The 216,193-nt window shown below is 43.0% G+C and overlaps 3 long non-coding RNA genes across 5 annotated transcripts; 2 read left to right on the top strand and 1 right to left on the bottom strand.

Moving 5' to 3' along the window:
- Positions 1-25,032: 25,032 nt before the first annotated feature.
- Positions 25,033-108,143, bottom strand: LOC104911676 (uncharacterized). 2 transcript variants are annotated; one of them, XR_004160319.2, is made up of 5 exons: positions 107,757-108,143; positions 42,926-43,049; positions 41,845-41,966; positions 41,590-41,735; positions 25,033-25,290 (listed from the first exon to the last, which is right to left on the bottom strand). It is a non-coding gene; the product is annotated as an uncharacterized LOC104911676 (long non-coding RNA). The 2 variants fall into 2 exon arrangements; XR_014884407.1 differs by lacking the exon at positions 107,757-108,143 and adding an exon at positions 92,905-93,116.
- Positions 108,144-117,254: 9,111 nt separating this feature from the next.
- Positions 117,255-127,625, top strand: LOC104911675 (uncharacterized). Its single transcript, XR_794113.4, has 3 exons — positions 117,255-117,454; positions 121,833-121,958; positions 123,721-127,625. It is a non-coding gene; the product is annotated as an uncharacterized LOC104911675 (long non-coding RNA).
- A 19,835-nt stretch (positions 127,626-147,460) lies between these two features.
- On the top strand, positions 147,461-213,743 carry LOC146544001 (uncharacterized). Of its 2 annotated transcripts, none has more exons than XR_014884256.1 (3): positions 147,461-147,971; positions 197,555-197,618; positions 198,945-201,257. It is a non-coding gene; the product is annotated as an uncharacterized LOC146544001 (long non-coding RNA). The 2 variants fall into 2 exon arrangements; XR_014884255.1 differs by lacking the exon at positions 198,945-201,257 and adding an exon at positions 204,797-213,743 and having other exon boundaries at positions 147,468-147,971.
- The last annotated feature ends 2,450 nt before the right edge of the window (positions 213,744-216,193 follow it).

Below are 216,193 nucleotides of genomic sequence, written 5' to 3'. Positions count from 1 at the left end.
ATAGGCTCCCTCCTGTCCTTTTTTCAACCCCTCTTTTCAAAAAGAAAAGGCATATTTCTGAGCTTTCCCCCTTTTCTTTGGATCAACAGGTTTTCCAGAGGTTTTATTAGATAACATCCAAATCTCTGCTTAGAACGTAGTTAACCACTGCAAAATAGGCACCTCTAAGGCAAGAAAAACAACTCCCTGGGATTTTATCTAGAAGCATTTTTAAATGGTTTTTCCAGTTGATACTTAGGACTTTTGTAGCATTTTATTATTTATTAATTGCATCCTGCTGCTGAGTTTTGTGGGGATCTGCTACTGGTCTGACTGGGTTCCTTGCAGAACATAACACTGGGCAGAGAGAACACTCCTCATCTGGAAATCTGGAAGCACTTTGCAAAAGGGCTTAGGACAGGGGAGAACTGGCTTTCCTTCTTCTCTTCTCTGCCCTGTAAGAAAGATTACATCCCAAATAATATCTAGTATGGAGAAAGCATGAGTATTGGGAGGGATGGTGGAGAGGTTTCACTCCCACTGCAACCTGCGGGACACCGAGTGGTGAGGCATGTATGGAGCTGCTTCTATCCAGCACAGCTGCAAGCCCTGGCACAGGAGGCTTGGGCATGGCTGGATGGCTGCGGGGCAGGGATCCTGCAAGGCAGCCCTGGGGAAGCTGCCCTAATTTTAGTTTGTCTGGGAGCTTTCTCCTGGGCTTTCCAGGTGCTGTGAGGTTGTCTTGAGGGCATCTTAGCTTCCCTCCTACACTGAGCTGCAAGGCTGCGTGGGGACTTTCATCCATGAAAGCACACCTGGAAGCACTGTCTGATCCTCAAACCAGAAGGTGGCAAAGTTTTAGTCATGAGATGTGCCCTGACGGCAGATTTTCTGCCAGATTATGAAAGTGGACTCAACCACAAGGATTGTACCACTGAGCCCAGCAATCGGGATAAAGCTGCACATGAATGCTTCATACATGCTGTCTGCACTCCTCCCTTTTTGGCATTTTTTTGCTTTTTGGCATTTTTGCTGGTGATCCAAAAAAAAAAAAAAAAAAAAAAAAAAAAAAAAAAATCTACTACCCAGGAAAAAAAGGCAGCAATGAGGCAGCAAGCAGTTGTACATAGGAGAGCCTGCAGCTAAAAAAGGTCTCGTTTCTTGTGGCATGTTCTCTTCCAAGGGTGGTCACAATAATGCTTTATAAGACATGCTTTCTTATTTTGGGGGAATGAATAAGCAGAAAAAGCTAAGGTTTCTATTAGCATCTTCTAATACACTTCATTTCTATAGGCTCCATGTGTTACATATGGTTCTTTGTTGCAAAAAAAGAGAAGTAGTTACTTGGAAAGCTGCTACCATTCCTTACATCATAGATACGTCACAATTCGTTATGACATTCTCTGTAATGTACAGAAGCACTGGCTTTCTTGGACATGATAAAGAGGATGAAACATATGTTTTAATCACTTTGGGCTAATCTTTGTGTTCTGGGGGCACTTAGAACATCAAACAAGTTGAGGTAGTCTAAAAAGATTAACAGCTGAATCACAGATACATGACTGAGATATGTTTTTCTTCTCCCTCCAGAACCACTGTTCAGTTTGTGTAGGTCATGTTAGGAAAATAATGCTTATACAGGAGAATGGTGTTTTTTGGGGTTGGTTTGTTTGTTTTTTTTTCTCGTGTGCAAGTATTAAAAAATACCAACAGGTTGCGAAATTGAGTGCCTCAAGCATCATTGTGAAAAGAGCCAATATTTCGTCTTTGGAGTAATCCCAAGGGGCACAATGACAAGTGACAAAATTGGAACTGATGGGGCAAGCCTGAGCAAGAAGCACAGAAAGATAAGACAGGCAACAGCAGGCAGTGCAGATACCAACGCGCTGCTTCACTTTGCATGGAGGCTGGGTTGAGAGAGTCAGGAGTAAAATCTGATTCCTTCCCCACGATATTTGTCCTTCCCTTGGATGGAAGCACCAAGAGGTGCTGGCAGCTTCCCGCTGGGAGTCTTTTCCAGCAGCCTGAGCTGAGCAGTGCTGTAGTAGAGCTAGCGAGGGCTAGGTGGCATACTGGATACATTGGAGACTCACCTCCAAGGACTTCCTTCCATATCCAGCAAGGGCTAGGCTGAAGGAAACTATCTCTTTGCAGGGAACTTTCTGTGTCATTAAAAAAACAAAGCAACCGATGCTTCCAGCGAAGACAGCATCAATGTTTTGTTTTTTAACATGCCTCATGGGGGTATCAATTTTAAACTGCATGTAGGAATTGGAGTCTCCCCTCACCAGATCAGTGCCTGGGTGTTCTGCAGGGCTGGGTTGGCCCCGTTTCGCATTACCAGGGCTCTGCTGCCAGCATTTCCAGAGATGATGGTGGCTGGGGTGCCTCCATCTCCCCATCACCCACCTGTGTGACCCTGCGAGTTGTGAGGGACATCAGCTCTGGGGCCTTTTCATAAGGACCAGAGTCCAGAGTCTGTACTGGATGTTGCTCAGGGGGCAAATTCCTCTTCCCTGAGCACAGACAAAATTAGTTTCTTTTGCTAATAGGGGGAAAGACAAATGTTTAATCATGAGCAGAAGTTCCCTTTTGTGCCTTTGTGAACTTCATGGTCAGTGCAGCAAGCAGAGGCCTGCAGGGCCTAAGCAGGTCCCTTAGCATGGCTGAGCATCTCCCCTCCTCCCAGTGTGCTTGAGATGTCAGCGAAGCACAGCTCAGCTCTGGGGAGGAGCATGGCGCTCGTCCAGAGGCTCTGAAGGGCCCAGGAGGAATTGCAAAAGCAGCTTTAGTTCCCCCCGTCTGCACAACAGGGCTGGTGAAGCTCCCGTGTCACAGAGGGTCCGCTGCTGTTGGAAATGGTTGGAGATCTTACTGAGGTGCTCAGCAAGCTCAGAATATCCCTGTGATTTGCTCGCTTTCCACCTCCACCTTCCCCCGCTCCATGCTGCCCACATTCTTTTTTTGTTATTAATTGTTTTAGATTCAGACAATGCCTCTCCTTTGGCCCCAGGCAGGCGCACTAGCTGAATCACTTAAACACTTTAACACACATCTGCTGAGGCAGCAAAAATCAGTATATCTCTCACTCTCTTCTTTTTTTTTTTTTTCTCCTTTTCTCTCCAGTATGACAGTCAAAAGGTGACTGAGGGACAAAGTAGGACTGGAGTTGGCTGAAAAGGAAAAGTATTCCCAGCTGAAGGGCAGAAAACACCTGCATCTAATAAAAGCAAACGAGAAACATCATCAATAACTAGAAGAAAAATGGCATAAATAAAAAGGAAAAGTACAAATTCAGATGGTCTCTGGGAAACTTGAATGTCCCAGCCTGCTGTCTTCTGGAGGTATTGTCTAATTATTTACCTTGTGGTGCAATGAAATACAGGGGGTTGCCTTGTCTCCTTGGTATAGAGTAAGGCCCTTTAGAAACCTTGTTGTGCAGATGGGTGCCATGGTGATGGGTGGCCATAAATAAATTAAATCATTGCTGTAGTTGGAGGAGGGCATCCCCTGGAAGAAGCAGGTGTTTTCAGAAGGAGTTTCCTTTTATCCAATGTAAGGCAGTGCTGGTTTTGCTGTGAATGTTAGGAATAATGCTTCAGGGAAGAAAAAATGCTTGGAGTTGACTGAACAAGCAGAGGTCCTTTATAAGGTATGCTGTGTGCGATGTGGGGATGTGCTTTGCTTATGTGACCATGTACCTGCTGCCTTAACCCCTAAAGTATTGATAAATAATGGTTTACCTGGAGGACATGGCTAGTGATTGTAACTATCAGCTCCCTCCAATCCTGCTCTGTTTGGTCAGTCCAGAACCTTTGCATAGTGCCTAAGGAGTTACTGTGAAAATAACCTCCTCTGCTGCTGAATTTTTTAATTTTTTTCATCTTTCAACCATTCCAGATTCTTTCTTGAAGCAAGGTGTGCATGAGCTAAGTTGGATTTGGGGTTTTCACTTCCTTTAGCATTGTCACTTTTCTGGAAGTGTTCCTTTCTGAACAATTACCATCAGGAGCACACCATGCCTCTCTTTCATGTAGAGGTGTAATATTAATGGAGAGATGCTGTAGTGGAAATGACTTAGTCACAGTTTGAAACAGTGATTGAGCACTTGGTGAGAAGGCAGGGCCAACCTTAAGGAGCTCAGGTGCATGTAATGCACCTGAGTGACAGGAAGGGGTGGATCCTAGCTGCACCCCTTCCCAGACATCATTTAAGTGTTGGCTGTGGAGGCAAGGGAATCTTGGTGGAGATCCCTGCATACATGGGGCCTCCCAAAGGTAAGTAGCTTCTTTTCATTATTTCTGTGCCTATGGCTGTTGCATTTGAGCGTATCCTCACTTGCTGCAGCCTGGGACCTTGCAGCTCTGCTGCTGCTGCTGTGCTTTCCATTGCATTATAGGCATATACATGGATGTCTGGCTGCAACACTGACAGGAGTGGCTGCAGGTGGTTTAGAGGCTTTCTAAAGATGAGGAGATGTGACCCCTGTAGCCTGACTTGACAGGGAGCTCAGAAACTGGGCTCTCTCTTCTGCTGATTCTCTGGGGGCATCTGATATACTCTGGGATTTGGGAATGGGGAGAGCTCCTCAACCCTTTTTATATCTTTTTTGACTAAGGGGAACTTTTTCCCTTTTTTCTGCCTATGATTTTCATACCTTGACTTCATACAGAGCCTTCTGCTGTGTGGTAGAATGTCTGTGTACAGCATCCTTTATTAGAACTGTGTTAGTCAAAGGACGGTTAAGATCCTCACCATCTTAATCCACATTGTGGCCTAGACCTTTGGCTTTCCTATTGTGAACAGGAAATATCCTGCCTCTATTTTGTACCTGATGTGCACATGGAGGCTTATCCATGAAGGCCTGCAGTGTGCTGTAAGGTCAGGACCATGTGTAGTGTTTCAGGGACCTGCTGAAACTGTGGGGATAGCAGCTTCTGTGATGGGGATGTAGGCTTGTGCAAGATTGAACAGAGATGGGCCCAAAAAACACTGGATAGATCCTCTTAGCCGCCAGTAACTGGCCTGGATGTGGGCTTGTGATTATATCCCTGAAGTAATTCCCTGGACTTCCCCTTGCCCCCACTCTATAATTATTCATAGTTATTTTCTAATGGCTGTCCTGCCACTTGTTTTCTTTCTGGCTTTCTTCTGAGTAATGAAAATACATCAATGGCCTTTTTCCAAGAACAGTTATTAAAGCAATCGCCCCCGCCTGTCCCCCTCCCCTCATTTAAAGCCTATCAAGCTCCATTGGATTTGTGGCCAGAGTTTGCATCAAATTACTATTTTGGGGTTGCCAAAAAAAGCACAACTAGAAAGTTTTTGGGGGAAAAAGGAGAAGAAAAAGAAGTGGGAGAGAGAGAAAGTTATAATCTTCCCAGATCACTATTAATTACATTTACAATAACTGCACTGTTCCGGATGGTTACACTGCTGACAAGCAGGAGGATCAGTTCTTGCAGGGGAACATGTGTGTGCATCTTGCTTTTGCTTTTTCTCCAGAGTGAAACTTGCAGCTGATGCTAGGGCACAATGGGGCTAGAGGACTGTGTGAGTGCAGGGAGTGTGGATAGCAAAACTCAGTCCTGCGAATGTGTCTTTGGTCAACTTGTCAGTTTGCCATCTCTTGAGGCCAATTTCAGTGCCATGTAGTGTTAGCCTACTTCCCTGACAGTCCAGAGCATGACAGAGACTGGATGCAAAATATAGGACTGTCTAAAAAGGTAATTCAGGGCAGAAAAAATTAAGGGACACTGTCATGAGATGAGGTTGCCACATTCAGATCTCCCAGAAACATGCCCTTGCCTTAATGGGTCTACTGCACAAACTTAGTGACTCTAAGTAGTGCCTGCAAGTTGAATCATTACTGGTTTATCCAGGAATGGTAATAAGGGGAAAGAGCAGACCTGTCAAGAGGCATAAGGCTCTTCTTCAACCAGCCCCCTTTCTCCTGATGCTTCTTTCGGAGGCCATTGTCCTCCCTGTTCTCCTACAGTGCTGGGATCCCTTGCACTGCAACTTAAGATATCATTTCCTCTCCTTGCCTCTGCTTGACATTTCCTATATGAAACCTGCCTTCTTGTCCCAAGACAGAGGTGTGAGGATGTACACACTCATCAGAAGCAAAATCTCAAAGACATTAACACACTTTGACAGTGACCTAATTATCTGCATTTTCAAAGCAGTATCACTTCAGATCCATCAAGAGTTTTGGATCCCACCTGTTCTCACCTGCAATGTGATATATTTCATCCCTTACACCAAATGCCTTCTCAGTGATCTGTGTGATAAACAGTTTCTCAGTGAAGAGCACGAACACCCACTTGCCAGTGGGAAGATGTTTTTATACAACAACCAGTGAATCCTGACCCTCAAGGGTAAGCTAAAATAATACTGACTCTTGAGCTAAAATTCATAACTCTCTTGTCTGTGACAAATCACAGCCTCAACAAGAGATATTTGTTTTATGGCGTATTACAGCTTCCCTTACAATTTACCTGTCCCCAAGGATCCTAAAGGCAATAGTTGTCTGTCTGCCTGTCCACTCAGGACCAAAAGCCTTCCTGCTCCCCCTTTTCCAGCATCCTCCTCCACTCTCCAGTTGCCGGCTCCCTTAACACAAACAGCTGCAGTCATCAAAGCAGAGAGCCGTGTGTGGTGTTTGTAAGCCAAGGACAGATTTCTCTCACGCTCCTGACAAATGACTTACAGCGGTGCTCCCGAACTGTTGCCCCTCTTCTACTATAGTAGCAAAAGCATGTAGGTCAAGAGCCATGGGATCTGCTAGCAGGCTGCTACCCTGACTCCCTCGTCTGGTTGGCGAGAGGAGACATCTTCACCTTGTGAACAAGATTGCCTTTGTCTTGCGCTTTGTTTTTCCTAGGAAACATCCTGATTCCTTTTTTTTCCTGCCCTCCTGGCTCTCCCACACATCCATGAGCGTTGCTCACAGATGACTCAAGAAAAATCCTTGCCACCTTCCCAACCTCATCATGCTCTCTAACAAATGGTCCTGGGATACACTGGCCCAGTGTGCTGAGGGCCCACAAATCCTTATTTGAAAACCCATAAATTATTGTTTTAATCAGTATTTAAGAAATGTTATAAATATCATATTAAAACATGTATATGTGTGTGTGTGTATATATATATATACATACACACATATTCATATATATACTGATATATTAAAAAAAAAAAGAAAGGCTTATGAAGAGAGAGAAAGTATATATTTTCCTTTTAGAGCCACGGCGTGGTAGGCTGAGAGAGACAGAGGGAAAGGCAGGCATGCCTGTGCCCTGTGTTGATGCTGACTGCTCGGAAAAGCCATCCAGAGCGTGAGCGGAGCATGCAAGTGCTGGAGCCAGCACCCTTACGGGTCTTTGCTGGGAAACGATTACGATTCCTGCACTTCTGCAGCCTGGGGAAACGCAGTGACTCAACACGCTCATTCTGGTGGGTGACATCTTTGTGTTGTGATGCATGTAACTGCATCAGGAATCAATTGAGCATTCCCCCCGTGCGTCAGGCTGACGGGAACTCACTCAGCCCAGAGTCACACTTTGGCACATGTGACGTCGCGTCTTTGAAGGCAGCGCTCACAACGGTTTCAGGAAAATGCCAGCCAACTGTGTACTGCTTGGCAAGAGGACAGTAACAGAAACAGGGCATGGAAACCAAGCCCTCCTGGAAAAGGAAATTCCAGGAGATCTTCTCCAGAGCAGTGGGTCTCATGACCCGCTGGGATGCACAGCCTTTTGGTCACCAGCCCGCTGTCTGGGGAAAGTCTGGTGTAAATGATGCCCTCAGACATTGTGCTTCCTCTAGGACAGCTAACTTTTGCATTTCAAACAAGAGCCTGAGGATGAATCAGCATGTGCAAAACAGGCACATGCTAGTTATGGGGATGTGGGCTCAAGGGAAATGTGCACCATCTTGACAGGGTAGACTTAGAGAACATAGAACGTGAAGAGCATGCAATTTGCAGGAGTTAGGAAGAGGAGCGGGGATTTTTGTTGTCTGCAGCAGGAGAGCCCTTTCGTGGTGCTGAAATGTCGTGTTAGGAAGCTGCACAGAAAACGAACATCCTGGCAGTGGCACTGACTCTGCTGTCATTCATATACCAGATTGATGTATTCATCCTCAGAAGGACAAGAACTTCATCTGTGAACAAAAGCCTCTGCACAGATTTCAGCCAAAGGGGGAAAAAAAAAGTCATGCCTCCCACTTGCCTTCATTTTTATGGCCCATTTACACTCTTTTTCTAAAGTTGTCAGCAGCCACCTCAATCTTCCTGCAGAAATCCCTCAGGACTGCCTGATCCAATGTAAACTTTACTACAGCAGCTTTCCCAGGTGACTGACTCCTGCAGCTATTCTCTCTGCTCTAGCTCTGCCTGTATCTACTACTTGCTGACAAATCCTCAATGTTTTTCTGAGGTCCCCAAGACTGTGAATAGCAGATGTTGTGTGACTTCCTATCTCTTCCTTTACATCACCTCTGTCCACCTGTTAAAGCTTCAAGTTTTCAAAGAGTGGGCAAACTTTGATAGATGTACAGTAAAAGGCTGGAAGTCTGCTGGAACCTTCCTAAATCTGAACATATTTCAAGTGCAGTGGTGCTAGACATTGGAGGGACCTCACTGAGCGTCCTGTAGGATGAATCTTTCCACCATCTCATCCTTGGCTTTGCTCACACTCTTCCAAATCGGTGTAGTACCTCATATACCCTGACAAGCTATGCTTGGAGATGCCATTCCACCTCTCCATGCATACCTAAAAGTTCGCTGCGTGATTGAAGGTGCCCGTTGATCTTTTTAATGTTTGAAGGCAGATCATAGAATCCTAGAGCAGCCTGGGTTGGAAAAGGACCTCAAAGATCATCTAGTTTCAACACCCTTGCCATGGGGTTGTCATTAGGCCAGGCTGCCCAGAGCCACATCCAGCCTGGCATTGAATGCTTCCAGGGACGGGGCAGCCGCAACCTCTCTGGGCAACCTGTTGCAGTGTGTTACCACTAGGCATAGAAATGGGGGACCTGAGATGTCACCAGTCTTGAGAGGTTTGGTAGATGTTGAGAAATGCTGTCCTTTCCAGGATCGCTTGACTGGTGACTGTTGCAGAGCCTGCAAGGCTAATGCCCTCCTCAGAAACAGTCTGCCTTCTGAGCCTTGGACTCCACTGCTTTTCCAGTAGGCTTGGGAGCACTTTGGCTCCCAGGACTGGGCAGGAGTGGGTGGCTGTGATCACCCGGGTATGAATGTATCCTGCAAGGGATAGCTTCAGCTTGTTCCTGCCTGCATCCGTTCCAACCCATAGATGAGCCAGAAAGGCTGCTATTGTAACTGAAAGGGGAGCTGGAGAGTGGCTGTAGGCAAGGTTTGGACTCAAGACTTCTGTTCCTGGAGCTTCCTAGAAACAGTTCTAACCAAGTGTAATACATGTGGCTGCTGAGTTACCAGCCTTAATCTTTTTCCTTTCTACTGTAACCAGTTTCCATAAGTGTTGTGAGGCCAGCTCAGAAAAAAAAAAAAAAAAAAAAAAAAAGAAAAAATCCAACAAAAACCCATCTCTGTTGAGGGAAAAGATTAGTTAAGCGAATACATTTCCTGTACATCAAATGGCTGAAGACATGCAGGTTTCCTGGTTTCCAGGGCACCATAAAATGAAACACAATAGAAAGGGAGAATGAGATTAATGGGAAAAATGTCACACTCTCAGCCAGAGCAGCCGCACCAAAAGCAGCGGGACAGCGCCAGGGCAGCTATGAGCAGGATTTGGCCTTGAATCTGTTAAATGAGGACATTACCAGAGTACCAGATTACACAGCCAGTTCTCTGAAACAAATCCTGCTAAAGTAGAAAGGATTTGTTAGAAGGCTGCAAGGTCAGGAAAGCAAGATTATTGGTTTAGCAGCCTTTGCAGGGGACCCCAGGCAATGGCTCTGCCCAGCACTTCGCATCTTTTGCTTTGCCATTTAAAAACTTGTGAAAAAGGGAATGAGATGTTCTCCTTTCTTTCTCTTCATTATTTGCACAGTTGGAGTTATTCTTACTCCGTGATTTTTTTTCCCCTTCAGAAAGCAAGTGCTTCAATGCCCTTATTTTCTAAATAAACTGAACATGCCCACACAAGTGCACCCACGAATATTAGCAGCCCAGAGCGCATGACCACAACAACGAACCATTTTGTAGTGCAGTGTTCATGAATATCCTGCTCATACCAGCCGAGCCCCCTATTCACAAACAGCTCTGTGGTCACTGTTAACCAGCAGCCCTCCCGTAATAATCTATTCACTTCAGCCCTGTACCCTTGGATGACCTCCCATTAAAGGACCCCAGTATTATTGTGCAAAATGGCTGCAATTAATCAACGTATCTCAAGGCTTATAAATTACTTTCTCCCTTGTCAGCTGTTGTTTCCAAGGGACTCTACGATAACAAATCAAGATCTTCTCTGGCAAAGGAGATACACACACACACACACACACCAAAACAGCTCTCTAAAAAAATCAATTTTTTCTTTCATTTTTTCCCAGTCCTTTCAGATATTTAAACTTATACCTAGCTAGCACTTTAGTTAATGTTAGCTTGAAGGCATTGTAATCTGGAGGAAAAGACAGAGGTCACTTTTAACAGGTCAAGTGTCCAATCAGGAAAAATGTCACCCCTCTTATGTGTGGGCATGTTCCTTCCCTGTGCATATGCATCCTAAGGACAAGAAGATGCTATGACAGTAGTGATGAGGAGTGTGCCAACAATAGTGTGGACAAGTGCATGCTGCAGTGGTGAGGCACTTGCACAGGCTGCCCAGAGAAGCTGCGGATGCCCCATATATAGATGTTCTCAAGATCTGGCTGGATGGAGCCCTGGGCAGCTTCATCTGGGGAGTGGCAATGCTGCCCATGTCAGGCCATTGGAGCTCAGTAATCTTTAAGACCCCTTCCAAGCCAAGCCATTCTACAATTCTTTGCTGGTGCTTGAGCCCCAGCTCTGTTTAATTTGCTTGAGCAAGTGCAGCCACAGCCTCTGGTTTGCAGCACCCCTTTCTTGGGTGGCTCATCCTATAGTGGGTTCTTTTTCCAGGTGTTTTCCTCCTTCTGGCTGCAGTTTTCATGATGCACTGTAGAAACATGTCTTTGAGAAACCTACAGTGCTATCAGATTTTGTTGTGACAGACCAGTGGGATGTGTTGCAAATCATGGAACTGCAGATGCAGAAGTCCCCCTGCCTCTGAGCACAAATATGACTGAGCACTGCCTGGTGTCACAGCATTGTGGTGGCATTTTCACTGAGTCCTTCAGAAGCCTCTGCCAAAACCACAGTCTGGAATTTGTCCTGCTTCACCTTGTTTTAGCACCTGGGGTTGAAAGGAATTTCCAAACCAGAGGGAAGCACAAAGAGCTGGCACACAGTGGGCTCCTGGCTCTGATCTCTCCAGAGCCACTGACTCACTCTGTGATCTTCAGCAAGGCTGCTGACCTGCCTGTGCTTTGTGCTGCACAGCTGGAAAATGGAGTAGAAAAAAAAAAAGCAATGGGAACTTCACTGAAAAGAGCAGATGCAGAGATTTTCTAGAAAAACAAATCACCCAAGCCCTGCCACTCCAGCCTCCCCCTCCCACCCCACAACCAGTTCAGCTCTCTTCTTTGCACCTTATAGTTCAAGCTAAAAGCAGTTTCAAGTGGAAAGTGTAGGGCTGTGTTTTCTTACATGTCCTGGATCCTCCTTTAACTGTGAAAATGTTCAAAGTGAAAACTTGACCTGGCAGCAGTTTCTGAATGACCTCGCTTTGGCTGTGAAATCCACTTGAGCTTTGCAGGAGCAGATTTTTACAGTCTTTTCTGGTAGAGGAACAAAAAGATTTTTTATTATTATTATTATTTTTCTTCAAGAGGAAACTTTATACAGACCGTGTGTTATGCTTTCTCCCAGCGCTCAAGGTCAAATAAGCACTTCTCTTCTCACTGTTCCCCACTCACTTTATATCACCCAAAAAATAAATTTCATCCCCCTTCTGTCGCTGCAGACGCTCCACAGCAGCAAGGAGAGATAGAAGTGTGAGCAGGAAGCCTGATGCTTCAGCCATTGCAGCCACACATGGTAAAGCCTCACTATAGGCAATGTGATCTTACAGCTCTAAGATGCTAATTATAATTGCTTAATAGAGGTGTGACAAATGCCGCATCCTATGATTTGTGGGATCCCTGTGCTATCCAGGGCTCCCAGGTCCAAATTCCCTATAGTTTAAGCCATGGCCCTGGGAATAAATGCCTGTGATGGGCTAACTTCAGGCCATAGTTCAGGGGTGTCCAAAACCACTACTGGTGCAAGTTTGGTATGAGTGCTCTCCAGCTTGGGAGTTAGTGCAGGATCAGAAGCTGTGGCTGAACATATGGGGCTCAGCTGGAGCTAACTCAATCTTCCTAAAGAACCTTGTGCCAGAATAGCCTCTACTCGAATGCTGCAGGCTATGTTTGCCAGGGCACTGCATGCAGCACCAGCCATGAGCTGGTAGAGAAATCACTTTTGTTGGCTGGAAAAAAGGCTTCATGGTGTTTGGCAATGATTGTTTGCATGCACAGCTGGTATTCCTCGCAGCTTGGCTAGACCCACAAGTGCACGCAGCTCTGCATGTGAGAATTTATGTGCTTAGACCCTCTTACAAGGTTGAACCTTAAGTGATAACCAATTTTGATTGATGTGCTAAAAAAGCAATAGATATGCAGTAAGGATTGATTCTAACCTGAAAAATACTTGTTTGACCCTTGGAAAGGACAGCTTGGTCTATAATACTAACTTTCCCTGTGGTCGCGGGCAACTCATCTCAACATCTTAGTCTCAAACAGTGGCGATAACAGACATTTCCTTTTAGTTGGCTAGCTCCCACCTGTGTTTTCTGGCTTTGGCCTGGGGAACGTCATATGCCATGGACTTTTCCCTGTCAGGACTGTGAAGGTTACTACTGTGGCATGGAAGAGGGAAGAGAATTCAGTTATGAGCCAAGCTGGGCTGCCTTCTGCCAATCAGACTGCAAAGCATGGTCCTTGATCTCTTACTTACAGGGATATATATGGCCTGCATTTCTAGGACTGTAAATGAGACATCACATCATCAGGGTCAAGAGAGTAACACACTGAGGAAAGGGAGACAGGCCAAGGACATATTACCGTATTATCTTATTATTCCTTTATACTCTTTTTCAATCAGTCTGTGTTCCCCATGCAGCTTTTTACACATGATTATGGGCTCTGTGGGGGCAGAGCCATCTTTAAGCTGCATTTATGCAGCCGCTGAAACTATGAGGTCATGTTCTTGATGAGGACTTCCACACACTAGCAATGCTAATGATGCCTGGGTGCTTGTGGGGAGGGCAAAGGAGAACTCCCCTGCTGAGATACTCCTTGACAGCAGTCGAAGGCCTGCTTGCTTGCCTCACTCATTCCAAAAATGTGGAGGTTTGGTCACGGCCATCTAAGGAATGCCTGCATGATGTTTTATAACCAGGCAATTCATTTCTCTGTCAAAGACGTTCCTGCAGTGAGAAGAGTTCACCCACAGCTCCACCTGCATGAGAATTACCCCTGCCACCGGGTTTTGTGTAACTACAGTGTGAGGTCCCAAGGAAGACTGTCAGAAGTCTGTGAGGCAATTTTTTATTAGGTGTTGGATGTCATAACTAAGGGTTACTTTCTCTCATAAAGGCTGATGGAAGAAAGAATCACGCTGTCAGTTCAGCCCTCCCACAAACTCCTGGCAGATTGCATTCACAAGGGGAATGGAGGTGGTGGGATGAGCTATGCTACGTTATGGGGCATGGCCAGGTGTGCTGCAGAGCTTGTGAAGCCTGCTCCTTGCTAAGAGCTTGACATGTGTTAGATGGCTGCTGTCATTGACCTCCTCAGCTGGGAGCTCATCATCATTGCTTCAAAATCTTCTTCTCCTCCTCCCTATTCCCTTGCTGTGGGAGGCCCTGCTCCATCACTGTGACACTAATGGCTTTGGGAGGACTCTCTTTCTTCTCCCCACACTTTGAAGTGAGCTATTCTGCAACATCTGCAGCATCCATGTTTGCCTTCTGGCTGATGTATACATCCTTCTACCCTCTATTCACCATTCTCTGTGCTGTAGGCTGCTTTAGCTAGTAGGGGTGAAGTGGTTTAGGGAGGGAGGAAAACAAAACAAGGAGAGAGGACTTGTAGTGGCCTGAAGAAACCATTCAGAGGCACCCAAAAGGCTTGCGTCTCTGTGTGCAACACCTTAGCCTATGCCTTATAGCTTGAGATTGAGAAGTGCTTGTGGGAAGGCATAGGCTGCTCTAAGCAGATGCGTTCCCATTCATCCACCTAGATGGAGCAGAGCAGAATGGTGCATGGATGTTACATAGCTTTGAGAAATGGGTGATGAAAACTGCTAATTGTGACTGGCCTGTAGACTCATCCCTGATGCTCAAGGACTTGTTAGATGTGATGAGGTAGGAGGAACATAGTCTCTCCTACTCTACATCCATTTTCTTGCTTGTTGGGTCAAATTTCTGTACATCCCACATAACCCTTATGCCCTCTACCAATAGTGTAAGAGCCTTTAAAAGCTATCAGCATGTTTGCACAGCTACATGCTGCCCCAGCAGCTCAAGCAATTCAGGGCATTCACAAAGGTCTTGTTGACCAGCCTTTCAGTTCTGCCTGGTAGCCTCATACAAAAACCTCAGAAATCAAAGAAAAGTCCAGGACAAGCTTCAGTGACCAGATAAAAAGGAACAATCCCCAATTAACACACAGTGCAGGGCCATCTGTGCTTATATATAATCCGCTGGATGTGGACTATGTGAGGAGAGGAGAAGCTGGTGTCAGCTTCTTGTGAAACCTACCGTGGTGGCCCGGCAGCAGGAAAGGTATGTGGGATGCTCAGAGCTGGATGAGGATGGCCAGTCCCACGTGGGCAAAGCAGGAGGGATGGTGATAATTAGGAAGTATATTGGTATGGTCATGGTTGTGGGATGGGATATTTACTCAGGTGAGTACTGGAGAGGCTGTCACACTGACCACTTCTCAAGGTGACCAGGGCAGGAGAGTGGGAAAGGCAAGCTCCCTGAACCCACTGAAACTATATCTGGGTCACATCTAGAAGGGAGCAGCTGGGGCAACTCCCATTGTGAGCATTACTGTACATCAGTGCTTCTCTTTCTTTTCCCTAGGAATCATCTATGGGAAAAAGTTGGCCAGAGAGGGCTTTGGCTTCTGTTTTGGACAGAGCTGCATGTTTCACCTACTTTATCTAAAACAGTCCACGTTGTGCATGGTTTCCTCTTATATCAACGTTTCCACATTGTTAATCACAGTTTTGGTTTAGATTTTCTTGTTGGTGTTGCTCAGACCTGAATTGTTTTTGTTTTTCCCAGAGGGAGAAATAAATGCACAGTATTATATTGACAAAGAGGTGAACTTTATGCTGTATCCAGATGTGCCTCATAGACAGCTGTACAGTGTGTTATGTTTCTGTCTTGCATTATCTCTCAGACTTTGACTCCAGTGGTGCAAAGCTGAGCTCCTCAACAAGCAGCACACTTCAAAGAGAGAAAGAGCGGTCATGGAAAATGATGGTTTCCTGCAACAAGCGCAGGGTGGTTGCATGAGAAAAGCCCAAGTTTTCATGCTTTTCTTTCCAGTAGTGCCTGGAGTTTAGGCCCATTGCAGCCACCTACATGCATACTCATCTTGTACACTGCACTGATCTTAGTGCTGGCTCCAAAAGCTTCCAGCAGCCCAAGCCTCACTCCTCCTGCCCAATGCTGTGCTCAGTCCATCTATGTCCAGCACCCCAGTGCCACAGAGTGCTTTATGGGACCACAGCAGAGTATGCCAAGCCATGGGAGGCTGGGCTCTCATGCTGAGTGCTCTCTTTGTGATTAAAGCCCATAAAGTGACCAAAGGTTGTCACCTCTCTTTAGCATGAGATACACAACCAGCCAGGAAAAGGTAGTAACTGTCAGTTTTGCCATTTTACTGGGCTGTCTGCAGTCTTCCAGCTGGCTGCTGCTCTTGCAGTCACATTCTCCAAGCTGAGCTGCATTAATTTTCTCGAGAGACCCAGCATCAGCTGCTTTATTGTATCCCAAACTTGTGTCAAGCAATTCATTTCGCTTTGCTGTAATTGCTAGTAGTTAAAAAAACAACAAAACAAAAACACAACAACAACAAAAACACTTCCATCCATCCATCAGGTCTTGATAGGAAAAGCAGGAACTCTCTCTGGTGCAGCTGTGACAGCTCCCTGGAGAAGGACCTGTGCTTGAGAGACCTGGAGTGTCCCTGGGTTTTGGTGGGCCCAGAGTCCAGATGCCAGCTGCACTGTATAGTAGCATAGAGAAAGTGTAGCTGGCAGTTCTGTACCAAAGATTTGTAAGGAAATGGGCTGCAGCTCCCACCTGAGACGATTTCAAACAGATTTCTAGCTTTACAGGGGCTAACTCTCCTGACTGTCAGTCCTTTTTTCATACTCTGCTCTTACATTTCTCTGTTGGGTTTCTGCACTCTGCTAAGGCTTGGTGGGCTCCCCAGACACGTGGAACCAAATGATTTAGCAGCATATGTGTGTGGTTCCTAGGTTTTCATAGTTTTTAAGTAAGTGATGAGATTTGTAAGCTATTATAAACAGATGGGCCCAGCCAAATCTCACTGCCTGGCTGAGCTATCAGCATCGCTAGGTGCGTAGGAAAGGCCATCCTTCCCACATGGGTGTACTTAACACAAGGGGAAAAAGGGAAGCACAGTAAAGCTTGGTACCATGTAAGTTCCAAGAGTGACAGCTAATTTGCATTTTAGCTAACATATTCAACAGCAAAATGCAATCAATTCCACACACGCTCCAGGATTCCTACAACATGATCTTGGACACATGGTTTTGATGGACAATGAGTTTTGCTGAAGCTCAATACAAATAGGGAAGAAATGTGATGAGCCTCCAAGGAGGTTTTGAATGCCATGAGTGTTTGTGTGAAGTTTGCTTTACGAAAGGCTTCCGCAAAAGGTATCCCCATCTGAACTCAGGATTTCTCTGCTGAAAGGTCCATCTGTGCCCCTCTTGAGAGGTCAAACAGGTCCATCGAGGACAATGCTGAGAGATGGCCAGGAGGGCTCTGGAAGAAAAGACTGAGCAGTCAGGGCAGGGATTGTGCTCACTGTACTCTAGTGGCCTCACTTAGAAAGCCACCTGTTACTGGACATTTTCCACTGGCACAGTACTACTGCTTTTTTTTTCTTTTTTTTCCTCCTGACGACAAAAAAACTATCTTAAAGTAGAGTCCTTTTTCTGACGTTATCTATCAAGCATGACTGCGGAAATCTCTGCGTTTCAGGTTCTACTTCATCTGATCTGAGAGTGCTACTGCTGGAGCAGTGCACCCCATGCCTCTGCTCACTGGTAGTCAGCAAGATACCAACCCCAGGCTCCACCACTCCTGCTCATAGCAGCTCCTTGGGCTGATCTTCCGGCACAAGATCCTCCAGCTGGAAGGAGCCCTATACCTTATTCCAAGGAACATCCCTTATTTTTCCTCCCGGGTTATTCAAGATTGTCTTGATTTTTCTTTCCTCTGGAGGAAATCCTCTAGAGCACTGTGCTGTACGGTTCAGCACTTCTCAGTGCCACTTCCCTGGGATGCATTACTGAGGTCCAAATGCCAAGCAGTGCTGCAGGAAGGCAGTGATATCAACAAGCAGCAGGACCAGCATCTCAGCAGAGCCATCTACACACCTTGAGAAAGCTAACAAACGCTGCTGCAAGCCTGCCCTCAGGCCACGGATTCAGGTCCAGGCTCTTCTTTCATGTCTCCCTCCCTTTCTTCCTCTTTTGCCAGATAATATGAAGCAAAACTAGGACTCGCATGCCTCATGCAGGGCCAGAGTGTCTCCTTCCAGCTGCCATTCCTGGGGTGGGTTTGTGTCAAGAGTGCCTGTCCTGGTGGGATGCAGAGGCACACCCTGCTGGAGAAATGATACAACCAACAGACTGCACCTGGGACCGGCACTCGTCACAGTTGGATGGGTTTTTGCTTTCAGAGCAGCCCGCTCTGGCCAGCTACACACGTCCTCCAGGCAATTTTAATGTTCCTGGAAAGTCCTCCCAAAAACAATCACATCATCCAGATCAGCTGAACATGTGGCCCACTGAACAGCTGCCAAAATCAAATCCATGCGCCTTTGAGAGGTGCTAGGGGAATTGCAGAGACCAAAAGGCGTCATGTTAAACTCGGAGAGTGAGACACACTGTCTTTGGACAAACTTCTCGATGAGTCTGCCCTTGGCAGAAGCCACCAGGCCTGCTTGGAGAGGAGCACAGCTCTGCTGCGTCCACAGCCTTGTGGTGCGGGCAGCAAATCTGCTGGCTTGGTTCTCCTTTTGCTTTTAGCTCCAGCCCAGTGCCCCCAGGATAGCTCACCCAGCAGAGGGGCTGGCTGTCAGGAGTCCCTCTCCTGCTGGGTTTGGTTACCAGAGATCTTCTCATCCTTATTCTGTTAATCGAGTGCTGAGAACAATGAGACCTTAATCACTTGTTTGAGTCCTAAAATAATGAATAACAGCAATCAGCATCATCAGCTGAGGCAACACAGCCATATTTGGTGGAAAATGCATCCTTTCCTTACAGGATAAATTGCTATGGGGCAGCCTGAATGTGAAACCTGTGCAGCTGCAACCTGTTGAAGGCCTCCATCCTCCTTCTGCTTTCTTCTGCCAGACACACTCTGCATTGCCCTTGATGCTCACAAGAGTTTTTATAATAACCAAGAATACCAGTGACCCCCAAGGACATTTTGGAGGATGCGTCATTTCCACCTTCCTACAACAAACAAAGCTAAACCCAGAACTTCACTTAGTTGCTTTACTGAACAGGCTTTTCCTCACTGACTCCTGGGAAATCTGCTTGTAAGTGGCTGTTGAAGTCTTAAAAGAAAAGGATAAAAAACATGTGAAGCCATGTCCTTGCAGAGAACTTATCTGATAACAGTCTGCTGGTTTGTCAGGCTTACAAGCCAAAGGAATGTTAGCAAAGGGGAAAAGGGACAAGATGTCAAATCCTTGTTCTGCCCGCCAACCTTCCTTTCCATTTAACATCTGCCAACACTGGGCTAAATGCAGAAAAAATACAGGCTACGTCTACCAGATGGCTGATGTATAATGGCACCATTGTAAAAATTGGCCAGAACAGCTCAGACAGCAGCTCTGCCACCCATCACAGCATGGGACAAGGGCTCAGATGGCTGTAATTCATATCCAGCCATAAAAAAGGGTCTCCCCTCCAAGACCAAGATCTCATCCTACCAGGTGCAAAGCTCTGCCGTCTCCTAATAGACATGGAAGTGGAGGGTTGCTTGGCATCTCTCAGGAATCAGCATTAGACTTTTCTGGTTTGTCACTATATGGCAGGGGTGTCAGGAAAGAGATGGCTCTGATTTTACTGGGGCAGGCTGTTGCAGGGAGAAGGTGCTGAGATAGCTCCTGTAGGACCCTCCTCAGGTCTCCCAGCTTCCTCACTTCTTTTTCTTCCATCTCTTTTGCTCATCTGTGCTTTTTTGAATTGTTGTCAAGTAGGAAGGTTTTCATATTGGTTTGAATTTATTTGTCAGTGATTCAGCACTGGGTTTAACCAGATACTCAATTGCCCCGGGGAGATATGGATGGAAGAAATGATTGTGTGTGTTGGCAGGGGGCAACATATTCCCCAGCCTCAGCTATTCACACACTTTCAGCTAGGAGAACCTGAAGAAAGCTTTCTCACTTGTGCAGAGCCGAAGCAGAACCTGGCGTTGTGCTTCAACATGCTGAGCCCTCTCCTTCCTCCCGGTGCGTGAGGAGTTCTCAGCACTCTCAGCCTTTGTAACTACAAAATGTGTCAGCTGATTGCTATCTTGTCTTGCATACCTGTCTAGTACAGAACATGTGTGGAGCATTATCTCTGCACATACTCTGTGGCTGGAGCGCTGGAGTGTGCTGACTGGAGGGCTGAATTTTAACTCTTTCACCACACACAGCTTACAGATGCTGTATGTTAGAGGTAGTAAGGAAGGGGGACTGAGGTTGGCACCCATGAGTTGGGCACTAAATGGGGATGGGGATACAGGGTCAGAATCAGCCAAAGGAAGATGGAGGATGTCACAGATGCGGAAAGGTTTCTGGAGGAGAATGGATGAGTACATGAGGAAGCAATTCACTGAGAGTTAGCAAATATGTAGAGACTAAATATGTTTAGTCAATCCTGGGGGAAATAGCATATGTATTTGTCCCATTCTTACTTTCCCCAGGCTGTGGGGCTAGATGGACTTGTGGTTAGACCCAGATCAGCTGCTCTCGTGTCCTTATACAATCTTCCAGCTCCCTGGCAGCTTCTGTAAGCTGAATATTGCCTGGGATGGGCGACAAACCCTAAATATGCCCTTCCTGGAACTGCCATGAGAGTTCATGAGGAATACCAAATACTTCCCTCCTGGTAGTCATTAACAAAATGAGGTGAGAAATGTTACTTGATGAGAAGCCAACATATTTACACATAGCTCTAGTCCACAAAGCAGTGTTGTTTAAACACAGTGGGAGAAGATTCCATGCTAACCATGAGAACTGGATGCCCTCCTTTGGTTTCCCCATGTTGTGCAGTGAAGCTCTTTACCTGCTGAAGGCTGTATGGAGATGGGTGACCAAATGAAACCTCAGTCTCGCTATCCTCTCCACATTTTGCACCCACCAGACTAGAGGTGTCTGATGTCCCATCACCTGCGTCTGTTCCAAAGCTTCCTTCTGCATGGTATGCATGAAACAGGACAGAGGTTAAGAAGTTTACTAAGGCTCATTTATTGAATCTGGCACTACCACACACAGGAACTGCACGGATTGCTAGAAGTACAGGGAGAACAGCCAGGGAACACAGCAGCGGTTTAGGAGCAGGGCTGGAAAGTGGGACCTGCCCCAAGCACGGATCAGGAGCCACTCATCTTCAGATAGTTGGTGAAGGGCAGCCAGAGGATGTCTGTCTGTGGTACCCTTAGCAATACCCTGGGTTTTAGCTGGGCTGTTAGTGCTAAAATGGCTTCTTCTGTGTACTTTCAGGCATTTGTGAGCATCTTCCTCCTGTTCTGTAAATCCAGTTTAGATTAAACTTTGAAGTCACTCAGACATGGAGAAGCCAAAGTCCCTTTCTAGTGCACCCTGAGAGAGCGGGCTGGTGCTTCTGCTCCCACAGAGGATTTTTGTTGTCTCCTTACTCCAGAGGAAACCCACAAGGATGAATCTTACACAACACATTTGGCAAATGAGGCTGTGGTGAGATTGTGGCTTTAGTGAACAGATGTGGTGACACAGGGTAGGAAAGTCCCCAGAACTCCCACCAAGAGGAAAAGGGATGGAGTTTACCAGCGACCAAGCTGAAGCAGCAGGATGAAATGGTGAGAAAGGAGCTGGTCCCAGGTTAGTCACCTATGGCTGCTGAGCTTAGGAAGAACTGAGTTTGCAGTCAGTATTTTTTTTCCTTTCTTTTTTAGGTCTTCAGGTTCCCTGGGTCAAAGGCAGAAGCAGAGGAATATCACTGCAGGGTGTATATCAAAAGAAAGAGAAACAATCATTTGGTCTCATCAAAGGGGGAAGTGCAAGAATGTGAATGCAGGAAGCAAAGTTGGTAACACCTCTTGGCAGCGAGGTGTTGTTCTGAAAAAGAATGCTTTCTGAAGGATGTGGAGTTGCTGTGCATCTCATGGCAAGCAACCCCTGACAAAGCAGAAGTAAGGGAGGCCGCAGTGGGCCCTTCTCTCTCTTTTATTCTCACACAAACATATGTAGTTCTTTTTCTTGGAAATGTGGGAAAAGATTACAAATACAGAGCCTTTTTAAATGAATGAATTCGTCTAGGGAGTGCTATGGCTAATGTTACACAGGAATCCATTCTGAACGTGGGATTAAACTCATGTAATTTTAAAGCTGTCTAGTATTTAGGTATTTTCAAGCTGTATAAATATCTGTTTAGACACTGGAGAAAGAGGTGTGTCCCTAAGGAATATTTATCCTAGCCTGTTCCAGAGGTGGAGGGTATTCCAGATTGGCAATGCTTTCTTTTCTTCTTTAACTGAAGCTGCTTGATATAGGAACCTAACTTATAATTGGCTGAAACTGTTGAGATGAGCCTCAGTGTAGATCTGATTTATTACATAAACATTCTCCTGCATCACATTTAGGAAGATAGAAAAGTTGTTTTCCCAGTGCAAGTAACAATAAGAAGTATTTGACAAGACTGCAGAGGACCCCAAGGCCTTTGTGCTGTATTGTGAACAAAAGAATTACCAACACAGACCATTTTCTTCTTCCCCTTTCAACTAACAGAAGAAGAAACAGATTTCCAGGAATTACGCTTTTTTAAGGCACATGTTTCAGCAATATTTTGGGGATGATGCAGCCTTTTATTAAAAAAAAAAAAAAAAAAAAAAAAAAGCAACCCAAAAAGCCAACAAGATTTTAAAGGTGGCTTGCATACATAAAGTTCTCACCAAAACTAACTTTTTTGTATAATTTCTTATGCATTAGGCACTTCTGGATACATTCCCTCTATAGAAATATTCCTTGTATTAATAATGAGAATCACCATGGGGTCTGAGGCCTATTAATTTTTTTAATGTACCATAGATAGATAGAAACTTATTCATGGGTCTTAAAATTCTGTTCAGGAAAGGGCAGAGACAGACACTCCCAGGTTGCACATGGTGGTTCCAATGTCACAGACATTCAGTGAAGGAAGAATAAGCTCTGTTATGAAGACATTAAGGCTTCAAGAATGCAGGTGGGATGAGTCAGTTGCCACTTTGGGGCTGGAAATCACAACTGCTGCTTTGCTGTCCATGGAGCACTGTTGCAGTGAGTGGGACAGTTCTGTCCAATGGCTATTCTTCAGATTTGGGTATTGAATCAGCAGCATACTGATGCAGGTGCCAAGATTGAATCTAATGAGTAATCTAAGGAGTTCCTTTGAAGATATCACTGGAACAACTCACTTATTACAAACTGGGCATGTTCTTCAGAAAGTGGTTGAAATCCCTCATTTGGGAAGTATGATGAGGTCATCAGATACTAGCATATTTCAAACACAGTTTGAAAAAAAAGCATTTATATTTACCTCTTGTATTTTAGCTGTTAATGATCTACATCAGAGTGCTCCTTTCTACGTGTTTTCTATGTAGACACCCACGTTTCTTCTCTGGACATTTTTTGTTTATATTATGTATTTCTGGAGGGCTGATGATTCAAACTGTTTGAGGTCAGTGACACTGTGTACACAGTGCATTTTAGCACTTTCAGTCATTTTTTTCTAGCCTTTTCCTAATAGAATGATGTAGTCTCTGTTGGCCACCAAGTCCTTGAGGCTACAAAGTAATTTGGCACAAGTCTCAGGGAATAACTCTGAATTTCCCTTTAGAGGTGTTCTTTTCTCAGCACACTTCATTTCTGTCTCACTGAGAAGCATGTTTGTTTTCACTGAGATCTGCAAAACGTTTTAGAGTTCCCTCAGGGAGTTAAATACATAATACACAGAAAAATACAAGTATAGCTGGGACAGAAGGTGGCATGCAACAACACCATTCAAATATTCTTGGTGTGCAAGGAACGATGCTCTGTCAATCTCAGACTACAAAAGGGGCTCAGAAACAAGAATACAATTTCTCTGCAGTAATTCAGCCAGAAAACCAAGAGTAATGGGCTTTTCCCTTCCAAATACAAGCTGGAATCCTCCACCATTGTAGGCTGATGTGGTCTTTGCCGAAGCCGTTTGTCTTCAAGGTGCCATTAGACAGTGTAAAGGTGTTTGGTTCCTAGCACTTAATGAAAAAATAAAGATTAAGGGTTATTTTATCATGTTCCCTGCTCCCTAAAGTACGTATAGTTGTTTGACGGTCTCCATTTCTGGTTAGCCAAAGGAATTAAAGAAGATCGATTATTCCAGTGGATATTAGAACACTTTTAGGCCCCACACATGGAAGAATTGCCCTGTGATTTTCTTTTTATGCAGAGGAAGATGCTCTAAGCTCACAGCTGGAATCACACTGGCAAAAGGAGGCTCCTAATTATCTCTCACTTGAAGACAGTCAAGCTTCAAATAAGTCCATTGCTCTGTGCAGGGCTGAGCAAAGCTCTGGAGCTATGAAGTAGCCTTTTTCCACCGCTTAATCTGTGCTCTGACTCAGGCATATTAAGTGATGGTGCCTCTGAGGAACTGTGATGAGGTATCATCAGGGCCAAAAGATACTGACGCAGAATGTTCTGAATGCAATCAATATGAATGACTTAAGACAAAAAGCATCATTCACACCCACACACATCCAATTGGCAAAGCCTGCCAATACCCACAGAACAACCCATATAGTTGAATTGTTTCTAAACCACTGAAAATATGCAAGGAAGAAAAGAATCTCATTTTTTCTTCTAGCATAAAAACACATGAATTTTTAGAGGCACTATTAGTATCCTGAACATATGGCAACTACTTGCGTTGCCTGGGGAAGATTTTGGCTTTCCAATAAAAAAACTGTTAAACCAGTAATAGGGGACTGGGTGTATCAAGTGTTTATGAGTCTCCCATCTGTAGGCCAGACAGGAACATCTCATACTGACTGTTTTGCAGTATAGTCAACCCATCTGCAGAACTGTCTAGTTGACCCCAGGTATGTGATGGACTTGGCAAGAAGCAAGAAACAAACAGTTGGGGGAAGGGAGAGAGTTGAAGAAAGAAAGATGGGTAGAAAAAGAAAAATATAAGGTGAAGAATGTAAATAAGCCTATTCAAATATCACAGAACTGACATCATTACATTTCTTCACTCAAGTCCTTCACTCTCAAACTAATAAACTAATTAGAGAAGTGCATTTTACAACTCCCTCAGTTTCTCAGTTGGTCTGATCAAGCTGGGAGGAAGACTCCAAACACATGTTTGCAGGGGAAAGTGTTAGTGAATGGTGTGTTGTTCATTGGAAAGACCCAGGTTTTACTGGTGAAGTGGGTTGAGAGGAAATGCACTGCGAAGTCAGTCTTGTTTTTGTTTTATTTATTTCCGTTCTATTTGGCTCTGGGCAGCATTAAACTTCTCACCCTTTGCAGTGCTGTCAGCCTGAACCATACAGACATCTGGTGTGCAAATAAATTGTAGTCCGGGCAAATTGTATCTTGTAGTTAAGTATGTCCATCTCTCCATCTTGCTTTCTTACTTTCTTGTTTGCTTCTTCTCTGCTGTCTCCAGCACCTGTCTTTGTAATAAATTACTGGTCCAGTCGCCTTCGATTCATCCTAGAGAGCAAGGACTGGAAGGTTACAGTGTGATGACACCCCCATTTCTAACAGCTAGACTCATAAAGCACGCTTTCATTAAAGCATTTCACTTTTTATGATGCAAACCAATCCATCACAGCCAGCCATGGGTCTTAAGTACATTTTCATTTCTACTAAAAAGGCGCTGACCGTGACGGTATATGGTCAACATATTCTCAAAATGCTTCATGATCTTTAAGTGGCAGGGATGTTTACAACAGCTCATGAAATCACTGACAGCTGTAAATACCACACAAGGCTTCACACTCTTCTGATTACTGAAACAATGATTTTGTGTCTGAAAGACATTTAGTTCCAAAAGGTTTTAATTAGCCTGGACAGAATGAGCTTGAAGTTATACAGTAGGGGGACAGTTCTAAGTGCCCTTTCAGATTTCACATTCTTTCACACTTTATTCGTGTGACACAAGCTCTACCGAAAAGATCAGTGTTGTGGGTGACCAAAGGTTTCCATTAATTTACCTGTAGGTCCATTGCCAACACCTACAAACACCTGTTAATGGCCATTTCTGGGGGAAAAAAGAATCACTTGTAACCATTCTCTCATCTGGTCTTACCCATCTTATTCCTTAAAGACGTTTTCCAAAGCTCATGTTTTCCATAGAATAGATTTTCTGTCTTTGAACCAGAGGAGGAGGAGAAATGTATCACATTTAAAACAAATGTTATGAACAGAGTTCACTTAAACTCATTGGTTCTCACGAAATTCATTCATAAACCAATACTAGATTGCCCTATAAACTGTATAAACAAAAAGAAAGGAAACAGATGAATATATACTTAGATACTAGTGGGAAAAATGAAACATAATGATCACATATCTCAGAAACCTAATGAGCGCTCAGATTGCCTTCCATATTCTAAAAAAAAAGGAGTTAAGAATGAATTTCAAGAAAGTTAAAACATGGTTACTTTGTAGATGCTCACAAGGAGCTCCTGGGAAGGATAGGGAGACAAAATATGAATGGAACTGTCTGCAAATGATAAAAAAAAAAAAAAAAAAAGGGCTATGGAACCATAAGAACAATCTACCTGCTTTCCAAACATGTTCGGTGTTGTCTGTGTGCTGGTATGGGTTTTAGCTAAGATATTTCTTTGCAGAAGAAATTCCAGATGGAAAAGTTTTATATAGAAGTTGGTTGTCTTCCTTAATTTGTTTTTCAACTTTTTTCCCTTTGTTTTGTTTTATTAATTTGAAGCCATGGTTGCTGTCAGGCTTACTGCTGGCCCTCCCGCATGCCCAATGCATCATAGCAGTCTTGGCTTGGTTACGCATTCCAGCGGAGCAGGAGAATGGTGAGAGCTGGGTGGTGTGTGCAGGGTAACCAAGAGAAATATGGATTCTAATCAACCTTCCAGATCTTCAAAGTACTGCATGAACTGAGGTTGGTGCTGGTGATCGGTTTGGGAGCAACTCTGAATCATTACTAACAGAGTTCCTGGCTGGAACCAAGGAAAGTTGGTGAAATGTGTGTGTTTGGAACTGATTATTAATGGAAGAACAGATGGTATCTAATCCAAAGAGGGCAAGCAAGACTTGCCCTGATCTGCCTTTGCTTCCAAACTGCCACTTTTATTGATTGTAACAGCAGAGGAGCTAACGTTTGGTCATGGAGAGTGAACTCTATTTGCTCTTTTTTTCTTTTTTCTTTTTTTTTTTCTCCCTACCCTCCGATGTTCCAAGTTAAGGTTTTGTTGCCAGTGGGTGGAGTGGTGAAATTTGCATTGCAAATCTAATATGGCTAAGAAGACCTGCATTTCCAGGACTGTCAACTGAACCTCCTTCACACTACAGACACTTTATAAATACAAAAAGAAAAAAAAAAAATTGAACATTCCAGAATTCATTTCTGGAATGGAGATGTATCCAAAAGAACTGTGCTTTGGGTTGTACAGTCTTCCCAAGGAGTCAGAACAAATATCCAGACTTCAACACGAGACCAAGCAGAGTTGCTCAGTCCCTGTGGAGATGAGATATAGAACTGGAGAATATAAACAGATGTGGAGATATTTTGATGCATTTCTGAAAAAACAAATGACATTTTCTGCTATATTTTAGAGTTCACTCCAGCCCTCTTATCAAAAATATGATGCAAAAACAATAGTCACTTCATTTTCATTTCTCAATCTGCCTGGAGAGCAAAGGCACAGTCATCTAGTAGATAGGTAACATCAGAGCCTAACAACTGTTGAGAAAGTCTTTTAGAGTTTAAAATGATGAAGGGAAAAATCATCAAGGAACTATGAATCTGAAGGAAATCAATATGATAGTCTAAGATCTTGAAATAGCATAAAATATATTTTTATTTATTATTGCAGGCAGGTTGATTAGTACCTGAGGGAGATTCTCAGAATCACAAAATTGTAGGGGCTGGAAGGGACGTCTGGAGATCATCTACAAGCCAGCACAATGCATCTAACTCAATACAGATTAAAAAATTCCACAGAAACAAGAAACTATAGGGTACTACAGCAGAAATGCTAAGTCATGGCTTGAAACAGTGACTGAGCACCTGGTGAGAAGGCAGGGCCAACCCAAGGGAGCTCAGGTGCACGCAATGCCCCTAAGTGACTGAAGGGGTGGATCCTGGCTCCACCCCTTCCCAGACCTCATTTACGGATTGGCAGTGGGGGCAAAGATATCTCACTGGAGATCCCTGCCTAGTGGAGGCCTTCTAAAGGTAAACGGTTTTTCTTCCTTTGTTTCTGCATCCACGGCTGCTGTATTTGGGCTTGCTCTCATTTGCTGCAGCCTACGATTTTGCTGCTCTTCTATTGTTGCTATGCTTTCTATTACGCTACAGATACAAAATGTGAAACTTCATTTTCCTAGTCTCGTCCCCATTCTTCTGCAGGGGAGAACCACCCTGTGAAAGAAGCAAGACTGCAGCAGTGAAAGTTTGGGGTTTTTTCTGCATCTCTGGAGCTGACTTCTGTGAGCAGACGAAGGGCAAGCAGACAACGCAAGTGTCTATAGCTCGGGGTTTTGAAATGGCAAGGCATACTGTTCAAGGATATCTCTACCAATTTTAACTAACAAGCGTGGCGTGTTTGGGCTAACATTATGGATAGCAACAAACAAGAGTACACTTTGTCTCATCAGTCTCATGGATATAACTTTCTGCTTACAGCTGTATTTGGCTAAGACCTGTAGGTGGTTACAGACTTTGACTCGGTGGCTGGGCTTGGATGGGAGCCTTCTGGCTTACAATCCTATGCTCCAACCATCTAATCTCTTGGCTCAAAGGAAACTGCGGTGTCCCTGCAGACCCTTGGTAAGACGCCACAGCTCTGTTGAGTGCTTAGCTTTTGATGGGGGTATTTGAAGGCTTCACAGATGGCATTCAGTGACTGATCCCTCTTTCTACCTGGAGGCTGCCAAAGGATGGCAGCAAAGAGACATGTGTTAGAAGGACATCAGGGTGTGAATAAAGGGGCATGTGCAACAGGAAAAGGGCTGCAATAGCTGTTGCTAAGAAGGAAAAGCATTCCATCCTGGAAAGCCAACTATATGGAATCCAGTCTCTTCTGCAGTTTGGTGCTGATAAAAATGCTGCACTGGCATCTCTGTAATATGATACTCCAAAGCAAGAATATGGTTTGTTATTACATCTGTGGCCAGTAGGACTTCGTGGTGGTGGTGAAGACATCCTCAGCTATAGCTGAATGTTTAGTTTCCATGCCCCTTCTGTCCTAGAATGACAGTCAGCAATAATTACTTCAGTGGCTTCTACCCTGTAATTCTTAGCCTCTAGGGACTATACACAGATCCAGAAACTCATTCCATGCAAGCCCCTTCTAACAGGATGATGACTTCTAGTCTCTGCTGGACTTGATCTAGATTCACATGGGAAAGCTAGAGAAGAAATGACAGTTTGCTGGAGCAGCCTTTGCCAGGCCAAATTTCTGTAATGAGTTATCTGCATTTGGAAACAACCCTGAACTGACAGAGAAAGAAACATAACAATCAATTTGAGGCATATGATTTAATAAACTACTGGCCACAAGATCTAGATAGGAGAGGAAAATTGATCAGTAATGACAACTGTTATGTACAGGAGTGTTAAGAATACCACCTGGACCACCAGAGGATGGGCTGCGTCCTTTAATTCTGTTGCAAATTTCTGATATGTAAGAATGCTTTTCTGCAGGACAAGAGAAGGGGCAATTTCATTTATTTGTTTTGTTTAACAGAACTCTTGTTTCTGACACAATCTTTACACTTGTTTCTCTAGTTAAATCTTTTTTTTCTTTTTTTTTTTTTTCTTCTCTCTCTCTTTTCTTTCCCTGGTGTTTGCATGAACTCGGTGAACCCTGATCACGTGTGGCAGTGTTTATATTTGCACAGGCTGTTCTGTGTGTCTCTGTTTGTGTTGCCACCACATCTACATGGTTTGGCGGCAGCCCCACGGCTGTGTTTCAGCTGCATATAAATCAGCTTCCCCCCACCCCCCTGTGTTTCCATCTGTCTGTCTTCCCTGATTGCTCTGAAATGTTACAGGGCATGGAGATTAGCCCATGGCTGAACCCTTCAGACAGAAATGGTACAAAACCAAACCTGAGTTTCTCCTCCTCAAATCTAACTCATCAATCTATGGAGGTGTGGAGTGTTAATGTTTTTGCAGTGACAAACCTCAAAGCAGGGACTAACCTCTGCTTCTGTAGTTTTCAGGTCTGTTTCTCCCAAAACATTTGTACAGAAGCTCTAAGGTCACCTCTGTGTTGTGGAGCTAATCCTTCCTTAGCTTTTCATTACATGAAGATCTCCCTTTACTCACACAAATTTAATTTCTGCTCCATCATTAATTATTACCTCCAATTTGATTGCTTCACATCTCATTAGTTCATTTCTCCCTCTGGAGAAGAGGAATGACTGGAAGCATGGGGAATTGGAGGCACGTAATCAGAGAATGGGATGTTAGGCAGAAATCACAGACCTTGATACTCTCCTTGCACAGAGATGTTTCTCTAGGAGTCTCCTCCCAGACTGAGTTCATAATGGGGTTAATCACATATGAGGCTGATTGAATTGCTGTGAGCCCTAGAGATAAACTTCTAGCTCAGAGTGTCTGTGTGATTTACTCTTGGCCATGTCTCTTCGCTTGCAGAATAGATGCCCCAGGGGAACAGAAGATTGAGCATGCTGCCCTTTGGCCATTGGCACTAATTTGCCAACTTAGTAGAGATGACAAAAGATGAAGTGGGGAGTCCACGCCCATCTCAGGTAAAAGAATTGCCTGCTTCAAGGTAACTGAGAAACACTGATAGGACAAAATAGATGGGAGAAGAGTAAGACTCCTTTGTTGTCTTATGAACTTCAGTCAAAGAGCCAGATCAATGTTTTCTCACCATAAGTAGGTTTAATATTCTGCCTTCTCCTTGAGCATAAAGCAGAAAACAAATGCTTCCATTTAATCTGTAAATCCTAGGAGGGCTTTGTATGGACACACTTCTTTTAGAAGGAAGAAAATTCAGGGTCACTGTAGACTAAGTTAGAAAAAGAAGAGATAAATTGAATTGGCTTCCCAAACCACCTAGATTGTACTCCACAAAGGATTCTGTGTGTTCTTACCAAGGTCAATTGATTTAAATAAATAAATCTGTGATTGTGGATTCTTGTCTCTTTCTAATCTTCCCTTAAATTAGGAGATATCTGGGTTTGGTGCTCTATTTTGCCTAGTATTTTGGCTCCAAACTTTAAGTTTTAAGAAAACTATGAAGTTGGGTCTAATGCTCAACTGGAATAGTTTCCAGGGAATTATTTGTAATGCCTATTCTGTAATACAAAGAAATATCTTTAAAAACATGATCCATCATTCTAGAAGTACTTTGTTACCAAACTTTTGCTGAGGTATGGGGGTGGCTGTTATTTCATTTTTTTTTTTTTTTTTTTAGAGTAACTTCATTTAGAAATTCAGAAAGGGCGGATAACTGAGATGTGAATGTCCTCTTCTTTTGTCTTCTATCTGAAAGAGGGAAAGAATTCTAGAATTTTTTTTTTTTTCAGTATTGCTGATGTCCCAGACTCGTCTGAGTAAATGTCATGTAAAATCAGTATCTATCCATGGGAATCTCATAGAACCAGAGTGGTTTTAATGTTCACCAGAATATTTCTGTGAAAGTTGCTAGGATGCCAGGGAAAGCATTGACTGATCACAGAAAACAGATATGAGACAAGTGCATGATGGCATATTTTTTCTAAAGGAAAAAAAATGTATTAAGGATTCAACTGAGAACTGTACTGACATAACTATAGTTAGTTCTGGTCACTGTTAAGTCTGTGTCTTCCAATCTGTTAACTGCACAAGAATAGGATGTAGCTACAGTATGGAGCTGAGTAAGTTTGGATTCAGCATTTAAGGAGCAGAAGAGAAGCAATGAGGTGTCAAAAGACGTAAGTAGGTTAGATCGCAATGAAGAGATAGCCTTTCCATCTGCTAGGAGCTCCTTTGCAAGGTAAGACTGTTAGATATACAAGTCCCTGGCTGGGACTGATGAAGAGGATAAAAGCACGGAAACGAACAGAGCTATACTATGATCGAGTAGGGTATGAGGGAAGCATTTCTTATAAAAGGGATCCTGAGGTCTCTGCTGAGGTGCCAAGATTAAAGACTTTTGCCAGGGATGGAAATGGACTTGATTTGTGTCCCTCAGACTAATTCCAGGAACCTCACTCCTGCCTGAGAGCATGTAGAGGCTTTTCAGCTGGAGACAAGTTTATGGCTTTTGACTTTTTCATGTTCATGCGTTTTATAGTTGTTTTTTTTTTAATTGGGCTTTTATAGAAAGGTCTCTTAAGTCTAGCAAAATTCCGGTAGAGATTGTGCTAGATAGACATGTAGGAAGGGAGAGAAAATAGGGAGACCTGGGGAGAGATGGATAAATTCAGAAGTGCAAGCAGAGCTCTGTCAAAGCAAGTTTCTGACTTACACACTTAACTTTATCCATCGGGGCAAGTCTACAGCGTGATTAACCTCACAGATAATGCTTGGACCTGGAACAGAATGCAAAGCCAATCCATAATGCCACCCATCCCACCAGAGGCATCTTGATGTCAGCTTTGCTGTGACCTGGAAATGAGGGGAGAGTGACAGGAATTTAGTGCTGCAGATAGTGAAACACCTTCCAAACCAGAGGAGGTTGCTCTGTGTTCCAATATTACTAATGGTAAAGGTACTGCCCCTGGTGGGATATGCTGTCTTTGCTGGGGTATGCATTAATATCCACTATGCTTAGCAAGGAATTTCCCCTCTCCTGCAGAGTTTGGCAGCAGCTATTAGATTCTTTCTCCCTCAGTCGTAGATCCCACAGTCCCTGTTCAGAGGAGCTGGGCTGTTCTCTGACACTCCTGGTCTGCAGTGGCTCTGAAAGTCTCTTTCAGCTCAAATGTGGGACTGGTAGGGTGTCAGTACATGTATCCCTATGCAGTGACACATCAGCAGGAGGTGACCTCGCTTAAGGGAAGCAAACACCAGTTTAGCTGGGTTATTGGAACCAAAACCCTATAAAAACTGATTTTTTTTTTTTTTAATTTTTATTTATTTGTTTATTTTTTTTCTGAGAATAGTCCCTACAGCACTCACACTGTTGCATACAACCGTCTCAAACTCTTCCCAAGCCCCTGAAAGTAATGCAACCCCTTGTGGAATAACAAACATGCAATGTGGGGATCTAGTATGTAATTTTTATTTTGTATCCTTCTCACAGCAGGAAATGTTGGGTGAAATGTTCTGGTCATCCAAAGAAATGGACCATGCAGCATGGGATGGCAGCCCCTTCATGATCCCCAAGGCTTTGGTGCTGGGATCAGTACAAGGAAGGATGCCAGAGAAAAAATATGAGATTACCTCTCAGCAAAGCCCTTTGGCCTGAATCACTGACATCTTTGATTTGAACAGTAATTTAAAACACGCATGATGAGAAGTCAAGGAAGGGATCCAGGAAGGCCTGGGGTCCAGCCAAGCTGGTGTGTCTGCCAATTTGCTGTTCTGAAGGTAGGTTTGCTAGGAAGGAGCAGGACCATATCTGAAACCTGTCACAGCCTCAGCTAAACCACAAGACCCTTTCTCAGGAAAGATCAGTGACTGTATGGCTGTACCAGCAATGCTTTGTCAGATACCTACAGTCCCGGTCTTTCGCTCAGCTGCACCAAAGCAGTATATAAAGGGGTCTGGGGGAAAATCCTGACATATCTTTGCAGCTGATCAGAAAGCCCTGTTGATGTGAGATGTATGAATAACCTTAAGGTAGGTTCAGTGATGTAGCTTGAGGGTGAGGAAGGTACGCAGGAGCAGAAAGGAAGGAAAGAAATATGGATGAAGTAAAGGAAAAGAGGAGCATATCAGGACATATATATCAAACAGGTTCTTTCCACTCTCATCTCTCCCAGACCACTGGCTTTCCTGAAAGATATTACTGGCACTTGGTTCTTTTCATGAGAAAGCAAGGGAAAGCGGGGGAAATCCATATTAGATAGTCCTAATTGCTTGGTTTCAACAGAAGTGCATGACTTGAGAGAAAGGTCTCCCAGGTTGAATGCTACTGCAGAACTGATACAGGCCGATTGTCAGTGGGATCCCAGGTTTAGAAATACCAGCAAATTCACCTTGGTGAGGGGAGAAGAGAGTTTTGGTCTGGCTGTGAGTCCAGACTGTGGCTCTGACCCACTGTGAGTGTCTGGTGACTAGCTGCCTTTTTGATTCAGATACAGAAGATTATTCTCACATAAATTATCTTCCTCCCTGCTGGGCAATTTCAGTTTCCGTTCTGATATTTCTTGTGTCACTTCTCTTCTCTCTCTCTCTTTCTCTCTCTCAGGTCAGGTTCAGGTTGGAAACCTATTGCTCAGAGGGAGCAGATGGAAGAAGAGGTGTCTTTGACTTTGAATCAGATTCTGTATGATCATGGCTCAGTGATCATACATCCTCCAGGGCCTGAAACCTAACGAGAGAATGAAGGAGGAAGCACTGTCTCTCTCAGATCAAAGTAAAGAGAAAAGTTGAGATATAAAGGAGACAAAATGAGCTGCAGGGTATGCGAAAATCAGAGCTCCCATACGGTTTGCTGAAGACTGCCAAAATAGGGTTCTCCACAGCCATCCCATACCTACGCAATACAGTGATGGGAGCGTTTTTAGATAAGATCAGACCCAGAGAGAACATGCCTGGCTCTGTTTTTTCCAGCAGAACAATATGGAAACCCACTGCTGGGAAACCGTTTTTCCAAGCCAGAAAAGAGGCAAGGAATTGTTCTGTGCAACCACTCAGGAGCCTCTGCTCCCACGCATTCTCCTGCTTGCTGACACCCTGCCAGGACCGCAAAGGAGGAATTGATTTACATGCAGTAAGTCAACTAAATAAATAGCTAAATAAAGACCTTCCTACCTTGCTCAGCTAAAGAAAGGGAGGGACCAAAATCAAATTCAGGGGGAAGTCCTCTGCAGGTGTGCAGCTCCTGCCCAGAACTGGGTACTGGGTGCTGACAGTGATATTTATTCCACGGGAGGGAATTTTGGACTGCTCTTTGTAAGGCTTGTCACTCACTGTCTTCTATTCTTGCTACTGAACTCTGTGTTGTGTGAGACCCCTGAGCTCAGACAGCATTCGATGGCTTCAGCAAGTGTGTCCCAATTGTATTAGTTCTTATTTTGGTGACTTAGTTCCTAAAAAGTGCAGATTCACTTCAAGAAGATACTCCTTTGGCCCGAAGCACGGGCTCTCCTGTTGGGGCCAGTGTCAAATTGCTTAGAGAAACAGCATACATAAGAGGGTTATAGCAATATCTTTTCTCACTCCGGATCCCATTCCCCCCACTTCCTATTAGTCTGCTCCTTCCTGTGAAGTGTGCCCAGGAGATCACTGTGTTTAATAGATGCTGTCCTCTATGACTACCTCCCTTTCCTACTTCTGGCCTCTTCAGCATGCATTGACAAAGGCTCTTCTCATGAGAAGTTTATGAGAAGTGTGGGTAATATGAAGAAATACCACTGCACTTTGAAGCTTGCTCCTTTGAGCCAGACTGACCGTCCCTGTTTGGGAGCAGGTTCCCTACAACCATGCACCATTCCTGCACACTTCATCATGCCCTCAACTGCCCACACCGCTGCAGAAATGCAGGGAATAGGTTTATAGACCATGATGTGTTCTTGTGAATTATCTCCCAATAAAACAGAGATCTGGTGATTGAGATAGCAATGCTGGGAATTAAAGAGTGAGCTCAGTCCCTGGAACTGCCCTGCTCCCCTAACATTTTGGGGTTTCATGGGGGCATTCACCTCCCACTCTATTTAAATACAAATGACCTTTTCTTCTGCGTGCCCCTACTACCAGAACTAGCTTATCAGTTGTTTCACTTTCTTATAAAAGTTGCTCAATTGCCATTTTGACGGAGCTAAAGTTCTACTTCTCCTGCTACCAGGCTGCCATATGTGTTAAGACAGGGGCTGGGGAGAGAGTCAAGTTAAAGAAATTTTTATGTACCAGGTAGTTCAGTTTAAGGCAACAATCAATAGCAAATTACAGCTGGAATAAAGATGAGGGTAGCTCTACTTGCTTTAACACCCGTCATGGGGGCTACATAAGGTTAGGCTTCCCTAACCTTCAGAGAAAGGAGGCAAAAATGTTCTTTACTGTCTGTTCTTATGCCAGCATTTTCTTGCCTTCTCCTAGAGCAGCAGACATGGTGCTCTTTAATTCCAGCGGAAAATAGTAGCCAGCCACCAGGATACCTGCACCCAGAAATTGCCATAAGAGCAAAAGAATAATTAAAAAAAAAAACAAAACTTTTTTTTTCTTTTTTTTTTTAAAGTACAAAAGCTATAGATAAAATGTATGGCTTCAACAGGTACAGCTTTCTTGTACCTCTCTTTGTTTCACACTATTAACCCTGTCCCCTCTCTCCTTGCTAACATCTCTGCCTCTCCCAAAGGCCCATTGCTCTTTGCTCAAACTGACCAGACAGCTGACATGGAGAAGTTAAACCAGGAGCAAGTGTTTCCCACCTGTGTGCAGCTGAACATGGTGCACTTTGGTTTCAGTTCTGACAAAGTGCCGATGAGCCTGACAGCGCATCTGTTTTTCTAACACTCTCGGTTAGTCTAAGGAGAGATATTCTCTCTCTTTGAAAACCCCACTTCTAATAAAAATAATTCATTCTACCACTGAGTGAAACCTCAAAATGTCCAAATTCCCTGTAAGTGGGTTTCTGACCTTTCAATGTGAAAGATGAGCTGGCACGCTTCCCTGGGAAACCTTGCTTCGACAAAGCCAACCTGTTCCCGCAGGACCTCCCCAGTCTGTCCAGGGCTCTTTGCAGCCAAAAAGCCCCTCTTGCCCCTTTCCAATCCTCTCTGTTTCAGCATTACTGAAACAGAAGGATCCCTTCTTGCTTTCAGAGGGGAAATGAAACCAACATTAGCATATTTACAGAAGAGCTTCATGGGAATGCTCAGGCCAAGAACAAATGCCAAACAGGGCTGGAGTAAGCTTTTCCAAGCAGCAAAAATTATAAACGTGACCTTGAAAGAAAGAAAGAAAGAAAGAAAAAAAAAAAAAAAAAAAAGAGAGAGAGAAAGAAAAGAAGGAAGATTAAAAAAAAAAAAAAAAAAGAAGCTAGACAGGTGCTATTTCAGCAGAGTTTCCAACTCAGCACTTTTCTTTTGAGCCTTTCCAGTACCACTGTTTGCTGAGCCCTCTGGGCTGGGCTGCAAGGCAGGCCAGAAAGGACATGTACAGGCACTGAATGACTTCTAACCTCCTGGCATGCTCCCAGGGGGGGGGCTTCTTGTTTGCACTGCCACATCTGTTTGAAATTCTGGCACATCTCAGCCTGAGAAATATGGTTTGTGGTGTCATGGCAACCCTTTTTTTCTTGATCTGACAGGCAAGGCACAGTTAAAGAGGCCTGGAAGAGCTGCTTGCAGATCTGGCTGCAATGGGTAGAAAGCTCCTGAGGCTGCTGATCATACATAGAACCACAGAATCATTTCAGTTGGAAGAGACCCTTAAAGATCATCTGGTCCAATGCCCCTGCAATGAAGAGGGACACCTATAGCTTAATCAGGGCGCTTAAAACCTGGTTCAGCCTGACCCTGAGTGTCTCCAGGGATGAAGCATCCACTGCATCTCTGGGCAACCTGTTCTTACATACAACCTGTGTTTTTTTTTTTCCTTCTAGCTTGCTACCTCCCACCCTACCATACCTTAAAATCACAGTACTTGTGGCCATGGGCTAGTTCAGATGGGTAGATGAGACCATCAAACCTGCTGTCGAAATTTTGGAGATGTCAAGCTGGGCCCACTATCACTGAGCCACAGAATGCAAAGACATTGAAGCTCCCAAGACAAAATCCTCTTGGGGTCTGCAATTTGCATCTCTGTTCCTGCAGCAAGAATATTTATTTAGTGATCTTTCAATATCTGAAGCAAAGCTATAAGATATATAAGGACAGAATCTCTTAGCAAGATCTGCTGTGATAGGACAAAGGAAAACGGTTTCAAACTAAAAGACAGGAGCTTTAGAATGGAGATAAGGAAAAAGCTTTTTACAATAAGGTTGGTAAGGCACTGGCACAAGTTGCCCAGAGAGCTGATGGGTGCCCTGTCCCTGAAAAGACTCAAGGTCAAGCTGGAGGAGCCCTGAGCACCTGATGGAGCTGCTGTAGGCATCCCTGTTCACTGCAGGGGAGTTGGACCAGATGGCCTTTAAGTAGTCCTTCCAACTCAAACGATAGTGTGAGTCTATGACCAGAAGGTAGATAGGGAAATTAGTTCAACACTGCAATTGTTAATGTATTCTCTACATTCAGGCTGCCAATCCAGCCTGGGAAGTGGTGCTAATTAACACCCAGTTGTTGGTATAAAATATATTTGGTGGGTCTCATAACCAAAGCCATGCAAATCACTCATTTCTCAGTTGCTCCGTGCCCTGTGCCATGGAGCTAGGGCCAGGGAGAGGCCAGGCTCTCCTGCCAGTGCTCACCAGTGTGACACTTCCATGATGCAGCATCAGCAGGAATGTAAACGTCTGGCAAAGACAAAGGGAACGAAGCCACCTGAATCTTTTCCTCTGGATAGGAGCCTGGCAGCAACCACAGGAATGTTCCTTGAAGCAAATGGTATCGTAGAGAAACTGAAAAGGATGAAGTCCTTGACACCAATGCCTGACTTAAAGCTTGAGGCTCTGCCCAAAAAGTATTGCATAGGGGCTATGAAAGGACAGCAAGCACCTAGAGAATGCATTTCTGAATAGTGGGAATCAGTGGGGAATATCCATGCAGGCAAGCACACAGCCTTCCTGCAGAAACCAGCTTCATTGTGTGACTTTCTACTGCTCATATGTAAATTATGGCTAAGTGTTGTGATTCTGAACGGTAGTAGACTAATCTGAAAGCACTGCATTTGTTGTATAGCTGACAAGTAGGTCAGAGTCAGGTTATCCCCAAGAAAGAAATGGACTTGGCTTGGCAAGGAGGAGTGAGTACTTGCAGGGTTGTTATAAACTTGTGCTTCCCCAAAGAAAAGCATTAGCAAGCAGGGAAAGTACAGCAGTGGATCCAATTAAAAACACACGCCGAGACAAAAAGAGAGAAAAAAGAAACCAGATTTGTTCAAAATGCCTTGAAAAATATACAAGGGGAGAATCCAGACTTGTTTGCCATAAATGAAGAGGCAATCACAGTACAACGCAGGTGTCCAGGCCCAGAGGGAAGGCAGGGGAGAGGGCAGCCAGGCAGCAGAGAGAGTAATTACAGACTGCACTGAGGGTATCTGCACTTATTTTGGGATATTAGTCCAGCTTTGTTATGAGGACTCCATTTGGCAGCATGCCATGGAAGAAACACTGAAGAAATTTTGGCTATTGCTCTGCATTCAGGTGAAAGGAGTTGGAATCTCTCCTGCTCTGACACCAGTCTTGAGGGTACAGCATAGCCTGGTAAGACTGTGCCTCGATTTCTCCATCAAGTTTCTCTTCCTACAATACTGTTTGTTATCAGCTTTGCCAGACACTTTCCTCTACAAGGAAAGCAAACTTTAGTAGGAAAGATACCATTTTGAATATGTTCTAACAGACGCTGTTCTGATCTTCCTTGATGGAAGAATTTCCTAAAGAGGCACTATCTTACATTCTAATCATCCCAAAGACTTCACAAAGCCACCAGTGATTCATGGGTACCAAGGTGCTTACTGAGGAGAGCTGCTTAAATGCATTTGTCTAAAAAACAAACAAAAAACCACCACACACACCCAAATCTCCCCAAGCCAAGTTCAAAGCAACTCCCTCTCCAGTGACTTGGCACAATGCAGACCTAGCAAATTTCTTTGCTTTAACTCTGCTTTTATTTGTCATGCTTCTCTATAAAAGCATTGTTTTAAAATTGAGTGGTAGCTATTTAGGAACAAGGTCGCTTGCTGTCTTGGTGATAACGAATCATCAGCACATTGAGCTTAAACCATTGGTAGAAGGAAGAACTTAAGAAGTACAAATGTACTCCAGGTTACTCATGTGAGGTTCATGTCTGGGACATCCCAATCTAATGGTAGGATTGCTACTGTGAGGAATGGTCTCATCTGTGCGCTTCAGATCATTTACATGCTTTCTGGAATAACAACCTTTTAAGTGGGGAAAGTTAGAATCAAATGGAAGTTGTTCTGTGCACAAATAAGCCACAGAGATGAGGGTGAGTAGAGAATAGGCATTGACTGACCCCTCCTAGATAGCATGAGATCAAGTCTTAAGACTCCTCACTGAATACAGAGGAAGTAGAGGATTTTGCATAGAGAAAAAATTTGGCCATCTCCTTGCTTCATTTGGACACAAGAAAGGACTTACCCAGCTTCATTTTAGCTGTCTGTGACATGGAGGATACATCTAAACTAGTCCCTCCAGCTCCCATAATCTGTATGAATGTAGGCAGTTACTTTTGGATGTGGTGATCCATGCCCAAGCCTCCACTGATTACATCCCAATGGGCTGTAGAGAACACTTAACATGATTAATTGAGATAGGTCTGTCAGCACCCCATCAGATGAGTCCTGTTCAAAATCTGTCAGTCCTTGGGCAGCAAGCCAGTGCCATCCTACCACCAGCTGGGATTGCAGCTTAGGCCAGGACTGAGATGTAGCTTCAGGATGCCCTGCATTGTGGTCAGGGCAGAGCTGCAGCAAGGATGGGGTATGAGAGAGGGGTATGCCCAAAAAAGGAGGTAAACATGACCCAAGCCTTCATCTGCCAGTGCTGTCATCAGAGAACAGGAGTTGCACTTCTAAGCCAGGAGGTATTTCTGGGAGCTGGATGTAGCTTGGGATAGGACAGTGCTCTAGGGAGAGCTGTGAATGGAAGGGGAACCATCTGCTTATGCCTTAGGGATTGGGAATCTTAACCAGCTTATTTGCAAGATAGTTTTTTCTTCTGAATTTACCCGTCATCAGCCACTCTCAAGATACTTACAAGGTACTTGGCTAGAAAAAGCACAGGTGTGTTCTAGTGCAGCTGTGCCCATCCTGCTCATTTAGGGGCTTGGAAGGGTTATTACCTCTTCCAAGAAGAAAGCTGTTTGCTCTGGGACAGGAGAGATTGATGAAAGTGGGGAGAGAGTTGACACTGAGGGCTTGTATGGTCCAAGCTGAGCTGGGAGTCAGCAGGACTGTGGGGTTTCCAAGCTCCTGACTCAGCTTTTAACCTTTGGCAAGTCACCAACCTGAGTCAGAGCAGCTGGAAAGTTGAATAAAAACTTAGTATGGCAGAAAAAGAAGAGATGCTGCACTGAGCTGATCCATTGTCTCTGTATTTGGGCAAAATTTAGTTTAAAGGTACACATGTCCTGAACTGACATTCCTTTGTCAGGAAATAGTGTGACTTAAGATCAGCCCCCTGTTGCTGCTCTGAAGTAATATAAGGAATGAGAGGATAAATGGACTCCCATTAGTTCTGTAATCAAGACATATGCAATTTAATGAAGTGGAAATCTTGATGGATTTGTTTCTAACTCTCCAGTTAGAATTTCTCATGGAGAGATAGAAGAAGTACTAAGGAGAAGTTAAATTAGTTTTTGCAGCCTTTCTTTTAATTAGGTTTTAGAGAGGAATGGTCTGTTAAGAAGGGATGGGGTTGGAATTGCAGTAGAGGAATAAACCAAGGTCAGATTTTGTCTGTGCTATTGCTTTTTCTTACAGAGTGGGGCAGGATGCCATTCCCATTTACTTTAACCGTAAAATAAGGCAACCATATTTGCTTGGAAAAGTTTTGATTGTCTACTCACATCCATATTGTAATATAATCCAGATAATCCATGAAGTCCAGTCACGTGGATGCTCTGAGGCCATCGCAAGGGGAAATCAAAATCTCTAGAGACCTCTGGATAAGAGATAAGAATTTCTTTTCTCCTATTTTTTCTTCTGTCAGGCTCTGTACAAGCAAGAACAGAAAGCTAGCCTTCCTACAGACATATTTCCCCTGCTATCTTCCAGCTCTAAGTGAAGGTTTGGGTTAAATGTTATTTGATTAATTCTCTTACCTTGGATTGTATGGGAATGTCACGAAGCAACACGGTCCTGAACACTGCTGAACTCTCCCTTTTTGCTGCTCTTCACGTCAAGTCTAGTTGTGTGGAAGATGAGAAGTTATATCCTCTGCAAACTAAAATAATTCTCAATTAGTGTTGGTCACCTGCAAGGTTTGGAATAGGAGGCACAGAGATTCAGTGAAACTTATTGTTCAGTACAGCTTATATATAGTGTACTGCACAGGTATAGTGTTTCCAATTAGAGGTCTGATAGTAAAAGAAGATTCATGGACTATCTCAGCTATTAGCAGAAAAATGCTGGCCCCAAAATGTTGAGGGCACTGGCCGAGAGAGAGAGAGAGATCTCCAGGCTCCCTCAAGTTCTTTAACCACATGGCTTTCATTAAGAAGCCCTTAAGGCAAGTGTTTGGCCTTCCCTTCTCCACTGACCCTTTAAACAGTTAACAGCACTCTATATCTTCCCTGCAGCAGAAGCAATTCCCAGACGTTGAAGCATTTTCATTGCAAAACACAGCTTGGGACTCTGGACTCGGTTATTTGTTTGGAAGATGTAGACACAATGAAAGTGTAGCAAACTCATACCAGATTGGATCCACTTCAGAAGCTGCCAAACAGCTGCCAGTGCTGTTGGGTCAGAAGAGCTTGCCAGGCCGATCCCTGGGGCAGGGGGTAGGTTTTAATGGAGGAACCTGGGATTTGGAGATGAACTGTACAGCTAGCCTGGAACAGAATATGCTGTCTACTGCATTTTCCCACCTGCAAGAATACAAACATGCCCCCTGTCCCCCTTTCCAGGCTGAAATGCAGCTGATCTAGAGCACATCCACAGCAGAAACACCACGGGGCACTTTGCAGTTACTGCAGCATCACTTCAGATGAAAGAACATGCACGAGTCCCTAACCAGAAGAAAAAGGAGAGAAAGGAAGAAAAAGTTTGCAGGATGCTGTGTAGCTCAGCTCAGTGCTGTGGGTCACCTCTTTCAGTCCCATCCTGAACAGAAACATTGGAGAGTGAGTGGAAGCTGCTGGTAAGAGAGAAGGTCTTGCAGGCCTAGGTGAGCAGACTTCCTACCTTACTAAGCGAAGCTGATGTTGGCTTTTGTAGTACAGGCTGTAAAAGTGAACTGCTGGAGAGCATCTGAGATGTCCGGTCAGCAGGTGGTCCATGGCTACAGCACAGTGCTCTCGTACTGCTCCTGGAGAGAGAGATGGAAAGGTAGAGAAAGGAAAGGGAGGGAGAGAGATCTAGCTCAGGCACTTGGGCATATTTCACTATCCCGAAATGAGTTAAAAGGGAAAGAAAAAAAACTGAGAGCAATACAGAGGTTCAAAACCCTCTGTAAAGAAATGTAAAGAAAGAGGAGATCTTCATTTGCTGGATTTAGATCTGAAAGGATTTTTATTTCATTGCTAAAACATACAAAAGACAGGGAAGCATCTTCCTCTCTTTAAGGGCTTATAAGAGCTCACCTTGTAAATCTGCCTGCTCAGAAAGGTACAAACTTTTCCATATGTTGTTGGTAATGTATGTCAGCTTCTGGTCACGTTTGTTTGGAAGGGAGCTCTCCCTCTGTTATCAGAGATTAAGCAGAGACAGAGAAGTCTAACAGAACCAAGATTAAACTACAGCGCAAAGGGGGTTGGAAAGAACTTCTTTGGGGACTGCTTGAAATTTTCCACTAGAATTTTTTTCAGTGGAAAATTTGCCTTTTAATAAAAGCAGAATTGCTTTGTGTCAAGTTATGACCAGTCTGGGGATTCAACTGGGAAATCTTCGGATAGTGTCTCCTAGAGGCTGTCACTGAAAATCGTTGTGACCCCATCCAGTTCTTATGGTGGGCTTGCCACATGAACTGTGTTTCTCACAAAACACCATGGTGATACAGCTTCCACGGCACATGGCATTGTCTCAGCAAGAGGGGGGACAACACTGCATCATGAGAGATGTGGGCAAGGCAGGAATGTCAGCTTACAGGGAAGTACATGGACACAAAGCATACCAGCTACAACTCCCACAGGGGAGCATTTCTGAACTGAAATGGAGGGCTCTTGGCCAAACGTTTTCATTGTTTGGTAAAATCTCAACATTTTCCACAGGAAAAGAAAACAAAAACACAATGCAAAAAAAAAAACCAACACTTTTCAACCCAGATTCATCCAGCCAAGGTTTGAGAAACTACCCTCCTCTCTCCAACAAGGACTGGGTTGCTAGTAAGACTACAAAAATTGAGGGTGGGAACCAGATATTGCCCAGGACTAATCAGATCAATAGACGAGGAGTATAGTGGAAGCCCATCTATGTGTGGTTCTGGCTTGGACTGGTAACTTCCAAGCAATGCCAGACCATATAAGGCAGGGGTAGGCAAAAATCTTACCTATTTAAAGGATTAAGCAAGTATTGAGCATGAACAGTTAATCCTACAAATTCTCAGCAATCAAAGAGCCACCAAGAAAAAAAGGAAGGGATGAGCTTTGTGTCTGTGAGCAGCGAGGAGATACAATACCCACCTTACACTCAGGCTCAGTTTCAAGTTTCTGTTGAACAGCATCTGATACCTCCTTTTCCATAGGTGAATTACCAGACAGACAATAGAGACAAGTTGGCTAAGTCTGTGAACATGTTCAATGGGAATGTGCTGGCTATTGGGGGGGGGGGGGGGAGGAGAGGGGCAGGAGGAAGGTGGAGGAAGGCTTTACTAGTAAGCAATCTTTTCATGGTTTACTTATCTGCATTGCAGGTAAGCTTGTTACCTGACAAATGGAGACCATGCCCTGGGAATTCTTCACAAAAGATTATATTTTCTACAGCTTACAATTACACCAGCACTATGCCATTTTACTCTCCTTGGGCTGGACGCATGTTGCAGTGTATTTTCCTTCAGCACAGCTTAAGTAATGGCTTTTCTCTTTCCCTTTTTTTCCCCCCCTTCTCCCTCCCTTTTTATTCTAAGAGGGAAAAAAAAAAAAAAAAAAAATCAAAGACTGAAGCAGATCATTTTTTGAGTGTGAATGTCAAGTTGCATCCCCCACCAAAAACCACCACCTGAAACAAAGCTTTGCCAAAAGTTACGTAATGTTCAGGCCTGATTCTAAGAATTAGGAATTGTGCCAAGAATGATAAAGTTCCCTTTAACTCTTCCCACCCTCCCCCCCAAACAAATACTTAAGTGTCTTCTGGAAGATTACTCTCAAGAGACTTAATCTCAATACTGACAAAATAGAAGGTGGAAAGGTAGTGCGTGTGTGTATGTATGTATGACTGAAGGCTTTCCACCTGAACTGCCAGAAAGCAGATAAGTGCCCCCTTGAAAGCATAAGCAAGGGAAAAAGGTAGAAATAGAGCCAAAATATAGGGAAGAGTAAGTAAATATTTATGGCAGTGTCCTGCAGATTTTTTGGTGTATTGTTATTCTCTGGTTGGTGATGAAGAAATTCATTAGATATGGACATGCTAGATATCAGAAAGGATTCATGTAGGCAACATACAGATAAATTTATTCCATGAGACACCACCAGAAATCTTGTGGTTCCCCCCCCACCAACAGCACTTGTAGGTCAGTTAATCACTGTGGAGGTCCCCGGCTGCACTGAGTGAAGACCTAAAAGATAAAGGGCAGCCAGAAAAAAAAAAAAAAAAAAAAAAAAGCACTGACAGCTGTTTAAGCAGAAAGCCCTCATCTCCAGCTCTGGAAGTCCAGAAGCTGCAGTTTGCTCACAGAATGAAACACTCCCTATTCACCCTGTTCATAATCTTTCCCCTTCACATCTGCCACTAACTGCTGTCAGCAATGGTGTCATGGAATAGAGGAACCCAGTCTGATATGGCTTGTCTGTTCAGATCTCCCTACAGTTCACTAAAAACACTGTGCAGTTTGCAACAGCTAGCAACGTATGACAGTCACAGGTGCTTTAGAAACAAATTGACTACCCATGAGACCAACCAGAAGTATCTCTCCAATCTGCTCCAGAAAACATAATATTATGCCAGATAGTCTGCATTCAAGGTCTCATCTCTACTGTACCATTAAGATATTTAAAAAGCAGTGGTTTTCATTGTTTCTTTGGAGAGACTCCTCAGCAGAGCACTTGTCACCATAAGGCATGCTTCCTTGGTCTTCAACTTCTTCAGTATATCTAACAGCTCTATAGCCTCAGAGCAGTTCAATGCTTCTCTGCTTTTTCAAGAAAACTGACAGGTGGCACCTTATGCAGCACAGTTGTCACTGAACGACTCTGAAATCCTGCCTCTCCTGCAGCTCAAGGCAGGATTGCAGCACCAGCTGAACAGACCCCAGGGAATCAAGCTCTTGGGGTCCTGCTTTGCCAGTCTCCCAGCTGAATCCCCTTACATTGCACTGATATTCTTAGGAATAAAGCTAGTTGAAGTGTGACCTCTGCAACCACCACCAGATTGCAGCTGGGGTGTCCTCTCCAAAATACAACTCAATAACGGGAAACTGAACTGCAGCAACCATCCAACAGTGAAATATCCTCTCTGTTCCAGCCTGAACAAGCTGACTTAAAACTGTTTGACCCCAGCAGAGATGTGGGGTAGATGCCTTACAAGCTGGCATACAGTGTAGCCACTGGAGAAAAAGTAGTTCAGTTGCCTGTCAGCATTGCTTGAGCTGACTAAGCTTGATGGTGCCTGATTGTTGTACTGAGTTCCCCTGCCTGTTCCATCTGCATCAACTCATTTTTTAGCTCAGACCACAAGAGACCCAAAATCTTGTGGCAATTTTTGGCTGCAAGGTAATAACATTTCTTTGGTAATTCTCGGGAAGAATCTTTTCACCCGACTTCCTAAGGAAAGTAGGCTTGAGCAATAATATTGTCTGCATTTGTATGCGCCAATCCGTTCCTCTCCAAATAACTGTCAAACCTGTTGGCCAAATGATAGAGATCTCAGAGATTTTCTGAGATATAAGCAAAAATAAGCACCAAGAGAGATAGAGAGATAAGTGGTAGCCTAAGCTCATGTGTTTAAATTAAAGTCCTGAGAACAGGAAAAGTTTCAAAGAGAGGTCTTCATTAATCACCAGACACAAATCAGTGGGAACTCAGGCATCAGTAGTACTACATGAACAAACAGTTTGTTTGTCCAGTGTTGCTTCCTTTCTCTTTTTTCTTCTCAAGTCTGTACACCACTGTGCTAGATGCTGTACAGACTCAGAAATACACTTGTAATAACACAGCAGGAGAGTTGGCGCGCAGAAGAGTGGAGAAATCACCGTAGCAGGCAGCTTCTTCATTTCATATCACTTTCTAATGTCAGGCCAATTCATAGTGGAGGGGTGAAGGAGCAGAAAGGGAACAACAACAACAACATCTTACAACCAGAAAACAGCTGTATGTCCACAGACTGCTGATCCTTCCTTGGATGAAGGGCCTTGTTTTCATACCTGGCTCTGTCTCACGTCCCAGACTCATGTCGCCTCCAAGGCTGAAAGACTGGTTCCTTATTCTGAAGCTTGAGTCTCCTGGGCTTTGGTAATATTTTCATGCCTTTCTAAGGTGTCTGCTTTAATGAATAAGGAAATAAGAAAACAGACTGACTCCATGGGCTAGGAGATTGGTTACTACTTGCTTCATACCAACTGTCCAACAGAATGAGAAGAAATGAAGAGACCCAGATTGCATTTCTAAACAAGTGTGGGAGGGATCAGGTAATAATTTCCCAAGCACTGTCCAAGGAGGTGGCATGATTGGGCAGGCAATGTGAACAGCTTACACCAGGGCTGAAACCCTTCTTCAAAACCCCTTTGCTCACCTGCATTTCCTCTGCTGTCTTCCAGCGGCTCCATCCTTCCCATTGCCACCTCCCCTGAGAACTGCTCAGTTTCAGTTTCGTGCACTGCTGAAGGACACTGGGGACTTTTCCCTCCTGGTATGCACAGACTCTTAGACTCCAGAATGCTTCCACAGACCTTGCCTTACACAGATTCATCCAGTTCTTTTACTTCCTACTTCTATTTTCTTTTAAATCCTGTTTTTCCCTTCTAGCCCTTAACACCCTCCCCCCCCCACATTTATCCCTTAATCAAATTGCTATATGCTCTTCTCAACAATTCTTCTCTAAATCCCTCAGGCGGGTTAGAAGCCCCCTGAGGAAAGACCTTTTTTGGCAACAGAGTTGAGATAGGAAAGAGGTCCTTGACAGAAGCATATTCTATCCCAGAAAGGTTTTAATCCTTCCAGATGCTTTGTCACAAACTGTGCTTTTATGCTGGTGCACTTTTAAAGGCAGCCAGAATACATGCAGAGGTCAGATCTCAGAGCCAGGCTGGAAAACTCTAAATTGCTCTTGCCTTTGATTCTCATGCTTTAAAACCACTCTGAAGTTTAAATAAATGGATTAGAAATGAGTTAAAGAGCAGGGTGCTTAATGCTGCTGCTTAAATCTATAGCCTCAAGCCACGGCACTTTGGGTGGCGAGATCCCGTCAAATCTCACCAGCTCAGCAAGCTCCAAACAAGTTGAGGCTTGGATGCAGATTTCTGGCAAGAACCAAGGTGAGAGAGAGCAGAGGAGTGGCAGTGGTCCTACTGCATCATCACAGAAGCAATCCCCACTGTGGTGGGGTGGGCAGCTGGGTGTACATGGGACCATCTTTTGAGGAAAAGCATCAGCACCAAAGCTATCTGACACTACATATTTAATTTTATTTTGCTTTAAGACTCATGATTTCCAGACTTCTATCCAGCTGGGGAAAAGGGGGAGCAATGATAATGTGGTAGGCTAGATTCTCTCAGGAGACCCGGCTGCCTTGAAAGCCCATTCTGCTTCCCGTTGTTTATTATTGTTGGACTGTGATAGCACAGCTGCTCTGTTACATCCTAGAGGTGAATGCAATTCCAGAGCTGGATGAAACAATTGTTGTGTATGCCAGCTTGGCAGCAGTTTTGGCCCTTCTTGGGGCAGACCTTTACCCCCTGCCTATCCTACAGCTTTGTTCCACGAAAGAAGAGAAAAGTATTTTGTAGTTGCTATTGAAAGAAATTTCTGAACCTTTTAGAATAATCCCTGTCTTAAAGAGAAGTTAAGTCAATGAGAAAGCAAATCACTTCTACAGAGCCACAAGTGAAGGCTGCTTGTTAACTGTGGACTTTCTGGCTGCCTGTACATACCATCCTACCAGCATTCAGCATCCCCACTCACTAGTCCATTTTTCACAGTGAAGCCAGTGGTGATTGTTTCTAGTTCATAGAAGGAGAACTGAGACACCAGGAGATGAAATAGACCCAGCCACAGTGACGCAGATAAGCCTGTGGAAGGAAGTACTGTTGGCTAAAATCCCAAATTTTGAATGCCAGCATACACCTCGCCACATACATATGAGCAGCCCAAACATGGAGGGAGCACAGAATGAGTTAGTTCTGCTTCTAGAGCTCACGCGCTCTTCTCTTTGCAGCAGGCTATAAATTATGCAGCATTTAAAGATGGCTTTCTAAAACCCTGGCTTTAAAGCTTTTATTTATATCTCCCACACTGATATTTTTCAGACTTGTGACAGCTCCCACCTTCACAAGCTGGGGACATGCCAAGCACCTGGCCTTTTCTATAATGGCCCATTCCCCCCTCAGCATGCTCCCATCACCTCTTTTTTAAGCAACACTTAGTATATCTCAGGCAGCTCTTTATTTATAGGAGAGGCATAAAAAAAATGAGTGGAAGAGAGTGAGGATGGTCAAAGGGAGAAGCAACAAATGTCTTAAATGGTTGACAAACTTCTTATGACTATATCACACTGGAGAAAAAAAAAAAAAAGGGCCTGGATGTAGCCAAGGTCTCATAGTGACAATTAATGTAAGAGCAATTTAACACACGTAAATGGCATTAGAATCAACATGGTCAAGATTAAAACAGATGAATAAAGGGAAACACCTCTGTTGTGCTCAGTTCTCACTTTGTGAACAAGCTTACATAGCCATATTTATGTACGGCCTCTGGGATTCCCTGAATGCAACAGAAGCTTGGGTACTTGAGTTTTAAAAAGAACAGCCAAAACCCAGCATACAGCAAAAGGCCTAATGTCAGCCTCCCTTTTGCTAGGGAACCTTGCTCTAGATCCCAGGCTGTTGTTTCCCAGTTGCTGTGGTTTAACCTGGCAAGCAGCTAATCACCACACAGTCCCCTCTCAAGTAGGGCAAGGGATAGAAATGGAAACAAAATAGAACTTGCAATAAAAGCCGTTTACAAAGACAGACAAGGAAAATGGAAACAAATTACAACAATATACATTTGTATATACATATATCTGCAATGCAATTGCTCACCATCTGACATCCAGCTTACAATACAACTGCCCACCAATCGATGACAAAGCAACATCTCACTACCTGCCAACCAACACCCATCAATCTCTGAGCAACTCCTCCCCAGTTTAATGGCCTTCTGCATGATGTCACACATATGGCATAACCCCTCACCTATTTCAGTCCAGCTATCCTGGTCCCCTGCTGCTGTGCCACGAAGGCAGTGGTTCTTCCTTGCCAAGACCCAGCCTAGCCCTGGGCTCACTCCCATCACTCAGCAACTACCAAGACATGAGTGTGCTATTAACACTGTCTACACTGAAACCAGGACACAGATTGAAAAGTATATCTTGGTATCATGGTGGAGAGGGATGCCTGTCCAGGCCACCCCACCAACCTGCAGGGATTTGATGACTCCTGGCAACTCAGTGTATCAAAGAACCACAGAACCATTAAGGTTGAAAAAGACCTCTAAGATCATCTACTCCAACTGTTCATGTACCACCAATATTGCCCACTAAACCATATCCCTCAGTACATCTTTTTTTTTTTTTTTTTAACACCTTCAGAAGTGGTAACTCCACCATTTCCCTGGGCAACCTGTTCCAATACCTCACCACTCTTTTAGAGAAGATGACTTTCCTAATATGCAGCCTGACAGGAAGGAACAGCTTGTCATGACAACTGAATTCTTCAGTATTTGCTTGTATAGGCATCCTGCTGAGTGCCATGACTTCAAAGCCTCACGATGTCCTTGGTACAGTAGTGAGAGACAGAGCCCTACAACCTTGGTGGTGCTCACTTCTCCAGGGCCCAAGGAGCATTTCTGTGCCCCAGGCAGGCATGCTTGTACTGTTAGGGGAACACAATTCAGCTTTGCGAAATCTTTCAAGGTTTTGAAATGCGTTTTTTTGGGTCCGCCTTGGAACAGGACAAACATTAAAAAATAATAATAAATAAAAAACGTGCATGTGAGAGGCATAATTGTGTCAGAACATCTGTTTTTGGCTCTATGCTTTTATTCAAATGTCTGCTTCTCCCTTGTCTGAAGTGAATAGCAGGTCTCAGAGCTCAGGAATCTGGCCAGAGAAAAGCTTGCTTAAAATCACTTTGTCCTTTCTATAAAAATGCCCTAGCCTTTGTGTGAATGGTACATTTCAGCAAAAGTAACTTTAGTAAAAATGCTCTGACCACCTCCAGATTGTTCTCAGTGGCACCAAGCACTGCAGGCAAAACAGAGACATCTTGGCAAAATTACACCATTGAAATTGCCGGCAGAAGAGCTCAATTTAACACCCACTAATTGTTGCACAATAGTTACAGGAATAAACTGAATTTGTTAATTAGATGCACACCAATGAGTAATTCAAGACTGGTTTAAATAATTATTCCTATCTTCCCAATAGGCTGTGGTGGTGATTAGCTTGCTGGCTCTCTCTCTTGACTGTTCTGCTTAAATAGAAAAAAGGTGAGACACCCATGCACTGAGCCATGGCACTCCTTAATGAAACCCCACTCCCTGGATGCTGAGACCAGCTCGCCTGCAGCTGTTGTTGGTTGCTGCTTCTGACCACAGAAACGTCAGAGGCAGCAAGGTGGGCTGCCAGCAAGTTCTTGGATCAAAAGTGTGCCAGTGAAATTAAATTAATACTTTTTAATGTGTTTAATTCCTGATGGGAGACTTAAGGGCAACAGTGCCATGGATGCAAATCTTCCATTATTAACCACAGGAATAAATTGGGCTGGAGAACAAAACTCTCCTCCCTGGGACATAGCAAAGTTACTTGTCCCCAAGCCTGGAGAAATGCCCTCTGCTGGCTCAGGGAGACTTTTTTTTCTCCCATTTTCCCTGCAAGTTTGCCACCCTGGAATCTCCCAGAAGTGACATAAATCTATACTTTTAGCTAGATGGGGTCAGGTCCTTCTCCCCATCCTGTTCCTTACTCAGCAGTTTCTCACCCTCCTTCAGTTAGCTGGCTACATCTATGCTTCTTGGCTCATGTCATGCCTTTTTTGTTGGACCACTGGGAAGAGATACCTCAGGAAAGCATGCAGAGAGAAAGTAGTGGAAGAGGATCAGTTTAACAGGCCTTCTGAAAGCTATGCAAAAAAAAAAAAAGAAAAATCACAGCCCAAACACAACAATGGGGGGAGGCGGGGGGGGAAGTAAACTAAGCCAAATTCCATTCCACTGTGTGAGTTGCTTGTTTAAAATTACTATCCTTTTTGAAGGAAGCAAGAGAAATGCCCAGATATTAGAGAATAATGTGGTTATACCACAAACAGCATTCATTATCAAGTCACTCAAAGTCCCAACTGCTTAATATTTCTGACAATCAGTCTCTTCACAGACCCAAGGAAACTATTTCTACTGAAACAGCCACCTGATGGCTGTCTAATGGAAAACAGCAGTGGTACAAACTGGCTCTGGGTGGGAAATGCTGTAATCTAGGATTTGTGGAGGGAATTAAGGAAGGCAGCACACAAGCAGGAGCCAGGAAACACAAAGACTAATCTTGACAAAAATGCAGGTGATTGGCTGTAAGTTCCAAGATGTTAACTTTACATTTTCCCCTCATAGAATAATGCCTCTAAGCACCCCCTAAGATCCCTTGTCCACCTTGCACTAAAGCACTTGTTTATTTAGTGGGATGTCAAAGACAGGAAAGAGAAGAACAAAAGTGTAAAGCAACGTTATCCCTGGACACACTAATTGCAGATGCAGCCTGGCTGCCTAATATGCAACCTATCTCTGTCTGGAAAGGGCATTGGCAAGGGTTGTAGCAGTTTGTGAAGAATATGAACATGAGATAGAATCATAGAATGGTTTGGGTTGGAAGAGACCTTTAAAATCATCCAGTTCCAATGCCCCTGCTATAGGCAGGGAAATGTTGGCCCTTCATCTTCTCACTGCTGGGTTAAGTTAGAACCACACTGATTACTTAATGCTGAGAACCATCCTCTGCTAAATTTTCTTCATTACCTGTCCCTCCTTCCTCACACTCTCAGATTCTGCCTCTTTTCTTACAGCAAAGACAACCAACACATTCGACAACCATTCTCCTTCTTGAACCCTAAGCAGTGACCCTTCTCTGATCTTTTCAGTATATGACACTGTTTGGCAGAACTTCCTCTCTCATCTGCTCTTTGCTCATTTACACTATTTACATCACCACTTCCAATGAATTTCAGCCAGTAACTGAGCTGCCTCCATTAGGAACATAGACAAGATAAGCTTACTGTTCAGTCAATGGAGAGAGAACAGGGCCTTCCAATTGTGATTCAGGTCTTAGGTCACCTGTGCAACCTTCAGACAGTTTTTAACTGTAGAGAGAGCTGAAAGCTAGCAGGATCCTTATTTATTTGCCTGAGGTGAGGCAGAGCTAGACAATTGCATGGACAGTGCTGGAGACTACAGGTCAAACCATTCAACGTAGCAACATTTGAACAGCTTACAAGAACCCACCTTCAAGTAAGCAGCTTAGAACATAACATGTGAAACAGTCTCAGACAAAGGGGGAAAAACAGACAAATAATTCCTCTATTGAAATTTATGCTTTTCCCTTACAGTTGCATGAGGAATCTGAAGACAGACCAAACCATGGAAGACAGAGGTTCCCATAAGACATTCATAAATCTTCAGGGGATTTGCCACCCCTGAACTTGAGACTCAAACCTCCACTTTTCTGTTGATCCATACTAAAATAAAGTCATCCAACTGGCTAGTTGTCTTACAGCTCCCTACACTTCCATCTATTCTCCCTCACCATCACCACTGAAACACACTTCATTGGAACTACCAAAGATAACAAAAGTTACCACATGACATCAAATACTCAAAAAGTTTTTTTCCAGTTTAGTTTTGATAGCAATCCAAAGATGGTTTTGCAGAATTCAAAGACTAAAACTTTTCTCCAGCCAACTAAATAAAAAAGCATATCAATAATCTAGCCCGCTTCTTTAATGGAATGCTAAGGAAATTTCCTATTAGCTTCAGCTGCTCCAGCCCCGCCTCTGGAGAGTCCAGCCATTCCTTGATACAGCTGTGGCTTCAGCACTACTCAGGATTAACTCCTTACCTCCCACCTTTAAGTACAGACCTGCTCATCCCAAAAGCATTGCACTGTTCTCAATTTGTACCAGCCATAATATAGAAACTAAAAACAGTGAGGACTGTTATCAAGATCTGTTCTTCTCTATTGGAAGAGAGAATATGTATCTGACTCGAATGAGGAGGAACTGAAGGAGTCTCTAGTCTTCTTTTATGGCCCTAGAAGTGTTCTGGTATACCAGTAAACGCTCCCTTAAACATCCTGCTTCTTCCATCTTCACTCAAAATTGAAACTAGCTGTAACAGAAGTCCAAATAAACTTCTCACTGACCAAATAATGGACAAATGCCTCATCCATATACTTCTCAGGATGCCTGAGACAATATGGATGTAACGGAAAAGTGATTTACAGAAACTGGCTAACACAGAACAGATGAAGCTGTTTCATAGACCAACTGGGGGCAGGAGATTTTCCTGCCATGAAACAGCATGGGAACTTTTCCATAGGAAAAACAATAGGAACACGATCTAACTACTCCATCAGCTTTTTTTATTTTTTCCCTAAATTGCCATAATTTATGCATTGATGCATAAATTGGCTTTTCCTGTTTGACCTGAGATAGTCAGCTCTTTCCTACAGTATGGTTGTCTCAACTTACTGCCTCCAGTTTAAGAGGCTACAGTATGCTGAACACAGCTCTCTACATTTCAGTGGATACCAATCATGCAGTTGTGACACTTTCGGTAATTGCTTTTCTTTTTTTCACTGTAGGGTTCAGAGGATCTCAAGGGATTTTCCCCACCTGAGATCTCCACCCCCCCCCCCTTTGCCCCGATTATTTTGGATAGAAAGGCACAACAAAATGCAGCATAAATATAAAGCACATTTTTGGCTAACATCTGAAATGCCTTCAGATATCATCTAAAGTTACACACACATGTCCCCAGTGAAGCCTGAAACAAAGCTCTCAGAGAAGACAGGATTAATTTGAGGTCAGAAGGGCTTTGCTTTCTGTCATAACATTGCCATGATGTAGTACCAAACTCATTACTTACCATGACATGAAGCTAAGAGGCTAAGGAATGGTTTAGTGTATGTTAGTTCATTTTCCCCTTCCACTACAATATCGTCTCTTGAGAATGGCAGCAAACAATCTAAACAAGGACTTGTGTGTATGGAACAACTTAGTCCCCATGCAAACAATATGGGGACAACAGGGATTTCTGCGAGATTTATTTATCTTTTTTTTTTTTTTTTTTTTTTAACTAAATTGCCCACAGATTTCCCTATTCTGCAGTCTGCTCAAAGGGAACTGAGTTCTCTAATAAAGCCACATTGATTAGACAGTTTCACAGAAGAGAAACTAATTCAAAATATGTCATCTGACCTTTTCTGTCTTTTTCCTCTACTCTGACCAGTTGTGAAATAATTCTCATTTTTTTCAAAACAATTTGTTCTTCAGTTTGGAGTAGTGACAGTAAATAGTTCTTTAAATAGCCTCATTTGTCAGCTGTATGCTGGGATTAGTTAACATTAAAAAGCAGATCTCCTTTAAATGGATACTTAAGCTGTCTACTGCTGACCTTCGATATGATCCCAGGTAGATCTTCTCAGAGGGTCTTGGATTCACCGATTACAAAGTTGGAAGGAATGTATCTAGTTGTTCAAATCTCCAACACAGACTTGAGGATTTCCATGAATTCAACCCTGTTTCAATCAGTGTACCAGTGAGGGGGAAAAAAAAAAAAAAAAAAAAAAAAACACCACCAAGACTACATCACTCTCATCAAAATATTTCTAGGGCCAGAATTTGTACCATAAGCTAGACATTGCTTGCTTCAGAAATTAGTCATACTTTTCACCTTGTTTCTAACCTGGCTGTGTCCAACTTCTACATATGAGCTGCTATCATCTATGAGTTCTCTGTCTACTTTTTCCTATCTATCTAAATAAAGCTTAGGAATCAAAGTTAGATTTGTGAGCCATGCATGAATGAGCATACCTTGCTGACAATGGGAGATTAAAAATAGCTACTGAAGTTAAGTCGTTTTAAATATAATACTCAAGCTCTCTGGAAGCTTCAGGACTTCTGTAGGTACCCCTGTGATTGTATTATACTCACATGGAGAGCTCTTCATACATTGTCTAAAGAATCTGAGTGTACACTGCAGGTGCTTCTGACACTTGTGGAGATATAGGAGCCTCTCTCAAACAACAGAGATCCAACCAAAGACCTACAATTCACCTCATGTAGAAATCTAAATGAGAAGAGGGAGCCTAACCAGGAAAAACCTGCTATTTAGGTATCTCTCTATTGAGCAACTATCTTCTATCAATGTCACTGGCCCTCAGCAAAGCTAGATGTCTTGAACAATGCCTCAGTATGTTGGATACAAGGTCTGCTCTCTCCCCTCTTCAGCAGTCCTTGATTGCACACTTCCAGGTGCTGATTTTCAGATTAAAGCATTCTTTATTGTAGACTTTTCACACGTTATCAACACAGTGTTTGATTACATCAACAGTGACAAAATATCAGTGCTTAACAAATAAAGAGATTTTTTTTCCAGCAGGGAGATCTATTTTTGTCACTTCCTCCCTGTGGGGCAGGTTATCAAGATGACCTGCATTGCAGCAGGGAACAACTAACTGTTTGGGGAGCTGGAGGAGGGAGACAGATGGTATTTATGGTGTGTCATAAACAGTGAAGGACTCCTTGGACAAGAGCCTAATAAATACTCTAAAAAGAAACTGATGAACTCTCATAACTCAATATACAGACTGTCACCCTTTCCCTCCTGCTTTATGATCTGGTTACAATTTGCTTTTTAGTATTGCCACAGTGAACTCAGCTCCTGAGGACAAACTTTGAAGGCACAGACAAAAGATGCTGCAGGACCCTTTATGGACAGAACTCATGCAGAATTCCAAGGAATAGGTATGCTTGACTTCTTCATTCTGGTTTACCCTTTCAGGCCCGCAGCTGCCTCTCAGGGACAAACACAGTCTTCACAAACTGTGGTCTCAATTTTGGATTCAGGAGGTCCCACATGCCCTGCCTTTCTATAGCGCTTCCTCTAAAAACAGAACTTGAGCATAACTCTGGGTTGGATAGCCTCCTGTAGATAGAATTGGACTCTAGTAGTGAAATGTTTGGCTATAGGTCTAGACTTTCTGGCTGACAATAGGCCTATATTCAGCTCTGCACGATAGAACTGAGAGTAAGAGCATTCAGAGAACCACATCTATGAGATCTCTATGCTGGAGTCCTATGCCCCAAGGTGTCAGTACCTCTCTGCAGACTAGCATAGCCTCCTTCACAGGAGAGGACCTCCAGCCCTCTGATCATCTTCATGGCTGTCCTCTAGACCCACTCCAACAGCTTCACATCCTTCCTATACTGAAGGCCCTAAGCTTGAACACAGTACTCCAGATAGAGCCTCACAAGGGCAGAGTAGAGGGGAACCATCATCATCTTCCTTTCCTTTACTAGGTACCTCTCTTGTGATGCAGCCCAAGACACAGTCAGCCTTCCAGGCTTCCAGTGCACACTGTTGGCTCATATCAAGCTTCTCAACCACCAGAATCCCTAAGTCCTTCTCCCCAAGGCTGCTATCTGAGAAGTGAGTTCTTCTCCCAGTCCGTACACATATTTGGGATTGCCCCAGCCTAAAGGCAACACCTTGCACTTGGCCTTGTTAGTTTCACATGGGCCCACTGTTTAAGCCTGCTTAGGTCTCACTGGATAGCATCCTTTCTTTCTGTTGTGTCAACTGCATTGCTCAGCTTGGTATCATCTCTGTAAATTTGCTGAGGATACACACAATCTCATTGTTTATGCTGCTGATAAAATTATGGAAGATACTGAAGAGCACTAATGCCAATATAAAGCCCTAGGGACACAACTCATGACCAGCCTCCACCTGGACACAAATCCATTGAACACAACTCTTTGACTGTGACCAACTGTAATGCTATAATTAATGCAACAGAAAGCACAGCAACAATAGCAGAATAGCAAAATCTCAGACTGCAGTAAGTGAGGATAAGCCCAAATGCAGCAACCACAGATATAGAAATAAAGGAGAAAAAACAACGCGCACACACACAAACAAAAACCACTTACCTTCAGAAGGCCACAGTTACACAGAGATCTCCAACCAGATATACCCTCACCTCCACTGCCAGTCTTTAAATGAGGTCTGGAAGGGGTAGAGCCAGGATCTACCCCTTCCAGTCACTCAATGCACTGCATGCACCTGAGCTCCCCTGGGTTGGCCCTGCCTTCCCACCAGGTGCTCAATCAATGGTTCAAGCTGTTTCCACTACACCATCTGACCAATTCTTTATCCACCAAATAGTCCACCTTTGAAATTCATATTTCTCCAATATGGTATTTTTCAAATACCGTATTTCAGAGGTAAATCCCCAGAGGGAATAAACATCATCATCTTGAAACAGTGGTCACCTTCCTCCACCCCCTATCAGCACTGGGAATTGAGCCTCCAGACTGCCTTCCCACTTGGACTTTCTCCAGGAAGACCACTGGGCCAGACAGCGACTGTTGCCATGAGCAGGGTGTTTCTACCAGGAGTGCTGACAGCCTGTTTTCATCAGCTCCGAATGGAAAAATTGTTTGGAAAAAGGCCTGACATGTTTATCAAAGAACCATGGCATTTAGTGTAAATGATGAAATGACGGCAAATTAATCTAAACCCTGCCATCACTGCTATCAGGAATCATGGACTGTAATAGCTGTGTGATGGTCAGTGGGAGTTTCACTCCTGAGGACTGTGTGTACTGCTTTCATATGTAACTTTTGTCTGTCAGCTGAAACACAGCTGCTTCTGGTGTGGATCACAGGCCGTACAGTGCACCAGCTCCCCTGTAGAATGGGGAGTTAAAAGGTGATCACTGCATTGTATTTTCCATAGCTACTTTGTGCTGCTGCATCTGTCCATGATCTTCAGGATCCTGGTCTATTACAATGTGAAGTTGTTCAATACAGGGGCCACCCTGTTGTTCTATGCTGTGAAAAAGATTAATAAGCCTCCTCATAGTTGATGATGTAAACATAAGGCTGTCCAGGATGGAAGGATTAAAGACCATAGGGAGAATGGTTGCTAGAATGTCTTGTGGCAACACCAAGGAGGTCTTTCCTTCAGCAGGCAGAAGTTCAGGCTGTTCTTCTAACAAGTACACCCTTCAGGCCTTGCTGACTCATTTGCAGAGCAATAATTAGGACAGAGGAGCTCCACTCAATCAGTATCACAATCTCTTGTGATGCCCTACTGGTGATGTGTGTAGCCTTTATACTTAGAGAAAAAGTTTTAAACACACAGGAGCTGCAACAGTCATATGCAAATCATGTGAGGGAAAAAAGAAAAAAAAGCTTGTGTTTTTTACAGTTGTGTTTCTAGCTTTGGTGGGGCAAGGCCTACCTTTCAGATAGAAAACTGAGTGTAATGTTGTGTCGGGATCAGTTTGCAGACAGCATGCAGGTATCTTTGCTATGGTTTGCATTCATCTTGGGATGTCAGCCTGCTGGCAGATACAACACTGACCATTTTCAAGGGCAGAAGGGATGGAGATAAAAAATTATGAAGCAAAGAAAGGAAGAAGAAAGGAAAATTCGCCAAGCTTTCTTGTGCCCATGATCAGTAGATCTCCAAAGATGACAGGGAAGGAAGTGGCATTTAAATGTGTGGGCTGGGGCAGAGCAGGGAATCAAGATGTTTTCTCTCAGTGATAAGGAGACTCATGGTGTGGCAGAAAGAGCCTAGTATTTTGCTTGGAGATTTCCCCAATGACTAGACATGGTCAGCACTACCTGCAGAGGACCCATGGGTGGGGGCAGTAATGGCAGCATGGAGGCATCGCTTGCCTCCCCTGCTCAGCCCATTGCCTTCAACCCAACCCTGCAGACCCATCTGCCTCCGTTGCTTGATAGTCTTCCCCTCTGATTTTCTCTTGCTGCAAAGTGCTTGCCCAGCAAGAATATCCTGTGAGGTTCTGAGCCTGAGGTCGGAGGGAGGAGGGTGGAGGGAAAACTATTGTTGCTCTTATCGCAATGTGAGATTTGTTGCATTCCGAGGAAATCATCTGGTACTTGGCTTTCCCCCACTGCCCTGGCCACCGTGAGGATTTAGGACAATCCCTAATCTGTTCCCTTGTGAACACTAAGGGCCTTTCTTGTGGGAAACAAGTTCGCAAATTCAGTTGTTTCTATCAAAGATGAGGGAACATCCAAGCAGCGCCAGACAGTACAAGCTTCCCCCACAGGCACTCCGGCTCCAGCATCCCACACTGCTCTATCACCACCAAGCCCCACAGCGCCAGCCAGCATCCCCATCCCAAGCAGCCACCTCCTCCGCCTCCCCCTATGCTCATAGTCTGCGTTCCTGGCTGCCTACCTCTCCTCCTCCCTGCAGAGCTCCCCGCGAGGAGAAGCACAGTGCAAAGCCTGGGAAAAGCTGGTGCTGACCTTCCCCTCCCCTCCCTGCTGCTCTGCACAAAGGAGCACATGCAGGCGCTCAGCCCCCGTGGGACTTGGGCCCGTGCCCCAGCCTGCACAGAGGGCTGGAGAAGGGTGCTGAGCCCTGAGGGACTGTGATGGGGAGCCAGAGTGAGTGGGGAAGGAAGCTGGCATGAAGCTGAATGGGCGATGGGGATAGGATCACGATTTCCTACTCCTTCTTGCCCTTTCCTCCTGACCATTGCTCTCCCACCTGATCGTGCAGAGGTTCACGCTCCCTTTCTGCCCCAGGGAAATGACGACCCAAGAAGTGAGGCAGTTGAGAAACGGGAGGAGCACCTCACTTGCTGCCAAAATTGTTATCCACATTGCTTCTGAATCCTTGGCTTTGGGTGCTGGTGAGTGATGCTTGTAGGCTCTGCCTCCTCAGGGCCCACTTCTGCCCCTGGCAGAGCCTTCACCTCTTCTTGCAGGAGCTCCTGATGACAAAACCCAAATCCAAAGATTTGGGGCAAATCCCACTGTTTCTCTGTCTCTCCCCTTGCACCTCAGTTGCTGCCTTGCTCCTCAGGGAGAGATCCTGAGCCTTCAGATCAATCTTGACCTTTCTTCCTCCACCTCCCACTTGCTGAGCAAACCTGCTTTGAAGATGAGGATCAAAGGGTCCCCATTAACTCTGTCCCTGAAGTTCTCCTGCAGCACCACCAGCACATCTGGTTGTGGCTTCCCTTGGGAAGGCTCCAGAGAGCTAATGTACTATCACTCGACCTTCCACAGCCAGTCCTCTTCCTTCCCATCTATGGCCATAGCACCATGAACACTCCTCTCTGCAACTTCCATGCAGTGCAGTGGTGGCCCATGTCCAGGGTGGGGACAGTAGAGTTGGTGTGGCTGCACACAAAGGGGAGAAACCTTCCCAGACGCGGCTCAGCAAGCAATCCCAGAGTCACCTCACCCCTATGTAAAGCTGCTGGGGCAAAAATATCCTGCAAATGCACCAGTGCACAACATGGAGGAGTATTTATCCTAAAGGTAAACCTATTCCATAGGATGAATTTGGTGCATGAAGTAGGAAACTTGGGTGGGTTGAAATTTCATGGGGTCAAGAGGAAAGGAGAATGGCTTGGGATTCCATTTTACTTTCCACCTAAGGCTCTTGTTGAATCAGTCCCTAAAGATCTTCACCCTAAGATAGGGTAGAGGTAGGTGGGTGGAGGGAAGTACTTCTTCTCACATCCATCACTTCTCTCCATCTGGATCTCTGCAGACCATTCTATACAAACATCAGCAAACCTTTGGGAAGCTGTGTGGGAGAGGGCAAGTACATTCCGAGTCCCAAACTGTGTCAGTTAGCGGTGCTGGAAAAGGGAAGGAAATCAAACTATTATGAGAAATCAGGAGAGTAGGTAGAAGTTAAATGTTTGATGACAAATCACAACAGGTTGTACTTGATTGCAAAGAACCTAGGGTAGCCTGAAAACCTACCCAGTAGTTCAGCAGGACTTAACATTTTCCAGCATACTACTTCATTTTGTTAGCACAAAATGGTCCTTATCAAAGTATTGGCAAGATTACTAAATTTTTTAAATAAATCCAGAAAACTGCAGTTTGCCTACAGACATCTATGGGAGTCTTCCTTGTCTTGCTATAATTGAACTTCATTGTGGGGGAGGGCTAAGGGATTACATTTTTTATTGCTGGATGTGTTTCATGGGAGATCTGTCAGCTGGAATTGACAGTGCCAATTAACCTTGTGTGTTTTCATGTAAGTTGCAGAGTCTTAGAAAGTATAAAAAAGAAGGGTGGGGGAGGAGTAAGCAAGCCAAGCTATTTACAGTGATAGATTCAGGGAAGAGCAAGATGGAAAATATCTCATCATCTTGGTTGCTACCTGCAGTGGTGAGACTTGCCCTTCATCCTTCTTCATCGCTGACAAAACACACACACGCACATGCACATTCTCGGAGATGTGCTCATAGAAGATTGGAGGCTTGTTTCCTATCGCCCTAATCACACCTTTTCTCAGCCGCCCATGCAAGGCCCCTGACCATACACAAGCTATTGTGTGGTCTCCTCCTGCTTGCTCCCACAGGTGTGAAGCAAACACCTCCTGAACAGAGCTATTTAAGACTGGTCTGCCTTAAGTTGTTCTCTGTGAAGGAAGTAATTTGAAAAGACAGTGTTTTGGGAAGGAAGGGCACAAAAGCTAGAAAAAGTCCATGCTCTCTGATGGTGTCTTAATGAAATTCACCTGGCAAAAGACAAGGAGAATGATGGGGGCTTGATATGGGGCATCTTAATTTTAACAAGCAAAGGGACAAGGGAAAGAGGAGGGGAGGAAGATACTGCATTTCTAGGCAATTTTACTTGCAAGGATTTATTCTCACAAGCATGGTGTCTGATGGCACAAACTGCAGCAGCTTCTTAACATCCAGAGGCAAAAGTTTACTTTTTGATCTGTGAGTCTTCCCGTCAAGATTATCCATCTACTTTCCCCCCTTTCCCCTCCATATGTCCCCACTTAGAACCTCTGCCTTCCGCAGATGCCCTCCAGACCCCTTCCATGAGGGTTCTCAGCCTGCCTCGTGTCCTAGACAGCAAATCCATCTGGCTCAGCAAATGGGCAGGTGGTGGTGGTGTGCACTGAGAGCCAGCCTGCTCCCCTGTGGGGGAGGGATGGGTGCTTGGGATTTATGCTGCTGTACACGAAAAATAAACACTCGGTCTCCATGTGCTTTGCTAGTCAGCGTATGCTACCCAGCTAATTCAAACATCCATCCATCAACTCTCCCTTGACTCATCACCACAACATTGATATGCATGGGGGAGTGAGCAGTCCCACATGGGGATGAGAGAAGGTCCCGTCTGCCATGAGATGTTGAAATCTCTCTCTGAGCCAGCGAATAATGAAAGGCGGTTAGTTACAGTACCGCTTTGCTGTTGTGAACCATCACCCATTTTCTATATCTCTCCCTATGACACAGCCTATCTCTCTTGGCAGGCTCAACTTGCTACAGGCCAACGCAGGGCTTTGCCTTTACCAGGCAGATGGTGTATTCTCCTTGGCAGGTGTTCAGAGCCATTGGCCATTGCGAGTGGTGGAAGGGAGTCCCTGCTGGCAAGAATCATAGAATTGTTTGAGCTGGAAGGGACCGTTAAAGGTCATCTAGTCCAACTCCCTGGCACCCCAAGAAGGGAGTGATGCCTGCACACCCATCACTCCTGGCTTGGCTGCCTCTGCATTTCCATTGGAGCACTCTATTAATAACTGTTTTTCTAAATAATGCTGGCACTAATAATGATTTATTGAGACTTAAATGACACATCTGACAATGACACTGACTGCTGGTGTTTGAGCACTGGTCAGGAATTTTAAAAGGGAGAGAAGCAGAATGAATAATGTGTTAAAAAGGAGATGGGCTGCACCAGCCTTGTGTTTAAACAAGATGATGAAGAGTCTGAGAAAAGCTTATCTACATGGTGAGACAAATGAATTAGCCGATCTCCTTGAAGACCAGGTGGCCCAGGGTGTTCATACTTGCTTCCTGGAAGTGGACAGCTCTGAAGATGTGACTGTGGGAAAGTAGTGAAATATGAAGTGGAAAGATAGCCCCCATCCCAGTGCCCCTGTCTTTGTGTTGGTGATGTTCCTTTGACCCAGTGGCTGCTGTATTTGTACAGGTTGCAGGCTGCTGTACATTTGTACAGATGTCCATAAGCACAGCCCTACCTTGATCCTGTCTCCCCAAAGCTGCTGTGTGAACAATTCTGTGGGGAACCAACTTGCCAAAAGACTTGGGTTGCAGCAGATATTAAGTCTAGAGGATGTGCTGAGAGCAGAGAGATCATACAACACAGACATCTCAAGTGGCACTGCTCAGAGCTAGTGGTGGGTAGATATTCTCAGTCTCTTCTAGATACAGAAGATAAATGGGCAAATGGCAACACCAGAAATGCCAGGGAATGACTGGGACATCAGGCTGGGAGAACTTTTGTTTTCCATGAACTTCTGGTGGTGAAAACACAGTACTCATAATGTGAGGGGCACTAAGCATAGTATGGGACTAAACTCCCTAAGCAAAACCCAGCATATCTGGCAAGTTCATGAGGATGAGGAGGAATTATCCTAGGGTGTCTAAAATGGCTTATGCTTAGGCAATTGGCTTCTGCCTGTGTTTCAAGTCAGTGTCTCCCTGCTGACTATCTTGTTTCAAGCCCTGCTAGATAACAGAGAGAGAAGATATCTTTGGCCAGAAACTTGAAATACTCCTGTGACAGAAATATAAAAGAGGACAGACAAGAACATGCCAAGCTTCGCTCCATCAGTATCTTGTCTCTGATGATAATAGATGATTCAGGAAAGCATGACCCTTCCCTTGCCCCTAATCTTCTGCTGGGATGTTTTCCAAAACTTTTTTTCACCCCACAAAGGATGTTCTGTGTAAATGCATCAAAAGAAATTTCCTAGAAAAGGGGCTTAATTTTTCCCTATCCTCTGTTTTTCCCTAGCCTCCATATCTATTCCCATTCAAGTAAACATAACCTTAAAAAATAAAGATTACCCACATTTAGCAAATAAATGAACCCAAGCAATGACTCTGGGACTGTTCCTACACCAACTTATTTGTGTTTCATGATGCAGCTTCACGAATGCATTTCCTTACTCCTCAGAATAATGGCATGTGCACACAGATCCCCAAACAAATGTGGAGCTTCTCATCCAAAACTGCCTCTGGTAAGATTTTGCTGGAAACTTTCCAGGGGCAAAATGCTTGTCTTGTGTTTCACGTCCCATGCAGCATGCAAAATGGAATTATTTATTTGTTGCTGCTTTGCTTTTATTTGTGCAAACTGACGCCACAGGGACTTCTTTTGAGGGCATTTTTCAGCCAAGAAGATTATCCCATATAAATACAGTGAAATAAATAGATTTATCATTAGAAGGACTTCAGGCTGTTCTCTTCCTTCCTTCCTTCCTTCCTTCCTTCCTTCCTTCCTTCCTTCCTTCCTTCCTTCCTTCCTTCCTTCCATCCATCCATCCATCCATCCATCCATATATCAATCAAATATCTGCCTGCCTTTGTAGATAGTAGAATAACAGAATTAAATTCCTTACACTGACTGAAACAATCTAATTAGGTTTATCTTGTTTTGGGTATACACTGAAACTGTGAGCAAGCGTTGAGCTAATTAAGTCAGGCAGATTTACATGCCTCATGTACATCTTGGAGCTGTTGCCCACAACCTATCAGCCTGCTCTTTTGCCAAAAGTCATTGCTATTCTACCTGAGAAACAGAGACAGATGGGATCCATAAGCCTTTCTGTAACAACAACAGTCTGAAGAGGAAATGTGACTTGGAGGCATCAGCTAGTAGTACAAAGGAGAAAATCCTATCTGCTCTGAGACACTGTGAATTTTTGTCAACTTTCCTGAGCTATTTACAGTGGTAAAGTTTTTATTTTTACGTTTTTAGCTGTTATCACTATTTTTAAAATGAACCATAGTTAAAAATAGTGGGAATAGCCAGCATGAAGCATTGTTCATCTGAGTAATGAAAGATGTTTCTGTCTTGAAGATATTAGTATAGCCTCTATCACAAATCAGTGCAGGTGTAAATCCTGCTGGCATGTGACCCCAGAAGAGTCATTCAGAAGGTAGCTCCAAAGTGACTGAGAATTAAAACCAAAATGAATACCCCAATCCCAAGCTGAAATATATATTCCTATAAATGCAAGTGAGGAAGGAAGACCCAAGAAGATAAAGATATTTGAGGTGCCCATCAGTTGATGTACTTTTCAGCTATGCTAAGGCACTTTCAATTCAAACACATGATCCTTAACAGCCAGCGTGGCTTCACCAAATGCAGATCATACCTAATCAATCTGGTGGTCTTCTATGATGGACAGACTGCATCAGTAAACAAAGGAAGAGCATCTGATGAAATCTACCTGGACTTCTGCAAGGCCTTTAATATGGTCGCACAAAGATGTGGATTTGAAGGGTGGACAATTCAGTGGATAAGAAGTTGGTTGGATGGTTGTTGCCAGAGAGTTGTAGTCAATGGATCTATGTCCAAGTGGAGGCTGGCGATATCCCCCACGTATCCCCCACTGCTCTGTCTTGGGACTGGTACTCTTCAATATCTTTATCAATGACATAAAATAGGGGGACTGAGTGCACTCTCAGCAAATTTGCAGATGACACCAAGCTGAGTGGTGCAGTTGACACAGAAGAGACAGATGCCATCCAGAGTGACCTGGACAAGCTCAAAAACTGGGCACATGAGAATCTGATGAAGTTTAACAAGGCCAAGGGCAAGGGAGATGGAGGCAGTTGTCCTCCTTCACTCTTCCCTGGTGAGTCTCCATCTGGAGTACTATGTTCAGGCCTGGGGCCCCCAGCAAGAATAACACAGAGCTGTGGGAATGGCTCCAAAGGAGTGCCTTGAGGATGATCAAAGGGCTGTAGCACCTCTCCTATGAAGAAAAGTTTAGGGAGTTGGGCTTTTTCAGCCTGGAGAAGTGGGCTTTTTCAGCCTGGAGAAGTCTTCACAAAGATCTCATTGCAGACTTCCAGTACTTAAAGTGAACTTATAATCAGGAGGGAAACAAACTTTTTACACAATCTGATAGCGATAAGACAAGAAGGAATGGCTTTAAATTAAAAGAGGATACATTTAGATTCAATATAAGGAGAAAAGTGTTTTTACATAGATGGGTGGTGAGACACTGGCAGAGGCTGCTCAAAGAACCTGTGGATGCACCATCCCTGGAGGCATACAAGGCCAGCTTGATCTGGAGTGTATTGACCCTGACCACAGCAGGGGAGTTAGAACTAGATGCTCTTTGAGGTCCTTTCCAACCCAGGCCATTCTGTTATTAAGTATTTGACCCAGTTCTAAACATACAGTGAAAGGAATTACCTTAAACTTCAGAGGACAAGGTGGTAACTTGCTAAGCTGTCATAATTACGTGCGGTATCTGTGGCCCTCCAGTGTACTTAACAGCTAGTTTCTCATGGAAATTAGTGGCAGTTTTCCACTGGAACAAGTGTCAGGTACCTAAACAAAATCCGGGCTTGGAGAGATTCATAACTAACAGAGTTTTCCCAGAGATGCTGGAAAAATAGGGGGAAGACACACAGTTAATTTGGCAGTAAGGAGTATCTCAGATGAAAAACAACCTTTAGTTCTGTCTGAAAAGAGGGCCTATAGAAAGTTTTATGACCATTATGAAAGTTTTATGACCATTTCAAGCACTCAAGGTTGAAGCTGCAGTCTTGTAGCTTAAAGGAGCTAGAAAACAAAGGACAGTCCAGGTCTTCAAAAACAATAAAATCATTTTCATGTCTATTTCTCTGCTGCAGTAAGTGTAAGTGTGGAAAGAAGCTACTCAGAGACTCACATTAGAAAAATGAGCAGTTGGATTTCACCCCATAAGAGATGAGAGGTGCAAGGAAAAGGAATGGTAGTGACTGGTGCAAGTGTCCTGGCTTTTCCCACCATAAAGTGGATGCAGCAGACCTGTATTTCAAATTGGCTGAATCACTGAAAATTGGGAAGTCTTGATTTCGTTTGTAGAAGTGCATGAATAAAGATTGAGTTATTACAGACATCAATCATGCTGAAAATGAGACAGAGATCAAATGAATAGTTTAGAAGTTACGGTGTTACTGTAGTCTGTTTTTCCATTACTGTCACTGCGCTTATCAGAAAAGTCAAAATTGTTCATTTGCCTTTGATAGATAAATACTGGTCTATTAAAAAAACTTTTTTCCTATGAATTTTTTTCCTAGATCTTTGAACATTTTGTTTATTTTTGCCTCTCTTGATTTAAAAAAAATAATAAAATTGAAACATGAACAATTTACTTTTATTGACAAGCTAAAAAAAATCACAACTTTTATAAGTTTTGTTCAGATTTAAATCCTTAAATAACATTGTTCTACAGTTTAGAGCTTAAAATGGAAATGCATTTTGACTAAAAAGGGGAAAAAAAAAGCCACAAAATAGATACCTCCAACAATTACAACTTTGAAAGCAAAATTCAATAGGATGGACTCTTTCTTTTGAACAGTTGGGATGAACAGGCATTTTTCTACTATAAAAAAAATCCAGCCTGTTTTGCTTTCTTATTCTTGTACCAGAATCTTCATCCATCTGTACACAAACCTCTGTGAAGATTGTAGTGTGAAAGGAAAGAAAAACCAGAAAGTCCTTAATCTCTTGAGCTGACTACCAATTTGGTTGTCTAGTCCACCCTCACAAAGGTCACCTTAATCCTATTTTCCACAAGACACTGCTCCCTGTATTCCCATGGATTCCAACAGAAGGTATCTGGATGTGAAGAGATGATAGCTCTTGCTACAATATCCACCCCCCATAGATCTCCTGCAGGTAGAGCTGGTTGTTGATCCAACTGATTAGCTGTTGCTGATGATGCTGAAGTACAGGAGATGTACATAGCTTATCTCAGTCATTCAGTTAGTGTTTGAGATGAGTCACCAGATAAAGATGCAGAATTTGCGCAGACAGAGCCAAGCAACTGTATCATTAATAACTAGAGAGGAGGAGCTGACATTTATTTGCTCAAATGTCCATAAACAAAGACTCTCAGAAAATGGTTGTTTTCAAATGAGTCATTGAATGGGCATGGCAACTGGGCCTGCAGCAAATCCTCTGCGAGACACTTGGGTTCTCAGTTAAGAACTTTGTCTTCTAGGGGAAAGAGAAGCTCCAGATTTGATACAGCACTCCTCCTTGTTGGCAGGGATTTTATTACTCCCAGTCATAACCAGTGAAGCACTATGTGCCGGGGCTATGATGGTCTCTCTATTCCTTAGGTTTGTGGCCTCTATTAGCTTTTTCAAACTAATACTGGAAATGTTCTAAAATTGAAATGTTGGGCAGCGTTATCTCTTGACACATTTCCTGTTGGGTTTGTATAGCTTCATCAGTGGACATTTGTCATTTAGCCTACCCCAGAATTCCATGTAACCTTCTGTCATCCCACTGGCAAGATGGGTATGATCTGCTCTTAAAACCAATCCCCTCTGTCATTCTTGATAGACTTTCTTTACAGTTTAGCAGCAGTTTTGGGGGCCAGTTTCATGGCAGCTATGTTAGGGGGGACTAGATCTTGCTGTCTATGTGATCTTTTCTCTCATTGCCAGTGTGGTTGGAACCCAACCATCAAAACAAACTGAAGCACCACCAACTGTGAAAACATAACCCTATGGCTTTGGGTGGCTGTCCGAGAGGATAGGAGCAGTCACTCAAGTCTGGACTAGAACAAAGAGGGCTGGCAAACTTAAAAAACCCAACAACTTAAATATTTGATTTATAGTCAGTATTTGCATTCTGATTTTCCCTATGCGGAAAAAACAAACAAACAAACAAACAAACAACAACGAGAGGTATAAACAGGCTCTTGGCCTTGTGCAAAATATAGAAGTATTTTCATTTCTGCAAAACCTCTGTTGTAGAATTAAAAAAGGGTGCTTTGAGAGCAATGGGTTTCTACATCCTCTTAAAACAATGCCTCAGAGAAAACTTGGCTTTCATGAAGAATAGATTGGTCCAGCAGATCCCCATCTGCATCGATCCATCATCTGTCTCAGAGACATGCAGGATTTAAGCAACCAGAGAATTCCAACCTAAACAAACGTTTATTGCTACCAATTTTAGAGGACCAGTTCAGATACTATACAAACAGATAACATCATAAAGTAAAAGCGGTTTGGAAACTTCCCAAGGAAACATCTTTTCTCGCATAAAATAACAATACATGGAAAGAGAAAAACTCCAGGCACACAGATGCATTCTGATGAATGTCTATTTCAAGATAAGTTTTTGACAAGGTTAACATTTTCTGGTTAGAAATGAAATTTTTAGATGCCCCGTTTTTGAAAAGTGTATTAAAAAATATATGGAAAAATGTATATTTTTATAATGGGTGTTGTAAGAAGAATATCAAAACTACAAAGATTTTATTTTCCAGAGCTGAAATACTTCGACCGCTCTGAAAGAATATTTTGAGCTCTTTGCCTCAGAATTGTATTTGATGATGAGAGGTTTCATTTTTTGCTCACTACTGTCCTGTTCCAAAGCAATGAGAAAACGTGGGGCTACCAGAGTTCTCCAGAGGAAATTTCCTGATCCCACCTCTTTCTAAACCTTAAAGCTAAAAAGTCTCCTTTGTTAACTGCCATGGGCACACCATTATTCCATACTCAAACTGCAACTGCTGATACTCATGTTACAGCAGAAGGATGACATGTCCATTGCCCTACAAGCATACAGTTGGGTGAGGCATGAACTAGGTTATGAAATAGTTGACTCACATAATTGAAGAAAAGCCCAAAAGACAGGCAAAGGTGTTGGTGATGTCAACCAAGGGTTCTATTTACAGATCAACTGCTAGTAGAAAGTACAGTGTTTCTTCAAAGGAAATAATGGAAAGGATGGAATTGGATGTGAGCTCTGCAAGAGAGGAAAGAGTTACTCAGTGACACAGAATTGGACTGGGTCCAATAGGATTACCAGCAAGAAAGAGAGACTCTGGTTTAGTCTTGCTATCTTTGTTCCAACTTTTCTTCTGAAAACAAAAAGAGAAAATTCACAGGCTCATGGCTGCGTGCAACATATAAGAGTATTTTCACATCTGCAAAGCCCTCACTGCAGAATTAAATAATGAAGGTCTTTGTAAGCGATCACTTGGTATGTGTTCTTAAAAATAGCTGCATCCCAGACAAATCAGCTTTTGTTCAGAAATTGGCCAGGCTGCATGGGCAAGGCAGCCGGGACAGGTGATGATAGGGACAGCAGCTCACTATTGTGTTGTGAAACTTCATACAATATTACCATTCTGTGTTTTGGGACCCTGGCAATTCTTAAGATGAAGAGAATCAAGTCTGGTCAGGTACACTGGGTACATTTTCTCCCAGCACAGGAGGAAAAAGGACCAATTTATTGCTGAATGCAGCACAACATCCTTCCACAACAAATGCGTTCGGAGACTAAGGCACTTCACTCCCTATACTTCAGAATTACATCCTCCCTACTGACTGTATCATGATCCATTTAAACAGTCTCATTTATAAGAAATAGCGAAACAAATCTCAAATACCATGTCCTGTTCGGGTAAGAAAGTAGTGAAAAGTACTGTTAGCTCACGTGCTCTTAGGAAGAAGGATCTCAAAGAGTATTCTGCCCTTCTTGACACAACAGAGGTGGACTGGCAATTTAATTAACTTCTGTACTGTGAGTATGAGTCTATCCTCCATTTGATTTTCTGATGGGTAAGGTATATTCTGGCATCTGTTTGTTATTTACTGAATAGAAGAGCTGATGCCTAGCCAAAAATGTACACAAGGAGCCTTTCTTTGAGTCTCTTATGATGAGCACGTAGCCTCTGCTCTTACCCAGTTCTTGGTGTTTGGCTGCAGTGAAGTCCATAGGGACTAACTAGCCTGTTAGAAAAACAAGGATTCATTATTTCTACTGTTGTTTCTTCCTCCTATGAGCATGAGCATGATCTATTCTGTGGAGCATACTGGATCTTGATAGGGATCTGGAAAGTACTCCTAGGTTAAGATTCAGCTTCTTAGAGCAGGTTACCTACTTTAAATGCCTCTCTTTTTCTCTTCTGTCCTTTGCTCTAGGCTCTAATAGTGCTCAGCAGAGCATATTCTGTAGGTCGCTCCAAAAGGAATTCCTCCTATTTATTTTCATAGAAATTGCAACAGATATGAAGAGTACAATAACACTATTTGATAGAGCAAATTCTCAGCTAAAAAAAAATATTTTTTTCAACATAGTCACTGCTACCTATTGTCGCTACTGCTGAAACACACCACCCACTGCCTCATTGCACTCACATCCACTGTTTGCTCTCCATAAGTGTTCAGGAAGCATCAGTGAACGTCAGTGGGAGCCATTTTTTCCACATAGAGGAACTCAGTGACACATCTTTGCTTCCTACACTCTAACATGTAGGATGCCATTTTGTCAGACTGCTCCTCTGCTGCCATTTGTCATAATGGAATATTGGCAGGAAGGTTCAGTATCTATTGCCATATCACCAACATCCACCTCTGATGCCGTGGGCCAACGTCATAAAAAAGGAGGAACTTCTGGAGCAGCTCTCATACATATGTGCATTCGTTTTAGTTTATAGCTCCCTATGAAGACTGCAAACAGAAATTTGAGAATGGCTGGCCTAGTATTTTTGTCACTTTTACCTCTGTTAAAATGTGTTAGCAATTTTCAAATTGAATTAATTATAATTTATTTTATTGGAATTGGGATATTCACATTTTGCCTGACAATAGTAATATGCTGGTAGAACACGACCCAAAAACTATTCCTGCATAAACCATGAGCAGAGATGATGTGAAATGGGGTTACATCGCCCAGTATCTGCTGGCTGAAGCTCTTTGCTGCTCTCCCTTGTAACGGGTGCTGTGAGGACACCAGGCAGTTTCATCATTCCTGGTTTCCTGGCTCCTGCTTCTATTCCAGAACACACTCTTGAGAAATTGCATGGGATGACACTGCAGCTTACACCTCATCTGCGTATTAGGCTACATAGGATGGCAGGTCAGCTCATCCGAAGAGCTCCTTTCTCCAAAGGCAGCTGGGCCTTTGCCCTGGGTGCCCACTTAGCTTGATAGGAAGATGAACGAGAACATTTGTAAATTTTTGTCTCGTACAATGTATTCCCGGCTTCCTTCCAGCCCCAATTTTGAAACCAGCATCTGACTGGTTCAGTTGAGTCTTCCCATGTCTTTCTAACATTCCTTTTCAATTTGGGCATATTGTTCTGCCTGGTGATAGTGGCTCTGATAATTGCATGAGTCAGCCATTTTGCGCAGTTTGGCAATATACCGATCTATTGTATTTTTAAGTTTCTTGGATGATGTTCCTGTTTCTGTGGGCTGAAAAGCACTTCTAGGATTTTACAGAATCCTTCCTGCTCCCCTCTTGGCCCTACCGAACATAGAAAGTGCATATGGAGGACTTCATTGTGGAGAACTAAGAACGTGTCTGTTTGCATTCCATTTTCTTCTCCACTCACTTGGATCCAAAAGGGATCCAAAATGGAATTCAGCTACAGTCCAAGTCCCCTTCACATTTATCTGCCAGATCTGGGATGCTGTTATGTTGTGCCTTCACCCTGTTTTACTTCCTTTCTATGACATTGCTAGTTTCTCTTTCTTGCAAGTTCCATTTCCTCATTCTGCCACCCTTCATGTTCCAGCACAAAAGAAGAATGCCTCTACAAAGAAGTCAAAGAGTTCCTAATAACTGCTTGAGAGGGTCCTTATTATTACAGAAGTGCTCTCCTGAACTAAGTTATTTGCAGTTATCAATTCATCCTATTAAGCCAGCCATGGAGAAAGGATGGTTCACTGTTATTTTGCATTCATTTGACTGGCACCTTATCTGAATGCAGGTTTTATCAAGTTTTATCTCAAGCTGAGTGACACAGCTAATTTTACCTGTTTTCTCAAGCTTCAAACTCCCACCTGAAGGAAAGTGAGCATATAAAACACCAGTGACTTCATTTCTAGAGATAAATGTTTTGTTTTACAAAGTGCTTGAGCTTAAGGGTTTGAAAAGCAGCTTCTGCTAGCAAAACTGAAGTCACTGGAAGATTCCGTGGGCAGTCAACAGAAAAAAATATATAAGCATAACAGGGTAACTATGGAAAAAGAAATTCAAGCACAGATTTTTCTTCTTTTTCTTCCTCCTCCTCAGCTCTACCAGAAGACCAATTCCACTAGCCAAAATATAGTGAACAACAGTAACATCCCAGATTGGCCTCTGTTTCTTAGCCTGACCTATCTGCTGGATGCACTTTCCTACCTGTTCCAATGGGAGCAGCCCCACTCCATGGAGCCATTGCCCTTCATCACAACACCTGTTGTTCCCTCCAAGTGCAGAGGGAACAACAGGTGTTAACTTATAAGAAATAATCCCCTTCAGTCAGTGAATAGATGCACAGCACAGCAGGTCAGAGACCTAAAGGCTGTAGATGGGCCTTAAGAAGAGCTGAAATAATTTTATGACCAATGAAAGCACTTGCCTGGTTGTTTCTATATAATCAGTGAGAGAAGATAATCAAAGCTGGTTCCTTGAGGCACCAGCTAATGATACTAATTAGCACACAGATAGGGCCTTGCTGAAAGCATTACACCCAGGCATGTGCTAATTAATTAGCTGATTGTCTGTAGGGAGATGATCTTGTGTTCTCCTCCCTCTCCTGCAGGATTGTATAAGGGGGAAGAAATGATGGAGGGTTTTATGCTTTCTCATAAAGTAGATCCCACTGTAGGATAGTTCAGGATGGTGAGTTTCTTTGAGATTATGACTCTCAATTACGAGGTTTTGCCCTGACTGTTCTCTATACTCAGGCTATAGCAACAATATTAACCCTCAGTCCCCAGTTTCTAGGAAGAGAGTTTTATGTGGAAAACAGTTTATGTGAGTTTCTATGGTTCAAGTGCATTGCTATTGATAAGTAAAATCAGACACTGGTATAGGCTCTCAGTATCACCACAGGCTCTCGGGAAGTTTTGAAGATCAAAGATCACCCTCTCTGATCAGGGCTGGCTGCCTTTCCCAGGCAAAGTTCCTTGCAATGACCACAGCTTTAATGAAATCCAATGTCCTGACTTTACAGTGACCACTCTGGCTCCAAGGAGCTTAGCTCAGACAGAGGCACTGGAGTCTGGCAGTGACCAAGTATTTTCTCTTGTTGGCTTTCTATTTCTAGGAGACTGCTGGAAAAGATCCCAAGTGATATATCTGGCTTCTTTTCCAGGCTGGTTTGTGTGAGTGTGTGTGAGAATGTGACTAGGCAGAAAATATTCTATCTATTGTTTTATGGTAGAGAAGCAAAGAAAGACCAGTTTAAAAGAGCAGTGTAAGGTGGAGTACATTTTTCTTTTAACTCCATCCAAATTGCTGACTGACCAGACCTCCGTGGTGCTTAACAGTCTGCCCAGCAAATTCAAAGCCAAGCTTTGCAGCTGCATTCAGGATTTCTCCTCCCTTTCCTCTCCCTTACACTTGCAGAGAAAAGAGAACCTCTGTTCTGTCTAGAAGCATGGGACACATGGGTTGGCTGAACCTACAGCAGCAGAGGGAAGAGTGCAAGTTTCTCCTTCTAATTTTGTATGTCCTATATAAAGGCTGCCATGTGGGAAGGAGAGATTTTTTAATGCGCCGTGTTCTCTGTTAAAAGGCTTCCTGTACATGTCTTAAGGAGCTATCAGGTGGTCATACCTTCTAGAAAGGGTGGGTGGTGGGAGAGGTACTCCAGTCCCCTTCCCTGCTGCTTTCAGATTTGACTAAGTACCTGAATCTACCATCTCTGCATCTTGAGGGAGGTTTATCCCACACATCTCTTAGCAGGACTGCAGTGACCGCTTCTAACACTTTCCCTGGTGTCCTACCAAGACATTGGTCTAGCAACCAAATGCCTAGTGCTTGCACCACAAATGCAAGCTGCTCCTCCTGTCACCTGAGTTTGTATAACTATACCCACAAATACGGTCATAAACATTGTCCACACAGGGTTCTGTGACTCAGTAAGTGTCTGTGGGGCTGACTTTTACAGACCTCAAATTACCAGACAAGGGGATAGTTGTTCTCTAGGTCTGAGTCACTTGTTTAATGGGGCCTATTTTTGAGTGAAGGAGGAAGAGGTGGCAGCATGACTAGGAAGGAAGATTAGCGCTATCTTCACTGTGACACTGTGGGTGAGAAGTGAAGGTCTGTGCCCCTGCCCTGGTACTCAAACAAACAGAGAGTCCACTTTGCTTCTGTTGGTTTAAGGACAGAAAATGTACAAATGATATGGAAGAGTGCACCGAAAGCTTTGTTGATATTGTGTCAGAAGCCAGAAGCGTGAACCTTCTAGGATGTCTAAATACTATGACTTCCTAAAGTGCTGAGTAACAGATTTCAGAGTCTTGCATTTGGGCTCACGCAAGTTACTATGTGTGTGGCAGAAACTAAGTGTCTTTCCTCTTCTTATTCATGTCGCATAGAGATACAACCGCGTCATTCACATAAATCAAGCACAATTAGCCAGAGGGCTCAAATTTACAGTGTTTCTGATAAACCAGACGCCTAAGATGTTCTGTGATGGGAAAAGGCTGCACTCTGCAAGAACACAGCAGGTAACAGTAGCCTTGTGAACGATAGCCCAAAGCCTCAGCTTTCGCCCCGGTACCTGAACATCTCACTGTCCTGAGGGAAACATCTGCGGAGCAATTATTATCTTGGAAAGAGCCATGGGAAAATAAAGCAGTCGGTAACACTTGAAAAGCGTCCCAGATTCCCACTGAAAGGCTTTGTCAGAGCTGTGAACCTTCACTTTATTTAGCTGTATGCATTTTTTTTTTTTTTTTTTTTTTTTTTGGAGAGAACCAGAAAAGTATCCTGTATGTTGCTGCGGTGGGAAATCTCAGCCGTGATAACATTCAGCTCAAGGTTGTTATCTAGTGGGTTGTAACCTGGGAAATATGGGAATATTTCTCAAAGGAAAAGCCAGGCTTGTCACTTTGTACTCTTTATGAGCTTAACTGTTTGTGTCTCAGTAGGTCATAGAAGAGCCATGTACCACACAGAGGCACAACCACTACTTTATGCTGGCCCTCTCCCTAGGACAATACTTCTTGTGTCACAATTACTGTTGTGGGTTTGTTTTTGTTTTTGGTGTTTTTTTTTTTTTGTTGTTTTTGTTTTTTTAATTATTATTATTTCCAGGGATTTCAGTCTGCAAAATGACAAGGCTGCCGCTGAGCACAGTGCTTCCTAGGGGACACACTGGGTGGCCCAGTCTCCAGATGCATCTCCAAGCTCTGTCATCCATCCTGCTCATGGGGATGGGATCACAGCTCTAACGGTGTTGAACATGGACAGTTGTGGAGGCAGAAGAGAGATACAGGAGAGCCTCATGAAGACTGCAGAGGTATACCTAGCTATGGGAAACCTGTGTCTAGGTCTGGATGAAAGATGTAGGCCATTTCAATTTTAAAGCAGAAACAGAATGTGAGGTTGCGCAATAACACTTTGCACTTGCCTTCAGAGGAAATCAAAGGCCTTTGGGGCAGGAGGGACCACCACTACCCCTCCTTTTCACAGATGGCAACATGGAAGTACAGGGCAACAAAACAGAGTAGGTAAGGTCACCCAAGGAAGCAGTGGAGGAGCTGGGAATAAAACTTAGGTTTCATGAATCACTAAACCACATTGCTTCCCCTTAGGGCTATGGATGTATTATAATAGAGCAAGATCCAGATGTGGTTTTTAACTGTCATTCAATACTCTGTGTGATATTACTCTGCCTAAGAAAATATACAAATTTGGACTCCCCAGAGATTTGACTGGTTCAGGGGAGCTTGATTAAGCATGTTTGTCATGACATTTTAGGCAGAACAGCATACAAAAGGATAGGGGGCAATTCTCAAATGCACTGGCAAGGAGCTGCTGAGCCAAAAGGATGTGTAAGGATTTGAGAAACACAATCTCAAAAATAAAGGAGAGAGCAGAGTCAGAGCAAAGAAGCTGGACAGCATCAGGAGGAAGGAGGAAAACAGATGCTTGGCATCTGGGTCTGGGGATGTCCATCTCTCCTGCCAGCTCTGCCACATTTCAGCTGCTCTCTATAGCCACAGTCAGAGATAGGAGTGTTAGCTTGGTAAAAAACTTTGTTCCACATGTAAAACTCCTCATGCTTTGATATTAACAGTAAGCACTGAGAGGGCCAAACCTCCATAGCCTGAAGCTATGATTTAAATTGATCTGCATTCACATTTCCACCTCCAGGTTTTGGCTGGGGGGAAGGGGGCAGTTGAAGAATTGCATCCTTTCATCAAATTTCTTCATTAAACTTGCCCCCCAGCCCACCTTGACACATTACAGGTGTTTGTTCTCAGAGCACCCTTCCTGGAGTCAGATGGTTGCATATCATCTCAGGTTTAGCTCACAGTAATGAAGGACTTTTTAACTTCTGGAATTGGCCTAAACAGATAGAAACTTAAAGGACTAAAAAACTTGAAACCGAAACCTATCCTTTTCGTACTACTTTATGTTAAATAAGCCTTTCTGATGTAAAGTTTAATTCCTGATTCCTGCAGCAAAACTCATGCTTTCAAATGCTTGGCCTTAGAAATGTAGATTTAATACTGGCCCAACCTGGAAAATTCTTACTTACCCTCCTTATAGGGTTACTTAATGTTCCTGAGTGCTGTTAAAAAGGCATGATCCCATTTGCATGTTAGGAAGGCAATGGAGGCAATGGTGCCTGGTTGAACAGAGCCATCCTTAGCTGAAGGTGATTCTATACCAGAAACAAGAGTCTCATCCTTTTATGGGATATTTCTGTTTAAGTCCTAGCTGCCATGATTTTCATATCTCCTTTAGATATGGAACAATCAAACAACAGTTAGATGTGGACTGAAGGTGGAAAGCACAACTTTGATACTGACATTAATTCTAATAATCTAGACATATCAACTTCTTTTTCAAAAAGAAAAAGACCTAAGGCTGTCCATGTGTTTAGGCTGCAAGGAAATTAAAGGAGAAAAATCTGCTTTCAGTTCTCCGAACATAGGCAGGAGTTACCTCACTGTATATTATGGTTACCTAAAAAGTAGGTGACACATAAATGAGATTTGCACTACAGCTGCTCGGGAGATACTGGCAACTCCAGGACAGGATTTATGCTGGATTAAAACAAAATCAAAACAAGCAGGGAAGATTTGTCTCCTGGAGTGTTTCCTCCATCAGCGAAGGGAGTTCAGATCACCAGTTTAGGACAGATACCTAAAATTTAGGTTCAGCGATGTGAATCCACAACCATGTCACAGAGAAGAGAGCTGTTTGATCAGAAGAAGAAGAAGAAGAAAAAAAAAGAAGAAAAAAAAAGAGGCTGAAAAAAGGAAGCAAAGAGCAGCCTCAGGGAAGGAAAAAAGAGAGAATGTTAAAGGGTTACAGACAAAAGACAGCCCTTTTAAAACAAAGCGAGTTCAGAGGCTGTAACGCAATGTGTCCTTCGATATCAGGTTAGCTGCATGGCAGCTGGCAATTCATACCGTGTGAAAAGATCTCAGCTGAAGATCTTTGATAATTCAGGCAACTGGAGCACTCTGGGGCATTATTCCCCAGAACCCATCAAGCATGCACCTGGAGAGGTAGGCAGGGCTTTATCATAGAATCATAGAATCACAGAATGATGTAGATTGGAGGGAACCTTAAAGATCTTCCATTTCCAACCCCCCTGCCACGAGCTGGTCACCAACCACTAGATCAGGCTGCCCAGTGCCCCATCCAACCTGGCCTTGAATGCCTCCAGAGATGACGCATCCACAACCTCTCTGGGCAGCCTGTGCCAGTACCTCCCCACCACCCACTCCTGTCATGAGTGCTGTCATGACTGAAGAGACAGTGCCTCGGGCACCAGAGAAATCCACAAACCCCTGAAAGGTGAAACTACAGACAGGATGGATGTGATCCTCTCCTTGAGGAGTCTGATGGAGCCAGGACCACAGCATGGAAATATGTTGGGAGTGTGTGGTCTGGAGATTGCCCTGAGGGTGGCACATACTGAAGAGACACATTCACAGATCAGTGATGGGGACAGCATTCTCTGAATAGCCAGGTCTGAAACTGGAAGCTTTCTGTGTCTTACTTGCCCTTGCCATCACCTGACTGCACATCTCTTTATGATGGGAATAAACTTTTATATGGTAATAAATGCAGCATAGCTGGCCAGATGTTCACTTGCTCCTCAGCTGCTGATATCTGGGGTCTAGCTGCTGTTGAGGCACTGGAGCAGGTTGCTCAGAGAGATGGCAGGTGCCCCATCCCTGGAGACACTTGAGCACCTGATCCAGCTGTAGGTGTTCCTGTTCGTTGCAGGGGAGTTGAACCAGATGGCCTGTAAGGGTCCCTTCCAACCCAAATGATTCAATGATTCTATGATATCTTTGTGCCTAGTACTTCTGCCTGATGTCCACACAAAATCAGCCTGGGCTCCACTCTCAGCCAGTTGCATTCAGCCCAACCACCAGGGGACAGGTGGGGGGATGCCATGTGAGTGTATTTACAGGAGATGGAAATATTAAACCTTCTCCCTGCTTGTAAATTAAATGTGCTGTTAAAGCTCCGGGTCAGATGCTCACCCGACCACCCTGCCATTCCCTCTGATTTATCTCAGCAGCAGATGCAGGCCCACACGCAGGTCTGAGTGCTGCCAGTAACACGCAAAGCCCTTATTCACCCAGGAAAATACAAATTCAAGTGTTTGAGCTCCTTTGGAAAGGAAGAGGGAACAGCAAGGCTTGTAGCATGGTGGAAGGGCACTGTACTGTTGCCAAGCTTGTGCTGGACTGCCAGGTCTGGTGCTGAAGATGCAACCCAAAGAATGCAGGACAGGACCTCATGTAGCTATGGTCTGTTATCTGCCCCAGATCATTGGGAATCACGTGGAGAGATGTCTGTTCCTCTGAACCCTCTGCTTCCTCTGCCATCCACTGAGGGATCCATCCTCACAGTGCCAGCTGAGCGGATTAATGAAGCTCCTCTTTGGAGTTGGAAATGGAAGCTAACTTGAGCCTTCTAAAGGAGCTTCAACGCTACCTTGTTTCTGGGGATGCCAGAAGATCATATTATATTGTCAAAGCTGCTCAGTTCACTCTGTTTTTGCTTCCGTCTTCCATTTTTTTCTTCCTATTCCCCATTCCTTCTCCTGCTTTCCATGTTGCAGAAACCCATGAGGAAGCAGACCTACACAGTGTGAAATGCTAAGAGGAACCTTATGCCATGCTGCTGTGGATAATGTGTCAGAGAAAAACAAGTATGTCCGCGTGTTTGAGACCACTTGCACAGGATGGGAAATGCAGGATCCTGGGGATAGGAAAGCCTGATGTCTCTCGGTCTGCAGGAGAAACAGCCAGCCTTGATCCTCATTCTGGGAAACAGCTGCTGCCAGGATAATTTTATCCTCTTGCTTACACAAGAGAGAAGATCTATTTTACAAACATCCCGTGATCTCCTGGACCCATATATGCGGTCATTCCAGGTCGGAGTTGCATCACCCGAGAGGCAGGTCCGTATTCTGACCTGCTTTTAGCAGTCTCCCAGTGGTCTCTTCCTCCTTCCAGTGCTCTCAGCCTGGGGACCATATTCCTTTGTCTCAGCCATATTCCTTTGTTTTCTAATTAAGCTGGTTATCACCCTATGCTCTTCTCCATGACTTGCATGACACTATGAAAGTTTTCCTCTATCACACTCATACTGCAATCACTTACTCATGCTCAATGACAGACAGCTATGGAAGGAAAGTGCTTGTTTCCCTCCGCGCAAGATGTAAGGCACTATAGATAAGGAATTCATGCCCTTATCAGTTCTTACGCTGAAGTATTTGTCTTTTCCTACTGCTAAACTTATTGTCTACCTGAATGCAAATGAAAATACACTAATTAATTAAGAGATTTAGCATGTCACTGTCTTTCCACAGACAGTGTCTGTCAGCAATCCACATGGCACCTTTGCTTGGCTCCCAGCAATACTTCATAAATGAAAGTTTCTTGAGCAAAAAAATACAGAAAAAGAATTTAAAAAAAGCTTAATATTCATGTTTTAAAGAATAGAAACAGAGCAACAGAGGAAAACCTGAAATGCTTCATTTTGTAATCAGGCATTTTGCTATTTTCTCACTTGTTTTTTGTAATGACTTTCTGGCTCTGCATTTTCTTCTGAAAACATTCAAAAGATTAAGGAAAAAAAAAAGTCCCTAGGCCTTTCAGAAGAGCTAAAAATGAAAGCTGTTGGCATTTCTGGAGAAGCAAATTGACTTCAAAAGGGACAGAAAATGGCTTAAAGTCAAATGCAACTTTGTATTTCAAGAAACAAAATTCCTCTGAAAATGCCATTTCCTTCAGATTTTTCTAGTACCAATTTATTTTCCACATTTTTAACTCTTTTTTCTTCTCCGTGAGTTTGATCACCCCTTCTGCTCTGAGCTGTCATTGCTGCATTGGATGTGCTGTGTAAGGCAGCCAAAGGAAAGAGCTCTCCTGATTGCTTCATGAGCCCTCCCCAGAGCACTGAGGGTGCCCTAGAGGGTGGCTTTCAAGACACGTTTTTATTTGGTTAGCAACGGTCACTTGGCATCTGTGAAATCAAAGTATTCCCATATTAACGCCGGGCTGTGAGTGCTTACAATCAGTGGGTTAATCATTATGGAAATACTGACTGATCCTTGAGTCAAATGTCAGGTGGTGCCAAAAAACAGAGCCCCAGGACAAAGGACAGAGAAAAGTCAGCTCCGAGTAATGCTGCAAATAAAACGGCTGTTACACAAGACGTGTCTTCCAATGCAGCTCTTGGGTCACAGCAATATCTGAGCCACAAAGCCCGCTCCTGTGAAACATGGCGCATGCCATCAGCTGGGGTCTGATTCATGCCAAAGTCTGGGGGTCTCAAAGCCCCGAGTGGGGATCAACATATGCTCTGCTAACAAGCTATCCAGGCTGCTGGGGGTTATTTAGATAGAGATTAGGGGAAAAAAAGAGCTTCAGAGTAAGCCGTGAATAAACTTAGATACTGGAAATTAGAAGAGGGTTTCTAAGCAGCAGAGGAGAGGAGGTCTGAAGCGTGTCTGTTACAGATACAGCTCCAGTAAAAAAACAATACCAGATTTTAAGCTGAGCTGCATCTGTCAATGAATGTATGTACGTATGGCACAAATGGCTGTGAAGGTGGGCACAGGTGTCCTGCTTTAGCTCTGCCTTTCTACAGTATTGCTTACTGAGGGCTGAAGAACCCAAAATAGACAGTAGTCATAGCAGCAATGCTTGCAGTCCCTCCCCAAAGTATTTTAAATAAAGACTGACATCTCCAGCGATGACTCAGGATTTTGATGGTTGCCAGTTTTGGCTTCCCCACGTAGCAGAGAATAAAAGGAGCATGATTTCACATGGGATGGTCTTCACTTAGTACCAGCAAGCTGGTTACACCACCAGGCCCTTGGGGAAGTCTCTGTTCACAAATCAACAAATACTCACAGATGCTTGCCCTCAATCAGCACTTTCAGTCTGGCCCAGGTCAGCAGTGTGAGGATACACTCGGTAGCATTTTTTGGAAGCAGGAGGGCAATTTACAGAGCAAAGAAGTCCCATATGTTGTTTTACTAAGCTTAATGATGGTTGCAAATACGAGCATCTTAAAGAATGAGGAGACTAATATACAACATTCAACCAGGGGGTGTTTCTGGTCCTCTGGGATTGTGTTTACCTACTGTTCACCAGAGTAAACAATGGGATTCCCATCCTCTCATTCTGACTTGGCTCCTCACTCCGAGGCAATTCAAGTTAGGGTTTTCAAATCCCTGGTCACGGCAGGAGAGTGTGGCTGTAGCTGAAGGGACAATTGTGAGGCACAGCTGGGACGGAGCGTGGATGTGCTGCCACAGCCCATGGAAAAACGCTGACAGCTTGGGATGGCAGTGCATCCCTCTGTCATAGAGAGCATTTTTGGAGAGAAACAGATCTCCTGCCCTTCAGTAGAGAGAGATCCTGAACAGCCTACTAAGACTAGATGCTAAATTTTTAAATAGAGAAAGAGCAGTGTGATGAATCCCATCTGAAAATAATATAGTCATTAACACATCATTAAAAATGCCTAGTGTCTTATAAATGCAAACAATGAAATCCTTCTGGGAGTGTCAGGCTCCCCTTTCTCTTTAAATGCAGCTGCATTTTTTTAGTGCATAGTGACTTTTCACTATTCAGTCTGCTTCTCTTCTGTCCTTCATAGCTACTGCTGTTCCCCAGCTGGATAGAAGCAGGATGTTTGCTTTCTGTGCTCTACAAGAAGTGGCTCACCCTTACCTTGTCCAGCATAAGATTTTGCTGCTCGGAACCCAGAGCAAAGTCAATCCTTCTTCAAGTCCGGAATTACATTTGATGGCTCAGAGAGGATCACAGCTTATGGCCTCACAAGGGATAATGTCATCTGGGAGAAAGGTGTGTGCCTCAGCAGCTTGTGCCACTGGCCAGAAGGCACCTGGGAAACTGGGAAACTAGGATGTGACCTCATAAAAGGTCTGGGGAGCATGCAGGGCTCAAGGTTGGCAGGTTCCTGCTGGCTGCAGTGCTCTCAGGGCAGCAGATCTATCTTGGCAGAGCGGGATGCTGTCCTCCGCTGTCACCAGTTTGAAGTCAGGGGTCTGGGCAAACTGTGGTGAGAAGTACCAAGCCACGAGTAGATAAGGAAATTAACTGATCAGAGAGAGATCGATTATCTCAATCTTTGAGCCACACTGCAAAGCAGGAGACTATGATGAGAGATGTGGAGGAGGGATCCTGGAACATCCTGGAGAAGGTCAGCAATTGAAAGAGTTTGGCTGACTGAGTTTAGTGAAATGAAGGCTGAAAAGGGTAAGACCAGGACTGGCTGTCACAGATACATCAGGAGCCTAAATGCTGGGGACAAAGGAGAGCTATTTAACTGAAGCACAATGTTGGCACAAAAACAGCTGGGTACAGGCTACCCATGAATACATCTAGACAATGTGAATAGATGGAAAACAGCGATACAAAAATAAAATAAAATAAAAATCAAAACCAGACCAAGTCATCTTCAGATTATAAAGTAATAGGAATGGAACTGAGAAAGCCTTCAGAGACCGACTCATTTTGGGCTTTGTAACCTCGGGTAATATGACAACTGCTTCTAAAAGAGAAAAGCCAGAGACCATTTTGTCAGTGTGGCCACAATACTTTTCATTCACAGCTTACTAAGAGGAAGATGATCTCCTCCATGTTCCTCTTCTTATTTTCCCCATTTGGTTGTATATTCACATATTAGAACATGAATTAATAAAATTAATATTTTGCTGTCATTTCACAGCAATTTCTGACAATGCTGCATGGACAACTTGGTGAGAAATACTGCTCTACTGCAATCCCCTGCTCCAAAGCTCTGTCACTAGCAGCTTAAGTGTCTCTTTCTCTTGATACAGCTCATGAGAGGGGTTGTGAGAATGTGGTCACTGCTAACAGCAGGACTCAGACTTTATGATTTCTCCTAGCCCAAGGCAAGGAGGGAGGCTGAAGGAATGGGAGACCTCTGAGTGTGATGGTTGTAGTGATCAAGAGCCTTAAGCCAGTCCTACTGCCAAGAAAAAGAGATGTGAGATGGTGGAAAGGGAGGCCAGGGAAATTTCTCTGGAGCAATCTCAGCTGGCTTTTGAGAGTGTGCATGGGAGAATGATGCCAGGAAGGTGGCAGGATGCCAGTGATCCCAAGGGGAGGTCAGGGTCTGTAGGTAAGGCTGGAGGAAACAGCCCCCCAACCCCTTTAATCTCTGGGCAAAATAAGGAAAAGTAAGGACCAGATTTCCTGTGCTGCTGTTAGACCTTGAGCCTGTTTTAGCTCTGTACAGCCTTCCCTGTGCTTCTTTCCTTCTTTTACCTGCTTGTCTTATGTGCTTAGGGGTCATCTCCTTCCAGAGCCGGGACTAGTTTAGGCAATAGATACAAACACTGCCCAATAGGTACAAACCAAGCCTAGAGATGCTACTGTCCTACAAACAAATAACAGAAGGAGCTTTTTGGGTTTCCCTTCTCTGCCTCTGCATGGGAAGCTGTGTCATCAGTGGGCCTACAAACATGAGAGATAAAAAGTAGAGTCCTCATATTTCAAATATCCATGTATACATTCTTTCCACAGGCTGTGAAAGTACCCAAGAAAAGCTCTTCTAGGGCTTAGAATATTACTGTTCCAGTCCACATTGCCATTTAGTTCCCTGGGTAGTAGAGAAATCAGGGGTGGGGTATGCCAAATCTGGCTTTACTTTGGCCCTACAGATGTATTACTGAGTAGTGAAAAATCAGGGAAAAGCATAAATCTCACTGCTGCACTCCAGTGCTCTGGGAGTCTTTCAAGTCCCTCTGGAATCCAGAGGCAGTTTGCAGTTTGGAAATCCAAATGTGCCTTACTGACGAGGCCAAATTCAGTCTTAACACGAGGCCATGGAAGTCAGGGGGGTTTCATTAGGAATGCGTTAGGAATTGCATCTCTGCTTTAGGAGCTATATATTAGGGGAGCTGCTGAGCCAGCCTGCCTTTATAAAATGTCAGAAGTAATAAAGAGCAAGCCTTGTACCACTGTGTTTTCACTCCTCACCCTGAGATTATCAGATTGCCGCAGATACCAAATCACTCCTGGAAGGCAACAGTAAAAACGTTTTGCTCCATTTTGCCATCTGCTATGGAGCATCTCAAGGCCCCTGCAGACTGTTCCGGCACCTTTATCGCTTTCACCTAGTAATTAGTGAAGGGGTTTTTTAATTCCTTTCACTAAACAGTGAACAGAGCACAAGACTGGGCTCTATGCATTTGTGCTGGTGCACCCCCGGAGCCTGCTCACATCTGCACAGACTGAACATCCCACAAGAACTTTTGCTGGCAAGGCAGGAGGGTAGGTGGAAAAGGGCACCAGGGATCGATGCTGATGCACCCTGTGTGAGCATTGTGGGTGTGCACACTTTAAAATGTGTTTCAAGGCCATATCAACAGCTCTTACAAAGTCTGAAAGGAGTAGAATGCAAAAGTCCTAATGTGTCATCCTACATCGAGAAAGCAGAAAGCTGGGCTCTGGGGTTTGGGATTTGGAATTCATAACTTTTGTGAGTTGGGTGCATTTTCCTATTCCAGTGGGGCTGTGCTGGTAGCAGCTTTCCCCACTAAGCTCTTTTTCTCATGCACTCAAGGCCACGTTGGATGAAGCCCTAAGCAGTCTGATCTAGCTGCTGGCAACCCTGTCCATGACTGGGGATTGGAACTAGATGATCTCTAAGGTCCCCTCTAACCTAAACTATTCTGTGATTCCTTTTTCCAGCCGTGACAAACTGCTGTCGCTGTGGAGGTTGAGACCCTGGTGAACCACAGTGCAGACATCAAATGCTATTCGTGGCTCCTGCAAAGTTGCTGCGTCTCAGACATCCCGACTATTTTAAATTTAAAACACAGCTTTGGAAGGCATGTTTCTCCTGCAGCATTCTTCCCATTGCACCCATGCGCATGGGCTTGGCTTTCCAAACAACAGCTCTACTAAGGGGCTAGTTTTGTTATTAATAAGATGGCTGTGTTTATGAAGTTTTAAGTGATGTTAAAATTAAAGTGAAGTTATCATTCAGCTGACTTCGAGTTTTCTCAGCTCCTTTCCTTTGCACACACAGTTTGCCCTGCACTTGTTTGCCTTGGCAAGGCCTGGGCTTAATAGTAACAATTTCATCTTCCATTTATAGGCATCTGCACGCCATGTTATTCTTTCAAAGCGGAGCACTTCTGGGAGCTGAGCACGGGGGACGTGTAAAGCCATGCACGCAAAGGCAAAGATCTTTTCAGGATCTCAGCTTCTTCACATGAGGAACAGTTTTGTTTCAGCCCTTTGGGGAAAATAAGTAGAAAAGGAAAAAAAGTCTAGTCTCTGACTTTGGAACTTGAAAAAGCGAAGGAAAGCAGTCACAAGCTTGCAATGTTTTACATTCAGTAAAACTACCTGGCAAGTTTCCAGGGCAAATGCAGGAAAGCTGTAAATTGGTGGAGTTGGACATATCAGCAGAACTTTTTTCTATATGGAGAAATGTATTCATTTTTTCCTAGACTTCAAGCAGCTGCTGTACCAGCAGCTATCTCTTCCAAGAGACAGGGGTTGGGTTCCCACCCAAACTTAGCACCTGAGCACAGAGCAGCCCACAGGGAATTCCTTCCTACCAGTTAACCACCTTCCAGCCCCTCTTACAGGTTTATCCTTTGAACAGGTGCTAGTGTGTGCAGCTTCTGGATGAGTTTTTTAAAACAAGAACAACCTCTCCACCCTTTTAAAAAATACATTATTATTTCTTTTTTTATTATAATTGTATTATCTAGTGGTTGGCAACCCTGCCCATGGCAGGGAGGTTGGAATTAGGTGATCTTTAAAGTCCCCTCCAACCTAAACCATTCTGTAATTGTATGATTTTATGATTCATTTAAAGGAGAGTTGTAGCAGGCATTTGACACCCTGGGAATCAAGATTCCAAGGGAACTTTCAGCTTGCCTTAAAGATCCAGTGCAAAAGAAAGCAATGCAAATGAGATCCTGGTTGCAGCACGGCTAAGGGGCACTGCAGCTACAGCATCACCTGGTGACAGCAGCCTGCCACGCATGAGAAGGAGATTTGTCCTTCCACAGTGCCACTGAGTTCCCTTTTCCTTCGAGAACAAGGGCTGCTTCTGCTCCCCTTAGCTGCTGGGTTAGACAGCAAAAGTCACAGCAGCAAGATGGGACATGACAGGAAAGGACCAGATTTTGCAGGTATGGAGTGGACTCATAATGTTCTGAGGAGCAGCACATGACTGGCCGGGGTCCAGATGTGCAGATCTCATGTTGGAGAGCTCCTTGCCCTGCTGTCTGCTCTTGGTGACATGTCCAGATTTTGTGTGCCTTTCTCACTAGGTGCTATTTGACTCCCATGTCTGTGTACTTCTGCTGTGTTGACTCCACATGCATGTCACCTCCCTGCTCAAAATCTGCTTCCCATCTGCCAGGAATCAGCCTCCCTGCTGTTTTGGGGGGATTTTCCCTGAGCTGCTCAGCCACGACCTGGGCCTGAGGCATATTGGATGGAAGCTTATGAATATCGCACTGCAACGACTAACCACAAACTGAAAACCTCCCAGTGGAAGACTGCTGTTTAGGAGTATGTAATGCTCCCTTTCCAAAATTACTAGTTACTCAGTCACTTCTGCATAAACAGGAACTTTGTCCCCATCTTCTTTCCAAGTGCTGCAATGCCAGCATCTGGCATGCTATCCTGTTATCTTTAAGACAGCATCATCCTCTGAAATATTGGAAATGTGTTTTGTGTCCTGGCTTTCAAGTAACCGGATTCACTTGCACTTTCGCTGGTGTTTCAGACCCTGGAGGAGACATTCTGCATACAATTGACAAGCCAGAGCTACAGCCATCCCCTGCCCATCCCCAGCAGATGAAACTCCTGCTTCCACCAAGAAGCTCCATGGGGCAAAGGCAATGGGAACTGGGCAGTGACTAAGCCATATAGGGAGTGTTTTAATTAGAGATGCTGCTTTTCCTTTCTAATTATGCCTTTTTTAGTGCCTTCTGCTGAGAGACAGGCTGGGGGACAGACTGTGTCCCCCCTTAGGGACCCTCTGCAGACGTTGCCTGGCTGCTCAGCAGAGCTGTGATGATCCCTAACCTGGAGTTGCTCTTTTGCTACAAGTAAAGGATGCACACTTCTGTTTGTGTAGAGTGAGCATGAAGGCTGAGGACCTCTTGTTTGATTCAAGGGCATGGGGCCTTCATGCGGCTTAATTTATAGTCCTAGGTGCTGCTGGTGGTCTGGATATTCCCTTAATCTCTTAGCGCAGGAGCACAGAATAATGAAAGCATACACTTCACATCAGGGAGAAATGGCACAAAATATCCATGCAATGCAGGCTGTATAATTTCAGAGGTCAGAGAACAGAGAGGGGCTCCTGCAAGCATTAGAAAGGTGTCCAGGAATTGTTTCTCTGCCACATAGTCCCATTTTTTCTCTCTTCTCAGCCTCCTGTGTCCCCTTCACCTGCTCTTACACCAGCTTTTCCCACCTCAACGTTTCCCCTCTTTCTACCATCTCAGACCTCAGCTGCCATTTTCTTCTCCATTAAATCTCATGCTCCTCTTTTTTTCCACCCCACAACACCTTTCTGCCTTCTAGCACCACTTCTGTTGCCTTCACTGACTGTGCTTAGCCACTGTCTCCTTTTCAGCAGCAGCCTACGCAGCTTCTTTGGCTTTCTTCACTTTCCTATTTTTCAGCCTCCCTCTGTAAACCTGGAGGTTGTAAACCTGAGAAAGACCCCTTAGGAGAAAGGTTCCTGACCCACTGTTTCCTCATAGGAAGGAGTTTGGGGAACTTCTCTTAGGGAAGTTTTGGAGATGCTCTGTCAGCAAGGAAGATGCAGAGGTGCACAGCACTGTGCTGGGTAATCATTAGCTCCCTGTCTGAACCGAGTGAAATGTTTGAAGAAAGCATGTGAGCAAATCCTAAACAGCAGCCTCTGTCCTTGGGAAAGAAGACCTCTTTCTAGCTGGTGTGTTGTTTTGAAAGAGTGGCGAGAAGACAGTTTGGCTTCAGGCTGTCATTGCCAGGAAGAGAGAGAAAAAGTGGAGGCAGTTCAGAGGAATGATGACCAAAATGACCAGAGGTGGCTGAGCTGGCTTGGTTTCTGAGTTGCAATTGAGAAAGCAAAATCTGCCCAGCTTGGCCAAATGACAGTGAAGGGCTCAGACTCACAGAGAAGTTGCCATGGCTTTGTGAATAACTGTAAATTGGTTAAGAGAGGCCGTGGCAGAGTCTTGATAAACCTCCAGATTGCTGGAGGGTGTAAATACCAAGGCTAGAGAGGAAATCGTCTTGGCCATGCACCAGGTCCTGGCTCAGACTGAGCATTTTGACTTTACCACTGTGGATGGCCATACCGTAAATGAATCCCCTGCATGACTATAGCTGTAGCGCAGGCTGGCCTGTGTCCCATCACCATTGGAGCCACACAAAATGTGAATGTTCTTGTTTGGTGTCATTTCTTCTTTTTCAGGATTTGAACTTAGCTGTAATCAGTGTGTACTGTGATTGCCTGTGAATAAGAAGCTTGACTGCAAATCCTTGAAGGGAACAGTAAAATCCAGTTTTGCAAAATGATACAGCAGCATTGGGATTGAATGCTGGCCAGGGAATAGATGATTTTTGATATCTCATAGGACAGAGGAAGAGGCTTAACCATGTTGAATAGATTTTTTCTTCAGATGACATAATCATAGGATCATTAAGACTGGAAAAGACCACTATGATCATTCAGTCCAACTATTAGCCCGTCCACCCTATCCCCACTAACCATGTCCTCAGTGCCACATCTACTTAACTCTTGAACACCTCCAGGGACGATGACTCCACAACCCTTCTGGGCAGCCTGTTCTTATACCTCACCTCTGTTTCTAAGAAGACATTTTTCCTAATATTCAACCTGAGGTACCCTAGTGGCTCTACTGTGGTGATAAATTAAGTACTACTCAGTTTAAATAAAAGCATTCTATGCAAGCCCTCCAGGAGTGATGCCAACAGAGCCTCACCAGCAAGCCTTGGAGTTAACATAGTCTTGATAAACTTGGAACAGATCACTCTCCATGAAACTTTTGTTTCCGGATGTGTGGAGGCTCAGACAGACGTCATAGCATTCATTACGCTTAAAACACATTTTCAAGATTTTCTTCCAAACCACAAGATCTAGAAATGTCAAAAGAAACCAAACAAAGCTTCCAATATCATCACTTGACTCCAGGAGATGGGGCTCTAGAACTCAGCTCATAACAAAAGAATCTGCAAATCTTTCAGCCTGGCATCTGACCTAAATAACGGGCAAGAGAATTGCTTCTGTTCTATAGAGAGTATTTAATTCCTTCAACCTGAAATGAAAAAATCCACTTTGATTTGGGATTATTTAACTTTTCTTTTCATGCTACCTTCCAAAAAAGCTGGTGAATGTAAAAACAAAGGGAATCATTTAGGAACAGTCAAAGTCATTTGGGAGTACATTTAGAATCTTGCAAGCAGGAGGAATGAGTAGAGGGGACAAATTTTTTCCTGCTTATCAAACTGAAATTCAAATTGCATCTCCAGCAAATTCCTCTCTGAGAGTCCATCTGCATGATGTTCCCAAAGGGAAGCCTAGAAGCAATCCCTTCTGCTGAGTGTCTCTGCCACTGCCTTCTCTCCCACTCAGAAACTGCAGAGCTGCCTCGTCTCTTCCAGGAAGGTCTCTTTTTCTTCCTGGAATCTGGCACTGCTTTCTCAGCCCAGCTGCCTTCCATCAGCTCGGGAGCGTGGGGCAGAACAGGCCTTGTAAACAAGGAGGTGATGCACTACAGAAGAAGGCTGACCTCAGAAACATTTGGATTTCCAAAGTGTCTGCTCTGATGAGCTGAGCTAGCTGAAGCTTCAAGGCAGGCAGCAATATCACTGCATTCAGTGATCTTGCAAGCATCCTGCAGCTTGCCTTCTCAGGGGGGAAAGAAATCAGAAAACAGCTACCACCACCAAAAGGAAAAAAAAAAAAAAAAAGTTCTGTCTTGCATCAGTGAAATTTATGGGAATAAATAGAATGATGCTGCTCAGCAGATGGTAGGTCAATGAAGTGGGCTTACCTGGCCTCAAATCTTTGGTATTTCAATGTATTTCCCGATTCTGTAAATTACAGCAGCCTCGTTGCATACATATGCACATAGCATTTAATGATGCATAAGAGAGACAGAACAATGTTTACCCCCTCGTTGCCAATGCCTCCTTTATCTTTGTTGTAAAGACTTGATTCAGCCCTGAGAAACCTCCTGCCTGTGATCCTGCTACAAGTCAAACTAAAAGCATCCCCCAAGAGGAAGCCATTCATATTTATTTTAGTTAATTGCTTGTTTGCATAATTACTCATTCCTAAATCCGACTTACAATAAAATCTTCCCTCCCATCAATACAGCTATTGTTACAGCTTCCAGCACGTCTGTCCCAACAGTCATTTGCTGGAGCTGGGAACGCTGTTTTGTAAAGGTGAGCTTTTCAGTCTAGCTTTGAAGGTCAGTGTGTCTATCTACAGAAACCAGGTCATATAGATTCCAAGTCGGCTCCAAGACCCACTTTCCCTTCCAAGTCCTTCACTGTAATTCACTGTAATAAAGAAAGGGGTAAGAGGACGAGGGGAGGGCCTGAGGTTAGTGAATGTGAAACAAGGGCAGCTTTTAGAGGTAAGCATCTGTTTTTTGGCTTTGCCATCTCCAGCATAGGTGTATGGCAATATGTGTCCCTGCATATTAAAAACAAACCAAAGCAGAACAGTGTTTGAGTGTGGGAGAACAGTCACATGAAAGATGTTCTTTCCAGACCAGCAGAAACTGCTCAGATGAGACTGGGACCAGAACAGGTGACGTGTCTGTATAAAGCAGAGTTATTGCAAAGGGTAAAAAAATCCCTTGCCCGGTCTTCTTAAACAAGTAAGTTTATTTTCCCAAGCTAATTTCCTGTCATATATATATATATATATGTATAATATGTGCAAACAGGAGAAGAATACTGTAAAACCTGCCTGGACCTGTGGGGCATAGGAAGTCCTTGGCAAGGCTTACAGTGTACCTTAGTGCTTCAGCACTGAGGAAACACGTGGTTCTCTGTACTGAACGTCCACCCCATGTCAGTGATGAAATGGCATCCTGAAAGGCTAAAGTGACAGCAGAGGGTAAAGTGTGCAGCCTAGGGTAGCTGCAGTGAAAGCAAACAAAAGCTTTGCTAAGCTGCCTTCAACACCATGTTAGGCTTTTTGGTTATTTATGTCCTGTGACTCAAGTTCATCCGTTCCCAGCTATTAGGTGTGACCCTGCCTGAATTGGTGGGGCCTGCCAAAGAATCAGGTTCCAACCACATTTGTTTTGGCTTTGGCTGGCATCAGTCCAGGGGCAAAGCTGGAAGGCAACACTCACCATTAGCGCCCTTTGATATAGACCCTCCCTGGGTCAAGTGGACCAGACAGGCAGGCGTGTGGATGTATGCACACTGAAGAGTTGGCACAGGGATGGTGTGAGCTCTGCTTGTTTTCTAAACATACTGGAACTCGTAGAAAGCCAGTGAGGCGCTCCACCTTAGAGATGTGAAAGTCAGTGCAAGCATGACATGGGGAAGTCATTGGCCTGCTGGAGCTGGCCTTCAGTTGAGTAGGTGGGCCTTACTGATGGAGATTTGTAATTGGTGATTTGTTGTTACTGCTCTGGTTTTGCCCTGTGGCCTGTGCCGTGCCATTCCTTGCTGGCAATACCCCACACCCAGGTGGCCTACAGCATTAGTTCTGTCAAAGCCAGCTGTCTCTAAGAAGAAACCTAGAAGAGATGACAGGTCTGTTTGCTCCAGCATCAATGCCAATGTTGCCTGGACCGGGAATTAGGCATGGCAAATGCATTGTCTGAAGAGACAGAAAGAACATAAATAAAGGATATTAGGAAGAATTTTTTTACAAAAAGGGTGGAGAGGCACTGGCACATACTGCCCAGTGAGCTGGTGGATGCTTCATCCTTGGAGACAATAAAGGTCGGGCTGGACTAGTCTTGGATCACCCTGATCAAGCAGTAGGTGTTCCTGTTCACTGCAGGGAATTGGAGCAGATAACCTTTAAGGATCCCTTCCAACTCAAATGATTCTATGATCCTGTGATTCTGTGAGACAGTCCACGTCACTAGTTGGACATCTTTAAGCACATCCCTGGAGTTTTACAGGCTAAGCTAGGTGGCTGTGAACTAACTGGCAGAAATGGCTGGTAAGTCCTAGGTGGCTTCTGCCTCCACGCTCATTCCCTGACATTTCTGTACAGTGTGGATATCCCAAGGAGGAGCCTCTGCCTATGGTAGTGTGGGAGAGGGAGGAGGGAGCAAGCCTCGTGTCCTTGTAAGCGTAACAGTTTAGTCTTTGCTTTCAGGGACACAAGCTGGCAGTTGGCTTTGTAGTAACCCACATGACAACAGGAATAACATCAGGCATAATTAGACGAAATGATGGTATAAGTTCAACTCTTTCCCCCTAAAGCACCCACCCCCCTCAACCCATTTTGAAACAAAGCACCTTTTGTGGGCTTCAAGTAGCTTTTAAAAACACAATCGATTTCTTTCTTCCCCTTCACAGAAAAGAGTTTGCTGCTTGGATAAAGACTGTTGAAATGTCTCGGGGAGGATGGGGGCTGGGATAGGGAGGGGATGAGACACCTAGTCCACCCTCCTTCCCCCCCCATTCCGACTTGTGATGTCTTCTGCCAGACAGACACTACTCCCCCTCAAGATAATAATTTCTCCTTGTTACTACAACTTTAATGCTCTTCTTTTCCACCCCTGCAGCCCACAACAGTATCCCCTATTGTCCTGGCATTGGAGGTATACGTGATGTAGGCATGATTCTGCCTTTTCCAAGGCCTTGTCAGATTATGGATGATTGGTCATGCTTCATCCACCCGATGAAGGCCATCAAAGAATAGCACAACTTTTTTCCCTCGTTGTCTCCTTCCTCTAAGTGCGACTTGGCTGAGAGAGAGGACCACTGTGCTGGATTTGAATGAAAATTATCTAAGTGTGTGGTTCCAGCTCCCCCTGCTAGCTCCCCTCTCTTTAAAAAATGAGTCTGAAATGTAATCAGATTTACTTTAATGAGGGAGGACTGAGAAAATGCATCCTGTGAAAAAGAACTTTGTGGGCAACCCAGGTCCCACACCATAAACAAAATCAAGTCACTCTATATTAGTGTATGGAAAGATTCAGCACAGGAGAAACTCTGTTTCTAACCCCTCCCTGTCACATATTTCTAGCTAACCCATTAAACTGCTTTGTATTCACTCCTGTGCCACCCCTCAAGTAGCTGTATGTGTACGTGCCTTTACCAGGTAAGAGCTCTATGTAGAAAAGCAGCGCCAGGTCAGATACGGAGTAGCTTCTGAGTGCCATCATTTCAGTTTGAGATGGTTTTAGATCCTTTGCTGAAATATGAGTCATTTTAAAACCACTGAGCTAAGAACTGTGTGGGTTTTGTTGGTTTGGCTGTTTGGTTATATGCATCTTTAAGGCATTTGGACATGAAGTGTGATGCCAACTATGGCAGTATTATTAACATTTTAAGTGGCTGAAGACTGCATGTAAACGTGTAATGATGTGGTACATATGTATGTATCATCAATAACTCTGAAATTGGTTTATAGCTCTACCAAGCTTGTTCAGACCTAGTTTCTTTTCAAGGTGAGGTTCTCAGGCAATGAAGTTTGAAGACTTCATGTAAATAAAACTTGTGAACAGAGGAACTTCGTGAACAAAGCCACTTTGAGAACTGTTCACGTAGTTAGTGATAGTAATAGGGCACAGTGCAATTTCTTCCAGAAATGCCCAGTAGCCATACTGGGTATGAAGAAAATGAAGAATCAAAAATTAAATTCACAGCTTTTGATATATATATATTTTTTTTCTTCCAGCACTCCTACCTTTGGGATAGCCATGCGTGTTCTTTCCTCAAAAAGGAATACTTATTATTTCTGGGGAAAAAAATATGCCTGCCTTGGCAGAATTTATTCCCAAACTGGTGCATATTTCTTCTAGCATGGGCTTGAAAAGATTGAAATAGATTTTTTGGGAAGCTGTGTTCTTTCCCTTGCACATGTAAGATTTGTTTTTGCCCCCCTTAAAATTACTAGGAAGCGCCAGGCCAAAAAATGAATGTTCCAGAACATATAAGGCTGTGGCAACTGGGATTGATCATAAACTCTTTTCCAAACATAACTAATAGCTTAACTGGTGACCGGATATTACCCAGAGAGTATATTTTATTGACTGTGAATTCATTAATAGTTAACTGGTGTGTAGACATTGAAACAATGTGTCAATTCTTCATATTGAATCCTATCTCAGACAAATACAATAAGATGCCATGGTCTGTTGCTTTTTCAACTCAACATTGCTGAGTGTTGATATCAGAGAAAAGTCTTGCTTGGCTAACAGCATTCCTAGAGCACTCTGTGGGACTGAAGGAGCTACAGAAAACTCAGAGGCTTTATGTAGACACAAGAGCTGAACCTGCAAAACAGAACAAGAGAAGATTTTGCTGGGATACTTGTTTATATGACTCGCTTTTGCTCCTACAACCTGGAGCTTCTATTCTCATCTTTCTTCCCTGGAAGTGTGGAAAGTCATTGCAAAACTTTATTGCTTTGCAAGGCAGTGAGAGCACGAATTCATGTGTCTGCAGAGATTTGAAAACGCTCAGTGCTAGATGTGACTGCTGTTCATAAAGGAGGTTGATTTCTGAATGCTGATGTACCCAGAAGTACAAGAAAAATTGTTTATGATTTGGAAGCCTATTGAACACCAGGAGGACAAACACTCTACATCTGTTGAAGGCCAGGATCATTGCCACAAGATTACCAAGAAAGGAAAAAACACATGGCAGCTATCCAGGAAACACAGCTATCAGAAGGTAAACAGGGATAATCAACCAGGGACTCTGAAAAGTTGCCCTACCAACAAAATAAAAGATATGACCCCCTCAGAAGCCTCTGTATCCTAGAAGCATGTGTCTAAATACAAAACAAATGGAAACATTTAGGACTACAGAACGGTTTTAAGGCTGCAAATGAAGTCAGGAGAGGGGCCAGCCCTGGCTGAGTTTTGAGAGTGGGGGTACACCGTGTGGTGTATTTTGAAAGATCACAGAGTGCATTTCTGCTCACGGCAATCCCTAAAGAGAGAGACATTGACTGATCCTGTGCTTTCCTGCAAGAAGTAACCATTTTTTGGACAGGATGTGTGTGATGGTGAGGACAGTAGGGCTTTTCTACTCCAGCTACTGAGAACTGGCTCTGCTAAGAGGCATCAGAAAAGAGCATGGAATAGATTTTCCTCCAGTTGTCCAGAATGAGGTCTTAATAATTCAGATTACTTTATGCATACATGTACCTGATGTTAGCAGCTTCAGTGACTACAACTGCAAGTACTCGACTTCATTTCTTTGCAAAGTGGATACTTATCTCCTATCCATTTTGAGACTACTATCAGCAAACAGTGAGTAAGCATTTCCAGTTTATGGACTTCTACTGTTTCACCTCCTCAGCTGTGGCTAGCAAGTTGGACTTATGCATGCTTTTTGAGTAACCTCGAAAATGAAACAGGACTATGAAAGTCAATGGGAAACCACTTTCTGACTACAAAAATGTAAACCTTTGTCCCTTTTTTAACATAGCTGCTCTTTTATTAAAGATCAAATTTTTTTTTTACATATCAAGTGCACTTTTTATGCACGAAGAGCCCTCTTTAATAGTAAAATAAACACACTAAAGAAAAACCACAACTGATGATTTTAAGAGAATGACTCTATATTGTAGTCAAAGGAGATCTTCACATAGACTTATTCTGAACAAAATGCCTAAGGAGTGCATTGTCATCTTTCACTGAAGCGTGAAAACCTGTAGGCATTATTAAACCTCTCTTATGATGATCCTTAAGATTACAAGCCAAAAATAAGAAAAGAAAAAAGAAATTAAAAAAAAAATAAAAAGAAAAGGTAGGGTGGGGAATAAACTTATCCCTCATATATTTCTTCGGCTCAGAGGGGAAAGGCAAAAGAATTTGGCCCATTGGATCAGTTGTACAAGAGAAGAGTCTTAATGTCACTGATCACAGTGGTTAGGAGAATCAAAGGGCCCAGATGTTAGTAGGATCCCTGTGACCTCATGGGTGTTTTGCGGATGTGTGTTATGAATATCTGTTGAAGATAAAGAACTGGATTTTGATTTACAAATGCTTTAGTGGAGAGTTGATTTGTATGGGTAGATACCTTAAGTTTCACACATTTAATGACTGTGGAGCTCCTCAGCAACACACAGTTTTAAGGATAAAATTCAATGAGATTTGGTGCAGTTTCTGCTCTGATCATTCACTCATCCCCTCCTCATTACCAATCTCTCAAATTTGCACTAAAGAATGAAGGAAGGATTTGTGAAGAACTGGCAGCTGCCTCAAGGTGCTTTGCTTTTCCAAACAAGTCTGACTCTGTATAAATCTGTGGAGCAGTAACGCTCTCATTCCTGATTAATCTTTCCTCCTCTTTGAAACAAGCCATAGATAGATGGATTAAATGCAGATGTAGACATTTTTTCAGCGTATTGAGATTGTTGTGTTAAACTGAGGCATTGTGGTCTAATTCTACGCATATTCATATGCCATGGCTCTAGCTGTTATTTTGGGCACAATGCAATTTTGTAGGTATTGCAATATTGCAACTTTAAAAAAAAATCACACCTTGGGTTGGCTGAATCATCTAAGTTGACTGCTTACTGTTTTAGTAGTAGCCTTCGTGTAGAGAAAGAAAACATAACTCACTCACGAAACATGGAAAACGATGCCCAGACATACATTTGTTGTAGAATAACTGTGACTGTAATGAATGCATTCCCACCATTTGATACTGCACTCGTATTCAGACTCATTGTTTCTACCTCCATAGTTTTCTAAAGTGCTGCCTTCATTCTCCTTCTACATAACCAATCTAGAAGTGCCTTAGCTCCTTGCCTTATTCACTTTCAGCAACATTACCCTTCTGATTTTCTGGCTTTGAGAGAAAAACAAAGTCTTTTTATTTATTTATCTACTGTTGTTGTGAAATCATTGCTATGGTATCCACATCGTTGTGCAGGATTCTGGGTTGTAACAAACTATGCCTGCTACATTTTTTACCTTAAATACTGAAAGCTTTTCGCTGTCTGAAGATGTTGGGTTTGGTTTTAGAACTTATTCAGTAATTTCTGGAGACATTCTGAGTCATCTGTGTGAGATGGATGATAGTTTACTACACAAAATAGTGTGTCTGCAGTGTCTACATCACATACGTGTAATATATAAAGGCCAACCAATGTGACTAGCACAGTGAAAGCTGTTTCTGGGGCTCAAGGCTTTTAAACAGTTAGTTATGGAAGTCAGAACAGTATAGCAGGCCTGGGAACTGATCCAGCTCTAGACTGCATGCTCCTGCCTACCTAGTAGTCTGATTTTTTGCCATGGATTCTGCTCAAGCTTCCCTTTGGAAGTGACACATCCTGATGCTCAAAGACCTTCCCAGGGAAGTTTCAGCAGGGAGGAAATAGGAGAATATAACATCTCATAAACTCCCTATGACTCCAGAACAAGGCCCAAAGGCTATCATTACTGAAATGCATACTGCTAGCGTCATTTCCAAGAGAGGATCTCAATTTATTGTGTGTTGGGAGTTTCTAGGGTCAGCTCCATCCTGCTATGTAGTATAACAATGCGTCAGTTGCACAATAGGAGTAACCTCACAGTATTCATATGTCACTTCAACAAGAGAGCAGAAAAAAACGCTCATGTAGCTACAGGGTGGTTTGGCTTTCCTGACATTGAATTCTTACATGGCAGGCATCAGTTCTTTAATGGGAGAGACTTTTGGAATGAAAACAAACTCATTAGTAGCAACCAATTACAAATCTGTGTTCCCTGCCCTTGACAAACTTCCCTGCTTCCCTGTGTTGTTGTTTTTTTCCCTCCTTCATTGTCATGTCACGTCAGAGCTGATTATAAGAGAAGGGCCTTTTGCAGAAGACCATTACATGGGTGGGCTTTGGGCTGCTAAGCTTCACCACTCTTCGGGAGATCACAAATCTCAACCTCACTGTCTTCGTCCTTTCCCTAAGACAATGAAAACCCTGAAGTGAAAGCCCTGTGGTAAATCTTTTAGCCCTGAGTGTTAATTCATAGATTCTGAGATGGAAAGAAAAGCTCTTATTTCACAGTCAAAGGCCAATCAAGAAGCAGTTTCTATTGTGCTGTAAAACCAAGTGGCCAAATACAGTTATCCCTCTATGCAACAAAAGCGTTCCTTAGGCTTTTGCATCATAAACACCCAGTGAGGCTTGTATGTCATAATTGCTGATCTCTCGGGATGTGCCAGACATGTTTCAGCTCACCATCTGATACTGAGCAACATCACAGAAGCAGGCAGCTCTGCCTGGAGGCTGCCATCCCCTCACAGAGATCTTGAAAGCAGAAATGGCGAGACAATATCAGAAGCCCCGCAACAGAGGACGCTCCCAGCAGAGGCAAAGAGGCAAAGGCAGGAGACAGAGAAGGAAGCAAAGTAAAAGGACAAGGATAAGAGGTACTGTCTTTCAGGCTGAGTGATGGAAAGGTTGTGACAAGATGAGACTTTCTCAAAAATCCTGGTGAAACCACAGTGCTGCAGGGACTATCTTGTGACAAGCTATGGAAATCTCTTTTTGGCTCAGGGATGATCCTGACAAACCGGGAGAAGCTCTTGACTTCCTCAAGGGTAGAAGCCTCACAAAGAGATCTTGACAAATTACGGGTCTGGGCAATCCCCAACTACATGATGTTCAACAAGAGCAAGTGTTGGATTCTGCACCTGGGACAGGGCAGCCCTGGCTCTATGTGCAGAGTGGGGGTTGAGAGGCTGAGAACAGCCCCATGGAAAGGGATCTAGGGGTTCTGGATGACAGCAAGTTGTATTTGTGCTGGTAGTGTGCCCTGGCAGCCAAAAGGGCCAACTGTCTCCCAGGTTGCATCGAGAACAGCACTGCCACTGGGCAGGGGAAGGTTTGGTCCTATCACCTCAAGTATTGTGTGCAGATTGGGCACCACAATATAAGAACAACACAAAACTATCAGAGAGCATCCAGTGGAGGGCTATGAAGATTATGAAAAGTCTAGGGGGACAGTTGTATGAGGAGCAGCTGGATTCCCTGCATTGGTTCAGCCCAGATCAGAGGTGCTGAGGGGAACTCTCATGGCAGCTGCAGGTCCTCACAGGGAGTGGAGGGGCAGCTCTCTGGGACAGCAACACTGGAGCAAATTGGACAATTAACTCTTGCCATTAATGCTTTTTGGCAAAGGAAAGTGTTTCTCATTCTTGCTTTCCTACCTTCTCTTTCACAGTGGGCAAGAAATACCATTACAGAAGGCGAGTGTTTTACTGAGATCCAGCCTCCTCTGCTATATGTTGCAACATCAACTGCATGACAAACAATTCTGCTTTCTGGGAAGCTTGGAATAGGAGCAGCCAGTTAACATGCAATAAACAGGCCTGGATGCATTTTGTTTCCTTTAATTTTACTTATTTATCGTGTGTGCGGTATCCCTAGAATGTTATCTCAGACTCCTTCGTGCTGGGTGCAGATAGGGAAGTTCTTCATTGTCTAGCACTGAGAGGATTTATTGAAAATGGAGAAATTAATGATTAAGGCTTGTCTTCCTGCAGCTATTCAATCACAGTCTGAGAACAAAACTATCATCTCCTAAGTTGCTATAAATATTTTACTTGTTATTCTGATGATCAGCTAATTATTGCACACAATATAAACACCTGAGATGCACTGCTTCTTTAATTGCTCTTATCCAGGAAAGGCCAACATTAGTTGTCTCAAGAATGGCTTTCACGTTCAGGCAATAACATATGGTAGGATCAAGACAGTGATAGTTAGTTCATGATCTTCTAAGTAAATTGTCAGCTGGTGGAGGCATAAAAAAAGGAGCATTGGAGCTGATCATGTTAAGTTCAACTCAGAATCTAAATTTCTCCTTCTAGCAAGTCCCGTCTCATGCAGAGCAGAGGATACCTGAACAGCTGTTTTCCTATCTGCTTTGCAGGATTTGCACTGAGAGTCCCTTTGCTCTCTGAGGAATATGATGTGGTACCTTGCAATTCATGAGTTCACTGCAACAGGATAAGCAAATCTTCCTTATCACAAGGAATGAAGCTAATAAAGCACCAATTTGAAAAATAAAGTACAGCAGCTGAGAAGGCACAAGCAAAGAAGTTCCTCATCACTTCCTATCATCACCTGTGATTTATTGGAAGTCTGTTCATAATCTGCAGGAGAGCAGGACTGTGGGCCTAAGTACATGGAACAGTGCACCAGCTCTGTGTCTTTCTCTTTATCCTTGGCCAGCTAGGACCCACACGTGGACAAAAATTTGACAAGAATGTCAAGGCAAGAACGTGGCCAAGGTTTGTGAGCATGTTGTGCTCAGCAGCATGACAGGCATGGTCACGCTATAAGATGTTGCTCTCCGTTGGCTCTGAGGCTGCTCAGATGAAGTGGGAGAGGTGTGCACGGACATACGAGGAAAGATGTTCTACCCACAGCAGCTTGTCTGAGATACATTTTGTCAAGAAGTCACACCGTAGCACACATTCCTCCAAACAATTGTAACAGGAAAGCCCTGCCCAGCATTTCTTACTCTGTTTCCTCTTCTTTCCCTCTCCCTGGATTGGGCATCACTGCCCCAGAGCAATGGGGCATGTGGGTGTGGATATCCTGCTGGGAGAGTCCATGTTACACCCCACCAAAGTCAAGGAGACCTCTGTCTCTCCAAAAACCATTGACATCATTAATGCAGCCCCTGAAGGTCAGATCGAGTCAGAGCACAGATGGAACTCCTATCCCAATCCTGTTCAAACACCTAGTAGGGAACTTTGTTAGATTTTGGCATCAATCTTTTGGCTACTCTCTCCTTGTGTGTGTTTGTATGTAAGGAGTGAGCCATACTGGTGTTTTTTGGAACTGTTCAGTTACTTGTGCCTTTTTTTTTCCCTTTTTTTTTTTTTCTTCTCCTTTTCCATAACATTATTACTCCATTAATATTTCTGAAAGCCAAGTCTTACTCCGATCAGCTCTCATGATTACAGATTAAATGCTGCAGAGGAGATGACAGTCCTCACATGTGCCAATGAGTCAGTGAATTCCTTTGTGAAGCCTAAGTCCATCCAGATGTTGACCTCAGCTCTAATGCTATGTTCTTTGCCTATTTTCCTCTCGTATTACTGGGTCTACTTAAGATGGGTATGACGTGACCATCAATGAAGAAAGGCAGGCTCTCTGAGAGGGTAAAATGTTTTGCTTTCTACAATAGGATTGTGAAGCTCTTTCCACTGTTGTAATTCTTGGCTGTTGCCCTACAAATGCTTGTCTTGCGACTATTATTGCTCACTTGGTACTGTTTGCCCTGCACAGGCGTAAATGTCTACAGGCAATCTAAATATGAGACAGTTACTTTATGTGGGTCTAATTCAGAATCTCAGGCTTTTTCTACAGAGCCAAGGAGGAACATGGAACTATACTGGTAAGCAGACAGTACAAAAAAGCGTGGACCTATTTGCAAATGTTCTGTTTGTAGTCCAACAGCAGTATTTTCACTAAATACAAAAGAGAAAATTGTAGTCTGCATAGCCAGATTCTCCCAGCAATTTTGCTGTTTCTTTGCTTTCCTTTACAAGCCATTACTTAAAATCATACTTTCTAACAGTTGCTGGGCTAGGTCTTCCCTTGCTTTGAGTCCTGCTGGAGTGTGTGCATGACAGAGGACCAGAGGTAGGAATATAACCCTGCTGTGCACAGGTTTTAGTGAAGCTCCAGCAGAGGAAATGAGAGTAGTGCCAAATGAATCATTTCTGGGCTCTTCCTTTGCCTTCCCCACCCTTCTGTGTGACATAAGCCACCTTTTCATGATACAGATCAGCAGACCTGGATATTTTTCCAGGACTTCAATATAACCAGGTTTCTGGAATAAAACCTCAGGAAACATTTGCTCTATCAAATCCCCTCCCAGCTGAGGGACACATTCTTATGCGGTCCTTTTCTCTTCTGTTGTGGCATTCAGCCTGGGGGCACAGAGTGTGTAAAGGAGGATTCCCTCAGCTCAGCTTGTCCAGCTACATTCAACCAAATGGAGGGACTCTCTCAGGAAGTCCCCTTCCAGCTGTAATAACAGGCCCTCATCGTGCTAACCTGCTGCAGCATTGTTTCCTGCTAAGAAGTAACCAGCCCCCTAATGACGGTATTTTAGAGATGGGGGCAGAGGAAGTGGAGCAGAGTAGAGCTGCGCTATTGGCATTTTTTAGTCCAGATCCCCAAGTTATTTTGTTATTGGGATTTGCCCACTGCTAGTTAGGGCCTTCATTCCAGAGCTGCTTAGTTTCAGATACTTAACTCCTGGTTGCTTAGGCACACAATGCCTCCTCTTTCTCAGGCTTCAATGGCTTTCAGTTGCTGCTCACATAACTCTGGTTGCACCAAGAATTGCCTTCCTGAGCTTCAGCAGCAGAGACATAGTGCGTTCGGACACCCAGCTTTCTGGTTTCAGAGATAGCTTTGCTTCCCTGCCACAAAATTGCCCTTTAAGCTGAGGGAAGGTAGGAGAAGTGCCAAGGGCAAGGGCAGCTGGAAGTGCAGTGATAAATCTGAACCAGAGGCAGAAAAAATCTTCAAGTCTCCAGAGTCTCAGCCCTGAGCCCCTTCTGCCTGGTTGTACTGAGTACCTCAGGAGGCAGATGTTAATAGGCTGGATTGCTGGTGACTTGAAATACACAACACAATGAACACAAACTGGTGTCTCCCTGTTTAGTTTCCTCTATAAAACCCCATCTCTACTCTCTTCTCTCTCCCTCTTGTTTCATAATCCCTGCCAGAGATACATAGATTTACTTGTAACAAATTGAGCCAGGATCAAAACAGCTGTGTCTAAATTTATGGTCTAATTTTTAAACAGAGTCATTTCCTGCTGTTTTGCCTGCCTCCTGAGTCAGTCATGTATACTTCTACATACTGCCAGACATGGGCAATTCTTATTGAGAGATGAAGCCATTCCAAGCCAGAGCCAGTATGCCTTTCAAAGGCCAAATCTTTTAGTTCTTACTCAAGCTTTTAACTGTGATGATCCAGACAAGTGTTTTCTCATGGCCCCTATGTTACAGCTCTCATTATGTTCTTGATTGCATTTCAGAGATGCAGAAAGAGTGACAGAGGCTACTTTACAGTGCTTTTCAGAGGTGCTGTTGGGATGAGTTTGAATAATTTGTTTATTTGATTAGCTTATACTGAGATGCTCCAGAGCTGGTAACAGTTCTCATTATATACTGGCTGCAGAGCACACTGCAAAGAGGATCTGCTCTGTCTCACAGCAGAAGACAGCAAAGATATGAAAGGAACTTCAAATACTTAAAAAGGCAGTACACAAATAGTCATCCCTCCTCCTCAACACCCTACCTTGACAGAACCAGTTTGAGAATCAGCAGCACTTTTACACTAAGCTAGCTGTCTTGCTTAGCCACTCAAGGACAGAAGGCAGAAGGGAAGGATCCTCCTTCCAGCCAACTCTCTGGCTGTTTATTTTCAATCTCAGAGGCTCATATCACATGTGGAACTTTCTTAGTCCTGGGTTTTGGTTTTGGATTCACAGTACTTGAGCACAGAGCTGGTTATTTTACCATCCCAGGACTTCCACTGGGGTGGACTGTGGCTTTCAAAATTTAAACAAACAAACAAACCTGCCATCTTCACCCTTCTTGCACAGGGTCATCTCCTTTCAAGGATATTTAAAAAAGAATTATAATTAATGGTAAAAACTGCAGCACTAACATAGAACAAATTCCACAGGGACAAGGAGTACAGCAGCCTCCTCCTAGCAAAACTTTCTAGATGAGTATGAAGTAAACACAACTTTGCAAACATGCATAGTCAGACACCAAGCTTCTCAACCAGTGAGAGTCCTGGAAATCCCCGGGGAGACCAAGCCCTGGTTTTCTCATTGGAATAGAACACATGAAGGGACACTCACAATTTAATGTATTCAGCTCCAGGTGCCAGATCAAACCGTGGCATCCTGTATAATCCCTGCTGAAAGGCAAAGCAAAGAGCTACCTGGAGGACCTCCAAAGCACTGGATAAGAGGCATCCTCTCAAACAAAGGTCAGCCAAAGTTGAGGGAAGGCCCCAAATCTGCTCCAGGTGGGAATAAGAAGATCATAGAAAGGTAGTAGCTTTCTCTAAAAGTCCCTCTGAAGCAAGACTGGGAGAGATGGGTCAGGATGGGAGAAACTTATCCTGGCAATACTCCTTTCTCCAGGTGGAGAAAGAATAGCCTTTTCACTGTATTTTATTTCATTTCATTTTTTCCTCGAGTTTTTCAAGTGTTTCTGTACCTCTTTTCTCAATGCTTCCTGTCCAGGAGGCCTGATCCTCAAACTCTCAGGGCGAGGTTTGCATCGGATGGTATCACCCCCGACAAATGGTAGGTTCTGCAGCTTTGAATTTTCCCACTGCTGAACTTCAAGGCTGAACTTCCCACCTTTGATGAATTCAGGCCTGAACTTCATGTAAATGCACCTCGCAGTGATTCACTCACACCTCAGTGGAGGATTTCATAGTCTTTGCTGAGTTGAGGTGTGTTGATTTGCTCTGATCAAGTCCTCTCTACCCTAGTTGTATTGAAATGTCTTTAATGCACAGTAGCTGACATCGAGGAGGAGAACCAAACATGTCATGGCAAGCTTTGGATTGGAAAGGTTCAGCTGTAAATACTTATATATATTCCAAAACAGATACAGCTCTGCATTACTATGGTGACAAAATCTCTTCCCATGTTCCTCAGCTACAGAAAATAGATTGAACAAAGGACAGAGGTCTACTTACAGCTCCAGGGGCTCCGGAGGTGGCACATTCTTCTTCACCAACTGTGTGTAGATAAAGAACAAGATTGAAATTCAATCCTCAATGTATTTTCCACCTTTCCTCCCCCCCTCTACCCCCCTCAAAAAAAAAAAAAGAAAAAAAAAGAAAAAGAAAACCAAACTGAAAACTGAAACCAAAAACCAAAATCCATCCACCTGCTTTGCATACAGCCAAGAGACTGATGTTATTTTTTCCTACATCTTGACATTGGTTGGCTTCGATTTGTCTAGCATCATGCAGCTATAGAATGTAATGTTACCAGGTATCCTGAACTTGTTTCCATGGGAGACAAATGCTCAGTATCTTTACTTTGGGGAATTCACTACCATTCTCTCAAGCTCATAGTCTCCCTAATATTGCCAAGTAATAACTGATTAACAGCTATGAGGCAGACTAGAAAATACTGCAAGATCTGAGAGAAAAAGCAGCACAGGTTTTTTTAATAGCACTATTCAAGATGCATTTGCTAGCATTTTGATATTTAAATTACTTTTCTATACATCACCAGTATTTTCTCAGAAATCCTGATGCCCATGCGAATGGACAATTTATAAAGAAAACAGAGATTACTTGGTAGCAGCAAGGAGTCCAGGAGCTGAGGTCTTTAGGAAAAGCTGTAACTTTACCACGAGGTGGTTGCTAAAAAGATCACTCTTATAGCAAGACCTGGGAAATGGATAGGTAGGATGAGAGAAGAAAGGAGGAGAGCTAAGGTGGAAGGGGAACAGCATGAGAATGCGGAAGAAGCAGTGCACTGTAGGAAGATGGGAGAAGCGAGGCTTTTCAGTCCATCACCAACAGTGGCACCTGTCCCAATCTTGGGCTTGCTGCATTTCAGTGGCTTGTCTTACTGCTGTGGCTTTGGGAAGAACAGCCTGTTTACAGGAAACAAGTTGGATGTGTTTCCCATAGCCTCACTGGGCCAGGGTGGAGGCAAAAGCTGGCTCTTTCTGCTGCTGAGAAAGCCCTAGATTGCTGGGGAGTGTGAGCATTGCAGTTCCTTTCTTCCCACCCCTACCTCCTTCCTCCAACGTCAGACCTTCCCCAGCCTCAGCTGCATGGGTGTTCGGGGGTGTTATTGTTCCCAGAAGGGCTGCAGGATCCCTGGAAGCTGCTGGGGCCACGCTGTGGCTAAGTGCCTGCGAACCATCCCCCAACTAATGTTACCCCCCTTACACTGGACAGAAGTTTCACAAACGTATGTGGACTTGTGATGGATGGTTGCAATGACAATAACAGCATGATGTTGCACCATGTCTTGGCAGAAATGGCTCAGAAGGACAATTCAAGCAGCCGCCCTTTTCCCCCAGCAGTGTTGCTCTGTGTTCCCATGCACGCTGGCCTCTGGGTCGTGCTGAGAACTAAACAAAAACCTGTGCGCCATCTTCTTAATAGCAAGCACAGGGGTTATCATTCCAGCCTTGAAAATTGGGGCTGCAAGCGGAAGAAGGGAAGACATATTTTGGAAGAAACAGATATTTAAAATACATCATATTTATTCTATTGGCCTTTTCCTTACCTCCCTTTTAGCTTGTAAAACTCCTGCTGCCTCCCTTCCTTTTCAGCCAAATGTTTGGCTTGTTCCTCCCAGTACATGGCATTCCCATCATACTGTCCCAGCAGCTAATAACCTGCCTCACGAAGTTTAAAGAGGAGATTGTGGGCCAGCTTCTGGCCTGGTCCTTGCCACAGCTATTGCTTGACTTGTATGTAGCAGTATGTATTGGTTGGAACTCCTACTCCTGATGAACTAAGGGTGCCAAACCACATGAATCTGGGGTTTAGCAAAGCCTGATGACTTTGAGCTGGAGAGGCAGGGAATGGCAGGGGCAGCAAGCTCCAGCACAGTGGGTTTGTCACTGGCAAGGAGTGGCTGGCCCTGGAAAAAGGGAGATGTCCAGTTAGTCATCACCCACCCGCTGGTAGCTGGAAGGCACTCTTGTAGCATCCACCGCTCAAGTGAGGCACAGCTTAGGTCAAGAGAGGCGAGGGTTGTTCCCTGAAGAGCGAAGAGCCACTGGCCCAACCCAGCTACACATTCTACCCACAAGCCTGCCAAGAGTCAATAGTGAATAAGCTTAATGGTGTAATGATGTTTATTTGGTGCAGGTCTAAAGCCATTGGGGATGGAGGTAACATGGGTAATGTGGATCCAGACATAGATTTCAATATGTAACTGCACAGAAGATGTTGCATACTGACAGGAAGAAAATGGTAAACGGAATGCTCATCCACAGCTTATTGCATGAATTAATATATCTTCATATTCCGGTTATTTCCAAGAGTTCAATTTTAATAATAAACTAAATATGGAAGATACAACAAATTTATTTATACACAAAACGGTGAGCTTCCCCATTATCAAAAGTGAAGCACAACAAAAAGGGATGAAAAACTTCTCAGGTATTACAAAAGTATATTCTGCAATCAGGAGATACACGAAAAGGAAGTTGCTTTCTACAAGCTGTTGTCAAACTCTTTATTTCTGTCTCCCAGCCTTGTACAAATGTTTTGGAAAGATCTATCTGAAGGAACATGATATAAGGAGAATTCATAGATATGAAAAGAAAATGAATTCTGATGGAATTTAGTTTTCATATGGACTGATTAAGACTAACTTAAGACTCCATTCAACTCATTTGGACTCTTCTGCTTCAGCTCTCTTGGTGAGTTCTCCAGAGCTCACAGATATCTCTGTGATAATTGCAACAATACTAATAGCAACAAATATTTAATTGGAAGTTCACATGGCAGCCTAATGATCAGCTTGATGCATTTTGATCTCGTCACGTGTTAATCCTCAATGGGAAACAAAATTTGTAAGATAAAAGGAGTAGGGACCACATCACCAGAGCCAGAAACATGTACATTTCTTTGTAACTGCATTTGTGCATTGAACTGTACGGGTTGCAGATGCCTGCCAGTATGCGCCTCTGTGTCCCCATCACCTCCACTTCAACAAAAAGGTCTACAGTGCCCTCTTTTATTCAAAGGCCTTTAAAAATCACCCAGGATACACCATGGCTACAGATCTAACCTATCCTTCCCTTGGGAAAGTGCTAGACAGACCCTGGTAAAGTACATTGTGCTATGGTCTTCTAACTTTACCCCTTCGTATATCCTTTTATTGTCCCCAAGAAAATCAGACTCATAAAATGCAACTCATTAAATGTCCGAGCGCTGATAGACACTACAACTAAGCCTGTGCTATTTAGACTTTCAAATTTCACATGGTATTAAAAAATTTACAGGACACTTGATCCTCTTTAATTTTGCAAAACGACCTTTTGGGTCCCAGTGTTATAAACCAGTGATGAAAATGAATTAAAGGAACTCAGGTTTTATTGTGATCCATGTTACTAGGAGTTGCACTTTAACACTTCAAGACTTGGCCTAAAGGTAAAGAAGCAGTAGCTTTTACAGACTTTTTTCCAGCTGAGAGAGGCTAGCAAGGTACAGAACTAAATAATCCAGTGAATGCCATTCCAAAACGTACTGGGTCCCATGGATAATTTGAGGCAGATTGCTCAGAAACCTCTAATGATTTTTTTTTTTTTTTCCCCCCAAAGCGCAGATCAGGAAAAGAGAGAAAGGTCTTTCTAATTTAGTCATACGGATCTGATTTTGAGACAGTTAAGCAATACCAAAAGGAAAAGATTTTTCCTTAACTGTGCTGAAAGCGTGGAGGTAGGTACTGCAAATCCCCTTTTCACAGAGCAGAAGTCACCCTGGACATCACAGATTTCTCTCTATCTCACAAAATATATAGCTGTTCTGCCAGGAGTGCTCAAAAGTTTGTTAAGGACAAGAATGTGTCCTTAATCATAGCTAAGAGAACTTCAGGCATGATGCAACCTAGTAATGCGATCAGAAAACATGTGGCCTGCCTGATTCCCTCAGTTGGTTTTAATGCTTCCCCTTCTATTGATCCATGTGGACAAGAAAATTGAAACAACAGTTATAAGACATTTGTGAGGGACTTCGCCCATGTGAGAATGAGATTTGATGAATGTGCTGAAAGCCATTATTAGAAACCTTCAGAGAAAGAGATGCTACCCACCCACAAGCTCTTAAAAACAGAATTTTATGAGCATAGATAGAATTGGTCCAGCAATCTAACGTGAAGCATTGATGAGATATTGGGCAAAAAAGGGCTATTGCAAGAAGAAGTTTTTTTTTTTAATAAGCACCAGGTGCTGAAGATGGGGAATCATTGCAAGGTGGCCATGCTTGTATTCCCTTTGTTCATTCAGCTTGCAAATTTGAAACATGGTCTAACGTTGCTGATGTGTCCAAAGAGGTGGAGAGCAACTTGATGCATCAAATGCCGTGAAGTCCTCAGAAAGTAGATGCTACTAGGAGCTGAAAACTGCTGAGGAATGCATCTAGATTTAGAGGTATCTCAGCCTACCAATAGTTCCTGCCTGTGACAGAGACTTTAGAGTAGAAAGTACACATAACGTCACGGTTCTTGAATGTGGTCCTGGCTTGGTTGAACACAAGCCTGTGGATGTTGATATTACACATCTGAGCATTTGAGAAGTTGTGGTCTAAGTGATGGTGTCCAAGCCTGTGGCACAAGACCAATAATGCAGTACCAAGGAGATGCTATTTATGAACTTGAGGGACTTGGAGATAAAAGTCAACAATCTGACTGGGCAAATGTATGTTCATATTCCATCCTGTACATACCTAATGAAACTTTATAACACTGAAACAAACAAAACCTTAAATAATCTTATTTCACACTAAACAAGGAAGACATTGTGAGAGTTTTAAAAATATTTATTGCTTTGTGTCGCTGAACAAAACAGAAAGTGCAGTTTTCTAGTGCCCTTGTGCCCAAAGAGTTCAGGGCTGCTTAATTAATTACTTTGTTGATTTTTGATACTATTTGTTAAATGTGTAATATGATCCAAAACACATAATGCTTGAGGCAGTCTCTGACCTCAGTTTTCAGTTAAAAAATTGGACAGCTAAAGACAAGGAGCTCAGGGAACTTCAGAAGTTAAGCCTGTTGTAGGAGTGGGAGGATTTATGGTATAGTTTGGCATTGCATTCACTGTCCGTGAGTTTATCATTGAGAGTTTACCACTAGCTTGCGCTCGTGCTAGGAAACTGGTGCTGCTGCCTCAAAGTTTGTGCTGAAGCCTGGAAGATGCTGACCATAGAAAAAATACAGGAGCTTGCTAGTCTAGGACAGGAAGCTTGATCCTCGGCTGTAGAGCAGGAACTGGAGAAGGATAGAGGAACTGGAGAAGAAAAGGAAAGTGGCAAAGGGCAAGTCTTTGCAGGCTGCCCTACAAACATGGCTTGGTTAGGGCTTCAGCAATCTCCAAATTTGCTCCAAATGTAGAGCAAATGAGGGTAGCTTTCCCCTAACTTCTATTGACAGAGGCTTTGAAGGGTTTTGCCTTTTGGTATGAGAAGTAGGTCTCAAGTAGAGTGATTTAACAGTGGCAGTATTATCACAAATTACAAGGGAGGAACAATATAGTCAAAGACTGAAAGTCAAGTGAAAAGCAAAAATCATTACCTTAAAATCTTTACTCCTAGTCCTCTTTTTTTAAGTACAAAATGACCTTCAGAAAAGGTCCTAAAGACAGAAGTCTTAGTCATTCAGGTGAAGTACCTGCATGTTAGCACTGTGCTTCAAACTGATGATTACCTGCACCACACCCCACAAAAGGCCAGGTGTAGCAATTGGGCAGATCAATATAATGGAAAAGGCATTACAGCAGAGGTGTGATGACAAAAGGATTGGCACAATAGAAAGGTGCTATAAAAGAAAAGAAGATTGCTCACCTGTATCAGAAGATTCCAGGTTTACAGGAGAAAGATCTGCCAAGAAGGGACCTCCAGAAAGAGAACCTTCCCCAGTGGCAGTCAGCCCTTAAGTGAGATCTGAGAGGTGCAGCCATGCTCCATCCCTTTCAGTCATACAGGTGAATTGCCTTCACCTGGGCTCTCAGGGCTGATCAGGTCTTTTTCTCAATCAGTGGTTCAGGCTGTGACTTGGCAGTTCCCATACAGCGCGGTTCACAAATGCACATTTTGTTCCTTTCTGTTTGTATTGTAACAGAGTTGCAGAGCCCTGAACAAAGGCATTAAGGATCAGTCATTGGTCAGTGGGCTAATTCAACAATCCCAAAGAGAGAAAATGACTTCAGGTGACATCCACAACACAGGTAACCAGGTGTGAGATTATAAGCTAACTTGGGACTGAGCTGCCAGTATGAGGGGCCATAGCATGGAGACAGCTCCTAGCTGGGAACTCTGAGAACGTTTCCCTGAGCAATCTCTGTCCCAGACCCTCATGTGGACAAAAGAGAAAAGTCAGTCCTGGAGGTGCTGCCAGAAGGATAACATACCTAATGTGAAAGCACATTACAAAGGCTAATGCTGAGCTAGCAACAACCTCTCTCTAGTAGCAGTGGGAACCCCCTTCTGCTTTATTTTGTGAAGCATCTTTCATATCTTCTGCCAAAGACTTCAGGCGACAGCAAGTTTTGCAAGGAGGAGAGTTATAATAGAGCCAAATCTTGGCTTGGAGACTGCCAATAGTCAGTGTAGCCTGTTACTGTGAAAGGTCATCTGCAAAGACATTACCAACACTCATTTTCAATCCCACATTCTGGACCAAACATTCTGAGGAAGGAGCAGACCATTGGGCTGGGTCCAAAGCCTGAGGAGAACTTGTAATTAATCTTTTAATAATTCTTTTCCCACCCCAAACATTCCACATTTCCTGCCTTGTTTAACTCTTTCCAAAGTATCATTCTGCAATGTCACAGTTGCTGAGCTTGACACAGAACAGAGACCACTGGCAGGAGCACCGCATGCCAGATGGCCTTCTGAGTGCTACCCTTAGGCTCCTCTCATGGGTGATCGCTTTTGCTGTCACAACTGCTGCTTTCCAACAGTGTGCTAGTGCTTGGTCTGAAATATTCATCTTCCCCTTGAGCTTCAGTGGAATGACTGCCTGGAGGTTACTTTAGTTACCTTTCCTGGGCAGTTAGAGTACCATCCTCTTACTTACAGACAGGCACGTTTTTAAGAACAGGTTAAACAAGATGGTGCAACAAAGTTCATCAGCGCAAAGCCATGAGTCTAAACCTGTCTTCAGGGGTATCTAGCAGGCACAGCAATTACAGTGTATTTTGAAATAAAAAGTGTAAACATACTTCCAAATTTTAATTTTTCTTAACATCTGCTTTCCTTTGCAGCACCGAAATCTGATTTTCCGCTGATTTCTCACTTTCTGCATGGCTCTTTTCTAATTTTCTCTTCTCTTGTGAGGGACATAAGAGAAGAATGCATAACATGACACCCCCTACTCTGATCCTCTGCTATAGCATGAGGATGACTGCTTCTTGATTCTCACATTATGGGTTCAGTTTGTGCCTTAATGGGACCAGAAAAAAAGGAATGAAAAAAAGAGCCTGTCCTGGTTTGAACTGTAACCACACCCCTGGCTCCCCCAGGGCAGCGAGCCAAGTAGCCAGGGGTGCAGTATGCTCATCTCCCAGTTTGTCCCTTTCTGTGGTTTCAAAGCATTTTAAACAGTTCACAAAGGAAAATGGGTTATGATGCCACTGTGGAGGCTGGAAATGAGACCTTATGGTCTGTTCTAGCCTATATATATGACTTGTGATGGTGTGACGGCAGCTGTGAAACCAAAGGGACAAAAATAACGGGAGGGAGGGAGGGCACCCAACAAGAGGTGAGTGACCCCAGAGAGGCATAGAAAAGGTGTTATAGCTCCAGTGTTGTTGAGCCTAGTCATGGAATAGTCAAGTGCAGAGTGCATCCCATAGGTCTTACGGGTATATTGTTCTCAGTAAGAGCAGCTGCTCAAGCCTTTCCCAAAAGCAGATGCCCTAGTCGCTCTGGCATGAAGTGAGGCATGTCATGGCTGTCTTCACCAAGCTCATGACCAAGCTGTCTGTATAGCTCATCTGGGTCCTTTCCTGATAACCAGGAATAGGGAGAAGTTATTGCTTCCTGCTGCCCAAGAGTGGCCATCACATGAGTGACCATCTTCTCTCTAGACACCTTCTCTCCTCCTTGCACTAGAGGATCTTTGAGATCAAACTACCAACCAGCAGTCAACTTTGTTAAATTCCCCCTTTTTTAATGTCAGTTTCTAAAGTATCTGTCTCTGCTTTACAGCCATTTGGATCAATATACGGATTGAAAATCTAGTTGTAAAAGGTCAAAGACTTCTTTGTCGAGTAATCCTTTGACTTTGCAAGGTGATGCTGTTTGTTGGGAGCAGGTGCTGACTCTGCTCTGAAGGAGATAAAATGGACCTTGATGTGGTTTGGTGGTTCCTGGGCTGTGTTTCATACTGAGGTACTTTGACAAGGTAGGTGAATGCCTTAAACATGCTGTAGAAAGGACCGAGGCCTCTCAAGCTACTGCAGGAATGCATTCTGCTGGAATGGAAAAGGAAGGGATGAGCAAAAAGGAGTCTGTGTTTTCAAGTCCCTGAAAAGAAGCATTTTTCTCTGTAGTGAAAGGAAATAGCAAACGTAAAATGTTATCCTGGTAAATAAAATGGGAAAGAGGGAACCAGTGGGATGAGATTACTGGAGGCAGCTTGTAAAGCTGTCTGCAGCATCCAGCCTTTTCAAGGAACTTCAAAGTTCCTTGACGCTGCAGACAGCTTTTGCTACCACTAGTTATACTTGTCAAAGCACAGCTCAGTGACAGATCCTTTAAGGTGAGAGAAGGGTTTGAAATGATGGATAATACTTCTACCACCTTCCAAAACCCAGGGAAAGGTTCCAGAAAGAAAGGTATGGCAGTTTCTTTAAAAAGAGTTAAAAGAATTCCCATTGAATCCTTCTGGGGAATTTTGCCTTTTTTATTTTTTTTTCTTTTCAAATCCAGTGAAATATTTTGAGTGAATTTAATGCAATCAAATGTTGTATAGTCAAATGTTGGGCAATCTTCCCAAAAATACTAATCCAAAAGTACCTTTGCTCAGATTCTCAGCTATCTTGTGCCAGTTTTGTAACAGATATGCGTTTTCTCCATGGGTTTGCTATCCCTTTCCATGCACCTACAGCTGGAATGTGCTTTCTTGGGTCTCTCACTGTAACAGTATTTTCAGTGTCTTCTGCAATCTGAGGTTAAAAGTGCTCTGCAATTATGATGAACAGCAGGCAAAGTAGCAAACTTCAGAGAAGAAAACACCAGAATCTCTGCATGGGTGTATACCAAGCTGAGCACAGAACATGCTCTGGAAGAGGACCAGATCACATTTCAGACAGTTCGTGCTCTGAAGATACCTTACGCTGACCTCAACCTACCCAGCTGTGAGATACCTCCCACACCCATATGCCACTCTATGGACTCCCTCCAGTCATGTCACACCCTCTGCAAATCCAGCCTTGAGTTACAACATCGTCCTTCTCTTTGAAAACAAACAAGGTGCTGTCAAGGGCAGGGAGAACATAGCCTCATATTATAAAACTGGGGATGAAAGCATATTTTCAAGAGATGAATGCTGTGCAAAGAGCTGAGTACAGACCAGGGATGCAGTGCAATTTTCAGAAATTGAGGATAATGAATGAAATATCTATTTGTCTCTAATCATTTGTGGCACATGGCTCTGTGAGAAAGTCGGGGTGGACTAAAACCTGAAGAGAAACGTGAGTTCTGGTCTTATTAAAATGTGTTGTGGCACTTAGGGACATGGTTTAATGGGCATGGTGGTGATGGGCTGATGGTTGGACTGGATGGTCTTAGAGGTCTTTTCCAACCTTAATGATTCTATGTTTCTGTGATTCTCTGCACAGGTCAGGGAGAGAAACAGAATTGGAGTCAGGACTAGGATGTCATAAGTTTTTATAATAAAACCAAACAAATCTAGAACTCAGATCAAAGACTGGTCCAAATTCTGCCCTTTCCATGGGGGAGAAAACCAGGTAGTTCAGAGATGCACAAGAAAGGAGCTAAGTGAAATTTTCTGAAGCTAAAGAAAGATATGATCTCTTAATGGAGCCAAGAAGTATGAGTTATGCAGGTGATTTGTCTCAGCATTTTATGGTGATGTGTGTAATAGCAGCTAGGGGATTGAAAGATTTCTTCATTATTATTTTCTCTTTTAACCCTTAGCACTGTTCTCATTCATCCTGAGTTATTATCCCAGGCCACTGAAGACTTCAGAGAAAGCTGCCTCCCTCAAAATTTTGCAAATAGACTTTGTAGAGGACTGAATAGTTAGCCTAGCCTGCTGCTGAGACCAGCAAATTCCTTTCTTTAAGGATGGCACATTCCATAATGAATAGCAAAGCTGATCTGTTCAATGAGCCATTTGTCAAGTACAGGCTCCCTTAAAAGTAAAAGCTGCTACAGGAATTGTTTCTATTATAACTGTTTTGAGCTATAAATACACAGTAAATTATTAGTCAGGTATTTAATACATGGCTGCACATTATTCCTAAGTTTGCACATTATTTAACCCTTTCTGTTCTGTTCTCTGGCAATTCTTCACAAGATGCAGGTGAGGACCCACCACAGTAGTAGTTGTAGAGGAGATGTTATCAGTATAGTGGCTGATGGTGTGAGTTGGAAAATAGGACAACAAAAGAACCTTCCTCTGTCTGTTGGTAAACATCAGGATCCAAGCATGATACATGCATTTCTTCCAAACCACTGTAAATGGAGTGCAATTGCATAGGTGAAGAATGGCTTTAGAACAGAATACAGGCACATGCACGGAAATCAGTGACATGATGACTCTTAACAGAACTAGGGATAGCAAAGATAGGCAAATCTGATCCTGGCAACAGTTTGGGCAAGAAAGATGTTGGCCAGCTTTGGACCCCAGAATGCAGAGCTCAAGATTCTGCCTTTGGAGAAATGTCATTTCATAGGCTCTGTTTGTTGCTGGCTGCTGTTTGCTGCTGCAGTGGCTGATGCTCACAGATGGGTATAAAAGGACTTGGTCACATTTTCCCAGCTTCATGGGTGACAAACATTCCTACTTCCAGAAAGTAGGCATCATCCTGGAAAGTGCGGCACTGGCCTTTCAGGTTAAGGAAAGCTTCTGTCCAGGAGAATTATTTTGTTGTTTTATTAAGGTGATTTGCTCTGGAATATTACAAAGAAGCATTCCAAGGATCATGAATTTCACTCAAAGAGCCCCCGCTATAGAGCAGACATGACGGAATTAAGTTTTTAGTTGCAGGACTCTGTACACCTCTCAGACGTGGCACCTAAATCTCAGCATGACTATCAAATCCAGCTGGCTGTGGTCCAGAGTAGGAAATTCTCAAGCTCCAGGATGTGTGTATGTTGTAAAGTACTTTCTACCCACAAGTCTGGAAATCTGAAATTATTTATTTTGAACTATAAGCAGCCTGAGAGTTGAGATATTCAATAACAGAAGAGCCTGTGCATTTTTGGTTTGGAAAATAAAAAGACTTTTCAAAACTATATCCAGGATTGAAATTAACTATAAAGGATGGTGGTCTCAGGTTGAGATTCCAAGTTCAGAGACAAACAATAACCATTTTACTGTCAGAATTGTTTAGAGTAAGGAGAATAGAACAACTAGGTCAGGAGGATTTTATTTCTCAACTTCAGATTAAATTAGAGCTGCTCCAAAACCACATTGCTTTAGAAGCGACAGATACATTTGCTCCTACAGAAAGCCCAGTGTGAGTCCTGGCAGAGAGAGAGGGCTTTTGCTATGTTCATGAAAACATCTGCATGGTTTTCCTGGACCCTGAATGTTCTAGCAATGGGGACCCAGCTGGTACTGAGGAGATGGGTGGAAATTAACATTCCCCTGGGATGGAAGGTAAATCGAGTTGCGTGGCTCACACCAGCTCTGCATCAACAAACAGCACTTGCTCTGGTCCCAGTGTCACTAGGGAGTTTGCTTTTCTCAAGGTCGTGCAAGGTTCACTCACATCCTTCTTGCCTCTTGGTCCCGAAACCATATGTTAACCCTGTGCTTCCACTGCTGTGTCTGTGCATGTTTTCAATTGCTTAGCAAGCAACCATCAATACTCAAGTGAAATTATTTTTGCAGCTAGAGCTTCACTTTCTGCTTGGCTTGTTTTTCTCTAAAATCCGTGTATGGCTAGTGCTGCTCATGTGATGTTTTTCAAGGTGAAAGTTGTAAACAACAGCTTCTTTTGCCTCAATTTTAAATTTTGTTTCAGAAAGCTTCTCCACACCTGACATAAAATTCACACTTTCCAAAAGACAGTGCAGGTTTCCAGCATGCTCTTATGACAGTGCACTCTGGACTAAAAACACTTACTTTTAAGAAAGGAGGTCTGTGTTCTGTCACCCCAGTGGAGCCATGGACTCCTTAACCATTTGGATTGCTTTGGCTGATAGAATGGGAGAAGTTGCCAAGTCTTTACGAGAGACCTTAATGCTTACAGCTCAGTGGTACAGTGCTAGAGCCAGTAAATGAAATTACTAAGATCTGATGATGCTGATGACCGTTTTCACTGCTGTTTTTTCTTTTGTGTAGTTGTGCAGTTAGGAGAAACAGGGACAATTCTTTGCAAACCCAGAGAAAGGAGAAGTGAAACCTTATGGAGCAGAACTAGACAAATTCTGGAAGAAGTGCTTTTCAATATCCTTTCGGAGCCAGGAGATAATGACTTGAACAATGCTGATGTGACATTGTGAGACTGTACAAGATCTCTTACTCACTGAATCCCAGTTAACCACAGCATGGCTTTATCTTCAGTGTTCTTTGGAATCATATCAAGAGGTTTTTTTTTGCTCCCTATTTCTTTCTTTCTTTCACTCCTTTTTTTTTTAAAAAAAAAAAAACCTCAAGGTCAAACAAAAACATGTTTAAAAATAAAGCTTTATCAAGAGAAATGGAGGACTAAAGCTCTTCCTATATTTAGTGAAGGCAATCTAATCTAAGCAGAAGTCGTTCAGGGCTCCTCACAGTTTTCCTTGAAAGGCAGGTGCTCCCAGGACGACTCCAGGGGCTTTCTCTGGCTTCTGTTTTCTGTTTTCAGACCGAAACCACTGAGTTTTATTGAGCAAGTATCCTGGAAAGTCCTGAGCAAAATGAGAGACAGCCGATAGTCCTAGAATACCAGTACTTTTAGTAAGGTTCTGCAGATGTATCTCTGGGTTATGAATTCTCATAGGCTTTAAGCCAAACTCTTTTCCCCAGTCCTCCCCCAGCTACTGATATGGTCCTTGACAGAGGAAAACATCTGTCCAACTAAAAGCACAGAAAGTGATTAAGTGTTTTCTTAATCAGGGCCTTGTAGCTCTTATATTTGACTCTTGGCTTAGTCAAAGCTGGATTTTAAAGTAAATTTCATGTGGAATTGAGTGGAAATGCTAATGAGACAAGGAATTTTTCACTTCTAGGTTATCACCGAACAGCTTTTCAGGAAGGAAAACTGCATAAAATCAATGTTGCTTGAAGGCAGACAAAAGCGTATTTGGAATATGAAACAAAAATATCTTGGCTGTCCTGACAGCCTTGTATCACCAGTGTTATGGGAATTAGATTGTGAGTTTACTGACAACTACTTTTGAAACACCCTACAGACAGCTGATATAAAGCCTAAAGACGGAAAGAAAACATAAGTTTTCAAGCCAAAAGAAGAAGAAACTCCTTTCTCATTTAACCTGTATCCAATAAATAATAATCAATATCAGAAGATGTCACTAAGAAATCTAGTTGGTGGATTTTGACCTGTGGTGCCTGGATCTTTGGAGTCTGTGCACTACTTCTTTTAAGAGCTTAATAAACAATAAGAAAACAATTCATCTGATTGCCAGGCAGATTGAAAAAAAAAGCACTACTGTTTTAAAAGACTGAAAACCTCTGCTTTAGTGTGTAACAAAATGTTCAGACTCACAAGGAAAAGAAAAAAAGTAAACTTAGATTTCTAGGGAACCTTGTGGCTTTGTGTAGAAAGAATTGATCCTCAAGCATTCTAAGATAGTTGAGAGAGGAAAGGTAACGCTGAGCCAGAGCTGCAAACCACTATTTTTTGCATCCTAATAAAGGAGCCAATCTCATCTCAGTTTGCAGGAAACCTTGCCATGCCTGAGTCATGTGGAGATCTGAATCAGTGCCCCCCTTCCACCTCTGCCATTCTAAGCAATGATCTGCATCTCTTGAAGTTTAGAGAGGAAATATATATAAAGCCAGTAAGTATTTACGAGGGCTATAAAAAAGAGCTTTGCAGTAGTTGACATGGGAAGCGATTAAGGTACCTTACAAGCAAAGATTGCAGAAAAGAGAGAGCAAAGTAATGCCAGAAGGAAATCTGGCAACAATCCTGAGGTAATGATAAGTGACTTCCAGAAGGAGGAGTTGTGGGAGGAAAAGTAAAAAAATTAAATTGAGGCAGATTGCAAGACTTTTGGCCTTGGGGACCAAGCCACAGAGGCAGTTCATCACCGGACTCACAGACATAAGAGGAAGGTGATTTCTCACCCTGCTTGTGACTCAGAAGTTCCTGGTCAAATCCTGCAAAATGGGAGTTCATCGAGGTTTACTTGAATTTGAAAGGACTCCATTTCCCAGGCATCTCAACTTTCTCCATCTGGGTTTCTACAATTGGGTCTTGGGTCTCTCTAGGGTTTAGGAAAAAGTTGCTCTAAACAAAAACACACACATGAGCTACGTTGTCAGTGAGGATCTCTCTGAGTTGCTCTTTCTTTTTGTTGTGCTTAACAGGTGGAACATGTGTTTGGTCTTGTCCCTAGGCAGCCACTTGTGATAGGAACATTCGAAGTTGAAATGCCAGCTGGAGAGCCCTCAGTTATGATCAATCACACTACAAAAGTTTAGCTTGCAAAATCTCAATTTATGAGTCTTGAAAAATTTTTACGGGCCACCATTCTCAAGAGAAGGACAGAAAAGGTTTCTAACTAGATACCCTGCTAACAGGATGAAAAAACTTTCCTATGCAAAGGAAAATATAATGATATATATAGAAAGGGAACACAATTAGAAGATATAGACAGATGTCAGAACTGTTTAGGAAATAACTGTGAATAAAGAGTACATTTGCTGAAATTGAACCAACTACAGAAGCAGAAAGCCAGGGCTGAATTCCTAAGACATACTGAACGAGTGCTTTAGGCACTGGAAGTTCATTTATACCCTCCCCAGAAGTTAAGAATTTGCTACCTTGCTTTCATCGGGGTTTGGTTATGGCATTTTAGCTCGTGTATAACACCTGTCCCAGCCTACAGTCTACCTTTCATTACCTTAATGCGTTAAAGTACACTGATGCGGAATATGTTCATTGATCTAGGAATACAGAGAACATACATTTTGATAGGCAATGTTATAGATGTCTTGATCTTCAGCATTTCTGAACTTCCCTTGATTCATGACAACGTCAGGAAGAATTTCAGGTGCTGAAGAATGCTGAGAATCAGTGTGTAGCTATAGGTTTTTGTCCAAATCCAGGTACCAACAAGCTGGATTCGTATTGCAGGAACAATAAGATTCCTCAGGGACCAAATTTGAACCTGTTATTATTCAGGATTCTTAATCATCAAGATGGAATGAATGGAGAACATGCTAATTAAATTAGCAGCCATTGTCAATTTGAGAAGAACTGCAAGCACAGAAGAAAGGCTAAAACTTCAGAATCATCAAAAGTCAGAATGTCAGTGGGAGAATAATCTGGGGATTTGGAAAGGGAAAGGATGAAATACAGTAAGAACAAATACAAAATACATGGTTTTATACTTAGTCAGGAACAATCAGATGTATGAATATGGGCTGAGAAATAATCAGCAGAGACGGATCTGGGACAACTGTGAATCACAGGCTGAGTAGAAATCAGAAGACTTGAAACTGAGAAAAGCAAATACCAAACTGGGATATATAAACCAGTGTACCATCTGCATGACATAAGATGTAATTTTTCTGCTGTACATTCTCCAATTTTAGGCACCACGGTTCAGGAAGGATGAGCCTGGTTGGACAGCATCCAGAGGAGACCAACAAGGATGATCAGAAGTGGAGAGAATGTGACTAATGAGGAGAGATTGAAGGAAGGGTGTTGTTTAGTCTGGACAAGATCAGACTGAGAAGGGATATGATAACAGTTTTTAAATACATAAAAAGATAGATGAAAAGGAAAAGAATGGTTTGTTCTTTATATCCAACATGCAGAAGACAAGACTTAAAGTTTTGCAAGGGACGTGCAGGTTAGATATAATGAGAAAATCCTTTCTAATGGGAAAGAAAGCAAAGCCTGAGAAGTGAACTTCTTTGGACACTTATAAGGGCAGGATGGACACAACACATCTCAGGAATGACAAAGGACAGGTTTTGTCTATAGGCAGACAGACAGAATTGATTGCCCTGAAACAAACCAAGCTGTACCTAAGCTATGACAACCACTGCGGTAATAAGTTCAAAGTTGTGCCCTCCTGAACAAAGAATGAAATTTCATAGTCAAAACACCAAAGTTCTCAGCACTGACCATAAATATGTCAACCTGCATTCACTTCTAGAATAACAAAAATCTAGTGAGGTGAAGAGGAGCTACTAAAAGCTATGTCTAGGCTTACAGTCTAGGTATTTGCTTGATTTACACTATGAAAATAATCTTTTTGATATATTGCATGCAGTAGCATATGCTATATACGAACTGTTCAAATGCATGCTGGAGACTTTTGAGGACTTGTGTAGTGGGGTCCAGTCAAGTCATTATGGGAACCAGGTCCAACTCACAAATACGAAATCCTTGTAAATCAGATTGAAACTGCTCTTCAAAATTCATATGAAGGGATGTTCCACTCTGGGCTAAAGAAATGCACTGATCCCACACAGTGTACCACAGGCTGAATAGGGCAAACCACCCACTATCCTGTCCTGATCTGGGGAGAAATTTCAGATTATGCTCCAGTTGGAGAGAGGAAGGAGGATGTTTCCAGGCCTCTGCTGGCAAGCAAGATAAATGAGCAATTCCATAGTTTTAGTCCAAGTTTAATTTGCCTCTGCTCTGTGGGTAGGGGTGAGTTATGATACAACATTTTGTCACAGAAGCTCAGCAAGGTGACTTCATCAGCACCAATGAGGAACTTTAGGTCTGTTGTAACAGCCACAGATGGAGATAAGGGCAGACTTGCTGTGCACAGAGGACCAAAAATTTCCATAAATGTTTCTTTGTCCCTCCTCTGTACACCATCCTCCCCTCTGACTGCCAAAGAAAAGAGCTCCTCAGAGGTTACCCTCTGCCTTTCCTGAACTCACATGACTCCTGCTTTGGGTTCTTCACCCCCTGCGTTTAACCGAGGTTATGAAAACCAAGATGCTCGATCTCTGTTTATTTTCAGTGATCTCTGTGTGCTGCCAGCAGCCGGAATCATGGCCTTTCCCAACACAGGGCATCTCAGTGAGCTCAGAGTGCATCCAGTGAAGGGAGAAGTGCACGAGTCAGCAACCAGCTGAACTTATGGAAAAAGCTAAGGTCAAGGCCTCACCAAGATTTACAGTGCTTGTGTCCAGGGTACCAGCGATTGAGCGAAGGATGTGTTTTTCTTGCTGTTCCAAGGCAGGGACCAGCAGCAACTGGGTTTTGCCCTGCAGCCATTTCCATACACTTGGGATGTGCTGTGGGTGTGAAATTGGTGGTTAAAGGATCCAGGTAGGCCAGCCCCTGGAAATTAGATCGGCAGTCATGTATAATGGTAGCAAAGCCCTGTGGATTGAAAAGTAGTACTTTCAAAGCATGCTTAGGTGACTACAGCCCATTTTCAGGCATGGTGGTGGATTCATATTCTGTGAAACACCTCTATTGGAAAACGGGATCAAAATACTTTTAACTCTCTGCATTAAGTTAACTGAAATCCCACTGATTTTAACATTAATGAAACTTATTTCCTTCCATAGAAGCTTTAGGAGGAGGCCTGGTGAGAGAAACACTGGGTGAAAAAGTTGGAACAAAAATTATAAAGGGAATAGTTTATAGATGCACTGCTGGGTGAGATCAGAAACTCATCTATTTATCCCTGCTGTTTCACTGGCTTCTTTTTAGGTTTTGCCTTTTGCGGAATACATTTAATCACTCTTGAATGTCAGAATACAAATGTGAGTGATGCTGTCCCAGATGGCTAGCACAGAGCATAGGCTTCTCACACAAAGCAGAGGACATGAGCAAAAGCCAGGAGGAGGCTGTGTGAGTTCCAGCAGGGCTTTCTGCACTCATCCCGTTTCATGGCTTCCTTTGAGATCTCAAGGCTGTGCAGAAGAATCCTAGCTTGTGCTTCCCCATTCAGCTGTGTCCCAAAAGGCTAACATTCTTCCTAGCAAAGATGCCCTAGGCTGGCTCTGCACTGCAAGCTATGTGCCTTCTACAGCAAGCATCACATCTACATCAAGGGAGCACAGAATCACAGAATATCCCATGTTGGAAGGGACCCACAGGAATCACTGAATCCCTCTCCAGAGCTGGGTAGGAACAAGGCCATAGGGAAAAATTTACATTGGCCAGCTCTGAGTTGCAGCAGCTGCTCAGCCCTCCATGCAGATGCACTAGGCAAGAGGTCAAGTTGTGCTTAGTATCTTAACATGCAGTTCAATGAGAGGAAGCTCGTTTCTCTTGGCTGACTCTCCTACAGTGCTTTGTGGGGGTCATTACACAGCTCTTCCTATGGATTGGTGGGGCCTCTCTTTCTCTCACTTGGCCACAAACCTACTGAAAAGGTGTAAATCTTGACAGAAAAGGACTGAAAATAGCTGGTAGTGGAAGACAAACAAATGGAACACTTGTCCTTGTTTCCCCCAAAAGTGGAGGATAAAACCAGAGCACATGTTAAGTTTTGAAATAAAATGTCCCATGCAACAGACTATACTGGACTTGAAGTACCATTTTTTCTTCTCTCCACAATTTTTTGTTGAAGTCATAGGAGTTGCCCTGGGCAATACAGGGATAAAGTTATCTGTGACTCATTCTGTGTCAGTGGAAGAATTTTCTCCTTCATCTTTGTGGCAGGGAGGCTGGTCACACCAAACAGATCTCAGTTGACTGAAAATAGTTATGAATTCCTTTTTTTTTTTTTTTCCCCCCTCCTCCAATTTCCATTTTATCTAACACAGATGAAGAACCTGCTGGTCATCCTTTCTTCTTTATTTTTCCTTACTCTTTTTACAGAAGCTTCTGATACTATTACTCGACTACCCAGCTCAGTGCAACACTTGTACAAAGACTCCAGAGTCAAGTGATTGTCCTGTGACCACATCTGAGAGTCAGCAATTCATGCCAGCCCTTTGTCCTGAGTTCTTTCTTGCTTCATCTTCTAAACCACAGTATTAATGGCTTCTGCAACAACAAATGCAACACCCTCTAATATGCTCCTTTGTAAATGTCACATTATCCACCTGCTTCAATTACTTTTTAAACCCTTCAAGGTTTAAGAGGCTTAGAAGAAATAATGGAGGGTATTCAGGCTCTTTCTCTTTTGTTTATCTGTTTGTCTTTCAAGCGTCAAAGCTGAGTTGTTTTGAGGTCTTTGAAGCTTCTCACTGTGATCTTTGATAGGGAAATGCTGACATAACTGATACATAATGTCAATGATGGGGAGACGTTTGCCCCTGTTGAAAAGTATCACCCCAGGCCAGAATTTGGATGAAAACGTGACAAAGCATTATGGAAGCTTCTGGTAGCATATGAATTAGATTGTCCTGCCATAACTTATGTAGATGGTGTCTATTTGGTACAGTGATTAGGTTCTAATTTGTTTGTATGTCATTTGACATATAAGTGCTAACGTCCCTATGAACATGGAGGTATAACTGGAATGCAAACTGGAAGAAAAAACTAATTTTGGCATTTGTTCTGAGAATGCTCTATGCTAAAATTTTATTTCCTGTTGATCCTTAACAGTCCAGATGGACTTCTTGCATTTCTTACATTGAAAAACGTCATCCAGTCATTCCATCAAGTGACAATACATCTTCTTGAAAGACAGACAACTTGAAATACAAATAATTCAAGTGAGGAATTTTCCACATTTGTAATTAACTGCAGTATTCCACTACCAGTGTCACCGTAGGTGCCATTTTTTTTTCCATATGGAGAAATTAAATTCCATACTTTTACTTCATATGCACTTCCATGTCAGATGCCATTCTGTCAAACTGCCCCTCTGCCATCTGTTTCATGGCAACAACTCATAATGGAATACTGGTGGGATGGTTCAGTCTCTGCCTACTACCAACATCTGCCTCCAATATCATGGGCCACTATAATAAAATAGGAGGCATTACTTTCGGAGCAGCCCTTGTAGTTACTATTTCAGTACATGTGAAAAGGACTCATGTTTTTGTTCTCATGGCTGCCAGTTTTGTTCCCATAGCACTGTCTGTGTGGATGTGATTCATCACCTGCAGACACCAGAGCCTTACCCTGTACCGCATTTTATACTTGAGCTGCTTCTCTGTAATAGAATGAATAAATATCTCAGAACTGCCTCTTGGTGAATTCAAACCAATGTCCAAATTATTTGGCTTTGGTCCACCTCCAAGGACCTATCAATTCATTTACAAAAGCATTGTTGACAAAAGCATGGCGTATTCCATTGTGATGAAAATATCCACAAAAATATAATCTTAGAGGTTATTTGCAGGAAAAGCAAAGAACAGAGCATTCCTGTTGCAACAAATGAGCAAAATTTAACATGCTAAAGATGCCAGCTTTTAGTCCTATAGTGAAAATACGTTTTTCCTGATGTTTTCCCTACCTCCCCTGTGTGATCAGAGTGCTTGGCGTACTGATTGGAGGGCCTGGAGTTCCACATGCAAAATCAAATAACCAAACACTTGGTAAGTTTATATATTCCCTACATTGCCTATGCAAACAAGCCTGAACACTTTCTTTTTTGCACATGCAAATCTTACAGCATAAAAACAAAAAGTAATGAACGTAGAACATACTGCCTGCAAGAAGCTGCGTGCATACATGCAGGCATCACCTATGATAATTACTAGAAAACTTCTTGTAAATCCACTCCTTGATTATGTAAGCGAGATAATCAGTTCCAGAATCTCTCAGGATTGGGCTCTGTTTCATCAGCTCTCACAAGTATAAAACAGAACCCTGAATCATCAGAGCCAACCCTGCCTTGCTTTGCCACTAAGCTAACCCCACTTGAATTTCCTCAAGAACATTTCTTTTTTCTTATTATAAAAGACAAACAATTCTCATTCCCTTTCTAACCAGCAATTCATTTTGCAGAATTAACCTGTGCAAAAGCCAGCACGCCCCTGACTCCATCTTTTGTGGGAGATGAACTATGCCCTTTTGTAGAAAGGGCTCCACTGCAGACAAATTCAGAACCCTTTCCTTTGTTTGAATCTACTGAGTGCTCATCCCTTCTGTTATTTTGTGACAACAAACGCTAATGGAGGAACAAGGGACTTCTCAGTTTAGTTACAAGAAGTATCACAAGGCATGATAAGGCAGGATGTAATAAGGGATAGTGTAAAAAGGAATTTTTACAGCAACAGAAAAATTAAGGGCTGGGGGATGGTATTTCTGTCATTGGGAACATTTAATTCATGGCTGGATAGTTGCCTTAAGAAGTATTTCAAACTGGAGTTAGATAAAGGAGACTCCTAGAGGCCACGTTAGGACAGACATTCTTCCAACATCTCATGTAAGAAAGTATTCCCATTTCCCAGAACTGCATCATGGCCTTCAGCTTTCTTTGACTGCTATCTGACCAGATGCCAGTACAGTGGATGAAAGGAAAATTGTGTTCTTTTTCTTTCACTCTAGTTGGAAATCTGCCTTTTATCAAGGTCAGCGTTGGGGCTGGTAGTGTTCCTTGCAGTGTTCTCCTAGAGTACAGACCTAACAAGAACATGTACTCATTCAATGCCGTGTACTGAGTGTCCTCTATATGGTCCTATGGGACAGTCAGCTCTCAGGCAGCTTTGCTTTTCAGAAAACAGTGCATTTCCCTTTGCAGGCCATGGCCTCCTCTCTGCTCATCACCCTCTCACAGAGTCCAGGATGCTTCTAGTGAAGAGGCCATTCACAGCTTTGAGGCAAAGTAAACAAACAGGACCTGTTCATAAACAGCTCATTATCTTCTCGATTTTCTGAGTCATCACATCTAATTTGGAATGGGAATCCCAGCTGAGCTGGTTGTTTTTGGCATATCAGATGTTCCCCTATGACCAGAAGTGACTGGTTTCTTCCCTTTATTCCTCCACGCCCTGTTGAACATAATACAAGATACTTTCCATGCTCCATTGTGGGTAAAGCCAAGAAACCAAAGGGACTGGGAACTCTTTTCATCAGCAGCAGTGCTGCCGAAGCATAGCTCCAAGCAAAGCATCGTAGAGAAAGGACAGAAAATCTGCCTTTAGGGTGGCTAGCTTTCAAAGTGGCAACAGCAGCAGAGAAGAGGCCAACTAAAGGCGGGTTGATGTGGGCTGGAGCGTGTCCATTGAGCATTCAAAAAAGAGATGGCTTATAATTGGAACTTGAAATGCACTGCAATCTAGTAAAGGAGTGCACCAGGCTATGAGGAATTCTGGGATTCTCTTATTTCCTGGAGGTTTTAAGAAATGGGAAAGTAATAGGAGACTAACATACAGGTTTCTGTGAAGATCATGGGAAAACATACTTTGTATCAAGTAGTTATTTTATCTGCTTCAAAATAGGCCAGCTTGTGTCATCCTTGAGTGCTTTAAAGTAGAAGAGAAACAGGAAAATTCAAAATGAAGAGCCCTTTTGAACAGGAGAATCCAAATATTTCAAAGAATGTTCATTTCTACCTTCTCAGATTCTTCATTAATACATGGTAGGCACAAATGAACAGTGTGGTAACACCAAAAAGAAACATGTAAGCTTGCAAAAGAAAACCCATGTGAAAGAGAAGGAGCTTTCTTTCTCTTGGGAAAGAAAGATATAACATTTCCACTGCTCAAAATAAAAAGGTTAGGGACGCGGTTTATTAATCCTTTTTTATACACAGGTCACTCTGAATGTGATGCCTCCTATTTATTTCCATGGAAACTACAACAGCTACAAAAAAAACACAATAACACTGTTCAATAGAGCAAATTCTCAGCTATAGAACACTTTCTCCAATAATCACCACCATTAGCTATGCACTTTTATCAGCAGTGAACAAGAGTCTGCATGCCATGTGCTGAGAAGGTTCAACCTCTACTGCCATACCACCAACACCCATTTCTGATGTTGTAGGCCAACATAATTTAAAAAAAAAAAAGGAGGCATTACTTTTGGAACAGTTCCCTATTTTTGGACCCGGAAAGTGTTGCACCACTTCTTTCCCTTGTTACATCCCATTGGGCACCACAAGAAGCCATAGTGAGAGAAGATAAATTGAATGGAGGAATTTCTTCAGACATAGAGTCAGTGCCCTACCATAACATCACCAGTACCACTGAGGTACTGAAGTACAAACAAAAGGAACTCGATGCCTGCAGATGATTCCCAAGTCACAGCCAAGATGGCTTGATCCCATCAGAGGCAAATAGGAGCTCTGAGTCAGCAAGGGCTTTAGAAGGGAATGACCGCATCTGAGCCTCCCAATTGCACACAAGGAGCCAGAGGCAATATCAGCACAGCTCCCTCTGAACACACAGAAATGCTTTGTGCACCCCTCACTGTGCAGGGGAGACGGACTGTTCTCTGTTGGATATGGAGGAACAACGTGAACATCCAGTATAAACATGCCTTTGTCAGAGCTGTCGGTGCCCATCTCCTCCCCATCACTTACTCATCCCTCCCATGGGCAAGACTGAGACAAAATAGCAGTGGAAAGCTATAGACAGGCCTGCTTGAATGGAAATTGAGCAGCTGCTGAAGCATTAAGTGATGCTGAAATAAGAAGCTTGCATCTCTAATGGCAGGAGCTTAACACATGCAAAATCTTCAGAATGATGGATATGACAGACACTAGAGCCCTCAGTGTTGTGGACATATGGAAACCAATGTGTTCATTAAACTCCATGTTCCTGGTTGCCTTGTGCGTAGAGCAGTGCAAAAGACTGGAAGGCCCCAGGGCAACCACTGATGTCTTCAAAAGAGTATATTCAAGCTCTTTGGAAATACTCACTCGGGATTGTTTGCTTCAGAGATTGTCCTCCAACCCAAATTGAATTTCAACATAGGCTTGGAATGGTGGATGGAAAAAAAGATTCTTTATTATACTGGGCTCAGACTGATGTCCTAAAAGCCAACCCTATGTTTTGGTGCAGCAGGGAATGTTCCTGCTCATCACAAGAAAGAACAGATGTGCAATGAGTGGAATAACTGCCTAATAAATGTCCTGCCCTTCTCAAAAGTGACAACTCAGTGAAGAGGCTGCTGAGTGAGGAGGCAACAGCACAAGGAGAAATTCCTGCCTTATGATGGTGTTCAGCCACCACTGGCAGCTACACAACCCACCACTCTAACTTGGAGTGAGGCTGCAGCACCATGTAACCTTCCTCAGTGAGAGTCTGAGGGTGAAAGCCTGTGAGATTTCAGTGGAGATTTCGATGACAGCATCTCCACCAATGCCTAGATAATTTCAGCAGGAGCCAGGCAGTGCCCCAGGCACTCAAGTATGGTGGAACTGCAGTGATCTGAGTTTTTTGGGGGCACAGAGGAAGAATGAACCTTATAAGCCTCAGTAGATGATTACCAGCCAGCTAGAGACAAAGAGTTTGCTGTGCAGTTGTCCTTGGGTTATGGTGAACTGATGCAGCTGTGATATCCCCATTTCATGGAGGTAAGATAGATCTGAAAGCGGAAACACTTGTAGGAAATGTGTAGTGGACAGGAGATGGCTTGAACAGCATTTTAAGCTTCTGCAGGAGGAGAACAAGAAGCATCATATCCAAGCAAAACTAGAAGTTACATACTCTGGGCTAGCTCTAAGCAGTCCAATCATCAGAGAAGCTATAAAACAGCTCACCTCTTCAGGTCGCATAACCCAGTGGCTGGCAACATGGAAGCCTTTTCTTGCAGCTTTGTTCCCCAGACACATTTTACAAGGTGTCTGCCTTATTAATGCTAGCTTGTTTTCTATATAGATACATGGAAAAACTTGAGGCTGCTCAGTCTAGATGTGCTAATTAGAAACTGAAGGGGCACTTCTCAAGTGTATGATTCACTGTGCTTGGACAGTGAGTGATAGCACACATCAGCAGAATGTATGCTATTTGACTGCAAAAAGGAATTTGTGCCTACCATATCTGCCCCCCTACTATTTGGGAATAGGGATACTGTAACACTGCTGTAGACTTTCATGAGTACAAAGTTACATGGCAACTGAGGGACCAGTGAGACAGAGAGCCAGGATTCCATGGAAAGCAGCCTGCTCCTTCCTGAAGAGAGGTGGGCGCACCAGTGTTGCACACCTGAAAAGAGTGCTGAGCTAAAAGGAGAGGCTACAGCAATGAAGGTACCACAGAATCACAGAATTGTAGGGGTTGGAAGGGACCTCTAGAGATCATCGAGACCAACCCCCCTGCGAAAGCAGGTTCCCTACACCAGGTCGCACAGGTAGGCGTCCAGGCGAGACTTGAATATCTCCAGAAAAGGAGACTCCACAACCTCCCTGGGCAGCCTGTTCCAGTGCTCCGTCACCCTCACCGTGAAGAAGTTCTTACGCACATTCGTGCGAAACTTCCTATGCTGCAGCTTATGTCCGTTTCCCCTCGTCCTGTCTCCACGTACCACTGAAAAGAGACTGGCCTCACCACTATGGCCGCCACACCTCAGATATTTATAAACTTGGATCAGATCCCCTCTCAGTCTTTTCTCAAGGCTAAACAGACACAGTTCACTTAGCCTTTCTTCATAGGGGAGATGCTCCAGGCCCTTCACCATCTTTGTGGCCCTCCGCTGGACTCTTTCCAAGAGATCCCTGTCTTTTTTGTACTGGGGAGCCCAGAACTGCACACAGTACTCCAGACGAGGCCTTACCCCAGGGCAGAGTAGAGGGGGAGGATCACCTCCCTCGACCTGCTGGACACGCTCTTCTTAATGCACCCCAGAATGCCATTGGCCTTTTTGGCCACGAGGGCACACTGCTGGCTCACGGCCAACCTGTCGTCCACCAGGACGCCCAGGTCCCTCTCTGCAGAGCTCCTCTCCAGCAGCTCATCCCCCAGCCTGTATTGGTGCATGCAATTATTCCTCCCTAGGTGTAAGACCCTACACTTGCTTTTGTTGAACCTCATCCGGTTTCTTACTGCCCAGCTCTCCAGCCTGTCCAGGTCTCGCTGAGTGGCAGCACAGCCTTCAGGCGTGTCAGCCAATCCTCCCAACTTCGTATCATCAGCAAACTTACTGGGGTGGCCACTATCCCCCTCATCAAGGTCACTGATGAAGATGTTGAACAAGACCGGACCCAGCACAGACCCCTGGGGGACACCACTGGTTACAGGTCTCCAGCCAGACTCTGCACCACCAACGACGACCCTCTGCACTCTGCCACTCAGCCAGTTCTCAACCCACCTCACTGTCCACTCATCTATCCCACGCTTCCTCAGCTTTGTTATAAGGATGTCGTGGGAGACAGTATCAAATGCCTTTCTAAAATCAAGGTAGACTACATCTACCGCTCTTCCCCCATACACCCAGCATGTGACCAAAGTTAGCAGATCTTCATTAACCGCTCAGGATCCAGATTTTATATAAGATCACTAGCAAAAATAAATAAATAAATAAAATAAAATCACAAGCTGTAGTGAATTCTGAGCCACCAAATAAGTTACAAGGAGACAAAGATGAAAACACATATACAAAAAGGAACACTGTGTAGCCAAGGCCAAGATCAGGAGGACAAAGAGATTTTCAGCTGAGGAAGGAGTCAGATATAAGCCTGGATGCTGAGGTACAAAAGACCAGGTTGCTAATTGCTAATCAATGCAGTAAATGCTGGAACTAAATGGAAACAATTTCTTCATCTACAGTAAAAAAAAAAAAAAAAAAAAAAAAAAAAAAAAAAGCAACTTCTAGATGATGTTTAAAAAAAAAGCTTCTGAAACAAGCATTCACAGATGGATTGTTTAGTGTGCTTTCTCCATTTTCTAGACTTGATGCTGGTAACAATGACTCTCGTCCATCAAACACAGAGTTAAAAACAAAGATGGAGCAGCCTGTGAAGCTTGGCAGGCAGATTGCAATTGAGCAAGGGGGAAAAAGATATGGAGAAGGTAGGAAGAAATTTTATCTATGAACACTGGGCTTGAATAGTAACTTTGACTACGATACCTCTGAGCTCCATTCTTTTAATAAGCAGTCCCTTTCTCCTTGCCATTAGCAGAATGCTTGTGTTACTTTCTCAGAACAAGATGCATAAAGTCTGTCCTCTATCCTCCACAGATAGAATTCCTATATACCAATTCCCATCATTCCAACAGTTCCTCCTGGTCACCAACATAAAGTCCTTTCATGCAAACTACTCCAGCACTCTTTTTTTTTTTTTTTTTTTTTTAAGCCACTGCAGAAAATTAAAGACCAGGTGATGTAATCTATGGATTCTTTACTGTGGGAAGACCTTCTCTAGCTCAGCTCAGGCACCCTTTTATGGCTTCTCTCTCCCTCCAGTGGGTCCCAGTTGACGGATGCCTGTTCCCTACCCGCATCTGTCAGAACCTTCTCTCATCTGACTCTCCAAATACATATGGAGAGGTTCACCCAACCCCAGGCAAGGGAGGAGAACGGTGGAACCTCAAGACATAACACTGTCACAACACTTGGGCAGGAGAGATGCGTTACATTTGGTGGTGGTGGGAGGAGGTGGGGGGGAAAGAGTCCTAGTTTTTCCCAGAAAATTCATGCCTAATGTATAGAGACATATCTTGCTGACAGAGCAGTTTGTGCAGTGCCAGACAGAATAAAAGCCTCATCAAGGCTGGGACACGCTCCTTTGCCCACAGCCATCTTGGAACTGCTCGCTTTTCCTTTCTGTAGCCTCACACACCACTGGCAACAAAGAGATAATCAGGAGGACAATGTCTTCATTTAGAGATTGATGGTTCCCCCCTCCTTTCTGGTAAAGGCCTGGTCTTGTGGCTGGAGGTCAGCTGGGACCCATGGGCAGCCAAGCAGCTCTTTCAATCCACAACGGGACGGAGCAGCCATTTTAATAAAAGGGAGAAAAAACAGTTTCCTCTGTGGCTGCAAAAGCTTGTAATTGACCTGGCAGAGCATGCAAGCCCTGGTTTACATGGGAAATGCCTGCTTTCCCCTTACACACGTGCTCCTTTGTAATACTGCTGGGGACTGCTATGCTTCTGCCTGAAGGATCCAGCTCTTAATTAAGAGCAGCAGGGTCTGTTGACAAAGTGCGACAGAACAGGAGGCTGGTGGCAAAGCCCTCACCAAAGACAGCTCAAACAATGCAACCAGTCCTGGAGAAATGTAAAGCAGATAGACCAAGGTCCCACCTTCCCATCCCCCCCAGCATGCTCAGAACAGGCCGAGACATCCCTGACTACTAAACCCCCCCTCCCTTGTTTTAACTCTGCACGCGATCTAGAATACGAGTATTTTCCTAGAGTAGGCTGCAAAAGAGGTTTGCAAAAAGCTGCAGATCAAGGTGGACAATGCCTTCTAGAAGAGAAAATATGACTTTGTTGTTATCATCAGCCCTCTACTGGGTGCCCCTCCTTTTGTGCCAAAGGCTGCACAGGCACAGAAATGAGAAAAGGGATCTTATCCAAAGAGCTAAGTATTAGACATAGCAAAAAGATATATATAGAAACAGAAGGACACAAGGGTTGTTTCTTGTTTTGTGGCCATGATTTTACTGCAATTCAACTTGAGTTAAAAGTGAACACGTACTGAAATAGGGATAGCAAAGGCAGAATGAACTCTCAGTATGAGGTAGATGAGCATCAGTTACGAGGTAAAGAGACACTGCCTATGCTAACTCAACATGATCTCATCACACACTCTTCCACGGGAGTTGTTGACTCAAAGGAGGTGAATCTGTAAAGTTTCTTGAATCAATGTATTAAAACTGAGTATTCATTAGATCCCTGATTGCTGAGCCTGTTTGTTGTCAGGAGGGGCTCCACTGCTTTGTTTCTAAGAACTATCAGGATCTAATTTCCACACATTTCTTTCTTCTTCATTTCTCTTCCTCTGTAGCCTTACTTCCTCTTCAGATCCTCTCCTATTTGCTTTCTAACCATCTGTCTCCAGACACTACTGTTATTTGTCTACTGCAAAAAAAAAAAAAATAAAAAAAAATAAAAAAAAAATAAAAAATAAAAAATAAAAAAATCCAAGCATTGGCAACTTATCCTTAGGTATCTTTTCTGCCTCCCTTTGCAATATACTGAGTCACGTAAAACAAAGCTGGGATAATCTGCCTGCCTCAAGGCAGGATTGCCTTTACCTACATGATTTGTCTAACCTGCTATTAAAACTGTACTGAGATAGAGGTTCCACAACTTCCCTAAGCAAATCTATTGCCTAAAAATAGACTCTTGTTTGATAAACAGCAGTCTAGAAACTATAATCTGTAGCAAAGGATTATCTTATGTGCTTTACAGCATCAAGGCTGGGACAAACGGAGAGGCTGAAGTAATCTTCTGCCATCGTTCCAGGGCCAGAAGAAGTCCTTAGAACATGATCTTAAAGGTTTAGTCACAGCAAGACTCCTGGCAGTACTGTGTACTGAAATTAAACTGCTTGAGGTGGTTCTGATATGTATAAACAAGGCTTCACAGTAAACAAACAAAAAAATCAGTATCTTATTTACTGAGATTTAGTTCTGAGTTGTGTCTACCTCCTTTCACACTCAAACATCTACAACCAAACCTTCCTTAGAAATAATCTTGATTTTCAGTTCCAGAGAAGAAATTTTGGGATGAGTCAGGTTTTCTGGTAGAAGACTGTCTATGTTGGGTGGTTGGGATTATTTTTACCCCAACAGACAATTAGAGGTCTTCAGATACTTCAGCATTTTTAGAGAAGTGTATTAGCTTACTAAGCCTCCACAAAATTGAATAGCCTTGTTGTTTAGTACCTAGAAGTACATATATTTTAATAAGGATCTCTGGAGATGTTGTGGCAACTCAATAACTAGCAGCCATCCAAGGAGAGTAGCTCTACCACATCTGGGTTAGTTGATGCACAGAATCTTTAAGCTTTTTGTAGTGTTGAACAACTTTAAATGAAGATTCATAGAGGATTTAGTTAACAGGCATTGCTCTGCAATGCATCTCAATTATCCTTGCTGTGGATCACAAGGAAAAAGTGATTCTACATGGTAAATTACTAAAGAAGGTAGGAAAGGTAAAGGGGTACAAGAGATACAACCTCCAGGCATTGCAGTGGATTAGAACCACAGTATCTCTGTGGATTTAGAAATAAAATATGAAGCATTTCCTACGCCCAGTGTTATAGTGAGCACAGCTTTCCCTAGGTGAACACATTTTTTATACCTTCTTTCCCATCTCACTGCTGGCTGAAAGCCTCAGGTCCACTGGTCTTTGACCCTTTTAAAAGTACTGAGTAGTTAACAGAGCTGACCTGAAAGTGAAGAGAAAATGTGGGGTCCCATCCTGCTTCCCTACACACTAGGCTCATAGTGGATATTCTGATTGATTTACTTGTTTTATTCATTTTCTGCTGACTAGGATTCCCCCTGATCTTCAGACAGGACATCAGCAACTAATGAGGCCCCCAGAATATTGCTCACTTTGCCTGTGGGTAATGTAGATGACAGGTAAGCAAGACAACCATTTTAGATTGAGCAGCCTAACTTTAGAGAACGCTCACAAATAATGGCTCTAGACAAAGTATGACCAATAAAACCACAACCAGTCCTTAATTTAAGGGCTCTTTGTTTCCATTCTACACATTTGTAACCTGATGGAAAGAATAACAAAACAGCAGAGCAGCAAGGTCCCAGGCCACAGCAAATAATGATCTGCTCAGACACAATAGCAGCAGGCACAAAAGTAAGAGAAGGAAACTGCTTACTGTCAAAATATGTGTAAGGTCATCAGACATACAAGGATCTCCAGCAAGAAAAACCCTTACCTCCACTACCAACTCTTAAATGAGATCTGGGAAGAAATAGATCCTGGCTCCACCCCTTCCAGTCACTCAATGCACCTGAGCTCCCCTGGGTTGGCCCTGCCTTCCCACCAGGTGCTCCATCACTGGTTCAAGCCATGACTTAGCACTTCCACTACAGTACTTCAAAAAGCTATGTGACAACCTGTAGTGCTCATGAACGCGTATCTATCTAAATGGCAGCCCACAGTTAGTTAAAAATAATGGCCTTTGTCTTGTAAACCATGTTTTCGTCTTTAGGAAGACCACTTAACCCATCCTTATATTCCTAATATGAAGGATTGCTTTTGGCTGACTGACTTTATACTTTTTGGCTATAGAATATGTGTAAGTTTCTAGTATGAAAATGACTGACACGTTCTCTATATACAGCCAGGCTCCACTGCTGCCATCAGTGATGGTGGAACCATTGACCTCAGTGTAGTTTTTCTCATTTATTTCAGCAGTGAATTTGGCTTTCTCTACACATATAGAGTTACAAACCCCAGAGCTGCCTGAATTCACCTTGACTTTCATTGCTCTAAACGAACAACCATAAAGTGAACTTGAGAGGAGTTAGTGCATTTTCCTGTCCAGAATAAATAATTAGCTTCTTTCAACCAAAGGTTCCAAAGACATTACAAGAGCTCAATGCTGTCTGCCTAGTAACAGTTGTAACAGATGCTGTCATGGAGTAAGTTTATTTGAAATCACAAATTGGGAGTTTGTTTTTCCAAATACTCCAAAATTCAATAGATAAATCAAAGAGAATCAAAGTTATCATTCTTAAAAGGATTATCCATTATTCTAGATCACATCTTACCATCAGTGTTGTTAAATCTTCAGCCTTCTATCCCAACATGGGAGAAGAGGGCTGGAATATTTACGGCAGCTGTTAAGATAAGGCATCCAGCTGCGATTCTGAATGGCTTTTTGCAGCTGCACATGGCGTTGCTGAGACGGCCTTGATATGCTGCTTAGTGTTCCCAAATTAGCTCCCAGCAAAGAGGTTAAGCCTCTAAGCTGAATGATGGTGAGTGTCTCAATGTTCTAACTTTTGCTTATCCTGGGAATTGAGGTAAACATGTCTGGCTGTTCGGACTGTGAAAAATACGATTTGCCATTGAAATGTGTCTGGGCTAATTATCTTGAGGCCTGCATTCCTAGGTTCAGAGTGATGTGATCCTCTGAAGAGTGTGATCTCAGACATATCCCCTTCCCCATAAAAAGGATACTGAGGATCTGAGCCTCGTATAAATAACAGTGTAGTACCCTATGCTTCATGCTGCTGGAAGAGATTCTTTGGTCTCTGAGAACTTGGATCCCATGAGGAAAAGCTGGCTGTTTGGCAGATGTCCAATGCCAATCAACTTTGCACAGGCTGGGAGGAATCTGGCACAGTTCATGAAGGATCCTGAAGAGAGATTATTGCCTAGGAAAGAGTGCTGTTTTGGGCCAATGATGCATGGCCAAGTCTGATGAATTAATAGGATGAGGAGGAGCTTATCTGAGTCTCTCTGGAATATTTTCAGTCTGTAGACTAAGGTAGTTGCTTTGCATGGTGCTCTAAGCCTGTAAATTCCTTCTGGCCTGAACATTATTATTATTTTTAAGCATGTAGACTAAACACGATCCATACATCTCAGGGCTGCCCAATGAACTATTTTCCCTGCATTGGGAAAAGAGGGCCCTTTGGATTGTTTATAGCCAACTTTGTACTTTGGATGGCTGACTTTGCGGGACCTCTCTTGGTCCTCAAAAGAGGCAGTAAGGAGGTCACTGCACCTCTAACTTGCTGTTCTTTATTCTTAGTGACTTGAATGGGCACCACACATAAACTCTGCTGGGACAGATAGTCCCTGAGAGGACAAATTCACATTTTGCACTGAGTGGCACAAATCCAGAGTCAAATCACTGAAATCAGCAGAGTTATTTTTGAACTGGACTGTTGTCACCAAAGAGAACATAGCCTTCGGTTAGAATTGGAGTCAAACAACCCTCAGAAGCCGCTAAGACTAGATGATATTTACTTGGAAAGCCAAAGCATATTTGAAGATGGTCTCACTTAAGCTGTCTGACCTGACAGCTGAAAGCTGTTCCAGTTATTTAGCTCTTATCTGATGAGAAATATATAGTTTCTCTGGCATATCAGCAAAGACCTTGATCAATTCACCATCTACCTCCAATGACTGCCATGATCACAGAATATCAGAATGGCTTGTATTGGAAGGGATCTTAAAGGCCATCTAGTTCTAAGCCCTCCTTGCCATGGGCAGGTTTTCCAGCCACTAGACCAGTCTGCTTGGGGCCTCATTCACCAGAACCCCCAAGTCCTTCTTTGCAGGGCTGCTTTCAATGAGTTCTTCCCCCAGTCTGTACACATATACACATCAGGGATTGCCCTGATTCAAATGCAGCACCTTGCACTTAGATTTGTTGAGCATCTGTTGCCCTACCTGTGATACTTATTCCAAGCCTCTTGGGACGTTTGTCAGGATGCCAGACATGTGAGAGGTGTTTAGTTTTGTTTTTTTTTTTTGCACTGGTACAGCATGCAGAGATCACTGTGACTTGGACTTTTCAGGGCTTTGCAGGTGGAATTTGGCTATGTTCATACCTGGCCTAAAAATTGCTGAACAGGATGGTATTAGGTAAATTCTGAGTGCAGGACTGAATAGCAAAGTGTTTTCCTTCCTGTGGTCCATTATACATCCTTCAATACTCCCTCCTATGTTTTCCAGAGCTGTTCCCAGACATTCATAAAAATCCCATGAAGTGGAAAGTGACACAGTATAGCTGGCTGAATGACTCCCTTTAAAAGCCCTTTAAAAGCTCTGTTACATGTTAGAAACAGTCAGCAACACAACACTGTAGAAACATTTTACAGTTTTTCATTTTCCCTCTGCCATTACCAGGAACCCTTCTTTCTCAGATTTTAACCATCTCCAGTCTAAGAAGAGATATGGCTAAAAACTCACAGGAAAGAAAAGAAACGCATCCTTTGAGGTATAGAGGACTGAGGGGGATGTATAGACATCCTTTCTCATTAATATCTGCTTGGAACCAAATTATAACAAAACATTTCAGATGATTTTAAAGTAAAATGTTTTGAATGAACAGAAACTACACAAACATTACAACATTTCAAACATTACCAGTAGTAATTAATGAGTAAGGATTTTTTTTTTAGGAACAATGCTGAAATTTTTGTTCAAATTTTGAGTATAACCAAAAAACCTTCATTCAAGTAAAACCTATTACTTTTTTTTCAGTGAAATTGGTTTGGACTCTAAAGATACAACTGTAAATCCCCAATCAGTTCAACTAGTCTTTTTTTGTTGTCAGTTTGGGAATATTCTTAATGGCTTAATAAACAGAAGTATTATAAAAAGAGACTTGAATGGAAACAGTCTTCATTAGCACCTAAATATCAGAGCCTTATGCTTTTGCCCAGAGGTTCAGGACAAAATGCTTGCAGCTTGATTTCTTGATTCACACTGAATGCATTCAGAATGAACATCAGTAGGTGTTTTAACTTTGTACAACACGGCAACTTCTATAGATGTTCAAATATGGACACGAATGCCTACTTGAAACACACATCACAAAAATCTTGCCTGTATTACTGTACTCAAGCTTAAAAACAATTCCTTAGAGCTCATGTAAAAGAAAAAAAAATAAATCAATTTCCTACCAGTTTGGAAAGAAAATAAAACAAAAAGCATCAAAGAAATCAAAGCAGGGTGGTGCTTAAAGTGAATTCTAGTAGCACCAACAGGTAAAGAGTGAAGTCCAAGTCAAAGACTTGGTACCCATTCTGTTTCAAAGGTGAAGATAAAGTTGACCCAGCTTTGCTTAAAAATTATTATTTATTTTTAATAAAACCTGTTAACTCACTGGTCTGTTGGCTTGGCAGCCACTGCTTAATGCTGTCAACTGGAACATCTGAGTTTGGGAATAAACTCAAGTTCCCAGGACCTAGGCTGGCAGAGGGTAAGTGCATTTGGAGATTCTGAGTTTGAGTCCCTTGAGGGGGGGAAATGCCTGTAAAACTCTTCAGGGCAAGGAGATTCATGGAGTCTTGTAACAGTAGGTTCCCTCATGACTCATTTGTCTGCCTCCCTGGCTAGGGGAAATGCCATGACTGGATTGGGCCATGAAGGAAAATGAGGGCAAGAAACTAGTTTTTATTCTGGGCAGCAGAGATTAGGGTCTATATGCTGGGCATTTTATGCCAGACTATGGGAGAAAACAAATAGTTCTTAAAAGACGGCTACAAATAACAAAAGAAAGACTGGTGCATTAACCCTGGGGATGCTGTCATATTTGGAAGCACCTAACTGAAGTGTAGGTATCTGTGGTCAAAGGTGTTCAAAAGTTATTCTGTCAGTTACTTAACATTCATGATCCAGATTTTAAGAAATTTAAGAAATTGCTGAATGATACTTTGTGTTAATGTGATTACCTGTATCTTAGGAACCCAATCAATATTCACTACCTCCCAGAGTCTTGGGTGGAAATGTGATTGGCTTACACTGAATACAGGACCAATGTGAAACACTGCATTCAGTTCAGACAGATTGTAACGAACCACTTTTCAGTAAGCTGTGAAATTCTTGCTGGATTCTTCTCATGAATGGGATTTTGGTCCAACCAAAAGAAACTCTGAAAAGAGAGACTCCTGCCTTTTTCTAGGTCATCCAGCTAATTGCATTGATTTTCAGTTGTGGCCCTGTTTGTAAAGAAGCAGCAAGGACAGAGATTGTTATTTATCAGGAAGATTTCTCAGTCTCTCTTTCAAGAGAGCCATCTGGACTCCAGTTCACGTTTTCAGTGCCACTTCCCTGGGCATCTTATCTATCTCCACTGCTTGGCTTCTGTGGCAGCAAAAATCTCTGGCACCACTCTCATAATGTTAACATTAAACTTATCAGTTGTACTTGGAGCAACCCACACATCTTCCTTTCTGATGCTAATTTGGTTTCCACCCTTGCAGTCCAAAGTATCAAAGCCAATGCAGTGCAGCATTTCTTCAGAGAAATACCATTCTAAAATGGCTGAAAACTGTTTATTTCTACCTATTAGTGCTGATGTTCCAGTGTCACTCATTCTCTCTCTCTTTTTCTCCCTCAATGTAAGAGGCAAATAAGAGTCTGTAAAAGAGAAGGAAAGAATCACAATGTCCTCCAGTGCCAGCTATTAAAAATAAAGGCCAGTTGAATCCAGATATTTCCCTTCATATCACATTCAAGGCCTCCTTTCCACAAGGATCTGGTCTTGCTCTCTCTGTTTCTGCACTTGTAACCCACAATTATAGATTCTAACCTCAGCCCACTCAAGAGGAGCAAAGCCAGAAGGGACTTCTTGCCTGAAATTTGGTAGCATTGAGGTTGGTGGCTCAGGGCCTTATCGGAATGTCTCAAAAACATTTCAGTTATTTAATAGCAGGAGCTGAGTTTCTGGGGTGGATGTGAGAAATTAAATGCTTTTCTATGAAAGTCAGCCTCTGAGGCAGGAGGCAGGAGATGGGTTGGACAGTTTGCAGCACAGTGCTGTGGGATTTGGTTGGGTTACCCAAAAGGAATTGGCCTCAGCATGGGCCCTGTGCTTCTTGCAGAAAGATTTTGCCACTAACACTTTGCAGAATTACATCTACTGATTATTGGCTGGCATTTCCTAGCACATGTAATTTGTACTTATTTTTTCCCCTTTAAGGAAAAATAAAAAAGGAAAAAACACTCCCTTTCCAAGGGAATGTCCGAGTGTTTAACCAATAAAGCATTTTTGTTTCTTCAGGGGAAAAAATCATCCTTTTATTTCATGTAGATTTCACATGCATTGTAATACGCTTTTAAACTTTTCAGGCTTAAATAACAGGGCCTGAAGTCCTACGGTGATAAAGCTGAATTGTACTTGTAAGTGATAACATCATAAGACTAAGGCATTTTGAAGGACTTGTATCGCTTCATCAAGGTTGATAGAGTGTGTTCTGTTAATGTTAGCTCAAGTATGGCTCAAAGGGAGATAGAAAAATGTTAAAATTAAGCAAATTACAGGAAGAGTGACATTTACTGGATTGTGAGGCTTATTCTAGAGACAAACATCAAAAATTGCTGCTTGCCATGTGTGCTACTCCAGGTTGTTCTGAGATGAATACCTATCTGGACTAAATGGTTCTATACTTCAATATAACAGGAGATCAAGCCTTCATGTAAGCCTTCCATTCAAATTTGCATAACCATTGGAGATCTAAGAGTTCACTCAGGATTTTGCTCATGGAAAGACAGGTAAAAATGAAGCAGCTTCATCAACATATGCAAACCTTGCTATCTAAAATGTCTCATTTCAGTATGTTCCTATTATTGTTTCAGCATTGACACTAAAGGTGTGCTACGGGTATAGACAGGTCTTGTTTTCTGAGTACTCTGTAAATTACATTATTTGGTCATACCTAAATAGGAACTGCTGTGTGAGCAGAAAGGTTGTAAAATTAAATATCATAAGGAAGTAGCGTTCCTAACATTTTCCACAAAGCCTCAGCAGATGGCAGGAGTCAGATTGCTCTAGATGCATCAAGAGAAGGATGTTTGTCATTTTATTTTCCAAGAGATTCCTCTTATTTTCAGTTTACAGTGAGCAAGTTGGACTCATCCGGGGCCTCCCTCTCCCTCTTGAATGAGTCATACACATGGATTTTTGTGCATATACTTTTTGGATTAATCAGCAATTTCACTTTGAGTCACTCCCTTTATGTTTGATCCTCATTAAACATTCCAGCAAATGACTTTGGGTTCAATCCTGTGCTTATCCAATCTCAAAACTTTTGGCATTCTTTTAAATGGTGAAACACATTTCAGGCTGGAAACAAGTGAATTTAGAGAGAATTTATGGAGAGTGAATTTAAAATGAACTACAAGGCCATGCTTCCCAATCAAGATAGATAAATTCCAGCAAAAAATTGCTCATGAGCAGCCTAGGGAAAAGGACTATTTATTTCAGTGACTTCACAGCTGAACTCACACAATATGTGTATTTGAAGGCAAAAACTGAAATACAAATCTAAGAAACAACCTTCTATGAATCACTGAGAAAAAAGAAAATGCATTTACAACAAGGAGTCTCAAATAGCAATGTTTTTGCACGAGTCAATGTATTTTAGGTTGAAGTCTTGTGGGAGATATTCTGAAAGGATGGTGAATCTTTAAAACAGAAAAAAAATTCAGATACATTTGAACTCTGTTGTGTTTAGGGCAAAATATAGGTATTAACTCATTCCTTTCCTTGATCTGTCTGGTGACTTTTTTGGAATGTTGACAATGTAAGCAAACCTATGTCTTTTTTTTTTCCTCTTGGAGAAGGCCTGGGCAATGGTGGCCGATGCAGCCCAGTCTGTGCAAGCAGAATGACTAAAATCCTATTCACAGCTCTGAACACATCTAGACTCTAAGTCACTGAGCTGACTCGCCAAAAGAACACAAATGAAAACCAACTTCAGTTCCTTCTGGCAGCAAGCAAGCTCAGAGGAAAGATGATCTGTTTAAGTCTAGTCTCTTTCCTTGGGCAGTCCCTTGTTCAAAATAAAAAATTAAAATAATACCACTGTGCCAGTATGTTTACTGAAGAGCACTGCATGGTGCAAGCAGTGCGTGGTTGGTCCAGGTTACTATGTGCCAGAGAGTCTGCACAGAGAGTCGTGATGTTTCCAACACCTTCCTCCTCCTGCATAATCTTCTTCTAGAGTCTCTGTCCTTCCACGATCTATTGTGCTCCACTAGGAATGGCCCTAATGGGCTGAAAACTCCTGGTGTAGACTTCAACCAAACTTGTTTTTTCCAAAAAAGCAAAGTAAGGAGTTATTCAAAAACAATTTTTCCTCTTCAGTTCATTTTTAGAAGGCAGTCCCTCTCACATGGGCAACATCATTCACCTCAAAAAAAAGCCAGAGCTGAGGCTTAGTCTCATTTCAGGTCCATTTCTAAAATACCATGGCCACTGGGAAGACCAGTATATATTTTCTACACTGGAAGAATATTTTTCACAGCAGCTTGAAGATTTATCTGGGAATGAGAGGGTGCTGGGGTGAAATGTCACAGTTTTAATGGCAAGTTACCCAGGTTTTCTTTGTTAGGGATATGTGATATATTTGCGTGCCTACAGAATATTTGCCACACTCTTCCGTGAGGCATTGAAGCCAGGCTTTCAAATGCTGAGTAAATCTTTATTCCTTTCTCATGCCCAGCTTAATTTATTCCATCAGCACTGGCTACATAAAGACATAAATCTTCCCATGGAATGGTACAAAACAACCAGCATCAATTTGTAATTTCTAATGATTGAGCTGCAACTGGCAGGTGGCCAGGAATTAGGGCACTTCATCTTTCCCTTAGGCTTCATATAATAAAGTGAAATAATTGGGGCAATCAATTTTGAAAAAAAAAAAGCTGCACCTGTTTTGCTCACAGCAGAATTTGGAAAGCAGAACTCACCAGTTGGACTACAACATCCTGGTCATTAAGAGGCCTTGATTCAGGCAGAAACAAAGAGAGGTCTTGAAGTTCATGGGGAAAGCAAACACTGTGAATGTTCAGCCATGTCTCCAGTGCTGCCCACACTCATTTGTCACTGGAAATCGGTAGAAGGACAAGATCTCTCATGAGGTTTCCAGCTTCACCAGCTGGAGAGCAAGGTGGAAAAATACAGGAAGAATCAGCTATCATTCTTCCTAGCCGTAATTTACCAACTTTATACAGTGCTGTTGACATGAACTACTGTGAACATTTGCTCCAGTGGTGGGATTTGAAGAATTTAGGGAGTTTGAGGGAAGATACATTTTTAAAATACACATCTTCCTCAAAAAAGTGCTCTTGAAATAGTTTGCATTATCTTCTTCCCTCTCCTCTTTCATGCCTCCCTGTGAGAAAATACACCAGAGGGAACAAGTCTGTATTGGGAGTGGCTTCCTCTTGGTTTTCAGAGGGTGGCTCTGGGGAAGCAGTAACTTGAAATAGAAGAGTCCATGATTAACGTGCTGAGGAACAATCCAGAATGGATTTGAGAACACATTCAGAACCTCCTCTCCTATATTGGCTGGCAGACTCAACGGACTGGAACAAATTCTGCAGTGGACTTAGATCTTTGATTGCTCTGTGTAAGTACATGCTATTGGAGGTGGGGAGGCTGTGCATGAATCTCTTGCATCAGTCAGAGAGCCCAATACCTTTGAAAGAACATTGTACATCTGCCACATGGATTGAAGGTGCAACTAGCAGAGCTAGGGAGTTGTTACTATACAAGAATAGATGGTTCAAGAGAGACGTGATACATTTCAATCTCTCTGTTTGCCAGCAAAAATATATAGGTATTCAAAATGCTGGTTCTCCTTCCTAGTTCTGGGAGGAAATGTGGCCTAAGCCACTACAGCACAATCAATTATTTAGATATAGTATGTAATCTTTCTAAAAGGCAGGCTGTCATGAAATAGATCTTAGCTCTCTATACATCTCTCACAAAACTTTTCCATAAGCTTATTTTTATATATGGTCCTCATCTGCCTCCCCAGGCAGTGATATAGGGCTGCCTTTCATGGAAAACTGAAAAAAAAAAAAAAATTAGAAGAATTGAGACTAGTAACGATGACCTTCACTTACTTAGATTGGCAGCTCACTGCAGTTTTCTGTAGCTTAAAGAGTAACCACTACTGTGACCACCAATATTGCTCTTGTTTGCAGTTATGTCCTTCTATATACAATTTCAATTTGTCTGCCTGACATGTAAGAAGTTAACAGTAGAGACTGGCACTTATCAGACGCAATGTGTAGAGACTTTAGTGGCTGGACAACACTCAGTTGTTATAAACTGTAAGGACCATATGGACATTGCCATGTCCAGGGGCTTAACCCACCCATAACAGCACCTTCCTCTTCCACAGCTTATTCCCTCTCAAGTTTCTTCCTGAAAGCATTAAGATTTCAGACTGTTTCAAGAAAAACAGTCAGGGAAAAATGTCCGGTTTAGAAGAGTAATTTATTTTCCTATGTTTCTTTTTTTTTTCAGAAATAGTCCGACTGTTAAAACATTAATTAAAAAAAAAAAAAAAAAAAAAAAAGCCTGAGTCAGAGCATAAACATGGAAAGTTTCAGTTCAAATGATTAAAATTCGACAGAGTTAATAAATCTATGAAAAGAAGAACACTGGAAAGTGTTAAGAAAAGTTTAACACTTATATTGTTATTCTCAATGTTAATTACATAACAAATTAATAAATGGGTAGTGGTTGTTATTTACAGAGGTGCATTTGGCTGGTACTGCACTTAATGCTACTTAGGAAGTAACTCCTCTACAGCAGCTTCTGGAGTAAATGCTATCTGCTGGGCAGGCATTGCTATGTTTTTTGGAACTGCAAAAAACAAGTAAGATCCCATGTAGTGTTATGAACCCCTTTTCACCTTGCATGATACATCATCAATCTTTAAACATGATGTTCCTGTTCGTATTCAAGCAAATACCACAATGCTATAAAAGTTTCTTAAAAAAATAATCATTGAACCTGTTGTAAAGTTAGTGAATAGAGAAGCCAATTCATTGTAATAAGCTGAAATGAGAGATAATGATCTAAATACCTCCACATTTTAGGAAAATGTGCACCTGGAATCTACCCAGAGCTTTCACAATGGGCTGAACCAGCTCCTCCAGACTCTGGGAAAGTTCAGAGCCACATTCCCACTCACTGGCTCGGAACCATCAGAGCTTTGATCTTGTATATATTTCATCAAGTTGCACATCACTGCTTCCCAATTGTGGCTCAGGCTGATTGCATCATTTAAGAAAAGTGCTACAGACAGTGTGGGGAAAACAACCATTTTTGATCCACACTCTCTACAAATACACTCAAGAACAACAAAAGGAAAAGAGAAAGAGTGAGCTGTTTTTAACCAAACCGTATTGCTGCAAGGGTGAAAAGCTGAACCCCAACATGACATCAAAAGATTTACTCATTCTTAGCCAGAAGTTATGGGCCCAAAGAGGGGATTTCCCAGTGAAATTCTGTGGCTCGTGTTATGCAGGAAGTAAGCCTCTATGAGTCTCAATGGTCACTGAAAGCTTTAAACGCATCTCAGTATACTTGCAGGATACAAAGGAGCTTCACTGAGAAGGTCACTCCAACCTCCAGCCCAGCAGCTGCATAATTTCCATTGGCCTCACAATTGCTTGATTGAAATCCAAGAGAAGGTGTCCTGATTCCTGCCTCAAGCTGATTCTAGTTTGAGTCTGTGGTGATATTTCCTACAATGTATTTGTTTGGTTCTCTCCATGAGCTCTGCCTGAATTCTAGTGATTCGGAAAAATGAGCTGGAACAAATGGCCCAGCTTGGGAGTTTTTCATAAGTAACAGTATGACAAGTAGGAACAGGTTTTCGTGGCTGGAGAAGCATTGGCACCATAAAAGATCTTTGAGTAAATTTGTCCTTAATGTCATGGAAGTCTGTTCAGGACATTGTGCTCATGTTTCATGGGACTCCAGTCAAATCCTCTAAATTGCCCAGTCAACTTGGACTTGATCTCAATAGGAAAAAAAGAAAAGAAATAAAGGAAAAAAAAAATAACAAGAAAAAACCCACAACAAATCCATTAAATCTTAAAATCAAAATATTTCACAATTTGAAGTGAAAAAAGGGAAAATGAGTTCAAAGAAGTGGTTCTTAGAACCAGCTATCCAGCTTGCTACGTCATTTCAGGAAAGGCTTTAGATCAGTGTTTTCGGTAGACAGCAGAGGAGATGGACTGATGAAATGAAACAACTGTACCTGCCTTGTGCTTCTGTGTCTGCAAATGAGGCCAGAAATGCTTATTAACATCTAATGAGCTTGTGGAGCTGAATAGAGAAGGGCCAGTGACCAGGAAACCTCTTCTTCATTTTATTCATCTGGATCCCATCATAGAGCAATAACTGTGAGTGGTGTGCTCCCTGAGTTGTTGTTTGAAAGGAAGGTAGCCCTACGTCCATAGTACAGCCCAAATCTAATGACTCCTTGGTAAAAAAGCAATGGGAGTTTCTTAGTGGTAAATAGTATTAATCACAATTTCCCATTGGTGCAGACTATCATTAAGCGATTAAAGACTATTTACAACGAAGGAGGGAGGGTGTCAAGGGGGTGCTATTTGTTTTGACAACCGTTCATTTCCCAAAACCACTGGGAACCATATTCTTGGTTTAAGTACAAGGAAATCTCTGAGGTTAAAGGACTGAGGCAAAGTATTAATACTTTCTCACTCCCTTGTGCCACAGTCTTCTTCCTCTGCCTCCACTAGCCAGTGTCAAAAAGTGATACAGCCTGCTAAGACCCTTAACTTCTTCCCAGAAGGTTATCTCTGTCTGCTGCTGGGACCCCAAGGCTCTCAAGAAGATTTTGGAATTTTGGTGAACAATCTTTGCCTTCAAGATATATTTGAAGAAATGCCTTTCATTCTTTTGGCTTTGGGCACAATCTGGTGTTACTGCAGTCACCCTCTATTACCTGATATAAACAGATTAAGACAGTTTATTTTATCAAATAGATTGCCTACACACTGCAGGTTGTTTGCCTCATGCCTGGCAAGCCTCCAACAGCCAACACATGTCTTGCTCGTTTTCCAGGAACCTTCCTCAAACAAAATTAATTGTTGCTTAGTGGACTTTTGTCATCAAGCCAAAAGTATAGGGTTCAGAACCAATTAATGATTAGAAATAAACAGCCATGATAATTATTAAACCCATTCTACTGTTTTTTGGCACCTCCTGGTCACCACAGTATGGAGTCATGGATTTCTCACACTTCCTAGCCCAGCACATATTTTTTCTTGTTTTGCTGATGGGTTTATGGTTGGACTAGATGATCTTTTCCAACCTTAATGATTCTATGGTTCTATAAATATATTAGCTCCATCTTTTTTTTTTTTTCCTGAAATAATTAAAAAATAAAGACTTAGAAGCACAAGATAGCATTTTGCTTCTCCTCCAAATATGAGATGTATCAGTTTGGGCAATTTTACAGACTTCTGGCAGTAGTATAATGGTGTAATGAAGACTCTGTATTAGGACTGTCCATCTGTGGCACTAGTAAGTATTCAGACTAAGAAACCTTTCATTGTGCTGGAGATATTGCCTCATGCTGGGAAAAAAGAAAGTGAAAACAGAGACAAAATTGCTGTTTTCTTCTCACAAAAGAACAAATGATAGGAGTGTAATACAAGATGTCTGAAACAGGGCTTAAAAATCACAGAACTCATGAAATATAGGAAAAGGTATGATCCATACATGCCTCTTCCTCTGGGATCTCCATTTGACAGCAGGAGTTAGACAGTCAGCACATTGCAGGATTTAGCTCAGACTCTCTCTTCCAGCAAGTAAAGCAGGTTGAATCTGAGATTTCTATGACATGTTCAGACAATGCAGGAAAAGTGCATGAGAAACGTTCACTACGTTAATTCCAGGTCTCGCAGAGAGCACCAGCATCTTGACTGTGGGGGGAAAAACGTAGTTGTGAAGAAGTGCAATACACAAAATCAGAAACAATTAACTGCAGGGGCAAGATTTAATGGCTTTTAAAGTTTCCATCATTCAGTCATGGGGAGGCTTTTCTAACATAAACCAGTGACAAATTGCTGGTGAGAACAGCCAAAGGAATGGTTCTGTTTCAACATCAGGAGTTAATCGACCCAGCATAATCACACACTTTGGTTATATTTATCTAATATAATTCACTGAGAAAAATTCTTGAGTCAAAATAGCAGGTTTCCAGAGTCAGTCAGGGAGCCTGTTAAATAAATACCACGTTTTGAAGAGAAATATATCAAAAGGAAGTTTCACGTTTCTCAAGCGAAAGGTCTGAGCCCTGGCATTTTTCTCTCTGCTGTTCAATTCCACAAACATCTGAAATAAGACAGTCTGCTTGCTACTGAAAACTCCCAATGAAACCTGAAACTGAAGGAATATCCCACAAGTAAAAGACTGGATACTCCGGTGTGAAAAACAGTCTTCAGCTTGAGGGACAGCACAGAATCTGCCCCTTGCATGGCCTTCTTCTGGTTTTATACTCTGGGGCAAATTGTAGTTCTGAATTACTGAGTTAAGCAATCTTCTGCACTCTAGTTATGAAAAAGTTCTAAAGATCAAGACTAGTCAAAAAAGAGTGTCCTTTGGAAGCTTCACTGAGTTTATTTCCCCAAATGATCATCTCTCATCATCTCTGTTTCCAAGGCAAATGAGTTGTTTCTGAGGGGACCTGATCAGATACCAGCAGAATTATTGCAGGGGTTCTAAGAAACTCTGTGTGATAATTCATGCTCTTTTTCTCAGCCATCTGAGCTAGCATGAATATCTCATTCTGCACCAGATGAATATGTCAGCTTTGAGTCTTCCAAGTAGAGATATATGACCCATTTTCTGCCAGGCAATTTTTCAGATAAATTTATCTTCAAGAGCTACTATCAAAAGATGTGAAAAAGAGAAGGTTCTCTAGGCACTGCTAATTTAGGAGAGCAGCATTTATTCTAAGAGCATTTTTGGTAGTTGGCTGCTTCCTATATTTAGAATTTATAAACTAGTCCAGTGAAGCTGGCTTGTCAAGGTCACTGCTTCATCAGTCCTACTGGTGTCAGTGGCTGAAAGGGCACAACCAAAAACAGAATCATTCCAAGTAGCATCTCTGTATTTTAATTCCTTTGGAAACACATAGCTTATAGCCAACTCCAGATTTTAGGGATCTTGGACCTTTAAATTCGCTATTTTTATGCTTTTATGGATGATATGTTTCTGTTGAGGATGGCACAGGACAGCCATTCTGCCAGGATTTCCGTTCTAAGGTCACATTCAAAGAGCATTTGACTCAAACTGAGATGTTTTTGCATAGGTATTAATTGAAAGATTCTCTGAAATTTTTATCCTCCACCCAGAAATAAGTGCCTAAAATTTCAGACCAATTTCCTCTGCTGGAAAGGATTCACATCCAGAATAAATACAATCATTTATGTAGAGGCTTTTCTAGGAGCACTGCAAGTGAAAGCTGAGTGGATGGTTATTTCCAATGGTGGCTTAGATCTTGCGCAAAACAGAATAACAGAGTGAAAGGAATTTTGGAGAGATTAGGAAAGAGGTATTGCTCGAGCCTCCAAATGAAGACAAATAGAGTGGGGAAAAGTGCTATCTGGGAGACTGACAAGGATACCAGAGGGGATGGAAAACAAGAGAGTTGGCCAAATCAAGTTGCAGAGAGAGTATGTGACTGATGATCTGAGGATTTTCTTAGAAGGTTGCCAAGGTCAGAGAGAGCTGGAACAAAGGGTCCTAGGGAAGACCCTTCCAAAGTGCTGACAAGGAGAGAGAGAGGTCAGTAAGTGGAGGCACTGCTGGGAGCCTTGCTTTGGACTCGACAGTGAGGATTCCAAATGATGTCCTGGCTATCTGAAGAGATGTAAGAAAACTGTTTCAAAAGGATAAGAGAACTGTGAAAAAGTTTGCTTGGGAAAAAAAAGTTAGAAAAGAAGTTTTGCCAGATGTGCCCCTTGGCAAATTTGCATTTTAGAAAGATCTGCTCAGAGCAATGTTTCTTGAATTCTTACAGAGTGAGTTCTGCAACATCTCCATGATGATCGAGATTTTTGTGCTTTCTGTGGCTTTATTCCACAAAAGAGAGCTGAGCAGAGACTTGAGCATGGAGTGTAGAGACGCAGAGCTTATCCCTCAGCCTCAGGTGGGGATTAATCACTCTGCCTGGCACAGCTTGTTGCTAGTGGCAAATAAACACAGTGCATTGATCTGTGCTCAGAGGTACTGGTGGATTTAACTCTAATCCCTTTTGATTTAAAATTCTTTACACTTCAGAGGTGGTGAGTGCATTTTGTCAAAACTGAGAAACACTGCAGACTGGATAAAACATTGGGGCATCTTACAACAGGCAATCTCTATTTAGCAAAAACCTACAGAGAGATTGAAGTGTTTCATAGAATCACAGAATTGTTTGAGCTGGAAGGGACCCTTAAAGGTCTTCTGATCCAACTACCCTGCAATGAAAAGGAACACCTACCACTCAATCAGGTGCTTAGAGCCCCATCTAGCCTGACCTTGAATGTCTCCAGGGATGGGGCACCCACTCAAGTCTCTGGGCTGTTCCAGTGCTTCACCACCGTTATTATAAAAAACTTCTTCCTTTAACGCAATCTAAATCTCCCCTCTTTTATTTTGAAACTATTTCCCCTCATCCTGTTTCCTTGGTCCTCTCTCAGCATCCTTCCAAACGTCAATCTCATTCCCTCTATTTGGATATCTCTGAGTTACTGCCCTTCCCTGATATCTACACTCCTGAAAAGACTCTCAGGGGTTTTTGCACAAATCCTGAGCTGCAACTAACCTAAGGGAATATCTTCATGTCTCTTGAAATAAGAGGAAATCAACCTTGTAAATAAATGTGTCCTTCAGTCAAAACAGAATTTTTTCTTCTCTCATCTTCTTAGTTTTCTTGTTAGGTTTATTGCTACAAAGGAATTGAAACACGCACCTTTTCAACTTCTACTTAATTTTGCACTTGCTGTGCTGTTTGAGAGCTTGTTTCATGAGTAAACATTTGTGAGGCAAGGAGCCTTGAATCAATCTTGGTTCATTGACCTTTTAGGCTATGTTGGAGATGTATGTGGTGTGCAAAGAGTTACATAGAGAGAGGTCTTCTGGCTGACACAATCTCCTCCCTCAGAAAAGGGTTAAATACATAATAAACCCACTGGGGAAGGAGAAGAGAAGAGAAGAGAAGAGAAGAGAAGAGAAGAGAAGAGAAGAGAAGAGAAGAGAAGAGAAGAGAAGAGAAGAGAAGAGAAGAGAAGAGAAGAGAAGAGAAGAGAAGAGAAGAGAAGAGAAGAGAAGAGAAGAGAAGAGAAGAGAAGAGAAGAGAAGAGAAGAGAAGAGAAGAGAAGAGAAGGCTAGCCAAGCTGTTTCTTGTGCAGCAGTGCCAAACTGGTTATTTATAACATCCTGGACCAGAGGCTGCCATTTTCCCTTTTCTCACTCCCTGTGAGGTGAGAGGCATTTTCACTCTCCCCTGCTCCCTCTCTCATAATTTTGGCAGCTCTGCTTCTTGAACTTGACCAAACGAAGCCAATCTCAACACAGCTGTTTGATAAACAGAAACAGGGGCAGCAGGCTGGGCTTTGAAGAGGCTTTTGCAGAGCAGTGACTGAACATTTGAATAATGGTGCGCAGTTGGCTGAAGACTCCTCTCCTTTGGAAGGACATCAGGCAAAGCAAGAGTTCATCAAATAATTAACAAAAATGGAGAGGAGAAGGATGCCAAGACAAACAGGGGCCTTTGAAATGGTGCTCACTTCATGGCCTCTCTTCTAAACATTCAGTTATGCACATGCACAAGCACACATACTGAAGGAATCACCTCATACATGTATGCTCAAACAACCTTGTTACCATCGTGAGACCTCAGAGGAAGCTCCTGACAGACCCAGGCAGAGAAGAAAATATAACATTGGTGAGAAAAAAATGGCTCTTTATCCAGAAATTTGAATATTTTGCCCACTTCTTTTGCTACCACAAAACCGACTTCCTATGCACAATCTATGGATGGAAAAGAGTAATGAAGGAAAAAAAAGAAGAAAAAAAAGAATAAACTATATTGTATAAACTATATTGTATTACCTCCAAACCCTACGGAAATATGAAAGACTGCTAATAGGATTTACTAGCCTAACTGTGAATACACAAGTTCCCATCCACTAATGTGGTATGTGCTCTAGAAAAGGAAACCTCTTTCAGTGTGATGTGCAGTGTAAAGTATGGCTGTAGTTTTGAAGCTATTACTTTCATGAAGTGAGTATTTTAGATTGCACCAGAAAGTGGAAAAAGTTGAAGAAGAAAGGCTGGTGGGTCAGCACCTATATTCTGGAGCCTTTGGGGTATTTAACTCAGAGTTCAGTTCTAATTTGCTAAGTCAGCCTTTTGTTTTGGACCTGGCCTTGGACATCTGCTGGTGAGTTTCAGCCCAGTTAATTTAGACATCATCCTTTAAAAGGGAAAAAAATCTGGTGAAACCCAAAGCTGTACTGTCCCAAAGAAAGCTTGTTTTTCAGTAAGCACTGTTGTACATTGCCTGGTCATGTTTTCAGTATCTCAGGAACTGGGTTTCCATTCTCCCCTTCATAGCATTTCTCAGTGCAACTCAACAGGGGATTAATTTTGCACAAGGTGTTTCTGAAGGCTTGCAAATAGTTCCCAAATTTCATTGTCAGGGAGTGCCTCTGGCAGTAGGTTAATAGCAGTGTTAAAGACAGAAGGCTTGTCTTCACCAGGCTGTCAGGGTACAGTCATTAGCTCTCTACCTACACAGCCCTTGTCTGGAGTCTGCCTCTGTCACCTGATCAGACCCAGTTTCTTTGAAGGTATTTATTGATGTACTCACCTTGGGGCATGCCAAGCGTGTAGAATTATGTCAGTTATGTTAACAGTTTGCTGGGGACCCTTCTGAGTTGTAGTAAATGCTTCCCTTACTGAGGAAGCACAGGCTCTCCGTGGATGAGAGCTTTGTGGCCAGACTCCCATTTGCTGCAACCAGTGATATTTAAAAATGTGATCAGATCTTGTGGATGTTTGGGACCCTGCACTGTTTAGACTAGCAAGGGAGATGCAACCTCTGCCATCTGTGCTGGTGGCACAGTGCTGTAAAAGTAATTTTGGGGTAGCACCTAAGGGAAAGACAAAATTTTACCCCACTTCTGGGCCTCAGCACTGCGTGAGGACACAGGTTGTGCTGACAGAAGGCAGCTTTTACTGGCACAACAGGTGGTGCAGATAAGGCCTGACACAGGCAGAAAGGATCCAAATTACTGCCAGCAAGAATGGTGGTTTTTTGGACACTCATCTCAAAGGAAGGGGACTGAAGACCATTGATTTGCCTAATAGCCCTCAGATGCTAACCACTTTCAACCTCCCAAAGCAAGAGCTGACTTGAGTCTGGCATTTTCTGAAGCAAAGTCCTCCAAAACTCATTGCCTCCTCTCTTCACAGTCCCGCCAATAAACATTAACTGGAGGTGCAGCTGAGCACAAGGAACAAGCCTGTGACATGCAAGAAGGAGCTGGTATTTCATGACAAGTCCAATAGCACACCATGTTCTTAGATCATCTCCATCAATTTGGCGGGGAACTAGCAAAAAGGGTGTCTGAGTGCTTTTCTCTCTCTCTAAGATTCATCCTGGGGCAAATTGTTTCATCTACAAGATCTTTGTCTATGGAAACAAGTGAAACAAATGCGTCATTCCTCTCTTCTCTCTCTCTTTCCCCAGCAAATCCACTCGCTGTAGCCTGGTAAATGTCTTTATATGTATTTAAAAAAACATTGGTGCAATTCTTTGGGATTGCTTTTATAAGCATTGTTCTCTTCCAGAGCAAGTGCCATATAGAGTAGGACTTTTTATGTGAATTCTTTTGTTGCAAGGAAAAAAAAAACTCCAGACATATACAGAGCTGCTGATCTACCTTCTTTGCATTGAATAAATAAAAATATTTCACAAAACTTCCATTCAAAGTGTGCAAGACTCAAATCAAGGCCTAGTGTTGAGCCAGAATCTTAGAATCACAAAATGCCTTGGGTTGGAAGGGACCTTAAAGATCATCCAGTTCCAAATCCTTTGCCATGGACAGGGCAGTGTTGCCACCTATCAGCTCAGGCTGCCCAGGGCCCATCCAACCTAGCCTTGAGCACCTCCAGGGATGGGTCCACAGCTTCTCTGGGCACCCTGTGCCAGTGCTTCACCACCCTCTGAGTAAAGAATTTCCCCCTAAAATCTAACTTAAATCTCCCTTCCTTTAGTTTAAAACCATTCCCTCTTGTCCTATCATTATCAAACCATGTAAAAAGTGGGTCTCCTGACTATTAGCTCCAGAGGCTGTTCCAGTATGGCTTACAGTAAATAAACAAGCAAGATGAGAAATATAGTTGAAGAGAGTGAGTTCACCAGAAAAGGCATATCTTGGAGACCTTATCACTTACTTCTGAAATCTGCTGGCATTTGAGCCTTCAGCAAGGAAACAAAGATAGATATCTAAATGATCCCTCTCTAGGGAGATTTGCTGGAGTATCTATAGAGTACCGCCAGCCCTGGAAGACAAGTGCAAAAAATTCTACCTGTCCATAAATCATGAGATGGATATATAGTATTCAGCACTAATAAGAAACAAGTATACAAGTGGTTCTGTGTTTATGTGCACTAACAAATAGAAAACAGAGTCATAAAAACATGAAAACATAATAAAGAATCTCATTTCTGTCTCCATGTGTGATCTGGTAGTTGAGAGGTAGAGAGAACAACACTAAAACTTTAATTGCCTTTCCTACAACCCCTGTTATCATAGTCCAAATCACACCTGTACTTGTGTCCCCAGCAATGGCTGAGACTTATTCTGGAGAAATTGGTGCTAACATCAATTCACCTGCTTCTGTGCAGCTCAGGATCCCGCTGAGGACCTGAGCAAGGACACATTGCCTCCTTTTGTCTCAATGACGTGACAGATTGAACTGAAAATGACAGGCCAAAAAATGTTGCTATGTACATGGGAAACATCCTATGGGTAGGTAAGGGACACCAAAAGCTTATGTGTGCCATTGCTCCTAGAACCTTAACTTGCAGGATAAAGTCCTTCAGGCATTTCTCTGCCTCCATGCAGGCTACCTAAAACTGCTAAGTGGTAAGATAGCCATCTGTACAGAACTGGAAGTGTTTGCTGAATGGTGACTCATGGCTTCAGCCCCCTGTTGACAAACACACAACACTTATTCCCTCTACGTGAAATGAAAGGAACAAAGGGATTTACACTGTGGCTACTTCTCTATTAGGATCAACTAAATAATCTGTGTTTTCTCATGTCTGAACTATATTAATAAACTGTTTTTAGAGTAACCAAGACCAGCTAACATCTTCTGACCCCCACTGACCTCTGCGTAAGTACTGATTCCAAACATAGGCCCAAATCTCATATAATGAACATGACCACAGTCTTCTGACATCATTCTTGGGTAGTACAGTGCACAACACCGCAGCAATCCAGTTTTAACCAGTGTGAATACGATATGAATGCTCTACTCTTACTGCTAATCATTCTGCAGCACTTTAAAAAGGACCATGTGTGTATGAAACACAAAACAGGTGAATAGTGACAGCAAGATATCCATCTCTTCCCCCAAAGACTCTGATATATGTCCCATCAAACCTAATCAAATAAAAACCAAACAAATCAAACAAACAAACAAAAAAAACCCCACAACCAAATCTGTTAGAATCAATAGTTCCAGTCACATGGAGACATATGCAGAAATCCATTGAAATTCATGGAGAGGATGATGGAACACAGTGACTCATATTTGGGCTATGGCTTATCTAACAGAGATAATGTCATTATTCAAACATGACCAGCACTACTCTAGCAGACAAAGCCTGCAGCACTGGAGTCAGAAGGGCTAAGATGACCTTCCTTCTACTTTTGGCAATGGTTTGGTACCAGATTCTGGAGAAGTCCTGCTTCTTCATTTGGTAAGAAAAAGGACAGTAAGAGCATGAGTATGGAGAGCTTGGAAAACATACAAGGTAAAAGGAACTGAGTGTATCTGCTATATAGTATCATTATGGAACCACTGTGGTATGTTTGTTTGCAGGGGCCCAAGCCCATGCGTGTGGGCATGGATATGGGCTGACTGCCAGGGGAGGAGCTAGTTTGTGGCGTTAAATTGGGCCTGAGCTCTCGTCCACTTGAGTCTGCACAAATAGGAATTGTAGGTGATGCCTTAGGCTATGGTCCATCTCGTCAAGATTTATGCCAAGTTTAGCTCTTCCTAAATCCAAGTGTGGGCATTTCAAACTTGAGCTGCAGCCAACAATGTGATGAAGATAGAAGCTATAGGATGCTTAATTGTGTTCTCAAACCACTCTTCCCCCTGTGGTGTAGACCTAACCTGCTTAGAGGCTGTTGTCTTGGAGCATCTGCAGGAGACTCCCTGGCACCAATGGGCTGAAGATATTTCAAAACACAAATTTGTGTGGCAGGGGAGCAGCAGTGCAGACCTGGCCAGACTATTGCTTCCTTCATATCTGCACAGAGACTGTGGCTGTAAGGTGTTTTGGAGACCCACTGGCCAGGCAGTTAGTGAACACCTGGTCCTTCTCAGAAGAATCTACGCATGGCAATTGTTGCACTGTTCCACTGTGGAACTGCTGGCCTCAGAAACAGCCAGCCTTAAGGCAGGGTCATCCAAGTGGCTGTTCAGTACAGCCAGCTCTTGGAGCAGAGGTTTCCTCAGAGAGCAATTCTAGTGAGGGAAGTTTATCTGATATTGCTTGCTCTGGATAACCACCGAACCTGGGTTTCAGGGTGGGTGATGTGTTTCCCATTAAATCTGCTCTATCTTGTGCTTTCTTAAATGAATGACACTGCAAAAGGTATCTCTTTTTCTTTTCTCTTAAATGTCTTTCCATATTTACACCCTCCCAGTCCTATAGGCAGGCTGCCTACTCATATTTAAAGGTACGGTATACAGAAACCAGAATTATAGCTGTGCAGCCCACGCACTCATGTCTGCAGGACAAACATGTATCAGTAGAGCACAGAAGGCAATGAACAACCTTTTCCCTTCCTTTTTTTGTCAAACCTTCAGGTGATCTGTGATGAAGTTATCTAACAACCACAAGAAGGATTTATTTTAAATACAGGCTAATGCCATGGATGTTATTTGCATTACATGACAGCCCAATGAACCACAATATGAATAAGGAAAGGAAAAGCTAATGTTTTCTTGACCAGTAAATCTCCCTGTTGCTTACTCAGGCTTCCTATTAACATCAAGTTGTATTTCTTTGCAGACCATTGGTGATGTCAGTAGGTAATAGCATCAGTGAGGGTTCAGGATTGCATGAGTGCCTGTAAGTAGATGTGAACATATTTCTGGGGGGCAGGAACTAGGGGGCACAGGAACTGGGAAAGGAGGTGTTGGTCTGGCTGTTATCATTCCGTTGATATATAGCTGGTAATTTAAGCCCATCAAAGTGAACTCAGTTTTGATATTCTGGAAACAACGCTCTCTTTGTTCAGCTGCAAAAGGAGGACAATCAGGCAAAAGCACAAATATCCTGCTGGTTATCAGGCTGATAGAGAGAATCAGGCAGAGGATAACCTCTGTTTGAAACAGTCAGTATCCTGGCAAATATCAGCAGAAGGAACTAGAGTTCAGCAGCTTATCCTTATGAGCAGATACAGAGTGCCCTACTCAGACACAGAGTGTTATCTTGCATTAAACTCTCAACCACCTGAGTACCTCAAGTGAAGTGTGATTAAGTGTGCTGCTGACCAGCTGCTCCATCCAGCTGAGAGTAGGCCGTTTTCAGTAGGGAGCAAAATCCCTCCTGCATATTGTCAGGTTGGCATCCTGCCTGAAAGCTGAAGATAACCATCCCTGAGTGAGTAACAGACCCTCCCTGCAGCATTTGTGGCTGGGAGGCTCGCTCGGTCTTGCTTCTCATCTGGAAGTTGCTCCTTCCCAGCAGAGGTCTAAGAATGCCATCAGCTGATTTGGTTGTAAGCTCATGTTCTCACACTCTAGGTTTTCCATGCGGGGTTGTCTGATTGTCTGCTAGCACCCTGCTCCAACCTGTCTGCTCAGCCTATGCACGCAGAGGGGATTTGAGAAAATCCCAAGTGGTTGGTGACTCTGTAAGGAGAATGGAGAAAGGGAGCCAGAAGTAGCCACCAATTCTGCTAGCTCAACCACAGCAGGAGGTGGTTTGGAAGGCCATAAGGTACCTTCACGATGGAACTTCAAAAAACAGATGATGAGTTGGCACTATACAGGTTGGGCATGCAAGGAAGTAAAAAGTGGCTCCTCAAAAAGATGTAGTTTCAGACAACCAAGTATCCCTATAAAGAAAAGGCCACCCACAGAGAAAGAGAAGACGTCATTCCCATTATTCAGAGTGCTAGCTTAGTCTCTAATGTTCAAATTGGATGACAATTTCTTCTACATCCTAAATTACAGAGAGGATGTAACTTCTGGAGGAACTGGATTTTGACATCCCCACCCCATTGCTCACTCCTTTCCTCCAGGCAAGGATGTCAGCAATGAGCACCACCCTATTCATGCATCAAGGGTCATCCGATACAGGCAAGGTCTGTAGCTGTATGAACGTGGTTTCTCTGGTATGAAAGAAGAGGCCTATTTAGATTCAAGCCAGAGTCAACATGACTCATTGGCTAATATATCCTCCACTGCAGAGCTCAGGAGGTCACTACAGGTTCAAGTCTCACACTGGGGCTTGGAGTGGTGCTTCCTGCTGTGGGGAATGGAAGGGAGGTGCTGAGCTTCAGGAGGTGCTTCCTATTGGAGGAGGGAAGAGATTTTTAATCAGATATCCCTGCTGGCAACTGTTCCAAAGGGGAATTAATTATACCACAGCAAATTCATCCCTGGTGGAGACTCCTTTATCTTCAGCAAGCCTGTCACGGGGCTGATTCTGTCAGTATTTTGGAGGAGGTCTGTGTGCTATTTCTTTCTTTCTGTCGTTGTTGGTTTTGAGTTCTTTTTTATTTTTGGTTTTTATTTTCTTGGGTGACCTGGTCTTCTGGCTCTTGTCCCCTCTGGCAGTCAAACAAGTTCCAGCAGCCAGAGGTGTGTATGTTCCTATGAGCTCTTGCAGAATTACTACACAAGCTTCTGGCCTGGACAGATCACCACTTCATTGCCTTGCAGGCCTCTTTCTTTCAGGACTTGGGACCACGGGCAAAGGGACATACTGTCCATCTTCTCCCCATTTCCCAGCTATACAAACTGCTAAGAGAAATGAAGTGATAGGACAGCCACATCTGCCTCTCCTTCCCTGTGCAGCTCTTTGCTGCTTTTCCATCAGCAGCTTTACCTCTAACACTGCTGTCTTTGCAGAGGAATGCACAAAGCTTCAGCAGCTTGGGGAGCTGTGCACCAGCTGAAAAGGTAGATCCTTCCTTCCTGTCATTTCAAGCATCTTGCTGGAGATTCATTAAATGATCTTTTGCATAGTGATGACAGCTAAAGAGTACATAGAAAAGAGAGCTCTTCTGCAGTCTCTTTTTCATGATGAAGCAGAAGGGAATACTCATCCCTCATAGTCAGGTCAACTGACAGTGAAATACAGCTACCTCTGGGGTGAAACCCAGGAATTTGGACAAGAGAGGGAGGAGAGTTTTCATTTCAAAGACAAACTAGTAGCAAATTTAAGGGAAAGTGGATGTCAGCATTGTCTAAGCACAGCTGGGATAGCTCTGCTCTGGGAAAGAGGCCTTTGTGGGGGTCTTCAATTCTGGAAAGAGTGCAGCACCTGGTCTAAGAGCATCATGCAAAATGAGAGAAAAGTGGAAGCTGTCAGAATCTCTCATTGTGGAAATATTCTGAAGTATGAAACAAGCTTCTTTACAGACATAACATCTGGGTATAGAGTAACCAGTAAAAAGCATCCAGCTCATTGCTCCTTTTGCTTCTCTCTCCTAATCGGCCCCTTTTGTTCCCCTCTAAACAATCTGAATTTTCTTCTTTCCTCTTTTTCAAGCAAACAAGAATTACCATTCACTCTGGCTGTCAGTTACCTACTAACAGCCTTGAATCTGTAGGTTGATCAAAATTGACAGAGGGTGAAAAGAATTATTGCATTCCTACTGGTGTTGTGAAAACAGGCAACTAGGGCAGAGGGAAGAGCAGCCCTCTGAAGGGGAAAGTTACACAGGGAAAACACTATTTTTAAACGCCAGAAAATCCAGCCAAATAACATTATGCCCCAGAGTCTTCACTCAGTCAGTTCTGCTCTTCACAGCACTGATCATTCCTCAATTAGCTGCACAGCAGATTTGACTGGTTGCTGCTTGTCTCATTCCTCATCTTCATCCTGAAAGTCACTGCTGTAGGACCAAGGGGAACACAAATAGTTCAAGACAGCAATCCAAGCAACTGTCTCTCTTGGAGAGACCTTATATTAACCTGTCTGGCAGTTCATTTCAAGGAACGATGAAGTGAGTCAAGTCATCAGTTCTGAGGTCATTTGAATAGGAAGGAGTAAAGACGGGTCAAGTCATTTGTTTGCATCAGGTTTATCAGCACATACAGGCAATGCTGACTGGATGGTTTTAAAGTCTCCCTTCTAAATTGTTGGGTTAATAGTTGGACCAGATGATTTTAGTGTTTTTTTCCAACCTTTATGATTCTACGGTTCTAAATCATCAGACCTGAGGGTGATGGGAAACCTGATGATGTTAGTGCAAAGAGACCCATTGGCAGACCCTACTGTTCTGTCTAATTTGCCACAGTATGGATAAATGGGGATTTTCAGTGAGGCTTGCTCTGAAAGAGTTAATGCATTTTATGAGGAAAGCTGCCATCCCTCAAGGTCATTTTATCTCTTAGTTACATGAATTCTAGGAAAGCAAAGATTCTTTCCAAGTAAGTTGCTGGTTTATCCAAGTGATGCTGTTACAGAAATTGTTGTGCAAGATCCAGGTTTTTCCAGGGTATAGCAAGCATGTGTGGTGTTTAGATTTGAGCTGTGTGCTGCCAAGCTACTGACTCCCTTTCCTCTTCCCTTCTTCCTCCTCCCAGCTTCTCTCTGCCAAATCACAAGCTTAATAATAATTAATAAGAATAATAAATAAATAGATGAAAGTGGAAACATTCCCAAAACCTGTTATCACACCACCAGTTTCAGTCCAGACCACGCTAATTTCACATCAAGCCTTGGAATTGTCAATTCTCATTACTTGCCAGTGTTGAGTATGGGAGGAGAGAATTTTGATCTCTGGTTTTCAGAATCAAACTCTCTGTTTAATGCGGTGGGGAAAGTTGAGATGAAATATAGGTCTCAAGGGACTCTCCCTGTGTGAAAGCTTATTACAGCTGTAACAAAACCTTCTTATTGGAACTGATTCTGTTACATGCATGATATTCTGGTCTTGGGTGCGGGGGGTAGGAGAGAACTAGGGGGAGGATGACAAAAAGAAGACAAAAAGCCCTAAAAGCAAACTGCATTCATTCTCTGTCCTCCTCACTGCTTCCTTTTGCTGTTTACACAGAATATTTTCTGTGTCTTGCCAAGGGTCTTGTGAGATCTGTAGGAGTTTTGCTGGGTCAGGCTGTTGAATGGTACTGTACAGCAAAGCAAAATTTGCAAACTTGGATTCACTCACAGGAGTGGAAAACTTCAGTGGTGTTTGAAATACCGAATTTGTTTTACGATAGCAAGAGAGCCTAATAAGCTATCAAAAGCCAGTATTCATTTACAGCTGAAGACAGGCAACTACTTAAAACATGTTATGGTGACCAATAAAATAATAAAGTCGCAGACAGAATAACCCCTCAAAGGTACGGTTCCTGCCCAAACCAAAGTATGTCTGTGTTTGTGTTGGTGACATATAATGACTTCACTAAAGCAACTGAGAAAACAACTAGTGCCAATCTCTAATGCAAACATGTACAAGTTGTTTTCCCAGGCTTTATCTTCAATGAAGTTATAAAGAAGATGCAGAAGAAATGTGAGAGGAGGAAGAGGAAGGTACAGAAAAATGAAGCACCTTGCCCAACATCAGGAATTAAACGACTATTCAGTGTTACATCCACTGCACTGCCTCAGGCCATCGCTTTCTCATTGCCTGTGATGGTCCAACATGCTGATGTGCACCTGACACACTACTCTGGGCATCCTGCCACACTATGGGTTCTCTGAAGCAGAACATTCCGCATATCAGAGATAACCTCTCCTTGGCTGGAAGAACATGGAAAAGATTTGCATCATATAAGAACTCATGCTAAGACTTGGAGGAGAGATGCATTAGACGGACCCTTGGCTTCTATATACCTCTGATTTGCTAAATGAGGCTGGGCACGAGCCATTTCAGCCAGTGACAGAGATGTCTGAGACAGATGTCTTAGTACACGTGCCAGGGTTTTCTTTTCACAAGCCAGGTGTATTTCCTCAAGAGAGGCTGGTCATCATGGGACAAAGGCCATCATAGATTTTGTCAAATGCCTTTTTGGAAAGGTTTTTCATTCAAGTATTGCGCACAAGCCTGATCAAATGAGAAATCAATTATCAGACTTAATACCCCTGTAGTAACAGTCTTCCCTCCTCTCTTAATATTATCTTCATCTGAACATCCGAGATGCCTCAGCAGAGCTTTTCTGTGGCAATTATACCTCTCTACTCTTTCTTTGTTTATCAAAAGAATGTACCACAACATCAGTTACATTAATTTCAGTAGCGAAAAGTTGCTTCTCGACTCTTAAGATTTGAATTCCCATCTAACCCCACTTGTTTTTCTGTTTTTAGCTCTTCTGGGCTCGGATCTTCTCTTGTTTCACATAGGTCTATTGGTTGGCATGACTTCAGGGAAAGGGTAGGAAGCTCTCTCTCCAAAGGTTACTGTGACACTGCTAAAATAACAGCAAAAAGCACTCTAGTGTTCAAAAGCAATTCTGTGATGGTGATTCACAGAAGAGATATCATCTGATCCTCCCTGGTATTCATATCAAACACTGTCTTCATGCTGAGTCTTGAAGGAAGGGATCTCATCTTCCTTTAGTTCTCCCATGAACAGTTCCCTCTTTCCTCTTCCTGCCTCTAAGAAACACAGGTCAGTGGTGGTAAAATTATAAAGCTACATTTTAAAGTTGCTTTATGCTGTGAAATTAAACTCAGGCAATGAACATGTCCAACCCAGCCAGAGCACTCTCCAAGGTTTATTTTTATCTCTACAGCCAGAGATTAACTGTACATTTGTCTTAATGGTATCACCCTTTAGTGTTAATGGAAGCTATGCATGTAAATCCCTGACCATCCAAATGAGAATACATTTTGAATGATCACAATAAATCAAAGTAAATGGAAGACCCCTGCAGGCCAAATTCATCCCCAGGGCAACTCCTGAGGCTTTAGGAACCTTATGCCAAGCAGGCACTGTAGTACAGCAATGACAAACACAGTAAATTTTGTCACCTACTTCATAATTTTAAGGCAGTGATGATGATGAAACTTATAGCTGAAATAGGGTAATTTGCCCTTTGAAAATGACTTGAGAAGGAAAAAATGTAATTGAGCTCGTTCATTTGAGGATCTCTATGGCTGGTGGAGAAGTAGAGTTGGTTTCTTTTTGGAATAAGTTTTATTTAATAGTATGCCTATAGTTCTAAAATACCTGCACTTCTTGGTCTATTTTCCTCTCAAGAAAGGAAGATTATGGCAAGATTATGACAATTAAGGTATCAAGAAAATAATGCCTACTGGAAAAGGGAAAATATTTTCAGTGGCTTAGATCTTTTTGGGCAGATGAAATTTTGTAAAACTGTGTCCATTTTAGACTTATTAAATTCTCAACCACTCCAATTCCTTTTTCCAAGAAATACAGGGAAGAAAGACATAAAAGAATAAAGAAACATAGTGTTCCTGAGTCTGTAAAGTGAAACAAATATCATACAATACAATATATTATATAAAGTCTTTTGTGCTTCTTTTTGCCACTGTAGAATTAAAGACAGACAAACCATTGTCCTTTTTTAATTTGCAGATTTTTTTTAGGTGAGGTACAGCGTAACTTAACGGACACTTACGGAAACAGGAACAAGTGTGAGACAAGAAAGGAGTTTCTTCCAAAAGATTCTGCAGCTATCCACATGTAGAAATGACCTAGCTGACCTGAAATTATATTTCAGGAATCATCAGCAATTCTAAATTTCTTGAAAAATACAATTCCTACTGCTGACAGCTCCCAGGTAGAATTGCTTGAACAGAAAAATGGGAAATTAAATTGGCTTCCTGGTTTTCATTGTGAAACAGAACAAAATGTAGAAAGGAAGACAGAAGTCACTGTTAGCTGAAAAATGAAAATATCAGTACTGAAATTGTTTTATGCAGACACACAGAAGTGTCCCTTTTAAACAAATGACTCCAAAGTCCTTCAGTCTGGCTGGTGCGGTGTCCACTCTCCCTTTTTGTGTCACTTTGGCCTTGTTGGCTTTTGGGATTGCTGACAATCTGGGAGACAGTCAATGCTTATCATCAGCTTCTCCTCGCTGTGCAGCGTACATCCAGACTGGTGGCAGTATCCTTAACTAAGTCTTCATTACAGCCCGAAAAACCTGCCCGTGAAGGTTTCCATACAAGTTTCTAGAATTTTGTAGATGAGATACAGGGCAGGTGATTAGGAAAACAGAAAATCACCAGCCAAGTATCTGGTCATCTCACATCAGTGAATCCAGTGTTTCTATACCAGATAAGTCTTTGCTGGAAGAATGCATTAGAAAGTGAGTAGTATGTAATGAAATTAATGGAATGGAATTAAATCCACCTGTTTCCATGTAAGAACCTTTTATGCATTTCCTTATTTACTTTACCTAGGCAACTATGGGCCACCAAGCAGTTCACAACTACCTGAATCCAGAAGGAATGTAAAGTTGCTATCAAAAGTGAGAGGAAACTCTTTCATGACTTAGAACAATGCTTCTTGTGTTATATCATCACGGAACTGGAACAAACTGTTGAGTTACGATCTACATCTGAAACACACCCACACTGCAAATTGTTCAAATCTGACCTGCAACGCTGGGTTAAATAGAAGTTCCTCCCTCCAATATCCACTTCAAGAACTCAAAGTACTTTGTTAGTTGTTTCTGTCCTCTTTCTCCACTTCCTGAGTGCATCCAAGATAGAAAGAAAGCCCATGAACCAATAGCCAAAAAGAGTAGCTCTTCTCCCAAGTGACAATTAATAAGCAATTAATGACAATTAATTTGTCATTAAACTAATTGAATCTCTGACCTGTTCTGCAGCAGTGTGAGGATCTCAGAAGTCATCTAGGACTTTGACAAGGACTTGCATCTAAACAGAGAAGCTATGTCTGAAATTAAGCTAGGCAAATGCCGTTAATGTCCCTCTGTTGACCTCAGTGATGCTGAACTTAAAAAAATAAAATGAAGAGGACATACACAAAACTCTTTTCTTAAGAACTCAAGACCTTAGGGACAAAGACAGAAGAGAGAACAAACAGGTCTTTTTCATCTTCTCTGAAGAGGGCATGCAGCTAAAGAGCTGCTTTTTCATCCTGCCCTCCCCCTTCAGGCTGGCAGCCCACCTGTTACAAGCCAAGAGTAATCAGAGAGACGAACAGCACAAGCGGTATTTTTACAGGATGAACCCACCAGGTCAGCTGGAGGCCTGTTGTAACCCAATATCAAGTTGTGGCTGCAGACAGGCACTGTACATGGCTTGGGGGAGGAGGGTGGTGAAGGATGGGTGAAGGGAAAGCAGGGCAGTCCCAAGGGATGACAAACTTAGTTGAGGAGACTTCTATTTCCCTTTGGTGCCTTGAAAAATGAATAGTGGGGATTGTTGATGAAATGTGTAAGCTTGCTTAAGGGGAGGATAAGGGAAAGTAATGAGGCAGGGATGGGGCAATGGGAACACCACTAGAACGAACAAGGAGTGCATACGTACACAGGGAAAGGGAACAAAGCAGGGCGGATAAAGCAGAGAGATGTTTCCTTCATTAAACTGTTTCTCTCTATCCCTCTTGTTTTGTGCATAGCAAACAGAAGCATGTATCACTTTGAACTTCCCCCCTTACTCCTGGTACCACCAGCTCTGGATGAGCCCACAACTTCAGACTATTGTCTGAACACGACAGAGTTCCCAGAGCCCATGCCTCTCACACAGCCACAGACTTGCTACTGAGGGGGCTGCCTGGGGAAGAAACACCTGCAAGAAGCCACAGCTGCAGTGGGAGCTTCTGTCCTAATGCTCTGTTTAGGATTACAGCACTCTAGAGCATCACATTACCCCAGTGGCTGCACTGAAGCCTGGTATTAATTCACATTAGCAAGGATCAGATTTAGCATATTGGGAGAGGGAGGACTGTTATTATTTTTCTAAACCTGGTGGAGTAAACTCCTAGGGCTGCTCTTTCATTGGTCAAGGCAATGGCCAGAGAAGCTTCTTTGTTCCTCCACACCACTGGCCACTTGCCTTTCTCCCCCCCCCCACCAGCATGAATGCCTTTAAACACAGGTATTTGTTTTCATGGTGGGATTACTTACTTTTTTTTTCCCATTTTCAATGTGCTAAAGATAGTAACTTTCAAAGCAAATTTATGAATGCTGTGGAATTGCTTTGAACTGCACCACAGCAGAACAGAATCTGCCAATATTGGGAAGACAGCTATAGAGAGGTGGCAAATCACTTCTTGTCTGTGCATATGATGGATTATATACCAAGATCAGGAAAACAACCAGTGCTCAGTATAGCAATTGTTAAATATCACCTGAATACCTCTGTAGAGACTTAGAATGAATATGAAAAAAGAAGTGGATTTGAATGGTAGCCTACAGAGGTTGCAAATCTCAACCATATTTGTTCATTTTACTTACAGTTTCAGAATTATCTTGAAATGTCATTAATATCTGCTGTGCTACAAGATGAATTCTTAGATATAGAGGGCAAACTATAATAGTAGAGCTAGAGATGAGATATGAAGTCTGGCGCTGAATGCAATGCCAGGGATGAAGGATAAGGAGCAGCACATCATCTGCTAACCCCTGCATGACATTTCTTTATTTAGAGGAGAGAATACTTCTGTCATTTGTTAGAATATCAGCTCTGTACATGGAAATCCTCTACAGATCATCCAGATTTGTAAAACCAGAAGATATCTGAATATAGAATTTCACTTCCTGTACAAACACAGGCCATCAAATTTCAGCTTGTTAGTTCTCTATGGAGGCAGACTATTTTGTTCCAGAAATTCAGCCAGGAGATGAGAAATCAAGTGCTTTGTGATTCTTTATTCCACTTAATCTGGTGAACACTGATTCCCTTTTCCTGCTGTCCTGGGGTGAAGCCATGCCATCCCAATGGGAACTGCATGTGCTGCAAGAGAAAGAGCCTTCCCAGGTCTTACTGGCATCTCAAGATCAAAGTACTGTAAGAGCAGCCATTAATCTTATCTCATTCAAGCCACACTGCCACCCTCAGATGGCAAACATTGCAGGCAGCTTTGTCATCGGTCAGTTTAAGATCATATTTAGGGAGTTGGAGTAATGGGCTGTCAGAGCCTGTCTGTCTCTGGAATCAATGAAGGGAAGTAACTGCTGACTGTATCTTAGTGCATCTATGGTAGACAGTCTGGATACAGCTCTTGGTCATTATTCCTCTGGTAGATATCTTGAGTCATAAGGAGGTCTCCCACTGATGATGTATTTTCAGCACTGTTGCTTTCCCACTCTCTCCGTGTTTTGACAGAGCAGTTAGAGAACTCCTGGGGCTGTCCAGGTGCATTCTTCTAACCTGAACTTGGATACATCTACAAACTCATAGCTATGCCCCTGTTATACAGACCTCTTTTATTTGCAGGGCAAGGGGGGACCAACATAAGTGGTTAGTCATTAATGGGAGTACTTTTCTCTCTGACAGCATCAGACACAACAATGCTTTTAAACCATCCTGCTGGTGGATATTGACTTGTTTGTGGGAAAGTATTCCTTGGACAAGAAGGGGGTTCAGAAGATAGCACTTAGGGAGTTTTTTTCCAATGAAACACAACTGCAGCTGCTCCAGATCATTTAAGATCACTTGACATTTCGTGCAAGAGAGGTAGACAACCAGTCAATGAGTATGGTTCTTGCTAGATCAGTTACTTTGCTCCTGCGTAATTTTCCACGTTCACTGTCAGCACGTGGCTTTTCTCCTTCCTTTCCTGAGCTTTTATAAACACTGTGCTGTGAACAGAGACTTCTACTCCTCCCTAACTTTCATCAGGGAGCAAATACCTCCCTGATATGCCTCTTGGCTGCATTTGCTTAGAGTGAAAGATGTTGATGCATTGTCTCATACCAAACAATTCTAACAAAGAAAACAAAAAGGGACCACTGTTAAAAAAAAAAAAAAAAAAATCCAGAGCAGAAAGGAAAATAAAGACAAAACAACATTCCCTGAAAAAAAAAAATACCCATAAACTCCCTAAATAAAACTACTACAGAAGAGTTAGCATCATCTAAAAATGAAAAACAACAAAGAGGATGCAATTCATTTTTCCTTTTCATTAGGACATACACAATCAATTAAGTTGCCTTACTGTCATTACGGCATAGGAAACTCAACATCTGTATAAGTGATGAAATTTCATAACCTCCCCTGCATAACCTTGCTTGATTTTGACACTTGTGACTTATGATAGGTTTAGAGGTCAACTCTGAAGCGTGAGTATTGTTTCAATCATGCTGCTCCCTCCCATGAATTACGTTAGCAAGAGTTTGGTCACAGTTATCTGTGCAACAAAGAAATACTGTAGTAGAAGTTGCAGCATGGTAGGACAGTTACTGTGGTGATGTAGTTAAAATGCCTCAGAGAGAGATTTTCTTTGTCAAAACTCTACATAATAAAGTTTAATGTAGTCCATGGGACACATTTTTTGTTAGGATTTATGACTAGAACTTGGTGAGTGATACATATTTTGGTCTGGTCACCAAAATGGAAAATCAGAAGGGAGAAAGCAGGCTCAACCAAAACGATAATCTTCTGAGGTTTTGGATGAAAAAAAAGGTTGGTTTTGGATTGGACCAAAATGTTTCATTGCACTAAAATTGAAGGGCTTTTTACACTTCTTACTAACTTTGATCTTTGAAAAAGTTTTTTTTTTTTTTTTTAAATCCTTTTAAATTTGATGTCTATTATTAATTATAGGGACCCATTTCAAAATCTCTCTAAAAGTTTTATTTAGAAAATGTTTGAGAAATCTTGAAAGATGTCAAAACTGGTATGTTCTTTGGCCAAAAATATTCACCACACTGCCCATTTTAGCAATCTCTTTTAGTCCTACCCTCGCACCAGCTTTTGGCACACTCACAATTATTATTAATAATAATAACAATAATATCATCACCCAGCTGTGCGTCGAAGGTCTGGGCACCAGTCCCAGATAGGCTATGACAAATCTTTTAAACTCTCTGGGCTTCTGTTTCACCTCCCACTCTTTGGCTCTCTTATCTAGTTAGATTTAAAGTCATAAGGTCAAGAACTTCCATATACCGAGCCTTTTATTCACACACCGCTGCTTGGAACATGGCTTCTGCTGTGGTAGCATGAACAGTGGCTTTTCTGCTCCCTGCTCTCCCATCTGCCAGTACAATGCAGAGAATTTGGAAGTGTCTCTGCCTTCTAATACAGCTAGCTACACAGTAGAAGGGAAAACAAGGGAGAAAGATCAAATAGGAAAAGGTTTTGTTTGCATCTGGTATACAGAGATTGCTCTGTTAGGTTGTGAGAGAGAAATATATGGGAGAGGTAATCAGTGTTATACAACACATCCAACATTAGGATAGCTTCGAAAGATACATGACTTCATCTCTTCCTTCCATACTCTATGCCTTCTTGGCACTATGCTTGACAGCAGTCAGCAGGACTGACCTGCCCTGGGTTTCAGATCCTTCTTTTCCTGACTGTGCTTCTCAAAAGAAAAGGATGCAAAAGATATTTTTTGACACCAAGCCACGTGGAGGGTCCATTTTAATGGGTTCAGTGACTTATCCCAGCTGCCTAGAGCAGCAACTTCCGAATCCTTCTTCCCATAGTGCCTCAGGAGTGCTGGACTCTTAAAATGAACAGAGCTCATTTATGGATCTTCGGCACCAGCTTTGTGGGGGAAGAGGGAGGGGGCTGCCTCTCCAGAAAAGTTGCTATCCAAGAGGCTGGAAACAGAAGCAGGTTCACTGTGGTGTGAGCAAAGGCCTCCAGGCACACCAGAAAGCATCTGCACACCAGCTGAGGGGAGTGCACCTGCTGAACAAGTGCAGCCGTGCTGCTCCTCTCCTACTCCTGCTTTCTGCTGAACCAAGACCTAGTTGTACTTCCCCGAGCATTGCTTAAACTTGCTGCACCTATACTGAATCGCAGACCTCAATCATACAGAATCGGAGGGTGGCCATCTTTTAATTGTTGCAATATTTCTCATGGTCATCAGGCCTGGCAATAAGAGGGAGGTGCTTAAGGCCAGGCTGGATGGGGCCCTGGGCAGCCTGATCTGCTGGGGAGCAACCAGCCCATGACAGAGGCTTGGAACTGGGTGATCTTTAAGGTCCCCTCCAACACAAGCCATGCTATGATTCATTCTACGATTCTGTGATTTTGTGCTGAAGAAAACTCTTTTGAACTCTTTTGTGGGTTCTGTGCTAAGAGTGACTGAAACTTGCTACCGGTTCATTTCAACTATAGCCACCGAACCGTAACTCACTACTGCATACAAGTTCAGCAGGAACATTCCCAAAATCCCCATAGAAGAAATTTACAGTTGCTCAATGCTCTGTTACTGGCGGCCACAACTGTGTGCACTCCACATGTCTTTGTAATCACTTAATGACTCATTTCCTTAATCTCTCATTTCCTATAGCCTTATTACAAGCAATTCATAAACCCAGATCCATAGCTGTTCCCTGGCCGTAGTCAGGAAGCACTGAACCGACTGCATCTGGTTGGTTGGCTGAAGTACCCCTTCTATTCCCATCTGAAACTTTCCACTGGACCCTGTCTTTTGCTGCAGTGACACCTACTGATGAGGTAAGAGTGCATTAACTGCACGTTCCCTTGTTGCCAAACCCAGCCAGCAACCACTTCCTGGCTCTAACCAGATGTTTCTGCTCTTTTGGAGCAAATTTCACACTACACCGGGAGAAGTTTTGCACGGTCCTGACTTTAATGTGTCAGTGGCCAGCAGACCTGAACAGGGGTCAGTGCAGCAGGCGGAAATGGCTCTTCACATTCAGGCTTCTCATTCAGCTCTGAGCAAGGCATCAGCCAAGCAATGGCCTTGGATAGAAAACCTTGCAAGACTCTGTTCCCTGGGGTGTTGAGTGGCATTGGCATGGAAAGCATCAGGAAGAACTGGCAGCATGCATTTGCTTTCTTCTACACAGGTCCCTTTTTGTGAAGAAACAGCTACTGCCAGGAGAGTCATACTGCTAATACCTCTTCATAACACCCTATGGTGACTGGAATATGGGGACTGAATGTAAAATCAGCCTGAATCTCATTGCTGCATGCAACCACAACTAAGGATGTCTCTTCTAGTGAAAAGAATCTTCCTTTCAAACCCCAATCTTTTCCCTAAACAATTACTGGGAAAATTTTACCTTAAGTCAAAGCACTACAAAAATAACCTCCCCTCCAGAAGAGACAAGATTGGGTCACTTCTCTAGTGGTGGGAAAAGAGAGTCAAGGAAAGAAGAAAGGAAATAAGAACACCGCTCATGGCAGAACTTGGTTTTAGCCAATATTTGCATGTTGTTCTTTGGCAGGAGGTTCCATACCCTGAGAGGTTTTAGGACAGCAGTTTGAAAAGTTCTCCTGCTTTTTGGGACTTTCTAACATGGTTGCTGGAGACCTGAGTCACAGTGACCTGCAGAATTTCCACAAATATAGACAGCAAGATCCTTCACATATACTAGATTTGTCCCAAGAATATCAGAGCTGCCACAGATCAAGGGAAGAGAGGAATGTCCTTGGGCTGGTGCACAGACAGCCAAGCAGCTTTCTAGTGCAGCATTTGTTAGAGTAATGCAACAGGACAGATCATGTAACATGAAAACCTTATCTAACTTCCCCCCCACACAACCTGACCTGGTGCTACAAAGAGCTCCAGTGTTGCCAGCTGAGACACCACAGTGTTTGCATTGAGATCCTGCAGTCCCCCAGTGCAGGAAGCCATGGCATTGCAACAGATTATCCGTGATTCCCAGTTTTCACAGGCACAAGAGGTCAGTACCACAGCGCCTGTAGGGAATGTGACTTTTCAGCTGTCTCGCTCTCCACAGTACACTTTGACCTTTGTGCAATCTAATATCAAAGAACCAATTATTCTCAACACTCGTATATTTTCCTCCATAGACTCAATGGCACATGGTTGCCGGGGGGCACGACATCATGCTAATCAAGGCAATAATTCAGGAGTGGCAGTGGGGGGGCTGTCATGATTGGGAGCCCTAACTTCTACTTTTACCTCTCAGCCAAGACTACAGACTCAGTCACACCTGCTCCTTCCTTCTCTCTCCCCCTAGTCTTTGCCCAGGTCCTTTCCTGATATACATTATGCAGAAATCAGAGATACACCATTATCTCTTGTTAAAGCCAAATTTCCCTGTCACCATGGGTCTCTTCTTGATAGGGACAACACTGCACAGTGCTTATTTTCTCTTTCCATTCCTCGGTATGTGGAATCTCCCTTCTATCCTTTCAACTGTAGCAGCTGAAGCCACTGGAAAAGTGACACTAGGAAAGGAACACTGCTTTGGTGGGGTGGGAGAGAAAAGGGAAAGCTACAGTTCCATAAGACAGACCTGTTCAAGAAGGGAGATTAGGGAAGATTTACATTGACTATAAGGAAGAAGTTGGGTGTTTTTTTTTGTTTTTTTTTGTTTTTTTTTGTTTTTTTTTTTTTTACAGAAAGGGCAGTGAAGCACTGGAAAAGGTTCCCCAGAGAGGCACTGGATGCCTCATCCCTGGAGACACTTAAGGTCAGGCTAGAGGGGCTCTGAACACTCAATAGAGCTGTGGGTGTCTATGTTCATTGCAGGAAGTTGCACCAGATGACCTTTAAGGATCCCTTCCAACTCAAATGGTTCTGTTTTATAAGAATCCCACTGCTCATTCAGTGTCCGCAGCCTGCTTTGACCTCACCACCACCAGTGCATACTGCGAGCTCTCAGCATCAGGACTAATGAAAGATCAAAGTTTATTCAGAAAAGGATCTTGCCTCCAGTGCCTGTTATAAGGAATTGCCTATCATTTTTCCACACATAAAATGGAGTTAATGTGCAAGAAAATGCATCAAATGTCACTAAGTACGGACATCTGGTTAACTGGAACCACCAAGATCCTGAAACTAAGGAGTGAACACATTTCTCAGGTGATATTGGCCTAACCCAGAGGCATCTGAAAATACATATCCCAAGTTATATTTGAGTTCAAATGGCATTAGAAGTTCAGTTTCAAGTACCACAGAGACTCTCTCTCTAGGGCTAATATGATGATTTGACATAACCTTAAAGAGGCTAAGAGCTGGCAAACCCAACTTGTCAGCTCCTAGGAGGAGAGTGTTTCACAGATATTTCATATATTTTAATAGTGTTGAATGCTCTGTCACTAGGTCTCAGGGGCTTTTTCAGTGGCAAGTGAGGAGTACTGAATGAGTGTGCTGGAAATCCGTTCATTCCCAGCAAGCAGGTGGGGTTGATTCAGACTAGCACAAATCTAGTAGGGGAATGTGGAAAAGAGAGTAAACACATGGAAGAAATAGAAGTTTAAGGACTTACTGCACAATTAAACCATACAGGTAGGACTGCACTCCAATATCATTTGTTTCCAGGCACTTGTTCTGGATCTCTTTGTTACAAGCTAAAATAACCTACAAAGGACCTGCAAGCTTCAGATCCCACTTGTACTCTATGGAGGTGATGGCTGCTCTTTAAAAGAGCTCAGGGTTATTCAGTGTCACATCCTGGAGTGAAAATCAGCTGAAATTTAACCTTAATCACTATTGGTAATCGGTGGGAAGGACTTAGTTCAGGATCCAGAAGTAAACACGCAAGAGTCTGAAAATACTGAAAGCTTCTCAGAGAGGATAAGTCTGAGGTAGGGATGGTTTGGGCTAAGACATAAATATCTTACTTCAGAAAAAAAAAAGATGAAATGCTCAGATTACACATTGTTCACACATGCATATATAAGCCGAATCATACTTGTTTATAGCAAGATGCAAAAGTTTCCATCTTTCTGCTTGTAAGCAGAAGAGACAATTTAAACCTGAATAAGATTGATTTCAGATAAACAGAAAGTCAGTACTTTTCCTCCCAAGAGAACTGGCAAAATACAAGAGCAGAATAGAGGGGAAAAAAAAAAAAAAAAAATACTAAAACTAAAATGCCTGCCTGTCTTCTTCGGCATTAGAGTCCTTCGAGAGTTAGATCTGCTGTACACAGCAAGTAAAAACATTACATACCAGAACTTTAAAAAAAAAAAAAACACACAGAAAGAGGCTGGGGTGTCTTTTCTGCAACTGGAGCCCTGAAGCGATAGAAAACATATGTTCTGTCTTCCTGATATATGTGGTTGTTATCATGGAAAGAAGCTACTGGAGAAACTGAGAAGGATGACTCCTGGTACCTAAAAGGAAGATGGAAACTAAAGTCTGCCTAATCAAAACTGTGAAAAGGGTGCTGAGGAGAAGAGGTGAGGAGAAGAGAGGGAATCTTTTCCTACCAGGATACACATAGCTGAGCAACTCCTCTATGGAGCTAACATTCCCATCATGTGTCTGTGCTGCTGCGGGGCCTTTTGAGTAATGCAAATCTCCAGCCAGTAAAAGAAATGAGTGTTGCTCCTGGCCCACACCACATTAGCTCTCTGTACGTATGTTTTTTTTTTGTTTTTTTGTTTTGTTTTGTTTTGTTTTTTTTTGTCTTGTGGTCTGATGGATCACTTTGGAGGTCTGGTCTGTTCTCACCAATCTTGCCTCCACTAATGCTCACTGATGTCCCCAAAGAAGTCTCCAGGTTTCCAATGTAAGTTGTATGAATTTTGGGAACTCCTGCATGTGTGAATGTCTTAGTACACGGCTTGAAAGCTCAGGAAAGTTGAGCCTACGTGATTTATAGGGTAAGCCTTCAAAGCATTTCTGTTCCTTCATCTTTTTATCCAGTAACAACAGATTGAATATCCTTTCAGGGATGAACCTGCACTACAAATCAGGTACTTAAACAGCATGAGTTAAACTTACAGTTTTCCCAACCTTACTTTCTCTGAATCTTGGAGAAAAGCTTGGAAAAAATATATGTGTGCGTGTGCGCATTTTACCTTCAAAATGTCTCCCAGAAGATGATTCAAATTGGATTTAGGAGTCTAACTTTCTGGAGTTTAACTTAATGAATCTTGTAGATCTCTTCCAACCTGAGATATTTTATGATTCTATGATTTTATGATTCTATGATTCTAGTCCACTTTGAAATAGGAAGCAAGAGAAAACTCTAAATCCCACCAAAGAACACCATTTATGGTTAGGCGAAAGCCAAACAAACATGGTCTTCTACAGGATTTTGTTATCTTGGTTTCTCATAGGAACATGAAAATATGATCTATGATATCAGAAGAACTACCAGTCCAGCAACTAGGTCCATCTGCAAAAGCAATGATGCACAGTAGCTGTAGGGAAGAGCAGGGGACTGAGCTTCTGTAACCCAGTGGGCTCTTCTGGTCCTCACCTCTTTCTCTAAATCCAGCTATAGAATTTCCCCACCTACTACATTAGCAGTCAGAGGTATCAATTCTATATGTGTGGGGTGTATCAGGAGGTGGTATGGCACTTGGACTTGGACCTGGTGGCAGGCACATTTCAAATCCCTTTGTAACTGGAGGGCCCATTTTCAGAGGTAGTTCAGGTACTGCACTTTTCTCAGCCCTTGGCCTCTGCCAACTGCTATCAGTTAGGAAGAAAAAAAGAAAAAGCCCTGCAAAATGTTTTACTCTGTTCCAGTTGGCCTTATCCCACCAATCCATTCCACACAGAGTCAAAAACAGCTGTCAAGCTGTAATAGTTTTTTTTTTTTTTTCCTCCTTTCCCTGATCATTCTTTGGGCTGAAGCTGAACTGATAATCTCGGACTCTTTTCAGGCTGGCTCCAGATCAAGAATGTCATTTCACAAAGAAGTGCTGAAGTTTCAGAAACAAGGTTCCGCTGCAGCACGGAACGAAGCTGGGAAGTTTTAAACACTGTCAAGAGATAGCAAGTGCCTTCATTGCCTCGTGCCCCTTGCTGAGTTCCCCATTTATTCCTGGAGAGCAGAGCCCTGATGAACAGTGCAGAGAACTCAGGTTTGAATGGCTCCTGAGTGGGTTCCTGCCCGTGTTTGAAGTCTCCACATTGGGGATGTCTTATTTTTCACATGCCATGAATAATCAGTGGCACAACTACCTAAAACAGCCATCCTTTGGTAACAAGGGTAGGACAAGCTGGGCCTAGAGGGCTCTCCCCAAGGAAGTTACCATCTCCTTTAGTTGTCCCTTGTTCCTAAATCTCCTCTTATCCGAGTCACAGCATTCTGCCTCTTTAGCAGTGTATATCCTTCATGTGGGTTTGTTCAGCTAACGGGACAGAGCCATCAATGAATAGGGATTTCTTCGAGAGCAACAAGGTGAAGCGACCCTGGTTTGCACTCAGAAAACAGGTGAAACACAGCCAGAGGCAGAATGTCCCCGCTTCAAAAGAACACATCACCCCTCCTTCCTTGACCACAGCTGCCATTTTATGTAAAAGACACTTTTTTCCTATATGAAATCAATGTATTTCCACAAAAGCTTTCTGTTTTCATAACAACAAACAACAACAAAGCAGTCACAACATCCCAAACAAAGTTTGCTGTCAAGCATAGCAAGATGGTTCTATCACTTCCATGGAATTTTCTTTCACGTTGCCAGAAGATACCCACCCTGGTGATTAGTTAGCAACAAGGTCACTTGGACTCCAGTGCAAAGAACTGGTTCAAGCTGCAGTTCAGCCAACACATCAGCCATCGAGGGGCATCCAGGTCTTGGAGCAATACAGCTGTAGATTTCCTCCAGGGATCATCCTTGCAGGGATGTTCCTGCCCAAGTATGGTGCAGCCGAAGACAGCCACATGCTAAAAGGCTTCCATATTTATCTGGATGCATAGCCAAGTGGCTTGCATATGTTCCCTACTGCTGATCTGCACTCAATTAGTCTGCTGAGTGGATTCGCACAATAGCCAGCCTCGCATGGTATTGCTGCATTTCCAGACAACTAAAAATGTGACTTTGAATGTTTGTTTATAGCTTGAATTCTTCCTCAGTGCATTTGTTTTCTCGCTTGTGTGTGTGACAATACACGTCAAGAGGGCAGGCAATAACTCCTGAAAGAAATCTTGAAAGTATATGGAATGATGTCTGCTGTCTTATCTGACTGTAATTCGCCAGCCCCAATGAAGACACACAGGTCTGCATGGCTTGGTATATGTGTGAGGATTATGAAAGAGAGGGAATAAAGGGAAAAAGCACAATATTGTTCTTTAACTGGCTCATTTCCTTCCTCTCGGATACCAAACAATTTTAATGATGAAACCTGCTAACAGCTGGGACTAATTTGGAGGTTATTTTTATGGCAAGAGCTACAAGACAATAAAAGGCCAGCCCCAAATGTGGCTCAATTCAAGTCTTTGTCCCAGCAGACCCCCTAAAATAGTTGTGACTTGACCTCCTCCATCTCCATTGCATCAACTCTGCCTGGTAGCTGTGCGTCACGGGGATGCGGTCATAGACTACACCTCTCCTCCAAAGGATGTGGAGACCTCTGAGGCTCCTTGCTTAACACATTACAAGGAGTGGATGGGGCCTGCAGGGTTCATATGGGGACTCCCTGGAAACTGAGAGTGCTTACATCTATACGTTACCAGATTTTGAAAATTTTTCCAGTTTACTGTTGGCCAATCTTTCTCCCTCCAATGGCTTCTTCCTTTTAATGAGGAGGATATGAGCCCTAAGCAACCCTGGGCCAATAGGCATTTCAGAACCAATGCAAGGCTCTTGCTCTCTAATGGCACAAAGTGGGGATCTCACCTGGGACATTGAGAAGGCAGGTTTTGCAGGATTGCTTTCACATGGACCTGAGCTTGGAATGTTGGTAAAGCTGAGTTGTTTGGTGAAGCTGATTTTCTAGTCCTGATCCTAGCTGTAAGCAGGTTTCCCTAGAAAACCCATAGAGCAGAGAAGGAGCCCCACCAGCCGTCAAGGGGGTCCCTCACTCCAGGAACTGCCTTTGGCAGCAGAGAAGGAACGTGACAGACACAAGCTTAGCCTTCTGGCACTGTTTCGAGCTTAAATAACCACCATAGGTTGTTAAACTAAAGCCATCAGCTCCGGGGATAGAGGAGGGCACCAGCTGAAGGGCAAAGAAAGCCTTCTTTCACAAGCGAGAACCAGCGCCTCTTGCGACACTGCCATATAAAATCATGCAGCACCTGTTAGATCTTTTCTCGCTTCGTTCTCAAGGCACAGGAACAGCTTGGCTCTATAAAAGCCCTGATGTGTTTGTTTTCATTCTGAAGAGCTAATCCAAACCCCTCTTTTCCCAAAGGACAGGGAAGGAGGGGCTGGAGGGGGTATTTTTATTTTTTTCCTACTGCTGGGGAAACAGGTTGGAGCTGTTAAAATAATTGGCAGCAGTAGATTCCTGCAGATTTCTTTGGCTGCATTTTAAAACAGAGGTTTTCTTCTTCTCTCTCCTTTTTTTGTCTTCTGATTTAGCCATAAAATTGTCACTTATGACATTAGCAGTTGCTGAAGGCAGGAGTTTTCCTCATTAGAGTGGCTCTGCTCATGGGCTCTGGTAATATCATTTGGTGGGAAGGACCTTGCCAAAAGGCTATTAAACCAGCTGAGTGCTCACACGGCAGTGTCAGGAGGTTGCTTTCTTGGTTACTTTGGTAACACGCAAGCAAAAACTTCCCTCTCTTTTCAGGACAGGGATCTGCCTCCTCTCGTAAAGCAGTTTGCAAGCGAACAGCAGACTGGGACATGGAAGGATGGGAAAAAGCCCACAGCTCTCCCAGTAATCTGAGCATACATCACACAGGGCAATCCCAGATGCTGCCCACCAAAGGCAGTTAAGGAGAAACACCAATACCAGACCCTGCCAGGAGTAGACAACCAGGTCCAATTAGAGCCTCAGCAGGGACTTGATCTTCACAGGGTTTCTTCAGCACTTTGATTGCTATTTTTCTTTAATACAAAAGACATGAAAGGGTGCTTCAGTCCTCAACAAATTAGAAGTTGTGTTGCCAGAGGAGATAAGTGTTGCCACATCATGCTTCTCTCATCTCCTGGAAGACATGCTCATTTCTGATGATATCTTGTTCTGAGTTGATTGAATACTACCTAAAACATTAGCATTCAGCCCAACAAAATAATTCAGGAAGAAAAAAAGAAAAAGAAGCAGGAGAAAGTCCTTCCTGACCATATTGCCAGGTCCCAAGATTCTTCCCAGTGAGCTGAACATGTCTTGCAAAGCCTAGAGCAAATACAAGTCTGGAATCTATAATATTGTACTTCCTGTAAAGATGGCCCTGGTCAATGCTGCCTCAACAGATGCTGACTGAGAATCCTAGTCACAGAACATTGCTGGCCAAGCCAGAATTGCTGGCCTTTCTGCCTTGATTTATACCACTGTAGAGTGCAACCTGACAAGTCAAATGGCCACATTTGTGATTAGAATCATTGAGTCTGGAAAAGACCATGAAGATAATCCAGTTCAACTGTCAACTCATCTCCACCATGCCCACTAACCCCTCGGTGCCACATCTCCACAGTTCTTGAATACCTCCAGAGACAATCTACCACCTTCCTGGGCAGAAGTCTTTCTGAGAAATGGATCTGAATTTGACTCCGGTAGCGGAACAAGTCCAGATTTGGGGGCAGGTGAGTGAAACACCATGTTCCTTAGCCACACCTACCTCCTCCATATGCAGCAATGTGGGGCAAAGCCTGGGAGCTGCAGTGGCTAAAGCTATAAAGCCCCTGGCTTAGTTCCTTGCTTTGAAGTTCTAGGAAATATGTCACTGGTGAAAAGAAGAACAAACCACCCCTCAAAAACAAGGCCTGAGAGTCTTCCTTTAATAAGCAGATAGACATTTGCTCATCACTAGAGAAGGCACAGTGGCTGTGTTTAGGGCTGGAGCACAACAAGCAAAGGAAGGACAGACACCTGGTGGTGAACTCACAGGACTCAAGTCTCTTCCTTCCAAACTGGCTCTATGCAAAATCATATTGACAGTGTAAAAGTTACTGAAGCTTTCATTGTGATGCTGCATGCAGCATGGCGACTGTAAACATCTACTTTTTATAGTCCCTTCAATATCATTCCTCACAATACCTCCATATTATCATCATAGAATCATGGAGGTTGGAAAAGACTCCTAAGATCATCCAGTCCAGCCATCCACCTACCACCAGTATCGCCTACTAACCATGCCCATTTAGTCGATCTGCAAAAAAACAGGCTCTACAAGTCTCAGGAAAGGGGTTGGAAAAGGCTGGAGAATCCTCTACTCTTCCCTCTATCATCTCCTCCTACACCCCCTTGAACTTTCTTCCCCTTTGGCAAGAAGCTGGGAAAGTCATTTCCATGGCATTATGGACAGATCTACATAAAACAGTGACTCAGGTTGCATTCAGTTACTGGCATGAATATATCTGCTGCAAACCACTTAAAAATGGTGAAATAAAATAAAAAAACTAAACAGAAGAAGAAAACATGGGCCAAATCTTTTGGGTGTAAAGTCTTCCAGATACATCAGCAGTTTCTGCCATTTTATCTTACAGATGGACCAGAATAATCTTTTGTCCCTCAGAGCCCAAAGAATGGCTTGTAGAAGAGTTTCTATCTATTTGTCCAGGGCACATTTCTACCTACTTTCACAATAAAACCGCTGAAAAAAAATGAATGAATAAATAAATACATAGCTAGGGTGCTGAGTGTGTGAAGGTGCAATCTCTGCTGCACCAAAGTGACATCTGCAGACAGGATGACCCATAAAGATAGCTGTTCTGAATACCTGGACGACATCATTCTGATCACTGTCAAAAAATGTGTTCGTTATGGTCATTTTAAGTTACAAGAAAAAAAAAAAGAAAACTGGTAGTGATTTCAGATGCTTTTTTCTTCTCCCAGAAATTAAAACCAGTGCCTGGACTGGTGCCTTTGAATTTATTTATCTTTTTAAAATTAAAACAACCACTTAAAAAAAGCAGCAGCTACTGGCTTTAACTTTAGCTAAAAGTTCTGGCAAGTGTAATGCCAGGATTGGGGTTTTTTTTTTTTTTTTTTTTTTTAGTATGGGAACTCAGGGGCAAGTTGGTGTGAGAAACTTTCCCAAAGAATCTGTGTAAACCACACCAAAACCCACAAACTCAACCAGTCTGGAGAGGTCCAGGAGCAAAAAGGCACATCTGCAGACAGGCTGGGGACATCAGCAATAGAGATGGGTTCTGCATCCCCGCTGGCAGGAGTTGGATTTAGGAGTGTTGGAGCCAGCACAACACCTGGTCCTGGCAGCCTTTAGGGACTTGAAGGGAGCCTGAGGAACTGAGGCACTCCTTCACTGCAGCCAGCCTGGACACCTGATTTCTGCAGGCCAGTGGGGAAATCCCAGGCAGTGCCTCTTAACATTGCAGGCAGGTGTCCAAACTTCCAGGCCGGAGGGCAAGTGAATCCTTGAAACTTCAATGCAGACGTGGGAGAAATCCTCACAGAGTATAAGGCTAGAACATCTCTGAAGCCACCTGGGAGCAGACCTCCAGCAGACAAACTCAAGCAGATGGCTATGAGCATCGTCAGTGACGTGAGTTAGCAAGGAGTGGTAGCAGGGATGGAGAACACAACTTCCCTACTAAAATATGTTCATTTTTGGAGGGACAACTCAGAAAAGTGTATCACATGCTTTTATGCTATCTGCTTGGAGCTCCTGCATCTTAAGTCAAGGGACATTCACTACTGCCACTTGGTGTCTTACAGAAAAGCCTTCCTTAGTCTTTTGTGGGATGTTGAGTGCAGTGTGCCCCTATGGAGAGTTCTGAAGCCTAAATACTCCCAGTGTTATTCCCACAGGCACCATCACATGGCTTTTCTCCCTTAATCCAGGCTGGGGGAGAGGAAACACTGTCATACCTGCCCCAGTTCACTGCCTTTCTCTGGAAGGTTGCGGTACCTCCACCCAAAGCCAAACCTCATCACTGGTTGCCATTTCTTTCTCCTCACCCCCCAGTCCTTGTTCAATTCATTTCCTGTTCTCAGACATTTGTAGCAAATGCATGTCCCTTGCTTTGTCCTGTAAACTCTGTGACCATGGGAACAGTTCCTGACCCAGCTGGCAGCCCCTATGCTCTTCTCATTAAACTTTGGCTCTCACCTCAGCTGGATTTTTAGGCAACATCCAGGTGAGCACAGCTGGGAAAGCACTTTCATACAACTCAAGGATGCATATGGCATCACTTCCCAGCCAGCCTTTAATCAGGAGAAGTGTTGCCCCTTGTCTCTGCTACATTGTGGTCCCTCTATTCTCTGCAGATCAGTATCACTTATATGATTCCTCCTCAACTCTTTTTTCAGAGCACACACTTTGAGCAAAAACAGAGGAGGTCTGGTGCAAGGAAAGCCTGTGCTGAATTAGAGAAGGCTAGAATTTACAGGCAGCAGCATTTTGTGGAGCCTGGGCTTCTTATTGAACCTGTCAGAGCATCTGAAATATTTTTGCCATTCAGAACCAGAGGTGCACAGGGCCCTGTTCCTGAGTTTCTGTGGAAACCTTCAAAGCACCATCACATGGCTCAAAGGGCCACATGGATACCATCTGTTTGTTAGCTCAGCCAGGTGATTTAGTACTCCTGGGATGTCTCCCAGCACCAGCTGGAAGCTCACAGCTTCAGTGAGCAAATGGCTCCATCTGTGGTCAGCACCCAGCTCTTGTGCTCACACCTATACAAACACTGGAGGAAAACTGGTTCTGTGCCTATCTCCCAGCCCACTATGGCTGCAGAGGGGAACAGCAGCAGGTCATCTTGGGGCCTAACACTGGCTCGTGGGGAACTATGATCAGCTGTGAGTTTTCCAGATCCCTAAAGTACCTGGTGGAGGTGGAACATGGTCAAGAGGATGGATCACTCAGGAACTGTTGCTTTCTGGCAAAAGCTTGCCAATCTTCCCTTAAAGATTTGGGAGAGGAGATAGGTTATCTGGCTCTCCAAGAGCACTTGGTATGTCCAACTTAGAGCTGCAGAGAATAAACAGGGTAAAAGATTATAAAATCATTTGAGCTGGAAGGGACCCTTAAAGGTAATCTGGTTCAACTCCCCTGCAGTGAACAAGGACATCTACAGCTAGATTGGGTTGATTATACTGAGGAGTTTTTAACCTTTGCTGCTCTTAGAGTGTTGACGTTAGCCCAGAAGGAAAAAATAAAACAAGAGCAAAAGGATCCTTTTTTTTTTTTTCCATCCCATATGAGATTTGCTGTAGAATAAACTCTTATGGCTGTCCCTGGGGAAGAGTGAGCAGAGGATTGTAAAGCAAGCTGCTGTGTGCATCTGCACGCGCAGGCATGAACAGAGCAAATTGCAAAGTGTCGATTGCATTTTGAAGAGCATGGTTTAAGGCCATTCTGGGGATTTCCCTGCTCCAAGAGAGAATTTAATTTCCCTCCACAGGGTGGGAAAATTCAGCAGGGGGTTACTCAGGACACTGAACCGAGCAGTGTAAAGGCAGGGTCTGTGCTCAACCACACCAAAGTATTTAGGGACACCAAGGGCACTTTGGTTCCTGACTTCCATGGATTTCACACACATGGATCTAGTCCTGACAGAACTGAAACCAAGTCTGTTTGCTTACAGTACAGCAATAGCCCCAAATCTCATGCTGCAGAAGGAGGGTGAGAGAAGGTCATTGTCATGGGTTAAGTTGAAAGAACAAGAGCTCTCACTAACAGGGCAGATGGCAAAGGCCAAGCTTGCCAGACTTCTATCCATTTCTAACAGAAGAGAAAATATGCTTTTCAAATCAGAAATCTTCTACATTTACAGTGGAAAAAAAAAAAAGCAGAAACAGAAAATATGCAAGGGGTGGGGGAAAGCATGCCTTAACTGTGTGAAAGATAATTTCCCAGAAGGAAAGAAAACAGAAGGGAAGGGGAAGAAAAGAAGGAAAAATTCTCAGAATATGAAAAACCCGGTACTCATTCTTACTGATCAGTTTGTTGGTTGACTTCAAAAGAGAATTTCACTTTGTGGAGTTGCAAGATAATTGGAGAGGCCTTGAAGAGAAGGGTTAGTCCCATTAGGTGCATTTCAGCACAGTGGATGAGGACAGGAAGACCTCCATCCTGTTCTCTGTCACCAATGCTCTATGTATCCATAGGTAAAGAATTTAAATCACCTATACCACAACCTTCATTGATATAATAGATAGGTGGTAACTGGAACAGGATATTTAAGCCTGGCTAATAAACCAAAATTAACTACATTAAAAATAAGTAGACTGAGATTCATCTGAACTGTTTCCAGTTAAGAGTTGTCAAAAATCAGTTTCTCTTACTGAGAGGTCAAATATAAACACTTAATCCAGCCCAAAACAAGCCTTCCTGTTTAAATTCCAAGATCTGGAAAAAGGTGGGGAGAAGAGCAATGTATTATCTCTGCTTTATAAAAGTTACATTTAGATACATCTACGTAGCATTTCAAAATATAAACAGGAATGGTTTTTGACATACCATACAATTATTTCTCAGAAAATTTATCATGGACAGCATTAGCTAGAATTACCAATGCTTTTTAAAATGAAATTAATGAAGAGATATACAGAGAAGAATTAATCAGCCCAAAACCTACAGCACTTCCCAACCTTGCAGGAATATAGGGAAGGTAAATATAGGCAGACCTACGAAATCCTCAGAAACTATGTGACGAGATGCCAGATAAGTGTCTCAGAAAGACAGGATTTGATTGTCAGAGCCTTGTTCTCACAGAAAATAAAAGGCTCCAGTTTCTGTACAGTTTTGTACAGACAAGACATGTGTTTTCACTGCATGGCACCAAGCCTGGAGTATATTTTTTGCTCCTGATTTACAAGGAAAACTTGGCATGAGGGTGACCCACACAGCAAGAAGCAGTCAGATTTAAGACAGATGCATAGAATATCCACTTAAATTCACAAACTTTTAGCACCAGGCATGGTTGTTTCTACTTCGCTCATTACATAATACCCTCTAAAGGAGACTTCTGAGCTTGAAATAGGGTTTTTAGGTGTTACCAACCTGGATTCATAAAGAAAAAGCAATATGCCTTTGCACCCTCTCACCTATACCAGGGCTTTTGCAATAGCAAGACTCCTAGGCTACTATAGCCTTCAAGAGAAGGCAAGGTTGATACGGAAAAGGAAGGATTCCCTGCTTATTCCTGTGATTATAGCAGCTGTGGAGATTTCTGCTGCAAGGGCTTTTTTTTTTTTTTTTTGCATCCATTTTACAGAATCATAGAATCATTAAGTTTGGAGAGACCAATAAGATCATCAAGTCCAACTGTCAGTCCACACCTGCCACTGCTCCAGACCATGTCCCTCAGTGCTATACCCACACTTTTCTTGAAACCCTCCAGAGATGGTGACTCCACCATTTTCCTAGGCAGCCTGTTCAATCCCTCACCATTGTATCCACTTCCTTCCAAGCCTACAGGAACATGGGAAATGCTCATACTTTCCAGCCCTGTTTGGGACAGCAGGAATTCAGACAGGTGGGTACTAATTGAGTTTCTCAGCAGCACCCACATATCTACGCAGCCAACAGCAATTCAAAGCAACACCAGCCCAGAAATTGTCAGAAATCAAGATTTTCAACTTCTCTCCATTTATCCTCACTCTGCCTTCAATACCGGGTGCCTCGGGACCAACTAAATCAACCAGTTAATGACTAGCAACACATCACAACCCCAATGGCTCTCCCCCTTCAGAGACTGATACTTCAAGACACACTGCAGAGTTCCTGCACCGCGTACGAACAACAAAAGCAATAACAGTGCCTTAAAATAAGATACAAGCAATGCAAAGCAACAACAGATAATAAAGAAGGAAAAACAGCTTACCTCTTCTGACAACCAGCAACAGCTTGAGAGGAACATAATCCCTACTCAGAAAGACGCTACTTGATCTGCTGCTAACCCTTAAATGAGGGTGAGGAGTGGATCCTTGCTCCACCCCTTCTAGTCACTCAGGTGCACTGCTTGCACCTGAATGCTCTGGGTTAGCCATGCCTTCTCACCTGGTGTTCAACCACTGTTTCAGGCTGTGACCTGGCAATTCCACTGCATACCACCAGCTTTCACATTTGTGGACCTCCATTGGCAAGTCTTTCATGAACAGTAACATAACCAACACAGAGAATTAACATTGTTCATTTAAAGAAGAGGTTGGCAGTTAGTATCAGGAACAGCTGTGCCCCTTTCCAGATTTAATCAAGGTCTACAAGTATGCCAAAGGAAGAGACAACAGTCTTTGAGTAACAAGCTGACTAGTATCTGACATTTTCCTTCTGTATTCCCAAGGAAGACCCTTCCCTTGGGAAATCTGACAGACACAGTTAATTAGAGCTGGAGATTGCATTTGAAACCGTAAAAAGGAAAAGCTACTTTTTTCAAGCATGTCTCCAGGTGGTCTTTTCTTCTGAGTATCAGACAAAGCCATGTCCCAGAGAGGTGTGTCTTAAGGGGAGTTGAAAAATACAGTCTGTCTCATTGAGGACAAACATTCTAACTTTTTTTTTTTTTTTTGGTCCCAAAACACTGCTATTAGTAGCATGACTCTGTCCTGGCATTTGAAGGTTTCAAGGACAGGGTGACAAGTTTGTTTGTGTGCATTGAGGGTGACTATGGGTATGAAGTATCACACACATAAGCACATATCTATGTATGTATATATATACATATATACTTACATATATATACTGCAACTGTGATGGGCTGAAAATTCAGGCCCTCAATATTTATAACTTTGGCTCATATCCCAAGCAAAGCAGCCCTGTTGCAGAAGCTCTATTTGTGGCAATGGGATCTACACGCTCCATTTTAGTTCTAATCCTAGGCAAGCTGGCAGACATAAGGTTTTATGGGAAGCAGAACAACTAATCCATGCTGAAGTGCAACGCAGAAAAGTTTCCTAAGTATAGCGTCCCCTCAAAAATACAAGGGCTCGAATTAACCCCCTAAATCCTCTTTATCAAAGTCAGCCAAGCCTGGGGATGGTAAATTGATTATGTGGCCAACCCCAGCAATGCAGGCTCTTAGAGCAGTTGGAGAAATTATGGGAAAGGGCTCTGAGGGAAGTGCAGAAAAAGGACAGAGCTAGCAAAACTATTGACATGGAAATCTCCCAGAGCTCAACGTTTGAGCTGTTCTGCTGAATCTACAACATTCACACTAGAATTTGGGAAGACTCGGGTCTTACGGAGGACTGATTCAGCTTTGAGAAACAGAAAGGTGAGTCCCAGTCTGAAGCAGACACTTGGGTTTTCCCTGAGTGCGAATTATTGTGGCCTTGAACTGCTGCTTGCTACCCCTTGTTATCACTGCCTGTTGCAGTGTATAGTCTTCAGTCCCAGATATTCCTATCCCTACTGTCCCCTCCAAAACCATGGCCATTTCTAGCTCCTGGACTGCATTAAGCAATCAGAGGGGTTTCGTTCTGCTTTGTGAGTATTGGACAGGGGCCAAGTTTTGAGAAGAGGTCTGGTTACAAACATTCTTACAACACAGAAGTGTGGCCAGATCCAGGCTTTGTGTTTGGACACATCCCTCCCAGTCAAGGAGAAATTTCCAGTTGTTTGGGTACTGAGTCAGCAGAAATGTTGGGAATTAGCAAAGGGTTTTTTTTTGTTTTTTTTTTTTTCTTCCCCTTCGAACTCTGAAACTGCAGCTTTGGCCAGTGCTTTTACATGGCCTCCCAACTGAGATCTCTAACAGAAGATTGCCAACTGTACTGGGAATTTTCTGTGACCCTTATATTTGGTCCAGAAAGAAGGATACTGAGACCACCAAACTCATATTGTATGAGATCCTGGAGGGATTTGCAACCAAAAGTACATATTACCGAAGTGCAACTCACGGATTTAGAGCAGAAGTGGGAGGAGAGGAACTTAATAAAAACTTCTTATATAGAGGAGCTCTTGTGTAATATTTCTCTGTTGGCCAATCAGTAGTTTGTGGGATTTTTTTTTAATTTAATGAGTAATTCTGGGATAATTAATATTATATCTAGAGGAAGATTTTCCGATAATGCAAAATGCAAATTTTAGCACACAAATTCAGCCTCATGAACCCTAAAGTAGAAACAGGTTCACCAGCTTCTCCATTCCTGATGGTCATAGAGCAAAGAAGGAACATTGCAGAATGGGAACTTGAAAATTTAATCTTTCACTACTTATTGCTGTCATGGGAACTTCTGCCTCTATATCGCTGATTCAAAACTGATCCTGGGAATAGCAGTGTACTGACAAATATACCTACCTTCCTAGTGCATTTTCTGACTTGAAACCTCAGTGGAAACTTGGAGTAGTTCCAAACTCACTTAAATAAAACTCTTGTCATTTGAAAGCTGGGGAAAAGATGCTTCAGGAAAATCAAGAGTACATCTAGGATGTTACGAACAACAAAAGCAACCCAAACTAATGAAATTTAGTACAGAAAAGAGCCTTCTTGCACTATTTTATCAATGACTGCAACAAAATCGCCCATTAACTTGTCCCTGAGAGCTGAGCACCAAAGTTTGTAGGAAGAGTGATTGTAATTTCCTCCATCAGATAGTCAGATGAAAAAAAGGATAAAAAAAACATGGGTTTCTTTTACATTATTTTCTCCTTATTTTTTCTTCCCTTTTTTTTCTCACATATGGGACTTTTTAACAGAAAGCGGTGTCTCAAGCATCCTGGGAACGGAGGAGTAGTTGGGGCAAAATACACGGTGAAGAATTTCCCAGGTCTCTGGTGGGGCAGAAGTTCTGTGAACTGCAGCCCAACCAGTTTTCATGCAGCCTCAGAAACCTATAAATGTTTTCAAAGAATATTTACTAGCAACCTTTTCACTAACATTTGCCAAACTCATTTGAAAAGGGGAGCGATTTTTCTGTCAGAGGAGCAATTTCTTGCAAGGAAGTCACAAGCCCCATGAAACAAAAAAAAAAAAAACCAAAAAAAAAAAAAACCCCCCAAAAAAAAAGAGAGAGAGAGAGGGAGAAAGAAGGAAAGAATAAGAAAAAAGGAGGAGGAGGGTGAAAAAGCATCTGTAAACCATAGTCTGCAATTTTGGCTTTGGAGCTCAAGATAATAAGACCACTGACTGACAAATTCCAAGAGTATTTTCCTATTTATATTAGCTTATATTTATTTGTTCAATATGTGAGGATGTGATTCCTTGCATTAATCATTAACTTGGTAGAGCTTTTCCTTCTTCCTTGCCAACATTTAAAAGAAAAAAAGGGACACATGCTTTAAAAAAAGGAAAAAGAAAAAAAAACTCAAAAAACTCCGCAGTTTCCATGTCAATTGTAAGTGGCACTGCATGGAATAAGCCCCCCCTGCAGGAAAGACAGTGCTGCAGCCTAGGGTTGTATAGGATTTTATTTATATCGTTGTTGCTGGGAGATCTGTGAAAAGGAGTGCAGATGCTCTTCTTAAGGAAACAAACAAGCCAAGCATGAGTTGGATTTCAGAGGTCTGGAGAAACCTCCTTGAGCCCTGTCAGGCCTGCACTCACTCCTCTATGTGGAACCATCCAAGTGATCACCTTAGTTTGAGAACAAACCTTTCAACCTGCACTACAGAAATAGCTATGATCCATGACATACTCTGCGACTCATCTGTTTTCTATACTTATAGCAGCTTCTCCGAAGATGCCTACTAACCTTATTAGATGCTTAGTACCATAACAGTAGGAAACTAAACCCCTCAATTTACTGGGACATGTTTCAATGCACAAAGACACAGATCCTTTTCAGACCTCAAAGAATTGTGTTGGTACTGAGGAATAAGTAAGAGGTGTAATAGGAATCTGTCATCATTTCATGAAGAGTTTGGCCTCACTGTTTGGTGCTGGAATTAATCAGTATGTCCACCCAGTGCAAACACAAGCAATTGCTTCCAGCAGTTTCCAGCACCAGTAGGAGAAAGTGAGCAGTTGGAGAGATGCCTTCCAAGAAGCTGCAAAGAAAAGGGAGGAGAAAAGTGAAGATTCTATGGTTGAATCAGTTTTCATGTTGCCCGAATTGAGTCTTCAAGAAAAGGAGGCTCTGCCTTCCACCTAGAAAAGTTACAGGCCATAGCAGCATCAGGTATGGATTAATTGTGAAGAGCAGCTATGTGAGCTTAAGGGTCGACCAAAAGATAGAGTTCATCTGAGCAGGGTAAGCAGAGATTATTTCTCTCCTGAACATTACAAGGAAACTACAGGAAGAGAGAATGAGAGATCCAGGAGTTCAGGTGTGACTCAGTCTGCTGTTAGCACTGTTAAAGTTACATACTCAGTCTTCTCAGACACTGAAACAGCTTCTCCCCTCCAATTCCTATTTATTTCATGACTTCAAACAGAATATCTCCACTACGCTATAAAAATTCATCAGCTCTCAGGCCCTAGGAGGGAAAGTAACATTTTCCACACATCTTTGGTGCTAGTGAGTAGGGGTGGCTTAACAACTGATAATTTCTTGGATGCTTCTGGAGCAGGTGAAACAACAGCATTTTCTATGCCGTGAAGTTTTGCCTTCTTAGCAGAGAGAAACACGTGTCCTGGCAAGCATTGCTCAGGCAGTTAACCCACCAGCTTAAAATTCATCCTGCACTTTGAAGTGAGTCATCCAAGTGGGGAATGGAAATCTCCAAGGTATGCAGGCCTTCTCCCTGCCCGTGTGGGATAGCTCACCGCAACACGTTCTTAAGAAACAGGGCAGTCCAAGGCTGTGTGACTCAAACAATCAGGTTTCCATCACCTCCCTTGGGATACTAGTCCAACTTTAGGAAAATTTTCCCTCAAGCTAATTTTTCCTTTGCTCAGTCTCCATCCACTGCTCTTAATTCTCTACATCTTGCGTTAGCCCCCCTCCACCCTGGACCTCCCCGAATGACTGATCTTTCTTCTTGGATGATCTTCAGATATTTGCACATCATTATTTTTCTCTCCTGCTAAGTGGTCTTGTAGCCCATAGTAATGCTTTTGTGTCATAATGTTTTGGGCCCTGTGTTTATCTGGAGTCATTTTCTTGTCTTCTTTTTAACAAAAAAAAAAGTCCAAAAATGTAAATGGAAAGCAAAATCTACCAGATTCACTAACAAGTCAGGATGCCATCTGCCAAAGTGTCTTCCAGAGTGCTTTTATTTATGGCTGACTTTCAAAACTTTGCAAATGAAGTAGCATAATGGAAATGTTGGCACCACCTTATCTTTTCATACACTAATGCAGAGCCATATGAACACACTAGGGATTCATGGGTGTAAAACTTTGACCCTATGGAAGCCCAGCTGGGAATCAACAAATATCCTTTTGTCTTAATTTTTTTTTCTTAAAACTTCTTTGGGTTTATTAGTAATCAACCTCACTACTATCTTACCTACCTAGAATGATGGTCATCCCAAAATGTACTCGTGACCTGGACACGGTACCCATCTGTTGTTTTATTTTATGAGGGGCAAAAAACACCATAGCAGAGGACTCCCACATCCCATTTAACAAATATCAGCTCCTTCCAACAGGAAGCTGCATTAACAAGAAGGTGTAAAAAGTCATGACAGAGCCAATGAAGGAATCTCCAGTGAAATATTTTGGAACGGGTTAGATATATATGTGCAGACAGGGAAATCACCTTCTGATAGTGACTTCTTTCCACTCTTTGTAAACAATCTTGGAAAACTTGCTCAGCCTGCAGTATCTCCATTATACATATCTAAGATTAAGGTAGGAAGAAACACTGAAGTGTGAGAGTTAAGCTTTAATTGTACTCCGCAAAATGGGAAATTAACAGCAGTGCCTACTAAAAGCCACAGAAATAGCTGAATTAGATGAATTAGCCAACAGTTCATTTCCTCTTTCTCTCTATGGTGCTTCTACCTTGAGTCATTCATACCCAAAATGTATAATGTCACTTACAGAAGCACACACTCCTTCCTCTGGAGTGGTTCGTGATGGCTGTTTCATAACAAACACTAAGGCTATGCAGAAGCTTTGGAGTGCAGTGCTGCAAGTAAAGGTCTGTGATTTTCCATCTGGTTCAATGGATTACTCCTAAGAGGGATATGAATGATGAATACAGTAACATAGTTCATCCCTGTCACAAACAAACAAACAAAAAAGCAAATCCTTTTTCATGTGACATTTGTAACAGAGTCAAAGCATTTGTTGGAAATCTCATAAAAGAATCCACAAACTAAAAGAGAAATCACTACTGTAGGGGGAGTGGTGAGGTGGCAGTGAAATAGAAACTGGTCAGGATCTAAGAATTAATGATGCTGACAGTTTAGAACTTCATATTCCAGGAAGTGTGTTTCTCTCCATTTCACCCCATTGGCTGCAGTGGCCATACCCACAGCATAAGGCTCCAGATCCCTACTGCTTAGACCTTATCACTTGCTGACGCTTCTTCCTGCAGCACACTGGATTCTCTCTAAACATCTGTTTGCACATAAAGATGTGTTGAAAAGATTGTGGTTATTCATTTACTCACATTTTGACATGGCATTGCTGAGTGGTTATATTAGCAAGGCTGATGAGTTTTCTTTACAAAGGGAAGCCCTGTGGAACAACATGAAACAGGAATTGCTACAGTTTTGCTGGAAAGAAAGAGGGGAAAAATTCAGACCCCAGAAACGAATCAGCTCATGGCACGTCTCCACCCAGCAACAGAAAGACTGAACAAGTCTTAATTAAGGCAATGAGTTCACAGAGCAACAGACAGTACCAAGGGCCCTGGGAGCAGCATGTCTGAATTCATGTTCCTGACCGTAAAACCCTTTTTTTCCTTTGGAATGGAGACAGCTTGGGCACAGCACTGAATGGTCACAGATGGGTTTCTTCCGTTCTCGCACTAGGTAGAGGCAGAGGCTGTGAGACATGCAGTGACGTGGAATCCAAGAAATCTGTCTTCAGCTCCAGGTAATCAATTTACTATATGCAAAAAAAACCCCACAGTTGTATACCAAGAAAATAGTACATGTTCAGTATTTCAGTCTCCTTTCTTGCTTAGAGGCAAAGAAGGTGATAGGAGGCAAATTCCTGAAGATCTTGTACAGTGAGGATCTACCAGTTACAAGAAATGCAAATGACTGCCCTGATGGCTTGTTTCATTGTATAACTGACTATTATTTGACTTTTCTGTGGCTTTGAAGCTTTGCGTCTCTGGACATAGGCTTTCAGATCCTCCTAGTGAAGGTCCAGCATTTCTTAAACTAATTCTCTTCCCTCCCCTTCCCTCACCGGGACCATTTCAGGCTAAAAACTATGGCTTGTGTGAGGCCAGAAGCTGGCTTTCAGAGGAGTGAGCCACCTCCTCCCCAGCACCTCACTCACAATCTCTATAGAGATTAACAATGCAGACAGATGTGTCTTCTGCCAGCAGCTGTGCTGATGAGAGAAATCACTTCCCTCCAAACTTGTCACACCTCTCCTGCCAACACAACTTCTCATATTGCCTGCTCCCTTGCCCCTTTTCAGCCACAAGCTGGATTTGTTAACTACTAGATATCTGTGCAATTTTGGGCCAATCAGATTGGAAACAAGTTGGGGAACTCTTGCAGAAGCAGCTCAACTGTTGGGTTGCTCTGATATATGTAAACAGCTTGGACACTTTTTCTCCCCCAAGGGGATTATGTTCAAATAGGATGAAAGACACAGTTCCTTGCTAGGAGCACTGGGGGAAAATTGCTCTCTTGCTGATTGCTTGTCCTGTTCCATTGTTCTGTGTGTCAGAAAGACTCATGACTGAGACACTGGTTACTCCAAATCCCAAAGCAGGAAAGAAGCCATGAGACTCAGGGTGTGCTAAACAGCAGGACCATGGCTCGTGGATCTATTAAAAACAATTTCCTTCCCACTTGTCATAGTACTGCAGTTCTTCCTCTGTCACACACCTTGACAAAATGCTGTTCCGTGGAACAATTGTTCTACACATATATCCATCTTCGAGGACAACTTGAGCCACTTGAGGCTTCCCGAAGGCACTGGAGTAACAGCTAATATCTCACAGAAGAGCTCCAGCTTGCAAACTTAGTGCTGGGCAAGGCAATACGCTAACGCCTCTTGGACGTGTGTCAGGAGCTCACTGCTCTGTGAGGCTTGGCTAAAGCTCCTGAGTTGTCTCCCAGGGAACTTATCAGGAGAGATAGGATCTCTCTCTTTTGTGTGTGCAAGTTTATATTTTGCTTTGGACCCAGCATCCATACTGATCTCATATTTGACTTTTTGCAAATCCATCCCCCCTAGGTGAATGGATGAACCAGAAGGAAGCTGATCGCACCACTCACCTCCCTTTTCCTCTCAGCCGTCAATCACCTCTCTGCTTTTATGACCTAGAGTTCAATTGTCTCAAGGTTTATTTTTATTGTATTTTTTCTGTTAATTAAATTTGGATTCCAGGCTTAACAAAGCAAAAATGGTTTTGCTGAGGCTGGGAAGTATCACCATTATCTGAGTCCAGCCAGCACGCAAATGATACCAACTTCACTAGAGGCTTCAAGAGGCCAAGAAATAGAAGAAAGAAGGAGAAGGAAAGAAATCACAAGATCCCTATCAGCTTGCAGTTTTCCTAGCTTGTCCATGTCCATTCTGGGAGCGGGAGGGATCTGTGTGCTCTGGCACTTTGCAATTTGTTGGTGTTGTGTTTTTTTTTTGTTTTGTTTTGTTTCCCCACATCTGTGTGTATCTTACCCTATACATGACAGCATAGCAAGAGAAAAGCCATATGTTCACATCATTGTTTCTTTACATGGCTGTGAATGTAATACTGAGCACAGAAAAGAAGAAGGGGAATAGAACCAAACTCCTCTTTTTAGGTACGCTAAGGAAGTAGTTAAAGGTGCTTTATGTATTTTGGACAAGCTGTGATACACAGCCCAAAGGTTAATTACGGATGGCTGTCCTGCAAAAATGTCTGCTCACCTTTTTTTTAGTTTCTCATGATAAATGTACAGGTGGTCTGCGTTAGGTGCTGCCCAAGTCACAGTAAAAGGGCAACCTCGTTCAAGAATTGCCATACGGACTAAAGGGGTTTTGTTTTGCTTTAGTTTGGTTACTGGGGAGAGGGAGAAGAGGGGATGGAGTGATGGGAGAGGTCAGAGCAAGGCCAGAGACCCTCCTCCAGATCTCTCCCTCTAATCTGCAAGATGTCTGGGCCCTGGTCACTACCAGCCACGAGCATTGTGTGAGCACTCCCTTATCTGCCCCAGCTCAATCAGCCAGTATTACTCAAGCAGCTGATCCAGGTGGTATGAGTTAATCCAGCTGACTTCTGCTTGAAGCAGAGCTGACTGCCAGTAGAGCTGTGGGAGAGGTAATCTTTGGCTGGAGGGCTTCACCAAGCATCTGCAAGCTGTAATGGCTTCAACTGACACAGCCACTTGCTGGCTGAACATCTGCTGCCAGCTATTTATAGAGGATAATTGGTACATTGGCATGGCAATGTGCACGAGACAGGGCTTCACTGGTGCCACTTCTCCCTGAAACTGGGGTTGCTTTTCCTTTTCTTTGTTTCCTCTCCTGTCTTCTCATTCAGCTTGGCCATGACAAACCCACTGGCTATACGGGCACAGAGAGGAGCAAGAGAGGAGAACTGCAAAGAGGCATTTCTTACCACGTTTCCTCTTTCTCACTGTGGTTCACATATATGCACCAGGTCTCATGTTCTACTAGGTGGGGTGAGGCTGCGGGGAGGGAGAGCGTCTCAGATGGGGCTGATTGTTGGAGCATGATTCCATGGGAAGCTTTGTGTTCAGGTGCAGGCTGCTCCTCTTAGGTAATCACTCAAGCCCTAGCCAAGCCCCTATCTGCAGAGAGCTGTACTTCCAGTCCATAACACCTTGGCATTATTCTGCTCTCATGAGTCAAACCATTGAGCAAGTCAAAAGTGCAGAAACATGGAACGAATTATCTTTATAGATAGCTTGTTCAATACCTCCAGCTTCCCTGATTCTTTTCCTTGCAGGATTTTTTCCTTTCAAAATGATGAAGATTATTAGGCCTGTGGACAAGCCAAGATAGCTCTCTTCAGAGAGGGCTGGGAGTGATGAATGACTTTTCTATGTCTCTCACCCCCTCCAAATTAATAATGGTATACCATCATTTCCCTTCTCCAGACTTTTTTCCCAGCTTTTGCTTGATCTCGCAGAAATGTTTTTGCACTGGGAAAAAAAGTAAATAAATAAGACAAGCCTCTTCTAAGAAGAAGGCATCTGGAGAATAAGAATGATAAAACATTATCTGTTACGGACTAGCCCATCTTGGCACAATGATGACCACTGCTGGGATCCAAGCCCTTCAGGAAGGGGTTAAACAACACAGTGTCTTGGCTCCTTGGAATATTTTAGAAGAAAATGACTGTTCATGCAAGAAGGAGACCGGATGGGAGCTGCTTGCTGGATGGTAACAGCACATGGCTTGCATAGCGCTAGGCTTGCATCACTTTTTCCATTATAAATTCTGAGCCCATTTGGGATCCAAACTATCGGCTCAAGGATGAGCAATATTTATTTTCAAATATTGTGCAAAATATTTAGAGTCTCTTTCAATTCCATGGTGAAGTGTGGGTGTGGGGGGGAGGGGGAGAGGAGGGTGGGAGCAGAGGGGGCTTAGGGCAAGGCATTCTGGATCCTCTTCTCTTTTGCAGACTGTCCAAACTGTTTTATGCCTGAAGTTCCAGACCAAAATGGGCTTAATTTTAAGCAAATATTTATTCTTTCTTCAGTCAAAAGGGCTGAGGCAGAAATAAAAGCATCAGTGTTTGACCCCTAGCAAGCAAGTTCAGGCTGTGCAAAAAAAAATGCATGTGGTGGATGAACTAGTCTCTAGAGACAAGTAGGGAAAGATAGGGGAGTGCTCTGTGGTGGCCTGTAGCTTAAATTAACAACAATATTATTTTGCAGGAGCCCTTAAAGGGCACCCTCAAGTTGCACTTGGTGTTTACATGGGTGCAGGAAAAGACAGCTTCTCTTCCAAACCTAGCATCTTATTCTGTTGATGTTTCACTGGATGTAGTTCAGAACGAGTCTGAGTTTCCACAGCAGGCGAAGGAGCCAGTGGGATTAGGAAGGTGACTGCCTAGGGAAGACCATGATGGAAAGGAATTCTCAGCTTCCCAAGAACCCTTACACCTTTTTGATCACACGAACAATTAATTATTAACAGCAAATAATTATCCAGCGGTGCCCAGGCAAGTTGGCTCCTTGCAATGTCATAAAATGATTAACAATTTTTAATAGAAATTTTGAAGTTTTTATTATTTCTAAACATTTTGGTTTCTTTAGACTACCCACCAAGGCTGACTGCCTTCTGGGAAAATGGTTGTTGATGTTAAAACTCAGATTTGGAGTTTTGCCACTCATGTAACTATGCTTTCTCTTAAGACATCCCACTGCTTTGTGATTTGCCCCTGTCATTTTAAATTGCTTTCTCTGGAATACCTGAAGAAAAGCTGATTCCACACACTATGGAGAATGCAGCTTCTTTAGAAGCTTCTATGATTTTAAGATCTGTCGTAGGTGACAGTGCTTTGAGGATCAAATCTACAGAGTGATACTCATGTTCTTTTAAGTTTCCATGGTCCTCTATTGCTTCTGAGGATCGTTTTGAGAGCAACAGGGAATATTCACACCTACAAATCCTCCACTACTTTCTGTCTTACTGCTGTTGACTGCATCTACAGTTATGCCACTAACCTCTGGAGCTCACTGTGAACTTCCAGCACTGCAAGCTTTTGTACTAACTTTAAGCATACTGCAGAGATTAGCAATATAATTTTTACTCAGGCAATAGCTGAGCACCAACAGAAAGTTGATCAGTAACCCTATTTCTCCAGTCAGAGTAATCACCACTAAAAAGTAATTTGCAGTAACTTTTCAGTTCAGACGTCTTCTCCTTGCAGACAAGGTGAGATTGTGTCCATCTTCTGAAGAATCACAAAGAATTAAAGACGTTGTCCCACTCTGTCTGCATTTCCCAGGGACAATGAGGTCAGATTCAGGATTTAGCTCTTCTTACAAGCATTTTTAGCATTCAAAACCAGCAGTAAGGTTTTTCGCGTGAGCAAAACTCTTCATTCTCATTATATCCGGGACCTACACAAACTGTCCTGCTGTTTAACTCCATTCCCCTTTGGGGCCTTTCTACAGACTTGAAGATATTTGAATCTCACTTACAAAGCCTTTGACTGGAGCTTGATGCAAGTCCATCAGTTCAGATTTCAGTCTCAGATGAGATATAATACCTCAGGCAATGACCCACACATGGACAGCAGCAGATCTCCCAGTCAGCATCTGGCCTGTGCTCATCATCAGTGTGTACTGACACAGACCTCAGCATAAATCCTTTTACTGTTTATAATACATCGGTGGTGAAAACAAATGTATTGTCTTTTGGAAAACTGCTCTGCAGTTCCCGCCCTTGATTGTATGATTCATGTGATCTCAGGCAGAAATGTAAATTAAATATGCCAAAATATAAATAAGATGTAACTAATAATAAAATAGAGTTTGCCCCTGTTGCATTAAGAGTCCTCGTGCACCCCTTCCTTCTTTTCCACAAAAGCAAACTGCTTACCTCTGCTGTCTTGGCTAGCTTTCATTGACAACAGGACTTGGTAACCTCTTGAGCTTCCTACCCATCTCTTTCTCTTTTCCTTGCAAACAGTATTCTCCTTTTCCACATTAAAAACTATTATGCAGAACTGGAGGCACAGAGCAGAGCCAGCAAATTTTTTCAGCAAGCCTTCTGTGATAGTACACACACTTTTTGCTCTGTTTGTACTACAGCAGCACTGACAAGTAGATTCCCCCCCTTTTTTTTTCTATTTTTTTTTTTTGTAGAAAGTATGAGCTGAAGACAGTTACAGGGGGCAGCTGATGCAGGATAGATCTGCAGAAAGGATGAAGCCATTGGAGCACTACTCCATGTTGCAGCCTGGGTTTAACCTCTGATCTCCCTCCAGGTTTTCTTTTAGTTGCTATCTAAAGTTAGCACGCAGTAGTACTTGGCTTCACAGATGCTTTGTATTGGGTTTTCAGCTTGGATTAGGCAGTCCCAGTTTATTAGAACAGATTTTCCTTCTTGATTAGAGAAGCAAAGTATACACTGCACTTCAAATGTTCATCCTTTAGGAGATAGTCTAGGACCAAGGAGTTAAAAAAAAAGTCTCTGAATTCAGGATATTTATCCTGGCAAAGAGAAGATGAATGTCTCTGTTTTATAGCTTAGGAACTGCTGCCTGTCTTTATGAGGCAGAGTGTTCGTGGCACACAAGAGCGCTCCAGTATCAGCTTCTCCTCACATAGAATATTAGAATATTTATTATTTATTATTTTTTTTTCAGAGGAGGATTGCCTTGTTTTTTAAGGGAAAGACTATTCTAGAAGAAAGTTGATTCAATTATTTCTCTTTGAGGTTATGGCAGCTGAATCTCTGTCCCTTTCTGAATGGTTTCTCCAAATCCCACAGGGAAAGAACAATGTCCTCAGTGGGAAGCTTTCCCCTTACAATCCCTTCCCCGGACCATCTCCTCTTCCAAGCTGAGACACGAGCAGCAGAATTCTGGGGACATAGTGTTCAACACTCGTGATTCTGGCTTCTTGTTCCTCTCCCCTGCAGAGGCTGGGAGAACAGGCTGCAGCATCCAGCAACTCAAAAAGAAAAATAAACGTGGGATAGGTCTTCAGATGATCACATACTCTGTGCTACACATGCTACTGCCAGAATCTGCAAATATTTGTGTGATCAGGCTCCATGGGGTTTAGAGCAATAAGGACTGAGTTGCTCTCCCACAGCCCCCCCTTTTCCCTTATTCCTCCACCCCTGCTGTTTCACAGTTCTCCCAGGTTTTGGGACAAGACACACAGCATTTTATTATTCAGTCAAAACACGTGGGTGACCTTAGAGGTAGAAGTGTCTGGCCAAATCCAAGCATTTGCTCAATTCTGCAATTTGTTCGATTTCTCCTCCGCTACTGCACAGATCCTGTAGATTGTTTGGGTTGCAGGTTTTGTATCTACATGTATAGATAATTATTTTATTTTCTCTCCCCTCTCCAAGAGCAATTAAGGTGTTTTCCTTTTTTTTTTTTTCCTTTCAAGGTTTATGTCAAGGAAGAGTCAAAGATTGAGCTGCGAACCTACGTAGAGGAACCTCTGGCAAAACCTTTGAAAGCTGTGCATCTGTGTGAGAAGAGAATGTCAGGAATAGTTAGCAAAAAATGAACAGCCCTGATCCAACCCTGTGATTCTTCTCCTGCCAAGTTCTCCAGTACTCACTGGATGATCCAGCAGAGTTTTGGCAGGACTTTCTCTTAAAACTTTCTTCCTCCTGTTTACCTGCTGTCCAGTTTCATTGGGAAACTTTGAGAGTTCAATAGAAAAAAGTCATTAAGGCTTCAGGTAATGCTAGCAACAACAGGCTGGAGTCAAAACAAATCTAGGCCCACCACCTCAACAAGGTGGTGTGGCCCCAGTCCAGGAAGGACTGGAGCGGGCAGGGGAGAAATCAGTGCTGTGAGCTTCCTCTGAGCAGCTCTAGTCCCTGCCTGTATGGGTGTGAAGCTGTGCCTCCCCACAGCAGGACAGGGCCTGGCACTTAGGAGCATTCCTGTTCTGCAATGATTGCTTCCTCATCTCCCTGCCTGGAGCTGACTGCCATGCACATGGCCATTGCAGGGACACCTTTGCAATGCGTATCTTGCCTCATCTGTAATATCCCTTGGTTTTTTGCTCATCTTGTCCTGTGACCTGAATTATACCAATGACTCCCATCTAACTGGACCCAACATCACCTACATACAGTAAGCCTGCACACAGCTATCATTTCCTTCAATTTTCTTCCAGATCTGAAAACCAACCTGCTAATTTACGGATGCCACTTAACAGATGTGTTCAGGATAAAAGGAGATATATGCATGCATACATTTTCAGTGAACTGACCTGCCCCAGCCAAGTCCTTCTCTTCTCTGTCCCTCCGGGTTGCAAAACCATTATGCAGGGCACAGCCTTGTGTCTTTGGAACATACCTAGTGAGCTCTAGATCCTTCAGCAACCTTAAAACACAGAGTAGGAGAATTTGTTTTGTGGAGGAAAGCTTTCTGAACAAGTCAGCAAAGACAGGATATCTGGAGATTGCAAGTGAAGGCAGAAGGTGAACTAGAATATGAGCTGCAAGCCTCTGACTTTCAGTGTGAGAATAATTAACTGCTGCAAGAGATTGACTAAACAGTTGGTGAAATCAAAGCAGGGAGTTGTCTTAGAATTTGCACACTGGTTCAACCACAAAATTACAAGCATAAAAGTGGGAATTATTGAGTGAGGATTTCTGGACCATAAGAGCAGAACAATTAGATCAGTTTTTGTTGTTGTTGTTGTTGTGTTTTGTTTTGTTTTTTCCCTGGCTGTAGAATACATGGATCTCCTTAGGGAATAGGAATAAATCTCTCAAAAAAATGTACTTTTTAAAAACTCAGTTTCAAGCAGCAACTGTAGAATATCTATGGCTTTCTGAAAGAGAGAGAGAGAAGGTACTGAAGAGTGGCTTAGAAAACTGCTGTGTCATAAAAAGATGAAGATGGAGGCTGAGGGGATGAGAATGAATGGGAAACTTCTTTTTTTCTTCAATATGTGTACAAATTGTTCAACCAGACTTGTCTTTTCACTAGCATTCATTTCAGAAAGTCTCTCATCTCCTAGTTCAATAGTATGCATCACATGCTACCAATATAAAATAAATTAAATAATGCATAGCAGTCTTGCAAGCTCCTTTCTCCATTTAGAACTTTTTTTTTTCTTTCACATGGTTGCATGATAAAGGATTTCCAAAGAGTGGAAATTAAATAATCATTTTGTTCTCTTCAGCACTCTGATTATGTTCCTTATGCCTTTCCCCAGGAGCTGTACTTTCTGCAGTTTGGTTTGATACATTTCTAGCTACACTTTGCAGTTCCCAACAAAACTTCTTTCCAAAGAGACCAGACTTAAGATCCATTCAGCTATTCCAGCTCCTGCACGCCTGCTCTAATTTGTGGTTTTGTACATGTGGATTGTAATGCAGTTTTCCAAGGCTCACAGCCTCTCGGGGTGCACGAGAGTCAGCATGATCTGACCTTGGGAGAGGAATGACTGTTTATCAGATCCAGGTAGGGATTTGACTTGCTGCACAATCAGAGTTTGATTCCCCTGAGGTTCTAGGGAGCAATGACTGGGTGTCTTCTGGAGAGAATTTTATTGCTGGCTGGTTTCTTATCAGATCATTTGGTTGTACCTCCAAATTTTCTGCAAAGTTGAGAGTGTTCACACTGCCATACTGGGAATATCAGATGGATTACACTATGATATCTCCAAGGCCCTCCTGCAGACAAGTAATGTGGACAGACTGCATATTTGACCTCAGGATCTCTCCTACACTTAGTATAAATACAGTCAACATGCCCTTGAACATGTCCTTCAAAAGGGCTCTCAGACATGATCTGAGAAACGGATCATCTGAAGTTATATGTTGTGCTGCATTCACGTCACGTTATCCTTACAATGCCCTGATGAAGTGGGGAAGTATTTGGTATGCTTTTCCAGACAAGCAAAGCACTGAGTAGATTCAGAATTACCCTGGGGAATTTCCTTTGTCACTACCCACACGTGTTTTCAACATGATATTGGGTTCTTACTTTGATCCATCAGACCATCTCCTTCAGTTTGCACTAACCAAGAGCTGGGAAATTTCTTTAGTGGATAAGAATGTTAGTTACTGATGCAGCAGAAGTTTTATTACTGGATGTTAGTGGTTCATTCTGTGAAATTCTAAGTAAGGGAGAGGAAATTCCAAACCAGTTATGTAGCAGGGAAAAGGAGAAAAAAATAATCAAAAAATATACAAAAACTTGCAAATTAATAACTCATCTGATGGTCTTTTTTTTCTTCTTCACTCAGATGGAGAGGACCCTACGTGGCTAGAGGAAAAAAAATCTCAATTAAAAAAACTTGGTTTTGCCTACACAGCACAGACTGATTAAAGGCCTTTTGCTGGGTTGTTATCCTTTTATTAGCATGAATCTAATAATAATAATATCACCGCAAGTATATTTACATTGCTGATGCCAGAGGGCCTCCAAGCAACTTAATAAAATGCAGCTCAAAGAGTGCTGATCATTAATAGGACAATGTGCTGAAATAAAACTGAGAGCAAGGGTGAACTAAAAGCCAGGGATCCATCTCCAGTGCATGCAGGCTGATAATAAGCCAGCTAAAATATCTGTCCTCTTTTAGCAGCAGCTTCGGAGCACTGTGTATGTTGAACACAATGGATGTGTTAGCTATTGGCATCTGCAAAATAAACAGATCCATATATCCCAGTTTAAGGCTTCTGAAAACAAGATGCTAATCTGTCTCTGCTTGGAATTCTCTGGCTCTGGAATTTATCATTAGGCCAAACCCACAAAGGGGCAGAGAGAATCTCCAGATCTAAAGCTATGGAAGGCAACAAATAGGGTTCTAGTGCTTCAGATGGGCTTTGGTCAAGCCTAATTTTCTTTTGCTTTCCACTCTTGCTCCATGACAAAGACAAACCTTGGGCATAGGAAGAATTTGACAACAATTCCAATTTCTTAATACACTGATGTTTCATCTGACAGTCCTAGAGACGCAATGGGGCCTTCTGTTTATATCACAAGAGACAGGTAGTACATTTCCAGCCCCCATGTCATCCCTTCTTCAGTGCTCACTCACTGCTTTTTGAAGTATTGAAGTATTCCTGCTCTGACAAGGAGGGGTAGCTGCACAGATTAAATTATGTGGTTGAATCTGCCACTAGGAAAGTGGAAGAAATGTCTCTGTCCTAATGATCTGAGCGATATATGTCGTATGCTTCTTTTCTACTATGTCGACCACGTTCCTGGTGATCAATGTTGGTAATGCAAACTGATGTAGAAGTGATGTAGAAGCATCCAGAAAGGGCCCGTTCACTGGTAAAGCATGCATAGAAGGCAGTCTACAATTCCAGAAATAATAAAGAAGTAGATGGGAGAGACATTCAGTAAAAGCAGACACCCATGGAGCTGAATGGAGAGGAGGGAAAAAAACATTGCACCTGTGGAGATTTGGTTCTGTCTTAACCTCCACCTGCTGTGGACTTTCCCAGCTTGTCCTCCATTTCCCCTTGCTTGTTGGATCCCATCCCTATCCTCTGTGGGAAAGCACTGGCAGCAGACAGCTGCTAGGGATCAGATCCAAGAAGTGGTTCCATGCTCAAAGCCAGATGTGTGGCAACAGAACATGGCTGAGGAGGCGGAGAGGAAAGGCGTTGGGACGAATAACCTTGAACAGCTGGGAGAGAAGAATGTTGGCAGAGCTATTTGTCCCATGCCCACGACCTGGAAGGTGGAAGGACAAGAACTATCCTAAGCTGAGTTTGGATATCAGGAAGGGCCTCTGTGTGCTTCTGGGGTAGATGTGACGGCTGTCCATAAACTGAATAGACATTGACTCCAATCTCTTGCATTATGTGTTTGAAAGGATGGGGAAGTGAGGAGAGGCATTTCCTCACTGGCATTTTTCCAAAGCAGAAGAACAATGCAAGTCCATAAAATTTCGCATATGCTGCTGCAGTCAGAGTTGCTAACTGGATCCTGTCTCTGGTCCATTAACACTGCAGGTAGGTGAAGTGGGTAGAGGAATAGATTTGCATGATACTGTCTTGACTGTACAACTGAATAGTGAAAAAGCTGTTGAGTGAATCCATAGGCTTGCTCTGGGCAAGTTATTGTGGAATACTGCTTAAACGCAAACACGTTTGCTTCCACACTGATTTTTAGGAGCTATTTTTTCAATATGCCAAGACAAAAATCACTTCCAAAACATTCTTTCTGGCCATCCAGTCAGATGTTTAGGGTCATGGAGGTTTAAAAGTCTCCATTTGGCACCTGACTAATTATTTGAGGTTGCTGCCACACACATTGAGATCTCACCATCAGCTTCAAAAGACAATAGAAGAGAAATTTTTTTCAATATGTGAATTGATTCCTAATTAAATCACATATAATTAGGGGAGATAGCAATTACAAAATGGCTGATGAGTTTTCTGTGATGAAATTCTCCTCAACCACATGGGCCTAAAGCTGCCAGTTCAAAAACTACAAACTATGCATGAAATACAGTACATGTAGTTAAACTACAGATTGGAGGAGGTTTTATCAAAAAGTTTCTGAGAACCAAATAAGTTGAAATTTGAAAAAAATAAAAATAAATAAAATCTTAAAAATGCACTAGTAGTTGTAAACTGTTGACCATGTGGAAAGTAAATAAGTGCAGAATGGGAAATCACAATATAAATTCTGGCTGTAACAAGCATGGGATTCACCAGACTGATACATACTCTGTTATCTGAGAAGGACAAAGTCAGGCTCTACAGATGATGTATTTTAAAGTATAGACGCACGATGAGAAGGGGCATAGTTAAGGCTGAACTTTTCCACCATCCTTCTAAATTACCTCAAAGTTAGTGTTAAATAGACAAAGTTGTTTTTTTTTTTTTGCACAGGATGTTTTATTTTAGCATTAATCTCAAGTCTATCCCTCCCCCTTCACCTCCCTGGATCTCCGGGAATGAGAGTGGTTCTCACAGGAGTGCTTTCCTGTGACCCAATTGTCTAAACAAACAAAAAACCATAAAAGAGTCCCCACCTAAGTCATGTCATGTTAACTCAAAACTATTTTTATCTCCCCTGAAAGGAGAAGCCAAAAATACACATTGTTTGTTTGTGACAGATGATAAATGGACCACGTAGTCCTGCTCTCAAGGGATAAGAAGCCACATCATAAATGAAATAAATATCTGTGTATATACCTCCATCTTGAGTAATTTCAGCAGAAAATCTTTTTTTTTTCTTTTCTTTTTGCATCAGTGAGGACTGTACTTCTTTCCCCCAAAACCCTACATGTCCTTACCTATATAAAGGACTCTGTTGCAAACAGAAGGTGCCTAACAGGAGGCAAACTCTAGGGAAAGGTAACTTGGGTTCTTATGGAATCCAAGACATAGCAAGGGTATCACTGAGTTGTACTTCATATCATCCAGTAGATGTATGGAAGGAAGGAAAGGTGCTATTTTGTTCTGCCTCATGAGTTGTCTCCTTGCATTTGATACACATGGAACATAGCTGAACTCCATTTACCCCTGTTTACTCTACACCACACCCATTAGCTCTGGCTCTGATTTGCAGTCGGTATCTCAAAACTTTGGAGAACAGAAGTGAAGCCACAAAGACCTCAGGGCAAAGATTTCAGCAGCTTCTGTGTGTGGGACACACAGAAAGAGCAGTCTGAAGGAGTATAGTTGGGTCACTGTTGAAAATCTTGGGCTGTGAATTGATTCAGTGAGAGATACTGTACACTGCTACTTTCCTCAGGGCCAGCCTGCTATTTGTGAGATGCTATTTATGAGATGAGTTTCACCGTCAGTTCACAAGGAAGAGCATGAGTGTCAGGTAGTCAGGACTCGTATCGTCTAATCCATTGATTATCTCGAAAATGTGATGAATCGTGCTTGTTATTTCCTATCAGTTACTCTCTAGTTCTGAAAACTGGCCATCCAGTTAGGAAAGGGTTGCAACTTCCTTTAACTCTGGGTCTGGATTGGCAAACTAGCCAATCCACTGCTGGACATTACCAGGTATTGTCAGGAGACTGTTCATCAAAATCACGCATTGAAGGGAACACAAAACAACAGACAAGAGCAACCCAGCCCTCCCTCTTCTCCACTTATCCTCCCATATCTTTTTTGACAGATTTTTGAGATTAAATGCAATGATTTAGGGATAAAATAAAATCAATTTGTACTTAATATCGTTAACTTCCCTCTTTTAAAAAATTTCCTCCCCCTCACTACAGAACAATTAGTACTGCAGTTTCCCCTAGAAGCAAGCAACATCCAAACCAAGCCCTTTCTGTAACCACCGACCACTCTGAGCTCATAGCTCCCTCATCCCACCTGCCTTTTTCTTCTTCCCTGTGGGAAGACTTTCTTACCAGCCAAAAGGAAGGGTTTTTTTCTTTCTTTTCATATGTCAGCATAAGGAATTAAGTGCAGCAGGGAGACTCTGCCATGTTAAAGGTCAGTTGCATAAGTTCTCCTAAATGGCAATTAAATGATTCTATGACAAACAGGATGCACTTGGAGTGCAGACATCAGCTCCGACCTTGGGACCTGGGAGAGTCTGGGAAAGAAAAAAAAACGCTTTGGGAAAATAAACATAACACCCAAAACTGTAAAAGCAGATGAATCAGCAGAGAAATGCTATCATTTTCCCTACGTCGCTAGGGAAATGCAAGATATAGTAACACTTTAATTTCTTGCTCAGAGACACAGTGCGAAGATCAGCTGTTCATCCTACGCAGTTAAGAACAACCTGCTGAGTTACCCAGTGCCAGTCCTGTGAATGGCCAGGTATTCCAGCAATCTGAGGGCAGAAAAGTCATGGTAAGGCGACATCAGCTGAAAGATACATAGCTCTGTGGAAAGAATCTGGGAAAGAGGTGACGCATGATTACATCAATGAGAGAAGAAAAAGCAACACTGGGAGGGAGAGGATGGGAGAAGCGGTCCCAAATTGATGCTCCAAGCCAAAAGCTGGACTGAAGCCTCTAAGATGAGAGTTCAGACACACATAATGTTAGCCACATGAAAAGAACCATGTCTAAACCACAGCATGTTGCAGGATAGACCCATTATCCACTCACCTCATCAAATTGATTGCATGTACATAGGTTGCTCTGAAAGTAATGCCTCCTATTTATTTCCATGAAAGCTACAACAGAAACAAAGAGCACAAGAACACTATTTGATAGAGAAAATTCTCAGCTGCAAAATTTTATTTTTCAACATAGTCACCACCATTAGCTATGCATTTTCACCAGCAATGAAAAAGAGCCAGCATGCTGCACTCATAAAAATCTGCATGGTTGTCCAGAATGTGGCTTGTCTTTCACGTCACTGTTGTTACTTCTGAAATGAACCACCCATCACCTCTCTGTACTCACATCCATTGTTTGGTCTCCATAAGTGTTCAGCAAGTGTCAGTGAATGTCAGTGGAGGAATTCAGTGACACACCTTTGCTTCATTTGCACTTCCATGTCAGACACCATTTTGTCAGACTGCCCCTCTGCTGACATCTTTCATACAGCAACAACATGTAATGGAATATTCGTGGGAAGGTTCAACCTCTACTGCCATACCACCAATATCCGCTTCTGATGTTGTGGGCCAAAATAATAAAATAGGAGACATTGCTTTTAGAGCAGCCCTCATATCTCAGCAGGAGACTGGCTTGCTGGGAGGGTTTCACGTTTAACTTTTTCCTACATGAGTTTTTGCTGGAGCCTGAGACCCTTCTGTTCTGCTGGACACATGGAGAAGGTTGAGGTCTGCAAGTAGAAAGACTGCAGGGTGGATTCATAAGGACCAGATGTTCTGGATGTCTCATGTTTTCTGTCTGGGTAAAACAATCCAGAATGTATAGCAAAACGGATGTATAGACCCCTATGAAGGCTTCAGGATAGGCACAATATGATTAGCTGCACAAATCTGGAAATTGTCAGTGAGCCAAATGCTTTTCTGACAAACAAGACGCTGACCTGCTTTTAAAAGTTCACTGGGCACAATATGATGAGGGAAGGAAGGAAGCAATAAAAAAGCACCATGAATGAGAATGGAAGAAAACTCTTCCATCTAGCTTGCCAGCTAGTTCCAGATCTTCAAGATTTGGAGTGCATATATGAGAAACTTGAGTCTAAAGATGCTCAGTGCCATTCCTGAGAACAGTTGTGAGATGTATAGGCTTGCTCAGGTGAAGTGACTGGGAGCAGAAAGAGGGGAAATGCAGCACAGTTTGGTCTATGATGGGTGTCCTTGGAAGACAGTTCTGAGTTTGGGATGAGAAAAGGACAGAATGGAGGAACAGGTAAGGTATCTTCAGCTAAACAAACAGGGGAAAAGAAAAAAAGAAAGCTGAAAGGAAGGATTCCTTGGTCTTTCAGCAACAAATGCAAAAAAGATATTCCTTGTGGAAGGCAAGTAAATTCCCAGTAACTTTAGGATGACTCAACACTCTGGGAAGTGCCAACAGCTTGCACTGTAGCACATCACAGAGCACCAATTAAACATCTCAGGGATGAGAGAGGTGGGTCTGAAATTATAGAGGTAAAAAGGCAATCCAGGCCTGGACTTTCCCCTCGGTGTCTTTTCTCCAAATCTCCTTGCCAGTGAGAAGTGACCTTGGAAAATATGAAGAATGGGATGGGGAAGCAAAATTCACTTGGCAACAACAAATTTCAGGGCTAGAAAGGAGAACTGAAGAGGATCCAGAGGCTGAGTTCCTGACCTCAAGGAGAATCCTGAGGGATATTTCAGCCACATTAATTCCAGCAGGCAGCGGGACATCCTGGCAGGAGACACTGCAGGGAGGGAGAGACTGAAATGAAGGGAAATGCTCTTGTCTAAACTAAGCTGATTAATGCCGTAGGAACCAAGGGTCTGCTCTCTGGTTTCACAGTGCACAGTGATTCACCAGTCTGTCCATGGCAACAGGTGAAAAATAGACAGTAGACAACAGCCTGTAGGATCTCTCAATGAAAACTCAGACATGGCATGAAATCCTAAAAGTTCAAGGACAAACTGGTGTAAAAACACTTCTCTATTCCCTCCCCTATGGTCTTATTTTCTAGATCCCAAATCAAGAGCAGAAACAGAAATTTTAGAGAAGAACTAGTTATTGTCTTGTCATTTTCACAAAAACATCCCATTCCCAGTTTGCCAGCGGAGCTGGGAGGCCGCATGCAAACCTCTCAGGACTGAGCAGAACCAAGCCAGCAGATGATAACAATAATGTACTGCATCAGATGACAATTTGATCTCGACACCTGGCTCTGTGCTTGAGCCTTTTGGCCAACTGGAACATCCTGGCAGCAGCAAGCATACAACAGGGGCTCTGCATCCTGGGGATCTCAATCCACAAGATCCTGTAGCACAGGGGTTCAGATTTCCCCCAGGATGAAAGATGTGATGCCCCAGCAAGAACAAAAACCACATTCACCTCTCTGTGGCACCATTCATGAAGAGCATCTCACAATAAATGTGCGACTTACTTCATTTTGGCTAGGAAGAAACAACATTTATCTGCACTAGACATATGTTTAAGAGCTGAAGAAGTGCACAGCATTCTATCAAAGCACAGGAGAGTGTAAGTTGGAAGAGTGCAAATTAGCAGAGCTGGAACACAGCCATAACACCATTGCACCAGAGCCACAATCAGACATAGTAGAGAATTTCCAAAGACCAGAGCTGGTCAGGAGCTCAGATTTATATCTATCAACCCACAACCTTGAATACCAGGTGAGGGTGTTGGCTGATGGTTGCTTCAAGGAATAAAAATGCCACCTTTAGTTACACCGCCTGTAGCAACCATAATGCTCTGTAGGTCTCCCACCCAAGCAGCAGTCCAGTTTGCTTTATGGGCACAGATGGGAGTAGAACACCTGAGGATAAGGATAAAGGTCTCTGAATCATGTGGGTAAAGCGGAGGAGTTCTTGACAGTAAACTGCAGGGAGAGGAAGCACATTTTAACTGGAACAAGCAAGTTAAAGGAAAAAATAAGCAAGTTTCAGGGGATGTAAGTTTTCCTTTGGGTCTTAGATGGATTCATCAGCCTGCAGACTACCTACAGGTCCAGAATAGAGAGTGGATATCCTTGTTTTAGTTATTTTCTCTCCAGTAATTTAAATGGAGACTGTTTTGGAACATTGCGTTGATATCTTCCAAGCTTTAAGTATTGTCAGAGCCAAAGTTGTAAATACCCAGTTGTATTAATATTGGAAAACAGCTCCTTTTCATCTCAGTAGTTACTTCCCTGGAGATAATGCCCTCCTGCAAGACCTCACCATGTGAACTGTTACAGTTTCTTCTAAGTCTATAAAATGGTGACAACAGCAGAATAAAAATCTCTCTTTGTAACAAAGAGGGAGGTACTGTATTTACTGTATTTGCTGATACACATCAAGAGAAGAGAGGTGCAGGGTGGGAAGAAAGAGAAAGAGGTAGCTTTGTTCTCATAGCAGTTTCCTCAACAAAGCCCAGACTGTTTCAGTGATAGTAGATGCTGCATGTTTATTCTGAAAATTTATGGTTTAATTAATTTTGGGGTGAGATAGCGAACATGGTTCAGTGCCAGATCAGGTGAAATATGATCCCAGCATTTCAAGAATTCAAGTGGCTGAGGGGGGGATAACTGAATGGCACCCAAAATCCAATAAAAGCCAGCACAATGGGAAACACTGGTATCTTAAAGGAGGATCTCTGGAGATTTTAAATATGTCGAGCAGCGTGACAGGGATGGGGAGTGGGATGGAATCATACAGGTCTTCAGGTTGTCATGCAGTTTTCCTTTCCTGCAATTCAGCAGTTGAGCTCATGCTTCACGTTCATTCTCTTTGCGCAATTAACACTGCA

The sequence above is a fragment of the Meleagris gallopavo genome, chromosome 7 (genome assembly GCF_905368555.1).
Source record: "Meleagris gallopavo chromosome 7, MGAL_WU_HG_1.1, whole genome shotgun sequence".
NCBI lineage: Eukaryota > Metazoa > Chordata > Aves > Galliformes > Phasianidae > Meleagris > Meleagris gallopavo.
The sequence above is the reverse complement of the archived record's forward strand: the minus strand, read 5'-3'. Positions and strand labels throughout refer to the sequence as shown.